The sequence below is a fragment of the Buteo buteo genome, chromosome 17, assembly GCF_964188355.1.
Source record: "Buteo buteo chromosome 17, bButBut1.hap1.1, whole genome shotgun sequence".
Classification (NCBI taxonomy): Eukaryota; Metazoa; Chordata; class Aves; order Accipitriformes; family Accipitridae; genus Buteo; species Buteo buteo.
In genome coordinates, this window is record NC_134187.1 from 7,416,731 (window position 1) to 7,705,088 (window position 288,358).

General features: G+C 43.4%; 3 protein-coding genes across 11 annotated transcripts; 1 reads left to right on the forward strand and 2 right to left on the reverse strand.

Annotated features, from left to right (window-relative positions):
* Positions 1-25,285: 25,285 nt before the first annotated feature.
* EVA1A (eva-1 homolog A, regulator of programmed cell death) lies at positions 25,286-237,643 on the reverse strand. Of its 7 annotated transcripts, none has more exons than XM_075049016.1 (8): positions 237,427-237,643; positions 177,776-177,990; positions 165,486-165,609; positions 149,659-149,811; positions 132,197-132,340; positions 38,849-39,013; positions 34,660-34,830; positions 25,286-26,745 (listed from the first exon to the last, which is right to left on the reverse strand). In XM_075049016.1, exons 1-8 carry the CDS (start codon positions 237,524-237,526, stop codon positions 26,375-26,377), a joined length of 1,443 nt encoding a protein of 480 aa, XP_074905117.1. In that variant the 5' UTR covers positions 237,527-237,643; the 3' UTR covers positions 25,286-26,374. The 7 variants fall into 7 exon arrangements, with proteins under 7 accessions (XP_074905117.1, XP_074905116.1, XP_074905119.1 ...); XM_075049015.1 differs by having other exon boundaries at positions 34,660-34,833; XM_075049018.1 differs by lacking the exon at positions 38,849-39,013.
* Positions 237,644-252,848: 15,205 nt separating this feature from the next.
* MRPL19 (mitochondrial ribosomal protein L19) lies at positions 252,849-256,719 on the forward strand. Its single transcript, XM_075049025.1, has 6 exons — positions 252,849-252,964; positions 253,225-253,336; positions 253,772-253,890; positions 254,441-254,575; positions 255,412-255,593; positions 256,374-256,719. The coding sequence occupies exons 1-6, from the start codon at positions 252,871-252,873 to the stop codon at positions 256,587-256,589; spliced, it is 858 nt and encodes a 285-aa protein (XP_074905126.1). The 5' UTR covers positions 252,849-252,870; the 3' UTR covers positions 256,590-256,719.
* A 928-nt stretch (positions 256,720-257,647) lies between these two features.
* On the reverse strand, positions 257,648-281,899 carry GCFC2 (GC-rich sequence DNA-binding factor 2). Of its 3 annotated transcripts, none has more exons than XR_012653301.1 (18): positions 281,458-281,899; positions 280,567-280,677; positions 279,091-279,249; positions 278,224-278,442; positions 277,145-277,224; positions 275,519-275,634; positions 272,930-273,116; positions 271,623-271,746; positions 269,873-269,951; positions 268,534-268,646; positions 267,594-267,793; positions 267,013-267,166; positions 266,612-266,733; positions 265,311-265,387; positions 263,944-264,010; positions 259,826-259,892; positions 259,248-259,372; positions 257,648-258,893 (listed from the first exon to the last, which is right to left on the reverse strand). XR_012653301.1 is itself a non-coding variant. In XM_075049023.1 (18 exons), the coding sequence occupies exons 1-18, from the start codon at positions 281,861-281,863 to the stop codon at positions 258,779-258,781; spliced, it is 2,598 nt and encodes an 865-aa protein (XP_074905124.1). In that variant the 5' UTR covers positions 281,864-281,899; the 3' UTR covers positions 257,648-258,778. The 3 variants fall into 3 exon arrangements, 2 of the variants coding, with proteins under 2 accessions (XP_074905124.1, XP_074905123.1); XM_075049023.1 differs by having other exon boundaries at positions 259,746-259,892; positions 267,013-267,163; XM_075049022.1 differs by having other exon boundaries at positions 259,746-259,892.
* Between the last annotated feature and the right edge of the window lie 6,459 nt (positions 281,900-288,358).

Sequence of the window (288,358 nt, forward strand, 5' to 3'; positions counted from 1 at the left end):
CCAAGGGACAGAGTGCAGATTAAACTGAATTTAGGCAACAATTATTCTTTTTTTCTCTGCAGAAGAGCCACACAGGGAGGGACTGTATTTTCTCACCTTTGGTCTGGCTTGCGCTCTCATTCCAAGGGAGGAGAGAGGACATATCAGTGCCTCAGCAGGCCTCAGGAAGCAAGTTGTTATTTTTTTTTAATTTAAATCACAGTTCATACAACCCTGAAGTGAATGAGCTGCTACCTGAGGGGTCCCAGCCTCCATGCAGACATATGTTTTCAGCTGCTTGGCCAAATGTCTTCTTGCTCCTAAAATATTTGCAAGTGTACTCAGAGTGAGAAAAGGGACTTTTAAAAAATGATTGCAAGATGTGAATCTTCAGTTCAACAGTATCCACAGAACTGTCTTCTTAGCAGCTCTCAAATGTTAAAGGAGACATGGGCAGCCTCCAAGGAAATCCTTGACTGGGGACATTCAATAGAAGATGCTCCCTCTTTCAGAACTGAACTGAATCCTCAGCAGAGGGTGGAGCAGCTGACAAGACATTTTTCTTTAGCAAATTGTCTCACAATTTCCTTTTATTTTTTTTCAGTCCCTTCTGGGCTGAAAATACAATGCTCTAAATTTCATAATGGAATAGAAATTACCCAAGTTGTTTCCCAATGAACGGCTTTGAAGCTAAAACTCTCTGATACATTTCACATCGGTAACACAAAAGCATTTCATATTGGGTTTGGGGTTTTTTTACTCCTCACTTCACTGGCACCCAACCAATGAAAAATCATACAGGAAAACACTGGCAGGAAAATGGAAGCAAAACCCCCAAATCAAACACATCAGTAGTAATTCAAAATAAAGGCAACATTTTAAAAAAAACTAACTGGATTTCAGGACATTCTTCCAAACACGATTGTACCATTTCTTAATACCAATAATCCTTCAGACAGCCTCAGGAGGATTTAATAGGAAATTGCCTTCCTGAAGAGCAGGCATTCATATGACATGTAAGACAGTTGCTTGCAATCAATATCCAACTTAGAACTCCTGGTACATTTAAGGGCATCTGAATTCATATAATCATAGAGTACTTTGGGTTGGAAGGGAACTTTAAAGGTCATCTAGTCCAACCCCTCTGCAATGAGCAGGCACAAGAGGTGTGGCTCCAATAATGTTTTACTAATGATTTACTATAAGTTTGCTCAGATTGCTTAGATACTTAGAAACTGGGAACCACGTGCACAGACACATACACCCACAGATGTCCCCAAACCCTGAAGGCAAGATAGAAAAGGACCTTTAAAATAGTGCTTTTTTTTTGCATTCCTCAGACTTTTCCATATATGACTTCATGCATGTTAGTTGTCAGCTAAGAACCGTTAGCTAGAAACTAGAACAACAGCCACAAAATGAAGCATGAAAAAGCCCTCAAGGATTTTGCACATCACTAAAAACACATGAAGCACAAGAGCCACCAGCTGTGTTCGGAAACCAAAGCTTGCTGCTGCTCTGGCCATCCCAGACAGGGGGTCCAGTGGCCTGCTATAAGATGCATCTTGAAAGACTCTGAGTGTTACTGCTCAATTTGGATAATGCTTGGTAGCTTTGTACGATGGTGTCAGGCCTGCAGAGCCCTGAAGATCTGCAGTTGCACAGGTAGAGTCAGAGGACCCCAGACCCTGTCCATCCACAGCCTGCTACCAAGTAGCTTTAAAACTGCAGAGGCTGTGGATTAGCACCTCGAGGGCTATAAGTGACCTCAAGGTGACTGGAAGTAACATGTCACCAAGGTTAACAAGACAGCAGATATCTTGATACTGGCCTCTGACATGTTGAGTTGCCTCTGTATGAAGAAGGGCTCCAGCCTAACCTCAGTCCCCAACTTGTCCATTGGCCTCACTGCTTATGGAATGGCTCATGTTTAGACTCAAGTGTGGCATATGCTGACTCTGCAGAGAAACTTGGACGCTGGAGGAAACTACCCGGACCTTGAACCCAACCCCCCCCATGACTTAGAAAGCCAGGATTGGTCTTGTCTAAGAGACCATCTGCAGCCTCCATGCTGTACTTTACTTAACCTCTCATTCTCTGCCCTGGACCCAGCCTTATGTGCGAGCATTGTCACCATCATGTTCTTCTCCAAAAAGAAAAGAGCAGCAACATCCAGCATGGGAAACCAGGCGTTCACCCAATAACCCCCAGCAATTCCCCAACTTGCAGTCAGAATAACAAGGTTGGCCAAAATACTTTCTTCCCCTTCACACACAGACCATTTTTAAAGGTCTAGGAAGGTCATGCTGCTAGCTGCATGCCTTAGAAAGCAAATGAAATAAAATGGGGGACTGAATTGTTTCACTAAAGGAGGAGAACTCAAGTGCAAAGGGCCCAGCTTGCCTTTTCCTTGGGACCACTAAAACCCTTCAATTTGCTTTTATCCTGAACACTTGTCCTCAAAGACAGCAGAGAGACCAGCCCTTTCCCAGGGGTTCCATCCACGCCAGAGCCTGGCAGCGTTCCTCCTCCAGACCAGCAGCCCTCCTACACGATGTCTTGAGAAACAGCTGCTGGTTCACAGGCCAACTCATGTCATGACCCTTCCCATATATATTTGTGCTCTTTGCTAAAAATACCATGGTCCCTTTCAACTCACGTGCCCTACTGGAGCGAGGAGCACCATGCACCACCCTCTGTGCTGTAGCAGAGGTTGCTAGCCGAGCCAAGAGGACAGCACAGTACGTGCTTTGATGGCCAGCAGCTCAGGGATGGATGAAGGAGAAAGGCAGTTCTCCCCCTTGGTTCTTCTTCCCTTCCTTCACGCTATTGCGTTTTTTTAATCCACTCCTCCTGGTCCTATTTGTAACCATGATGCCAAGGCCTGGGGGTTTTTTTCCAGTGTTTTGAAGGGCATTGCCAGTTCCTCTCTTTGAAGAGCACCAGAAGGATATGGGGTGACAACCACAGCTCCTGCAATAGGGGCAGCTCTGCAATTTCCTTGCAAATTTACAAACCTGTGATTACTTGAAATCTTTCAAACAAACAGACCTACTGCTGTGAAGAGGCAGGGCTGCTGTCTCTTCTCTCCTCATTCAGCCACTCTTCTGCTCAGGCCTGGGCATCTCTTCAGGCTCCATAAGACCTAGTGTAGGTGATGAGGTTTCCAGTACAGAATCTGGGAAGAGTGGGTGCTTTGAAGGAGGCTTCAAAGAGTCTACAAGTTAGATATGGAGCTGCATGACTTAGTCATAAGAAATACTGAGCCTCTCTGGAGGGTGCCTCACCATCAGCCTGCGCTAGTGGGAAGGAGCATCATCTACCTGGACCAGACTCAGTGTCATGCTGGGGGGGCTGTAAGTGTCATCCCCTCTCTGACCTCTCACCAGGGCCTCCCACCACAGCAGACACGGCTCTGCCGTCTGCTTCCTTCGCTGCGGCTGCATCTGGCATGGCCTCCCCCTTGAGAGCTGTTCCCAGAGACAGAAAAATAACTAACGGAGAGAGAAAGCATCCCCTGAACTGGAAAACCTGACTAGAACAGTCAAAGCTGCCTCCTCTGTTGGGCCTGGAGGTGGGGGTAACGTGCTGTGGGTATAACATGTTTGGTAAAGCACCAGTGCAAACACCAAGGACCTTGAATTTATAGGCTTTGGGAGGACAGCTGGGGTTTTCTCAGGCTTCCTCGGTGGGTGCTGGTGCTTGGAAAGCAGCTGGTTCCAGAAGCGCTGGTACCCAGACTGGCCGTGGTGCCCACACAGCTGTGAAAATGCGGGACATCAAAGATGGTGCAGGTAGGGGTTGGCTACTCGTCCACCTCTTGGAGAAGAAATGGCAGCTGAGTTAGCCTGGTCCCGGGTGGGTTAAAGAACAGATCAGCTCCTTACAGGAGCAGAGGGCATTAGGAAAACTTCTGGGAGAGAAAAGCAATAAACCTCATTGAAGCAGGCTGACTTGGAGGCCTTTTAAAGAGTGACTCAGCCAGCATCTAGCGATTCTGGGTAAGACTCCATGCTATAAAGAGCTCCTAAGTGGAGGTGCTGAGTGATTGCTTTATTGTTTCTTACAGACCTTGCTGTGAAATCCCTGTAAATATGTTTATGAGCTTGTTGGGGCGGCTTCCCCACTGCTGACTGTACTGTAAATAAACATGCGTGCCTTTGATTCACGGAAGTTCGTCTTCTGGACTCCATTATGGTCCCTGGCTCTGCTTCCAGTTCAGATGTGGGGCCCCTCCTGCCCTGGCTCACAAGGAATACGACGTTTCTGCTCTCCAGCGAGTAACTAGAAGAATCAGTGCACATGTTTGGGATTATACAGCCCCATATGGCAGCCTTGCTTGCCTCCCCCACCCTTCTACTTTCCCCCAGAAAAGCTCTGAGAACATCCCCAGCTCTGAAAAAGCAGCCTGTGAAAAGGCCACCAGGTCTGGAGACAGCTTGCATGCACCGTCCTCCTTCCTCCCATGCAGCAAGGAGATTTGGACATGACCCTCTGAGCTTGGGTGGGCAATGCAAGATTTGGGGTACGGAAGTTGCCTGCGGCCAAGGGAGATGTTTGCAAGCATGTGGTGCATCTACATTTGAGGGCAACCTCAAAAAACTTTATGTATTTTGGCTTCCACCCTGCAGTTTGCTTGGAGCAACCTATGCCAAAGCAGTGTGACCGAGGCCAGCTGACAAGTCTGCCGTCTCATGCCCTGTCTTGCACAGTTAAGTTGCCTCTGTAACATCACAGCCTTGTGCTCAAAGCAAGCTGAATTTGCTGCTGTTCTACCCTAAAACCCAGGATTTTGTGATGCCGGGGATGTTCAGGCACTGCCGGATGAGCAGCAAAAAGGTCTGTTCAAAGGGGGTTCAACACAGGGAGGGACAAAGCCATCCCAGTGCCAGCTGTCCAGCTCTCAGGGAAGGATTCTCCAAATCTCAACACAACACTGAAGACAGGTAATTTTTACACATACTTGTGAGTTCCCTGCCATTCTGATGTGTCCGTACAAAGGAATGGTCCCAGCACGCTGGACATACCCATGAACTTCAGTGAAACCTCCACTGAGGCATCCTCCTGTCTCTAGCCAAACCAGCCCCCAGCCAGGTCTTCTTCAATATCAGATGGTGTGGCACTAAACCTGGATTCCTAACCACAATATAAAAAAAAAACACCCTTAAGCTGAAGAAAATATCTCAGAAATGCAACAGCAGCAAAGGGAGATTTTATCAGTTTCTCTGTTTCCACCCACTCTCCTATTGTGGAGTTAAAATATGGGGTTGATCCAGGAAACAATATACATCAAAATAAAAGAATCAGGATATTTGCCCATCAGTATGAACCAAATGAGAGACGCACTAAATATCACAAAGAATCCTGAAAGCAAGGAAACACCTCGTGCACTCAGCAAGCAAAAAGCTCCTATTTTGTGTAACGTCTTGCAGCCCAACTGTGATCTGAAATGTTTGAAGCATAACTTAATAAATTGTCATAGGCACAAACAGGAGACCAGGGAGATATTTCTTAGCTGGCTTTTGAAATAATTAAACAGAATCAGTGCTGCAGGACAGCAGCTCCAAAGGACGAAACACTGAACAGAGTTTTCTCACAGGTTAAAAAAAGGACCTGCTTGTAAGCAAGGACCTTGAGGAGGTTCAGTATTGTAAGGGGCTGAAGCCAAGTAGAGATGAAAGGTTTAACCGATATGCACCTGCGTATCAGCATGCCTGTGTCTGAGCGTCTGTGGCATCGAGTTTGTGTACACAGAGAAGTGGGTCTTAACCAAACAGCAGACAGTGACCCTGTAATTAGGGCACTGGGCCAGGACTCTGGAGTCTAGCTCAGGTCAGGGCATATTTCAGCACGTTATTTTCTATAACACCTAGGCAGCAAATTTCCACACATGCCAGTGGGTAATCAGGTGTTGGTTTCCAAGTGGGAATGTGGGTCTCCAGCTTTCTGAGTCCTCCAAGTCATTTGGATGCTTTGTATTCATCCTGTGGGTCTCCCTTCCTTATCTATACGACAGGAATAACAGTCTCCCAGTTTTGCCTGCCTTGGCTACTTGGGTTGCTGCTGTCACTGGGTGGAGATTGTCTCCTACTACAGGTTCCTATTCAAACCACACAGTAGTAGGTAAACTGAGGACCCAGGAGTATTGTGCCAGACACCCCCATAGCTGCCAGACCCCTTCTTGGCCCAAGCAGGGAGAAAACTAATCAGGATACCACTCTGGTACCAGTAGCAGCTGGATCTCATTTGGACCACCTACACATTGCAAGGATAAGGAAACTGTCTCCAATTATTTTCCAAAAAAACAATCAAAAGAAACCTATCAACAGATCTCCCTAGTTTCAGTCTCTGCAAAAATGACTATATTCTGCCTCTTTTTTTTTTTTTCAATCTCCATTTTTCATTTGTGGTTTTCATCTAAACATCAAGCATAATCAAGTAAGATGAGTGATGAAGAGGAAAGGTCTGATGCTTGATGATTTAGTTTAATAGTTTGACCGTGGAGTCTCAGACTGGTATCTACAACACAAGAAGTTCCCTTTTATTCCCAGCTGTCTGTGAAGACCTCCAGGGAGGAACAGAGTAGGAGGGCAACTCCCAAGGAAAACGAAAATCTGATGGGGCATTTCTGAGATATGTTTGCAGGGACATCCAGGGAAACCAGCAGGATTTGTCCAGTCTGGCACTTTGCAGTGCCAATGCACATTTTCCTAAAGCAGGCACCCAGAATATTTTTCCTGATATGTTCACAACTTACATGTCTGGCTCAGCCTGCCTCCAAACACTCACATTTTTTGGAGGAACTCAGATCCTACTCTGAACTGTCTGGTGTAGTCCCATCTTCAATTTTAACTTCTAGCTATCTGGACTATGCAACTTTAGTGAAAGGGGAATTAAGAGGATTTCCCTCTCCCAGCATGTGGTTGTCAATTGATCCCAGAAACAATTCAAATTTACTGCTCCCATTTGATGGCTCATGGGAAAGGAATTGGCTCCATAGCAGTAAGTCAGAGATGGAAGAGACAGTTGCCTGAGCAATGTGACTGATGGCCACAGACAGAAATACTTTCCTCACTGTTTTGCAGGTCAATTGCTGCACCTTAGACCTTAGACAAACATATGGTGACTGACCTTAGGATGCTGATCTGGAGCCTCGCCTTTCATCCCTCTCCACTGTTCAAGTTTTCCTCTCTCTATTCTCATCCAAGCCACTGCAAATATTCCTCTTTTCTTTTTCTCCTCCCTTTGCTTTGGCTCAGCCAGGGCCTGAAATCTCAAGACAGAAATCATTCAGGGTAATTCTACACCCTGTTCTGTGCAGATAGTCAAGTGAATGATCTAGTGGTCCCTTCTGGCTTGAAAATCTCTTCAGGTTAAATCTGTAACGGTAATGCTAATGTAGACATTTTGCAGATGCTTATTTCAGGACACGCATTTTTGCAATTCGCTTTGTTCGGTATCTAGGAATAATCAGTTCCCAAACCAGCACCAGCAGCCATGTTTGTTAATTTATTGGCAATGACTTCATTCAGTTTAAAACAAACTTAGAAATTCTTGTCCATTTTATTTTAATATGTATTACTTATTCATGCAGGCCCTAGAAACAGGACCTTCGGACAAGCACCTTGCATTACTTAGCATATCTGAACATTAGCTTTTAAATAAGTTGGTTAAAGCATATTAGCTAGTGAGGAAATTTTTAGTCCTTCTCCCTTAGTCTACAGGACTTGAGTGTCAAAAGAAGACAGACCACTACTTCTAACCAATACGAAATGTACCTCAAAAAAACTATAAATCAGATAGCTCTTCCAACTATGCAAGACATATTGTCATGATGTTAAGTTCTTGCAAATGTTATTTGTTCCAGAAGATGGTCATCCAGAATCAGATCTAAAATAGTCTAATTTTGAGTGCCCATTCTCAGCTCAATGGGCTTACATGCCTTGAAGGATTTGCTCTGATTGGAAAAATGAAGCTTGAAGTAGGTTATGAATTTATGTCATTCACAGCTCCTTTAAGTGGAGGTGATTTGTCCCCCATCTGCCAAAAACATCTCCAAAGATCTGGTGCCAGGCCATCCTCATAACTGGACACAAAATCAACCCCCAAAAAGAGGGAACGTGGAAGGAGAGAGAGATAAATGTCCAGTTAATCCAAACACTGCTTTATCCTTCAATCCAGATGCTTAAAAGATTTAACAAGCGGAGAGCTGCCATGTAGCCTGCACATATGTGCTAGAGAATGGTTAATGTGCCCTAAAGTTTGATAATCAGAATAAAAATGGATTTGAGAAATTGATTTGGATTAACTTGATCTGCTTTTTAGTGAAAAGATTTGGAATCCTAAACAAGCAGTTTAGCCACGGTTAACTCATTTAAACACTTTCACAGCTAAATGTATTCCCAATGCACCAAGCTGTAGGAGCTTTACCCTTTGGAGATTAAGCTGAACTTCATCTGGGGGTTTTCCTGCCCTTCTCCTCCATGTCTGCTCACTCTGCAGAGGGCTCCTCATCACATCACCTCTTCCCTTCGTTTCACTGTAAGGGGTTGGAGAAATCAAGACGCGGGAATTTCGCCCCATCCATTCCCGTCCGGTTGCGATTTCCTCCCCTGCTTTGTCTGGTGGTAAAAAAGATGATCCGAGTCACACTCGATTTGCCAGGTCACTGAAGAAGCCCAACGATGGAGAGTCAGCCATGCGGCTGCTGCCTTAGACTGACACGCAAGTCCTTCAAGGGGAAGGGGGGCCTGGGTCCACTACCCAGTAATAAGAATTAGTCCTTGAATTATATATGAACACCCAGAGCAGTTCTGCTGCTTTCTCCTTGCCTCTGGACCTGTCAGGACTCATTGTCTATGCCTACACTGGTAAACTAAATGAAATGAGGACGTGGGCCCAAAAAGTGTCAATCAGCCGTCCACACTGTTCCATTATTTGCATTCCCCTTGGCTCTGGCCAGACCCAGGCCAACTTGCAGTGCACGGGCACGACTCGCAGGTTAGCACAGGGCCATCCTGGTTTGGGGATTAGAGGGATTAATATAAGCATAAATTGCACAAATTGGCCTCAGAGCCAAAGGCAGCTCCTCGCTCATTTTATTTGCTAGTATAGATGGAGCTGCTAACGGCAAGCTGAGGATACAACGGGCCAGTTCAGGAGTTTCTCAAGGCAGCAGAGATGCTGAGGAGGGGACAGTGGTGTGGCTGGGGGCAGACAGCACTGCTGGGAAGACGGAGCGAGGTGATTCACCTCCCTGATCACCACAAAGAAAGGATCTGCCTGCAAAAAGCTCCTTTTACGCCATAGGCTGCAGTGCATGCTTGTTGTTTTGGGATAAGGAGCAAGGCTACTTGTTCACAGGTAACTCGGGAAAAGCTAACACTGAGAGCCAAGAAGTCCTCCAAAGGTGAAATATTTTCTGTCCATTAGATAAAATGAGCTATGTTCAGTACCAGAGCTCATCAGAAATAGTCCGTTTTTCCCATAACTTTTTTATATTTTTTTTTTTAATAAAAGACTATGATTTTTTTAATCTCCACAGGAATGTTCTGCGGGTTTGTTTTGTCTTGTTTTGTTTCTTTCCCAAAGGAGGAGGAAGATCTGTTTTCAGGACTAAGAGCACCTGGAAATAAAATGCATGATTTATACTAGACCTTAAAAAATTTATGCTTTGGCTCTTCACATTTCTTGAGGCTTACTGGTGAAAACTGGCATTTTGTGTCCAGACGCAACCTATTACAAGGCAGATGTCTAACCTTAAACTGCTTCTCAGTGCAGACACAAAAGCTGTGCCTTCTCATCCAGACACTTTTGCTTTAATTCTTTTTTGGCTTTACTGCTTTTTTTACAGCTTTGCTTCATTTTTTTTAAATTTTAAAAAAAAAATTAAAATCAAAAACATAAAAGATGAACTAAAACAAATTTTTGTGAAGAGAGCATAGTCTGAGCCTCTCTGGGAGGATTAAGCTGCCTTTAGCACTAAATAGCAGTCTTGCTCCAAAAGCCCAGGCAAGAGGAGGTACAGAGAAAACCAAATGTAATTAGAAATGTAGCTTCATTTAGTCAAAATGAATCATGTCACTTATGTAGAAACTCCACGTTGCTACACCAGCCTGGTGATCCAGTGTAAAAGCTATGAAGCTTTTTCTCTCTTTCATTTGCTAAAATATTAATGTAAATGCAACATTTGCCAAAGGCATTGGATTCACTGTCGTCTGGGGTAGCATGTTACAAAATGTGATGTAAAGGGGGTCTAGGGCTACAGGGACAAGTAGGTTCCTACCCTGAACATTTAGCTCTGCTGCAGTCCTCAGGATCCACCAAGGCTCTCTCCAAATCACCTCCATCCGAAGTTCTACAAAGCCTGAAATTTCTCTCACCAGCCCTAAGCAAAACCACTGAGACATCACATCACCTTCCAGGACTTGGATCGGGGCAAACCAGACCTTGAAGTCTCTGAAGCCCATAGGTCCAAAAGAGACATTCCCCTACTCATTCTTGGTGCCACCATGAAGCACACATAGGAAACACATTGCTCCAGACCCCACAGGCCAGAGGGATAAAGTATCAGATTATAAGAATGGCAAAAGGCACGAGTGTCCCCTGATAGCTGGTACTATCCTTGTCCTTGTGTCAGCTACACTGTGCCACTGTTTATGAACAAAGATGTGTAAGAAGAGCAGAATATTACACCCCACTAGTTTAGGATATGGACCTTGGATGTAGGGGTGGAGGGGTGTCTGATTATCAAAGCTACGAGAGAATGAGCATGGATATATGGGCAGAAGACCTTACATGGAGAAGACCTAGAGACACTTGCCTTAGAGCACCCTACAATACCTAGGATCTCCCTTCTGTGTGAACAGACTCACAAGCAGGCCAAGTGAGAACTGGAAAAATGTTCCTATATCGAGGATGAATACTTTAACCACCAATGTCTTCTTGGACAGACTTGAGCCAAAGCTGCACATGAACTGTCACAGAGTCTGGCTACAAGATCAGCCCTGATGGCCAATAGTCTTATTGCTGCAGGCCTCAGGATGTAGTCATGGGCAGCCTCAAGGTTTAGGTAACTTCCCTCCTATATCCTTCTATGACAACCCAGCAAAGGATCTTGATGGTGCCCAGAGAAGCCCTCAGAGAACAACTAATCTGTTCTGCCTTAGATACCTATCTCAGGATGATCTGAATCACCTTCCAGAGGTTCTGACTTATGTATGTTGAAGGAGCCGGCAAAGACTAACTCACACTTAAATGTCTTATTCTTGGCCTAACTTAGGGCAGATGGGTTCCACCCATAGGTGTGCCATGTCTAATAGTTAGACATTTTCTTCACAACACTCTGCTGATCTTCAGTTACACTTGGATGATATATCCAAAGACCACACTGCCTATTGTTCTCCCAAAATACACACATACGACCGCCTTTGTCCCAACATCTCCAAGACGCCCGGAGCCCCACCTCTTGCCTGAAACCCAACAACAGCTTTAACCTTGCATTTCCTTATTTTATCAGTGGAACCTGAGTCAGTGTATTTTCTGAGCTTATCCACCACATTGGGCCTCCTATGAAAACCAGCCCAAGGCACTAGCTAATTTTGCCTACTATCTGCATATCTATTCACAAGATGGGGGGAGTCTGTTTTCAAAGCCTCGTTCTGCTTGCTGGGGAGTGGTATCTCAGTTGTCCACATCTCTTAGGCCACCTCATACGGTGGTCTCACGACAGCTAGTTGTGTCTAGTAGTGCCTCGTAATTGTTCTTATGTGGTTGGCACACATATAAAAATCATGGTGCAAGAGGGAAAGGACCACAGCAGCTAACTTCTTTTGAGGCCTTGCTAGGTGGTGCCACAGTCTGCCCCACACCAAACGTTAAGCAGGCAATCAGCCAGTCCTCAAGAGTAGATAAATATTGTTTTGAACATGGAGTCCTAGAGCAAGTAAGAGATGAGGAGGCAATGCCACAGATGGGTATTTTGTCAGAGACCTAGACTTCTACTCAGGGCTGTGAATTTGCCTAGGTTATATGTTAGCTGAGAGTTAGGCATTGCAATGCCTAAAATGCATTACGGGCACATCTTCTAGACCCTTCACAAGAGGGGAGTGGAAAAAACAATGAAAACTTTCCAACACACTGCTCCAAGCCAAAGCTTAATCCTGACATACTCTGACTGAATAGTTAGAGTAAGAGTAACTCTGTGGTAAATTATTTTCCCTTCACCAGCTCAATTTCAAGGTTATTATTCAGAGCACTTCACTTCTTTCAGCCTAAACAAAAGCACTGATCTCTTTACTAGTGCCCATGATTCCTTAGTTCTGTTTTTACGCTTCTGCCTTTAAAAGATTTTTTTTTTTTTGCCCCAAAGCTCAAGATGAACATTACAAATTGCTTGCTGCACGAAAGGAAATGCGTACCAAGTTGTGTACATGGCTTTGCCTTTGGAAAAGCGGAGCAGAGTTTATGAGAAAACTCTCAGGAAACCAGCCTACTTAATGATGGCTGTGCCATGTTTTTCTGGTTATGATTAACACCGGAGAGCTGACATTGCTTAGCTCAAATGGTGTTTTCAGTGCAGATCTGGGAAGGTTCCAAAGCTTCTTTTTGTTAATTTGTCAGAGTGGATTAATTTTTCAGCAGCCCATTACTGGAATGCAGCCTGCCCAGCTTCAAGCTTCATTGTGAGAAGCCAGTGATACTGAGCTGACAGCAGTTGTGGGCAGACAGAGCCCAGATGTGGTACAGAGCTGCAGGAACGCACCGATGACATCTGGAGATCAGCTTGCTGCTTATGAGTAAGACTTGGAGGATGTATTTCAGCCAGAGCCTCTCTACAACCAAACAATCAGTTTCCGAACAAATCTGTCCCAGAATCACAACTGCTGGTTCTTGGAAATGATCTCTCCTTGCCTTGCAGCTCTGATGAGACACCAGGAAAGACAATACACAGCACAATTGTTATTTCAAGCACTGGATACCAACCCTGAAATATTCCACTAAACAGTCTCCTGTTTAGCACTGGCGCTCTCACTTAACACTGGTAAGAAGTGCTAATCAGGATCCAATCCCAGGAACTACAGGTGACCAAGGAGAAGTTTGGTCTGAATCCAAACTTTGCATCATTGAGATAGTGAAGGACAGAGGTATCAAAATAAATGGTTGTTATGAGCAGGTCTAAGACTTTTACAGGCAGACACATGCTCTCTCACCCCATGTTCTGAATTAGCCAGCTCTGTCCCACAACGCAGAACTGTAGCACAAAAGCATCAAATCGCTGTCTCTGCATGACTTTTTAGCTCAAGGAGAAATGGTCTCAATACAGCATAGACGCCAGCCAAAAGGCATGTGTTTACCTGTCAAACACTCTGCAAACGTATCTCCGGCTACACAAGGGGTGCTATAGTTAAAGACCATCGTCCTCCAGTTTGTACACATTGGTGATGTCCCCATTTATTGGATACCTTCTCTCTTGTACAACCTAAATCAGCATAACTCTACTGAAGCCAATGTTATTTCATCTTATAATGGACCAGCGTAGAATCTTCTCTATAGTTCATCTGTTTTTAATTAATGTATCAATTGCAAGGACCTTCTTCATGTCTTATGTATACATTCACAAAACAGATGAAACATCAACCACTAAAAATAATCTGAAGTAAAAAAAGCAGCATGAAGTGAAAATCAGTCTCTTTGCCATCTGTTCTTCTAGTTGTTCTTTATTCAAAAGAAAGATCTACTGCATATACATCTGCTTTACCTGAATGAAAAATCGTTTGCATACATCAGCATGCATGTTGGGAGGGTTATGCCTGAAATTCATGAGCAAATGACAATGGCAATTGAATGAACAATGACAAAAGAGTCATTGGGAAGACTGCAATGTTAAATATGGGGGCAGACGGCTCACAGAGACCAGCAGTCAAGCCCTGATTTGGATATACCTTTTTTTTCTATAAATGCAGGGTCACATTCTCAAAAGCTGCAGCTTTCTGTGGCCAAAAACTGCTCCTTACAGTCCTCACGTCTGTGAGAGAAGAGAGTTGTCTGCTGCTGTCCCAAAGGATGCTGAGGCATACAGTCCTGCTCCACCAGAATTCCCCTTCCCAAAATAACTGTTGCTCTCGAGTTCTGGTGCTAAACTCTTTCTTGCTAAACTTTGCAGCTTTCCAGTGCTGAATACAAAATCCTTAAGCACAATTTATATAGAAATGCAAAAAAGCTCGCAAATTCTTTGAGGTGGATCCCCATAAAGTAAAATTAAGATATTATTGCTGTTGAATGCACAGTGCCCATTTTCCAAAGGAGTGCCTAATCATCAGGATATAGGTCTGAGTGTGTGTGTGTTTGCGTGTACATATGTATACACATACATGCATCTTAATGTGCTTCCAGTTTTGCAGCCAAGGTTTTCCTTTCTGCATGGGATAACAAAGTACTCTCTGGGCCAGAAACCAGGAGTGACCTTGAAAATGTTTCTTAGTTCTGTGAATGAAAGGCTCAAGCGGTTTTCGCAAGAGCTGGGTTGTGCTCTTCAGACCCCTACAACTTCAATATTAATAAATCACCTCATCTCTCAGAAAAGGAAAAGCAACCACCAGACTGTTGGCACTAGCAAAGGCTGGCCTGCATTTGAGATGCTGAACACTTCAGTGCTAGAAAGTTTCGTATGCAAAAAGACAGAAGGAGTAACTTCTATAGAGGTAATCAAGGTGAGGACTTTGGAGATGAAAGGCACTGAAAAACTTTCCTAATTCTCAGGGAGATCTTTCTAACATAGGTCACAAAATAATTTGTAGGCTGCAAAATCATGGAGACTCATTAGTTTCAAGGCATGGTGCATAGTTGCACTGTGTACTGCGTCATGTTTATAAAGGATCTTTGCCACAGGCCCAATGATTGTTCAAAACACACACTCCACCATTAAGCTATTTTGCCTCTGCAATTATAAGGCAATGAGGGACAATGTGCCCTTTGAAACAGAATGAATACATTGATAGAAGGTCAGCAAGGAAATTACTTTTTTTGTTACAGCCATGTTATGAATAAAACCAAAGATAAAATACAACACTAGAACCGCATGACATAGAATTGAGGCTGAAAGATGAAAAAATTCACAACCAAGACAACCTTGCCTTCAGAAATTTGCAGTTATAAACCATATTGCAAAGGCTTCTGTCTCAGAAGAGGTAGTTGGTTCTGAGACAAATGACTTTAAAGCAATATTTAGTATCCTGAATTGAGCTCATCAATGAAAGTCTCCTCCCCACACCTTGAGTTCATCAAAAGATCATACATGAAAAATGGAAGTTCTACCAGCTTTTTAAACTGTTTTGCCCTAAGTCGTTTTATTTTACACAAGAGTGCACCTTTGCTTCTGTCTTTACCATAGGGTCAGCAACAGATTCAGATCTCTGCTTAGAAATCAAAACCATCGTTCATCCACATCATCAATACATTCAGGAAATAGCTCACACCCATCATAAGGGGAATTTGGTTAGAGTCTCCTTGAAATCTCTGCAGATTTCTTCCTATCTGAGCAGTAGACAATGCTTTTCCACACAAGCAAAATTAGGAAAAACATCTCCTTGATGAAACATATAAAGACCATGTTTAGATGGCCTAATATCTTAAGCCTCATGGTTGCTCCAGTCCACTGACTTTAATCTAAGTATCTCACTCCCCTCTTGTATTTAGACACTTTTGTAGCTTGGACATCTAAAGGAGTGTTGTAATACCAGAGAGATCTGAATTTGGTCCTTTGCTGCTATCAGTGGTTAACTAGACTAAGAGCAGAGCTAAAACAACCCATATCTGCCTTCTCCAAGTCAAATGTCCCAACCATTGTATTATTTTGAATGAGCACAATATCTTCATTGTATTGGCTATGCAGTGAATATACTTAGTACAGCAGATCTCATAGGGCATTTAGATGCAGAGAATTTCTTCAGAGTTATTCACAGAGTCTAATCTTAAATATCTTATTTTGGCTATAGTTATATGTTCAAAAGAGATTTAAGCACCTCTAAAGGAATATTCAGAACACATAAATAGGAAATCCAAGTCCTACTGACCCACCTCCCCCCTACACACTAAAGCTGGCTGTCATTTGTTATCCCCCTGCACACCTGCATTGCTTTTGTGTATGTTTCTGTATTTGTCTTGTCTGCTGAACTAGGCAGTTATCCAAAGATGGTCAACCTCTTTGGATGGTGGTCAAGCACTAAACACAACACCATTGCATGATGCATGACCAAAGGTAAAGACATATTTTTTACCTTTTTTCCCCCTGCTTTTTACCCCCAGCTCTGAAAAGGGCATGCTCATTAAAAACATCACGCTTTTGTCCTCACAGACACGTTGTGAATGTACTCTTTGCAAAGCACCCCAACACTCCCATGACTCTGCAAAGAGGGAGCAGAAGTCATTGCAAGCCATGATAGAGTTTTATAGGTGGTTGGCACACAGCTCTGAGAAATGAAGCCTGAGGGAGCACTATCTGCAAAGAAATACCTCATTATTACCACTGCAGTCATGAAACCAGAGCATGTAACCGTGTTATTAATGATATCGTTCACTGAGATACTTGAAGGTGGCTGTCAACCTTCAGTCCCGCTTTTGTTTCTGAGTGCCTCATCCCAACAGCCTGGAGGGCTTTCGCAGATGTTGGAGGAGAGGGGACACGGCCTCACTAACAACCTACCTCTGCCACACCGTGAGTCTTCACGGGAGAAGAATGGCTGGAGAGTCCTTAACCTCTGACTGGTGGCAGAGAAAGCACCTCGCACACACCAGCTTCTCCCTCCTTCCTCTCTCTCAGCCCCAAGATGTGCTTCGAATACAAAATGTCATTTTTCCTCTCGGTGCTATGTAAATGCTGTCTGTAAACACTGGCAAGCGCTTGCCAGACTGATGGGACACAGGCCCCATCAGGGACCCCCAGTGAGCACATCAGCATGATGCCAAGAAAGTGAACCCAGGACTTTCAGCTCCTCAACCGCTGAAATAAAAGGAAAATCTCCAGTAACTACCCAGCTTCCCTTCATTGGGCCAGCTACTGCTCAGGGACAAAAGTCTCACCCCATGGGCAGGATCACCAGCTAGAAGAGGGTGTTGGATAGCTTTATGCCATCGCTGGGTTGCTCTACTACCAGTACGTGGGCCATAGCAGACCCCTGCATTTTGCTGAAGTCAGTGTATTGCCTGTGGGAGAGGGTCTCAGTGCCATTTATTATATGGTTGGCAAGAGCTGTTCAAACCATCTAATACCACTTCTGTATCACATATGTCAAGGCCTTCTCTGAATTTCCATCTGATCCAGAAGGAAGTGTGTCATTCAGTAATCCCCTACTCTGATTAAAAAATTCCCATCACATAGAAACCATCACATGCTAATTTCTTCCAATCCTAAATTATTGCTGTTATTTTAAAAGTCTGCTTTATGTCCAGCCTGACTTTAGCTTCGGCTTCATTGGCTCTTGGTTAGTAGAATTACCTGAAAAGTTCTCAGCAAAACATTTCTTTGTTTAAAAAAAAAAAAAGACAGATTTGTGGAAAAGGGTTAGTTTGGGTTTCTCAACTCATCCCTGTTAGGCAATTTTTAATTGAAACATTCCAGATTACCAGTGAAAACCTATGTTTTTTTCTGGCACTTTAATAACTTGATAGGAACTAGAAATGGTCCAAATCAAAATGACATATTCAGAAATTATTTAATCCTTCATTCTTTCACTGGAAGAGGTCTGTGTGGGTGTATGAGACATAAACATTGACTGCTGTCACTGCTGGTTTTGCTTTTGAATGGCAATTTACAATAAGGAAGTAAATATAATTAGTTCACATTCAAATGGCACTTTTCCATCCTGGAAAACTGAGCATAGTTTATAGCCAGTGTATAAATATGCCTGTGGTAAATCACATCCCACCAGTGAACTGAATTGGCCACACAGCACCAGCCACGCCAAGCTGTTTACAAGAAGAAATGAGGTATTTCTTTTGTGGAAGATAGAAAGGATTTATTCCGCACCAGAAGAAGTATTCACCACTGAAAGCGGGTCATGTTGTGTAAATAAAACTTTTAAGGCTTGGGCTTTCATCCAAAAGGACCATGAAGCCTACTGGAGACTGTCCTCCAGGCAAACCAGCCCCCAGAAGGACTACAGCTGGGATGGATTTTGGAAGGCCTTGATGTTGGGGAGAGGGACCTGGGAAGTGGGGTGCTTAGAGTCAAGGGACTCTCTGTTTCCCAAACCTCTTGTTCCTGATGCCTTCTCCTCTCTTCTCCTCACCTCTCCTCTCCTCTCCTCTCCTCAGGAACCCCAGATGACGACCACATCTATATCCCCCCAGCCTTCCCATGCTGCTGCCTGTCTCCCTGCTGCCTTTTTCCTCCCTCTGCAGGTCCCCCCATGCAGGGAAAGTCGTGATCCTGCCGCCAGGGAGGAGGCAGGGCTGGAGGTGGGATGGCGATCTCAGAGGGAGCAGGAGGTTTGGGAAGGCGATCTCAGAGGTTTGCTCTCCTGGCTGCCCCACATGTGTGGGGCACAGAGGGGCATAGGGTGCGTAGACAAACGTGTTTGGAGCAGAAGGGGGTCACCAAGGAGCAGTAGCCCATTCCCTGGTGGACCCCAGCCCTCAGCAAGCAGCCTGGGAAGAGGATCATCTCCACCAGCCTCATCCCTTCTCGTGCTAGTGGTGTTAGGAAGCCTGCTGAGATGCTGCTATAGCACAGGAAGAATCCGAGGAGTCTCAAAAGTACACCGAGATTGTGGGTGGCAGCTTTCAGGGTCTTGTCAGACAGCATTTGAGCTTCCCTCCCAGGAAAAGCATCCTCTGGAAGTGCGGTCTGGTGAGCTTCTTAGTCTTCAGGCTGTATCATCAGCAATCACTTTTTCTTGTTTTTCTGTCAGTTCTCTGAAACAAACTTGTCATTGCCAGATCATTTCTAGTTCCAGGAGAAAAATCCTGCATTGATTTTGGATGCGAAGTCACCATTTCTGACTCACATTGGTTTCTCGAGCCCTCTTGAACTTTTTTCTTAAATCGTCTTTTTTAAAGATGCCAGAAATACACAGATGCTTTACTGGTACTGTAATCACATTGGGAACTGGGACACCTAGGACAGCTATGAGCTGAAACAGCAACGCTCACAGATATGGCTGGGTCTGTTACTTTGGAGCAGCGCAGTGCTATTTCCAGAAAGGAAAGCAATTCATACAAAGAACAGTTTAGGAAAAGCATTGGATGTCTCTGAGCTCTGCTGTTCCTGGGTGGTCTAGAGGCTCCAAAAACACAGGAGCTGGAGGAAGGAGAACTACTTCTGTCCCTTCGAAACAATTCATCCATTTAAACAAAAGCCCCCTTACACCAAGAATGAGGCAAGGATCATTCCACAAAAAAGGGGCCTTTAAAGACCTTTGCAAGAAATGTAATGTACAAATTACTGCCTTTTTAAAAGCCAAAGGATGTTTTTCCAGCATGGCACCACATCCCCAGAAAATGCTGCAGGGAGCTTATGTTTCACTCACGGTACAGAGTAAGGTCAGACTCCAAACACAACCAGAAAATAAACAAGCCAAGTCAATACTCTGCCAGAAACTGTAAAGAAAGATACCTTTTCACTTAGATGTCCCATTTCAGGGTTTTTAAATGCCACTTTCCATCACATCATTATAGCTTATATTTCTTCATGAAGTCATAATGGAAAGGGAAAGGTGTTTTCTCATAGCTCAAAGAAAGAAATTAGACTTTGTTCCTATCTGCTGTTACTATTTGTCCTCAGAAAGTGTTTGCTCCAAAAACATAAGCTTATTATGCAGCAGAAATGATTGAAGTTCTCAGGAGGTGCCAAAGTGGCAATGTTTGTATTTGGCAAAGGATGCAAAGCCTTGGCAGAAATAGGTCCCCCTCAAGACTGCATTTGCCCTATTCAAGCTCAACCTCAACATGAGGATTTGCTTTCCTTTGCAGTCACCCAGCTTTGCTCAGAACAATATCCTTCAACAGAAAAAAAAAAAAAAATCCAAAACCAGGTTTTGGTTTTTCCCTTCCACCCCCCAAACCACATGTTGTTCAACAGAAAAACAGCAGATGAACCAATGAAAGCCAAGATCCATTCCAGTGCCATGAAAAAAAGGGTTTCCTCAGCAGTTAAGTGGAAAAGAGGTAGCAGAGGTCCACAACCAGCTAGGAGAAACAGAGAAGGAGGAGAGATCAGCCACAGGAATGTGGTCTGCCGCAATTTACAGTCCTAGTCATGGGCAATCTAGGGGTGAAGCGGGAGGAGGGCTTTAAAAGGTTACTCAGCAAAGGAGTAACGTAGGGGGAGTTGTGACATCTCAGAGAAAAATGCTTCCAAAGAATGATGGATTGGTCATTAGCACAATGTCATACTCCCCTCCATTCATTAGAAGTTCCTCTAGAAGGATAGCTGATAAGAAAATGGGACATACTCTTTGGAGAACTTATTTTTTAATTTAATTTCTTTAAAACAAAACAAAACAAAATCCCCAACTGAGTATTTCTGCAAAGCACTTTAGACTCCTTTATTGTAGAATGAAAAAATAAAACCTGCTTGGATTTGCTTAAGTCTTGGGAGGCGATGCTGCAGCTTTAGTTTTACCAATTCATTTTGTCATTGGGATGGAAGGGAAAAAGAGAAAGCAGGTGAAACAAAGCATAAAATCAGGTGGTCATTTTCTTCAATTAAAAAATACATCCATATTTTTAAATGTTTCTGGATGATTCTGACGGTGCGGAGTGGTTTGGAAAGCAACCATGTATTTGCAAGCACACAAGTGCTCTGTGAAGCCATCACTGATGCACGTAGATGGGTAACTTACCACCAGTCTACTCCCAGACCCCAAATCAGTGACTTCTCTGGCACTGAAAAATCAGACTGTCCCTCAGGTCCCTCAGGAACTGGTCCCAGAAGAGCAGGCCAGCAAATTGTGCCATTTTTTACAGGTTGTAATAATAGTGATGGAGATCACGGATGCCTGGCCATGCTCATGGTCTTGACCACAGTGCCCTAGTACTATGTCAACAGCCTTTTGCCAGAAGACAGTGGCTCCGTTCCCTTGGTTCTTATTGAAGATTCAGCACTAGGAAACCTTGTTTGGTGATTAGAGGCCTGGCAGCAGGAGTCCCTTGTCACCCATTCCCAACCTGCTAAATGCTCTGATCAGAGATTTGTTGTGGAGCACGTTGGTCCAGCACTTCCTCTCCTTCTGGGGACCTTCCTGAGCTGCCCACTGGTGATCAGAGAGAGGGAAAAGAGAATCAGTGTTGACATCATCAAACCTGCCTCTGGAGTTGTTCTGGCTGTATTTCGAGGCATTCAACCACGGAATGTATCTCATACCTCCTCTCAGCAAGCAGACACCTCCCAGGGGAAATCATGGGCCAGTTGCACTCTTCTAGCTTTGAGGACAAAGCCAAGTCCACCTATCCCTCTGGAGAGTCCCACATGGGAACAGGTAGGCTTTCATGATATGAGCAAGTGTCCGCCAGAATGCACTTCCCAGAGCATCCATCGCACACACACCTCTGACAGCCTTCAGGTGGTCATGGTTCAGCCAACACATAACTTCCAGTGACACTGCACCAGTGACCCGGCGCTCCCTGGTGCTATACTCCAAATGGTGACAATTACATCAGCATTGCTGGAATAGGTCCATTCAGGGGTGGGTAACTGAAAATCCCCGAATCAACTCATTTGCTTAAATACTACTAAATCAGCACATCCACTCAGAGTGAGGACCTTCGGACCAGGGGTGTAGCAAATGCACACATACTGCAACGTAATGGTGAGCTGTGGTGTAATGAACCAAAACCATTAGTGCATTTTTGGTGAATTATGCTTAACTGACAGTCCATGAGACAACCACAAAAATAGACTAACAGACAAAGGGAAAAGTGAGGAAATTATGTGAAGGGGCAAGCTGCACCCATTCTAATGAGTGGACAAGGCAAGGCAAGCAACACTGAGAATTTTTGGGGGGCTATCTAAGGACACTACAAACTCAGATCCAATTATTAAAACTTCACTATGATGGAGACCTCAGTAATGATTGTGAGCAGAAGGATTTCTAGGCCAGTCTAAGATGATTAATTGCTTGTGATGCCTCCAGAAACTCGAGAGAGTGCATGCAGCACCAGAGGAAATTCAGATTCCCCACAGCACTACGAGCATATGCTTTACATCCCAGCAGTACGACCAAGTGAGCTCGCTTTATTTGTGTAGCCCCTGGGGTGCCGGGAAAGATGGCAGGCAAGGGGTTAAGTAGTGGTACTGCGGTTTCTGGAAGGGAAAGGCACGCCTCATTAACCGGCTGGAATTCATCGAGGATATGAACACCAGGGTGGACATGGGAAAAGCAGCAAACACCGTATTACCGAGATTTTCAGGGTACATTGAACACAGGTCCGCAGAGGAAGTCAGTGCCGATGGACGGGATGATAGCAGGAGGTGAACACAGCCCTGAGAAGTCAAGGGCGACGGGGAGCGAATAGGAGATCACAGTGGGTACCTAACTGGAACAGCCTACCTCTCCGCAGTCTCTCCATACACAACGGTGACTTCTTCTGTAACTGGCCCCATCTATCCCACCAGACAGGAGGATGACGAATGTGCAGTTGACTCTTCGAAAGTCTGAGCCATCGTTTCCACGTGTTCAGCTTCTCCCAGGAGTATGACCCTTAACTTTCCAACCCATCACATTCATTTACAAAGCTAATTTGGTACGAGTTATTGCACTGAAATTAAAAGACTCTGTGGTTACTAATCCAAGTATCCTGTAATTTGTAGAAGCGTGAAAGTGTCAGGGTGTGTAGCACAGGCACTTCACTTCCCCAGGCTCACCTGCCATAAGCCTGCAGCCCAGCAGACAGTACATGGCAACTGCCACGCCATCTCCTTTAAATACAGCATCATGTGCTTCTCCCTATTACCAACTGGCCAAACAACTCAGAGTCCAGGATCGCTCTGTTAGCCTCTGTTATAAAATTATAAAGGCAAACAGAGGCATAAAGAATAGATTCACATGGAAAATGACCTCAGCATCTTTTTATCCAAAAGGTCACTTATTAGGAAATTCATTCATGAAACACAAAAAGTTGGTTTCATCTCCTTTATCTGTCTTGGGGAATTTGAACAGTGTTATTCTGGAAAGAATATTTCACTTTAATGTAAAAAATTAAATAAACGTGGAAGTAAGAGAGCAGAGCTATGCATAACCTCCTACAAGAGGGATTCACATTAGGCTGGTGGAAAAGCATTTATCCTCTGTTCCTGGGCTCTACAAGTGTTTAAATGTTTCATATGACATGGTGAGTACAACACAAAAGATTGAAACCAGACAAGTCCAAAGCTCTCTATGCATAAGATACTCTTCTGTGGGGTGAGAAATATGAATTTGACCCCCTCCCACAGTGAATCCAGCTTTTCTATACTCCAGGTGAGTGGTTTTGCTCCGTTAGTTGATAAAGGAAAACCACCAACTCCTGCCCCACGAACTTGTGGGTTTTTTCCCCCAGAGAAACTAGTCAGCACTTTGGGGAGAAATCCAGAAATAGTTACAGAATGACTTGAAGTCTTTTACACTTACGGTAGCTCAAAGGATTGTATTTTTAATTTTTCTTTAGTCAAAGCCTTTTTAGAAATGCATGGCCCTGAGACAAAAGGAGCTAGAAGGTACATAAAAGTATTGCATGTGCTGTGAAGACAGTGAGTCTACTTTTGTTACATCTTCTTACCTAGGGCAAGGATGAGCTGGGCTTGTCTGTTCAACTCTGAAAAGCAACGTGAGCAACCTGCTCCTTTGTATTGCAAGCTTCAGCTGGAAGATTTACAACAGTACTAGCAATGCTAAGGGAGCATTGTTCATCCATTTGTAACTTGGTTCAGTTGTGATTTACATTTGAAGCAGATATTTTAATCCCTCGGTTGCATATGAGATACACTCAGACTTACTGCACTTGCTCTTTGGTCAAAAAAATTCATTTGGGAAAATCATATACATAAATCCATTCATTTATAGCATTTTTAAAATCAGTTTTGCAAGCTATGTCCCAGGACACAACACTCTAAATCTGAAAATTTGCTGTCCCTTAATCACCAGGGTTGAGGGACTGTATCTTGTTATAGGGGAAAACACATGGCCAACAAAACTGATCCCGCTGACCTCATTCTGTCATTTCCCTCCTCAACACCCTCAGCAGAGCGCATTCGACATTCCAGCTAAAGCAGAGCACCTGGCGATGCATCCAGGGTTTGGGACCTGCCTCCTGCTTTATTTCAAAATATCAGCTGCAAAATTACATCCCAGGTCAATACTGAGTCTTTCCAGTTGAACCTTCATGGGACCAGGACCAGGAATCACCCTGCGGTACTAGTATTGCCTTCGCAGGCGAAGCCACCTCTCTGCAGCCAGCCTTATCTCTGACGTTGCCAGCACCACCAGTTGCAGTTACTCAACTTTGCTCTCACCCTGCAAAAGCCAAGTTGTCGGCACTTCAGGTGCAGCTTTCCTCACCCAGAGAAGGAGCCCCACCGTGACTACAAAGAGTGCCAAGAAGGCCCTTGGTGTCGGGGTCTGTCCCACCATGCAGCTGTTTGGCACAGCACACGAACCCTTGCAATCCCACTCTAACATCCCCAGTCATCTTGTGGGCAGGTCCACCCATCTTCATCTCTCTTTGAGGCTAGGGAAAAGCTCTGGGCATTCAGAGCTTTTGGTCACTATCTGCTTTGCTGGCATTTTGTGAACTCTTAAGTCATAAGCATGCCCAAGAGGAGCACATCCCAAAGCCCTGCAGGCTGCAGCAGCGCCATACAGACTTGAAAAACACCAAGTTTTATGACTGAAGTGATGTGAACCTGAGAGTGAGTAGGTGGTGATATCCCATTGAACCCTCCATGGGACAACTGAAGGAGCACTAAAATATACTTCAGCTTTTTTCCACGTATTTTTTCATTCATTTAACATTTGCTTCTGGCCCAGGTACGACTTGGGTCTGGGGGACAGACTCAAAGCATCATGAAATCACTGGGACTCTTTCCCTTGGTGCAAGGTAGGCTTTGGGATGGCCCCTTGAGAACCAACACATTGCTCAGCTGCTCCTGCCCATGTGCGACACAGAAGTAGACCAATGGGCTGCAGCCTAAGGACAAAGTGCCTCCAGCTTCCCGCAGGCAGAAGTTGCCAGCCTTGATTGCTTGCAGAGGTGTGCTAGTCTTCCAAAGCATCTCCCTCGAGCAACACCTATGCCAAAAGTGAGGATGCAAATTCAAATGTATTGAAGCAAGCCAGAGTTTATTTAGCATTTATTACCCATTCTGTTGTCATATGTGGCTTCTTCTGTCTCCATTTTCCTCTGGTAAACATATACCTTTTATTTTTTTTATTTTTTTAATAAAATATATAAAACATTGTGCATTGCTATCCATAGGAAAACTGTAGTTTAACAACAACAAAAAAAGAATAAGGCACATTCCTGTGCAGCATCTTCAAATATATATATATATATATTTAAAACAAAACAAAAAGAAAACCCTTTTCAACCTCTTTGAGGTTGTTAACTTCTCACCAGTCACTGACACATCTCTTATATTACCATAATTTCACTGTTGGAGGTGGGTTGGGTTGTGTTTGGCAGGGGCCAGCAGGGAGAACAGACTCAAAAAAATAATAGGATTTTATCCCTGAGGTGTCAGTAAAAAAAAAAAAAAAAAAATGTTCCCATTGAAAAGGAAGATGAAAAGACAGCCATAAATAACTGAATACACTATGGCAAACATCCAAGCACCGAGATGATTTCACGATGGAAGAATCCCCCTCCCCCCCATCCCCCAGTTCTTAACAAGTCATATTTGCCGTTGGGTTTTAATTAGGTTAATCTCGTGGCTTCTGAAGTCACAAGACAATCGGTCAGGATGCACCTCCCCCTCCCTTCCCAAATCATCTTTCCAGATTTGTCGTTTTGTTCACGATTCTCCCACAGTCCTCAGGAAAGGGAAACCAAAAAACCTTAAATGAACACCGAAACCTGGACGACTTCTTTCTCCAGCCAAGAGAGGAGCACTCGTACCGCAGCACGCCAAACTCCACGTCGCAACATGGGAGGACTGTTATTGTCACCTTCCTGCCTGCTACTAAGAAATGAAGTTGGCAACCGCCGCTGTTGAAACCAGAAAGTGTCCGTGAAGAGGGGCGATAGCAATATGTCAGGGAGAAGGAGACGGGGAAAGCTTTATTGCTGTCTATCCACACTGCTCCAGGTAGCACGCCTGGAAGGAAAAGGGGAGACACCCACATAATATTCCTTCCCTCCCTCTCCTCTATCATGTGTGGAGAAGCCCCGGGGCGCAGGGCAGGACGGTTGGACTCCCCATCGCTTAGTAGTAGCGGTTGAGGCTCCTGGTCCCTGGGATGTCCGGCTGGCCGTTCATCCAGATCTCCCGGATGATGCGCTCCCGCTCCTCCAGCCGCTGAGCTCGCTCCAGCTCCTCCGCCGAAGTGAAGACGTTCATGTTCAAAGTCCTCTCGAACCTGCGGTGCCTGCGGGCTGACAGGTCCGAAGTGGTGTCCGAATCGTCATCGCTGTCGCTGCTGTCGCTGTCGCTCTCCCGCTCCCGAGGAGGTTTTTTGGCGGAGGAGCGTTTGCAGTCAGTTCGGCAGGACACCCTTAGCACCAGGGCCAGCAGGGTCAAGACGAGTCCGATGCACACTCCGGAGACAAAATACAGAGCGGCCCGCTCGGGGTTTTCTGAAACGGGAAAGGAAATTATTGTCAAGAACAACCCTTAAAAGAACAAAACACACGCAGCTCCTCTGTGCGCATACCAACCACGGTCTCTGGAGGGGCACAGTTTCTAATGGTCGCTTTACTTCCACGCACTCCTTCGCCTTCTCCCCCCAGGGAAATCAGGAAGGGGAATTTAAGCGGTGCATTTGCTGCCAAGGCATTTGCTCGCATGCAGAATGTGGGTTCACTGCAGCCGTGTCTTGGAGTCGTCTGGAAGGAGGAGGAGCAGCCTGCAGAATTAAATGCTAATTCCCGTGGCTGCACGAGCGGGGTTGACACCAGGGTGCTGCACACCCAGCAGCAGCTAAGTGCATCTTGCTGTCGCATCCATTATCATCCCACCAGGAATAAAGATGGTTATAAAGCTTTATATGCTCTCTGTGCTGTGGCCCGGCTGAAATGGGAAGCCTCGCAGTATGGAAAATGCATACTATTTATTCATAGGTTTCATTTGCTTATCTAAGGCAAGTGTGCTGGCTTTCCGCCCAGACCACCAAACTGTATACTTGTGCTACGCAAGCAGAGCTGGAGTCAGTGCACTAACAGGATGAATCTTGCATAGCCACATTTCAGAGGTGATACAACAAGACTCCAAAGTATACACAATGCCTTTTAAACTAGGTCGTCTTGTTTATTTACTACCTTTTTTTTTAATTTTTTTTGGTTCATGGGACTACTTAGAAGCATAATTATGATAAATGTTGTTACTGCAATTCCCCCAGGTGGAATCATCTCTGTTTATAGGTACGCTGAATGGGTGAAGGTGAACCAAGCAGAAGTGCCAAGGCCAGCTCTACTCTGCTCTGTCTGTTAGGAGTCCTGAGTTCAAGGACAGAGTCGCTTCCTCAGGTGAGTCTTATTCCCTTGAATTCAGTGATGGAGCTGTAACAGTTCCCACCAGCTGAGAGCCTGACATTTGGCCCCAAAAGATCTCTGTAACTAAAAGGCTCTGATCTACCTTCACTTCCCCCCACCGTGCTTTTAGAAACTGCCCTCTCCAGCTGATTTCCTTAAAACAAAGTTTGCAGAAGATGAACGGGAAACCATTTGGAGATATTCAAAACCCAACAGGACAAGACCCTGCTCTAACTTCAAAGCTGAATCTAAATTTGAAGTTAGCCATGTTCTGAGTAGGGGGTTGGAGCAAGTGACCCCTGGAGACCCCTTCCAGCCTAAATTATTCCCTGATTCTGTGGTAAGAGCCCAAACACTGACGTGTGCACAGTTCAAGGCAATGCATAGTTCAATGCCTGGAGGTGCTCATGGAACAGTTATAGGGACAAAACACCTTTGTGCTCTTCACTTCTCTCCTGCTAAACAAATCTCAAAGATGACTGACAAGCCAAGGTAGAGGAAGATGTCATGGTAGCCTGAAATCCAGCTAATAAAACAGGAGGCTGTTGCTAGAGTGGTTGGTGTGGATGGCACAGGGAAAAAAACCAGGCTGACTACAAAAACAGAGAAGACAACTGCAGCAGATGCATTCAACAAGTCCAAAAAAGGAAAGAGGAGAGAAATGCAGCAGTAGCTGGAAAGTCAAGTGAGACCAAAGCCAGAGGTTTTAAGCTAAGAAATTTTGACAAAAGTGAGACAGCAAAAATCCAAAGGTAAAAGAGAAAATACCAGGGCAGACATGAAGGATGTGCCAATGGATCTTGTAGCAGTCTGGCTGAGTGAAGACCTGGCTCCAATGAAGTTAGTGGCAATTCTGAACTCAAGTGACAGAACTCAAATTAAAACTGCAGTCCTGCTCGTGTAGTAGCAAAGCTGCTGCCCATCTGGTACTGTGTGAACGGTAAAGAAGCGGCCTAAATTCCAGAGATTTGAAAACCCCGGGAAAAGTGGAATCCCACCCTGACATGGCTTATAACTCAGGACAGTAACTGCAAAGCTTTCTTTGCAAGTAGCCCTAAGGAGGACACACAGAGTGTGGGAAGAACAAACGAGCAGGACTAATCTGTTCGTCCTGGAAGACGCTTGGTCCAGTCTGCCTCCGTTCCGCCTGGCTGACGGGATGCCAGGCACACTTTCCTCAGCACCACGTTCCTGCACACACATGGGCTTGATTTGGTTGCATTAGTTCCACTGTTCGCTCTTTTAAAGCAACTCATTAAAAAAACATAGATTGGAGCCTGAGACGCAGACACATGTGGTTTCTCTTCCCCCATTTTTGTCTGCGTCCTGCTTCTTCTTTCTCCTCCACACTCCTTTTTCCATGCTACTGTCTCAGCTCATGAGCAAGCTGCACCTCAATTGCTACCTAAGCAACCATTTTTCATCCCCTGCTTGTGCTTGTATGTATAGCCCTTCATGCAGTGCAATGGCTGTAATTGAATCTTTGGGCTCCAGTGGCATTTATGAGCTCCTACAGCTACTCTGTCAACATCTGAGACACTGTCTGGACTTCCTCACTGAGCTGTAACCCTACGTTCAACTGCAGTCTTGGCATTTATCTTCTGTACAATCCACTCGCACAGCAACATCTCTTTTTTTCACAGCAGAAAGAACAACTTAAACTAAAAAACATGGGCTCTGCTTTTTCTCAGTTGAAGTAGCCAAATCAGCAATAGCCTAGATTTGGGGGTTTGACAGTTGATTTTGAGAGCCTCCCCCATCGCGTGTTCTACTTGCAAAGACTAAAAAGGGGCATTCTCTTCAGCAAATGGATGCTCAGCATCTTCCAAAAACTTGACAGTGGTTCAGATTCATCATGCCAACACTGAAGCTCCTCAAAACACTCATTATATTTGAAAAAAACTCTTTAAAAGTGTATGGACATCAGTAGCAGGAGTTAACATAATTTTGAGACACATTTGTGTGTGTGTGTACACCTGCTAAGACACGGATTTTGACCGGTGTAACTTTTTCTTCCACTGCTGTGGATGACAGCTCAGAGCTATGTTTTTCTCCTAAACTCCTAGCAGGACCCAGTTGCTGTCAATCTCTGTAGCTGGGGTTACCTTTCCCCTTCCTGGTATTTCTCTTTGTGGACTGAAAGCATTGATGAAAATGTCACTGATTCAAGCCTGAATTTAATCCATGCAGACAAAAGATATATGCTCTTTATTACCCTCTATACAAAAGCCACCATTTTCTAGGCGCTCAAACTGCCCAAAAATTAGAAACACATTTTATTGTGTTTTTCCAACCAAACCAGCAGCAATTACGGAGCCTGTTTCCTGAGGGCTAACAATCTGCTGGGAGCATCAGCCCAGACTGCCATTAATTCCCCAGGAAATGCCCCAGGCCAAGGTTGTTATTGCTATTATAATAAATTGTTTCAATAAATAAAAACCAATCTAGGCATTAACGCTGCTGGCTTCCTGCGATGGCTTCATGCATTGAGAAACCTCAGTGGGGAGGAAAATTTCAGAGGCCCCCAGTAAAAGCTTCAGCATTAAGCATGGCCAGACAAACAGTAGGAGCAATATCTTCTAGGGAATTTGCAGTTAGCCCCACAGGCTGCCGAAATCCCCTGGTAGAACAGAGGAAGCTCTCCAGGAGCCCCTTATTAATAAGGCTCAGGCCAAGCAGTCTAAAAGTTAGAATGATCTCCCCTGGGTTGTTTTTTGGAAGCCCCTTGTTAATAACTTGGCAGCAAAGCTTTGCTTGTGAAAGAAGAATAAAACACAGCCTGAATGCAACAACAAAACTGGAATAAGTCCCTTGTCCAAAGGGAGGCATTGGAAGTGCTCTGATACAATTTGAACGTGTAATATTTATATAACCATGAGGGACAGTTCTGGTCTTGCTGGTAGACTGTGACTGCAAAGACAGTTCCAGCTGTCACAGAGACTGGTGAAGTCTTTCCAAACACTCAGACAGGTTTTGGAACAGGTCCATGACAAATAACAGGTCTGAGCTTTGCAGGCAAAGATTGCATATAATTAAAAACCTAATTCTATAAAGAAAATTAGCTTTCAAATTAAGGGCATCCCTAAGTCTTTTGCAGGACCATGACTGACTTGCTTGATCAGCTGATAAATCCACTCCTCATTGACATTGTTCACTCTTTCTCCTTGCTTCTGAAGAAATGTTGGTTTTAAGGTTCTGGAAGCTGGGATAAGGCTAACACCTAACTGGCTTTGATACCCATAACCATGATGCTAGCTGCAAACAGATTTGACGGTGAAAACCAACAATCCTGCAAGGAGGTTTGCTTCCTGCTGTGCTGTGATTTTTCATTCCCTGGTTGTCAATAGGAACATTCCCAACTTTTATACGGGAACATGAGTCAAAAAGATCATGGAAGTGAGCACAGAGGCTTTCGCTGATATTGGCACTTCTCCCCTCTGTGCACTGCAAGACTGCGCCTGTGTGAGTGACCAAGCCTGCAGACTTCACCTGCAGCCGCCCACCCAAACCTGCCATTTTGTGCCGAAAATATGAACGCCATCGAGCTCAGAGGGGACCCCACCAATTTGTGGGTGCTCTCCTCAGGCTAAGAGACACCCCACTGCCAGGAGGCAGGAAAAGCAGTAGAGTGGATCGTCCTTTCAAGCACGCACTTTACCCATAAAATACCACGTGCCTGTAGCTTCTTTTTCCCAGAGTGGGTCTGAGGATATACACTACCCCCTGCCCCAAGAGAAAAAACATCTTTATGTGTTGCCCCTGCCTATTTACAATTTTCTCCTGCAAAGTCCTGTTTTGAGCTGACTGATCAGCACAGGGAAGCCCTGAATACAGCACTTTCAGTCTGCAGAGCTTACCTGAGGGACGTTTTTAGTGTTATGAAACAGAACAGTTCTTGCACTAATGTTTTCCTTTGGCACGGAGGCTGTGGTCAGGAGCAGTGGGAAGATGTGTAAACCATCACCAGCCCTCCCCGGCCACCCGATACCCTGCCTCTACTGAGCCACTATAATGGCTCCTCTATGGACATCAACAGCTGCTGTGGCTTAAGCCACCTTCAAGGCCCCAGACTCGGGCGAGCACAAAAATTTCCAAATGTTCTACTGCTCAAAATCTGCAATATGAAGGGGTGTGGCTTTGCAGTGCTCTAGTTTTATGCAGACGATATTTGTGCCCTGTGACACAGCTTGTCTTTGAACTCATAATCTAAAACCTCTCCATATTCACATATAACAAAATAATCATGCCAAATCCATCTTCTCTGCTAAAAGCAGAGGCCTAAATTACATGCAGCAGATAAAGATGGTTTAGGGCATCTGCTGTTTCAATCCATGGGGCAGCCATCAATTATTTTTGTAATAAATAACAAACTGGACATATATATCATTGAGACTAAAACTCATCTAACAGCCATGGTTAAGTGCACTGAAAAACATGAGCAACAAACTCCTGAACTCATCACTGGAAACCGGTGTCATAAGGTCTGTTTTACCTATTTGACATCCAGTGGATGTGAACACATCACAAGGAGACCACATCATGAGAGGGCAAGCAAACCCCACAGTAACAAGACAGTTAAAGCCGTCCTTATTTATTATTTGTGCTGCAGTAAAATCTAGAGGCTCCTGCCAAGACTGACACCTTGTGAAGGGGATGAATTGAGGCCTTGTGCCCTACAAAACCAATGCAGGGCCAAAGAGTTCCGTTGTGGTAAATGGAAGCAAAGTCCATGGGGCATCAGCAGCAGCCCTGAATCCTAGTCCCAACTGTCCCCAACCATAAATCCTACAACCTTCTGCTGCTCATTACTGTTCAGATGGGGAAAATAATGTTAACAGCATTTTATTTTACAGTAAGGTTGGGAATGCAGACATTTTCACGTTAAAAAATGGGCAGCTGTAGGTAAGAGGGGGGAGAAGTGTGACAGACAGGAGATTCATTTAAAGTTTCTTTTTCTAAGGTATTGTTAGAGAAGCCCACGCAAGAAAAAATATATCCTACTCAGTTATCTTTTGTGAAGAACACTACTAATTCCACTTAAGCTGACTGCTTCTTAAAGGTGTCACAAAAATACAGATCCTGATTCCACTATTGGGTGTGTAGAATGGCAGAACTTTGGGCTCACCTTTCATGGTCCTTTTAGAAGTACTCTCCACTAGATGTGCAGAAACACTCTTACTAATCTACTTAGTGATTCCAAAACGCAAAGCCCAAGTTAGTTGTTTCACACGTCAAAAGAAGCATGGCTAGCAGGTTGAGGGAGGTGATTGTCCTCCTCTACTCTGTTCACCTGAGACACCACCTGGAGTACTGCATCCAGCTTTGGGGTCCCCAGCAAAAGACAGACATGGATCTGTTGGAGCAGGTCCAGAGGAGGGCCATGAGAATGGTCAGAGGGCTGGAACACCTCTGCTATGAAGACAGGCTGAGAGAGTTGGGGTTGTTCAACCTGGAGAAGAGAAGGCTCTAGAGAAACCTTATTGCGGCCTTTCAGTACTTAAAGGACGCTTACAAGAAAGAGTGGGACAAACTTTTTAGCAGGGCCTGTTGCAATAGGACAAGGGTTAATGGTTTTAAACTGAAAGAGGGTAGATTTAGACTAGATATAAGGAAAGCATTTTTTACAATGAGAGTGGTGAAACACTGGCACAGGTTGCCCAGAGAGTTGGTAGATGCCCCATCCCTGCAAACATCCAAATCAGGTTGGATGGGGCTCTGAGCAACCTGATCTAGTCAAAGATGTCCCTGCCCATGGCAGGGGGGTTGGACTAGATGACCTTTAAATGTCCCTTCCAACCCAAGCTATTCTATGATTCTATGAAATCCAAATACTTGTCTGTAGCAACATGGTGGTATCTCAGCAAGAGCACATGCGTTAGTGTTTAATGAATTAGCAAGACTGAATGGCACACAGACATGAAAAACTAGCGCCCAAATATTGGAGTTTTAGTTATATAGACCTCAATGCTCCAGAATAGCATAATTGCATTACAGTGGTGCTAGCAGACTGGCTGCAGTACACAGAATTATTAACTGCATCTAGTAAAAGAGCAACACATTAATATTACTAGCAAGGTAATATTGTTTGGCAATAAGCATTGCAAGTTAATAAGCATACAAACCTTTCATTAAACAGAAGGTGAACACCCATACAAAAAAAGTGACCACAAACAGTATGTCCTGCCTTGGGAGGCTAGTTACACAGAAACCAAAGCCCTCCTTCTGGGGAAAACAGCAGATATTGGCCTAAAATATGCTGAATTAGTGCATCCCATGCTATTCAGCCAGTGCTCCTCCTGTTTTGGGGTTAGGTCCTCCAACTCTGTAGGAAACCCCTACTGATGACAAGGTACCTCATGCAGTTGTGGGATGGGAAATATTTGCACTATACCACCTGCCTCTGCTGTACTTTTTGCTATCAATGGTATTGACCCCAAACACTCAGTAGGGTACACAATCTTCATTTCAACTTTTAAAGTGAATCTTATTAGAAGACCGCTCCTTTGCTACTTGAAAGATGCATGTGGGTGAAAGATAAACTGTGATCCAGGGAAACCTTACTCTAAACTAGATTTAAATACACAATTAAGCAGACTCTCAAGTTACTACATCTTCACACTTCTACTGAAGATAAGCCAAATTCTCTTAAGCAGGGTAATGATCTGAGTGCTGCTTATTTTCCAAATTACAGGACAACAAGCTTGCCTCCCTAATGAGCCAGGCTTTGATCTCCAGGAAAATGGAGCATTAGAAATAATACCACATGTAAGATTACATTGTATTTAACTTCAGATGAGAGCAAATCCAGAGGAAAGCAGAGCACAATAAACCCTGTTATATACTGTCTGCTAGAGCTGCCCTCGTCAGGACTTTCAAGGGAGAATTTGCTGAGAGACGAATGAAAAACATAAACTGTTCAAAGAGGCAGATTAAGCCCTAGGTGACTGTGAAATGTAGGCTCAATTGAGGGTCCGCAAAGAGCTTGTGAGAGCCCAGAGAAATGGCAGCCGCAAAACCTACCTGTGATAAAGGCGTACGCTGCTAGGATGTTGCTGAGCAGTGCCATCTCTGTGCTAACGCCCACGGGCTCCATGCTGCTGTTGAGCGCCGGCGGTTGTGTCTCATCCACGGGAAGCAAGAAGGGGGTGTTGTCTAGAGGGTAGAATGTGGCCGATCTCCCTTTCTTCTTCTCTGCTTTGAAACAGAAGGGAATGAGGAACGAGGGAATGAGGAACGAGGCACGTGCCCCAGCCCGACCCTGCCCTATCCCCACCAGGTCGGCATCTGCGTTCAGAAATCTGGAGCCGCTCGACAGCAAGCCACCGAAATTTGCCCCTTTTTGGGAGGCAACTCAACCTTCTCAGGTAGCTTCAGCCGAGCACATACCCTGTCTGCATCCAGGCAGCATCTTCTCTCCCCGTCTCCTGCTCTTTCATGTCACCACTTAGACACACCCACCTACGCTACAGCAAATATATAATCAGGTTTCTTTTCTCTTATGTAAATCAAAGGAGCCTTTATCAACAGCGGGTTCAGCTAAGCTTGTAATAAGGACTGGAAAGCACAGACAGAGCCGGCAACCCTCTGCTGGTGTTGCGCCGTAGCGATCCATCCACACCTGGCAAACAGACGTGCTTTCTCTCCAGCCTTCGCGGGGAAGGGCAGACCTGAGTTTACAACTTCCTTCAGAAGCCCACTCGTATTGTGTTTCACCCAGACACCATTTCCCCTTTGGAGAGGCGAGTGAACATGGGTTAATGATTTGATTTTATTTGTTGAAGACCGGAGCTAAGGAGGCAGCTAATTCCAGGAGGCTCAAAGAGACCCTTTCAGAGCTTATCAGCTCGCTGCTGAGTGCTCCCTGCACCTTGATCTGCAGACAGGCACCCCCACTAGTCACAAAACACTAATTGTTTTAAACACCTGAAAAAGTCAGTGCACAAGATCCAGCTCCATCATCCATGTGATTGTGATTGTTTAACTGTAGCTATTACAATTTTTCAGGCTCCCTTCCCTGGGTGTCTCGTTCTGGCCAAAAGCAAGCATCACACCATAAAATCAGACCTGCACCTGGTTTCCACTTATCTGCAGGTATTAAATTCAGGAAACTGTCAGGTCCATCTCCGATAATGCCATCAGTGCCATGCAAGCACAGGCACTCTGACAGCGGCCGCGACACGAGAAGGTCTGTGCTCACTAGCTGCCTGATCCGTCTCCTTTCCCTGCAAACCCGGCAGCGTGAGACCTCACGTTCAGCTTCCCACTGTGCGTGCCAAGAAGCGGCTCAGCCAGAGAAGCAGTAACAGAAATTGAGGGGTGTCAAAGAGAACAGGTAATACTGGATGGAGAGGGACTGAGTGCGTGAACGTGCATGCAGCGATGCCAACTCCTAATCTGCCTCGGAGGAGAAGCGGCGGGGATGGATGTCCAGGTGTTGCTGTAAGGGATCAGCCCCAAGGAATGCGGGCGCAGTTGTATCTCTGCCACTGAATAGCTGCATGGCCTTGGGAAAGCCACATGTTACAAGCTACCAAGGTGTTAATGACTGGCCCTGAAGCAAAGTTTTTAAACTTGGGTGCTTGGGTGGCAGATCCAAAAGGGAAAAATATCCCAAGAACCTCTTGCTCTAGGAGAATAGAGATCACCAAAGATCAGCTGTGCAAATGGAGGCACTGGGGCACAGACGGTCAAGGGCACATTCAGCAGGAAACCATTAGCAAAGTTGTGGAAAATCCTTTAATTCGGATGTAGGCACCAACGTGCACTTTAATCTTTCCTTTATTCTCCCTGTTTGGTAAATCTATGTCTGTATAAGTGGTTGGATTTTTCTCTACCACTGTTCCTGCAAAGAAATCCATGGAAGCAGGGTAAATTTTTCATTTCTAAAAACTGAACCCTTCAGAGCATCTCAAGGAGCACTACGCATCTAAACTGAGGCAACTGAATCCTGCTACTCGTTGACGGATCCTAGAGAGTCATTTAGCTCTCCCCATAGCAGACACTTAAAGCTTGATGTACTTACTCATACACAGATATCTAAGACACCCAGGGTCAGGAGGACATCCACGCAGAGATGGCAGGTATGAGAAGGGACGTAGGGGAAACTCTCAGCCTTCTAGGGCAGCATCTAGAAGCCAGGTGAACACCCTGGGTCATCTCAAACGAGAGGTCTGACTCTGAACTAGGTAATCTAAAAATCCCTTTACAATCAATGAAAATGAAGGGCATCGCCAGGATATACTCTCATATGTATTTCATAACCGTCTATCTCATCATAAAGAGGATTGCTGAGTTGGGTGGCTCCAGGTTCCTGCTAGGTCTTTGAGAGTTTTCTGCAACTCTGCATTCAAGTCCAGTTAATGTGGCTGGACTGCTACACAGAGCTGGTAGAATGTGAACCTGAGACCTCGGTGCCATGCTCTCTCACACGTCCAGTTCTGCGTTAGTGACAACCCACCTGCCCCTCACTGTTGATACACTCACGGGATCTCACTAGGACTACGGTTTAAATTATACTTGCAGGGAGGGCTTCTACATCACGTGCTAGATCTCCCAGGAAAGGCTCAGATGGACACCGCTTCTGTTGGGTATGGGGCATCCCTTGTAAAACACGTTGTGCAATAATGGTGTATTTAGGAGAGAGAGAGTAAGGCATAACTCCTCTCGTGAGATGTAAGAACCACCTTTTATTTTTTTTTTTTTTTACTTCTGACTTGTGCAAAGAACAGATGCAATCAAACAAGTTTTTAAATGAATACTCGTCTGCATACACTATAGTCCAGCAAAGAGCACCACAAAACCACAGAACTGGTTTTGTCATCTGCAGGATTGTACAAGCACAGACAGGGAAGATAGCAAATGACTGGAGTTATGCAGGAGGGAAAAAACAAACAAACACAATTTCACAAGGCCATGTGTTGCTACGTTATGTGGTTCCCTGGTCCGCCATTCATTCCAGAATCATACTAAAAGACATCCCCTTTCCTCCGTGCTAGCTTTGAAGCCCTTGTCTATGCCTAATCAGCTCACCTACTACTGGTTTTCTCTTCACCACCCTTTCTTAGCTGTTCCCAGTCACTCGAACTGTTTCCCTGTGACTTTACACCAAAGCCAAGCAAAATTATTTCAGCTAGCAGTAAATTTGCCCAACACCACAGTATAAGCATAGGAGAGGTTATTCATATCAGGCTGACTTTAGCAAATAGTTTTAATAAAAGAAATAAAACAGGAAGAGAGATTACAGAAATGTCCAAATATTTCCTTTTGCTATTTTTGAAACATTCTTTTAGCTTTTCATTTCAAAATGACATCTTTGTTTGAAAAGTGGTGCATATTTTAAAAAATTAATGAATAAACAATGTGAAAACTAAACAAAAGGTGCCATTTGTAGAAGTGAAATGTTTAGATAAACGAAAATGAGCTCAGGAGGGGGTGGTTCTTTCTTAAAAGAATCAGCAGGATCACAAAATTTATTTTGGGCTAACTCAAAATTCTTTTCCTTGACAATTTTTCAGTAAGGCCTCCAAACTGGCAAATCTGTTATTGCTGACTCTTAATTATCTGTGGATTGTATCCAAGCTATGGATTAACTCTGCCAGGAGTGTAGACAGAGACAAGGTATTTCTGCCCATACACACCCTAGAGCTGAATCTCTGGGAGCACAGCCTGGGAATTTCAGAAGTAATGTCATATACCACCTTCTGCGTGTTGGGAAATACAACGCAAAACCACCGACTAGCCCAATATGTGCTCACATGTACTCTTCCTTTATTCATACACCTTCCCTTCCTCCTACTCACTTATCCCTATAGATAGCTAAGATTTTATTTCATTCGTATCTCTTGGCTTTGCACTTTATGAAAATAGCATCATATTTTAAAGCTCAGTTGAAAACTTCTCTGTCCCCTGCGAGCCAGATCTACTGTCTTTGCCCTGTTATTTTTTCTTTGCCACTGTATTAGACAGGCCTGCAAAGTATTTCTGTGATGAGTTTTGACATGCACGGCCATGACTGCTATTTCAAGAAGCCTGGAGTGAGTTTCACCGTTCAGTTTAGTCTGTCGCTGGTTGCACCTTGAAGTTTCTCTTTCTGACTGTGACGTGGATGGGGTTTTGGGAACAATATAGAAACCCAGAGACGAGGAGATAGAAGGGAACAGTTACCACAACACAGTTAGGTTTGGGCCAACATCGCAATAGTCATAGCTACCTGGGAGAGCTCGCCCTATGTTGGAAGGAGAGACATCAGAAAGGAACACGCCATCCCCTATAACATTGGGATCAAACACTCTTGGCCACAGTGGAAAATGTGGCTTCTGAAATCCTTGGTAATTGGTTGGTCTTGGCTGGGTTTCATGCAGAAGCTTCTTGGGAACTGAAAGAGAGGAGTACGAAGAGCACAGTTGTTAGAGCAAGTTATTTCAGCTGGTCAGAACGAGAATTATCACATTATGCTATGGGCTCGGCTTATACTTAATTATACCATGTGCAGACCAAACAGACACTCATTTACCACTAGGATGAATGCTCTCCAAATGCCAGCTCAGGGACATGCAATGAGAGAACGCTGGAAACTATAAAGTGATTAAGATATTGTTTATTTACAATTAAGCTTTGAGACTAGACTAAGGATCAGATTCGGACTTCTTATTTAGACGCCCATCTTAGAAACTAAAATGCCTAATAAGCCAGGCTTTGGCCTCAGCCCTAAGCTTCAGAGTACTCCAGCTAGACACCTCCATCCCTACCACGATCGCGGGCTGGGCAGGATGCCCCATAGCAGTAGGGACTATAGGGTATGCCCGAATCGCTGCCTCTTCCAGCCATCAAGTTGCTGGCTCAAGACTGCTCATCAGAATTTTCTGTCCACTCTGGATTCACAAAGCCAGCCTTTGGAGGATGCTGTTCACATCGAATCACAATGTTTAAATGATCCACCACAGCAGTAAGAAACCCCACCTGTAAGAAACCCTCCCCACCATGTCAGATCCAAAATACACTGTTCCCCATTCGGCTCTAGGCTTTAAGTAAGCTGGGAAAGGCTTATTCTCCATTCCCACCATCCTGAGAAGGAGGGTGAAGAATCAGTTGATCCCTACTGCTCTCTGTGTTTCATCAGCCACAGTGTTAGCAATATGCAGGTGACGTAGGTTAATACGTGACAGTTTGTCAGGAGATCTATGGTCTCTTTCTTCTGTGGACCAAAGCATGCCTTAGTAAGAAGAATATTTTCTTCTCCTTGTGAGGCCAGCTCTTCAGCTGTACACCCAGGTAAAGAAATCAAAGTCAGTGTAGCTACTTCAGTGTACACCCACTGAAGGTGAATCCACCAGGTAAATTCACTAATTTGCCCTGTAAGGACAAAGCAGCATGTCATTTGCAGAGCTGAACCAGTTCTCTGCCTCAGCCATGGACAACACCTGAGGCTATTTCAGAGCAAAGTGCTTTTCCATACAAAGAGAAAACACACATATACAGGCCGTTCTGCTCAGAAATTAGAGGAAGAGTGATGAAAGACAAAAATAAAGAAATTAAAATTTCCAGAGGAGAAAGATATATTTTCCCCGTCAGTGACTGTATACTAATATATACATAAAAGCACCATTTTGTCCCTGCAGACAACCAAGACTTTAGTGTGTTAAAGACACAGACTGGTGAGAACTAGGCACAAGTTCACTAGACCCATAGAAAACCCAAAAGAAGATTTCTGGGATGGTCAGCTTTCCTTTCTCCAAGTCTAACGGCAACACCCTCTCTCGTCCCAAGCAGGCTGCCACCTCCTAGTGCCTCAGTTTCCCCACTGCTCTGCTGCCGATCGTGCTATCTCTCATCTCCACTCTTCACAGGGGTGTGAAGAAGCGTAATTAAAAATGCAAAGCACTTTGAGATCCTTGGCACAAGCATGAAGGAGGACTTGGAAGGAGTGCAACCCTGGAACAGAAAGGAAATTCCTGCCTGCCCCCTGCAGCTAATCAGCTGCCAAGCTGGAGCATGAGATTTAATCACGCCCATTAAATTTGCCTGCATAACTACAAATATTACTGGTGGGGGAAGTGATCCAACCACCTTGTTTACATTGTGTTCAACTTACTGTCTTTGCTGAGGCAAAGAAAATTGTAACTATATTTACTGACTGACCTCCTACATTAGTCTGCCAAGATATCAGCACTGAAGTTCTTGAATTATTAGTAGAGTCATGCTAGGTCAGGAAACAGACATAAAACCCAACAGCTTCTGAATATCAAAGAGCTGGCACAGCAGTTTCTAGTGAAACCTGAATTGGCAACTATCCTCTGATGGGAAGGCAGCAAAAGAAACACATCCCCTGTTAGGAACTAGACAGAAGCAAGGGGGATACCCGTGCCAGAGAAATATCAGAAAGTCTGGGGAGGAGGTGTGTAGAACAGAGATTATCCTGCAAACCACACAGTCAGGGAGAATTGCAATTCTGGGTGCCTAATTTGAGGCACCCAAAGGGACCCGATATTCAGAGGGCATAGGGCTCAGCACCCTCCGAAAATAAAGACCCCTTTTGCTCTATTTCAGGCTGAGGACCTGAAAGGCATTTAAAAGACACAAGTCAGTTTTCCTTTATGCAATTTTCATCCAAACTGCATCCCAGTAACCTGTTGATACACATCCAATGAAGAAAACAAAGCAAAAGGAACACAGAGACAATTTCTTAGCAGATTTTGACTGATCTTTCATGTTTCAGACTGACTCTTCTGCATAAACATCTCCTTTCACCTCCCAGTATTCATAGCTATCTCTGGGGCACAACACAGGCTGGATGGACCTGCATCTTTCTCCAAAAACGTGACACCAACAGACATTTAAGCATTTGAGCCAAGTGGGGGAAAGAAACACCATCTTTTCCTACACATACCCAGGGAACTGAGCTATGGCTTTTCCACCTTGGCATCTGCGGCACCACCACTACGAATGCTACCTACGGGACTGGGAGAGGAGTCAGGATAAAGCAAAACATTGCTAAATCAGTCAGCAACTGGTCAACAGCATCCCAAGGAAAAGTAGGGATGGAGAAGTACGCAGAGGGAAGCATTCATACAGACTATTTATTGTCACAGCACCTTAACGGGGTAGGGTTGTGCTGTTATCCCTTTGGGATGGCTGAGGAAGTAAGATGACTACCAAGTAGGCATTTGGTGCCTAGAAACACAGCTGGCTATGAAGAGAGATTCCCAAAAGCAGGCATGTGCTTAACGTCCATGATTAACATGCACTTTGGTACTTCCAAAAATCCCAAGAGGTGCTTGTCTTCCCTTCAGCAACTAAAACGCTTTAAAATTCTGGAAGCAACTTAGTGCAACACGGGATGTCTACAGCACACGAACCTAGGACTTTTCCGTTTCAAGGGACCATTTTTCTCTGTGGACTCCATAAGCATCTTGAGGACATTTTGCCAGGAAAGGCCTATCTTGGCAACAAGTAAATAGAGTGACAGCAAGGAGCAAATCTGTTCTTTTTCTAGTTTATATGATGCTAAACCAATACACAGCTTAGATAGCTTGATTTAGAAAGACAGTAAAGTGGAAAGGCTTTCTCAAGTGCAAAACACCTCACAATTTCCAGTTAGCTTCTGTGCGGCAGCCAGCTCCACAAGAAAGATTAAACATCTGGTTCCTTGGAAATACCCTCCTTAAATTCTCCAGAGAGCAGTGCATATCACACAAAGCATGGCATGAACTGAAGCAAGGTGTCAAGAAAATTTATTTATGATTAAAACCACCAGAAAAGAGTACCTGGGATTTTAGTCTTATCTCAGCATTAAGCACAGAAATCCTGGCAGGGAAGGGCTGGCACTTGGCCTGCTCCATTCAATCAAGCAAAGAAGTTAATGCAACTCACTCAGCAGAACAAGTGATGTGTGTGGACAAGAGGGGAAGAAACGGGGCCTTCAATCAAAGCGTTAACACGCCTGATAGTCAGGAGCCCTGCACCTTAAAATGCACATGAGAAATGAGCTGGGATCATCCAGAAGAGTTGTTCTGGGGACCTCTGGGGACCTTTAGTTTGTCGGGGATAGCAGTCAGCATTGAAACGTGGTATTTATCCAAATGATAAAATTCTCTGGTAACTCGGGCTGGGCAGCTGAGCAGCGCAGGCAGAGGTGTAACTTTCCGGAGGGCAAGTCGTGTTCTGTCACCTACCCCAGGGTCCAACTCGGGCATCACCGCGTGGACTCCGCATCAGCCAGGCAGGACTCGATCTGGAGAGCAAAGTGTCACCATCGCTGTGACGCTCCGTGAAGGCACTTGCAGAAGGCGGTTCTAGGTTATAAACCTGCAAGGGAGCTTTTGGATCAGCAGGTTCATTCCTTGGCCATTACAGGCTTGCAAGTCTTTATGTAATCTCCCTGTAACTGTTTTAAAAGCAGTCCTAGCTACCAGCTCCCACTGCTCACCTGTCTGAATCAACATCATGCTAGCAATAATTTATACCAGTTCCCAACCCAAGACCTGCATTACCCATTTGCAATGAATTAATGGTATCAATCCCACAACAAAAGCTCACCGCCATTGCCTGGCAGCTTCTCCCCTGCAGCAACAGGGGCAAAGGAAAATCAAAGCTGGAGTGTGCTCTCACTGGCAGAACAGACCCATCAGATTCGGGTACAAGCAACTGGCAGGACAGTGTGAAAAGGCACATGCTGGTGCTGCTGACAGTATCCTTATTTGTACTTGGTGGAGACTCCTTCTGCTGGGATTTTCACACAAGCACTCTCTTGTGTGGCCAGAAAACTGAGGGCTGACGAAAAGAAAAAGTTACTGTGCCTACAAGCAGCAAAATTCTGAATTACAGTGCTAAGAGATGGTAAAGACCAGATGATACCTCATCTCTGTTCATCAAGATAATTTGCTGTGTTTTCTACTATTTTGATCTATCTAGTTTTAAGCACTCAGTCCTGGGGGTTCAGCCGATTGCCATAAGAGATTCTTTTGCAGCAGAATATTGCTCTTTCTGAGGAATTCTTTTCCAATATGCTGCTGAGTGTTTCAATTTAAGCACATATATTACTCCCCCTAATCAAAACATTTAACTGCTACAGCCCCCAAATTTTACAGATGGGGAATTGGCTTAGGGACAGAGTTTTGAAAGTGTTCAAATATCAAAATTTGTCCAATCTCAGAGGGAGCCTGTGAAAGGAAACAAACTCAGGCTCCCTATATTTCAGCCTTGCACTCAAACCATCCCCTCTCTTTGCTAATTTGATCATTTGGTGTTTCCTGATGCTTGCTCAGTCCAAAACATGCTTAAAGACTTCCACTCCCAGGAAGCAATTATCCCCTGACCTCCATCTTCACTGTATATACAGATCAGTCAACTGGATGGGAGATCAATGAAAGCTCAGTCTTAAAAACATACAGACAGGGAGTTTGTCATTCTCCAGTCCTCTGCTATATATTCGCTTGTGCATTTCCAGACCATAAGGTTTACTCTGAAAGCTCAGTATGATTAAAGCAGATCAGGACCTTCAGCAAATCCTCCTGTGAATGCTTGAAGCATAGTGCAATTTGAACAAAACATGACTCCCTCACCAATGAAAATTACAACCAAGCCTTTTATCTGGGCAGGTTGGGGCCAGAAATTGTTGATGCTCAACATATTTTTAAAATAATTAAAAAAAATCCTACTGTGAGTAAACACCCACTATAAACTACTGCAGATTTTTAGAGGTAGCAGCTCTGAAGGATTTCTGTTTGAGACAAAATGCACAGCATCCAACCAGAAATGGGATCATTCATGTTTCTGAACTATTACAAGAAAGCAACTCCTTAGCATATATGTAAGGTATATGGCGCTCTCAGATTGCAGAATTAAAAGTGTTTTATGTGCTGCAAAACCTAAACTCACGAAGCAGTCAGTCAACAATATCTATTAAAATAATGGATTTTGGCTGTGTCAGACCACAAAATATCACAATATAATCACAGAGCAAGACTGAAAAATCCCATATGTAAGAAGACTCTGCACCTGGTGACAACAGTAACACCACTGTATGCCTAGAAACATGGGGGTGGAAGATGATAATTTGATTAACAAAAGTAAATTGAGGCACAGCCTACCCCCTTGGCTGTTTCCCAAGGGTCTCAGACATGGCCGAGGAGCAAGTTGAAACCTTTTCCAGCTGCCTGTGCCCCATCTACCTCAGTGCTGGATGTGCCCCTTTCAAGTGAATAAAACCCCATTTGCATCACGTGGCAAGAGCTTTTACCTCTTCTTGTGATCACGTGTGTCATATCAGACATCCAAAGCCTACCTTCAATTCCTGCCCCACCACCAGGCATTCCCCCTTCATCTGACAGCGGAGTTTTTTGGTCAGATACTGATGTAATCACTGACAGGACACCATCAGATCCTACACCTCTCAAATGTCTCCATGAGCAGCTAGATGGCCTGGGCATCCCCATGTAAAAGGCTAAGTGCACTGGACATCAACTCCATGCCTTGGCTGCAAAGCCATATCGTACCTCTGGGCATCCTATGGTATATTTAGAGTAAAAGTATAGGACAGTTTACACAGAAAGTGTAAAGTGTCCTAGGAGACAGCAGGACAGTGAAGGGACTTTGCACAACAGAACATGTCTGAAAGCTGGGATTTGATCTGGCTGCCATGTAAAATCTTCACTCTCACAAAAAAATAAAACAAAAACCAACAGAGCAGAGGCTTAATGAACACAAGTGGTCCAGGCTTCAGCTTTCCATCTCCTTCAATCATTTTTGAAAGGGAATTTTTTCACCCAGCATTGATATAGTCTGCAATCCTGAAACCGAATGCAAAACCCAAGAGAAAAAGGGAGTTACTCAGCCTGCTGCAGGCGAGTTTTCCGTGCGCAGTAGTTCCAAACCACCGATAACAAGGAAGTGACTCATGCCAATTACAGTAAGTCCACTTCCAAGCACCACGCGGAAATCAAGTGAGACCGTCTGGGAAAATAGCCTTGTCATAACCAAAGCCACCTACACCTCCCCGGGCCCCCAGCCTGCGCCAGGGCCCTCCTCCCCTGCCCCTCCCTTCAGACGCTGCCCGAAGCAGAAATCCGTCTCTTCTGCTGGTGATTTTGGGGCTGGTGGGAAGCAGCACAGGCTGGAATGCCTGACACAACTCATACAAACTTTCAGAATACTCTGCCAAGACTACTCCTGAGGAAGCCCAAATGCTTCACCCTTTACTGCATCTTCTGACAGCAGCTAACTACAGAAAGATTGTGCAACAAGAATATAAATATAACACAGACAACCTTTTATCTTGTTTGCCTTCCACAGAAAAGGAGATGTTCATTCTTTTCTCATGCAGCTGCACTCAGAGAAGTGACTTCAGAAGTGGAAGCGATTCCAGTCCAGAAACAAAGCCCATCTAACACAAATTATCTGTCTCACCCTTCCTCCCAGTGAAATCTCTCGCAGGTATGTGGCCCTGTGATGGGAGAAGCTTTAGGAGATGAAGGAGATTAAGGAAATGGTGCACCTCCAACCGAGACCCCATGGGCCAGAGACGGACACAAGCACTGCTCCCTGCCAGCCTCTCCCCTTCTTGCACAGGGCTGCAGAACACCTTCCCCTGATTCCTCCTATTTCTGCCTGCCCAGAAGTGCAATAACCTTATTGTAAAATCCAGTTCACCTAATCTGGGAATTCAATCCATGCATGCCCTGTACGTGCCTAATAAAGAAGTCCTCCTTAAATAAGGTATGTTCCTAAGCTCCCTGTATCGTCAACAGTGAAAGGTGGGCGCCTTTGAAAGCCTTCAGGGGAGATTCTGTCTACTTAAATTTAGGAGCCTAATTAGGGATAGTTAATGAATCATAATGTTACCTTTGGATTTATTCTCCTGAGTGTATCTGAGTTAAAATCTTATGAACTGCTTCACATCTTTTACTCAGATATTTTTCTTCTATCTTGAACTTTTCAAATCAGGATTTGAAGCTACAAACACCTTAATTTCTATCCAATGATGCATGTGCTTGATCTATCCACAGGCAGTTTTCCCCCTGCTTTCATAGCCATGAAAGTCAGTTGTTCTTCTTTCATCATCTTAAATGTAATAACAGAATATGAAGCATCTATTGCCAGCAACTCATAAATCTCCTGCTTGATGTGGCTTTTGGTCTCCAAAGGGCACAGTGGAAAGCATCGCATGCACCAGTCTGTTCCCTACATGTTCTATTTGGAAAGAAAAATGGATCAAAAGAAAGCAAGCCTTGTAAGAGATACCTGCAGATACGAAGAGTTACTTTCATCTGGTAGATTTCTGCCTGCTCCCAAAGTCAGGAGAGTTCTGCATTTGCAGAAGATAATGCATCTTTAGGAGGATGAGACTCGAGCTGAGGCTTGTCCAAATTCCAGCATGCTCAGCTACACCCCCCCACCCCAACAGGGGTCCTTCTGCCCACCACAGCTGTAGGACCTCTCTGGCAGTCCAGCCGCACCTGATCTCCACCAGGCCCAGAGACTACGACAGGAACTTTATACACCCGAGCAGCAGCAGTGTATTTCAGGGAATCGAGATGGGGCTAGATCAAACCATTAATGTCACCTCCAGGTGCCACCGCTAGAATCACGGGTAACTACTATCAGCAAGGTCGCTGCAGGAACAGAAATCTGACTTGGCACTCACATATGGGGCGAGTTCGACTCTGCTGAATTAAGCAACTTTCCCTTCATTTACATGTTGAGCATGGTCAGAACCTGACCTTCCAATTACATAGCCTCAATTCCAGGAGTAGCAGCAGGCAGGGGAGAAAACACCTCTAATAATTACGAGGGTGCTAAGCGAGGACCGACAGCACCTGGGAGAAGCGGCCAGTCTCCCAGACTAGGAAGGGTACAGCAGGAGAGTCCCAGAGTCAGGTTTGGGTTTCCTTTTTCTGCAGCACACAAGGATGTCTGAATCAGGCACCTGGGCCCTTTATCAGTGAAGAAGAAGACACAATACAGAGGATGGCACAAAAAGGAGAGTAAGATTAACAAGGAAATCAGACTCGTTCTTCCAGTCTTCCCTGTTGCCCCTATTTGGACTGCATCTATCACATACTTGCATTGGTACTTTGCAAACCAGCCCACTCACGTATGGATTACATAAGCATTATAGAGAATACCAGTTTGTTGGTCTCTTCAGAGGAGACTTTTATTACAGACTTTTATTTTATGCAATGCTCTAAGTATATCCACTCCACTTTAGACCAAAACAGAGTAATGCTAAATTTCAGATTTTGACACAATTCCTATTTTTTCTCATCATGTTCAGTCATTTTAATCAAACATTTAACACTGCAAGACTTTACTATTTTAAATTACTTTTATAGTACAGAACTGTTGCCCTTGACTTATTTGGGCTATAGAGCTTGGCAGAAAGTCTTTTGTGCAGCTCATCTATTTTTCAGGAAAATATGTGACACAATATGTGGCTCCCAGGAGGATGCTGACGGAGCAGTAAGCATTGTGTGATCAAGTGTGGCTGATCCAGAGCCAGGGCATTGCTCATGCAGAGAATTGCTCGCCAGCAAGGGAGGAGAGTCTCTGTGCTCAGGATGCCAACACACACCCAAGTGGTTGCAGCCCTGCAAGTTACCAGGAATCAGCTGAGTCACAGCAACTGATTCTGTAAAACTCAGGGCAGAAGAGACTCCCTTAAATTTCAGTGAAAGGTGTATAAGCCCTGTCAGTGAAAGAGGACCTTAGAGGTCTTTGTTATTACATACCTGAAGGCAGTGGCTGGATGAGTACTACGTATCACTGTGAGACACTTAAATGATAGCCAGGGCAAGGATATCCAAGATAAAGTAAGGAGAAAGGGATGGAATAAAGGGCCAGAGGCTCTGAAACACTCTGGAGCTGACAGGAAGCCATGCCAACCTCCACCAGGGACAGGAGAGGGATGGCAGAGAAGCAGGAGCCCAGGCAGGAAAGGAAGGTACCAGGGGAAGAAAGCAAGAACATCCACAGCTACACTGCACTGCTCAAATATTTGAATAAAGAGTTAGAAGCCTGATGCTTCAGCATCTGAGCCAACCACTAGCCCAATATGATTCAACCATTATATTCCAAGAGTTAGGAATATAATTTCTCCTCGGCGACTACTGACCGAGATGGGCATTTAGGGGATTTGCTGTGCCCATCTCCAAAGCAATGTCACACATCCTGTAGTCCACAGACAACTGGTGACCTCTAAAGCATCAGAAAAGTGATCCAGAAAAAAACTAATTCAAAGAAAACCCAAAACCAGCATATTCCTGGATGTTCCCCCATGGTTTGTCTCAGTGTCTGCTGGCAGGCACAGCCAGGAGATGCTTCCCGTCTGCTCTCCTTGCCTAATAAAAATGTTTGTAATTACAGCAGTAAAACTATGCTCTGTAAAAAAATGTTTTCTTTTTATCTAAGTGCTACTTATCCAACAGTGCATGCTAGTTCTTTATCAGTTCATCAGCTTTTCCTCTCAGTAACCAAACAGCAGAGAACTAGGCAAGGGGATAGAATTTTTTTCCAAAAAGATAGCGGTGCCTTGATAACAGGAGCTGAGGAATGTCATCAGAAAGCAGCTGGTAACCTCTGCCATTAAATGAAGTGACTTTGGTCACATAGTTGAGTTAGTGTGGCAATTCTCAGGGTCCCATGAGATGCCCCTGCACAAGGAAAGGTTATCAATAGCATTGGAATAAAGACTAGAAGTGAACAAAACCATATAAGGTAGCTACGATGTTAAATGCCTTTCTGTTACATACAGACAAATGCAGATTAATATTTAGTGAACAAAAATACAATTTAATTCAAGATCCAGAACTTGATGTGGAGATCATTGGCTCCTGTTGTTCAGGACTTGGCTTATATGAGAAGCCAAGCTACACTAACAAACTTGAAAGCCAAGGGTATATGAACAAAGTGGCAAAACTGTTTTCAATATAAATCCTTCTATTCACATGGTCATAACCTGTGAGACATCCTCCTTTGGGGTTGAGACTTCCTGAGCACAGTGGAAAGTTTGAGGGAAAATCCTGTAGAAGTTTTTGAATTATGAGAATATTAAACCTCCCCTGTTTTTTTAAAGAAGTACATTTAACTGGCAGAACCTCTCTAACACACAGCATCAGCCTTAAGTTATCTGGCTTGTAGACTGTGAAAAGTTCTTTGCATGGTTTATATATTTTTTTTTTTTCTAGCAGAAAAACACGTAGCATGCATCATCTTGCTTCCATGCATATCCTGAGGGAGCAGTAAGGACTGCGAGCTCAAGTGTTACTACAGTTGCTACTGCGAGTAGCTGCCAGTTTTGTGGAACAGCAAATTATAGTCACTTTCCTGACGCCACATAAAAGCAGATACACACCATGGAAAACAATGCCAGGGTTTTGTTTTAGCCCAGCCAGGATGTTACTGAGCACCTACCCTACGCTCTTATGCAACTTGCCCTGCAGCTACTTCCACCAGCACAGTCTGGGAGCACGGGGAAAAAACTGTGGGAATACTCAGTGCTGGATGCTTGTGGCAGCTTTCCAGTACTTAATAACGATTTCTTTTTAAGAGAACATAAGGTTTTTAAAGCTAAATCTTTGTTTCTATTAGGTTTCATGAAATGTTCAGCAAGGACAATATTTCAGGCACGCTAGTCTGCACTTTTCCACTCTTCACATATGTAATTAAGATTCATTTATATGAATATCCCTATCTCAAATGATGCCTCGATTCACACCACCTAATTGAAGGCACTTTACTGGGACAGGAGGTGGCTAATTCATTCCTCCATTAATTTTACAGATAGGCTGACTAATCTCTTGGTTTAACCACTTCAGTTAAATACCTGCATTAGTGCAAGTAAGGCTTTGCAAGACTGAGCTGCAAGTATGCAAGTTATATATACACTGGTGTAGGATATTGCTGGGAAAAAGGCTTATCCCATTTATTCCAAAGTTAATGGAGCTAAGTGATCCTGAATCAAATCCTACCCACCAATTAGTGCAGAAATTATTCTAGGACTACTTGGGACTCCCTTGAGACCTCTCTAACAGACTAGCAGGTCTCTGACACATCCTAGCCACTCTTGATTCATCGGGTTGCCACCCAAGCCAAGCCCTGGCGTGGTCATTCTGGGAAGGTCTGCAACGCTCCCTTTCCAGTGGCCATTGCCAAGCATGGTCCGGTTTCTGCCTGTTGGGGTAGCAAGGCCTGCCAACTGCCATCTCTCCTTACCTCACCTTTCAAAATGACTGAATTCAATCTGTTAAAAAGTGTAAATAGAGACACATCTTAATCTGCCATGTGTTTAAAATTGTTTCTTATTACATATTCCCTAGGAAATGCAGGTTGTTAACTCTATTTTTAGGCTTCCTTTTTGGGACTCTTAAGAAAAAAAAAAATTAAGACCTTAACACATACCTTTGCTGCTAGTAACTTGAACCCAGTGCAGAGCCTTTACCTGGCATGCGCTCAATTTAAGTTGCCACTTCTTTCGAGTGGAATACAATGCTCTGTATTGCAGTATTTGTTCCCTCTATTGGATATCTTGAGCCCACCAACCCTGATATCTTATCATCAGATGAAAGGATTAATCCAACACAAAGAGGCTGTGAACCTCTTTTGAACAAGTAAACCTTTAACAAAAAAATTTCCAGCAGGCCGTATAGACAGGGATGGTTCACGAGACCCTGAAAACAGCAAGGAAACTCACAAATACAGTCCTTCAAAGTATTTCTGTCCCATGCTGGGATGAGCCCTGTTCATACCAATGGAGAAACTGCCCATCTCTGTATAGACATGTGCTGCAGAATTTGCTCGACTCACAAATAAGAGTGGCCAGTGCCCTAAAGGAAAATGAATCCTTATCAATGCAACTGCACAGGATAAAATCTACCTCACAACCTGCTTGTGTTATAGTGACAAGGTGTTATTAATTGCAGTTCCAATAACCATCCACATTACTTAAAATCTGAAGTAATCCACTTTAATTACCTTAACCCTAATAACTGCATGGGATCATAACAGTTAGAGGAGAAAAATAGTTGTTAACTTGTTGACTGCCAGATGCAGACTGCTGATAGGAGATATAGCAGATACTAAAGTATTAAAACTGACCTCAGCCTGGCAGGAGAGGGCTGTGATTCATGCCCATGACTCCTAGGCACAGTGGGAGTACAAACAAATAATTGAACAAAGATCAAAGTATTAGCTGTTCCAGTGGAATAAGGCTGATTAATCTCTCAATTACTCTCAGGCAAACCTCCTTCCTAACTTTCTCCCAGTTCAGCAGGAACTTCAGCAAGTCCAGTGTAGAAATCTGTTACATCGCCACCTTGTTTATACCTCTACCATCTTGTTAAAATTATTGTTATGGTGGAGGGTGAGAACTGGCCCACTATGCTGCTTAGTCAGAGCTTTCCATCTTTGAGTTGATTCAGACTTTTCTCTGTGAAAAATAAAGAACCTATCTGAAAAAATTGCTATTTTAAAAATAACTTGCATGAAAACTACTTTCTTCACCCTTGAGCAAATAATTCACTTCCAATTATGTCCCAGGTAATGGAAAGTCTAAGACAAATAGAGCTCAAAGTAAGGCACATTGTGAAAGACGCACACTCTAATTAAAAACGCAGTATGTAGAAGAAATGTCATCTTTATGCTTGTACAACAGTCGGTGCAAAGAACTGCCTGCCTAATTTCCCAAGAGCAATAAAAGTTTTGGAGGCACCGAAGTAGAGATTTGCAGCCAAGTTTCACAGAGCTGGAAATTGAAACCTATCATCAGTCTAGTCTCCATATAGCTGGCTGGTAAAAGGAGTGAAATGGCTATGACATTATTCAAACTCAGGCATCTAATGAAACATATGAGCACTGACTCTGATATATTACCCATAAACAGCTTCCCAGACTCTTTCAAGGGGAATCACAGCAGTTTCCAAAGCAGGGTCTTGCACCGGTCCTCACGCAGCTTGTACCACCCTGTAAATCTACTGTCACGGGACTGAAAGGACAGAGGTGAGACGAATGGTCAGACTGGACCTTCCTGGCGCTGGACTCTGAGCCCCAGATTGCCTGCTTCCCTGCGGGCCAAGCAGGCAATGAAGTGGTTGGTGCCACTTGCTGTGCATGAAGACGATGTTTACCCCCAGATTTTGTATTTCCACTGATCATCTTCAGAGGCAGAAAGGATTCGTCTTCCTCAGCGGGGGCCTGATGTCATCTGAGGATGTTTTGTTTTGTTTACCTTCTTCTGAAGGGTTGGAGACTAAATATATGGTATCCACAGCTATCTACAGGCAACAAGCACCTAGCCGTAGAGGAAGAGGAAGGCTGTGATCTGGAAACAAACCCAGGCATAGGAGGGATGACCCTAGCCTCGTCAGCAGACCCTGACCTTCACTCAAAGGGTGCCTGAAGTGATGAGGAAACCTGGGAAGGGAAATGCGTGTGGTCCTTCCAGTGTTCTGTTTAGACCCATGAAGATTTTGTGATAGATAAAGATCATCTGATCTTTGGAACCGTTACAAAGACACAAGGAGCATTAGCCTCCACTATTACATGTCCTGGAAGAAGTAAACTGTGGTTGGTGTGATGCAAGGAAATTAAACACACCATTCACCTGGTACAGTATGACAACCTTCATGCCATTAAACTCTCTTAGCATTCAGAACAGCATGGTTCCATCAGAAATGCCTGCTGGGAATAGCGTGTGGCCCATGCTAACTTCTAAGCCACGTCAGGACCATGCAACACCAAATACCATTTCTGCAACTTAGCAGGACGGTCCCTTGAGTTCCAGTGTCAGGAGCTCCTGGGCTTTGGCACTATTTTGTTCATCAGTACAGACGTACTCAGTTAAGTCCAGAGGTCAAACACCCAAGACTAAGCAGCCGCCCTAGCTTGGGAGGTCAGCACTGCTCCCCAGGGCTCAAAGCATCTGGGACGTGAGATCACAGGTCTGTAGCAGCACAACAGACGTGGGACCCAATGACTTGGAGACGTGTCAGGCCAAGAAAAGAGCTGGAGCTGCTGCCTGTCTGCAGCAAAGGAAGCTGGGATAGCCCTGTGGGACAGCACCCAGACACAGGGCTGTGACATATATTCAGCTCAGAGATGTTATCAGCTCTGTGTTATATGAACGGACAGCCCTTTAGAAACACTGAATGCTGAAATGCTCCACGGGGAAAGACGACGACTGACAAAATTTGCCTGGCCTCTCCTGAACTGTCCCTGCACACATGTCCCAGCCATGCCTGTAACAAAAAAACTGATTTATACAGAGGTACCTGCCTCCAACAGACCATCTGTGATGCACCATCTGCCCCATGGAGCACTACATGTCCCCTTGACTTGTCAGCTACACGGAGAGCAGCGCTTAGCCTCCACCGAGAATGGAAAGAGACTGAACTCAGCCAGCCCAAGCTGAACACTCTTATCAAACTGCTTTATTAGCACAGCGTAGAGCTGCTACTGCCCAGAAACAGGAAGGAAACATATTACCATATCTTTCCCTAGTGCTCCTCCTTTCCCTTTAAACACAAAGAACAAAAAGGTTGTGTTAGAGAGTCCAGCAGGCTCATGTGATCGTAAAAGGATATTATACTGGGCACCTCATCCATCAAAGAGACCAGCAGGGTTTAAGGGAGAGATGGTGGGATCACATAGTCTCCTGGGCCAAATTCAAGCCATAAATGTTTCTCCTTTTTATGTCTAAGGGAAGTCTTTGACTTTTAATCTTTCCATATTTCAATTAAATGATGCAAATAACAGAGAGCTAAAATAGATGATAGATGCACAGCTAACCTCCCCCATGTTCTTCAGTTCTAAGATTTCTCTCTTAAATACCATTACAACCACTCTGTAAAATTACAGTGGAACTTATTCTTAAGCCATGCTTGTATCAATCATTTGATTTAATGAGCTATCCAAAGACTGTTTTCTATTGGTGCTAGAACCAACTGCAGAGATAAAAGATAACTTCCTATGTGGAAACTCTCATCCCTTATCCATTCCCATCTAGGCAAGGCTGTAGAGCCACACTTGTACACAATTAATCATTATTAAACTTTTGCAAAAATGTAATGGTATTATCTGATATTAAAACTCCTTTTCCTTTTCAATTTGGCTGACTAAAAACAAAAGTCGATTTTCTGATGGAGCTCCCTCAGACCAATACCACCAGCTGTTTAGAGAAGAACATCTCTTACAGACATGTTTTGCATTTATTTATTTTCTTGTTCTTCTCTTGGTATTTATCAGGGGTTTTCAAGCAAGGAAGACCCTGATTGCACTATCAGGAAAACCAACAGAATAAACAGTCCTAGAGAAATAAGTCCACATCAGCGTTCAGCATGTGGAGCCAGAGACACAGCTCTGGCAAGCCGATCACCCACGAGCGGGTTGAACTGCATCTCCCCACTTCCACAACAGCCACAGATTTACAAGCACTCCAGCTCTCAAGACAGAAAACTTCCACACAGCCTAAACACAAGTATTTCCCTTCCCTGGGTGACAAGCTTAGCAGGGCTGTGCTCCCAGGTCCAGCTCCAACTCTGGAGAGCACAAACTCCTCCTAGACATAATTATTAATGGAAGTCTTGCCCTGAGACACCTTGACATAGACCTCAATAGGAGGTCGTACACTGGCTTCTGCTGGTGCTGGCACATGCACACAGATGGACACAAGCCACCATGAAAGATAAACTGTCAGGAGAGGGATTAAAAGCTGGCTGTGCAACTAGTCCCGAACCCAGCCGCCTTCTACCTCCTTTGTTCCATGCTCCAGCTTTAACATTAATTGCAGCAAAGAGCTGCAAAATGCTGCTGATAAATGTGGGGCTTAATCAAACAAAGCACTCATAATTATTTGATTAAGAATCATTTTCTCTTTACAAATAAAGAGAAAATTCAAAACAGTTGTGCCCTTCTGCATTCATAGTGTGGAAGGAGCTAGTGTGGAATTTGAACAGAGTTAGCTGAGGTTTCTGACTGCCAGGCCAGTGTGAGCCAGACCATGTCCTGGCCTCTTGGGAGGAATGTCTGGACAGAGGAATTGCTCTTTTCCCTGGGTGAACACAATCAATCAGCTGGCCATACAACGGGCATCAACAGATTGGGATTCAAGCACTGCACAGATGTCAGTCAAAAACTATGCAGACAAGGCAAAAGATGATGTCTGAGTGATGAATTATGTGAAATGAATGTGCGACCCTTGTTCCAGTAGTCAGTAGGAAAAGTCATAATTACAAACAACGCTAATGGGAAGACTTGTTGGCTGTCATAGTTTACATGCCAAAGACATAATGAATGATACCTCTACCCTGGGACGGCATGACTCTCATATCCAGAGGTGGTCCTTCCAAAATGAGCTCGTGACAGGCAGGTGATGTGTGCAGGAAGCTTACATGGCTGAGCCTGCATCATTTCTGCAGATAACCAGAGCACATCCACCCCAGGCTACAGAGCTGCCAGCTTCACCACCCTCATCAGTCCCCACTTGTAAGCCAAACGCTGAAGGCAATAAACTGTCTAGAGACCGGTCCTATGTGTCTGCCTGCAACTTAACTGAAGAGTATAGCAGAGGATATAACCCAGTGACCGTAAAAAACAAAGTAAATTTGATTTGCATATTAGATTCAAATATTCCAGTGCCATACAAGTATTACCATCAAACCTGATTGAATGAAAGCAATCTTTTGTCAAGAAGAAAACATTTCCTTTTAAAGTCTTCAAACAGCCCTGGTCCGTAGCTGACAATTACCATCTGTTTCTCCTCAAAAATGAACCCAACCGAAACGTTTCCCAAGCAGCACAGTACATTAAGTCCCTGGGCATGTTCAGCCCAGTCACCAGGCCTTAGGGGTGCACTGGGCTCACACCACAAGCGCTGCCAGCTCTCAGAGCAAACACGACACAAGGGGAGATGGGGTTAGAGCTGGCACCCAGCCTGTCTGGGTGCTCCAAACTGAGTGGGCTGGATATCTGGTCAAAGCCCCGGGAGCACTGCAGGGAGATTTTGTCATGAGTTTAGAAGAAGGTTTGCACATCAGATTTCTAGTGTGAGTGACTAATTGCTGCATCAGTACAGGCTTCACCTGGGTGACAGTGCTGTCACCCCAGCATGGAACTCCAGAGCATCCTGCAGAGCTCAGCTGCACGGTGCTCCCAGCACTGAGCTCCCTGGTCTGCTGGCACTGCTGCTGTAGGTCCATGAGCTACACTTCTTGCAAACTAAGGAGGCCCAGGGCATTGGTCCAAGCACTAGCAAATGATCATTTGAACTCTTTAAATCTTCACATAGTCCTCAACAGAAACTTGGCCCGTGCCAACTAGCGCTCTCCACAGTCGTGGCTGGCCACAGCCTGGATCATTGCCCTCAGGCAGTTGGGATATGTGTGACTGCCCTGTTTTGAAGGCATAACATCTGGCTAGATGGAAGTCCTGCTGTGCCACTCGCCCCCAAGACCAGAAAGGCTTTGGCATGTTTTATTTCCCAGCACAGGTGCAGCCCCTGTGCTCTGAACAGTGCCCTTTCATCACCATTCATTAACACCGAACTCAAGAAGTTTTGGTAAAGAGTAAGACCCCCAGCACACACGCTTATACATTCCCATTTGCACAAGAGAGAGCAAGCCAGAGTCTGAGCTGATTTAAATTGTCCTGAGAAATCTGGCTGGAAGTCCTGTGCTGTAGAGTGAAGCCAGCTGGAAAGTAAGGCTTTCCACTCCACTCTGCGTACACAGCCAAAAATCACATGTGGGTAGCATCGCCAAAAACCAAACACCTTCTCCTGTCCTGCCTCAAGTTCTGTGTGAAAACAAATGACTGCCTTCATGGCTGGAAAACTCATATTTCAAGGTAGAGTTTTGTGCTTCGGGAAAAAATATCCCAAAGCGAAAGAGCAGCATTAGCTTCTGGCACTGCCAAAGAGAAGCCCAAGGAGAGATCTACTGGCAAATAGTCAGAGGAGAAGCACAGCAAATCCTGGCCCTATGAACAACACACTACGTGGTTTTAGTCAAGTCATTAGATCAATCTGAGGCAACTGCAAACTGAAGTTGAGTGTCACAGAGTAATAGGGCTGAAAAAGACTTTGCAGGGTCATCTAGTCTACCCCTCTGGTCCCATAGGGGGATCCAATCCAGCTTGCTTTTAAAGACCCCAGATGACGTAGACCCCAAGATTATCATGCAGAATCTTCCAGAACTTCCTTCTTTTCACCACTATAATATTTTTTCAATATAGAACTCAAATTTCCTTTGTTACAATATATGTTCTTATCCTCTCCAGCAAGGCAGTTAAGAATAGGCAGAACTCCCCATCTCTGCCACAGCCTTTTATGTATCTGAAAACTAACAAGCTACTCTCTTCCCAGTCTTTTCTTTTTAGGCTAAACCACTTCAAATTACGATTCATATTACAGTTGTACCCAAAGGCAAAAACAAGGCTGAGGTCCTCCCTGGAACCACACAAATGTAGTTTAATAGTGTCCCTGCTTCATATGCTTATAATCAACACAGAAAGGAAAGGGAAAATGAAAGTAAAATGATCAAAGAGATTATTCTGATTTTAAAGGTAGGAACTTGGTACAGATCGACACATTCAGTCTTTTCAAGAACTCCCATAGCTGCAAAGGAGTTTACAGAAGGCTTAGTACCTAACAAAATTATTACATTTGAAATGTGGTTATTTCTGCTTCTACTGAGCTGCTAGATAAACTATTTTTAAATACAACCTGAAGATGTATGAATGTTTGTGACAGAGCTGGGAAACACAAACCAGATCCTCCAAGTCCCCCTCCAAAGCCCTAATCTCAAAACCATTCTTCCTTGTAGGGGAAGCAGTGATGATTAATGATATTTTTCAAAGTTCTCCGAAGATCATATTTTTTCTGGAGGAGCTTGAGACAAAATGATCATTACTTGCTTGAAACAATCACATGCACCCTCCCTTGCAGGGCAAACCATCACAATGAATACAAGTTTAAAGGATTCTGCACATCAAATTTACTGTACATGCAAATTTCCTTCAGACAGAACCATTATTAATTGCCTGAATGGTCAAATTTAGGATTTTATAAAAATGCCTTCTGAGTTTGTAAGTGCATTCCTTATCATCCATATGCTTCACTGAGCAATCACTCACCATTTTAATTCATTTCTTTTGACATTAGCACACACATAAATTCCCTGCTTGTTGCGATTTTATGCTTTAGCAACATTTTGCATGCCCTGCACTGCCATAGTTTCAAATTTAAAATAACTCACACAGTAGAGGCAAGCATAGTTCCAGCATATCCACAGAATATCAGACAGTTAATGCCAATCTGGAGGACTACAATATTAGAAAATTAGCAGACACTGAATATTTTGTAATAAACACAAAGTTAATGCTAACAAACTGAAAAAAAAAAAAAACAGGGAAAAGAATGCCTCTAAATAAATGTAAACACTACGTAGTTTGATTTTGTGTCAGGGTAGGAAATTGCATGTGAGGATGGAGTTAGACAAACAATTTGATGAAAAAATCTGGTCCTAAAAGAACCTCAGGGGAAGCAATAAATCTTGAATTGTTCAGATATAAAACATATCTTCCAACTGGAAAATCTGTTTGAGGGCAGTTAGCCGCAGAGCGTGCTTGGGTTGGTGACCTCAGACTGTTCATGCCCAAATAACTACGGCAGCAAACCATCACTCAGCACAGGAGCAGGATGGGAGTCAAGTCAAATTGTACTTAAAAGATGGAGGAGCTGTAGTATATTGGGAACAGCACCACTGGAAAAACACACAAAGGTCACAGTGGATAAAGAATACACAGTGCAATGCTCTGATTGTGGCACGTTACTTGAAGACATAAAAGGGAGGAGTATTTTAGGGACAGGACATGTTACCTCTGCTACATGGCATGGGTGAGACTGAAACTGGAACATCATGTATAATTCAGGCAGTCCATTTGTTTTAACTTGAAAAAAAGATGAAAGAAGAAGCAGAATGAGGCTGTGGTGTGATTTAAGACCTGAAAAAATGCTTTATGCTGGAAAATGGAAAGAGCATGATGTTTAGTGTATCAACATGGAGCCTGTGAAAGATGACTTGACTTGATGTATTAAGAGAAAGAAACTACCAGCTTCCAGTGAACACTTCAGTGTAGCAGAGGGACTCGTAACAAGAACCACTACCTGGACACATCCCAGATTAGAGACACAGTGCAAGTCTTGAACAGTCCGGATCACTAATCTTTACTATCACTGCCATGAATGACTTGTCCTTCTTATGGGTTCTCCAAATCAGGCCCGAACCCCAGGATGGGATGTGTTTATTGTACTGAGCTTAGTATAAAAGCAACCGGGTAAGATGTAATAACACATATTAGATCACGTTGCATGATCCCATGGTCCCTTCTGGCTTTTAAACGCTATGAATGAACCTATGACCTTTACAAAACACTGGCTGCACTGGAGAAGATATTTAAATGTATGCGCAATGAGTTTTCCATTATGCTAAAACATGCATCTTCAACTCTGTTTCTAAGAACACTTAACCTCATGTTTTTCCAAACATGGCCTATATTCCTATACTATCAGCTCCTGCATTACTATTACTATTTATTTGCACACTAAGGTAGTATTTCCTGTGATCTCAGCACCACCAGACTCTTCTTTTCTGCCAAAATTATTTGGTCCCCTCCCAGCTCTTCCCTATGTACTCGTGCAGCCAACACTCTTCCTTATTCTGTTTCCCTTAACTGGTGGTGTCCCTCTTGCTGTCCCACCCTGCTGTCTCTAAGGAACCCTGCAAATTAGACATCGCTTCTTACATACTCTGTCTTGATTTGGGCCAGTCCTCCAGGAGTCAGCTTTCTCCCAGCACACGGACACGTGCCCCTTCCCTAATTTTTAATTCTCTCTCTCTCTTTTCCCATTCCAGACCCTGCATTGCCAACACAGACAATTTAAAGCACTTTGTACCAGTTGTGCTGTATCCATGTCTATGTGTAGAGTATTAGCTGAGGATGACTGTATGGTAAGGGGACTTAGCTCAAAACTCTTTAACTGTGGTTCAAACAGAAATGCCTAATTTAAAACCTGGATAATTTAATAGCTGGAGTCCTGCATTCAGCTCTGGGGCCCCCAGCGTAAGAAAGACAAGGGCCTGCTCAAGCGGGTCCAGGGGAGGGCCATGAAGATGATCCGAGGACTGGAGCACCTGCCCTATGAGGACAGGCTGAGAGACTTGGGGTTGTTCAACCTGGAGAAGGGAAAGCTCTGGGGAGAACTTATAGCAGCATGCCAGTACCTGAAAGGGGCCAACAAGAAAGACGGGGAGGGACCCTTTAACAGGGAGTGTAGTGACAGGACAAGGGGTAATGGCTTTAAGCTGAAAGAGGTTAGATTTAGATTAGATGTAAGGAAGAAGTTCTTCACTGTGAGGGAGGTGAGGCACTGGAACAGGTTGCCCAGAGAGGCTGTGGATGTCCCATCCCTGGCAGAGTTCAAGGCCAGGTTGGATGGGGCTTTGAGCAACCTGCTCTAGTGGAAGGTGTCCCTGCCCATGGCAAGGGAGGTGCAACTAGATGATCTTTAATGTCCTGCCCAACCCAAACCATTCTATGAACCATTCTATGAAAACTAGATGGGGCCAAATCTAAAGGCTGAGATTTTCAGCATTCACACAGAAAGAAAGGTACATGTCTAATTCCCACAGATATCTTGTAAATGCTTGTAAGTATACTGCAGAGCAGTCTTGCACCAAGACACAGATTAACCAGGCAACCCCCAAGTGTGGCCCGTCTTCACTCTCAGTAACTCTTTGATGACTTCTCTCCGTGTACACTTTCACTGCATACTCTTTAAGACCAAGCCAAAACTGTCCCTATGTGAGGGATGATTCAAGGAGTAAAAACTTAGTTTCCTTTCCTTTACAATTTGACTGGCAGGAGGCACAAGAGCTATATACACCACCTCAGCATTTGTCCTGTTTTCCAACATTCTATATGCTACCTACTGTAAAGCCTTAAGCAACCCAATCTTCCCTCATAGCTGATCCAGCTTTGAGCAGGAGGTAGGACTAGAGCCCTTCAGAGCTCCCTCCTCACCTGAATTACCCTATGCTCTACAATATTATGATCCTATTTCATTACCTATCTGTGATGGAGTTCTGCCTGGAGCTCCCTGTAAGAATCACGGTCTATTTTACCTGGTTTGGCTCTGGTATGGTACTGCTCTTAACACTGTAGATCACAAAATTCGGGAAAAAAACAAAAGTAAATGAGAAAAAAGGCAGGCAGGTCTACCTGACCATAAATAGTATATTAAGGAGGCAATGGAGTCTTTAACACATAATCCTCTCTCTAAGACTGGCTAATAAGACCCTTTAACCTAAATAAAGGCATTTTGCATGTGTTTATTTCATGCTGATGCTCTTTCCTCATGTCCTGACTCCTGAAGCCTACATACCACCTTTCTGCACTTGCATTTGTCCCATGGAGACAACATGTAAGTTACTGCGTCTTACCCCACCGCCTTTGAAAATCAGCACGCAGCCCCGCAGACGCCGAGCCCCTCTTTGTTTACTGCCTTGTTATTTTCATTCACTCTCGCTTGCACTTGAAAAGCGAATTGTTAATGGCAATCACATGTGCATAGGGTGTCACACCCCAACACATGCCTGTCTGTGATTTATCACCCTCCATTTCCTGGCACACAAGGCAGCCCAGCATCTGGTCGTGACTAGTGCCCCATTTTGGTTTGAGGTTCCTTTTCTCCCAAGGTGCCTGAAAGCACCGAGAACCAAAAATGATACAGGGAGCAAACCAGCCCACACTGCACTGGAGCAGGGCTTGAGTCTTGCCATAAGAGCAAGTGGGGAGCAACTCTCAGCAACGTGCATCTACAAAACACAACATGTTTAATTCTTGTTTACAGTGTTATATGACCACACACACCCCTATGTCCTGCTGACACTCGAGATGTGGTTTGCAAACTACCCAGAAGTGGCTTGTTAAAGAAAACTCGTTTTTATCCCCTTCACCTTTAACAATTTGAGGAGCTTCTCAGTCTGCTTTCATAGCACGCAGATGGCTTGAAAAACAGTAACTTACGTGATGGAGTGTTAGATCACATTGCTCACTCTCACTGTCCAACTCAGGCAACCTAATTATCATGAAATCTAAATTCAAGATGATGATGAGCAATTCAGAGAACTGCCAAAGGCTTAGAGCTTGGCTTATAACACCATCAACAAAGAAATATAATCATTGATTCTATGCTGGAAACTTGTAACAGACAGACCCCATAACTGCCAATCAACCAGAAGTGTGAAAAAAATCAACCCTTAATAAACATCCCGGAGCTGGTAAATCTTGAGGGTAGACCAATTCCTGTTGGAGCTATTAAGGACATTGCAGAAGATTTGTCTATAGGCAATGATCAAAGTGGGTACTTGAGAGACCTGTCTGTGAACTTTTAGAAGTATCCTGTGGAAAAAAAACAAATATCCCAGTACACTTCTACTTTGTTCCATTATGTAATTACCATGGGAGTTTATGTGCCTCTTTAAAGGTGCTGGTATGACATAGCAGGTCCTGGTACATAGGGCCATTTCAGGACTGTTATGTACACAATGTCAGAAGAAAAGCGGTATCACCACTAGTCTGGAGACCTGAAATGGCTTCCCAAGGCAAGAACTGACAGACAACGCAGAAAGCTCAGGTACAATAAATGATAGCCTGGGAACAGCAGGCCAGTGGCTAAGGTTACCATTAATGCACCTGAACTCCAAACAGAAACCACCCTTCTGATGAAATGTTTCCCACTGAGGAATCCTTTATAGCTCAGGGTGGGTTATTCTTTATTTCACATTTTGGCTTTGCATGTTTTCCCAGACCATCTTCCTGACCTAACAGAGACACTTAAGAACAACAAGCCTTAAATCTACAAAAGGGAATTGCAAAGAGATGCGGCATACAAAATAAACTGAAAACCAGCCTTGAGCCTTGTTAACAGGAGTCCAAATCATAGAATCATAGAATGGTTTGGGTTGGGCAGGACGTTAAAGATCATCTAGTTCCAACCCCCCACCATGGGCAGGGACACCTTCCACTAGACCAGGTTGCTCAAAGCCCCATCCAACCTGGCCTTGAACACTGCCAGGGATGGGGCAGCCACAACATCCAATTTTCATCCACCAGTATCCCCAAGCCCTTCTCCACAGGGCTGCTCTCAATCTATTCACCCTCCATTCTGTATTGAAACTGGAGATGGCCCAGGTGCAGGACTTTGCACTTGGCCTTGTTAAACTTCATGAGGTTCACACAGGCCTTCTCCTCAAGGCTGTCAAGGTCCCTCGGGATGGCATCCCTTCTCTCAAGCTAACCAATTGCATCACTCATCTTGGTGTCATCTGCAACCTTGCTGACACGAATGAGGCACAAGATCAAACATGGCTGGTGTGGAAGTATGTGGTGACCAATGGATTTTAGCATCAAGAAACGCTTCTGCTAATCAGTTTTTATATCATTCAAGATACCAAATATTAGTTCCGCTAACAGAAGGAAGAGAAACTTTGATTGAGACTAAGCATACAGGAACGTCTCACTTCATCTTTATCTTGACTTTTTAATGTTGAAGTGTCAGTCCTGCTCACATGTTGATGATGTTACATGTACTGGTCCAACACCATGCTTCACCTAACATCAGGCCTAGTCTAAAATTTAAGAGATTAGTTTAAACTAGATGATGAAATTCCCTGTGTCACACAGGTGGAGACAATCACCTTCCCAAGGCAATTCAGCCCATCATAAAATAGGTGTCCTGGATTCTTGGACTGCCCTGTTCTTTGAAGTCATCCACCTCTCTCCATCAGCTCGAAAAGCAAGATTTCAGCAAACAGCTAGGCCAAATTAAGAGCCTATGGCTGCCAAGAAGGGGAGGTTTTAGTTTCCCTCCCTTCTTCCCTGTTTTTCTCTCCTTCTGACCCTGATTCGCCTTCTTTCCCTACTTTTAGCTATCCCCATACCCACACCCTTCAACTTGATCTCTCCCCTGTTGCCCAGTCAAAAGTAAGCTGATTTTACTTACAAATCCAAACAGTCACTTTTTTGATTTTTTATTTTTCTGCCATTTCAGTAAATTGAATGAACTGATTTATCAAACAATCGGCGGGAGCAAGCAGCCAGGTTTGCCCTGCTTTGGTGTTAAAGAGCTTATAATTCACCTCAAGTCATGTCATGAACCATATGTGTCAGCATCCTTGTACCCAGAGCTACTCATCTGCTCACAGAATAAAGCTAATGAGTCAAAAATCTAAACAACAAACTTTCCTTTCTCCTCCTCCACACCATAAATTAGGTATTAATAACACTCAGGAAAAAAACTATTTTGAAGACAAACCCACAGCTCATGAACTGCTAAGCCTCAAGCACAAAAGAACCTTTGTCCAAACAAATTCAGACACATGTGAATGGCAATAAAACTCACCTATGTGAAAGTATTAACATCTGGACTTAAAAAGAACTCTGGTGGATGCACAAAGGGAAGGAGACCTTTCAAATAATTGAAAATTTATATCTAAGTATTTTGTACCTTTTCTTACAATTGCAAAGGTGCTGCAGTCGCTATGTCTATGTTTATAAATAAGACAGGTCAAGGCTCATTCTCTGACCCTCGGGACAATACGCACAGCACAGCTTGTGTCCATATGGCTAAACTTTCTCCCTCGCACTCTCCCACACAGCATGGCTTCATTCATACTCCTCACTGGGAAGAGCCACTGGCCCATGCTAGCTCCCAAACCATGCCTGGACGAGGGCTAGTTACCAGGCAGCAAAGCCAGGGCAAAGAGCACAGGAACAATTACACAGTTTGGATGATGCAGGGCAGTGCTTGAGCCCACACCTTGGACCTGTGCCATTCGCTAGTATGGATGCAGCCGGTGAGAGTCATCAGAGACGCAGGCAAAAAGTAATGTGTCTGTATATTTAATATAAACAGAGTTTGATCAGAGGTAAGCTAAAATCACAATCTGTGATGCAAACACCGTAGAAAGAAAATTAATTTTGCCTTCCGCCCAGGTAATGCAGTTGCACTGTCCTAATAGCATATTCCTACTTAGCACCTATTTATATGCAGTATCATATATTCTTCTTGGCTGGATCTCACTTATTATTGTTGATAAGTAATCTGACTCCTACGTTTTAATCTACAAAAATGTCCTCACAAACTAGGATTTACCAATCCTGCAAATAAAATCTATTTTCCAGGCAAGGCTGGCTTCCTACTGTGCCGCTATTCAGAAAGGTGTGGGAACACCAACACTCATTCTACACAGTATTCTCCTGTCCTGGGAAAGGTGTTTTGGAGAGGGAAGTCTTCATGTGCCTCTAGTACGAAAGTCAAAATTAAATATTCTGAAAGATGCCCTGTTTGCCCTGCAGCATTAGAGTCAAATGCTATGTGGTCTGAGAAACAGAGCTGTGCTGCTTCTCAGAAAATGAAGAAAGAAAAATGAGCAGTAGCCTCCAGTGTGACCACTGTGTGTTCTAGCATTTCATTTATGGTTTGCCTTCACCAGAGGATTAATTTGCTGTTAATCTGAACCCTCCCTATTCAGAGACTCCACATCAGCAGTGTCTTGGAAACAACAGTGTCTCTCAGGACCATCTCATAATCAAACTACAGAAACATGGTGTGCTATTAGGGTAGGAACTAAACTAGCTGGAAAAGTGTTTAGAGTGTAGCTATCAATGATTCATTTTTCACAGTGAAAGGATACATCAAGTGGGGTTTTGCAGAGGTCAGTCCTAGATCCGGTTCTAATGAAAATATTTTCATTTTCCTGAACACAGAGTACCTGGATGATGACCAGGATGCTGGAATATAGATAATGTTTATTACATTTGCAGATGATACCAAGCTAGGAAGGACTGCAATAAAGGGAGAGAATTCAACATGATCTTGAGAGGCTGGAGATACAGACAAGTCCAAGATACCAAAGTCAGCCAGGAACAATCCACTCGGCAAATACAGGATGAAAATCAGCTTTCCACATAGCAGTCCTGCAGATCACAAGGGTGAACATCAATCAGTGATGTCAAGTGGCTGATGGACCTCAGACCAGAAGATCTAAACCCTTTCCTTTTGCTCAACAGTAGTAAGATCTCAGCTGGAGTACTGTGCCTGGTCTGGGGCTCTTGGTTACAAGTAAAACGTGGACATCCAGGAGAGAGTCCAGAGGAAAGAAAAAGAACAGTCACTAATTTAGGCAATACTGATACTGTCACCATAAACAGCATAAGACTAAGGAACCTGGGAGATGTGAAAACAGGCTTCAAAAGTAGAAGTGTTGCTAGACAGCAGAAAGAAATAATCTGTTTCCTATGCTTATTTGGACACATGAGAAGTAATGGGCTAAAGAAATTGCATCAGGAAAATTTTGATTAGTCACTAGGAAAACACTCCTAATGGAAAGGAAAGCATGAAAGTGCATTGCCAGAAGAGTCTTGCCTGACTGAATATCTGTCAGGAGTGGTCAGTGTCCATCCTGCTTGGTGACTAATGAGCTCTTGAAAGGAGCTTACAGTTGCATGACTCAAGAGTGAAGCAGTTACCTCTCCATGTGTAAAAGAAGTTCCTGACAAAGCCAACCTGCGTTAGCAACTTTAAATTGCCTGCTAGCCATAGACACTGTACTATTACAAATCATTCTTGGTTTCCCAGTTGCTTTCTCCAAACCTCCAAAGAAGGCTCTTTCCAGACTTAATCCAGACTAATCGAGTCCCAGTTGTTTGCTCAGTCATCAAATCCCCTTACCTGGATATGACAACTGAGCTTTGATCATCTCTGTCCTCCAAGGTGGCAGTGATAAGGTCTATATTAAGTCACCGAGGCATTATGTTGCCAGCTGACCAGGAGCTCTTACCAAAATACTTGTTAACTTTATAAGGATGGCAGAAAAGCATGTAAGTTAGGGAAGCAGATAGAAAACCCAAAGCTGTCCAGCAGGAGCTAAATAAAAGGTAAACCTTTAGATCCTCTATGCAGGTTGGCTACACAAGCCAGAGATCCAGTGAGCAAAGGACTGGGATTTTTAAGTCCTTACAGACATGACAAACTGTACTAGAAATTTAGTCCAAATGGATTTCCTTCACCCTCCTCCATCCAGCCAACCATTACCAGCAAAGGGATGTTTCAAATCTACAGCATGACAGAAAAAAAAGCAAGAAAGACCAGAAGCACTCTCCAAGTATTACTGGGGATTTTGGGGGTGCAAATGTGGAGAGGATTGTAGGAAATGCCTTCCCATGCCCCTAAACACAGCTCAGCAGGATCAGACCTCTCAGCCCCTGAACATGAGGAAGGCAAAGCATCCAAGAGTCACCTCTGCATTATTACAAGTCCGGTTCCCTCTCTTCCATAAATTATCTAGGACTGTGATCAGAAAACTTCTCATTAGCATCTCTTACTTGTGAGACAGTTAAGTGTTTGATTACTATTTTCAAGCAGTATAAAAGCCACCAGTCAGCGGGCTGACAGATTTCATCCGCAAAGGAAGAAGGTATTTCTATTTACTGTTCGCACTTCTGCCTTGGAAAAACGAACTGTAATTTCTTCATAACAGGATTAAATGACCCCACCACCCGTCTCCACACACTCACTCTGTGTCTTTGGAGCTGCTCAAACTGTATTTCCTTTCTTTTCTTGCTTTTTGTTTCAGAGAAGCACATCCGTGCATTTATTGAAGGATGTATCCTGCCTTGTCTCACACTTGCCCAAACCCATCCAATGCATTTTATAAAGCAGAGCATGATTTGAATGGGAGCTTCCACAATGCGATGTTTGTAAATCATCATCTAAGTGTTGCAGAGTGCCAAAGCCTGAAATAACCAAGCATTTGGTGAGTGACCAGCAGTGACCTGATTCTGGCAGTTGGCGGTGTTGTTCTAGCAGTGGATGTTGCTTGACACCTAACCCAAACAAATGCATCATCCTGGCAAAGCAAAGCAAAAAAGAAAAGATGCAGACAAGGTAGCCTTTCTCTGCAGTCACTACAACAGATAGAGGAGAGCGCCAGAGCTGTGACCACTGGCATGAAGGATTTTGCTGGTGTTACCACAACAGCCACAGCAAAGAAAAAGCCATAAGGTTGGTCCCAGATGTACAGGAGAAGGAAAACCTTGGAGCAGAAGCTTGGGCTCTGCCTGCTTTTTCCTTGCACTCATTTTATTTCTCACTCTGGGCATACCACTTAACGTAGGATTCATGACACAGCAATCAGGAACATGAATTTCACTTCAGGTAAGTGCTTAACACTAACAAAACGAGTCACAAAAAAAAATACTGATTTCCTGCCCAGGCACCTCACTAAATTTCTTCACACCTAGACTTACTTTGACATCTAAGGTTGGCATCTGCTGCACATGCCCGGGAACGCCACCGGCTCGGCTAAGCACCCCTGAAGGACCCATCTCCTCCAGCGGTCTCTTGCCACGCTGACAGCACCGGCTTCGACACAAAGCCCAGCAGTCGCAGCCACTCTCCATCAAAAAAGCGCACACGACGGCCACCTTCCGCAACCTTCTTGGTGGAGCTCAGGAAACAGGAGATGCACTTCCAAACCCCAGCGCAGCCTCGGGAGAGCTTAATGATTTCCACATCCTAAAGGGACCAGAGACCCCCGCTGAAGGAGTTGCCTTCTCCCCAAAAGCCCCAGGGCAGAGCCTTGCTGTGAACTCTCACCACCACACCGGCGGATTTGAGTTTGGCAACCCAGGTGAGGAAGGGCTGTGTCCCCTACAGCAGCCCTGGTGGTCCATACTGCTGCTCTTCTGTCCGGGGCAACCGTAACGAAAGCCTGGCCAGCCCAGCTGTCCAGGTAAAGAAGACCACAAACATTCCCTTGCTTCGGTCATCAGCCACCCAAGGCAAATACCTACTGGGTGCCTCGAGTGGGCCCTGGTCACAGAGGCAGAAAAATTGCTGGCAGCATGGCATTTGGCTCCTGTAGCCTTCAAGCCGGGACCGGGAGAACTGGTGTCTGGTCCCGATTCCTGCCTGATGCACACAAGCAGCTAAGTGCTCGTGCGGATCGTGCTGTACATCCCTCCTGGCCTCAGTTCTCCATACAGCATCTCCCGGTACCCTGCGGGGTACGGAAGGCTGACACCAAGCTTTGGAGTGACAGTGAGTGGGACCTGCAAGTCACTCTCATAGGCAGGTACAGCCTTTTCCATTGCAGGCACTACAGGAGGAAATGAGTAAAAACTCATCCACATTCCCTTGGACTTCAAAAAGAACCAAATCTCAATCCAACCTGTTTAGTGAAAGTTACACGCTGGAGACTCCTCATAGCAAGAGTCAAAAATCATCCTGAGAAAAGAGGAACTACAGCTCCTACTGCCCTGTCCCACTCTCAGGACTGTGTCATTCTTTCACTGGCCCCCACTACAGTGTTTTATGGTTTTCTTGCTTTCCTTTCTGCTCTCTTTCGTGGTCCCCCAGCGTTTCAATCAAAGTTGCATTTCCCTGCTTCTCGTTCTCCCCAGCCCTTTGCATTCCTGGAAGGAAAACAAGGACAGACGGAGCTGGCTGGCCATAAAAAGCTGTTCTCGCAACGAAAGCAGCGCTTTCCAATAAAACTTAAGCAGTCTGGCTGCACTGCCTGCGCCTTGCTTCCCTGCTTTAGGGCACATCTGCAGAGATACAGCAGCCTCAGATGGGTGACATAAATAATAAAGAATCATTCTTAATAATCAAGCAACTTCAGCCTTGCCAAAAAAGTAGCCGATACACCCATTCCAGCTACTGCGCACTTATAAATACGTAGATCTCTGGAGGCCCCCTCCCCCCAGAGCTGGTGACTGAACCAATCACAGGTTTGATTTTTCTCTTAGTTGACTTGTTTATTGCCAAATTCAAAAAAAAAAAAAAAAAAAAAAATCACTTTTCAAATGTGATTTATGAAGTGCCTCTAAGTAAGTGCATGCACGCACACATAAAAACACACAGGGCTGTGGTTCCAGCTGCATGGGAAAAGCAGCAACAGGAACTCTCACTGCATAATAAACACTACCTGAGCAAGCCCTTTTCTTTGTCTGCAAAGGCTTGGGGCCAGATCTTTGGGGGGGAAGCATAACTGCATCACTTCATTAGCTTCCTTTGGGTTGTGAAATGATGGGGTTTTTGTTTCATTTTGAAAAACTTCTCTTAAACACAGACACACACACACACACACGAAAGGCAACCATCAGCCCTTGGTCAGTTCAAACTAGGCCATCCCCGTGTGTCCAAATAGTTTAACAGCCCTAGCTTTAAGCCTTTACAAGCATCTCTTCCTGTCATCAAAGAGGAAGGCTGCTTAATTTTCATTTTAAAGGGCAGAAGAAAAGCATATTCATCTTCAACCCATCTTTGGTTAACGAGAGTGCTGTGTACTCTGTCCCAAAGCAGCAGTCATCGCCCAAGATGCTCTCACAGCTATTTGCAGAGCAGAGGCTCTTGCATCACTCTTGTAAACTCAATATGTAAGTCGCTGAGTAGCAAGACAGGGTTTTCAGCAAGAACAGAAGTCATTTGCTGTAACTTGCATGCTCTGAGTGGCTAAGCAAACCATTCTGAGCCCCAAGACATGCTCCACAGTAAAGCCTGGTCCAACAAAGATAGTGTGTGCAGGGTGATGGGGACCTGCAGCCCCTGCTCAGTTCTGCAAAGGAGCTCAAAATTGCACCTCTGGAAGTCCATGCTCTGAGCTTTACCCCGACTCCTGCTCTCCTCCACAGGCCTGTCGAAGTTCAGATATTTTTAGCTGTTTGCCATGAGTGAAGGAATGTCTTTTCCTAAGTTACCTCATTCATAAGGGCAGCTCCGCCAAGACAAACAGGTCCTAAGTGTGATTACACCAACTCCAGCCAAGGGAGAGAGCTCACACCACATTAATGTGCATGCTCGAATCATAAGTACCTGGAATTATTAGTATTTATGGTGCATGAAACTACGTTCCTGACTTCCTCACCTGGCCACACAGATAGGAGCGGGAGGGAATTTCAGATCCTTCCTGCCCTTACGTAGCTGAGCACCTCTGAAAGTGAGTGAGCAGTCCTGAAAGCACCAAGATGAACGTGGGGTGATCGTGGGGTGATCATGGTGTGCTCCTTGAACTGGGGTCTTTTCAGGAATACATGCCAAAAGAGAAGCCAGCAGCCAACAGCAACTCAATTTCTTGCCTGGGGAAATCTGTTCTACCCCAGGCTTGCTTTGTTAATCACACATTCACCTCCATATGCCTTTACTCTCATCAGAGCCATCCCATAACCAGACAGCAATTAACACCCTCCTGAGCAAAGAGACCAAGGACTCGATGAACAACCCCTATATAAAACTATTGTGCCTCAAACACCAACTAATTAACTCTCAAAAACACCACCTAGCTTGTAAAACCAGCATAGCATTTCCCTTTCACAAGTGAGAAAGCTAAACCATGGAAGTTAATTGACTTGCCCAAGGCCACCAAGGCAAGTCAGTGTCAGAGTAAACTAAAGACAACAAAGCTGCTTCCTTGCTCTGCCCCACAGCTGCCGATGGGATCCCAGGCTCTACTTCACAGCGCTTTCAACAAACCCATTCAAGGTGTTCAGACACATTTTTACCTGCGGATCCCACATAAGCACTGATGGTAACTACTTGGAGGTCTGGGCTTAGGCACTTCAGCCGTGCTGGGGAGGGAATGTAGATACTAACAACTCTATCTAACTAAAATTTTATCTATCTATCTATCTTAAAAAAATTAGCAGACCCCCAGAGACATAAGAAAAGCTAGTTCACTGCACAGACAGAACTTTTCTCATGTTATCCACCACTAGCAAATATATATTGAATGGAGGTGCCTGATCCATAGGGAATTAGTATACAAACAGGCTTAAGGTAGGAAAACACTGATATGCAGCCCCTCAAAGTCCTGCTTTATCCATTTTGGACACTGCCTCAGAACTACCAAGCAGCCCTCTGCCACAACCTCAGAGCTGCTCTGCACTGCACAGGTTGTTGCACTATGAGCACTTGCAGGCTTTTCATTAACATAAATTGTAATATACATGACGAGAGGCAAAGAGACAATTACATCCGTCCTCTCAAAGGGGCTTGCATTTGTCGTGGTGTATCTTGTGCATAGCATTTATCATCCTCTCAGCAGCAACAAACTTGGGACCAACAAAAACAACAACAACAACAAAAAGGCTTAATCCCTTTCCAGGGAGTTCTTGTCTGAAAAATCCTCCTTATGAAAGACAGATGTGAACCTGCCAGTCCAGTCAGATGCAGAAAGCCCTGGTAAATGCAAGAATGAATGTTCTCGCACACAGAATTGCCAAGAAATAACAGGGAGATTCAAACAATGAAAGAAGTAAATCATTTCAATATGACAGGCTGGATTTGAGAACGATTTCAGGCCATGGACATAGAAATCAAAGACCATCATCTCCAGCAATCCCAAAGGAAAACAAACCTTTACTTTCCCCAGAAAGTAAAGTTATAAGCCAAGGTGAAGCGAATTGAGACTGAGGAAGGGAATGATCCCTATTCAGTGAGGCACATTGCAATAATCAGAGCGCACACGTTACCGGAGACATAATTTAAAGCAGAGATCAAATTCTACAAAGCAAGACAAAAAAGAAAAGTAATAGTAAAGGAATGCTATGAGCAACAGGAAACCCCAGCACTGACAGGGCCTTGCTGAACACTACACAAACCATACAGCACAAGCCGCACCTGAGAGGACCTTTCATATTGCACAAATATTCAATCCCCCTGCCAGACTGTGTGCGTGATTTTTCTTTGCTTTTTATTAGCCAAGATCAAAATCCAGCATCTAATGAAAGCTCTAAGTCTCTCTAACCAGCAGGAATAAGAAAGATGCCAGCCTAATTTCCTGGATTAAGACGAAACAACAGGAAAGTCTGGGAGGTCTGAGTCTTACCTTAGACTCCCGGCAGCAAAGTGTGGCAGCACCACATCTGCTTCCCCCATCAAAGAAAATGCCAAAGCTCACTTTTAGGGTGATGTCAACAGCAGCTTCCCGAATTAAAAAAATCACCATTGTTCAGAAATCCAGAACGCCCGGCTAAAATCAGCAAGGTGACAAATGGCAGCTCAGCAAAGCTCAGCACATTGCTGGATGCCACCGATGTCACATAGATGCACTGACCCCCCCAGATCGCTCACTGATGGATGGGAAACTTCCCACTCTCAAAAATGTATGTGCAGGTGGTGACAAGCCTGAAAAATGAAGCAGGATGAAGAACTCCAAGCCCAAAGCCATGCTGTCTTCATCTGCCAAATGTCACATCCCTGCTCACCAGCTCTGCAAAGATAGGAGATGCTGGCTGTATTAATTCTCAGCTTTCATGTCTTATCTCTTTTTTTTTTTTTAACCAATTTGAAATCATATCTCAATTATCCCCTCATTACTTCAATTACTTTCTTGTAAGCTTCTTTCATTTCATGTTAAAATGTTCCCAAACTTTCATTCTAATCAAGATAATAGCAGTTAATTCAGAAAGCTTGATTCGTAGGTGAGTTAGGTCCATTTACCCCTCTCCAGCCTGCAAACCAACCATCTTTGACTCTTACAAACCCTTGGGAAACCAGGATGACATTTTAGGGAGGGATACTGCGATTAAGAAAATACAGAAAATATATAGCATTGTTTGCTATTCATTCACCACCTCAAAGCCATTTCAGGGTAATGTGGCAGTTCTACACTTGCCTCCTTTGTGTCAACTTTCACAGCTGAGGGCGTATAATTTCTTCTGTCTTCCAGTTACTTTTCTCCCCAGAAAGATGCCAAACCTTTTTTGCAAGCTACGGGGATGATCTCACAAGTTTCTAATCACAAATGTTTCTGCTGTGGGTGACTGCAAGTGATGATTCAAACTATGCGAGTCCTGTTCCAATACAAGAGCGTAAATATGCAGCCGCTGCTGCTTGGAACGTGGCCACTGCTTAGCAGAGCAGAAACACACCGCATGTTCCTGGGAAAAGCAAGAGGGAGTCATTTGTGTAGCATGTGAAAGGTTAGGTAAAGCTGGGGGATTTGTACAGACATAGGAGACATGGCAATTCCAGCATCATCAGCTTGGGCATCAGTGCAATACTGACTCATGCAATGACCCCCTGCAGCCCTTCCCTAATGCCCTCTGCCTCCTTTAACCCCTACGCATCCCACTGTTGAGGCAAAAAATCCAGGAGGTGACTTGCTGCAACACTAGAGGCTCTAAGTATAGTGTAAAGTTGCCTTTTTTCCAGCCAAGACCATACATAAAAACAATACCTGTCCTCCCTCTTCAATCCAGGGGAGTCCCATACACGCCTGCAGGTTGCCAACAGCTAAGGAGAAAAACACGGGCAGTTTCACGTTGTTCCTCCCCTTCCATAGTTCTTGTTCATCTGCTATCAGTCTCCCATATTTATCACTGTGAAATCAAGTTATATATTTGAAAATATATATCAACTGTCTGACATTTGAAAATCTATTTACAGCGCTTGTCTTCTCATTACCCTGTTTACTTTACAACCTTGATTTTATTGAAATGCCATTTTAGAATATTGATTTCACTCGAATTGCAGGGAAAAAAAGGGCTTTCTTGAAGAAAATGAAATATATATTTCATAGTCAACAGACAGGAAAATCTCTCTCAGTCACTCTTGCATAGAGAAATAATTGGCCCATTTAAGAGGGATATGTAATGTTGCATAACTCGGACGACCGAGGGCTGAGTACTGGTGTGCTGGGGAGACTGGGGGGTTCAAAACCTGCTCACAGTCCAGCATCATCAGACCATTTATTCAGTCTGTGTTTCTACTTTCCTTAGTTGTGATGATGAAAAGCTCTGCAGCTAAACTTGGCATTTAACTCTTTATGTTCTCTACTGTATCTATCACCATGCTACCAGCTCTGTGGGTCTCTCCACTAAGCTTTTGGTAAAAGGTGGGTGAGTGGGACTGGACCTTCTCCAGCATATGGAGAAGGTAAGCAACATTGGCTCATTTTGTATATAAACATTTTGTCAGTAACGCTTTGTCAATGAGACGTGTGAAAAATCACACACTTGACATGGCTATGCAAACTGTACCTCATGCTGGGGCCAGGAACTCTATTTGCTGCTTACTTTCTCCTTCCAAGCAATAGAGTTAAACTACATGAGCAAAAAACTTTTTGGCAGAGACTAGCTATGACTTTACTAGGAAATTTATTAATAGAGTTTGCCTGACGGAGTTGTAAATCCAGGTAAGTAAAGCAACCCTTTATTTGATGGGGAAGAAAAGAGGCATCATTACAAAGGATAGAGATTGTGTTCATTGCAGGGCTGTGAACAGTCACGGGAGATGGATTCACCTTTCCACCTGAGAGAAGCCCTAAAATCCTCTGTGTGACATGGTCCAAGTGCCTTCCCACCCCATCACTTGTCGTGAGTACTAAACCCTGCGTATCACTCATTGCCTTACCACAGGGGGAAGTGTCAATGAGTTCAAAGAAAAGAGCTTTGCAAGCCCTTATGGGGCTCCATATATGGAGACTCCAGCTGTGAATCTTCATACCAACTAAAAAGACTGGAGGCATGTTGAACCAAGATACACAACCAAAAATATTTCCAGTGAAACAAAGATCTAGTGAGGTGGGAACTCCCCTGCAAAGCTTCTCCCTGAAGGAGATAATTATCAGCCGCTGAGCTGCCTCTGATAAGGGCTGTTTCTGCAGCGTTAGCAGCCGCTCATTGCTCACTGGTTATTACTGTTGGCCAGTAAAACTGACAGATTGGGGTTTCTCATGGGGAGAATTACTAATTATTCAGTTATAGTAGACAGAACACAGAGTGGGAATGTACTGACCCACAGACCACTCGAAATACCTGCGGGTGGATGCGGAAAGACTGTCCCTCTACCGTGGATGACAAGATCCTTCTACCACACTGCTTTAATTAAGCAAAGCAACCAGATTGCTTTACAGACCGTTAACCCTGCAAACATGCCTCTCGTACATTCTGAGCGACCATCTTCAGTTCAGTTGCAAAACAGGAGTGCCACAAGACTATGCAGCACTTTAGGCATGGGTTCAAGCCCTAATCCACTGCCCATGCATGTTGGTAATCACCTAACCCGGAGAGGAGCATCCTCCTAGGCCTTCTGCAACGAGCCAGTGAGGACAAATCTTAGTCTGAAGCCACCTGTAACGTGACTAGACCTGCATGCTTCTTCCCAGGAGCCGAGGAGATAAGTCTCCTTTCGTCCAAAAATCACAGCTCAGCCAATCCCAGCACATGCTTCCCAGCACCATTCGGGAGAAGACGACCTCCTCGGGCAGGCGTCATCCTCAGCCATGTCGCAGAGCTGTTACCTGCCTCCTCCTCGCCAGAGTGCATGCCCAGACAGAGTCATGGCAGAATGTCTGCACAGAGACAGAAGGCACTCTTGGCCAAAGCTCAGGCCTCAACAGTAACGCACAAGATAAGCAGAGCAAGGGTGGCTGCGTCAGCTGCTTCTCCTCCATGTCTTGGCTCCAGGCAAGAGAGACATCTCACAGACGTGCAAGAATTTTCTCTTTGGAGTCTCTGCTGAAACGAGCATGAGAAGCCATTTAATGCGAGTTGTGAGGATGTACTTAACGCAGCTGCCATCTCCTGCACTGCCTAAACAACTCGCCATCTCCAGAACACTACTCTTCATAACCTTGCGCTGAAGCAGGACACTGCTCTGAGTCTTATTTCACAAAACCCCATCAGAGATGCTCACCCACATTGCCAGTCTATGGCAGTCCAGAGACCTCGACACATATCACCAACAGGGCTGACACCACCAAGGAGGTACAATTGGAAAGTGCATTCCCATGCAGACTTTTGCTTAGGAAAAAAAAATCCATCCGAACTGTTGCAGAAAGAAACAGCCTTGGAAACCTTAAGGCCAGAGTTTCAGACACAGGGGAGTCTTCTATATCTGAGAAAATAGGACAACTGGAAATATGGAAGCAACCCAAACTTGCCACAAAGTGGTCTCTGCAGCTTGCTGCAAAGCTGACAGGTATCTGCATTTCTTTATGCTACTCCTGTGATTAACAATAAAAATAAATAAATAGCTTTAGTTAGCTGTGTCCTGAAATAACAGCCACATCACGTGGCAAGTCCCCCAAGGTGTCAGGACTGAAATTGGGCCCTGGAGAGTCCAAAAGGGCACAATTTCACCATTTGGGCTGAAGAACAAGCAGTCCCTTTCGGTCCCACAAGCAGAGCTTATCCGTGGGGCACAGTGACAAAAGGGCTTTAGCAGAGCCAACATGTGCGCAGTCAGCCCAGCACGGCTAAACTCCCAGCTGCAGGGTCAATTCCCAGGGGATGAGATGGCATGTGCTAAGATAGTATAGCCCTGTTAGACCTTATGGAATTACATCTGGCCCCTACAGCAGGTGGACTGGAGCTAACGACTCCAGCCAAATCTCCAGCTCAATGTCTTATTAAAGTAAATCCCTACAAAACACTACTGACTCGTTATGGCAGATGCCATTTGCTGCTTACAAGAGAGGCAAATGAAGCCTCTGGGTAGGAAGGACCTCCAGATGTACAACTTGGTAATGAGTGATGTCCCACTGTTTCGAGAGCACATACGTTACTCAATGGGCCAAACACCAAGAGGAGAATTCTGAACTTTTTCAAGCAGTTCGTAATGTCACCATTGAACTTACCAACAGCTACTAGAAAGACATTTAAGACAATTTCCCTCTTAAATTTACTCTAAGAAACAACACCTATTAGCCAAAGCTGCCTCTGCAGTGACAGCTAGGGTATATACATGAATCTTGATCTATACGACAGGGGGATCAGGAAACAGGTAGCCTGTACTGTAGATACTTGCCTTAAAAATGCTGTCATTGCAATGTTCACATTTGCTCCTAATCCATCTGCAGGAAACCTCCAAATACAAAAAGTTATTAAATCCAGAAACAATAAATTATCTACAAGGAAAAGGGAGAAGAGGCAGCTCCTTTAATCTCCCAATAAAGAAGCAAAGGAAATTGCATCATACCCAGATGGGAGACTGATGTGGCTGGCCAGACAGACAGAGGGATCGGTGTGTTGGCATTAATGGCATTGCTTCCAGAGATCCAGACAGACAGACACTAGCTATAGAGAAGAGGGCCAAAATGAATGTCTAGATCCAACCCTCTCTTGGCTTTCCAAGAGTCTTGACGCAATTTTTGTATCTGGTTACTATTTCTCATATAAGGTGCATCAAACCCCTGGCCCTAATGCATGGAGGGGAGTGAACTTTGCCACTCAAACACCTTCCTGATGCAGTTCTCAAACAACGTGGGAAAGGAAACTTAGAATTCTCTTTTGCCAAGTGTAAAACCCACCAACTCTACAAAGTGAGGCTGAGCTGAAAAACTACACTTGTCTTAATTTTCAGGGCAATGTAAGAAGAAATGAGAAACAGCTTTTTGATTGAGTTTTCTGGGGTTTTTTAGCACTGCAACCTTTTGTTTTTTTCTGATCCATTATCTTGTCAGTAGCAACACAGTTTATTTTCTGGCCTCCTTCCACAAGCTCTCTCGGTCAGATAGTGGTATTGGTTTTAATGGAACAAATATGGTTGTTAACCAAAAAGAGGCAGATGTTTATCCCCAGAATGTTCCCTGCCCAATCCCAACCCCCCTTTCACCAAGATTACTTCTGAATTAAGTGCATTTAAAAACCTGTCTGAAGTAACTACTCCAGAGATCAACAAATAACTGTTACTTAGCGGAGAATGATATTCTCTGGCCTCAGAGGAGGCCAACTTCAGACTTGCTCTCACCCTCTTATTGCTGGGTAAGGGGTTTTTCTATGCATCAGCACCCCTGAAGACTTAATGTATGGAGCCCCAGTACACCGTAAGCCTTGACCCAGCTGGAGTGACTCTCCGAAAAAAGGAAAGGAAGAGCAGAAATCAACAGGAAGCCACTTTCACAGCCAACTAAATGAAGGCAGATGATCTGCCACTGCCTGAGACCAAGCTGACAGCCAGTTACTACAGAGCCACCGAGAAGCAGTAACTGTGGCTCATCTGAGCCCTGCAAAGCCCTGATACGCCATCTGCTTTTGCTCCATCGTACATCCTAACTGCAGTTTCGTGCTCACCGGGGAGCATCCTACAGCACAGACGGCCAAGGCGGTGCTGCTCACTCTGTTGATACAAGATCCAGTTTAAGGAGCAGTTCCTCACTTTGCCTAAATTGGCCATTCCTAAGGATCTGCTGGAAAGCTGGGTGCGAGGTCACAGCCAAATGTAGATCGAATCCTGGAGAAGCAGAACAGGCAATAAGAGCAGTGACGGGGGGCTCTAAATCTCTGCAGGGCCCTCAACACCTACCTATCAGCCTGAATGACTTGGCATGGCAGAGGTTAACTCAAAGGGCCACAGAAGGGGGAAAAACATCTTAAATTAGAGGCAGGAACATTTATCAGCTAAAAGAAAAACCTCCCTTTCCATTGGGATCTGCCTTGGTAAACACAGAAGACACAAATCAACCTGATCGCCCAGCCAACCCCTCACCCCGCATCCAGCCAGGGTGCAGAGCCGGTCCCCTTTGCTCTCTCCGGCAGGACACTCTGCAGCTTTCCTTCTCTGAAGTTTGCTTACATTACTGGCTGCCTTTGCTGACATTGGCAGCTTGCTCAAGCCTTTGTAAAACTATTTTTTCTTGGATATACTTAATCTATCTTATTTTTATCCCATCTGTGAGAAAAAACAGCCACAGCGCAAACCGATGTGCTTAGCAATGCTGCCAGCTCCGCGGATCCCATGACCTCCTAGCTAGGCTGCTGCAATGTTTTCTGTTTATCTGGTGCTGCTCTTGTGCGCTCACCCGTGTCCTATCCCTAAGGCAGCATGCATTTGCAAGTTCTCTTAAAGGCCTCTTTCAAGGTGAATTAACTGAGTCTCATGCATACTATATTGCTGAGTGTGGACTTTCAGACCTTTCTTTTTCCATATAAAGTTTTAAATAGGTTTAGACTGAAAATCGTCCTGAGGGATCTGACATGTTTTTCATACACGGGTCCTGCAAATGAAGTTGGATGCACTCCCTGAGAGAATCTGCTACAGCTCAGGGTGTCCCAAACAAGGACATATGGACCACTAATGTCACATATGCTGCTTCAGAGGGATCCAGGACCAAAGAGACAGCAACGGCTGTACCCATATATGTCAGCTGTCGCAATGGTGGAATTACCACTGCCAAGGATGGTACCACTTGAAAAACAAAGATGGAATGCCTGCTGTAATTGCCATAGAAGTCAATTCAAGGGAAGTGTATGGCTGCCACTATCCAGGAAGATGGACTGAATGGTCTCACCGGTCCTTTTTCACCTTTTATTTAGGTACCTATGAAAACAGCTGGGTTGGCCTGCTTTGGGAGGTGGTGGCCAGAAGGATGCGAGACAGTGGCCAGCGATGACTGCTCCACGCAGGGCCATGCTGGCTTGCCAAGTGCTGGAAAAGTCTCCAGGACACAGGGAAGGTAAGAGTGTTTCTCTCCTTCTGCCACTCCAGGTAGCACTGCGGTTGGTATTAAGCCTATGGTTTGGAGACACGAATATGTCATTATCACAAGGAGATCTGCAAAACCACTTCAAGCAACTGTTTGTAAATCCATGTGTGTTTGTAAGTCAAAACATTTGTAAATCCATCCCCACCAACTAGAAATACATGAGTCAGTGACTATGACAGGCATATATCCACAGTTTTTACAGGAAGGCAGAAAGACATAATCCTTTTTTTAGATCAATATTTTTAACCAAAATTTCCTGAAGTAAATGAGTAAAGCAAAGATTTTTGTAAAGGTACCTACTTAAGTACTTAACTGTGCCTTTCACTCTCCCCACTTCCGAATGAAGGAGCAGGACACAAGATGGTCCTTCTATTAGCAAGGACTGACAAGTCAAGCTATACTCTTACATCACTTCACCTTCTTATAAAAAAACATCCATGGCCCAGCTCGCAACATTAGAAAAATTCTTTTCATTTATATATAATTTAAAAAATGGCTAAACTTTGAATATTTACCTCTTACATTTATTTTCCCCATTTTCTTTGCTGGCTCACTGGCCAGCATGGAAATGTACAGGTATGGGTCTTCTTCATTTGTTTGCAGACTGCCTCAGACTTACAGATGAAGGAGTGCTGCTCCAGACGATGCTACTGGGGAGTGCCCTCCTTGGCATGCCAAGGAGGTGCGAGTCTTCTCAAGATACCACGAACCTTGTGCTTCCTCCATCTCTGGAGACACTGTAACTCCACAGTGCGCAGTAGCACAGCATAGTCCTTAATGCTGAATTAATTCAAAAGAACAGGAGTACATGGAGTTCTTAGGGAGAGGGATGTAATTACTGCATTTTCAGTTCTCCTGGAAAAATGTAAAAGTGGCATTTTTCTGGAGTTAATGTCTTTTCCTGCTGCTCATTCTGGCAGGAGGCATCCTCCTGTTTTTCCTGACTAGCATTCATCTGTTCCTTTCTGAAACAGAGGAGATAAAGGAGATGCCTCCTGTGAGATTGGGTGGGGAAGGAGTCGTGGTCCACAGGTGAAGCAGGGAAACACGGAAGATCTGGAATGCTCATTTTCCTAAGGATTTCACTTAATCAAATTATCACCAAACTGCAAGCCATTTCTAACCACTAATCACCCGCTGCCTGGAAACTATTTTGAACAAATGTAAATGTACAAAATCTCGTTGATGAAAGCCTTGAAATGTAGATCCTGGGAAGTTTGTGAACTCTAACAACTGTGGAGAAACAAAACCACAGTTTCTTTTCATAACTTTGATCCTATTCTAGGGGCAATACACAGGCACATGTAACAGATCTTTCCTTCCTCTCTATTTTCTTGCCAAGGATGCCATTTAAATTCTTTGGAAACAGCACTATAGCTACTCCATGCTGTCTATCCTCCAGAATATATCAGATGTTATTTAAATAAATGCACGCTAGAATTTTTCTACAATGCCTCCTGGTAAATAGCAGCCATAATGAGCCTACGTTCAGACTAAAAGGGCAAAAAAAGCTGAACTGAAGTCAAACAGAACAATTTGGTATCGTCCTACAGTACCAGACTCTGCATAGTGATATAACAGATTAAATACTTAGAAGAAGGAACGAGGGATCACAGATGTTCCCCCCCAAAAACTGCAACCTGCCTTAGCACTGACTTCTTCTCTTTGTCCGTTGAACCTTACAGGAAAGACTTGTCACTGTATGTTGCACCACGGCAGTGCAACAGCTGAATCAACTACCCAGCTATGGACAAGGGGGAAACGACCCCACAGATACCCTCAAGCAGTCCATGTTTCCTCCTGAGGACTTCTGAGCAGGTTGACTTCATACTTCTCTAAGTTGCACAGTTCAATGGAAACAACAAGGTAGAACTAATTCTCTTAAAAGCCATGGAGATTTTATGTTAAGTTTTCCTCTACTATGAGTTTTTAATCTGTAGCTCCTTATGGCCCAAAGTTATTTTGCAGATTGAAATATCAGGTTGTTTTCTGCAGACCGAAGTTCAAACCCTGATGGAGGTTGACATTTTCCCTGTAGTAATCTAGTCCCTACAGTCCCCATCACAAAAAAAGCAAGACCCCAAGCTCAGAAATTCAGTGAAAAAGAGGATGGAAGAGATGATGTGGCTCTTCAGCTGCCTACCTTGCAGCCAGCTCTTGAAACTATAATTGCCCAGAAATAAAATGCATGCAAATTCAGAAGATAAACAGGACAAAACCACAACACAGGCAAGCCGCATCCATTCGTCAATAAAGCAAGAGCAAATATTGATGAAACAGGAGATTTTTTTTCTGAGCCCCTGTTTGGAATCTGCTTTTTCTTCCAGGGTCAATAAAACCTCCGGTTTCAAACTTTTGCATATACACTTTGAGAATTAGCATGCTGTGAGGTCTCGCCACGGACAGCATGTCTTTTCTTAAGCAACATGTACAACAGAAAGTCATGGGGATTTTTTCCAACCTTCCCTCCTTAATAACACAAAGCAGGCACATAGAGCTTTTCATTTTTCCAGCATGTTGCAAGCAAGAATGAATGAAACCTCTGACAAGATGGCTTTGAGGTAGCACTCCCATTTTGCAATTGGATAAGATGACCTTCCTACTGTCATGAATGTTGGACTGGTGGAGGATACAGGCTTCTTAGATCTTCCTCAGATCCATAGCAGTCCTATGGGGCACATTAGGTCCCAAACAGCCACTGCAATAGGGCTAGAGTTTAGGGCGCCTGCTTCAAGCTGTGCTTTTGTGAAATAACTCTAGGCTGTCCAGGAGACATGGAAAGGCAAGTTAGAAGTTTTATGTCCACCCCTCAAGGTTGCTTCTCTCAAGCAGGTTGTTTTCTTCATATCTTTGCCTGTGTTCCTGTATTTCCTGGAAAATACCTTTATTCTTTCCTCCCTAGTTCAGGTTGTCTTTTGCTCTTTGCTGTATGCTTTCACTTTACCTCTGACCTGATTCAAACTATGTGACCTCTGCCATGAGAGGAAAGAATCAAAGGTCAAGAAAGCTCTTACGCTATTTCTATAGTAGTGAATTCTATGGTAGTGAATTTCTATAGTAGTGAACAGTTCAGGACACAAGCACAGGTGCTGAAACTTGACTGTGTATGCTATTACACAGCTATCTCACACGCTTTTAGTCCAACCCAACTGGTATCCACCCAGATAAGGCTCAGGAACCTGCATGCACCAAGTGCATGGGAAAAATGAACCACTGGAGCACTCGGTGTCCGCAGACACAGGTGCCTCAACCTTCTTAAAATTTCCCTCCAACATCCATTGTGGCCATCAGACAACAGCACTTTGTCCTAAGCATCTGTCTCAGAGGGATAGGTGACAACTCACAGTTTGGTATCCATCTCCCCACAAATGTTTGCAAAACATACTCACTTCAGAGCAGGGAACCTATTTTTCTGATTCTGGAATCCACTTGTACTACTTTGATGACACCATTTACATTTGCTTTAAGGGTATTTTATATACTCAGGAGGGGGAAAAAGCAGCTTAGTGTACCTGAGAATTGGTCCCACCAAATCTCCACCTTTCCTTTAACTGCTATTATTACACATAATAGGAACAGCAAGCATTTCAGAGCAGAAACCCTACCGGTCCAGGGCAAATGGGTGCAGAGGCTTTATCATTGTTGCAATGCCAGGGAAATGAACAAATTTGCCCCCTGGGTTGAAGCTAAAGGAACAAAATTCTTGAGCCCTGCCTAAAATCACATGGGTCCGCTTGGCTGGGCTGTTGTTGTTCCATGGTGATTCACAAGCACTTCTCTGCCTCGCTTTCTGCTCTGCTGTGTGATGCTTGGCAGTGAGCTGCACAGTTAAAGCTGTGCAGAGAGCAAACTAGGGCCCTGGATGGATACATTTTTTTTAATTTTTTTTTTTTTTTGCAAGCAAGCTCCTGCCTCAGAGGCAGCTCTAGAAAATTACAGAACAGGCAAGGTCTGGACAGAATCAGCAAGTATTTAGTGTTGTTGGAAAATAAAGTCAGATTGCATGGCGTGATAGCCATGTGATCCTCTTCCTAACATGCATAATTTCTCTTAGCAACAACAACAGGCAGTGCCTTGCATACCGCTTTGCAAATACTGATTTAAGGCCAACAATACTTCTCCAGATTGTAGCCTGTCCTTTGCACCTGCAAAAGCCGAGCTATGGAAAGTTGACTTCGGGCCATGTTTAATAAAAGCCTTACCTTGGTGTCACAATAACAATCCTGTAGACATCCCGCCCAGCAGCACCTATCTTAAGTGTTCAGGCATTCAACACAGTCAAAAGGAGAGCACTGAATTTCTGAGGAGTGACTCAGAACCTGTAAGCCTACACGTAGGGTCCAGGCAGACAGGGTGTCTGTGCAGGGCAATTAGGTGTTCCAGTGTGCCAAGTGAGAAACTGCCGAGAGCCAGCTGGAAACACCAAGCACAGGGCTATATCTGAATAGGCACCTACCTCCTGGCTTGGTCCTCTCAGAAGCTGGATGACATGGCAGAGAAGCCTTTCCTAAATACCAGCTGGAAGTTCTAAACAGCCGTGCATGAGATGTTCACCATCTGACACAGTATCCACCTGAAGGAGAGGTGATGCAGACCCATGCAGGAAGGCACAAGCAGAAGTTGGAGGTTGACTTGACCACTGTCACGGTGCCCGTGGTGTTCTCCTTCCTCTCCGGGAAGGGTTTCTGCTGCCACTGTTGCTCTCATGGCATGCAACCCATTTTAAAGCAGTTTGTCAGGAAGAGTTAGCATGCCTGGCAGGTTTCCCTAGCCCAGGGTTCTTCAAGTAAGCAAACAAACAGGAGGGAATTCCCAATTTTGCATTTGTTTGCCTTTCAAACAATAAGACTCAATACTGAGAGCTATTTAGACTCTGGCTGACCAAATCTCATACCCAGATCTTCCATACAGGCTAACGGTTGCAAGTTTGGGACAGAGAAGAGAGATGACAATTTTTTGGACACAAAACTCAGGAGGAGAGGGTAACCCTCCTTGCAGGCTTGGTGCTTTTCAAGCCTCCTTAGATGGCTGAAGAGCACCCCTTCTCACTTCTAAATTGCAGCAGAGAACGGAAAACACTTAAAGACGACTTCAAGAAAAAAAAGGAAGCAGGGACTGTCACCAGAAGTTGATCACTCCCTGCTTCCAACTCCTGCTTGTGGAAGAGAGATAAGGGAGCTTCCCTGTACTTTGGACAGATCTCTAGTCCTTCATTCCTGTGCACACCTGGTACCTGGCAGCACACACTGCTGTGTCATTCGTGGCATCATTGCTCTCAGCAGAGCTTTTTGGACTTGTTCTGTAATCAGCTCTAAATCTGCTAAATATATTAATCTGATTGTAACCATTGAATCAAGTGGAGGAAAAGAAATAAGGAATTTAAGCTTACAATCTGCCAACTATTCCAAAAAACAGAGCATTGTGGATAGTAAATAGAGAGAAAAAACAAAACAAGGGTCAGAGGAATTTGAGTCTTTCATGGTCACTGATGTAGTAAATCAGCACTGCAGTTTAACACAGCCAAATGTAGTGTAAAGTAATATGTCTGAGGGAAAGGACTGAGCTTGAAAGCACATATTTAAATGTGACATTCATGCACTACACTAGCCAGGAAAAGGAGGCTGATTTCATTAAAGAAAAATAAATCTCTGAAGACTATACAGTCCATGTATGCATTAATGAAGAAGAAGAAAAAAAAAGAAATACAAGCATAATTTAGGCTATGTCAGGGGGGAATCACAGTGACCAGTAAAATAAAAGGAGCACAAGATGTATATTATTAAGCTAGTGAAATTAAGTCCATCTGGGGAACTCCACAAGAGTATCTTGCAGGTAGTGTGTCAGGTGCCAATGAGAATGAGATACCAGCTTCAGCTGTTGTTATCTCTATCCTTAGTACAGTGACTGATGACCAAGAAGCAAACTCAGATTTAATTAGCAAGCTCTCCGTATATATTTAAGTTAAGGTAGCACCTGCATATTTAAATTATGGCAACTTCAGATGTTCTCAGCTTTCTGTTGTGCTGGTCCCTGTAGAAACAGCCCCCACTTGAAAGACAGTCAAAGAGGAGAGAGCAGGGAGTGGTGGTCTTTCCATTGCCAATGGTCAGTGCAGGAGGAGAACTTTGAAATGTGGTCACAGAGGAAATCAGAGGGCCAGATCTGTATTTTTTTCATAACCATGGAAAGCCTCTGAGAACACTCTCCAAACTGCAGGTAGAAAGATGTGTTTGCTCCAGTGAAAACCAGCTGCCGCTGGTGTGGACGGGGACAGGCTGCTCTGTGCTCCTCAGGGTAAGAGCAAACTAAGTCTGGTCAAGGACACTGGAGGAAAACTCCTTGTTTTTAGCAACGCTGTGGTTCTGCAATGGTGCAAATGGCCTGGGGTGCATTCAGAGACACTCATCCCAGGATACTGCTGGGAACTTGCATCAGGAAGATGAGGTCTGAGCAGCTCGAGCTGGAATTCCCACCAGTGGCTCTGCGGAAATCAGGTATCTCAGGGTGAACATCCCAACGCTGACCTTACTCAGAGGCCAAGTTTATTCTCAGCGGGGAAAGAAAACCTTTCACAGTTACCAGATTAAGCTGATCAAGAACTAACAAGAACTGGAGAAGCAACAGGAGTGGCCTCCTCCACTCTGCCTCCAGAGAAAAATCTGGCTTTTATTACAAAATTCCAGCCTCAAGCTTCCTCCCACAGGATAGACCAAGGAGGCCCAGACTTGTACGAATTAACCAAAAATAACACTTCCAGGGAGGGAGAGGATGACTGAGGGGATTGCTGATGGGATACAAAGGCCTCTCACCTCCTTCTCACCAGTTTAACTCCAGAAGTCGTCAGGAGTAAGGAGGAAAAGCCTTTGGCTTTGAGCTGTTTGGTGGCCTTCGCTGATTTACTGGGAAGCAAGCGACTCTGCCACAACCACCAACACGTCTGGCAGCCCCAAGCCAGTGGACAGAAGAACAAAAACTGTCCTTCCAGCCTCAGCATTAATCCATTTTAAACAGCTGTGAGTCGCACAGTGGCAAGGCTCGGACTGATAGCAAGCTTCAGTCTCCAGCAGCAAATGTGTTTAAAAATAGCCAAAGCAAACAGGATACTGTTTGGAGAGGGAAGGAGGCATGCACCTTTTCGGCTATGTTTGGCCAGCAGCAGGGATATCATCTGTTTGATCCTGACCATCTCCGCTACACATCCTCACTGCTCTGGCAATGTCCTCTAAACAGAGCAGGGATTGACAGCTCCCTGGAGCAAGGAGGCAAGGACTATCCCCAGGTAGTGGCATTGCATTAGAAGAAGGAAAACAAGAGATTTGTGCAGGCGAGCTGAAGACTCACTAGAGCATGTAAATGTTACCTTAATTTGTGCATCAGCACTCAAATACCACAAGAGCTGGAGCTAAACAAAAGCAAAGTGGATGAACATGGTGTGTCTGATTCAGCCTGGGGAGACAGCCAGGAAGCACCCGCAAGTGTTAACCAAAGCTACCCCAAACGCTGCTGCTTTTTCCCGGGTGAACACCATCGGAAACTGAAGCAGAGGGCAGGCAACACGCTGCTGGGCAGCAGCAGAGCATCCTTGGAGCAACCTCAGGCAGGACAGGGAGCACGACAGCAAGCTCCAGCACTGAAGCAGGGAAAAGCAGCTCAGAGGAAAGGACCACTAGAGCCGTAAGAAGCCACCAGCGATGAGAGATCTCTCCTGGAGATCTCGGTGGCCCCACCGTGGGCTTGTGGAGCAGCAAAGGGTCTGGCTTAGGTATTAGAAGTAGCACAGACCCGCTGTTACAAAATAAGACTTGTGCACCCTGCCCTTGTGCAAGATGGAGAAAGGGGGAAGGGAAGCACGTGCTCACTCCACCTTCTTGCAGAGTCTTCACAACCTGCGGCCTCTTACAATACTGGTTCCCCCGCTGCAGTGAAGTGGCCACGAAGAGAGACTTTAGTCAAGGTAGTACTTTGGTGAGGTAATTTAAGACAACAGGATTAAACTGAAACAGACAATTTATGTTGTGCAACAGGAAATATTTCCAGACAGTGAAGTCTGTTGGGCTCCAGAGCGCTTTCCCAAGGTAAGCAGCAGAACTGGAATCTCCATCCCTTGACTCATCTGTCAAGGCTTCATGAGTGCTGAAAGTGTGGTGTGGAGAACACGCACGCACAAGGAGAGAGATGGGACGGGGACCCTGGTCTTTGCTTTTACAGCAGTTCTGTGTACAACAAGGTTCCATTAACAGAACAAAACCCTAAGACTTTGGGCAAGCAAGAAAGCCAAAAAAGCCAGAAAGGTCTTGGTGGTACTCAAGACCTTTCAGTTTCAATCATGATCTCACCCTGAGTGGGTTTCTCTTGTTTTGCTTTCTCCTTTGCAAGTTGCAGAAAAAAGCAGACATGAAGGGACTGATTCTTATCTGCCCTCAACTGCTGTAAATCGGGAATAACTTCACTGAAATCAGTGGAGTGATGTCAGCATAAAATGAAGTGGGTTCAGATTTAGAGCTGAAATAATTAAGAATGAAATGATATTCATCTCCCACTATAGGACCCATAGGTAAAGTTTTAGCATAGTTTAGAAACAGACTCCCAAAACCTGAATTTGAGACAGAGGCTCATGTCTCAACACCTATATGTATGGATGAATTTCTAAAGGACTTCAGGTCCTACTCACCCTTCAAGTACCCAAAAGCAGCACCTGAAGCACGGTTAGCCCCCCCCAGTCACCTTGCATAGGCAATGATTCAATTCACCTCAGAGGTGAGCTGCATGTTGGACCCCTGCAAAAATGTCAGTCTGTCACTCCATTTCCTTTCATATCCAGAAACAGAGAGCACAGTTCCAGGTAAATACTGTTTCTTCAGCTCCTTAGAGGTGCTGGGAGTGACTGCTGCTACAGCTTTCCTCCTCCCGCTGTTACATGAGCTCATTAGCCTCTTGGCTACGTCTCTGCTAGTAAACTAAACCGTGCCAGAGCCCTTTCTTCAGCCCTGAAGCCAACTGGCACAGCCTAACGCCTACATATTATTAAACTCTGTTACGCTCTGAAACAAGGTGACCGCATCCAAACTGCCTTTCTGCCATCCGAACTCCCAGCAACACCCAGGAGTCGTCCCAGAACAACCCATGTGTATCACCGGTGTGGTAGCACAGACCATCGAGACCAGCTCACTACCACAGGTGTAAGCTAGCTGTGGGGAATGCTGAAAGTGAAGAATACCTTTTGAAAAATCAGTAAGGAGTAGCACAGTACTGAGCAAGAGTTCAGGAGATGGGAAGACCCAAAAAAGTGTTTCCTACTCAACACGATTTTTTTAAAAGCGCACCTTTCATATATGAGCTATGAAACAAACTTTCAGCTTTAACCTAGAAACCGACTCCAGGCAAAGCTTCAGCAATGTCTCCTGGGTCCCCCATTGCTCATGGCAGCAGGACAAGGGATGCCAAGGCTGGGCAGGGAGCTTGAACTTTCCCTGGCCATGGGAGGTGACGTGCCTCGGCTGGAGGCCAGTGCGAAGGAGTGATGTGCTCCGGGTGTGCCCAGAGCCCCCTTCCTACGTTCCCCATACCTTCCTCCGTTGTGTTCCTATCCTGGGGATGGGGGGGCCAGGGAGGACTCTACTGCAAAGCTGACATAAAACGAGGAGGAGCCGAGGGAGCAACATGAATCAAGCAATGACTTGGAGGTAAACACACTGTACACAAAGCCTTAGGATCATTTTTCCCAGGGCTAACTCGAAGGCTTTTTTCCCCCACTTCTAATTAGCTGGTAAATACTGTACATATAATTGACCTTTCTAAATGCTGCTGAATAGCTGGAGGTGTGAGGAGCTAATCCTGCCTGTGAAGACCCTGGGGATGTGCAGCACTGACTCTATCTGCTGGTGTATAATGCTCTGCAAGTGCTTTTTTTCCCTCACTTACTGACACACTGAAATTTACTGCCCTGTGTCAGTGAGTTCAAGAAAGCCTTTTAACTCTGAAAGCTCCGGGAACCGGCTCCAGCACATGCCTCAGGATTTCTCTGTCAGTTTGTTACGCCTTGTTTGTCCAAGAAACAGTCAAGACTGAACGAGTCAGGAATGACAGAAATAGTACATGAAGTCACAGTCGCTCCACTTTAAAGCACAAACATTTGTGTCATTTTCCTACCAAATAAATAAATATATGTGCGTTTAGCGAGCAAATAAGGAAATGTCAGAGGAAAGGCATTACAGGCAGGTTTTTACAGATGCCAGCTGATTTGTGCCCGCTCCTCCAAGCGAGTGTAATACAGACTCCTGCAAGTATCGGTCCTTTCTGGTCCGAAAAGCAATCACCGGGACCATACACCCCCACAAACCCCTTGAACACTACCGCAAGGAAGCCCTAGGAAAAACCTGTGAGCCCTAGACTGAAGCTTAAAGACAAACACGTACGTGAAAACGCTGAGCACCCCCTGCTCTTTCCCTCACCTCCCTTCCCTGCCTTCCTGGCTTCTGTACAGCCCCACGCTCGTTTCTCCCTCCCGTAAATAGCTCTTTTTTTTCCCCGTCAGTCACATCAAGCCACCGGCGTCCGCAAAACAGCATCAACGCCAGCCCTCGCAGATGCTGACCTCTCTCCTGTGGATCCGGGGCTCCCGAACGACCGGCAGGACCACACCGCAGCCCCTCGCCCACCCACCACCCAAACACGCGGCGCCGGCATCCCGCAGCCGCCTCGCTCCCCACCACCCGCGCGGACGGGACCACGACCGTCGGCGGCGAAGTTTGCGAGGGACGAGGACGTTTTTTTCGCTCTCGCTGCCTTAGGTTCGCGGCAGCCCGGGAAGAACAGCTGAGCCGCTTGGAGAGAAGAAAGTTGTTTTACCGTTCGGTTCTTTGGCGTTGCCGGCAGCGGGCTGGGAGCTGAGGCCGTGGGGAAGGCGAGAGCAGGAATGCGGCGTGACAGGCGAGAGCGTGAGGTATGCCCCTGCCCTCTCACATCCTTCCCAAAATCCGTCAGTTGGGAGGGCGGATGCCTTGTGCGTCTGCGGGAGGAGAGGAGAGGGGAGCGGAGCGCGGGAGCGAGTGTCGAGGAGGGCAGCAACAGGAAATGACACAGAAACTTCACCAGGCTCCAATCCAAACTTGGCCCCCGACATGAAAGAAAGGGGAGGCAATTGGGTGGGGGGGATGACAGGGGGGCAGAAAAGAAATTTTTCCCCCTCATTAACCAGCCTAAAAATCTGCTGACTGGAGAAAAAAAAAAACCAACACTGTGACAAGTTTTATTAAAGCAAGGAATGAATGGGCAGGCGCGGGGGGGCGGGGGGGGTTGGGATTCCCGTCAGAGTTTATTTATTCGAGCAGGAGTGGTGTGATGATGTTAGACACTGAGAGCAAAACGCCGTTTTCAGCAGCTTTCTGGCTTTTCTAAACTCCTCCAATACTCCAGCTTGTGCCTGAGGGCGGCAGGCAAAGCAACGTCCCCCCCTTGCACCCCGTGGGTGAGCTGCTGCCTGCGAAAGGCCGGCTAATTCTGCCCGGGGTTGCAGGCGGTCGCTCTGAAATGCAGCGCTGCCCGCAGCTCCCGGTGCTTGGGGACGGCGGAGGAGACGGGCCAGGGCTGCTGGGGTTGTGTGCCCGGCGCGGAGAGGAGCACACGGCTCCACACGCCGCAGGGACAAGGCAGGCGGCAGCCCAAGCGCAGGTGAGGCGCGGCAATGGCGTGACCCGCAGAAGCAGAGGATCACGCTGGGAGAGTGGTCAAACCTCTGCCTTGGTGGATGCGAGATACTGCCTTGATTGAACAAAGTTGGATGGATATCTCCCAGCAAGGCAAATCCTCTGAACGTCTCTCTACACGCTGGGTGCAAGGGGACAATGACTACTGAAGCGGGTGGCAGTTTTTAAAGCATCCTTTAGACCTAACACCGGGTACGCACGTGTCCTTGCAGGCAGCCCAGACCTAGCTTGACTTTAGGCTCTCTGCAAACCCCACCTGCCTTTGCAGTAGGCAGTGCCGTAAACCCTTTGGTAGAAGCCCATGGGACCTTCTAAGGGGTCCTCTCGTTCTCCCAATTTGGGACCCACACCACCACTGTAGGGTGGATGAGATGTCCACACAACAAGTCACTATAGACTGAGGAGCAGGTCGAATGGAAACTTTTCACTTGGAAGTAGGTGAATCGCCCCTTATCCTGCTTAAAGATGTCCCACCAGATACAGTAAGCTCTAGGGACAGTTGAAGCCCAGGTCTAAGCTCAGATTCAACTCTTTCCTGGAAAGAAAATATAAACGTAGTCATTCTGGCCACAAATTTGAAAGTGGTGGGAGATATTTTTTTTCCTCAAAATTGAGTTTTCTCAGGCTAAAGATGGCCTCACTGAGACCTCTCCACTCCCCAATCAGTTTAATAGCAATGTGATATTCCTATTAAAATAAGAATTTTAAAATATTCCTATTTAATAGAGATAGCTTAAGGCTAGGTGAGATCAGTCATTTGATCATTTCAATCACCTGCTCTGATCGCCTGCATAGCTGAAGCCACAGAGCGGTGTCCCAAACCAACACCAGAACCACCACCAATTATGGCACATCTTTCAAGGAGACATCCCACCCTGAATCAGAGACTTTCAGTGAAGGACAATCTACCCCAGATATAAGTTATTTCAGTGGCTATCACCCTGTCAAGAAGGGCTGCCTGTTTTAATCTGTATTTGTCTGGCCTCACTCTCCACCCTCAACCCTGGCCATCACTCATCAATCCACTCCAGGAAGCTACAGATCAGGCATGGACAGAGAAGGGCTGCAGCCCACCAAGGTACAGCTCAACCTCAGTTTACCCTCAGCACAGCAGGAATATTTCAAGCCCAGGCATAGTTGGGATTCCTCCAGTATTTGGGTTGAAAGCACCCAGGCCACGCAGCTCCAAGTGGAAACTGGAGCCTGCTGTTCCCTCACCACATAGGCTCAACCTTACAAAACCACAGACAAGTTATCTCGTAACCTTGTCCTGAATAAATAAAATTAGCTGAGCTTTTTTAATCTGTCACGGTAAGGCAGACTTTATGGACAGACCACAAATAGTGCCTGTCACTCTTTCGAGATCCATTTCCATTGCATTAAAGTCCTTTTTGAAATGTGCCTACCAGAACTGGATGTGGTATTACAGTAATGATCTCACCTGTGCTGTAAATTTTTAACACACTTAGACTGGTATCCAGTTGCTCCATCAGAAGCGTCATTCTCTTTGCTGTGCCTTTGTGAATGTGGTAGCGTGTTAACAAGCCAAATTAGGGATTTATTGTTATAGTATCGTTTTACTCCAAACTTCAACCTTAAATACAAAACACTTTAAGATTTGGCATTTATACAGTGTTTAACATATGCTTTGATCCAAACAAGGGCTTTGACCTGCCTAACCTCTGGTGTATTTTTTTCGCTCTTGTGAATGACCTGAGCACGATCTTAAGGTATCGGTTGTCACTCCCTTAACAAGAGGTTATTTTCAATTAATCAAAGAAATATAAACAGAGGCTTGTATTGAGTTCAAATAAGCCCAGAACAGTTATGGCCTTAAAACAGATGTTTAAGGCTGTGTCTCCTTTCAGATCAGAGCTGGTGTACTGTCAAGAAGAGGCCTTGCAGAACTGTTTGCCCAACCAGCTCAAAAAACTACTATCAGCTCCAAACCCTGACATACTCCAGTGTGGCCCATTGAAGTCAGCAAATGGGGCAGCCCATGATACAGATTAGTGTATCCAGGCCAAAATCAGATTTGCAAGGTCTTTATAGATTAGAGAGAACAGCAGAAGGGAATTAGATAGCACCATATTATTTCAAAGTAAGGATAGCCCTGTATCGAGCCCAGCATACTATACCTGTTTCCCCATGGTTCTGATCCTGACAAGGTAAAATAATAAAAACAGAAGATAAAAAGACTGTAAGAGACTGTTGGTGCACCTTGTAGTGAATTAAACAGTGTCAGGGCTGCTCTTTGGCCCTGGGGCCAGCAGGCACAGTCCAGCCACACACATGCTGGAGGCTAAACGCCCTTAACCTCCAAAAAAGAATGGCCCTATCCAGACCGCTTGTTGGGAGCAAGTTCTGGCCAATGCTGATGTTTGTTCAAGCCATGTCAGAGAGCTGCTGCTGGACTGGGATAAACAAGGACCATGATATAATTTAACACCAGCGATAAAAGTTTTCCAATGCCAGGGCCCTGGCGCTATTTAATTAACTTAACCAATTAACTAAAATATAGCTAGTCTCAGAATGACAAGTTATCCTAAAGCCCCACAAGATTTTGCTTCATCCCGAAGCCTTGGATAAATGCAAGCTTGCCCCTGTGAGTCTCGGACTTTTCTACACAGCTTTAACATCCTTATTTCTTGCACTTGAGACACTGTGATTTTTGTCCATAAGCTGTCCAAGGCAAGGAGCACATCTACCCCTAGAGTTTTGCCCTTGCAGTTCAAAGCAAAAGTACGGCTCCCTAAATCCATGGGGTAGGAGGTATCTCCACTCAGCTTAGCCATCTCAAAGGTATATCTGAACTAAATACTTGTGCTGTCTCTCTGTAGTTAATAGAGACTGACACTTGTGGAGGATAAGTTGTCTTATCCAAACATAGTTTAAAACAGGTGAGATGAACCTCCTCTGGAGCCTAGCTAATTCTTTCAATCTCTGCACCTAATTTTTCAGTGTCTAACATGGGGGACAAAAGCAAGACATGTGTCTGCCCGGCATAACAGAGCGCAGATTATTTCATATCTATAAAATAAATATGATGATAGTGTCATCATGCCTTTTGATGCCAGAAACAAGTAGTCTTGTATAGCCTCTGAATGAGGTAGACTCTGATTAGGCCATTAGGTTTCATGCAGTTACTGCTGGAGCTCGATAAACTGTGTGGCACTAAAGTGTATCTTCTCAGAAGGGCATCCACTCTGGATTACAAGGCATCAAGAGAGGGGAGAAGCCACCCTATCTTTCATTAGCTCATTATCATGAGAGTAATAAATGAGTTTTCAATGTGAATTAATCTGATGTAGCTTCCTGTACTTGGTTTCGTTGTACATTTATGTATATAATTAAATATCTCTTTGCTAGGTGCCGTTTTCTCTGTCTAAAAACACTTAGTATACTTAGTATAATCAGTCAGCTTTTTTGAAAGTTTGTTCTGATAAACCAAGCTCACTCACAAATAGCACCTGCAGCAATACCTGGAAAAGGTATGGGCAACACATTTGAGAGTAGTCACTTTGCAATTAGCTTCCCTGACAATGAACACCACATTTCCATTTTTACCTAAAAATAAGACTAGTGACAGGGAAAAGGTGTGTTTCAAAAGGACAGGTTTTGCCTGTTTATTTGTGAGGATGTGCAACATGTGATCCCTTTCTGATAGTCATTCACCTGTGAGATGCTTAGGTCTACAAGGTTTAGCTGTCCTATCCAGACAAGCAACTAATGAGATTCTAGAGAGAAGTAACACACTTTTACATTTGGGTGCTATATAAAGGGAATGAAAAACAGCTTTGTTTTACTTGTTTGGGGGGTTTTGTCTTGCTTTTTTTTTTGCCTTTTTTTTTTTTTTTTTTTAAATGAGAACTGTCCAGAGCTTAGTTTGAAATCCAGTCACATCTTGGTCCACGATGGAAGGCAGTGGGACCTGTAGATGAACAACCCACACTACCCTGGGTAGGACTAGAAGAGGGGAACCAATCTCTTTTATCCTATTGGTAAATCTGTAACTAAAACCACAATGCTAACCATGTGCCACAACATTGTTTTTATTAGCTATACTCTCACCTTGTTTTATCATTCAGGGGAAACTACGTCTATTTGAAAGACTATCTTAAACCACTTACAGCAGGAGGATTAAGGTCTGGTGAATTCAAACAGAAGGAAGAGTCTTACATACAATTTCTTTGTTCAATACCTTTCATTTCATGCTAGAATGTCTGAATCCTACAAGCAAAACTATAATGCCACAGAGATGAAGCCTCTTCTGGCTTTTGCAGTTTCATAGAGATCACTGCAGTTTTCATACATTAACATTAGATTACCTGCTATTTTATAAAAAATATTCCTATACCTCCTATACCTTTCCAGGCATGCCTGCTCCTTCCCAATTTTTGGTATTTATGAAGCCAGCTACACAGACTTCACAGGCAAATGACCTTTAAAACTTAATGAAGATCTGTAACATTTACATCCTATGTATTTTACAGCAGAGAAAAGCTGGTGTCAGCTTCTCCCCTCTCCCTCCCCCCCCCCCAAATAAGAATTGTTTCTCTCAAGTCCGTCCCTCTCCAGAAAAATCTGACCTACAAATGGCTTTCTCATAACTCAGCAGACTAGTTTAGTCCTCAGATGGATTTATCATTAACCACATAAGCACATGTTGTCCATTCTGTCCGACCTAATGAATGTGCTATAAATAAAATATCTCTAAAAGCAGGTTTCACCATACTTACCCAAGCTGTTGCTGCAAGTCCTTGTAACTCCCAAACCCACTTATGTTAGAAACATTAATCACTTGATTATAATTCAAAGCATCAGCTCTCTACAGCTGAAACTCCCTAGCACTTGACTTTGGCTAGACCTCTAACCTCAACTTATCACTTTCAGGCGTACTCCACATTTTCTTCTCCAATCTGTCACTAATGTAGAAAAGACGTGGGAAGTCACTTTTGAAAGGTATTTTTAACCTAGGAGTGTCTCATTAAAAGGAGAACTTACTATGGAAACTCTAGAATAAAACCTTTCCCACTTCACTTGGTGTAGCAATCTGAAAATATCAGAGGTGTATTTCACCACAACTCATGTCATTGAAAACCAAAGCAACATAAAGAAAAAGGAAATTCCTTTAGAAAATATACCGTGAGTGTAATTCCTACCTAGCCCACAAACATTTTATATGATCATAGGATTATCTGTAGAGCTTTGTATTGTCCAACTTGAATGAAGGAAGCTGAATCAAGCCATCTATTAATTCTGACTTGCCTGGTCATTCATTAAGAGTGTACATGGACAGTTTGGGTTGTTTTCTACTTATTTCAGCTGACAATATACAGATCATATTCCATCTTGAGCAAAGTTTTTAAAAGCCCAGAGAAACAAAAGATTAATTGTAGGAAATTATTTTTAAACATCATATGGTTTAGTCTGGAAATAGAAAGACAAAGATAAAGCTCCCAGAAGGACAGCCACAGCTAATGAGAGCCTGAGAGGAAATGATCACACATTCTTAGTTCTTCTGATGGATGTTCTTCCAGCCTTATTAATCAGAAGTTTGAGATGTCAATAAATCACCGAAGTATGATAACAGATGAAGGTGAGTTTGGACGTAAAATGATCCATGGTGAAGGATTACAATAAAGGAGGAAAAGGAGGGGGAGCCAAATACAGTTTTATAAACTGCATCCTCAGCTTGTGAGGACTTGTAGATAATAAATGTCATTCCTTTTCCACATTATCTAGGAGATTAAGAATGTTTCTCAATGTATAACTGCTGGGAAGCCTCTGTAGCACCTTCTCCAGTTACTCCAGGAGGTTTACATTACATCAATTGCTTTATTTTTCCATCAATTATGATTTCGTTTACAAAGAGGAACTTAAAAGTACCTTTCTTCTTTTAACCTCTTTTGGAGGAAGTAGGCTCCAGCCGCAGAAAAGGAAGATCCAGGCAAAACACCAAAGTTTTTGATCTTCCAAGGTTTGTCAAAGATTCTGCTTTGAGATTCCAGCAAGTTTTTTAGTATGACCTTATCCTGCCTGAATGATCCTATGTCACAGAGGTGTCAGCAAGGTCTCTATGCTTCCAATTAGTCTATATACAGAGCTGTTGGTTTCTATATTCAGCAAAACCACCCAGCTATCAATCTACATGTATCGCAGTTTGCGGTTTTCAAGGAAAGCATTTCCCAGAGCACTTCAGAAGTAAATAAATGCATTTGAGATGCTATTGCTGATGAATCAGTTCCATTCTCTGCCTTCTACTAGTGGTTTTTATGCTGCAGAATACAGCCCTGGTCATCTGAAGCAAACCAAAGCCATGCTTACATACTGCAAATTCAAAATGGAAGGTTATTACAACGAGGCATTTTGCCAATAAGGCAAAATTTGCCTTGAACAATGAAAGCCAGAGGCATACCAGACACCTAGGAGAGAAAGGACAGAAGTGCAATGGATGCTTTTGGGGATGCTTTCAACTGAAATACAAATTTAGGTGCTTCCCAGGTAGGTTTCAATCAGTTTTGCCACAACACAGAAAGATCTCCAAGCTGATGCCCTACCAAGCTGACAATGTTACCTTATGCTGCAGGACAGCACTTGGTAGGTAAATGCATCAGCTTTGTGCAGATGCAGTGAAACTATGCAAGGGACATTGCTTCTTGAACTGATAAGCCCTACCAACAGAGCACATTAGCTTGCATGCAGTGTGGTTATTGTCTTATTCTGCGTGGAGCCAGCCCAAACACCTCCATACTGTACTGTATTCTGGAGTAATATACATTGGGGATTATAGTTGTGTTTCACTATAGTCCTCAGAGCTTCCCTTGGTGGGACTATAGCTGAGATGTCTCTGTCACCATGTACCCAAACGCTTCCAATTCTAGGTTGCAGCAGCTAACAAGGGGATAGATCAGCTGGGCAGTCAAAGGGACAGCCTTTGAATTGATGAGATATTCTTGTAGAAAATAAGGACAATTTATCCCTGAAATGACTGCTTTGTACTCCATGGAACAGTGGGGACAGCATTTCTGTTATTTCTGTTCTTGCCAAGGTCTCTCTGTGTAGCTATATTTAAAGGGAAGTACTGAAAATACACATGAATGGACATTAAATTACAGAATTTTCCTCCAGGCTTTCTAAGCCATCATGAGCAAGAACAGGAGACAAGTACATGTTAACATAAATTCTAAGCTGAGATGTGTAATTTTACCTATATAGAAACTGAAAGAGTGGAGAAAAGGGAAAATTAAGAGAAAAAGACAATGAGAAAAAAAAGAGGGGAAGGTATAAAAAAAAAAAGCAAGCCCTCTAAACAAGCTCCAGCATCTGAGAAAAAGAAAGCAGAATACCTGCTGTCCAGTGTTGCAATCTGAGGTCTGTTGTGAACGGATGCACAAATCTGTGGCATGGAAATGAGTCAGAATTACTGTCCCAGCGAACACACTCCACTGGAGAAGTCTAACTCATCTCAGGGGGATACATAAGACTTACAGATCTGATTCTTGCCATATGATTCTTGCCAGATGTCTGGCTATAGACAACTGATCACTAGCAGACTATCTTGAGATAGTCTTCAGCTGAGACACACCACTTCCACCCCAAGAGCACTTAATTCTTAAAATGCAAAGATTTGAGTGCGTGCAATCAGCATAAGAATAACCTTAAGTTACACCTTCATGCTACAAAGCCTCTGCTCTTGAAATATGGAGGCAGCTCAAAGAAATAAAGGGGTATCCAGGCCCTCTTTCCATTGCTCTTGAATGAAGTATGGTATAGATTTCTAGCTCTGGATTCAGGCCTGGAAGCACATCTGGAAGTGTCTATCCTTGCATACATTAGACTTGTGCTACAGTAAAGAAATCTTGACTTCCACAAATATCATAGATGATGAAGAAAATTCCTGGCCTTATTATTGTTTATGAAGTTACATTGAGACCGACTGCTTAAAAGATGGTGATACTAAGGCCATGAAGTGTCAGCTGCAGAGCCTTGGACTGCCATAGCAATGTTCCTGTGAGGTCAACTGTTTGAAAATCTACCCCTGAGCTAAGACATCAAAATCTTCCCAAACCACATGGCTGGTCTGCATTTGGCACAAGCACAAAAAATTACACATATCAACCAGGAGTCACCTCACTGCAATACTCAATCAGTATCCCTTACCTGCAGAAGGGAAGGACTTGCAACACAAGAAAAGGAGGAGTCTTTAGCAACACACTGTGAGACAAAAGAACAAACACAGCTCTTCTCGGCAAGCTCACCTGGCACAGTAGGTGTGGGTAAAACACTACTGGCTTCCAGCACCAGTGTTGTGATGATCATGAAGAAACCACCTCCTTCATGGCATGGCATTTATTGAATTGAATAGCTAGAAAGACTTTTAAAATCGGAGGTGGAGCTATCCCTGGTCACAGGAACAGCCACGTCTCCAGCAGCAGCACTGCTGCTAGGAAGCATTACATAAATGAGTTCATGTCAGGTCACAGTCCAAAGATGGTCAGAGGCAGAAACACTCCAGTGGGCATTATTTTTCCACAGCACAGCCAAAAGCAGGCCATTTTTTAAAAACAGTAAACACCACTGTGGTTGCAGACACCATTTATTAATAGCAGGATGACTTTGCAATAAGATTGCACCACTGACACCAACACCATCTTTGCTGTGCTAAGCTGGTGAAAGTGGCATAAATTTTCAGTGAACAGTTATTTAAATTAAGGTGCACAACTCACTGGGAGACCTTCTGTGGAAACCTCCATGTCCTTGAGGCCAAATATCTGATCCCAAATCCAAATCCACTCAGTAGCTACTTATCCGTAAGCATGTCCCATGTGCTAGAGAAGAAAACGTGAGATCAAGGATCCTGTTCTTAAAAATTAAAAAGGTAATAATAATACACAGAGGAGTGATGAAAACCTTCATCCCACCTGCGTAGCACTGCTGATGCTTTCTCATTTCTAACAGAGATTACAGAGGAGACAGAAACAGAGTCCCATGGAAGTACAGACTTCGTGACTCGAGGGGCTCAGCGAGGAGAATGTTTGCTCTGTTGTGAACCCACAGGGCAGGAGCAGGGGTTCCCAAAGTAGGCTGCATCCCAAGCCCAGAACTGGACATGCTCATGGTCCTGGAAGTACACAGGAAAACTGTACCATGGCATCAAAAGGGGCTTCACGAACAGGGAAGTTTGTGGGAACACTTTGGGAACTGCTGCTCTTAAGGGTTTTAGTTAGATGCTTCTAGTCATGTCTTGCTAACGGTTAATTGTATTCAATATCTCAGACTTGCATTTCTGCCCTTAGGAAGGTGATGAGGTTTACCATATAAGCAAGCTGTCAGAAAAAAAACCAGAACAAATAAAACCTATCTATCTGACCTCCCTGAAGCTTATAAACTCTGCCCCAACTTGTTATCAGGTGGCAAACCCTTCTCAGTAACTACAGCATGCAGCGAAACTGGTCATTGCAAAAAAGCATGGTCATGCTCTGTGAGAAATAACATGTATGCCTCTATTTGTAACACAGCTCTTTTGGGGTTTTAGCCACTAACCGTTGGCCCATTTGTATCTCCAGAACTCAGCTTTGCCAACATGTTCTGGACTCTGAGCTAAGATTCCTGAGTCAAACATCCCTTCTTCCTCACTTGTGCCATGGTAACATTTCAACCTGAAATCCCCAGTGCCTCAGAGAAGGAACCTTTCTTTCCAACATGCAGTAGTACAGCTGACAATGAATGCCGATTCTAAGCTCCCATATACTGCTATTTTTGAGTAATGCCTTTCAGGTTGGGCTGGCTACATGAATACAACTATGGGACAGATATGGGCATGGAGATACCATGATATAAGTCACTCAGCCAGCTGAGAACATCACTGCAGGTCAAATTTCTCCTCCACCGTCTAGTCCAGCTTCCTGAAGAACTTTGAAATTAATTCTGTGCTCTGATCCTCACCTTTGTCATCTGGAGCCAGAACATCTCCAAGACATACTAAAGGTCCAGAAGAAGAAAATGCTAAACAACTATAATCCTCTGGCTCAATGGAAAGAGGAAAAAAGGTCTCATCAAAATGGTGGAATTAATTCCTTTAGGAACTGCACACTACTTCAAATCTCATCCCCTTTCACTAAAAGTACATGGTGCAGGTAGTTTAGCATCTCCTATGTGAAATAAAAGCGTGGCTACTGCTGTAAAGACAATAAAAAATGTTTCTATAAGTACATTAGCAACAAAAGGAGGGCTAAGGAGAATCTCAATCCTTTATTGGATGCGGGGGGAAACAGGGTGACAAAGGATGAGGAAAAGGCTGAGGTACTTAATGCCTACTTTGCCTCAATCTTTAAAGTAAGACCAGTTGTTCTCAGGATACCCAGCCCCCTGAGCTGGAAGACAGGGACAGGGGGCAGAATGAAGCCCCCATAATCCAAGGGGAAACGGTAGCAACCTGCTACACCACTGAGATACACACAAGTCTATGGGGCTGGATGGGATCCACCCAGGGGTACTGGGGGAGCTGGCAGAAGTGCTCACCAAGCTACTCTCCATCATTTCTCAGCAGTCCTGCCTAATCAGGGAGGTCCCATTTGACCGGAGGTTAGCAAATGTGATGCCCATCTACAAAAAGGGCTGGAAGGAGGATCCAGGGAACTACAGGCCTCTCAGCCTGACCTCAGTGCCAGGGAAGGTCATGGAGCAGATCATCTTGAGTGCCATCACACGGCACATACAGGACAACCAGGTGATCAGGCTTAGTCAGCATGGGTTTAGGAAAGGCAGGTCCTCTTGACTAACCTGATCTCCTTCTATGACAAGGTGACCTGCTGAGTGGATGAGGGAAAGGCTGTGGATGTCATCTACCTAGACTTTAGTAAAGCCTTTGACACCATTTCCCACAGCATTCTCCTGGAGAAACTGGCTGCTCATGGCTTGGTTGGGCGTACTCTTTGCTGGGGAAAAAACTGGCTACATGGCTGGGCCCAAAGAGTTGTGGTGAATGGAGTGAAATCCAGTTGGCAGCTGGCCACAAGTGCTGTTCCCCAGGACTTGGTATTGGGGCCAGTTCTGTTTAATATCTTCATCAATGATCTGGACAAGAGGACTGAGTGCACCCTCAGTAAGTTCACAGCGGACACCAAGTTGGGCGGGAGTGTTGATCTGCTGGAGGGTAGGAAGGCTCTACAGAGGGATCTGGACAGGCTGGATCGATGGGCTGAGGCCAATTCTATGAGGTTCAACAAGGCCAAGTGCTGGGTCCTGCACCTGGGTCACAACAACCCCATGGAACGCTACGGGCTTGGGGAAGAGTGGCTGGAAAGCTGCCCAGTGGAAAAGGACCTGGGGGTGCTGGTTGACAGCCAGTGGAATATGAGCCAGCAGTGTGCTCAGGTGGCCAAGAAGGCCAACGGCATCCTGGCTTGTATCAGAAATAGCGTGGCCAGCAGGAGCAGGGAGGTGATTGCCCCCCTGTACTCGGCACTGGTGAGGCCGCACCTCGACTACTGTGTTCGGTTTTGGGCCCCTCACTGCAGGAAAGACATGGAGGTGCTGGAGCGTGTCCAGAGAAGGGCAACGAAGCTGGTGAAGGGTCCAGAGCACAAGTCTTATGAGGAGTAGCTGAGGGAACTGGGGTTGTTCAGCCTGGAGAAAAGGAGGCTGAGGGGAGACCTGATCGCTCTCTACAACTGCCTGAAAGGAGCTTGTAGCCAGGTGGGGGTCGGTCTCTTCTCCCAAGTAACAAGTGACAGGACAAGAGGAAATGGCCCCAAGTTGTGCCAGGGGAGGTTTAGATTGGACATTAGGAAAACGTTCTTCACCAAAAAGGGTTGTCAAGCATTGGAAAAGGCTGCCCAGGGAAGCGGTTGAGTCACCATGCCTGGAGGCATTTAAAACACGTAGATGTGGCACGTGGTTTAGGGACATGGTTTAGTGGTGGACTTGACAGTGCTAGGTTAACGGTTGGACTCGATGATCTTAAAGGTCTTTTCTAACCTAAATGATTCTATGATTCTAAAATACATAAGAGGATACACATTTCACAAAAATCAAACTGCCTTAAAATCCTATTGAAATAATATGCTGCACTTCAAACACTCCTCCCCAGAGGGGAGGTTGTGAAAACAATAGTTGAAAGATGTATAATCATTTTGCTTAATGCACTACTGGAAGATGTTCAAATGCTTGTCTGATGAGTGCAGGAATAGAATAGAAAATAAAATAATTCAGTTCAGGCCAGGTCAGGTGATCTTCCCAAAGATTCCTCCTGCCTGTTTTCTGAAGAAGCACATACCCAAGAGATTCTGTATGCAAACTGCTACTCAGAAGGGAGTAAGATACAATAATAAAAACCAACAGACACATCTAGAATAATATTAAAAATTAAAAGCCCTTAGCAAAATCCAGTAGCGGCTTGTATGTATGCCGCAGCTCACTGCAGCACAACACTTTTCTGTAACATCTGGAAGTTCATTTTAGAAGGTGGTAAATAAGTTGATGCTCTCCATACACCACATACATTAAAAAGGGGTGAATAGGCCTATCATCATTGGCTTGTCTGCTGCACATCAATCCCAGGCAAAAACACAGAATAGCTGTGATACAAATAAATAATTACTGTCCATCACCAATGTGCAATGGAAAAGGAATCTTGTTAAATTAATCCAGTCTCACATTCTGATGAGCCTACAAATGAGGTTGATAAAAGTAATAGGGTTGATGTAATAGGCTTCTGAAAAGCACCAGACTTGAATTATTGAGTAATAATCTTGACTGGTATAAAATCAACATAGTACAGTGTAGATGAATTGGAGACCAGCTAACTGATACCTTTCCAAATTAAATAGTAAATGGCAAATGTTCACTCAGCAAGTGAACTTTTGGTCCCATATAGATCCTGGCTTACCAGTTGCCATTTAATATTTTTATTGCTGACATGGAAGAAAAAGTTAAATCATTACTTAGTAAGTTTGTGAAATGTTGGGAAGTGGTATGGAATAAAGAGGACAACAAAGCAAAGCAATCCAGAAAGCAATCCAGTAAACTGCACGCAAGCCAACAGTATGAATTTCAGTACAGACATATGCAAAGCCGTGAATGTGAAATTAAACACTGGAGATCTTGCTTCTCAGACAGGAGAAAGGAGGCCAGAAGCAAACTGGAAAAACCCTATCAAGTTATAGAATCTAATTGATTTAATATGGACTACCAGTCTGACATCTTCAGCAGGGTAATGCATGTATTAGAGATGTCACATCTAGTAGAAGAAGCAAAAAAATTATATATCATCCCAACCTGGCATTGGTGCAACTGCTGCTGATATTCAGAGCCTATTTCAGAGACTGCAGATACTAGGAAATGGGAAAGAGTTTGGGAAAACCCACAAGAATGAATGAAGAATTGGGAAACTTCATTCTGGAGAAAGACATGAGAAGATTTACCTCTCTAATTCTACAAAGAAAAGGCTGAGAGGTTTCTTAATCACAGACTATAAGTATTTAAAGGGAGAATAAGAATTAGCTAACGAGGTTTCTTCAGCCTTAAGAGTAAAAAATTTAGCAATGGCCAATAGCTAGAAGTTAAATCTAGACATTCAGAACAGAAACAAATCCAGTTTCTCTGACAATTTTGCAAGGGTTGTGGGATACTTACAGTCACTGGGAATCTTCAAACCAACAACCTTAAAGTTTCACTCCAGTTCAAACAGCAATTAATTGAGGGAGGTCTTATGGCCTCCAGGTCTCAGTAACCTATCAGTTAAGTGACAGGGCCTCAAATGCTTCTGTGGGAGGCTATTTTACAACCTAATAAATGTCATCTTTAGGAAAAGCTTCATGGGATTCTGCTTTTTTCTTTAACACACTACTAATGGACCGCTAATGAGTAACTAATTCCCTTGTTTTCTGTTCTCATCAAAGGACAATTAAAATAATGATCTTTCAGCAGTAATAGATAATAACACCTTTTCTAATACTTGTAAAGAATGATCAGAGAATGAATCAAGCAATTAATTCTTACTACTTAGTCATTCCTCCTACTCAAGTCCCAAACCAATGTTCAATTAGGCATAAGAGTAGGTGATGAATGTTTCCTCCTGGAGAAGGAGAAGAAGGAAATTTGGCATTTGTGACCCTTAGACTGCTGTATTTTATGGTATCTCTACCCAAACCAGAAGACTCCACAGAGAAAATCGAGATTCTTGCAGGGGCTGAAATAAATGTGCTCCTGTGGTTAACCTTGCTCTCTCTCTCCATCCTCACCTGCTTTTTGGCTGTATCTTGTCCCTTTTGTCACTCATGCTTTAATTTGCCTCCTAACCTTAGTCCTGCTATTCAGTGTCTAAGCTCTGTGCATGTTTCCTTAACACCACAAAGAAGCAACCCCATTGTGCAAATGAAACCCATTAAGACATTCTCTGTGCCAGCGAGTTTGCAACACAGAATATAAACCAGCCTTGACAAACTGGTGGCCTGCAAACTGAATCCAGCACTGACAATCCCACCGTATTTCTTCCTGAGCCTTGCAGGAGACACTCAGGGTGATGTAGCACTCCTGGGGCAGCACGGCAATACCTAATGGATGAATAACTTCTACTGAGCCTTACAACTAGTGACGGACAGTGCCAACAAACGCATTGCGAAATGATAGCAAAATCACTCTGCATTTCGCATTCTCCCTGCCCCTCTTTCCAGATGTGGGATGGGGTTACCTGTCCAGCTTCTTTTGCCCAGATGTGCGCAGCAAGGCAAGCTGCATTGCCCCATCCCTTTTCCCAGCCAGCATCATGCCCTTTTCTCCCCAGCAGGACTGCTGAACACCCACAAGCAAAGTCAAGAGGTGACAGATGACCCAGGGGACTGAATCTCCATTCTCAAATCAAAGATGATAGTCCCCAAAGGACAGTCTTGAAGTGCAGCTTTCACTGACTAAATCCCAGGCCTCTGGAAACACGCTGGGGAACAGTAAATTCAGTAAGGAAACAGACACCCTACAACTTCCTATTGCTTCACCAGCCCTCTGTCTGAAATGTTTAATAGTATCAAGATACTTGCTAGAATCACAATAGATGTTCAAATACCAGTACAATGAAACAGCATGTTTATGGGGTCAGCCAGGAGGCGCTGGTATGGAGACTCCAGTGTGGACAAAGTTGGACAAACATTAGATAAATAAGTGGGAGAGGCTGAATCATAGTGGAAACCAAGAGAAGTTCGGTTTGCTCTAAATAGTGGATCTCATGGACCTGGATTTCAAAGTGAAGCATCTACAGACAGGTGCATTCACTAGGACTCCAGGTAGGGGCCCCAGACTGAACTTCTTGGCACTGTTTTCTGTGATTCTGATTTATCCAGAATTTCCCAGATCAAAAGTTGTTAGTATTAGTACTTTGAAAAGCATGATCTTTCCCAAGATGAGCACCATCCCAGCACTGAGCTTACATCATAGCCAACCCTCCTTCCAAATCATTAATAAGGGTCTTAAGCAAAAACAGTTTAACATTGTTCCCTACTGCTCCCCTGAGGTATCTCCCACCAAGTGTTGGCATTTATTCATCACTATGTGTTTTTGGTCCCTCCAGCCTGTTTTCAGTCTGTTTTATAATCTTCATCTCCAGTCAATCTAAATTAATTTTTCAGCTCAGTCTTCATGAAACAATACATTAATTGCCTCAGTACATGAACAGACATCTTATTTACACAGATTAAATGACCACATTCTTTTCATCTACTTGGTCTGCAGTTGGATCAAACTAAGTGATTAAGTTATGTCTGGATTTGCTTCTTAAAAATCTATGCGTGTGTCACTCATGGTCCTTTTCAATGGTAAAGTTAACTTGTGTAGAGGGTCTGCATTACTTCCTACGTGCCACGAAAGGAATTGAATTAATAACTAAAGTGTGCTCTGAGTCACACAGAAAACTCAATAAACTCTTCTTTACCAGAGATGAGGTTTGTTTTAACTGCTTACAGATTTATTTTGTTTAGTATTTTCTCCATTATTCAGTTATGACAAAATTCACCCCTTTCTTTTTCCATCATTTACATTCTGTTTTGGCAACTATCCTGAGGGTTAGCTAACATACACATGGCTCCATGTGAATGCATGGCACAGCAAATTCTGCTTCTTTCCTTATTTAGACCGTTTTACTAGAGATGGAAGCCAAAGTTATTGGATAGTTACTAGCTCTTTTAATTGCTGCTTATTCGTAAAGATCAATACAACATATTTTCCTCTGTCCTCTGGTTCTTGTTTGATTCCTCTGTTTTTCAGAGACAACTATGTAAGCCAGCTCCTTGACTAATTGCAATAAAAACATAGCAGGCAGATCTGGTTTCCCAAGTTTCACTTCTAAGATTTTCCTGTTTCCCATATCCCTGAAACTCATCTCACAGAGGTTGTATTCTGCCCCATTCCCAATGTATTCAGTTAATGTTAGTGTCAAGAGATAGCACAGAGATTCGGTAAATCCAGCAGTACTGACTTCAAGTTCTCATTCTGTGGGGCTTCCTAATGCTGTTAGACAGTTTGAGGTCTAAAATGGGATGAAAGGAGACAAGGCGAGGTAAATATGTCACTTCCACTCACAGCCCTGTTTATGGATGTTTCCCAACTTGGTGAAAGTCAGCTAACCCACAGGAACAGCAGTAAGGTATATTGGCACGTGAAAAACTTAGTGCCTAGAGCAACTCTTTGCAGAGATCAGACCTCTTTTTTCCACTACATATAATGGGGGTCACCCCAGTAATACAGGATTCTGGATCAGTTTAATATCTGAATCATCAACTTTTTGTGATTAAAGGGGAGGATCAAGGTCATGAAGAAAGAGCTCTTGGTTTCTTTTTGTCATTCCCCTAAACATAAATGTGAATTTCCATCAGCAGAAATGAAATAGCTGTTTCAACAGAGTTCCTGAGCTTTAAAGACACACACACACCCCAAAAAAGCCAAACATCTGAGCAGGAAAATGACATAAATTGAAGAAAATTAAGCATCCTCCGCAAGGGGCCCTACCCTTTAAAGCAGACAGGCTTCTCCAAAGACTGAGGAAGAGAACAGCTTGTTCCAGCTGCCCTGTGACTCAAACTGGCATAAATGTAATAACTGGCCAGAGCAGTTCTGGGACAGCAAAGTAGGGAGAAAAATAAAGGCCAAACACTGCCTTGATTCAGAAGATGTGAAACTTTCAAGTAACTGAACACCAAGCTATTGAACATCTCTGGCTCCCTACTATGTCCCACCGGTCAACATATCTACTGTACACATATGCAAGTGAAGCTCAAGCACAGAGATGATGGTAGACAAGTAGCAGACTGATGGTCACAACCATATCTAAAATACTTATATCTGAAAACCTCACCACTTACTTGGGTTCTGAAAAGAGAACTGAACACATATGAAGATATGGTGAAGATATTTAAAATGACCAGTCCTTTAGGGAGCTTCACGCTTGGGCTGTGGATCCTAAGAGAGGATCTCAGACCCAATTATGGAGTCCAGCAGTGATTGATGAGACAAGAAAAGCAAGACAAAAAAGATCAATATGGACCAGGTAAGTCTCTTGATATCAGCATCTATGACTCTTTTGCTATCAGCATTATGACACTGAATTATTTGCCTCTGTTGTCTTGACTAAGACCTATTGAAATGAGAAACAGCACATCTCAAGCAATTTGTTAAAATCACTTCAAGTCTGAGTGATGTTAATCATCACCGACTAAGGGTGGAGTGCAGCAAGGTGAGTGGCATGATGAATGGCAGATGACAAACATCCACCTTTCTAATGAACTTCCAGCTGTGGACTTCCATGGACTCTCAATACACCTCATCACATCCTACTCTTTCTTTACTTACCTTCATTACTCTCTAGGAAGTATCCTCATATTTTGTTTTTTTAAATACAGAGCTGAAGCAGAGAGGGAATAAATCTAAGGTCACTCAGGTCTGCCCAGGTATCCAGCAGTGGTGCAGGCAGACACCTCCATCACTTGCCCTTTTGGAGCTGCAGACAAATCTTACCGCTGGTTGGTACTTGAGGATGTGCTCAGAACTCTGCTGCTCCCTCCCCTCATCACAGCCTCTACATCACCAGACACTGCAAAGCCTGTCACGAGGAGGCAGAACAGTTAAGGGCATAAGTACCAACGTCAGACCTTGTGAAGGTGCTTCAGGTTTGGTGTATGGGCTCTAGGAGCTGCCAAATTTAAAGACACTCAAGAAGATTTTCGCAGAAGTATTCACAGAGACAGCCTGTCTCCACATGTCTATCAATAATGCTCAAGTGTCAACACTTCCAGGCTAAGATCTTAAGATGCCCTCACCTGCTGTAGGGTTGCTAATGGCCATTATACCTGCTTCATAAATGGGGAAAGTCAGGCACACAACAATAAAAGAATTCTTTTGCAGTAACTCACAGATCAGAGCTGGAATAATTAAAAAAAAAATTTTGAAATCCTGGTTCAAGTATCCTGTATTACCTACAAAGTGATCAAACCACTCATCTCAGAGTGTTCTCTTCCATTCCCTCTCCGTCAGCCCCACCTCCCTCCAATTGCCAATCATTTCTTTCTTTGTTATTGTCATTTCCCTTCCTATAGTCTTTCCCGCTGTCCCTCTCCCAGCAATGATCCCTTCCTCCCAGTTCTGCAGCTTTGCCTCAGGTCTTTCCCTAAATTTCATTGCATCAGACCATCTCCCTAGGACCAGACCTGCTTCTCAGGAGGGGAACATGCAGCTGTTGGTGGCTGGAAAGTAGCCAGCAGAGTCCCCATTGCCCCAGGCTGTGCTGCAGGAGGATGCTGAGTGGCAGTGTCAGCAGAGAGAGCAGTAAGAGGCCTTGGCTGCCTGTTCAATGCCCTGGAAGCAGCCCCTAGTCACTGGAAAAGGGAGCTGAAGGAGAAAGGTTGCTCCCTCTGGCCTCACCCAAATGATATTTCATCCGGCATGGAGGAGATGTTGACAGAAGGGCCTGTGTGTCACCACAGATAAGAGATTCTTGGCTGGTAGGGATGTGCCTCCACCAGTCACCTCCACTCCAGCGAGAGGGTAGACAACTATGCAAGGCTCCTGCTCGCCCACAGCCAGAGGTTGAACTCACAGTATTTCAGTCTACTCACAAAAAGGGCTGTCAGGCAGAGCAGAGGGACGGCACAGGCAGGACAGTGAGCTCCCTTGTGTTATGTGGAAGGAACAACGCTGAGGAGCAGGGTTATTTATGGCACTGCTGCTCTGATTTGAGCATGCAGGGGTTTGAAAGTGTACAGTTTTCATGATAATTTATTTTTAAACTCAGGAGGAAGGGTCGGACTTACTACTTGTAAGCATATCGCTGACCTGCTCCTTGGGTCTATTAATCTATGACATCTTCCTCCAGTGCATCTCTCTCAGGATATACTTCATTAGCTAAACCTAACTACGCACAATTTGCTCTCAGGATGCACAATGGTCAAATAATGGGACTAGTATGGTATGCAACCACAGGGAAATGTGTTTGAGCGGAGCACAGGTACTCTCCAAGCCTGCCTTCCCAAGCAGTGTGTCTCCAATTGATGAAATGCAATGCTATCAAATATCATGACAGAAAGCATGAATAAATAAAACATGAGGGTGCCTCTTAAAAATAAATGTTTCTCCGTGATCTTTTTCCCAGGAGAATGAAGTTTCCAGTGTGCCAGCTCTCTCTGCGTGTGGTATCACATACTGCATGGTCTGTTCCCTATAAGCTCTCAACATATGCTACGAATCTGCCTCTGCAGTACAAGTATTCTAAATCAGATGCTTATGCCTTCTTCTGATCTTTTTCAGTCACACGTACATACATCGGATTTTGCCACAGGCTATTCAACATTTCTCCCTTTCCAGCATCTGAAATGCATGACCTACAATTTGGTTTTATGTATGTTTTACTGCAGTTTCCACATAATCACACAGGAAACTTTAATTCTCACCTTATGAGGCCAAGCACAAACACCTAACACTGGACACAGGCTGCAGTTCTAATCCTTGTCTTTCAGAAGTGTCATGACTGTACCTCTGATTGCCGACAGGCTGTATTTCTCACAACGGATGGAAAAATATCTGAATTAAATTCCATTGCAAGCAAAGCCTTACCCTTCATGATCAGTTGTTTACCTGCATCATTTTCCACCTCCTACCCTAAAGTAACACTTAAAGTCACTAGGCAATTGCTGCCCTCTGCCTCTGAGCTCTCCTCATTTCAGCTGTGCATTAAGCACAGCGGTGGTGCATGAGGTGGGCCTTTTCCACCACTGTAGCACAGACAGTTCTGCAAAGGCTTGCATCACCCTGTAATGACCCACGGCACGCTGCGAGCTTGTCTTGCACTGGGCCAGGGTTGGGGATGAATAAACAGATTTTCTGCATACAATATTTTAGGCAAAAAGACCAACCTCTAACACAGGTCAGAATACAGTGATGAAATAGCTGCAGAATTCCTGCAGGCATCAAGGGGAAGCAGCCCCGTCCACTGCTGACCCATCGTGTCTCAAGGCTGTGACTTGCCCCTCTCATTCCTCCCTCTCATCCCCTTCTACTCATTCACCAGGAATTCTCCATGCCTGGCCCCTTCCCCATGCCAACCAGCGAGCAGCAGACGCAGCTGGTTGGCATCACCCACCTTCCAGCTGCCTCTGTTTAAGGCCACAAAAAGGAAAAGAGGCTGTGGGTCACCCCAGCCCCTGGCTTACTGCAACCACCTACCAGCTGTACAAACCCTCCTGCCTCATGGACTGATGTAATTTGGCACCGCACTCACCAGAACAGTGCTCTCTGTACACACACATGTTTAATACCTCACCAAGTGATCCTGATTCAAGTAGGGCTCACCCACCACCATCTGACATCATGTTACATGTGCCTCATCCTCCCCGATGGCACATTTCTGTTTACGGTCAGGGAACGTGATTCTTCCAGGAGGGCATATCCCAGGCACAGGGAGATTTCTAGTGGGGATATGCCCTCACTGGTTGGATGCAAGAAGATGGGGAATTTTTTAGCTCTCTGGAAAGGGACTAGCTGGGAAATGGTGACAGGGAAATGGTCTTAAGAAATATCTGCCCTGTGCATAGAGCAGATGGCACAGAGGCATCAGAGAAGCCCTGTAAACAACCAGTTGAGCTTTAGCCACGAGCTGTTTCATCTGCTTCAAATATAGGCTCTATCACCTTCCAGCTGGGGCTGGAAAACATCAGGTCTGCTCTGCCTGCAGGGCTCTGTGAATTTGTATGTTCTGAACTATTGCCAGGAGTAACTTTGGTGCTGGAGGGATCAATGCTGGGCCCTGTGCAGCGCATCAGTAAGGCAGTGACTTATCCATGGAGGAGGGAAGCTGGGGAAATTCCCTCCCACTCTAAACTATTTCTTGGCTCTTTACATTAGTTATCAGCCCTTGGGAATGTATTTTCCTCTCTCCATACTTTTCTGTGGTCTGCATTATCATTTGCTAAATATTAGCGCGTGCTATTTATCATGAGGTCCGCAACCCTTGTCCACTCCAGGGAGTTTGCAACTAAGTTACAGCAATAAATTTTCTGATATTCTATGGGCTTTCTAGCACTAAGAGGCACACGGCTGAAATTATTATCTCGGAGCCTTCAACCCCTAATCTCACAGTGAAATGTTAGTCACCAAAGGCAGGCAGGATGCACACGAACACAGGTTGTTTATACTCACAGCAGATTCAGACTCAGGCTCCAACTCTGCTTACTAATAATGATGATTATTTTGGCTCCACTGGTTTTATAACATGTTTGAAAGGCTCAGGGGAACCACATAATCTGCAACTCCCTTTCAACAGCATGTTTGGTTCATAAGAGCTGCTAAGCAAGCAAAGGAAACAGGGTGTGTTTGTGGACTGGGAATCAGTTATAATACCATCGTAGTGATCAAAATTAACACCATGGTCTACAATTACTGCTGTTCCTCTATGTTTATTGCAGAACAGAATCATCTGAGATCTCACTCAAAACCTCTTGACTCCACTGATTTTGCAGCAGGTCCTAGGACCCTCTCAGACCAGACATCATCTCTTACTGACCTGCTCTGCCCAGTGTGTTCGAGGAGTTTGGACTTTCTCCCTGCAATAGCTGTTGTTTAAGAAGGGATTCAAACCTTGACTAGAAAGGTTACTCCAACGCCTCCACATTTCTGAGCCCCAAAGCCCCTTTCAGATTCATTCCTGGTTAATGACTAGAAATGCTCCAGCTTCTCCTGGCTACAGGATATGATCCCAAGCACCTTCAAAGCATATCAGAGTTCAGACTGAACTGGCAACATTTAATAAAGAGTATTAGGGTGTTTTTATATTAAAGACATAAATTAAATGCTACTTGAATGTACATGTCCAAAAGAAACACTGGTCTGAGGAGTCTATACTTTTCAAAGTTATCAAATTAGCCCAGCTTGGTTTCCTACTGCCAATCTAAATAATGATGGATGTTGTCCAACAACTACTTTTTCCTTCCAAACAGGCTGGGAAACCACAGGCAAAGTCATTAGTATCAGAGAGGAGACATCCTCCTGCCCTGAATGTACCAGATAATGGTACATGGTGCAGCTCCTGCTCTCTGAGAAAGGGGGCCTAGGAAAAGGAGGAAACTTGTTGAGCAGCTGAGTGGCCGTGTCCCGCGTGTGGAGGGAACAACCAGCATTAGCAGGTTTTGCTTTGCAACGTTATGGCAACAAAAACAAGAGGAAGAACTGGACAAAAATATTGAAGAACAGCCTAAGAGCAAAAGATGGGGTGGCTTCCCCTGCAGTGGCAGGGCACAGCCCTCTCCTCTATCCCTCTCTTGCTCTCCCACTATGACGGGAGCCAAGGCAGAAAACATTCCCAAGTTCAGGGTTTGCTGGCCATTCCCTGGCCAATGCAAGACTCAGTCTCCAGCACACAAGGACCAGACTGTCTCAACATTTCCCCTGTAAGAGATTGCTCTGCAGTGCCATAGCCCTTTCTGGCAGGAAATCATCTGTCCTGATCTGGAGCGGGGAAGTTTCTAAGCATGCCAAGCTGCTGAATGCAGTAGCCTGTTATCCCAGAAAGACTGAAGAATAAACAAAGAGAGTCTGGAAGAATAATGATCAATAAACTTCCTTGATCTGAAGGTCAAATCCAGGGCATATCTACATTAATAAACTAAAGGGTTCAAGCACTGGCTTGCAATTGTACACATGTTGTAACTAACAAAATTTCCAGATATTTTGGCCTGTGTCCACTCCAACAGCACCCTGGCATGGTCCAGGGGAAAGAGCAGCCAGGGGACTTTTTACTGCAGACAGTTTGGATACAGAGAGTTCCTCTCTTCAAAGGTGAGCCATGCCATGCCACTTGCCCTTAGGGCCAGAGAACATTTTTACTGCACGAGTGTAGCCCACAGGGACTCTCTCCTAAACACAATTAAATGCCCAAACTGGCACAGGGCAGTGGCTGCCATGGTGTGTAGGGGATGCCTGGCAGGTTGTAGCTGCCTCCCTGATGTATTCAAACTCATCCCCTGCCCCCTCTGCTGCTTGGGAGACACAAAGGGAGCCAAAGATGCTGGGGGCTGCAAGTTGGGGGGATTCTCCCTGGCACAGGGATTTCCTACTGGTGGGCATTGAACCAACACCAGTAGCTCCCAGGATGCCTCCATGGGGCAGGGACAGTGAAGTGGCCAAGCCGTGGCACGCTGCAACATGTCCGCTGGCAGATGGTGCCTCCAGGCTCAGAGCCAGCTGGAAGGGGCTCTAACTAGGCTGTGTTGGCTTCTGCCAAGATCAGGGCTGGGCAATCCCTGGAGAGCCTCCCAGGCTGTGGGGTCTAGCTGGAAGCTGCATGTGCTAAATGCTCTGCTTCACTGGAGAGAAGAGATCTTCCCTGTGTTACTGGGGGTGTTCACTCCACCGGAGGGGCCCTGGTCCTTTCTCTGGGTGACACAGGTTGTCAAAGCAAGCAGCTCCTTGTCCAGCCAGAACATGTCCTCCAAATCAGTCAGGACGTCCCATGTTTGAATCAGGCTGTCGGGGTAACACACCTCCAGGCACGTGAGGCCATGCTGTGCTCAGCTGCACCCTGGCAGCACAGGGTACAGGCAGGACAGCCCAGCAGTCAGAAGGCAGGAGGCTTGCGGAGGTGCTTACAGCTCTGCTGGCGTTACCCCAGCTGCTTTCATGTGGACAAACATCCCACAGAGCCGGTGTGCAAAACGTGGACCTGCCAGAGCACTCTGCATTACTACAGAGCATAAGAGTCACCAGGAGCTTTTGACTGCGGAGAGTTGTTGTTCTTGGGTTGGTACAAAGCATTTCTGGTTGCAAATGATCATGTTTTCCATGCTATAGACTCTAGCCCAACTCCTTGCTTCTGAGCTGGGTAAGTTTCCACTGAAATAAAAAGAATGGGAAAGTTTTTCTTTTATCGCTAACTGGGAAAAGGAAATGTCCTTTGGAAGGACATGGATTCCTTTGATGTCTCAAAATAGGGAAGAGGCTCTTTGCTCTTCTGTGCCATAAGAAGGATAACACTGCCATGCCCATTTTGGGATGCGTTGTTTTCAAAGATGGCTAAAACCAAGAAATAAATAGCAACACTAGCCTTCTCTCTCTTGCATTCTTGCTGAACTCCAGAGGGACAGCTGCCAGAGCAATGAAACTATATTAGGACCACTGCATCCCTTAGAAAAAGATAAACCATTCCCAGGGTTTCAACTTTGCTCAGTGGCAAGAAGTAGAGGAGTCAGCACTGGATTCAGACACCTATATTTCAGTGTCTGCAATGTAAATGTCCACATGGGTATTAGGTGTGTAAGTTCCCTTTATTATCAGCACTGATCTGGTCTTTACAGTCTGAGAATAATTCAGCTGGTCAAATACCCATGATCCAGTTAAACATGAGTGTCCAGTGGTTTTGAAAGGCCATAGGCTGAAATATCAAAGACAGAGTGTGCAAATATTAGGCAGGACCTATAAATAAAACAAATTGTCTACAATATCATTATGTGTGTATATACAGGCAACTCAGCTCTAGGTATCTAGTCAGTACAAAACCAAGTTTCCTTGGTTCACTGGCTACAGTAGGAGCTTTGATATCTCATTTACCTCTAGACAGCTACATTCAGTATCAGAATCAAAACCTGAATCCCATCCTGCAAAACTGGATACAAACCCACTGAAGAATAAGAACGCTTCAGAATAGACATTATTTCCCAAAAGCAGATACTATTGAACTACATATCTAATTTTTGTCTTTTCTGGTAATAAGATATGAAACTGTCAAAGACTAGTAAGTTTAAAAAGAAAAAGATTTGAAGCAACTTAGTAAACTTATGATCAACAAGGTGCTAGAACTTCATTTAAACATGAGGTTTGAAGACTCAGGGAAGTAATGACAAATAGTTGTTGAAAATATGTAATTTTGTAGAAAACACATTCAAGGTGAGAATTATCTGACTTAACTTTAGATGTCAACAATGCAGATATTCACACTTGGTCTAGTCACCATAGGTTCCTTTAAAAACAGAAGAGAGAAATAAGCACTTGTAAGGTACCTGAGATATCTACTTGAAAAGGAGATGAACTGCAACCTAGAAATGCCTATTTCTTTTCATATACTGACTACAAAGGGAGGCCAGCATATCTAGTCCATATGTAGCTGATTATACTGTAGACGGCTACATCTGGTCAGCATTAGAGCACGTTTAATAACATACCTATTTGCAACTGCATTCCTATTCAGATCAATATGTCTATGCACTCAGTACTCCATCCCTCTACTTACACTCAAGATTGCATCCACTGCTAGTCCAAACCTTTAGTCTTGAACTTCAAAAGCATCTGTAGGCTGGACCCGGCTACACTGAGATCTATGACTCGCTCAGTAAGGTCCCTCAGGAAAACACAACTTACCAAGCCAGGACAAGACACCTGAGACGCAGCTAGAGACACGGCATTCCCTCCAAGACGGCTGCAGAGAAGCACTTACAGAGAAACAGAGAGGAATCATTACAAGTCCCTTCACTTAGGAACATATTTTCACCCTAACCAAAATGTCAGTGCTAATGATTAAATACATTTCCTTGAATAAAACCTATCTGCTCAAGACTTCAGGAAACACATTTATGAAGAGCCATCATGCCAAAAAGTAAAGCAGTTCATATGATCCCGAATTCAAGAGCAAGCCAGCCTCACAGATGTAAAGAGCTGGTGAACCTTTTTGCAGTCTGTGGCAGGTAAATCATTTCTTACACCAGTCTAGCTTGAAAGTCAAAAAGCCTGGCTCAGCCATGAGTGTGTCGGCATCCCAGGGTATGGGGCGCAGTTTCTTGGCCAGCTGCAAAAGGAAGGTAAGTTAGTCATCCAGATCTATAAAGCAGCAACTTGCACTGTTATTAGAAGCCTACCTCCCCATCTGGAAATTAAATGCAAACATATGCATATGCCTAAGTGTTGCTTAAGAGAAAATCACTACCCTGACAACGCTGCACGGGAACAGGAAGGAAAGAAAAACAAAAAATACAAACCAATATCTGTGCCTTCCCCATTTAATTTTCTTTACTGTCAGAGGCACTCTCATATTTAATTAAGCACAACGTAGGGGATAAAGAATGATGAGGTGAGGAAGGAAAGAAAATCCATTTGTTTGTTGATACTGTAAAAGGCTAAGAAATATGACAGAAAATTTACATTACACACGTTCCAACTCCAATTTACTAGGTGGCTCAATCCTTTCAAAAGAGAGCCACAACACAGCACCAACATCCTATACTTCATTCTTCACTGGTATCCAAGGCATCTGCAGAAGGTTTTGATAATCTCTAATAGCACAGAGGAGAAAATTTGCCTTTCTTACTTGTGGGAATCAGGTACAGCTTTCACACAGCAGAAGTCAGACCCTTTGATCAATATACAGCATGTTAAAAAATGTGTGTTAGTATGTAATCCTGGGATAAATCCTGGATGGTTTGGTTTTTCACTGAAAAAACATAGGGGAGAAGATAATTTAATGTTAGTTATTTTTCATAATAATAAGAATTATAACAATACTTAAGAAGAAACAAAAAAAAAAAGAAATGTGAGACAGTCATTGAATTCACGACTGAGTGAATTATCGTGACAACAATGGATATGTCAGGCAGGAGCTTAACACCTGATCTTTCCAAAGCTTCATGTCAATAATATTCAACAGCAACTGTAGGCACTGAAAGCAGAGACTCATCACATCTGTGTGATCATGTCTGCACTAGATGCATAAACTGAAACCCCAAGGGAGGTGGTGAGGCTGCTGTTCTCCCATGCCAGATGTTGAGCAAACAGCCCTAGGACATGCAGTCTAACCACAAAAGGCAGGAGGAAGCCAAGTCACTGCCCAGTACCAAAAAGCTGGTGACAAATCAGGTTTAAGAAGAAGGTCTCTTGGCCTCAGGCCAGTGCCCATCCACTGGGCCATGCTAACTCCCATGCCTGTCCAAAAATAAAGAGGCAGCACTTGTTGATAAGGAGGAGGGGGAGAAATGTGGTAGGGTTTTGCCCTTTTATGAGCTGATCAATTTTCTTTCTAATTTTTCATGTACCCTTGTAAAAAAAGCATTTCTTGTCTATTCCAAGAGGTGTTTTTTTCTTCTGAAGGAAATATTACAAGAATTTCATCAAAGTTTGAAGCAAGTAAATATGATCTAGGGACTAGATAGTGCAAGTCCCATCTACAGACTGGTCCTTGATAGATACTCCCTGGGTCACTGCAAGCTATAAGCACCAGGCTGAGGCAACTTTTGACCAGCTAGGGAACCGGTCTGTTGGACTCCAGATGGAGCTGCGTACCAGGTATTTTCATCTCCCTGAGGCTTTGTCTCAGACTGAAATGGAGTGACACCCATTCAAAAAAGAGACCTCCAAGTCTCTGCCCTCCCTCCTTCACTCCTTCCCCTGAAGGCACGGACACCAAGGGTCCATCTGCTTGGATTAACCAGCCTGCAGAGTCTTTGCAGGCAGCTGTGAGATGCCTTTCAAAGATAAGAGGTGGCCCAGGGTGGCCTCATGGGTTAGGAATTTAGTTAAATATCTTCTAAAGGGATTTAGTAGGATTTGCTTCATTGTTTATATTATCCACTATCAGTCATCCTTAAGGCCCCAGGCCTTTGTATTAGTAAGGCTGGGAACACAACCAGCCAGCAAGGGATGCTGATACTGTACCCCATGATCCTGTTTTCCCCATGCAGAAATGCCTCCCTCCTCTGACATTCAGTATTTGCTACTTTCTTTGGCTCAGTTCACCTAAATGAGGAAAAATAAGTGAAATACTGAGCAGCAGGATACTTGGGATTGAAACTCCAGAGAGAGAGTCAGCTTTTCTTCCCGGGTAGTGGTGCTGGTACTGCCCAATGCTGAAACAACAGCCATTGCTAATATATGGCAAAGAAATTGTAAGTCTCTGTTGGCCCCCCGGGGAAAAATAATCATAAGCCTGCTCAGTGTTTGTTAAAAGATATAGGTAATTGTGGAAAAGAGCAACAAAAAGACAACTGAGTGACTGGACAGGTTGATTTATGAGGAAAGATTAAAGGAGCTGAACATGAATGACTTAGCTAAACAATGACTAAAACAGGGCATGAAAAGTAGCCACTGTCAACAGTATTTGAAGTGTCTGTCTGAAGGGGCATTAACCATTTGGGTGCGTCCACTTTGAATAAATGGAGGTCATGAAATGGAGGTAGGAAAAGTAGATGCCAGATTAATGTTTAGGAAAGTTTCTCGAAGAACGGGACTGCTGGGGTGTAACTCCCACGGCAATCTCCTCCCCACTGTAAGGTGGGGTGCCCCCCAAAAGGTCATCTGCGCTGAGCAGACATTACCTAAGGAACTTTTGGGAGGTCTCTACTCTTAAATGCCTCACTGGCATCCCCATCTCTATCCAAGCACCAGTGCAGAGATGACCAGACACCAAGACTGTAAAAGCCCATTCCAAAACCTGCATACAATCATAAATTAAAATATCCATGTCTTGGGCCTCAGAGATAAAGCAGGAATGCAAGAAAATGTCCAAAGTAGGGGAAAAGAGTGGTTCTCTGGAATTCTCTTATACCACTGAAGGATGAAATGGGGCTGGGCATGCTCCCAGGTAGTGGGAAGACATAGAAATGTCAGCCTTTATGCCCTACCATCACTTTGCCTCTCCCAGCTGAGAACTTGAACTGGAACAACAGAAAGGCTCTTTAGTGACACATGGCTAAAGAGACCCGGGTTGGCCATCATTCAGCCATTATAAATCACATCAGTCCTATAAGGCACAGCATCCTCCTCCCTGCCTAGTCCATGTAGGGCAGGGGATATTAACCGCTGCCTGCTATGGAGCTCTCTCCCTAGTTGGTTTGCCCATGGAGAGCCACAGCTCAGGTTCAAAACAGGAAAAAAACAGAAATTATCTTGCCACATCCTGCTGCTTTCTTTTCATCCCATGTAAGAAAGGATGAGGCAGGAAATACTGCATGGTGAAAAGTCCACCTGGAGAACAAAGCATGGATATACTCATCTAACAAAGTCACCACAGAATATACATCAGTAAGCTATTAGGTAGGGAGAAGGCATGCACAGGTAAGGCATTATGTTGATAGATCTTAGGTCCAGCTCCTATGACACAAACCCTTGTGTAAACATTGTCTTCATGTGTAAAATGAGACTAATACTTTCTCCCAAAGTCTGCCTGGCCTTGCCTATGTAACCACTAAATGACTCATAGCAGGGACTGCTTAATAAGTGAGCGCATTGCACAACAGGACAGTCCTTGCTGAGGCCTGTAGGCATGGCAATATTGTGTGAATCGTTAATGCACTTCCCAACAATTAAATACACATTTGATGCCCACGTACCTTTCATCAATGGGCTATAGAGACCCCTGAGGGGCTGTTACTGTTAATCTATTTCAGCAGCAGCTCCCAAACCCCAATTGTACCAAGAGACCCCATCACAGAGGTCGCATATATTTGCATCTTCGGTGGCTTTCACAAAATTGCTATTTATTTCCCCTCTCCGTCCCACTCTTCCAGTTCTCTTTTCATGGTCAGGAACAAGGATTTTCCAAATCCCAGAGAATTTCCTGTTTGCTTCACATTAGAGTGGAGAAAGAGAAGAGAGGGCAGCGAGAAAACAGCAGGGCAGTGGTACGTGCACAGCAGAGAAATGTGCACGTGCTCGCAGAAAGACACCAGCTGTGAATCCTTCTATAAATGGTGCAAGGAAATGGCATTGTCTTGATATATTTTCAAAAAGGGAAGGCAAATATATATGTGATCCATGCAAATATATCTTAACTGGTCATGGTGTCCAATGCTCCCCTTAAATTTAATCTAATGAGTGTTTCACTGAGCTGTCGGCAGTCTCCAGTAGCCTCCAGGCACTAATGAGTTACATCAAGGTGTCAATGCTTTTGGCATTAACCTCAATTAGGAGGAGTTAGGGTGATCACTGAATGAAGGGTCAGCCATTCATTGCTGAGACATTCCTCTGGTTATAGCCTGCAGTCTCCTGCATGAGAGGGGCTGGCAGACTGGCTGCCTACCGCCTTCCCAGTAAAGGCTCATATGTGGCAACATTACTGATAATTACTATATTTGAAACCTGGGCAGGTCTTGACAAGCATGGAGAATCAACAGTAACCCTATTTAATGAGGCTATTCAATGGCATTCCCGGGTAAAAAAAGTAGCCTGTGACAATAAACTGGTAAATAGCTACCACTTATTCATGGTCAGAATTTTTAAAAGAATACCGTTAAGGCAGTCAGTATGTCAAAGAATAGAAAGTCTGTACAGCAGGGTTATGCCTACAGAAAAAAAAATTACCTCATAGATAACCCATGTAACCAGTTCTGCTCCACTTATCTCTCTCCAGACTTCCCAAAAGATTTCCTTTAGATATATTACACTCAGATGTCATCTTGCACAATCAGTCTCAGGTAGATTTGCTTTTCTGGGGTGAAATCATGGATGGATCACAATTGCTTTCAAGCTGTGCCCTCCTTATTCAAGCAGGGAGGTCTCCGGGACAGCCAGGCAGACCACCCGGATCCACGCCCAGCCTGAAATCAGTTCTCTAGTTGGCAGATTGCTCTTCAGCCCCAAGGCCATATGCATATTTATGCCAGAGGAAATCATTCAATGAGCAAATCTGCTTAGAAACCTGAAAGGTTTGTCAGCTACCATAAAGTCTTGGTTATGTTACAGTGTAGCATTACAGTTATTACAATAGAAACTCTGGGTCTATTCTAAAACATCTCTTAAATTTCTAAATTTCTAAAATATATGGATAATACCAGAATGAAAACAAGTCCCACCTGCCTCCTTCCCATCCGTGCCATCACCCACTCCACCACGGCAGTCCAACCGCCCTTCCCTGCAGCCAGCCGTGACTGTGACTCCTGCATCCCTCAGCCAGAAGCAGCATCGACTCCGAGGAAAATGACCTGCAGCAGCCCCTTACACTCAACAGGAACCGCACAGTCTGGTGCAGTCCCCTGTGACTTTTAGACCACGGTCCTTATCAACTAAAACCAAACCCAAAAAAATAGAGATAAAATGAATAAAGGCCTCAGGTGCACACATCTTGTGAACAGTGCAGGTCAGGGGTTGCAGAGTACTTTAGCTAACTCTTTATGGGAGTCTTCTTTTTTTCCCATAGTAGAAGGTCTCTATGTTTCCTAGTAATGGCAGAGATGGAGGACCACAGCAGCAGGCTTGCAAAGCTTGCCTAATTGTAAGGCGGCACTTGTCTTACAGCTCATTCTGCTTAGGATCATCGTAAAAATTGTCCTTTGAACTCCCTCTCTGCTTCCTCCAGCCCCATCTTCTTTCCTCCTCATCCCCAAGGCAATGATTTTTATCTCCAGGTCTACATCTCTTCTCTGCAAGAATCAAAGGGCTTTCAAGCCTTTCCCTTGAGGTGACAGCATTACCTGCTCCTCCTCCACCTGAGATGCAGAGCTCTGCTTCCTCAGAATATTTATTTACCCTAACCTATGTCAGAGACGGGCTCATTCTGCCCTGGTAATGAAGAGTTGCTGTGTCTGGGCCAGCCAGGCCAGACATGTTCGGACTCTTCTGGATGTGTGATTCAGATCAAGCTACAGTGAGCTGTACAGTAAGCAAAGACAAACAGGAGCAGCATAACAACAGCTTCTGATTACCTAATTTACCAAGCTTCATCTTAAAACTAATCAGGCTGTCTGTGCCATGTCACTCACGTTTCACTTTCTTGTGCAATCACTAACGTTAAACCTATACAGTTCTTTGCCTCTATAGCCTATTCCTCCCTGATGTAGGATGGCAGAGCTACTATAGTCTCTGTTATTAGCTGGTACCTCCATGCCCATTAATAAAGCACGTGTCCCACTCGTTTTAGCACTGGTCAGCATCTTGCCTTGGCCCTCAGGTAAACCATGATCTCCAGCAGATCCATGCCATGAATCCAAATTATATGAGCCGTGTTTCCTTCTTTGCTTTTCTCTAAGACCCGGGAAACTGCATGCACAAAAATTATTAAGACAACACCACCAAAGATGACAAAGTCACAGCCTCAGAAGTTGGAAAACATCAGCCTTGAGCTTTGTGCTCACCCATCACGGTGCAGTCTTTAGTTACACTGCCACGTCATTTTTTAACAGTTTCTGTGAAGTATGAGTATTTCTGAAAGTGAGGTCTAAGTTTCTGAAAGGAGAAACAAGTTCCTTGCTTATCCTTCCCCTGGATGGAAATGTGCAAAAGGCTGGAAGGAGGTTTCAACAAGTCTATTCACTTGCAGGAACAGGCAACAGATGTTAAATCACCAGTTAAAACCTACTCTGCCCCCTCTCCCACACCACCAGCCACAGTCCATGACAGTCTACAACAAATCTGACCTTGGGAACAAAAGACCAAAAGAATAAAAACCTGAAAGCCAGTCAAAGAAGACAGCAAAGTTATCGATCCCATCCTAGCTGCTAGAAACATCAAGGGAATTTATAAAGGTGAAATGTACAAAGTGGACCTCAATCCTATACAAATCCAGTTAAGAGGAAAATCCTTCTCCAAACCCAATATGGAGACTGATATAACCTTGAGCTGAGGTGCAAGACACCAAGCCGTTATTTGAGAACTTTTTTGGCACTGGCATTCCTGTCTGGCTACAGGTAATTTCTCAAGGTTTAGAGGAAATCCCCCTTCAGAACTTAAATAAGCATCACATTTGTCTCTTCCCTGGATAAATCTATAATTGGAGATCCAGTCAAACAGTGGGAGTGGAAGCCAATAAATGTAAGGAGAAAACACTGATATTATCATTATGTGGCAATGATAATTTTGACCAAAAGGAGCATTTGCGTAAGAACACAGTGGTTGAAAGCCATCTAACCAGATGTAGATATCTGCATTGTAGAGGTCCTACATGTAGATAACAATATATCAGCTAAGCACCAGAAGCTCCCTTTATAGTCAGTACAGGAGAACTGTCACTTCAAAAATGCAGTTCATCTCTTTCAGGCACCTACTTTAGGATGAGATGATTTGTGCCTCAAAAGCAGCTGTTTCTCTTCATTACCTGTAAAAGGAATTTTTCTCAGAAGGGAATGTCTATACTATAAATCTCTATGGCTTATGTGTCTACACTTGGTCAGATGAATCCCACTTCATGAATTTTTCATTATCTGCAGTCATTATATGAGGACTGGATAGCTTTTTAAAAAATACACTATAGCTTGAAGAGAAGCATGGGCTTGATACAAAAGTAACTGGAGAAACTTCCATTATCTTAGGAAAATAATACAGAAGATTTGAACAGATGTCCTAAACCATCTCCGAACCCAGTGTCTTGACATTGAAAGTAGCCACATAATGGAATTACATCATTATTCTGTTCTTTATTTATTTGTTAGGTCAAACTACGTGGGCGTGAATTTAAAATCTACATGTCTGTGAGTTCTGCTTTACAATATGACACAAGAATCCCAGTTAAACAGACATTATCAAACAATATACATTCAGTGTAACATCTGAAGAGCTGGGTTGCCTAAAATGTTTACTTGTTTGTAAACATCAATTTTATCTCAACTTTTGAAGAAAGGGTGCATTATACATCCTGTGTCTATCTTTCTCTAGCAAGACCCTGTCTGCATTGCCCTGTTTCAAAAGGCTGTAAAAGGCTTTTGCTTTTTCTTGGAAGTCTGGAATTGCTCCTTTTCTATTTTTTGCAGACCTTGGACATTGCTTTTTATAGCAACAGAAAGTGGTTTTGCAGTGATAAAAATACATTTTCTACATTCATGAATTCATTAATTTTAAGAGCAAAAGGGACCATTACATTCATCCAGTCTGAGGCATTGATAGATTTACTGCACAGGAGCTAATGGAGTAGAGCACAGTCCCTTTGAGATGACAGGAGCGAATTTGTGCAGCTCTTTAGCCTCCCTCCTCATCACCATCATGAAAACGACCACCTCAGAGCTCCGTTGTCTAACACAGACCCTGCCTCTAGTCCAACTTGATAGAATATTTATTTAAACACAACATTCTGGCGAATGCCAGACTACTTTCCCAGGTACCCAGAGAAAGCAAACGTCAGCACACCCCCATCGCCCAGAGCATCTCTACCACCTCCCATTGACCCCGTTTGGTCTCCCAGCAGCACCAGACATTGCAAAACAGTAGCTGCTGTCCCTGCCCTCATGCTTTATCCTTTACCTGCCCGGTTCTCTCATCGGGATGTGAAGCCCTTGGCCTCTGGGACTCAGCTTATTGCCTCATAAAGCAGGATGGCAGGATTATTAATGTGGCAGAACTGCAGGATTTTCCAAGCAATTTATGAGTTACCATGGCAGTTCATTAGCTCTCAGCCCAATGACCCCTTTCTATCGAGCATGAATCAAGCAGGAGGCACACACACATCTAAATGCACAATGGATATTCACATCAAAAATACATCCAAGGCCACATTTCCTCCATTTTGTCCAACATATGTCTAACAAAGGCACTAAAAAGTCACCAGTTATCAGAACCGGTAGCCAACCCACTGAAACACGCCTAGACAAAAAGAAATTCACAATCCTCACCTTTTTTTTTTTTTTTTTCCTCATCAGGCCATTTCTGACCGATACCTGTATTTAAAGAATAGCAGATACTTAGCAGAGGGTTTACATTTACAGCCTCCATTGACTGCACAGGGAGACAGGTCTGGTGGTCAGGACAGTAGGCGCTCTGGATTGCTCCCTTGACTTTCAGTGCTAAGAATAAGGTTTCTCCTTACACACAGACTAGCCCCTCATCCCCACTCAGGGAAGCATTTGAGAAAATATTTAACTTTCATGGTATTTATGCATAGGTCTTAAGAAAAAGCACACACTCAAACACTTCCTTCGATCTAAGTGGCATTATGGGCATGAAAAAATTCAACAGGTTTTAATACATTGCTGAGTTAGGACTTCAGCAGAGGCCAAAAAAACAGGTCTAGCATACTAGAGAGGAGAGAGATCTAGAAATTAAAGGGAGTCTTTGAAGGTAATAAGTGGACAATTAAGAAAAAGGAAAAGGTGAGGAGCACTTTTATCAGTAAGTACAAAACCACTAGCAAGCTACCCGCAGATATTACAAATACAATGCTTTATACCAAGGAAAGACAGAAAAAAGACAGAGAGACAGAGAGACAGGGAGATGGGGAGGTGTGGGGCAGAAGAGAAAGAAAAGAGAAAGACTTCTATTAAGCCTTTATTGCACTATTTTTCTCAGTTGCATTAATACTCCTTTATTTGCTATTACTCGCTAAGACTTTTAGGGTATTTTAAAGAAAAGGCAGATCTAAAATGTTTATATCTCCCTCTAGTTACAGCTGCCACACTCAGAAAGCAACCTCACCATGTGTTATATGCTTTCCCAGAATTAACTTAACTTTTCCTTTTTAAAAAATAATTAATGTATTTATTAATTAAGTAATGGGACTCACATACTGGAAAATCCCACCTTCCACACCATCCCATTAATTAAATCTGGCTTTGGGCCAAAATTTAGTATTTCAGCTTCTGCCAAGGTTCAGGTTTGGAATGTTTTCACATTGGAGGATTTTTCATCTGTTTCCTTGGCTGGGCTAATGGGACCCTAATGCACACGAGAGATCGCTATCGTGCTGGGCTGCCGCTTACTTGCTTGTTTCAATCATCTTGTACATACACATTAACTTGTAGTATTTCCTTCTCAGCAAAGTGATGGCAATATGTGTTTAATACAAGAGTCAAAGGGATATAATATGATATGGAGAACTACTGACTTGAGACACTCCACTGGCTGGGGTAATGACAACGATTCAAAAAAATACAGCTGGGCAAAAAGTTAGATGACACCTTTACTTAAAACCAGATTCATCAACACAATTGTGTATGTCTTGCAGGAATTCTCATGTCTAATAAAACATGGAGGCTGAAGGAATGGACCTTCAAGAAATTTGGACATGGCTTAAAGAACGCAAAGCTGTTGCCTCATCCATTTACCTCTTGGAAATCCAGGATAGGGTTCAGCTCCTGCTGTCAAGCCAGAGAAGAACAGTCTGTAAGTTCTGACCTGAGAGGTGCTTGCAGATGTTATTCTGCCAGCACTGAGAGATAAGTCACCTCACTAGCTCTTCACTAGTCATTGGTCTACGCAGCCAACACCAGCATTAATGCTTGTCACAAAGTCTACCTCAGCAAAAGTGCCATGATTTCTGCTAACAGCACGTGAGCTTTCAGTTAATACTATCTTTTGTCACCTCATACGTTACTCCCTCAACAGATTTTTTTTTCATTAATTGCTATCAGAAGATATCTTTCTCTTTCCAACCCTCCTGATGCTTTAGCACCAAGGGCAGTGTTCAGCTGCCCTGTCCCCGTAATTACCGAAGTTTCTCACACGTAAAATGTCTTCATGAAGGCCCTCCCACCCACACTGCCACATCCATCAGTATGTTTGCTCTCACCATCTCTTCCAAAGCAGCACAGTGGGTCGGTAACACTGGCCAAGGACACATTGCAGTTTTTCTCACAGTGACATAGCCCAAACCGCTCAACCATGGCAGGACGTTTCTGCCGTAACCTGGCAGCCGGGGAGCGACAGAGAAGAGCAGACTGACTGCACTGCTTGATCTCAGAGAGTTCACCTGCTTGAAGCAGCAACAAGAAAGGCTGAAGTGATGCTCAGAGAAACCCATTTTGTACACCCATCGCATTTCCCAAGCTATGCCAGGGTCACCCTGCATCTTTCACTGCTCCCCAGTGAACAGCAGCAAAGCCGCATGCTGCGCGCCAGGGATCAAGGGTTTCCAACTGCAAGAGGTGGCAAACAGGGATATGTATCTAGATACAGGTCACAGGAAAGTGCAGTCACTTTTGTCAATCAAAGCCTGTCCCCCTTCACTCCCATAGGTTTTGTGAAAGTAGGACAACACCACACCAGGAGCAATAACACGTGCAGCTTTATGGAAACCTGGAAAGAAATATCCAACAGGAGGTTTTCTACACTGCAATTGTTCTCTAAATCATAAGAATATCAAATTGCTTGGTTTTATCATTTCTTTTAAAAGAATGCCAGGATTTACTTCTGTCCAGCACAAGTATATGGGATTGGAATTTGACTTCTTGTTTATTTGGTTTTCACATTTTGAAGGATTTTGCCATTTGAGGGGAGAAATATGTGTCTAATGATCACAAAATCCAGCTCAGAGACATGTCTGAGATCATGGTTTTGAAAAAGAGCCATGGCCACCTTCAAAGAATGAGGCAGATTTCACCCACTAAAAAGCAAAACATGCCATTTTGTGCTCTCAAGCGTGACTCATTTCCCAATGCAGTTAGGCTATGACTAGGAAAGTTAAGGTCAGATTAAGAGACCATTAATGCCTTTTGTAGTGGACTTTGAGACCAGGACCACAATGCCAGAATAAGGCTGTGGAGGCCTGTGAAGGAGATATCCTCTTGGAAATACATCATGGAGCTCTGTTTGGTTTGTCCTTGGATTTTTGGGTTATGGAGCTCCTGTTTTGCTGCATTGCCTTCATTTCTGTCAAATCCCCATGAGGATAAACTTCTCTCCAGTCTCTTTACGAGAAAACTGATATAAAAATATCACCTTCCTGGCTAGAAAATTCACAGGGCTTTGCATAGATAGCCTTGCTACTTCTTGCTACATCACTGCAAACAAAAAACAGGAAGCCAAGAGAAAAAAAAATAATTCAACCTTCCTGCCACTCCTGCCAAATGAAACAACAGCCAGACAGGAGCTCAGAGCCTGATGCTCCTGCATCAGTCTCTATGCTCTTCAAGGTGCTGTACATCCGCCATGCTATAGCAACTATACAAAACACTACAGTGACTCCATCTCAAACACTATCTATCAGATTCAGCATGCTGCAGTTACACACAGAGATTGGCCCACGGACCCACTGTTGTCTGAGGACACAGCCAGCACCTCCTCTACTACATGCTCCACCATCTGCTCAGCAGATTCAAAATAGCACCAGAATTTCCTCTTCCAGGTGGATGTAGAAAGGCACAGAGAGAGAGAGTCTGAGCTGGTCCTAGCAACAACTACATAAGCAAAACCCTGAAGCAAATATTTTCAAATATATCAGCTACAAATGACCAAAATGTCATCACTAGAATAAGACAGACTTGATGTTGCTTTCGTACCACGGAGCTCAGACAGGAGCAATTTTTTCTCTGTTGCAAAATAAGATGACTAGTCAAGTAGGAGTAGTGTCTGCTCAACACTATGACTTCAGCTCCCAACTGAGAGCTCCACCTGGTTTTTTTTTTTTTCAAGTAACAGTATTTTGTTAGGAAAATGTTGCAATGTTCACCTGAAGATTTTGGGAGTGATTTTCTACTAATGCTGTGGATGAGTATGGATTGGTGACTGTCTCATTCTACTCTACAAAATGGAATACAGAACAAAGTAATAGGGATCCTACTGATAACCACAACTTTGCTGCAGTCAAATGAAACAGCAGGAGGCTAACATTCAGGATGTTACACATCCACTGAGAGGATTGATTCCACTGCCAGATTTTCCTGCCTTCCAGAGGCAGTGTTGACTGGGTTAACAAAACATCACTTCCATGTTTTCTGCTTTTTCTATCAAGCCATTGAGTAGATAAAGAGACAGAATTAAATCACTCAAGTGATACACAGAGCTTTCCCTTGTTGACCAAGTACAAATCATCATAAAGAATCACTACAAACCAACTGGAAGTTCAACAACTTTTTATGTACTATTACAAGTCTTGTCGTTCTTCACACATCACTGTTCATCAAACACATACCCCAATGAGAGTTAAAGTAAGAGAATTTCATGGCTCACCACAGGTGTAGATGACATTGAGATGCTTTCGGATGCCTGGGTAACAAGGATCTCCAAATTCATAGGTGCTAGCATATATGCTGCAGCTTCTTTTCCCATGACAGCGCTTGATCATGAGTTGGAGAGCGGTAGCTGACTGACACTCTAAAAGGGAAAAAGGATACCTAGTTGTGAATATTTGTCCATTCACATCAGAAATTGCCTAAAAAAAATCACGAGATGCAGACTGTGAGAGCACATATATATGAGCTTTCCATGAATATTTAAAAATCTTTTTGTTTACATGGGAAGGTGTATCTGACTATTAAACACCTCTAATAAATTGTAAATTGATGAAAGGAAATTACCAAAAAGAACAGTGATGAATCAGAAACATCTATACATCCATAGAAAGAAGGTTCCAAATAAAAGATGGCTTGTTTTTAAAGGGAAAAGACTATCTGTAATAAAAATAATTCCTTCTCACCTGGCATTTATTCTACAAGGGTCTGAAAGGACTCTAAGACAGGTATCAGTATCTTCATTTTAAGAGATGGAGAAACAGAGTCATAGAAAATTAAAAAGACTAACAACAGCAGATCAGTGCAGAGCATAGAAAAAGACTCAGACCTTTGGAGTCTCACTCCAATGTATTTCTCCGGAAACACTACAAACTTCCCCATAAACTAAGAGACTGTCATAGGAACAGAAAATACATTAATACAACAGTTATAATATTAATATGGAATTCCTGTGGTTTTATTTAGCTGTCTGATAATGCAATTGATAACAGTAACATGCAATGTTATTAGCAAATTCCCACCTCACATGTGTAAGGGAGATGAACATTGTGATCTTTTTGAGGGAAGGGTAAAACTGATTTGATTTGGGTGTATTGATTTTTTCCAGGTTTTGCTTGTGTGGTGGGTTGACTGTGGCTGGACGCCAGGTGCCCACCAAAGCCACTCTATCACTCACCTCCTCAGCTGGACAGGGGAGAGAAAATATAATGAAAGGCTCGTGAGTTGAGATAAGGGCAGGGAGAGATCACTCACCAATTACCGTCACAGGTAAAATAGACTCAACTTGGGGAAAAAATTAATTTAATTTATTACCAATCAAATCAGAGTAGGATAATGAGAAATAAAACCAAATCTTAAAATACCTTTCCCCCACCCCTCCCTTCTTCCCAGGCTTAACTTTACTCCCAGTTTTCTCTACCTCCTCCCCTCCAGCAGCGCAGTGGGACGAGGAATGGAGGTCGGGGTCAGTTCATTACACAGTGTCTCTGCCGCTCCTTCCTCCTCAGGGGGAGGACTCCTCACTCGTCCCCTGCTCCACTGTGGTGTCCCTCCCATGGGAGACAGTCCTCCATGAACTTCTCCGGTGTGAGTCCTTCCCACAGGCTGCAGTTCTTCACAAATTGCTCTGGCATGGATCCCTTCCACGGGCTGCAGTCCTTCAGTCACAGACTGCTCCAACGTGGGTCCCCTGCGGGGTCACAAGTCCTGCCAGGAGCCTGCTCCCCCGTGGACCTCCCTGGGCTGCAGGGGGACAGCCTGCCTCACCATGGTCTTCCCCACGGGCTGCAGGGGAATCTCTGCTCCGGCGCCTGGAGCATCTCCTCCCCTTCCTTCTGCACTGACCTGGGGGTCTGCAGGGTTGTTTCTCTCACATATTCTCACTCCTCTCGCTGACTGCAGTTTGTTGTGCAGGTTTTTTCCCCTTCTTAAATACATTATCCCAGAGGCACTACCACCGTCACTGATGGGCTCAGCCTTGGCCAGCAGCGGGTCCGACTTGTAGCCGGCTGGCATTGGCTCTGCTGGACATGGGGGAAGCTTCTAGCAGCTTCTCACAGAAGCCACCCCTGCAGCCCCCTGCTACCAAAACCTTGCCATGCAAACCCAATACAGCTTGTTTCCTTTTGAGGGGAAGAGATAAGGAGATTGGGTTGGCTTTTTGAGCCTTGTTTATGTCCAAGAGAGTTGTCTCCAGCCACCATCTCTGGCCTCCTTCTGCAGACAGAGGTGATCAGTGTCCCTGTCTGCTCCTAGAAGATCTGTATTTCTAAGTCTAATGAGGTTACTATGAGGTCAAAAAGTTGTAATGTTACCATGTACCATCTAAGTAGAAGTGTTCTGTTAAGCATGTTTATTCCATGCAAGCAGAAATGTTTGTCATATCAGGAATTCAGTGTATGGAAAGCTCCAAAAGTAAATATTTTCCCAAGTATTATTTCCTATCAGATGATTTGCGCCTGTTTTCTCAGCTAAGGCGAAAATGATTTCCACAGACGATCTCTCAGACTTTTAGGTGCTAGACTAGTAGTTTGCTTTCACTGTCCAGCCAGGGCCAAGTGCAAGGGGAAGCTGGCAAGAAGACATTTCTTCAACATTAAGCTGTTGCTAAAAGCAACAGGAAAGCTACAGAGAAAGGAATAAAAACCCCTTTTGGTCACTAATCAGAAGGCAGGGAAAGGGAAAATGAACCCCAAAAGGTATTGAATGTTAGAACCAGCACAACAACAAAAGCCACGAGAGACAGGGGAAAGCCACAGAAAACTAAGCTTAGAGGGCAACATCTCTTTTTTCTCAAATCAAAGGCAGCATTTTACTTCACATGCTGTAAATGACAAAAGAACAGGGCCCCATGTGAGCATTTTCATACTGAACCACCCAAACTTCCTTAGGGGATTTTTGATCCAACGAGTGTCAGGGGTTCCAGTGGAAACATCTGGCATTCAGCAATCCTGCTTTATTGTCTTTTTGTCAAATGTCCAGTTAGAGAAACTCATCAAATCTAAGCACTGCACAGGATTTCATGGAGGGCAACTATTCTTTTAATTTGTTATTGTTCTGATGCAAAACAGACAGCATCCCACAGCTGTCTGCACAGAGGCTTCACCCCCCGGCACAGGAGCACACTACCTCCGTGGGAGGGTGGGGAATTACCCGTCACCGGTCCTGTGAGAGGCATGACAAATCTTTTGCATAGGTTGCCATCAGAGATGGTCAGCCTTTGGGATGCTCCTCTTGTAGGAATGAGCTGTAACAAACAAGACTCTGCTCTCCACCTTAACAAACTGGACTGAGACTGACTCTTCAGGTGCCAGATCTGTAGATTCAGTACATCGAAAACACTTCTAGGAGTTTTATCTGTCATGTACCCTCACAGTAACATCACCAGCTTTTCTAGGCACCACCAGTCACGTCTCGGTATTGATGACCTCCTTCCTCCCATGCAGCTGTGAGCAGGCTATAGTCTCCATCTGTACTGACCTCAGCAGCATCATCTGCACTAGGAAACCAAAGAGGGCTCAAATCTGGACACAGACACACCATTATCCCCCTTGTTTAAGTGCTACCCTGTTCCTTAGAATGATTTTGCCAACTAGCATTACCACAAACAGGTAATACAGTCTGAGATATAACAGGGCTCATCCCAGTTGTCAATTTGCAGAAGCCCCCCCAGATATTTTGGATGGAAAGCAGAGAAGCAGAAGTACGTGGTAGAGGATTTAGTGGCATGGACATGAGGTCAGCCAGCCACAGGGCCAGGCAGCAGGCTCTTTCTCACTGTATTCGGTACAGAGTAGCTGATGTATACATAGTAGGTGAGCACAATCCCAATGCTACCTTTATCAGGTAGTAGCTGCATTTTTTTTCCCCAAGAGAGGACAGCCTTGCCCATGCTACCCACTGAAAACAACATGCAATACTGCCCATGGGCATCTGCGGGACCCCGCTCTAGCCCCTTGACCAGCCCCACTACAAATGCAGATGTAGCTTGAGTTATAAGAGCCTCTTCTATGTAGCTCCATCTGCCAGAGCAGGTCCTAACACTGCAATCCCTAGGCTACACGTTCCTGGTAAATGAAAACCTACCCTGGCCCATTCCCTGTCCTGGAGGCCAACTGTGGTGGAACAATCCACATCCATGCTGCTAAACACTCTTACCCTCCAAAACAGAGTGGTGATACCCAGTACCTGTCCTATAACCAACCTCAAACCATCTTCTGGACTGCCTAGGAGAGTGTTAGCTGGGCCCAGGCGACAAACCATGCCATGGGCCATGCTACAGTTTCACAGTACAGAAGATCTATTTCCAGTATCTCTGCCCAGGCCCTGCTAGTTTACCAGCATGTAGCCCTAGATACTCAGGTTCTTTGGGCACAGACCAAGCTTCCATATTCACAAATAGCAGTAGTGAAATCCTCAACTCTCCAATTGCCAGGCTGCTCCAGCTCAACCTGCACGAGTCAAAATGAGCAGAAAAGCAGAAGAGACTCAATATGCTTCAATTACAGATGGGGATGAAATTCCCTAGCATAGAAATTAAGGCACTGATATTTTTAAAGCCTCTTTTACATGGACTTTTTGCAAACCTTAATATTGAAAATATATCCAGGAAAAAAGTCATCTATTGACACTACAGCACATAAACCATACAATAATTTAGTTGAAAGCAATATCTGGAGCCTATCCAGTCCAACCTCCTGCTCAAGGCACAGCCAGCTTTGATGTTACATCAGGTTGCTCAGGAATTTGCCCAGGCAAGTTTTGAAAAATCTCCTCAGATAAATATTCCCCAAACTCCTTGGGCACCTGTTCCAGGGTTAAACCACTTTCCAGGTGAAGAATTTTTTCCTTGTATCTAATCAGATTTCCATTGCTGCAACTTGTGTTCATTGCTTTTGGTGTTTGCTTGTTTTTTTCCAGTGTGTTTCCAAGAACAGTCTTCTGTAGAGCCACCTATTAGGTAGTAGAAAACAGCAATAAGATCCCACCCTGAGCTTTCTCTTCTGGAGACTGAACAAACCCGGGTTCCTCAGCATTTCCCTACATGCTGTGTGCTCCAGGCCCTCCAGTTCACTGGACTTGCTCCAGTTTTTCCAACATAACTCTTTATCTGGGGAGCCCCAAACTGGACACTCCAGTACTCCAGTTAAGTGGAATGCCAAATACAGTGAATAAACCCTCTCGTGGATGTGCTTACAATATTCTTACTAATAAAGCCCAGTATCCACTTAGCCACTATTGCCACAAGAGCACACCACTGACTCACGTTCAACTTCTTGTCCCCCGAGACCCATTGGTCCTTTTTCTGCAGAGCTGCTTTCTAGCCAGCTGGTCCCTAGCCTGTGCTGTTGCAGAGGGTTATTCAGGTGCAGAACTTTGCACTCGCCTTTGTTGAACTTTAGAAGGTTTCATGAGATTTCTCCAGCTCACTGAAGTTCCTCAAGGTCCCTACCTCCTGCTGTAACAACTGTCCTGTCTGTTTGGTACCACCTACAAACTCCATCCCATTATTCAGGTCATTACTAAAGATGTTAAGCAATATTGATTTCTGACTGCTTTTAAGTGGCTGCCAGTTTGACTTCAACATAGTGTTGTGAAGGCTTCTCGTAGCACTCCATTTCCTTGGCTCTTGTAGCAAACAAACAGCCACAATTTAGGCAAGTCTTTTCTGTTGCCACTGACCTCCAAACTCTAATGAGCACCAAAATCTGGTGAATGCAGGAGTGGCAGAAAGTCATCTGAGGTACCCATGTTACAAGACCCAGTGAAACTCTACTGACAACACCAGGCTCCCACATGGTAAATCTAAATACTCTTCTCATTTTCCCCATGGTAAGGTCTGAGACATTCTTTTGGAGTCAATCATATTGTTCCAGCCCTGAAAAAAAGAAATGGACTCTATGGACAAAATTTGACAAAGTATTCACTTCAAAGACTTCCCTTTGGTCACAACAGGGAATTTTCCCCATTTTTCCCTCCTCACAATTTCTAAGCACAAATGCCTTGTGCATTCCCATAAATGCCAGGGCAAACAGCCAGCAGTACTTTGAGGGAGGACTACACTGATACTGAAATTAGCTTGGTCTCCCCTCTTTTTGGGGAGATCTTTTTTGATTTGTCATCGTGTTCATCCTCCCCATAAGACACTGAACTGAAAAATGTAAAAGCAGTGATCAAAACCTCCAAATGGGACCATCTCCCTTATACACTTCAAGGGATTTGTGATAAGGAGGTCATTTAGCTGGATGCCAAAATGTCATATTCAAGCATCTTTATTCCCACACTAACTAGCACTGAAGATGTCAATAATATATCTGAGAGAAGCCCGAGTGACAGATGAGGCTACAGCACACTCATAAATCACAGTCACCACCATGTCATTCAGAGCTCTAGAAATGACAACATGGTATTTTCTTTCACCCCCGTGTCTCAGGAGTATAAAAACACTCAGCATCACTCCTGTTGGCTGTTATGAAGTGCATGTAGGTAATTTAACTTCCAAATGTAAACAAGTCCTTAGGGAGCTGGATTGAAGCAAGATCTCCAAGTATATTAGTACCTCTTCAGGAGGTGATTCCAGGCTAGAAGTCTTCACTTCCAGGTGCCCATTCCCAGAGCTCAGAGAGGCAAGAAAACAGAGGCTCCCTTATCCATAAATCATGCAGTTAGCCTCTCAAAAAGATGCAGGGAAGCCAAGCCCAGCAATGTGGTAGAGCAGAGTTGGGCTATGGTCCCCTTCAGCTGGCCAAATTCACATTTTCCAGGTCTTCAGAAGTGGGAGACTAGATGTGACACCCCTATTGCACCAGATGGCATGCTCATTTGGGCAACATCTCCTTTTTTTTGCTGCTTGTCTGCTTGCTAAATGCAAACTGCGGATGTTATATGAAATACTATCCTGACATCAGTGACAAACACGTGATCCCATGTGTCAGGGATATAGAAAGGACACTCACAAATGCCAACACCATATCGGTAAGTCTGAGGTAAGTACTACTAAGCAGAGCCAGGCCCCTGCAAAGAACCTTTTAAAGCCCGCAAAGCTCAAATGCCCCAGCAGAGCAATAAAAACTGCTTTAAGACCTCATAGATGATAAGAGAGCCCACTTACACAGGTTGGGCCAGAGTTACCCTCAGCTTTCATTAGTCTTGGATTGCTTCAGTACACTGCTGAAGAGCAAATACAAACCCTGGCTATGGTGAAACTTCCACATGTGAAAGTGATTAAAGATATCAGCTGTGCTTTTGGAATATAGTATTTTAAACTACAGTTTGGGTTTAGGGGAGCCTGGGATCAGTTCTCTTTATCCTCTTTACTCCTGGCCCCACTTTCTAGCATTTGCACATCCCTCCAGTGTTGCTTCTGGTACAAGGTGAATTCCCTTTCGCAGGATCACTCCACAAGTGCAGACTGCTGGCCACTTTCATTTCACAACTCTTAGCCTAAGCCCTCAGTAGGTAATTCATCGTACCAGTTGCATTTAGTATGATAATACTCCCTGATCTACTATCTTTACCAGCCCAACCTCTGACAGGGTAAAAACCCAAATCAGATGGCAACAAAGCCACACTGGAAGATTTTACCAGCTGCAGCTTGCAGCCAGCATTGGCTTTAAAACTGGAATCAGTCTCAGTGATGTAATGTCCATATCATCAAGCTCACCACAGTGAATGGGGTTTAGTCAGTTTAAGGCTGCTTCCCAGCATGACTATTTCTTTATTACCTCTTCCTGGTGAAAAAAGAAATTGGAGCCAATGCCTGTTAATCACATCCGTTACTTTGGTTACTCACTGTTACTTGTTTTTCTCCAATAAGGGTGACACATCCAAGTCTGAAATCCAAGCCATACATTGCTGCTTTTGATTGCAAAACCTATCTGGGTTTGAAAGAATGTTTCCAAACAGTTTAATTTTTGCATTACAGTAACTGTTAGATGCTCTGGTGGAGACTGGAGCCTCTTCCAAGGCAGCAGTCATCACAGATGGATCCATAAACAGATTTAGACACCTAGTTTTGAGATGGGTGACTAATCCCACAGTGAAGTTGGGCATATGTCAGATGCTCAAGAACATCCGTGCATCTGTTAACCCCATGATCAGACTCGCCTGCCACATCCATGTTGAGCCTGCAAAGGCAGGTTCCTGTACAGATGAGGCAGGCTGTCCAGACCAAGCAGGACCAGGTACACCTGAACTTGTGAATACGTTAGCATGCTGTAAGGCTGTCACGTAGTGGTTTTCCATAGGCTGTCTGTGGATCTGGAAAGGCAGCAGGGCATGGAGCACACCCCAATATCAACATATGTGCACTTAAAAAAAAAAAAAAAAAATAGAACCCAAGAAGAAAATTCCACCCACTCATCAGAGGATGCACTCTGAGTCCATGAATTTAGCAAAAAAAATTGGAGCACTCATTCTATTTTTTCAACCAACAAAGTATAAGACCTTGAAGTATCAAAAGGACCAAATGATTGGCTGTAATTAAAAGCTTCAGAAAGAGAATCACTGCCTAAAATACCGTTTCCAGCAGTGAATGTGAGGTAAGTGATGAGGAACAGGAACAGGACTGGTGGTACCTGATCAAGAGATTAATTCTATGGCACACTTTGGCTCAGTGTAAAGGCATCAGGAGCAGACCTACTTCTCAAATTAAAACAGTCAGCAGAACCCTAGCTTTCCTTGCTATCTATCTTTTGAGGAGCAGGTGAAAGGAACAACCTAAGGTAAATATTCCCTTGAGGGAAGTAATTTACTAACAATTGACAGCTGCAGGAGGAAACTTCTCCCAAGCAGAGGACAAGATTTTTCTCCAAAACATGCAGCACAATTTCTTGCTAGAGAATGAAACAGGAAACGTTACTTGCTGAGAGCTATGAAGCAGGGAGGACAGAATGAAAGATGAAAGACATGGGAATCAATTAACTAAGAGGAGAGAAATTTAGTTCCTGTAAAGAAAGCTGACAGATGCCTGAATCAGCGCTGTGGTTATCTACACATTTGCCAAAAGAGAAAGCAAACTTCGATGGAATGGCAAAAAGGACATAAGCAGGAAGAAAGTAACTCCAACCTTGCAGGTGAGGCAGCTGCCTAAATTCCTTCACATTTTACCTAGGAGTGACTCAGAACTGTCTCATTCTGCAAGAGAATCTCTGTCATAAACAGGAGGGAAGGAAGTTCTTGTGCTCTTGGACAGTTTCTCATTTATTTTAAAGATGCTCCATTAGCTGTGGTTGATAAAAAGTTCAGCTCCTTCATAAAGTGACAGCTGCTGGAGGTGTCTAAGCCTCTGCTTCAGCTGCTACATTAACCAAAATTAGCCATCCTAGCAGCCTGGGAAGGATGTCTTCATAGAGTATTGATGAGCCAGTCTGCATCACGTGCAGTATATCAAATCCCAGGCATTTTCAGCTTAGCCCACATGCATTAAGTTTCATAGTCTTTTTAAAAGCCAGTGCAGAAGACAGACAGTTAATAAAGATGGGCTTTGTCCACTTTCTCTCTACAGTAAGCACCCTGAGGAGGTAATTTCTTCATCAGCGTAGCGCTGTCACATGGTTTCAGATGGGAGCAACAGAAATAGACTGGGTTTCTCTTCCTTGCCATGGCACACAAGCCTCTATAGAGGACACAAGAAGTAAGCTGGGTTTAGAACCACAGGGACTGTGGAAGACAAAAGGGAGAAAACCAAACTACAGATACTCAGCCCTTAAGACCAACCAATGTGAAGACCAACCAATGAAAATAAAAGACCACCCTTAAACAAGAAAAGATGCAGAAGTAGATGTGTAAAGAGGACAGCTCAGGAGCAGAGACCCAAAACAATTAAAAGGCTGATGATTTGGAAGTCAGAACAGAACGAGCTTCAGAAAACCTGCACAGTCTATCTGTTCCAAGCACAAGAAAACCCTCTTCAAGTAGGGAAATTAAAGAAATTAATTCATTAGAAGAGACTGTTAAAGCACTTAGAAGCTGTAAGCATGGGCTCAGGAGATTTTTTGCTTGACAAGCCACTGGGCTGTGGAAAAGGGTTTGCAGTCAGGACTGGTGGGGAAGTATCACTGTGGCTTTGGCCCACACATTAGCTCTGGTTTCCCAGGTCCCTGCTCCCTGGCTGTGGTAAGAGCACTATCTGATGCTGTGAGAACAGAGTCAGAGAGATGTTCCAACATCTCACGGGTCAATGTTGAGGCCAAGAAGAGTCTACCTCCTCCACAACAGCATCAGTCCCAGCATGCTGTTTCTTCTTCTGTGAGGTTTTATGTTTGAGGGACTTTCTATTTGGCTTTTGCTTTGGCAGTGTCAGGTACTTTGGTATCATGTCGAGCTCGGTTTCTGATATAAATTATCATCATTATTACAAATAGCAGGGGGGAACTTCGTGTTGGTGCAGCTGGACATAGCATCTATGTCTTGCACAATGTCAATGAAAACAGCTGGTTAAAAAAGAAATCTACATCCAAACATTAGAAAGATGTGCAAAGAAGGCCAGCATTACATTAAAAACTACATTTTAATGAAAGAGAGTGAAAAATCACTCACGCACTTCATAAAACTTCAGAAACTTCAGCAGTAGGCCAGAAAAGAGAAAATTATCTTAAAAGAAACTCATCACATCTAGAGACTGCAACTGAAGGATCAATTGCAATCAAGGTTTAATTACAAATGCTATTGTTACATTCAGAAACACTCAGTTTATTAATGTGAACTCAAATCATCTTATCACCTCTGTATCTGGAACCAGAACTCTCATAAAACATATGAGGCTCCAGTTTTGCAGAGACTGATTCAGAGTGTGTGAAGTTGAGTAAATTAGTAACATTTTGCAGGTTTGGGGGCTAAAGTGAGAATCTGAGGACAACTTCAAACTTGGCTCCAAGAAGTGTCAGAGAACAGAGCAGTTTTGGTCTGGCAATGACAGTAAAATTTGTATTTAATTTGCAGCAGAGAAGAGTTGATTGTAGGCTGTAAGGCATTCGAGATAAAAAGCAAAGCAGCTAACAGCTTTAGCTTCACTCACTAGAAGATAGGGATGGTGCATTCAGTGTATCTACTGCTTTGTGAAGTCCCTGAGTGCATGTGTCCTTCCTATTCATTACAGCCCAGCAAAAGAATTTTCCTGAACATGGGTATAGTTCAGCAAGTGCCTACACCTAGGCTGAAGCAAGGTCTGAACCTTGGAAGCTGTGGGACTGGCCCACTTTTTTTAGGAGGCCACTCAGCTGACACAATCTGCAAGTCACTTCTTGCCCTTGGTTCCTAAAATAAAGCACGGCGTGCTTGCAACCTCACAGGTTTCACATTACCTTTGTTTCTCGGGCTCAGCATTCACCATTGTGGTAATTTTGTACTATTCTTGAGTGACATCCAAATTATTTTAAGAGGAACTTTATCAGTTCTGAACAAGTTACACTGGTTTTCATTCACAGTAACTCCACGGAAATAAGTTGAGATCCTATAGATTTAAATCTCTTAAATTCTGCCCTTTTAGTATTAGGATTATATTCTGGATTTGCTTTTAACAAATAGTGGGGCAATAGGCATCTTTTATAAGATCAGCTACTAAAAGAAGTTGATACTACAGATACAAATACCCCCTTTACGTCCCCAAATATCATACCAATATCATCACAGAGCCTATTAGTGCTATTTAAATTACTACTTTCAGAATTTTTATTTACAACCACTGCATGGGGTCATACTCCACTGTAAACAACTTTTTTAAAACCAAGTTGAACCTTGGCTTTGAGACAGATCTTGCCCAGAAGCAAACTTGAATGGATTTTTTCATTTTTTTAAAAAAATAGCAATTGTGTGCATATAAAAATGACTTCATATAAATCATTTTTTATGACTCTATGGAATCCAACAATAGTTTGAGTTTTCTAGAAACAGCTGTAAAGTGATTTTAATTACCTCCTGGTGTTTTGAGACAAAAAGTGAAACACGCAAAGTATCTAAAATTGAAAAACAACTTTCTGAAAGCAGGCTTTGTCCCACTAACGTAGTGTTCTAATTGGGAGTTTCATTTCAATTTAAATTTAATAAGGTATTATATGTGAATTAAACACCAACTGATATTTATTTAGCCTTCAAACTTGGATATTTGTGGGGTTTATTACATACAAAGAGATTGGCCTCTAAAAACATGTTCTTAATCATGAGCTATACACATAATAAAGTAGTTCCTGCACTGAACGTAAATGAAACGTACATGGAGTCACACCTACGGGCAGGGGTGCTCTGGAAGCCTGGTGTGCACATTATAGAGGAAAGACGTGCTCTGACTCCTTCCCAGGTCTGCTGCGCATCCCACCAACCCAGCCTGACAGCTACTTTAAAGGCTGTCATCTCCCATATGGTGAAATCAGGACATAGCACGAGAGCGTTTCAGCCACAAGCACTCAGATCTCCTAAAGGACGGCCGTGCTACGTGGCATTATCTGATCAGCACAGATTTCAGTGGATACCCCGTCTCCTCCTGCCACCCTGGTCCCCCACGGCTTCCCCCATCAGTGCCAGAGGTTACTACCCCTCACCGCTCCAGCTCCACACTTTGGAGGCCTTTTATTTTTACGTATTTCATTTAAGACCAAGATTAGAGCACAGCCATAAACTTGTACTGATGGAAACATAGGATGGAAAATGGTCACGGATAGTGAAGCAGAAGAGCCAGAAATGCACGGCTGGAGGGGCAGCAGTCTCTTAAAACCAGCTCTTGTGTTGGCAGGAACAGTAACATGTACCACGGAATTTTTTTACTGCATGTATTTCATGCTTATTCACATGCTAGATCTGATCACAGATAAAAAACCTAGAAGGGTCCATTATTTATATGGTATAATAAATATTTATATGAGGGACTGTGAAGGCTCTGGTTCGAGTCATACATACATCTGCATTAAGAGGAGGAAATCAAAACAAAGTGGGTTGGATCACCTTCTGCCACTGCATTAAAATGAAAAATGCCAGGGAATGAGCACCTAAAGCACAGGCTCCTTTGCTGAACTCATTTCTCTGCTCTTTCGTTATCAGATCCAATGAGTTAGAGAGTGCCACTGACCATCTGCGTTTCCTCAGGGCTTTGTAAACACATCCATTTTCCCCTTACAGAGGCACAGGAGAGAACTTGTATGTTAAGTGACAAGGACATTTTACTTCTCAGCAGACTACTCAGCTTAACCCACACACCACAGCCCAAAGCTAGGCTTTGGAGCCAGAGTTCCCACAGTCTTGCGCCGACTCCAAAACCAAGACCAGATTCCTTCTACCCAGGCTGAGGAGTTAAATTGCTGTAGGCTGGTTGTATAGGTGATGGAGAGAGGCAGGATCCTTGAGAAGGAGACTTGGATCCTGGTGTTAGAGGTCAGCTGAACATGTCGCCCTCACTCTCTATGGTTCAGGGCAGTAGCTACCATAAAAAAGTATATGTGAACATGTCAGGTGCCCTGAATATGATCAAGGATATCGCTCCACTAAATGATGAAAAGGGTAATTGTTTTACATCCAAGTTCTTCCTCCTTAGTCTCCTAATTAGATCATTACCTTGCACTCAGATACAAGTAGGGAAAGGCCATTTTTTTAAATTGGCTTCTCTTGGTATAAGCAAGTCACTCAGAGATGCAGGCAGAGACAGCTGTAAACAGCACGATAAAGGGGCAAAGGGCTCACTGGGTTGAAGGATATTAATGGCTTGTTGCTTGTGAATAACCCTTTCCCCAGAGACCTCCCTGTGCTCTGTGTATTCTCTCTCCACACACTGGCAGCAAAGTGGAGACTTTATTAAGAGAGTTACAAATAAGGTCAAATTCCTTTAGGAGCTTTTCAGAGTTCCCAAGGCATTCAAGGAGGGGTCTAGCTATTTGCAGGGGTTTCCCATTACGGTCAGAGACACAAGTTTCAGCATGTTTCCAGTTAAAAGAGGATCCTGGCAGGTTTCCTCTTTAACATGACAGGGATAGGATGGAGTTCTTCACAATAACTTTCCCTTCACAGATGCTAAGCACATTCGTATAGACATCAGGCAGAGAGAAAGCATGCATCTGGCATGGCATAGTGTGTGAAGTCTGACCTAGGGATTTTTACATCACCCAGGAGCAGCACAACGATGGCTGGATTATGTAGGTGTTAAAGGGCTGCAATGTCATGATACTTCAGATCCCTCCACCTGAGCACCTAATGTACCTCATGTCTCTGCGGAATCCAAGAAACTCGCCATTAGTGGACTTTATCTCCTCAACACTCCTGCAGAGTACAAGGTCTTGTTTTTCAAGGCAGAAACAACACAAATTAAATTATTTGTTCCCTTACCTTATGGCAGAGTCAGAAATCTATAGAATGTTCCATTAGGCCACCCTCCTCCTCATCTTAGACCTCAGTTCTTTAAAAGCCTCATCTGTATAAGCTGTAGATTTCTAAATTCAACCCAAATGTGCATTTTGTTCACAGAAAAAAATGGAATAAAATTTTCTGAACTGTTTTTCATTAGGAGAGGAAGAAAAGATACCCATCCCCAGCTTTGGGGCAAGTATGAGTTCTTCACTCATCAAGTAACTCATGCTGCCTGGATAAAAATAATCACTGCAAACTTGTCCTGGACCTACTTCCCAGGAAAAAGCCTTTTGCCAATGCTCAGACTTGACACAAATCATCAGTCCTGTGAAATTCAAACAGAATAAATCTTCCATGTGCAGAACATAGCTGGGTTCTGCCTTACGGGAACTGGATGCTGCTGAGAAGTCTGAGTCATACGGTCATATTTGTAAGATCAGCTCGTTGCGAATGTCTGGGATCAAAGGCTGTCACAGAGCAGCCCTCCCTGTATTGCAGGGCTGTGGAAACATGCAGGGAAATGTTCTCTAGCTAGAGAAAGCTTTGATTTATAAGCCGTGATGTTTTCACCTGCTCCTGAAGGAACAGAGTTGCCTGCTGGGCTAGGCAGGCCCGTGGCAGGAGTACAGTTCCTGGAGCAGGTTGGGGGACTCCGCGAGCTGCTCCCACGATTGCTAGTGGCAGCTGGGAGCACAACACCCTGGCTTCGGTGCTGTAAATGTAGGCAGGACTATTATTTCTTGCAGCATGCTGTGGGGAAGCATGGTGTGAATATGCTTTTCACTGATTTGGGTTGTAGATGGATCCTACACCGGTTTCTCCTGTGAGGCCAAGAGAGGAGTGATAACCACAGCCAACTCACCTTCCCTTTCCCGCATCACTAGAGGTCTGTCCTGTTCGTTCCGCTGGCACAAACAGATGAAGGGAAGGTCACAATAAGCAGAGCCTACCCGTAGCATTGGCAGCATCACGCTGAGGGGATCAGTGAGCTGTTGCTGAACACACTAGCAGACCTGGACAAACACTCTCAAATATAGCTGGGATGTGAGGGATGGAGCATGGTGAGTTGAAAGACCACCTGCTCGCTCACATTTTTTTTAGTTAAGCTCACACACACACACACCCTCCACTCAGGATTTCAGCCTGCAGGGGAACATCAGCATCAACAGCTATACATACCGTTTGTCTTTCAGCCTACACACACAATGCCCAAATGCCTGGGAAAACCTGGGGAAGGCATTTCTCCTTGGTGAGTGCCTCACCTCTCATCCCCAGCCCTGCAGGGCACGTAGCCCGCCACTGTCCCAGAGACACTTCCCTTTGCTCTTATGCAGGCAAGACATACCTTCCCCCTCAGCACCCCAGCAGCACCAGGCTGACTTAACAGATACTTGAGACCCCAGAAACTCCAAATATGCAGATATTTACTCCTGTCCAACAACTCAGTCATTTTTAACATCAGTTCACAGCTTAAAACCTTGCACTGGATTTCAGCGTAAAGCTACCTCAGCATTCCCACTACTAGCTTGGCATTACATTGTCTTTACTGAGTCTGCTCTCATAACTGGTTTCATCTAAGAGCTGACACGGGAGGAAAGCCCTGCCTCATCCCAACAGCAGACTGCGTGCTACACTCTAGGATCTGATACTTTATTTCCTTGGGCAAATATCCCAATTTGTAGAGATCACAAGGCCATTTTGAAAATAACAGGGCATACAAGCGCTATAGATGGTATGGCACATGCAGCCCTGTTGTCACACCTCACTGCTTGTCCTCTTTGCTACAGCTTTGCTCTCCTAGCTCCACTGTGTCCCGTCCCATTTTCTAGTGCCACATACCCTGCTCTCAGCCAGTACAAGTTTCAGAACTTTGCATCCAGGCAAAGAGTAAAACTTTACCTTCTCTGGATTCACATAGAGTTTTGCTTCACACTGACATTCAAGAGCAGGTCCCGGTGCTAGTACCTTGTCACCAGTACGTGTCTGTTTCTGCTCTCTCAGCAAGGACAAAGGAGCGGTGTGCTCAGGTGCATGCTAGAAACCCATCGAGTTTCGATGACTTGGCAAGTTATCACCCAGAAGCCGAACCACCACAGCAACCAGCGTAAACACTCTTAGCCCATCCCAAACACCACATGAAAGAGGTCTAGGCTAACCTGTTACACTATCTGTTTTGGCTTCTGCACCCTGGCAGCTGGGGGACAGCAGGAGCACATCCAGGGACATAGGATACCTCAGGAGACGGGAGGTAACTTGTTAAAGGACAGTGACTCTCCTGCCATGCATCTGAACCATGGGACTGGGCAGGAGACCCTGAACTACTCAGCTGTGGGGCAAGTGCTCAGATTTTCACAGCTACACCACTAAGGCACTCACCACATTGTACAAATAACCTGACTGGCCTGATTCCACCTTGTTTCCTACTGACACCATCATCTGCGTATCATATTTCCAAGCAGTCACTTCACATGCTTCCATTTGAATAGCATTTAACTCCTTAAGGGCACTGGATCAGCAGCTGTGAAGCCAAAGATCCCCAGACACAGCTGAACAGATACCAGCATAGGCAATAGCAGCAGCTCAAGCTTCCCTGTACAGCCCCTTCTGAAGCCTTCCCTCCTCTGGAGGCAATTCCTTTGGGAAACCAGTTAATTCCCTCTCACCTCTGCAGGGAAGGATGATGAGGAATGCTGACCACAGGATTTTGCACTGCAGGCAGTTGTTCTCTCTGCCACAGCCTAAAATATTCAAAGTCATTTCACACTGGCTCAAGAACAGACAGTTCTAGTGAATGTTTTTGAATTTATTGATCTTTAACACATGAATGTAAGAGACTATGTGATAGCCTGAGAGTAAAGAAGGTACTGTAAGTCAACCGTAACATGATGCAACTTAACAACTTGCTTTTTGAATTTTCACCCCTTGCTTTAACTTCAGTAAAAGTTTAAATGCAATGTCAAGGCTTGACTTGGCCACAGTCCATGGTCCATGACATCCACCAGTAATATGCTCCTCCATATTACAGATAGACATTCAGTGTATAAACCACCAGGAGGACAGAAAATTGAACAAGAAATTCAAGGAGTACCTTCAAGCATATAAGCTGATGAATCTGCTAAAGGTCTGTGGCTTGGTAACTTGGCTAGGGCATCTAGCTGAACCTCAGTTTGGCACTCATGATGAAGCTTACCACTGGTTAACAAGGTACCACACATCAGGAGCACCACTGTGGCAGGTTGCATGTCCCAGTCCTGCTTTTCCTAATCAGGATCTGTGCCAGCTCTACCATGACAACAGTAAATGAAATCACTCTGCCCAGACCAGTGTTCTCTGTCAAGCCATTTCGCTGCTTACCAATCATGGGCATCCCTAGGTTTTGGTATGGGCACTCCAGGCTGCCTCCTTGTGTCCTTCCAAAGATAGCAGAGTAAATGGCTATCACCATGCTCTTCTTACAGCTCAGCCTCAGCTTGTCATCTTCACAGGCTACTTTACTCTTGTATTCATCTGGAAGGAAACAAACACTTAATTACTCGGCTGATCCAGAGACGGGCACTCAGCATGAAGGGAGCCCCCTCACCTCCCCATGGTGTGAGCTTGTCAGAGGCAGCAGCAATTCTGGGCATATGCCCAGAGATGCGCATCAGCTGCCAGCACAATCCCAGCCTTACAACTGCATTTGCTAGAGTAGCACTGATCATTTGCATTATGCATGCTCTCTCTGGCCTTATCAGCTCATTTAATGAACATATTTTAACCTAGCACATGTCAGTTCCGGTAAATAGCCAATAATTTCATTTTGCAGACAAATAAGTGAGGCACGGCAATTGAGTGATTTCCACATGGTGATACTAGAAGCCTGTGGCAGGGGAAGGTAAAAGCCCATCTTTAGGCACCTTTCTCATCCACAGATCAGCCCTTTATTCTACATCACAGCAGCTCAAATGCAAACATAATTATGCTCAATAGCTTTTTTTCACAGCAGCTCTCCCTTTGCAAATTCGATAGGAGCTATACTAAATTTTTTAATGTTGGAAGCTGGTCTTGCCTGTTGCAAATACAGATATGCAAAGCTGCTCCCCAAATCCTTCTTGAAATGGTCAGTCCAAGAATGCAAAATACAACTCCTGCTTTTGTAAGGCTGGTGCATACAGAACAGTCACTAAGTTTACATCTATCAAGGAGACTGGGCAATTATTTAATAAGAAATCACAGGTCATTCCCTTCTCTTTACTGTTATTATTTGTATTATGGGAACCTCTAGAGGAACCAACCTAGAACAGGCCCTCCCCATGTATGTCTGCCAACAGACCACAAAGACAAACACTATTTGGAAGAGCTGGGTGTTTACAGCTAGACATGTACAAGTGTGAAAGAAAGAGACTAAGAAAACTGAAGTGGCATGGCTACAGCCACCCCAGCCAACCCAGGGCACAGCAGGAATACAACCTCAACCTCCCCAGCCTCTGTAGAGTGACCTTCCACTTGATTATGTTATTTACTGTTAGAAATGTAGCCACAACAGTATCCAAATTGCTTAATGGGAAGGGTCCCTGACCCACGGTAACCTCCCAAGCATGATCAGTCGTTTCTTCTGAAATGCTCCTCGTACCAGCTCAAAATTGTGCCATAGAGCACACTAACAAACAAAAGTGTAGATGATAAACATCAGCCAGTGCCTGGGGCTGCCCCTGGCCCTGTATTACTTACTAGCATAGACATGACCTTCATCTCTCCCTGTCACTGGTTCTCTATGCCTAATATCACACACACACACACACACACACACACACACACACAAGAACTTATGCGAAGTCCATACGCATCAAACTACTCAGTAACTGAGAACACTACTAATAATTAGTTCATAGTTTAATACTTAAGTCTTTACACCATGGCAGCTAGCACTTAATGTGACATTTTTGACTGTATTGTAACTATAGCTTCAAGAATCATTTTTCTTTATTCAAGATGGAGAGGAATTTTCCACCAAAGTTGAATTATGGAAGAATTTAGGTTGGAAGGCTCCTCAGGAGGTCATCTGGTTGAACCCATGCTCAGAGCAGGGCTAATTTCTACATTAGATTAGATTTTTTTCAGAAGAAACTCCATGGACAAAACACGTATTATACCAAAACAGGCACATGCTGATTTAAAAGAAATGTCTGAGAACAAACAACTCCTCATGCTCAACAAGGAAAATAGCCTATTACTTGGTGATTCAGAGCACCCTCACAGCCCAGGTGACAATCTTAACCCTAGACACTATTCCAGTACGTAATCTTCCTTCTCACTCTGCAGCCTTTTTACAAAAATCTCTGAAAGATCCTAGGTTTTATCCCACTGCAGGGAAACTTTCAAACCTCTAAAATATTTTTTGAATGGGAAAATACTTTCTCATCCATCCCTGTAGATGAAGACAGAATTAAGACCTAACTCATTCATGGGAGAATCTGTGTGAAGAACACGCAACCTTCTTCAGCAGTACCTATAGGGATAAACCCACAACCAGCTGAGTGTGTAGAATAGTGACAGGAATCAGGAATACCAGCTGTTTTCAACATCAGAGTATGTAGGGAGAGAGGAACCTCATAAAGCTGTGAAGAATCAATCATTTTTTTATCTCTGTAGGCATTTCATCCACAATCACCATGAAGGCATCTGAATAATACACTGAACGTAAAAAGTGTTATCATCTTCACCTATAATTGTCTCCCATAGGATTTTTGTTTCTTCTGTGAGGGAAATGGGATCAAAGCTTTAACCTGGCTATAGAGTGTAAAGCCTAACAGAGTATAATAGAACTTTATTGACTTAACAGACTTATTTTCCTTAGGAAAAAAAAAAAAACCAAACACATGGATTCAAGCTAAAAGTACAATGGCACAAAACTCTGTAATAGGACAAGCTATACATAGTTAATGTTAAACCAATATCATGGAAAGGGAGAGTACTTGTGACTAGCTGACATGGTTGAAATATGAAATAATTGATTAACTTTAGAAAAAGATCAATTCTGAAGTGTCTAACGAGCGAGTGCCAGGGTCCTCTGCAAAGGTCTAATTTCTTACAAGGCACTAACCCAATTTCCTCTTCTGATTTGGTTATTATTAGCTACATCTCCCAATTAACAAGTAAAACTGATTGCTTAACCACATGTCCTGTGGACCCATTTAAGGTCCTTAGAATATTTATTAAATTCTGTTGACCATTCAAAGTGAGAGCTTGTAATTTGGAAACTTGACTGGGATTTAAACACAGCAAGTGTTGCATTTAGCCTGGAAGACACTGGGATGCACAGGCACTCACATCTCTTCTGAAAGTCAGTCCAGCAGTCATGAGACAGTCAACAACAAAACTCCGCTCTCACATTTGAAGTTCTTACCCTTGTAGCCGCTCTGGGAGGTCGTGTTCAGGGCTTATGGGGGAAGCTGCCTGAGGGACGGCTTGAGATATTAGACCAGGGAGGTGAACCTGAGTGTACACTCCTTGGGAACCAGTGGAGCTTATGGGTGATGTGCTCCTGGCACACTGCAGTGCAGAGTATGAGGGCTGTGCCACCTGAAACAGATCCCACCTCACGGTCACTAAATTCTGCCCTAGGAAACACCTATTGGAGCTGCCAGTTCCCAAGGGTCTGGCTGAGTCCAAACTGGTTAGGGCTGCAGTCCCCTGGGCTGGCACAGATAGAAGACACTTCTTTCTTAAAAGGAAGAAAAAAAGAAGAAAAAAAAAAGGATGAAATACCAAAAGGTTCCCTTAAGCTTGATCACCCGAGAACAGATATTCTCAGTGTTTCTGGGCAACCTGATAGAAATCTGGATAAATAGATAGAAAGTGATGTTACAGGGGACACAAGTCCCTGGAAGTATTTTCTGTTTCATAGCACTGCCACCTTCATCTTAGCCAGGATGAACCAAAGCCAGCTGTCTTTCATCCAGACACTGATGGCTCCCAGGCATTGGATGATGGTAAGGACTGTGACTGATATTAAAAAAATAGAGCTAAGCATCATCCATATATTTACTGGTACTTCAACCCATAATAGACTTATATAAATACTGAAAAGAACTGAGGCAGCGTGAAATAAGAGAGCTGGGACCGGGAACGAATCTGCATTTTTCTCTCTCACTCTCCCAAGAAGAACTGGCCTCCTACAGATCAGTCACAATCTGGTCCTAAGCCTGCTATAACTGTTACAGTCTGGATATAATTCAGTCCAAATGCAAACATTTGTATTAGTGGGTTTCACGTTTCACCCTGAAAAATTAAACATACTTAAATGGCCTAGGAAAGGTGGCAGTGATATTCAGCAAATGGCTTACTCAACTCTAATCCCCCATGCAGTCATTTGTAGGGCAACAGAGATTTACCGTGATTAAGATATTTGCTAAGGATAATATCCCTTTTATTACTGCCTGTTTTCAGAGACACTGGCTTAAATATAACTCAGTAGAGAGAAACCAAGGAAGGAACAGCTGCAGGCTTTTCTAGACACGTTTTTAAAGGTCATTATATGACATGATTACAACATAGCCAGAACAATTAAGGGAAAACAATTATAAATGTTTCTAATGGAAAAATTGGCTCTCTCAAACAGTAAAGTGAACAAGAAGACCCTTTGTAATTGCAGGAAGTGTACAAGAATATTAAAGTATTTACCTGTAGTAAATACATTTACCCAGTGTCTTAATAACATTTTGTCCTATGGTCCATGACAATTTTCTGAATGATCTTGATTGGGAAGCTCAAAACTAAATGTCAGTTGGCTCAATCTCTGCAAGACCTTAGAGACAGAAGCTCCTAAAAAGATTTTGTGCCTAACAAAGTGATGGAATGCATTAATGCCAGAGCTCTACCTTGCCTAAACCTACATTTTTCAACAGAACTTGTGGAAAAATTTATGAAATTTTGCTAATTAAAATATGCATGCTTCACATAATCAGTGCATAATAGTTGAACCTATTTCCCAGATCAAAGAGCTGGAAATACATGTAAAGATAAATCTGTCTTCCTCACAAAATCCTAAAGGATTTAAATCTTAGAATCAGGGATGTGAGCAAAAAAAGATATTTTGTAGGAAACAGAGATGGGTTGGCCCACTTCCTTATCAGGTCAGGACTGTTTACAATAGAAGACTATCTTACCTAGTTTATAACTGTTAAATTAATGACACTGCACCCAAGATGCCACTTCAGAACTGAACTGCACTCCATGTTAGCCAGTAACTTCTCTTTAGCCTAATTTTTGCCTTGCTCACCTTCATCCCAGCTTTGTTAGCATTTCCACTGCATACCACCCAAAACAAAAAAACATTTCTTGCCTTGAAATTCGTAAGTTTTCCTTATATCCAGCCATTCCACCACACCTATTTTCCTTTAACTAATAAATGAATGTGTTTAACTATTGGGTGGTGGTTAGTGTTGGTCTGTGAAAAAGGGCATAGAGACAACTCCCTTTCTCACTCAGCCACTCTCTTCAGAAGAACTGTGTTAATGGCAGATACCTCTCCAATGCTCCTTGTCACTCTTCCTACCTACATCACCTACTGCATCTATCAGATATGGATTGGTTGCAATATTGAACAGCTGAGATTCACGCTGGGCCAGATGGCACAAGTGGAATATGCAAACTTTTTGTCACAAGTTAAAATTCAACAAACTTTTATGGACACTGGAAGTCATCACATGGTGAGATGTTTTTCATTTCAGCACATGTCTAGGCAGAATACTTACATTGCAAAAGTCACCACATAGCAATTTTTTGTGTCAGCCTAAAGAGAAAAGTCAAAATAGGGGTTAACCATGGATATATTAACTCTTTACTGTGGTTGTAGTCACTCCAGACCATAATTCACTGAGTCACAGAGGACAGGAGGCACCTCTGGAGACTGTCTAGGCCCCATGTTCATTACCAGCGTCAACTAGACCAGCAGGTTGCTGAAAGCCATGTCCATTTGAGTTTTTAACACCTCCAAGGATTGAGACTCCATGACTTGCTTGGGAACCTGTTCCAGTGATCCTGTTAATCATGCGAGAGATGAGTATAGTGAGTACCTGTTACTGTCTCTTCTGGGGGAACTAGGAAGATGAGTCTCCAAGACAGGAAACCTATTAAACACTAGGACAGACACATCTAAGCAGCATCCTTGAACAACAGTGCCTGTGCAACAGGACTGCCCATGAACAGCTCATCTTGGAGATACCCATCCAGTACCCTTCCTTGTAACCTGTGACCCTCATTTTTACATACTTTTATTTTCCCCCATAATCAGCTAATTCCCAGTACCTTCTGTAAGATATAGAGAATTTTTTTGAGTGCATGTAGATCTAAGTACATCTCAAAGCAGACAGAGCAAAGGTGCCTTGAACAGCTTTCACTGACTCCTACAGTCTTCTGTGAAGAAGGTAATTGGACTAAAAGGATATTTTCCAGTTGGTACTCCACTTCAAACCTTTTCCCCACACTCCTATTTCTATGTTCATGTATTTGCTTACTTTTCATTTCAAGCAAGCATTTCTTGTCTGAGTTTTGCATCCTCTTTTACACTTTGGAAGATATAAGCAGATTCTGGCCTCCAAGTCCCTGAATGCAGGTAAGTCAACATAGATCAGAAATTCCCCACAGTGGCAAATGCCTACTCTTTAGACCAGTGCCCTTGCTATGGCTCCTTGCCTTTTGTTTTCTTCCAATTTCCTTTCACTTATGACATGCATCTCATATCCTGAGTTCCAGAGCTTCCTCCTCACCCGCGTGAACCTGCTACCAAAGAGAACTTTCTGTTCATCTCAGGATTTGAATAAATCCATATCAATCAAGTCAGCATTCCCTTAGGCAGGATCGGGTGGAGGAAACCTTTCCAGGACAGCAAAGGTCTCCAGAGTCCTCAAGTACAGCTTATCCTCTGACTCTCCCACAAGCACTTAAGCTGTGGGCTTCCTGGTCATTCCCTCATTTCAACAGCCAGGATCTAAAAAGGATTGTCCCCTGGAGCGTTAAAAAGTGAGAATGTCACAAATTCACACATTTGCACAGGAATACCTTTCAACATTATTTCAGTTCCATTTTCCTTTGAGAAACTTTCTGTGAAGATGCTGTAATTTAACTTTTAAAAATTGAAGTTTGCTACCCTCGATGGCATGGAGCACACTGCTTACTTCTGCAGAAGCTAATCTGAAACTCTGAAAGATACAGCTCTGATGACAGTCCAGAGCTATATCAAAGAGGCAGTTTGCCAACTTCAGAAGTACCCTGAAAACTCAAAAGAGTGCCAACTTTTGGAAGACTGAAACAATTTCAACAAGTAAGAAGATTGTTCTTTGCAAACGACCTTGTCAGATTCCTTTAAAATTACGCTCCTGATGCACCCATACAATTTGCAATGTTTAAAAGGCACCTTTCCCCACTGTCACTTTCATTAGTCTGAAGTAGTTGTCTTTTTATATTCTGCTGTGAAAAGGCTGGCAGTGCTGCAAATTAACTGCTACATTTTATTTCCAAAGTAGAGTTCAGATGCACCTAGTTGCACTTTCCTGTTGGTCAAACAGGTATATGGTTATCTAAGGAGGAAAAAGGGAACAATATTGAAATATCTATGTTAGACTGCGAGATGAGAGTTAAACAAAACACTTGGGAGCCCTGGATAAATTTAATTCTCCTCTTACTTCTTCTATTAATGAATTTGGGCTGATCTTCTGAAGCAGCTGTGACTTACTGGTGTTCTGCTGCCAGAGCCTCTGCCTCACCATTTATTAGTCCTCCTTCCAAGGACCTGAGAACCTGCTGGCTAAATTTCAGTGAAATTTGTCAGAAATGTTGAGATGACAAATGTAGTTAAGTCCCTATACATTTTTTAAGAACTGGTAGCCAATTACAGAAGAAAGCCAAATCAGTGTCAAAGCTGGTTGTAATTGTTGCACTGTCCCACCGACCAACCAGCATGGATGTAATATCTGGCCGATTAGCATGGATATAAATATGGACTAGCTACACCATAGGAGGCAACATAGGAAGCATGGTGAAAACCTTTGTTACTGCAATAAAATGATGGGAGGGATGCACTAAGAAAAAAATTACTTGAATATGTAAGGAAAAATACTTCATTAGTACCACTGCTCATGGCACTGTTTTTCTTCTCTTCCAGTGATGGTGTAAAGCTGGAGTAATGCTACTTAAAGTTATTATTAAAATAGCTGAAAAGGAAAATTTAATCTTATATCATTAAAACCGTCTTCTTCAAATGTTAAAATGATGGCAATGATAATTCTGACACAGGAACATTAAAAGGATACCTGATTGATACTTTTACATATAATCCATGGGGCTGCCTAGAGCATAAAATATGGAAAAATGAGGCCTACTAGATTAAAAGCTAGTTCACTACTGTCCTAAATAATTAAACACACAGTATTCTCTCAATGGCTTTGCCTGAGAAGAAAAAACGTAGCTGGGAGAAATACAGTTACAAAATCTCCCAAATTCATCACAGATGCTTTGGAAGTCGCAGTTCCCAGAGACATGATTAGGTGACAACCTCCAGTGCCTTTTAAGTAGTCAGAAAAATAAGTGTGTAACCGAGAAGATCTTGATGCACCATTACTATGATGAAAAGCTGAAAATACCAGGAGATACCTGTTCTTAAAATGTATAATTAATTTGAAACCCAAATGTTGGAGTGATATTGAAAAAATACGGAAGAAATCCATAGTATTGGAAAGAGTTCATTACCATACCTCTACCCCAGAGAAGATTTACTCTTCGCTGGTTTTTTTCCAAGAGACATTTATTTGAGGAGAGCAATTGATCTATATTTTCTGTCTTGAATACGTCCATATACAGGACCTCCTGCAGAAGTACTGTATAAATTTACTTCCCTGTTCTGTGAGGCCTACACGCATGGTTTAAACTGTGGATTCAATATAACAGATCTAAACTTTCACAAAAGTAAACCTTTGCAGCATCTCAATTTGGTTTATAAGCATATTGTTTCTGGGACATGCTTTTCCTCTCACGGTTCTTCACCAGTAAGCCAGAAAACCTTGAAATCTATCCTTCAGAGCTTGCAAACCTCTACCACAGTAGGACTGTGCTGAGATTTAGATTTATGGGTTTCATCTTTAAAAACTTGGTTTCCTTGTGTTTGTTCTGGTTAATTGCCCCAGGGGTACCTCCTTGCTCTTCTGGGGAGAAGGCTCCCAGATCACTGTCTCTGGCAGCAGCCAAGGCCATTCACGACACCTGAAGCACCATCCACAACGCAGCAGCAGCACAGAAAGGTACCACCGGTGCCCACAACGCCTGAGGATGGGCTGGATCTCCTGAAGTAGGTGAGGGCAAAGGCTCCCAGTTCCTTCTGGCAATGCTATTGACTCACCTGTCCCAGCACAGAAAGACTGCGGTGTATCCTCTCCTTGTCCTTCGCTAAAAATTCATGGCTTAAAATGTTTTTTTTTTTTTACCCTTTTTTTTTCCTAGGACCCCACAGAAAACTTAAATGCCAATGGACAAAGGGGATCTATAAAAGTCACAGCTCTATGATTTATACAACTCAGGCAGATTTGAGAATTTGTCTTTTTTAATACTTCACATCTGGATACTGGAGACCTGATCCAGGAAAGGGAGTCTTTCCACCTACATCAATAGGAAGCACCCTGGTCTTCCCTGGCTCCTTATTATGCCAGTCAGGGCTGACTGACGAGGTTTGAAAGAAAACCGGGATTTTGGGGGGTTTTTATTACTTTTTTTTTAAACTCTCCCGGGTCAGCAGCAGTTTCTTTCTCCATGGGGGCAGGGGCTGACAATAATCTCTGCATTTGCTGACAATGAAATCACGCGTTCCTCTTAATCCTGCTCCTGACAGTCAAGTGATTAGTGTGCTACAGAGATAGGGCTATTTGACAGCACCTGAAAATCTCTGTGCATCAACGGCTTAAAACAATATTAATTGTTAGCATTAAAGTTTCTCTGACCCCGATTGTAGGCTGATGGATCTGTCCTCTGTTATTTATAACGTTCCTTTATTTACACCTTTTCATCACCACAGCATTTGCTGCCTGTGGTTTTATTGCCCTTATAAATTTCCACTCCCTGAATCACCTTAACAGTTTTGAAATAATACAGATAAGCAAGAGCAAGCTGATGAATGCAGGAGGTAAAAGGTTTATTCCGTTGCCTCGGTGGCTGGGCCAGAAAGATGTGCCCATTAAACAGCCCTCACTCCATTGCGCTGCTTTGGAAAGCCTGGCCCACCAAAAAGCAATGTGGTGAACAATACAGTGAACTTCTCCTGCCACCAATAAACCTGTCTTACAAAGGAGATTAATGTTTTTCTGAAAGGGTTGATAACTACTGAATTACCAATCTATCCCAGCACTAAAATCAATCATCAGTGTTAAAGGGACCAGGAATACATTTAGGTCCCTCTTTGCTCTCATCTGAAATTTCTACAAAAACTCTGTTCTCTTCATAGCCCTCCGCTCTTGCTCACAGCATTTTGCAAATTCTGCCTAGGGAGTGAAAGCCTTGAGGATGTGTGATGAGGCCAGGCTTTTCATGCTACATTCACTGAATTTAACAGAAAAGGTGTAATCCTCAGCCCAGCAAATTCAATGGCAAAGCCCATACTAGATTCCACATTGAAGGAATTGATTGTAAGGAAATTAAAAGGGGAACAAGATGCATTCACTGCAAGCCTAAGCAGTCCTTCCAAAATGTCCTTTCCATAATTTTCAGCCAATCCAACTGAAATCTGGTGAGCAGATCTGTCCAACTCCCCAAGAGACATAAGACAGCTTCACATTCACCAGCAAATGGGAACCACCAACACAGAGGATGACTCCGCTGTTCTTTGATAGCTGGGAAAGCTCTGCCACAAGTAATGGTATTCTGCTGGTTTTACAGGTTTTGAAGTACCACTGGCAAAAAAAATCACACATCCTTACCAAAAGGCAGACACTCCTGGGACACAGCATAGCAGCTCCACCACTAATCTGACAGAAAGTGCAAATTTTAAGATGCCATTTTTATCAGAAGATGATCTAATTGGAATTAATTCCTAATTGATTTTAAATTCAGTTGCTCTCTAATTAAAATTACCTAGGGCTATTAAGAAAAATAAAGTTACCTGAGTAAGATTTTGGCAGGGACATCAGGACAGGCATTCCCATGTTTGAAAAAAAGTCTTTGACATTTCACAAGAATTAACTGGGCCTCTTAGATTAGAATTAAATCTATGGTGGAGAGAATGACTGCCTGCTCTCTTCAAAACATGTATCCAGGTTGATTCTCAGGACAAAAGTTTTCCCATAAATCAAAGCTACAGGTTCTGAACTAGAACAAAGTGATGTCCCCCACCCTCTTTCCCCTTCTACTCCCATACAAACTTTTGGCACTTCACCCTTTGCCAACAAATGCAAGTTTCCTTCCCACATGCATTTCTCGGAGTCTTGATCTGCCTTTCACAAATAAGTTTTTGTATTGTTACAGAGGGATTTGAGCTGCAATTGGAGCCCAGGTCACAATCCAGGCTTTCTGAAACTTCAAAGGTTTTAGGCTTATGTTTGTGAATAGAAGGGAAAGCAGCAAAGTTTAGATTTACACTTTGTTACATTGCTGCAATGATTAATACAGGGAGACTTCACACCTGCCAGCCTCCAATTATCACATCCAACTGTTCCACCCCGCATTTTAAAATTACATAAAAATAATAATAAATAAAAAAAAAAACCCACCACTGTATGGAGATTATCTCTCCCAGAATCCTTGAAGTCCTAAGCTAAATTAGCAACTGCCTGGTAGGAAAGAGGGAAAATATCACTATAGCATTACAGGAGGCTGCAGCTCAGGGCATTGAGAGCTGAGAAGGGGACAGTGCATCCAGGACAGCATGGCAATGGCAGAGGAGGAGACAAGAGAAAGGCACTACATGGGGGACTCATGGATGAAGCCACATAATTAAGGTAGGAGCCCTCTCCTTTCTCGACAGCACTGCCAGTGAATGCCCACTCAGGCAACACATCTCATCCTAAGTAATCCCTTCGCAGAGACAGGCAAGCACTTATGTCCCCATTTTGTTCAGGAGCATTGGCACTTTTGAAATAACAAAGCCAAAAAAATAACCAAACAACCAAAAAGTCTCCATGGGCGAACAGGCGCTGGTATTGCTGGGGGGCAGAGTAGTGAAGTTATTTCTTCAGCATGATTTGGGCAGCCCCACAGATCCTGTTCCCAGCCAGGATTAGACTTTGCAGCCCCTCCAGAAAGTCTGGCACACAGAGCAAATATTTCCTAGCTTACAATAACACACGATCTTACACGGTTCTCCGTCTCTGAAGTAAGGGGGATGAACAAACACTGAATTGTTTGAATAACATTGGTGAATCCATATTTCAGTTAGAGGGAATTCATGTTAGACCAATTAAATAGTATGTCAATTCCCTCTAATTATATGTTCCTGCAGCCTACTCAGTAATTAGACTTAATAGGTCTAAATCAAATCAGCATGTTACCAGAGAAATAATTGGATTTGTGTGCAATTTTTTAACGTTCCTGAAAGGTACCCCAGAGATTGAAGTTCTCTGTGTGTTCAGGGCTTGATCCTAGGATTCAGTGTGCTTTGGGTGTCGATCTCAGGCTACACCGGCCCTGATAAATTAAATGTGCCAGTTCTCTGGTGCTGAGGCCAACTGGCAAGGGACAGCCCACAGCCATTCTCATCAACTTTTTTAGCCTCTAAAACGGGGTGGCCATATCCAGACTTCCCACTGGAAACCATCCCCAGCCAGTACTAAATGCCAGTCTACATCTACAGTAGCAGAGAACAACTTCAGGTTTCACTGCTACAGCAACATGTCCCAACCTTGACATGCAACAACCTTGTGGGGACTCTCTACTCAGACTGCAAATAGCAGGATGATTTACTGAGGCACCTCCAAGTTTAGGAGCACAAGTCATAGCTGTGCTCTGCTGAGACCTGTACTGTGCTTTTGAACATCTGCCCAAAGGTTGGTGCATATTAGAAACTAAGACCCACATGCTATGGGCAAATAAAATAAAAGTTAAGCCTCTATACGCTTTGATGAACCTTGGCCCTCAAATCACATAGCAGCAATAATAAGTCTCACCTGCCCCAAACTGAGACAGAATAGAGCATGTTATTGATTATTTCTGATCTCCTTAAACACCCTATACCTTAAAATTAGATGTACACACATACATAATGTATTTATTTACAGGCACAGAGAATATTAGGGCTGCCAAACACCTGACATTTAAAAGCAGTCCCATGAACATATCTGAGTCCTGTACATGCAAGATGAGTGTCCACTAGACCCCAGATCAATCCATTGGATCAGAGGGGACCACGAACAGCACAAGACAAAAAACACACAAGCCATTGAATTTCTCACTGCTTCTAGTTAAGCACGCACTCCTCTGAATTATTTCTTTGAATTTCTAGAGGAGGTGAACCACAACACCTCTGCACGAGTCTTCCCTGCTTCCAGCGAAAGCAGTCTCAGAGCAATTGGTGCAGTAGAGATCCTCCCCATTACCCTGCTCCCCGGAGCCCCACCATTTGGAAAATCTGGGCTTTTCAGTTTCAACATGATTTACTGTCCTCCATCTCCTTGAAATTCTGCCCATGAGAAACCAAAATAGTACCTTGCCTTGTGAGTGAACCCCATACAGCCAGCGAGCATCGAAACCACTAGATTTCAAATGCAACGTAATGTCAGAGAGGCATAACTACAGTGACAGTGGCTGGAGGGGATGACTGCACCATCTAGTTATTCTTCAGCAAAGGTACAAGTAAATGCCACTAACTTCAGTTTTGCTCAAGTCTTTCTTTTTTAGATAACTACCTCTAGTCAGGGGCCTTTTGAGGCTCCAGCATGACTCTGAGAGCGCGAAGGCTTGGGCATCCTTATTTTATGTTAAAGATGTCCTGTCCAAACTCTGCAGGCCACTTCCCAAACTGCCTCTCATACCCATATACAGGAAAACTCATATTCATTCTACCTAGGTAGGCACTTAACCAAGGCACCTACTTCAGTAGCATGGTCACATCGGGCTCCCTCAATAAGCAAAGGAAAGAAATAGATGTCTCTGGAGGACAATTCAGACCTTAAATAGCTTCTTATTAAAGTAATTCTGTCATGTCTACTGTTAAGAAGGACAAATTCAGGAACAGAACCCAAAATTTGCATTTGTCTTTTGATAAAGTTATGGATTGAACCATGTGCCAGGGCGTGAGCTCTCAACAAGGACTCTCTGGTGCTCTTAAGTTACAATTATGTGTGCTCAGACTTTCTGGAGCAGTTCAACACTTCATAGGACCACAGCTTTTGGAATTAGCTCTTAAACATATATTCATTTACAGCTCATAAACAATACTCAAATACTCAATAACCCAAAAAGCCCACCAAAATTTATCACGGTCCTGCATTTTGCATTCTATGGATCCATCTTTCTTCAGTCCCCCCATTAAACTTCTCCCTACAGAAAGGGAGGGAGCGATTCCATTTGTGAGACTCAAAATTAACATTTTGAATCATCAAGGAAAGGTTGACCATGTCCTGGTATCTCTGTGCAAAGCTAATCCTCACGTATTTCAAATCTTCCTATTAATCCAGTGGGTTCTCACTAAAAGTTTGCCCAGTGACTAAGAAACAATAATTTGTGTCAGGTTACCCTGTTTCACCCTGCAAAATTGGAGCTGCCTGAAAAATGTCTTGGGGAAATGTTTTCAAGCAGCTTCCCCTGCTCTCTTTCAGGATAATCACCTACCCAGCACACATGCAAACTTCTTCTTTTCTAGCATATCTGTAATTAGCAAAGAATGCCAAGCCATAAATATTTATGCACAGATGGGATCCTCAAGTACCTTCAGAAGTTCAGCACAGGCCTCAATAGTTAGATTTTTCAAGCAAGCTTTGATGCAAAACCTGCAGGTTCAGGAGGATCTGTCAGAACACCCTGCTAATCACCCCTCTCTCAGAGATGCATTTCTCACCCAACAAGGGAAGTTACAACCACTCGTGAAAACCCCACAACAGATGCAGGTGCTTCATTACCTCCTTTTCACTTGAATTCCTCACAGATCTTGCCAGATCCCTGCACTTCATTAGCACAGGTCTCTGCATGCTGGGGCAAAAAGTCATCTTCTGTGCTGCTGACAGAGTCTGAATGTTTCTGCTTTTGTTGCAAACCTTTTCTGAAATCAGATGTTTTTCTTCCCTGTGCAAACTTTTTTTTTAATTCTTCCCCCAAAATTTTGCTGATGTGATGCTGTAACCATGTTGGTTATGTCATCTAAAGAGCTTGGGATTAGGATGGTCTGATATGCCATGTCCAGACTATTTATTCAAATAAGAGTCAGGTCCTGTTCTCAGGCTGAAATCAGTTGGCACAGTTTGGCCACCATCAAACCCTATCCATCTCCAAACTAGCATCTGTTTCCAAAGCACTGATGGAGAACAGAGCCCAGGCTGTGCTGACTACCCCAGTGGGGCCAGGAATTGGCCAAGAGGGTGTTGGTTGTCCTGGGCCAAAGCCGCACCAGGCTCACTCCTCTGCAGCATGCATGATTGCACTCCCCAGTATCCAGGCACCAGCCCCATTTAATTTAAACACAGCTAATGAGATCACACAAAACACAGGTTAACATTTCCCAGCCTGATCTGGAAGCCATTAAAAACTGGCTTATGGCACGGCGTGGGCAGGTGAGCTTCCCATTGCACCACCATCTTCAGTGCCTGCCTTAGGCACCCAGGTCTGAAGTCTTTGCCCACCCAAAGAGCTCCCGCTCCCTCTGGAGGGGCAGGCAGAGCGGGGACAAGTCCCACTAGCCCCCCGGGACAGGAGGGCAGCTGCAGATGGGAGCAGAAGCAGCCCACCCACCGCCGACAGCGTGAGCTCAGCATTGGCAAAGGCTTTCGCTGGCACCTGCAAAAACAATCTGCAACTTGGGCTGCCAGCAAGGAGGAAGGAGACTGAGCAGTAGCATCCCAGCAAGGCAGCAAGTGAGGGGGAGAGGGGAAATGCTCCGCACCCAGGGGGTTATGTTATGCCGAAAATAAAGGTAGAAGGGGACAAAGAGTCCTAGGAGGCCTCTCTGATGAGCATTACGGATGAAAATGCTTTGGTCTCGCCAGAGCAAACAGATTCGATAGCGAGATACTTACTTGGCCTGCACTTGTACCATACAATGAGGTACTTGCCGGTTCCAGGGCATGGATCTGCACCAAACAGCCGGTTATTGACGAGAAACTGGCAGCTCCGCCTGTCCTGGCACTCGTCCAGCATCTTCTGCAGCCAGGAATGCACACAAGAAACAGAGAGACAAAAGCACTTCAGTATCTCCACCAAGGGGATCGTCAAACAGAGACAAGCTGGAGAACAGCAAAGGCCATCGTTGCCTCCTCAACTGGCGCTGGCACGAGGCAGGCAATGGGGCTCAATGCAGTGGGTACCGCGGGAGCCGTGGACTAGGAGAGGACTAAACCTTGCACTGTTTTAAGGGGCATGTCTTTCTCTTTCATGCATGCAAAAAGAGGGATTTGCACTGGGATGGTCACGGAGAATTTGAAATGTTTGCATGCAATTTAATCGTACTATAAGGCAGTACTGTCCCAGGAAAAGCAGCTTTGAGGACATGGATCAGCCTTAACAGTTAAAATCAGAGACCCAAACTCTGCCACCACCATTCTGCTTTAGATTTCTCTTGAGATGCACAATTTCAATCACAGTTTTCAAGAGAGCTTGTCTCGGTTATATAAAAGCTTTGGCAATTACTGGTATTCCAATAATTAGTAGTTGTGGTGGGAACACTGTTACACAGCCAACTTAGTCTGTTTTTAATAGGGCTCACTCCTCTTCCCCCATGACTATTGCATTCCTTTTAGCTAAACTAAGCAAGGGCCTGCGAGTCGGGGGGTCCTCCCAACTGCCAGCATTTTGGGTCCTATGCCCTTTTCTGCACTGCTTTTCCTCTAGCGCTTGCTCCCCACTTCCCCATTCATAACACTCATAAAAACTCCATCTCAGAATCCACAGGGGCAAGACATTCTGTCTCCTGCTAGAAAATAGCTTCATTAAGGAAGATTAATGATTTCTTTTAACCCTATGATCCTCTAAAGGAGTAGTGGGGGGAGAATATTATTAAGTGGGGCAGTAATTAAGTTTTAAATTCAGCTGGATGGCTTAGGTGGTATTTATGTACTCCTGTAGAGCCCTTAAAGCACTAAAATTACCATAATGTTTGCCTGACACACATGAACCTGTCAGAGCATTTTGAGACCACAGAGCGAGGTAATCCACCAGCCTCGCTAAGTCCCTGCGATACAGAGCTGTGAATTCCAGTCCCAAAACAATTAATTTTCACTTGCAAGGAGGCGCTGGAAAATCCTTTCTCAGAAATTCCCCTAGACTCCCCTGGTCTCTTTTGTCTTCTCCCTGTTCCCTTTTCTTACACCCACCACGACATCTGGGCTTTCCCACAACCTTATCCCCGTGCCATTAACATAAAGGCTGTTCCTTTTCTACCACGCACCATCCAAACCAATTTTCTCTCTGCCTCAGTGACTACTCTCTATTTTTGAGTTCTCCCTGAACGTAACATATATAATCTTTAGCATTAAAACTCTGAATGTTACCCTCTGAACACCAGGAACAACAGCTGTTCCAGTTTCAAGTGCAATCTGAAACGGCTTCATTTGCGGTTGCTCATAACTTCCTAAAGCTTTCACCTTTTGGGCTGACACATGCAAGAATTCGTGCCTGCCTCAAGTCTGACCTTTATTTTAAAGTTCAAACCAAGACAATTCAGGCCTTTTCTAGTGAGCAGAGAACATATGCTGTTGTTTTCCACTTACAAAGGTAATAAAATGCAGTCATCTCGTTTCAAAATACAGAGCTTAGGATGGAAAGGCTGAAAGGTGAACACTGAAGGAGGTGCCTGGGAGCATTAGCCCCAATTTGACCGTCACGTTAAAATGCATAGAAACAGCATATTCTTTCCTTTAGGCTCATAAGGGTTGACTGCTCACTCAGCATGTGAAATTTAATTTAATGCAAAATCCAATGAGTTGCAAAGGAATTTAAGTGAGGCCTCTACACAGATACCTCTTTTGATCTCAAAAGGCAAAGAACAACTGGCACAACTCTTGAGTGCTTCACATACGGAGAGAAATCCTCTCCAAATCACTGTGGACCTGAAAGGATTTGCTGGTACTGGACAGCCATGGCTGTGTTTACGCCCAAGCAGTGCTAAGAATATGGAGCAGGGAAAGAAGCAGCACCCCAAATGTTTTCTTTCCCACAAGGGAAGCTTTCTCCCCTCAGAGGCAGCAGACTTGGGTTGCTGGTCAACAAACGTGTTCATAGCAGATGGGTGGGATTTTCAAAAGCCTTCAGCACTGCATAATAGGTGCTATTAAAACCAGTGGGAAAACCACCCTGGGTTTCAGCAGAGACTGGGTTAAGCCAGCATCAAGCCTCTTCAAAAACCTCAGCTTCCTTCCCTAAGAAGCACTTGTTCACCTGTCCTTAGGCTCAGCACCAGGAGCAAAGGCAATTACTTGCCAACCTCAGAGAACCACAAACATGGGCAACCGTAACATATTGCCACTTTGTCTTGCTCTGCTCTAACTCTTGGCAGCTCTTGCTTACTCCGTGTATTCCACATAAGTAAAACCTCCTGAGTTTACTTCCTGCAGTATGCAAAGTAACACAGAGCCCTAGAGAGAAGTTTGTACCTAAATTAAGGAGCAAAAGTCATCTACGCCATTGTGAGACTGTAGAAAAAGGGAAGAGTTCTTGAGGCTGAATATGCTTTTTACTAATTGGTTTTAGTGTTTAGCTACAGTTACAAATTAATTTGATAATAGCCATGACTCTGAGAAGTTATTTCATGGGGGGAGAGAAATCAATATTTACTTTTCATTCACTTAATTCTAATGTGCCTCCCCCTGAAGGGCAATGATTTTCCTGAAAATATAAAAAAAATTAAGATTTCTGATTTCCTGCAGACTGTTTGAGCAAAGCCTTAGGCGTAATGAAATACATCCATAAAGAGTAAAATAAAAAAAATATGTTCAATGCTCAGTGAAATACATGAGGAAAAATGCAAAGAAAATTAGCAATGGTTGACTGTGTCATGTTCTTGATTAAAAATAATGAACAAAGATGCTAAACCAGCCCTAACGTTAACTTAAAAACTTGCACATACAATTTTTACCTATCCTTGCCACAGAAATCTTCTTCCCCACTGCTTACATCAGTATGTGCTATATACCGGCATCTTCTTAAACACTGTGCAACACAACGACTCTACAGAACACGTATGACAAGATGACCCACTACAGGTACACTTCCCCTGCACATCCAGTGCACCTGGCATTTACAGGGGCCCTTACAAACCAAGACTTTGGCTTTCTGGTCTTACTCTCAAAAATCATACTTCTAGGCAGTATCGGAGCTCTGGCAGATGTCAAGTGTCATTTCTGAACTCTTTGCAGATGATCCGCTAGATTGACACCAGGAAGGCTGTGAGTTTACTTGGTAGTGAGGGAACGTCCTGAGCTCACGTGGCTTTTGCTTAATGGCTGGAAAAAATTAGGCAATTCATTCTACACTTGCCTTGTTTTTCTGGCTGTCAATGTCAGCTGTAAAGGTGGGAAAACACAAACACAAAACCAAACAAAAAGAGGCCCACAAACAACCTGAACTTGCACAGAAATAGTAGTAGACACACAGAACCATCCCTAACCGGGATATATAATCAGCTGTTTATGTCATTGCCATCTGGTAGACCACTGACTAATGGAAAATAAAGTCGCACTGGATTAGATTATATTATAAAAATCACTCCAACTGAAGAAGGTGGAGGAGGAATTCCTGTCTGGCATGAAAGGGGAGGGAAGACACATTAATTGCGTTGTGCCATTTTATAATTGCGTTCCAGTGGTAAATCAAGCCTGAGGGCTGACAGCCAGTGCTCAGGAGGGAAGTTGTGGCTGTTTAAACCCATTCCATTCTCTGGTTCATGATTGAGCTAAGAAGCTGCAAGATTTAGAGGAGATAAGAGAGCAAGAAATGTGAATTCAAGTAAAACAAAATCTAACCCCTGTGATTTATGCGCTGGATTAATCTCACTGCGGTGACCCGAGTCTTAAAGCAAGGGCAGCCTCAAGCTCAAAACCATGTCTTTCTAGTAGGCATTGCAGATGAAACACATTTCTCGTGCTCATTTTGTTGTGCTCATTAGCTAAGTAATTGCTCGTGCTCATTAGATAACAAACTTTTAAATCTGGAACTGGATGCAAGCTCTGCAAGAAGGCTGTCCTCAGCCATTCCCAAGGGTGCATTCATTTTTATTCTGTCTCTTCAAATCACTCTTCAAGATGCGCTTCCCCTGCACGCTTAAAATAAACCACAACTGAGCTTAACACCCAAGGCAATTAAACTTATCTATCTCAGTTCTTAGTCCCTTGTAGTAGTTCATCAATTCAACACACTTAGGGTGAAACTTTGGACCCATAGAAGCCAATGGTGAAACTCAAAGGGAACTAGGATTTTGCCACAGGGCTGCTCTCTGTACGGCCTCCATCATCAAAGGAACATAAGGATGACTGCAGGGCATGTCAGTCAGGCATGAAATTACACAGAGGAACCCCACTAAATAATTTCCCAAATTGTATGTTGCTGAGGAGAATAACTCAGAGAGAAAACGGCATGAATGGATCAGAGTTGTATGCGGTTGAATGAAGATGGGCAGAGATTTGTACTAAGAATTTTACACAAGAAGATACCAGTAATTTAAAAAAATATGATCAAGCATTTGTAGGTCAAATTGAGTCCAGGTACAGTCATTGTGGTGGAGTTACACCAACACTTATATTGGTGCACCTCCATGAGTTTTGCAATGGGAAGAATTAAATACAACAAACAAGGCAGCATGAATTCTCCCTACAAATGCACAGCACAATGCATTTATAATGGCTTCATGTCACATTTCGTTTGAATTTTGATACTTTCTTATATACCCTTGAATGTTGGTATTAGTTTAAAACGCACTGTAAACTTAGTACTTTCAAGTTGCAAACTTATTTACAGGTCCTTTTTCCAATTATGTGAGGATTGCGTGTTTATCTCTATTCATTCACGCAAATTACCAAAGACCATGGAGCAAGTTTTTCCAAGAATCAGCAACAGGGAAGGACAGATGACATGAGAAAGTGAAATTCATGTTCATGAGATACAGGTTACCTTCCTATGGCTTCATCAAGCAACTTTCCCAGCCTGGTCCACTAGAAAGTAATGCAGCTTTGCGCAAATTGCCGCATTCAATCTGTGCATTGCATGAACAAGAGATCAAAGGCCCTGAATCCTAACCACTGATCTATGGCAGGTTTTAGTACTCTACTAGCTATCTCTTATCACTCTCCTATGGACCTTGCAATGCTCACAGCAGAGTCAGCAGGAGGGAACTATGCCCACATGTTTGGTGACTCACATTAACACACCAGACTTTGAAATAAAGAGCTGAAAACCGGGCACACAGTCCCTTTCACCAGCTCTGCTATGGGAGTAATAACCACCAGTAGGGCAGGCAGCAGTGGGCTGGAATGTTAAAACACAACAGCAAGATTCACCAGAGCTCCTCTGGCAGAGCCTTGTGTCCTGAATTTGGCTGGGATAGAGTTAATTTTCTTTCTAGTAGCTGGTATAGTGTTATGTTTTGGATTTAGTATGAGAAGAATGTTGATAACACACTGATGTTTTCAGTTGTTGCTAAGTAGTATTTATACTAAGTCAAGGATTTTTCAGCTACTGATGCCCAGCCAGCAAGAAGGCTGGAGGGGTACAAGAGGTTGGGAGCGGACACAGCCAGGGCAGCTGACCCAAACTGGCCAAAGGGGTATTCCAGACCATGGGACGTCATGCCCAGTATATAAACTGGGGGGAGCTGGCTGGGGAAGGCAGATGGCTGCTCAGGAACTAACTGGGCATCAGTCGGTGAATGGTGAGCAATTGTGTTGTGCATCACTTGTTTTGTATGTTCCAGTTCTTTTTTTATTATTATTATTGTCATATTATTGTTATCATTATTATCATTATTAATTTCTTCCTTCCTGTCCTATTAAATTGTCTTCATCTCAACCCATGAGTTTTACTTTTTTTCCAGTTCTCTCCCCCATCCCACTAGGTGGGGGGCAAGTGAGCGAGTGGCTGCATGGTGCTTAGTTGCTGGCTGGGGTTAAACCACGACACCTTGAAAGAGCCCAGAGACAGGGATTCACAAAAGCAGGAACATGCTCAGCAAATAGAAAGACCCGATAAAAGCTGCATTACAAATATCACCTAATTAACCATTACCTACATTTCCTAACAGTAGGAAACTTAATCTGTATGCAGGGTCAACTTCAAAGGGAGAGGAGGTCTAGGCTGAAGAAATACAAAAGGATGCATAACCAAAAGCCATGGGATTAAAGAAAGGGAAAGGTTAAAACACAAAGTGGAAAAAAAATCATTGAGAGCAAACCATTGCACTGTCAAGCAGGGTCTTAGTGGCAATGATGGAAGCCCCATGACTTGGAAAGTTTAAATTTAGAGTAAACAAAGCATTAGGAGGCTTACACCCCAGGGAGCAGTCTTGCCTCATCAGGGAGACAGCCTGCACCGGCCACCTCTGCCTCTAGTGTCTCCTCTTCTGCGGTACATAATCACACTGCTCTGATGAGCTATTTCAGTCAAGCCAAATATTTCAAAGATAGAGCAATTTAGAGATTATCTATGACCTCTGCATCAAGCAGTTCTTCTACTTGCAAATAATTAGCTGGGGGAACTGCTTGCCAGAGAGTTATATTTCAGCCTGGGCAAGATTCATGAATGAAGCTGCACTGGTTCTGTGATTTTTAAGAGCAACTCTGGCACTGCAGTAACCTCTTCTGGACCCTGAGCTCACTTGCTCACCATGCTCTGCAAAGTAATTGATGTAGTCTGACAAAGAGTTGCCAGAACTGCTCTTTAATTCACTGACATTCTGAGACTGAAACTTTCCTTGTTCAAACTGTCTGTAAACCATGGAGATCTTCTAATAAGCAGTATGACAAACAGTGGGTTCTCCTCCCAGTGGTACTGATGACCCATATTCTTCCTTCCTATCATTTTCCTCCCTCTTTACCCTCGACCATCGTAATCTTATAGATGTTCAGAATCATGAGAAAGGGCCCTTTCTCATTCCTGTTGAGGCCACTTAATGCTGTTACATCAGTGGGACCATGCAATATCCTGTGACTAGGCATGGCAGTAGCCACTCTCCCTGGCCTACCAAGAAAGCTAGAGCAGTTGGATCATTTTCTTCTACTTTGTATTTTACTCTACCACAGTGTTAATCCAGAATACTTGGGGAAAATAAAACCCTCTTCGGAAACAGTAACACACAGAACCCACCTTCCAGACCCATCATTTTGTGACCAACAGCTGGCCCATGCTTTGAGAGTCATGCAGCTACTGGAAAGTTTATCTCATCTTTCACCAAAGAGGTCAGCTCCCCTTTGCTTTCTGTCACAGAAACCTTCCTGGTAGGTGCAAATAAGAAGCGGGGGGAAGAAAGGCTCAGGCGATCTTGTTGTTAGCATGCAAGGAATCTGCTCCCTTCTGTACCGATGCTGGAGCGACAGCGGGAGAGGTGGCAGCAAAGGTGTCCTATATCTCACTTAAAGGACAAAAGGAAATACCACATCAGCAGCACTAGTGATTCTCATCACCAGCACTAGTGATTCTCGTCACCAACGCCTGGTTGTCCCGGAGAGTGTTGAAAGAGACCCAGGCCACAGGCCATGCCTACTCTCCCTCCCCAAACTAGTTAATCTTTCTGAGGAGAGGCATGACTGGGCTACAGAGCACCTTCTAAGCACAGCTCTTTTTGGGGAAAACAAGTCATACGGTAAAACATTGCCCTCTGAAGTGGTTTCATGCTGATTTCAGTACGTGCATATATGAAGACAGAAGTTAGCCTACAATGTCTTTTATAAATATCTGGGAGCAGAAACACAATGGATAAGTGCCTCTCCAGGGCTTTCTATTTTCATTCTAAACAAGCTTTGCTCCAGGGCTTTCTGTTTTCCCTCCAAATAAGCTGTGGTTTTACTTTTCTGTCAATTTACCAAAATGAGAATATTGCAGGTAATCTGCTGTAAAGTATAACCTAGTTTTCTGGTAATAAGTAATAATTTTAGGCCAACCATTAAACATTCTTCCATAGAGACCTTGAGTGGTTTATTGCTAAAAACTAGTGACATCAGGAATACTGATCCAGGAGTGAGCAGCTGCGGAAAGCTTTATAAACAAGCTACTCCAAACCTCTTCCTCTTCAGCTCAGCAGCTTCCTTCAAATATAAATGTGCCTCCATGTATTTTTGCAGGCACAAGTTGGGCATTGTGAGCTTGGTTAGGATTGACTAGGTTTCTTACCAAACTTAAAGGGATTCACTTATCAGGAGGCACTTATCATTAGGCAATGCAGAACACTTAACACTCCGATTTCTCCTTTGTCCTCTGTGCCAGCATTTGTTTGTTCATCTGAATAAACATACACTGCTGCTGTATCTGTTTATCAGCTTCCTTATTTCCCCAGAGGCAAGTTCTCACAAGATGTCCCCATGGCAGGGAAATGCAAATGTATGCAGAAGTGTGACAGGTGAGAGAACCACAGCTAAAGCAGATGAGGATGGTCCCCAGCAGATCTCCTTGGAATAAAAGGTGTCTCCAGATGTTCCCGTGTCACCCCCTGCTGTGCAGAAATGTAATTTAGCTTCTTCTCCATACACTTACACTAAAAATATCAGACACTGGGCAGATTAAAAAAGGGCTTGACCAACCCTATCTGGGTGACATGGGACAGAGCAAGAGAAAAACGCCACTGTGAAAGCACAATGCACAGACCTAACAAAAATCTTCAAGCTCTCAAAATTGTTGGGTTGCATGCTCAGACCAACTGCACCTGCACAATTGCTCCAAAGGGGTAAAGGTAAGTGGTAGTTACAGGTCATCACAAAGACACCAACACACACAGGACCATGCTAACACAGCTCTGCTCTTCAGGACCCAAACTAACCTCCTTGCATGACCTTGCTTTGACACAGACTTTCTAGTGGGCATACAACTCAGCTCTCTGCATAAATTATGCAGTGTGGGTAAACACCCTCTTACCTACTGAAAATGACATGATTTCAATTGCTTTAATGACCCTTAGTATCCAAGGATTTACTTTTCTGGGTGAAAGATGAATAGGTTTTGGTCCTGGCAGCTGCTCTTCCTGACCTACAAGCAAGAAAAAGGATGGTTCAGGCACCATAAAGCTTCTCCTCACAGACCTCCTCTGCCAAGGCAGGACAGTTTGCACTGCATGGCTCCCTTTTACCAGAGCCATCAAGGCTCCACGGGTTCCTCTTCTCCGTCCCCCATCCACACCTCCTGGCTGGGACAAGGACATTGCTCTCATTACTTCGCAGTCAGGAATACCCTCTGCAGGACAGCACAAGGAAAGTACAGAAGAGATAATACCAGACCAGACTGTTAATTAACAGCACTAGTCCCCCAAATTAGCTTCTATTATTAAAGGATGAGTGGGAATTTTCTACATTTTCGTCTTCAAAATATCTCAAAGAGTCTTCATGAATACAGCACAAATCTCTCTTTCCTTCCTGCCATATATCTCATGTGACTTGTGCTAACTCTGAGCTCCCCTGTTAAATTGAGTGAAGTGGGGCGAGCGGGGGGAGCTATTTAAAAAGCAAATGTCTGGCTTTCAGCACAACTTTATTTTGTTGTTCTGATCTCTCCATATTCATGTGACTTGTGATCTAAAAGTTAACAAGAGACCAACCACATCAAAACTGAAATCCCAGTCCGAATGTCCAAGTTCTTTGTGCGTTTGGTAATCTCCCACTGAATCTGACATTACAGTGTTAGAACAACAGAAATGTGTAGTTTGGGGTACTGCCTTAATGTCTCGGACACACTCTCCCAAGTGGTCTGCATTTCATTTCAAGCAAAAACAAGTGAGTAAAGCAAGGGATCCTGGCAGCCAACTACATAAGGCTGGATTAGGGTGGTTGTCTCAGTGTAATAACCCTTTCTTTTCCCTTTTTAACATAGAAACAATGTCTGAACTGGACAGTTTCAAGGGAGAGAGCTTCTAAATGGGAATTAACTCTTATTCACAGGTAGTGTTTGCAAGGAACAGTATTAATAAGTGCCCCTTACACTCCCTCCAGGCCACTCTCCAGAGAAGCAGCAAGTTTATACACTCATGGGTTTGATTAGACACAGTGATTTTATATACTTAATTTTGAACGGTTTGGTTTGGCTGACTTTTTAAATTACTGACAATCAGAATATACACACAATTGGTTCCTCCTATAGCAGCCATATAGCTGAGTTTCAAAACCACAAAAATACACACAATTTCCTTGTCTACAGCTTTCCAATTTTCCTATATACATGCATTTCCTACCAGCAAGCTGCAGGCAGCTTGCCATTCAGCTTATGGAGTTTCTGGCTTACGCTTCAGAGAGGCCTCACCCCCTCCAGGACTGAGAAAGAAGACAAGATTCATCTCTGGCATTCGGACTCAACCTACCCTGGCTAAGCACAGCACATTGAGGTATCAAAGGCACATTCGGGGGCACCAAAGAGGCACTGCAGATCTCCTCCAAAAAGACTCAGGAACTTGCCCAAGGTCCCTCAAGAAATTTATGGCAGAACAGAGAATGTCAGCTACTTCCCTAGGACATCTGCATCCCCCAAAATGGGTGGAGTGTTCTGTTCTCAGTCATGTAACAAACGTACTGTACAAGAGATCTGCTGCAAGACTACCTACACAGAACATAATTCTCGCTCTGATAAATAGGGGAGCTGTAATTACAAGCAGTGTAAGTGTTGGAGGCAAAGCTCATGGGTAACAGCTCTGAGGACATAAGGAGCTAAGTCAGGCAGGTAAGGATTTCTTTTAAATCCCTCCTGCACATAAAACCATGGCATGGAAAGCCAAAGGCTACATATTCCCTATTCTCAAGTTCTTCCAGATGCCTTAAGTGGGCCACTCACCCACAAGGGATGAGGCTACGCACATAGCTATCCATCCCACTGGGAAATGAAATGTTTCAAGTAAATTTTGCAGTAAATCAATAAAAGGAAGAAGGGAAGGCTAGCCTCTGCCAAAGTCTTCAGTCCATGTTCTCCCACCCTAAACAACACAACTGCCTCTTGTCTGTTGTATTATGAACTTTCATTATCATATCTGGGAAAACCTTCCACTGATAAGGACCATGTCCTTCCATACTACAACTCAGTCATTTGTTGTGCAGTGGAAGTGTTATGAGGGCAACTGCAAATCTCTCAGCTTAAGGGTTACACTACAGGTAAACATCAACCCTGTGCAATTTCTTGAGAATTTACCACTCACATTTGGAAGCCAAAGCACTCATATCATAAAAAAAAAATGCTATAAATTCCTCTTAAAAACCCTGGATGCAAGAGTGAGAAGTGATGTGGGAAACTCTGGCCTTTAGCCAAATTATAAAAGAAATTATTCACTAGCCCTGTAGGTTCATTAATCCAGTTCTGCTATAAATTTTTATTACAAGTTATTATTGATTCATAGCCATAAACACAGTGGATGCTTGAGATCTTTGGCCAAAAGTTTTCACAGTCGCAAATCCTACACTTGGAAAGACTTGGGCTTACTTCAATATCCAGGAGCAGACCCCATTCATCTCAACATCAGCCAGCTCATGTTTGTAATTTTAGTTGTTCCTACTGACAGTTGAGTAACACTGGCACCTTCCAAATAATCCTTTGATTTGCTGACATCACATGTGCTCTCGGGAGGATACATATAGTCAACATCCCCTACACAAATGGACAGAGCTGATTGATTAACTACTGATGCTTGGGACATTACAAGCTTAAGTGATGTATGATCACTTTCAGTGGCCTAAAAGCCAAATGAGTCAGAAGAAGTAAAGCGAAGGATTCTCTCTGGGTTTCAAGTTACCAAAGTAAAAGCCTCTTGAAACAGGATCAGTTCTGAAGTAAAAAGAATGCCACAGCAACTTCTGAATGTGTTGAAAAAGCTAACCATTGGGAAGGAAAACTATAAAAAAAAAAAGATCTTTGAATGCAGTCAAACATAATGTGGTCTTGGAGTGTAATTCTGTTTCAACCACATTCCTGAACTGTTACTGACTAGAGTTGCAGCAAAATTAAGAACTTCATCAGCAAAATCTAACTCAGTCCTGTCTAAACTACAAAGATGAATTACCCACTGAGCTGTGTGAGATGTCAGTGCTCCCATGCTGGGTAGCACTGCTTAATACAGGTCTACGCAGAACCAGCACAGAAAGCTGCTGCCTGGCCAAGGAAAGATGAAGTCCAAAATTAACAGATCCAGTTTAACATGCAATACCTGAAGGGAAGTGCCAACTGAACAGGCAACATCTTCTTTAATTAAAGTTGCATACGAGTGGGGATAGCGAGAAGGACACATCTGATGACTTGGTACAATTCGGCCATAAAAAGAAGACTGGATGCTGATGGTGGTTCTGTGAGGACACCTCAGGGAGACATATTCTCCATCGCAGGCATGATCAGTGTAATTCTTTAGTACTTGTGATATGTAACCTGCAAAAACCATGACAAAAACCATCATTAGTAAAAGGTAGTTAATATTTAGGTGATTTACAGCAGTGCAGTCTAACAAATACACAACTAACAAGCAATGAGGGAACGCAGATGTTATTAGTCATCTCACACATGTGCAAAGGAGAGAGACAGTGACGTGGCGGGGGGGGCTTGGTGATTTGTCCTCCAGCCATGTTATGTATCCTCAGTGGAAGCAATATTCAGATGCTCCAAACTCCTAGTCCAATCATGCCCCTTATTTACATTGGCGTATCTGTCAAGTTTACAGGAGATGCAGCTGAGCCAGACTCATCATTTGGACCACCTCTAGATACCACATGCAATTTTTGGCCCGCTAAAACAAGACAGACTTCAATAAACTGGAGTGAGTTCAACAGAGGGCCACTGAGATGGTTGAGAGCTGGAGCACTTGCCCTGTAAGAAATGGCTTGTTCAGCCTGGAGAAGAGACAGCTTTGCGGGAAACTAATAGCAGCCTGCCAGTATCTACAGGGAGGTTATCAAGGAGATGGAGCCAGGTTCTTCACAATGGTGCATGGTAGGAGAATGAGAAATAACAGGCGCAAGATGGAACAACAGAGTTTCAGACCAGGTATATGGAGCAACTTTTTCACTGTGAGGGCAGTCAAGCAGTGGAGCAGGTTGCCCAGAGAAATTGTGCAGTCTACATCCTTGGAGGTTTTCAAGACCTTGCTGGATAAAGCCCTGAGCAACCTGGCCTGACCTTCTAGTTGACCCTGTTTTGAGCAGGAGCTTAGACTAGAGAACTGAAGTCCCTTCCAACCTCACTTTTCCTGTGAACTTACGATCATGGGCAAGAAAGGCCCAGACACAGAGCCACTAATGGGAAAGTTGGGGTTACAGTTAGTTGTATGAGGTCCTATTCCATCATGACACAGCAGTCACATCTTTGATCTCCCTTCACAATACACCGTTTTAATTCTTCTGGTTGCCCTTCTGTTCTAGGCCTTTGACACAAAAGCTTTGCTTTCTCTCCAATTCTGCAAAGTTTCAATCTTTTTAGAAGGAACATGGTATGCAGAACCAAATCTCTCCTTGTTTGTTAGAGGATGGCATTATCCACAATAATAAAGTTGTTAACAAGAATAAAGCCTGGGATCAAAGCCTCATAAAAGTTACACCAAGTTAAAAAGGCTGATGACAGTCAGGTTGCCATGGCAACTGCCAAACAAATCCTGACTTTGCCACACTCACACATGAGGAGACGCCACTGTGGTGCTGATATAGAGATGTCTGTGCAAGGAACTCTATAGCATGACCCATGTCAGCATCAGCCATGGTCCCATTCCACCCTACAAACTTCCTCTCTGTAATGAGTTTGGAAGTCGCCTTCCCACTACTGGTCACCCACACAAGTCTATCAGCAGCAAACCCACAGTGCCCTGTCCCCATCTTCCTCTACCTCTTAAGAAAAGGTAGAGGAAGACGGGGACAGGGCATTGTGGGATTGCTGCTGGTAGAGTCGTTTCTTAAGAGGTAGAGTAGACAAAACTGTTAAGAGAAACAAGTAATCCCTGGACAAATTCCTAAAAGGGCACCTGAGGTATATCTTGGACTTGTTTTTAAAAAATGGCTGTGATTATTCTCTTGCTGGCCCATAATCATGGAACAATTTAGGCTGGTACCTCTGCAGATCATCTAGTCCAACCTTCTGCTCAAAGCAGGGCCAGCTTAGACCAGGTTTCCCAGGGCCTTGCCCAGTTCTGAATATCTCCAAGGATGGGGCCTCCACAACCTCCCTGGGCAACCTGTGCCAATGCTTAACAACTTTCTCAGTGAAAAATTTTTTTATTACATGCAATTGGAATTTCTCATGTTATGACTTTTTTTTGCTCCCTCTGGTTCTTTTATTGTACATTTCAGATAAAAGACTGGTTCCATTTCCTCTATACCTTTAGTTAGTGTAAAACAGTAATTATACCCCACTCTCCTTATTCTTTACTTCTGCTAGATGAACAGACCAGGTCACTCAGTCTCTTATTATTTATCCTATGTTCCAGTACCCTTGCCTTCTTGGCAGCCAAAGGGACTTTCTCCATATCCTCAACACTTCTGCTGTACTGAGGGGCCAGCTTGGTATGCAGTTAGCCTTCATTACTGCAAGGTGCACTGCTTCCTCATGTTCATCATCCTGTCCTCCAAGACATGACAATACACACAGGGAAGCACAACTCATGTGATTTGAGAGAATTCATGTGGCTTGCTCAGAATAATTCAACATCAGCTCTAGCTATCCTTGTAGACACATCTGTAGGGTATATTTACTCCACTAAGTTAAACACTCCTAGGGCCACTTCTCTGTCCCTAAGGCCATACCCAGCAACTTCTTCTTACTCTCCAAAATAGTATAGCCTACATCCAGAGCTTTCACTGGGACTAGTTCTTCTTCCATATCAACACTGAAACCTAGCTCAGGAGCTGTGTGAAAGAATACTGGTCTGAACAATTTTTGAAGTGCCTAAAACAAATATAATCATTGTTCTTAGGGATAACCAACCCACGGTAATTTAGCTTCAGCATTCAAGCTGCCACTATGAGGGCTGTATTCTCTGATTTCTCTAAATTTTAGCCTGTAGCTCTTATTTAGCAGTTCTTTTGCTACAGTGCCTCAAGGTATGTGCCAAATAGATATTTACTCAAATCAACATATTAATTTCCAAGTCCCCAGGGCAGCATTTGCTTATAAGAGAAAGGCTGAGACACAGCCCCAATAATTAGAGTAAGTGACAGGGCTGCATCAGATCAGGGAACAGCAGTGTTTAATTTAGTGCCTTTATCTCACTTGTTCAAGGAAGCGCTCTGGGGATAAAATGAACTACTGGAGTGCATCTCCTTTCCCAGTAAGTAGAATACATGCTTTGTGTGATGCTGTACACCTAGTCCTGGAGTCAGATCAGCTCTTCTCCCTCAAAAGTAAGGCAACCATACAAGATGGGCATCAGGAAAAGCAACCTACAAACAAAACCAGAATATAACACAAAACATTAAACCCCACTTTCCACACTGTTACTCCAGTGCATTAGGACTTTTCCCTGAGGCTGACCTATTAGGGAGCCAGAGAAATACAACCAAAGCGCAGTCAAGACTCTACTGGCTTCTCTGAATATTCAATTATTCTGTCAGAACAGCCATCTTAGAGCATGCCTTTCATATTAGTAATTCAGGATCAGGGAAGGTTTCAACCCCTGCAATTAGTGCAGATCACTTGTTGAAACAACTCCTCCCTCTCGTCTTCCATCAGCAATCTTAAAATAGCTTGAGTTCGTTCAAGCTCAAGATATTGAAGGGATTGAATGCTTTGATGGTGACTGGCTAATAATAAATAAAGCACAATGTCTAAAACATCCGACACTGACCACTGTCAGAGAGAAGATATTGGATTAGGCAGGGGCATGATCAGGGATAACATGATGTTCTTCAAAGAGCAAAAGTGGCTGCAGAGAATTAGTGCACTTTTTTTTTTTTAACTCTTTAAGTGTGCCAAATTTGCACTACGTTCATTGGTAGTCCTTTTGAAAGTGTTGGCATTTTGTTACCCATTGATTCATGGTCTAGTAACCCAAAATCTGAATTGTTTTCGGCATCCTTGCTGAATTTTCAGTAGCAAGTCTCCAATGACCTTTTTTAGCACTACATGTGGTACCAGGGAGGGAACTACTGGGATGCTCTTTATCGAATGAAATGCACAAACATGTAGCCAATGGCAGGTGTTTGAGGACTTCGATGGCACTTGTATACCAAGGTAAGAACCACTTCATAAGTATACAAGGAATAGCTTACAGAACTCTCTGACTCTTTCCTGGCAAGCATGAAACAATCTCTTTTGGATGGGTGCAAGAAACTATTTTAGTTTAGTACAATGATACAGCAGATCACCAATCAGCTATTCATAGACCACAGAATATGTCAGTCAAGAAACTGGGATGATAAACATTATCAAATTATTTTATCACTGCCCATTGAGTATATTTCTCTGCATTATTATCTGGGATATAAGCTACAGCCTTACAAGTGTCCACTCCAAACAAAGATAAGGCAGGCTGTTATTAAAGACAGCCAAAGACATTTGCCACTCCTTTTTTCACCCTCAAATTCTGGGATGTGAAATCACCATTGTCAGATCCAGGAACTGAAGGCAAGCAATTATTTGAGGAAAACATCCTAGCTGTACTGCCCCAGTCAAATCTATTTTATTTTGTCATGGTTCATCTTGGAGTGGAAGTGACATAAATTCTCATGATTTTATCAGGAAATTTTTTGGTGGTTCACTTATTAGCCTGTCTAGGGAAGACAATATTAGATTAGGTGGTAATTTGACCTTTTCTTTAAAAATATATATTTCGTTTGAAAGAATGGTAAAAGCATAAAAGAAATCTAAAGCATTAAGCCCTCCAAGACTTTTCTAAATGCTACATATTTTGAAAATCTGGGATTAAAAAAACAATCTTAGAATCCTTTGGGTTGAGTACTTCTCTTTTTTTGAGGATTGTGTTGAGGACATGGAATCTTTGCTGGTGGGCATTCATACTCCCAAATTAAATCAATGTATAGAAGTCAAGTGCTAAACATCAACTCAATTCAAAAGACCAAAGTCACTACCAAAGCAGGGATTTACACTCTGAAGACAGAATAAACAACCAAAAGTAGTGCATCACAAAAACGATAGATCATTTTTTCCCTCTAACAAGAAGGAAGTATTCCTTTCAAACACCACTTGCAATTTATTTTTCCAAAGCCCAGAGTTTGACGCCTATCAGTCATCAGCAATTACTCTCCACTACTTACCAAACACAGCGCTTAATGCTGACTGTAACTCTATCCCACTGTCGTGGTTTAACCCCAGCCAGCAACTAAGCCCCACACAGCCGCTCACTCACTCCCCCCTGGTGGGACGAGGGAGAGAATCAGAAGACTAAAAATGAGAAAACTTGTAGGTTGAGATAAAGACAGTTTAACAGGTAAAGCAAAAGCTGCACACACAAGCAAAACAAAACAAGGAATTCATTCCCCACTTCCCATGGGCAGGCAGGTGTTCAGCCATCTCCAGGAAAGCAGGGGTCCATCGTGCGTAATGGTTACTTGGGAAGACAAACACCATCATTCCAAACATCCCCCCTTCCTTCTTCTTCCCCCAGCTTTATGTGCTGAGCACGATGTCATTATGGTCTGGGATATGCCTTTGGTCAGTTGGGGTCAGCTGTCCCAGCTGTGTCCCCTCCCAGCTCCTTGTGCCCCCCCAGCCTCCTCACTGGTGGGGCAGTAAGGACCAGAAAAGGCCTCGGCTCTGCATGAGCACTGCTCAGCAGGAACGGAAACACCCCTATGTTATCAACACTGTTTTCAGCACAAATCCAAAACAAAGCCCCATACTAGCTACTGTGAAGAAAATTAACTCTATCCCAGCCCAAACCAGTACACCCACCTAGCAACGACAGTTCCCAAGAACCATTTTCACCATTGCCTCTCCAGGGAACTGTTGCTCAGTTCTCATCCAACAGCCAGTTCTAACCCTTAACACACATGTCGACTAGAGAAAAATAACAGTTTCATACAGAATATTATCATTTTACAGGTACTGTAAATCTAAACATCATCATTTACTTAGTCTCATAAAGCTACAACCCTGCCTTTTTGAAACCAAAGCAACTGATGGAGTGGTTCACAAAAGCACAGATGATGCAAGAGCTTCCATCCCATCCAGATGTAGGATAATAGTAGAGTATACAAACACTCATTCATATATCCTATTTAACCATTGTTGTCTAAAAGCAATAAGCCCTCTTCTCCTACTTCCGCTAAATGCAGTTCTAATTTTGCTTGACAAGGCACATAGCAACACACCAGCTCGCCAGTCATCAGAAGCCAAATTTCATCTTTCACCAGGAAACATCTCTGTGGGTGTGTGCTGGAGGAACAGAGACAATCACAATAAAACTAACTCTTTGTACAGTTTGGATATGATCTGAAACTTCTAATAAATTACAAGGAAACTCAAAAGTATTTTATACTACATATAATTCAAGCCAGAGCTTCATTAATATCTGCATTGAGCTCTATCTAAGCTATAGTAATGTCTTCTTAAAATATCCCATTTTGAGTTTTTGTTGTTACAAATATAGAAGTGTATACATATTATAGAGAAAAATCAACATAATGAAAGAACATTATACTTAGAAATAAGCCATTTCCCATTATCTGAAACACATGAAGTCAGTGCAATTAACCGTGTTAGTGAACAAAACATTGCCTTGTTCCTGGTTGACACAGATTCTTTTATTTTTAATCCTCTTATTTTCCAAACCTGTATTGTTTTTTCAGTATCTACTGTTATTCTTTTCTAGTTTCCTCAGCTTCCTTGCAGATGTTTTTGAAACTCTGAATGTGAAACAGAACATTCTTCCAGGAGAGACCTTAATCAGATACTTTCTGAAGCTCAGACTACCCCTATAGCACACTATTTTTCAGATAGGCTATGGACTTCAGAATTTCAGCTTATTCTTTATACGCAGAACACCAATACTCATAACATCTCACAGAAACAGTGCTAAGCCTGTGGAATAGAATAACATGCTATGAGGATAGGCAAACAGGGCTGAAATGTGACCCCAGGCAAGGCTTGAAGCCAGAGCAAGTAACTCAATGAATGCATTTCATACCAGGCATTACTGATAATCCTGTGGTTGCAGTAGTAAAAGCAGCTCTCTCAAATCACAGAGCAGCCTAGTACAGACAAGTAGCGTTTGTTATGCTTTGTTACTAACGCTGGAGATTAAAACTTGCTATTACAAACCTTCTACAGAGAGATTTACTTTCACTTCAGCTACTCCCCAACCTTTTCACCCTTCAGATACCATACAGCACTGGAAAAACTTGAACATCTTGTAAGCATACTTAGGAAAATATTTTTATTTTAAGTCAACAATTCCTTGCCCACTATCTGATCTTCTGTACCACAGTTGCGGCTCCAAACAGTATCCAGTGTTAACTTAGAAAAACGTCTTTGAAACAAGAGTGAATTTAGAACTGCAGCTGAGTGCCAGCATTTCAAGGCTAAACAAGGTAACGTTTTCTAAATTCTGAACAGTATTTCATAGGTCTCCTGGGTTTGTGTAAGGATGAGAAGGTAGTGGAAATTGAACTGCTGAAGGCTAGGGGTGACAGGAATAAAAACATGGTGGTTTTCAACTCTGCAGGCTTGAATCTAACTCAGATACTACTGAGGATTATAGCTAATTATTCCCTTAAATTTCCTAACTGTAAACTCTAGAATTTAATAAAACACTACAGCCCTAGCACAGAGTGTTGGAATAACTCTGGAGAATTTAATAAGCAACTCCAACTGCAAGGACTTTGGGTCTAGGACTTTAAAGAATTGCTCTAAAAATTCAATACAAAAAATCTTGTTCGCTATTTGAACATCATTTTCATCGTTTTCTTTGAACGTCCCATAAGTCTATGGTTTCTTGAGAACTTACTTTTTTCGAAGAGAAGTTTTTAAAGCACTTATGGCTATGGAGCTTATTTTTTTCCTGACCTTTTGCATTTTGAAAAGGCAAATGAACAGAGTTTAAAAATTACTTTTTTTTTTTTTTTTAAGTTTATCTTTCTAGAATCAGGGAACTTTAGCCTGGAAGGGCCTCCTGGAGTTCATCTAGTCCAAACTGCTGCTCAGAGTAGGGCCAGTATCAAAGTGAGATCAAGCTGCTGAGCACCTTGTTCAGCCCTTGCTCAGGACTGCCAAGGACAGGGATTCCCCAGCCTCTGAAGCACCCACGCCAGTGCTTCACCACCCTTCTGATTAAAATTTTTTTCAAATAAGTGCTCAGAATTTCCCCTGTCACAACTCATGTCTGTTGCCTCTTGTCTTTTTATTTTGCATCTCTGAGAGGAGCCTAGCTTTGGTTTATTTATAACTATTTTTAGGAAGCAGAAGGAAGCATCTGGATATCCCCTCAGCCTTCTCTTCTCTAGCCTCCCCTCCTATGCCATGTGCTCCAGCCCCAAACTACCATACTGGCCCTCCACTGGACTCCCTCCAGTTTGTCAGGGTTTCTGTTAGAATCTTACACCAGTATCATGACCTGTAATTCAAGGCGTTGACCATCCAGTTCCTCTGGATTTAAAGAATTTTTTTAAAACTCATTTCACTAGCTGTATGGTTGCAGACAGCCACGATGTTGAAGGAAACTTGACAGTACAGAGAATTTGGCTGGAAGAAGCTGCACCAAGACTTCACCAACCTGCAGCCCTCTCTCCAGCTGTTTATTCCTGCTCCCCTATTTCAGATCAAAGCCTCTTCCATTGATCTGTGTGCATGTGTGTGTATGGGGGTCTCACTGACAGCAAGCAGAGTGGGACCACAGGTCAGAGGGTCCGTGTGTGTCCTGCCAGCAACCGGAGCAAATGAGGGTGTGCATATTGTGTGGGTTATGTATGTCCATCTGTGATCACCGGTGACTATCAAGCTGGGCTAGCTGGCACGTAGAATAAGAGCTTTGTGATCCAGGTATGAAAGCATCCACAAGTGTAGGTCAGATACTGGAGAGACCAGACAGCCTCTGAGTTGGCTACAGGAGAGACCAGGAGGTCCAGGCCACCCATGGGAAGACCAGAGGTCAGGGAGGCAACTGAGAGACCCATCTGCATGCACACGTCTGTGTGTGAGGCCACTGGAGATGAGAGGACCCATAAGCCAGCTATTGCATGGACTGCCTAAGGCCAGTTACTGAGGGATCCACACTGCATGTATGCATGCACATTTTCTACTCACAGGCCTTCATCCTGATCAACAAGAGAAGGGAACAGGATGAGGCCACTGGTGCTGTTTGTGTTTGTGTGAATGCTGAGTGTTTCTCTCTGTGTTGATCTGAGCAGCCTTAGACAGCTCAGCATCACTGCTGCCTGCACCTGGGAACACACGGGCTGCTGCTGACTTGCCTCTATCAGGCTACCAGATTTGGCAACTCCAAACACTTCCCACTAAAAATTCCATGTGTGTGTGTACATACGTGTATATATATCTAATGTATTTATATGCAGACATGCACACACACACAGAGACACATGTTAAAAAAAAAACAACCAACTTTGCAGAATATTTTACCTAGTTTAAGTTGCAGGAGAAGCCTGAACCCCACTATAACTGTGGTGTTCATTTTTTGCAGTGCTAAATTTCTTAGAACACTTTGTTAAAATAGTGTTATAGCATTATAAATATTAAAACATTATATAATTAATGTTAGTGTTACAGCATTATAAATATTAATGTCTTACTCTAATCGTAAAAAGTATAACTTAGCATGCATTAGTATGTATTATGTGTCAATTATATGAAGTATATTGCACAAAGCACAATCATATTTATAAAATATATCTTATAGCATAACCTAAAGACAATTACCAGGTCACCTTGGGAAGCCTTACAGGGTTTGTTCAGTACTTAGGAATGAGAGCTGTAATTTTGAGAGAGATTTAGTGTATACTTCTTACAGCCCACAAAGGTCAATTCCACGCACTATAGACAAGCTAGGCGCTATTTCATTCTAGAGATACAGCTGCAGTTAGTGTTAAGGTCATCACTTTATAGCTGAAGGAACTACATAAGTGACACTTCCTGAGCAGCTTCAATTGGCTCTTTCTCCTTGGGTCTCAACCAAGTCCTTGCCAAAACACAGTCATCACACAAATAAATCACAGCACTACTCACTGTGGCCTTGCTATTACATTCTAAGCAGTGATCAAGAGCTCACACCACTGGGGGTCACGTAGCTCTTATACATTAAGTTATAACAGGTTATTTTATTGAGAGGACAGTTTTTCTCTAGATGGCTTATATACCAGAGATTTTTCACAGCAAAACTACAGTGATATAATTAGGCTGCCATAATGATACCCATATAATTTTCCGTAGTAAACGTAGTCACATGGGGACACACTTGCATAACTACCTGCACCTTTGCTGGTAAACTTCCCCATGTAGACAAGTTTTAGTGGTGGTCATTTTGACTTTCAGTTCCACAATAAAGTCCTTTTGATCCCACCCCTTCCTGTGACAATTCTTACAGAAAACAAATTTGACCATGGAAATCAACATCATTACAAATCTAGCATCCAAATGGAAAGACCCTAGCTAAGAAAAAACAATCCCAAAGCTTGATGTCTTCCTGCAGCCATAGGCAGCACTGCCTGCCACAAATTTTAAGAGCTCAAACAGGATCTGTCCCCACATTCAGCCTGCTCCCAGGGCATGCTGATGCTCAACCTTTCCTACAAGCATCACTGGGTCTTATGCCAAGAGACGACAGCCTTTCTGCACCTTCTGGTCCAGTCACTAAAATGGCTGAAATCAAATTTGTGCCATTTCTTAAGGGCCAGGGACCAACTTATTCATGTGTTGCTAAAGCGATTTTAATCTTATGTAACAGGGAAAGGAGTCAGGAGCTGGATTCATGCACCTCCCTCAGGACATGCTCTGAGCTTACTGAACGTCTCACTACATATTCAAGAGGCCAAGAACATTTTACGGTGATGAACATCTTAGTCCACCTCCACCTAACCCATGATATAGAATAGCATAGCATAGCATTTGCACTTCCATGGCTTGTGTGGTCAACCTGCAAACAATCACTGTCACACTTTCTCCACTCCCAGGGGAGAAGCACCCTATAAGCCTCTGCAAAGCACCTCTTTATCTCCATCAAATCCCTTCTTGGGGCCTCCTTAGCCATATCACTCACAGAGAAGTCAATGCTGGTGAGCACAGTGCCCAACAGCAGTCTTCTGGTGCACCCTCATGCCCAAATAATGCACCTTTTGGGTTTTCCTCCAGTATTTTGAAAGCACGGGTTTACCACATACCAAAGAAAATTCAGTCCCAAATCTTCTCTGGAAATAGGAAATATTTGGCACCTGTCATGAAAGCACCTGCTGTGTATCAGGTCTTTGGTAAGGTCTGTGACAGCTCCTTCGTGTCCCTATGCAGCATGACAGTGAGAGACAGAGCACCAACCTGGGAATGTTGGGGACTGTCCAATTTGACCAAAACATACTTTTCACTATTGCAAACACATGGGGAAGGGTTTGTTTCTGTATTAGAAACATGCAGCAAGGGAAATATACATCAGCCTTGCTATAACTATGCACCTCTGCAGAGCTCCAGCAGAAGAAGCACCTAAAAGCGGCCTGGCCTTTGCCCACAGCTTTACTGGGAGTGACAGGGAAGTATCCTGTTACCACCCAAATTAAAAGAAAGCTTTTGCACAGCATATCACACTGGGACAAAGAAAACAGTTATTTGACCACACAAGTGACAGACAAGATTTTATGTGCACTGACCAACTCTTTAAGCAAATCAAGAACTAAGCCATGACAATCTGACAAGGGCTAAAAAACACCAGAGCTAAATAAACAGGCTTCTGCCTATTCGGGAGAACTTATTCTGACAAGATTATGAGTACAGAGAGATGGCAGCTTTGTTTAGACTAGGGCAAACGGCAGGAGTGAAGGCAAAGTGCATAACCCTGCAGGGGCTGCTGCTAAAGCCATCACAAGCAGATGTGAGTGCTTCACACAGTGCCAGAGGCCAGCTCTGGGGCTCTCAGAGTGACCTACACATCCCTGAAAAAAGTAGATTTCAGCTGGCAGGTCAAAATGTTGAACAACTCCTGTGATGCTGCGGAGCAGATCTGAAATCCTGTTACCTTGCATGAAATAATACAGCGTGACTTACATGTGCAAATATCATCTTGGCAGGGAAAAGTTCTCCTACAGGAAAATATTTCCAGTCAGGTTGTAGTCTCTCTCACTGATTTTAACAAGCACTTCAATGCTTCAGTGGTCATTTTTATTAGAAACTTTTTTGTATTGCAAACTGTGAAATTGAAGGCCTCCCTCATTTGACATTGTGTAATAAGGGTAGGGGATGATAGGCAATTTTCATGCCCAAGTAGGTCAAATCATTCTGGATTGCTTTGCCACCTAGCAATTTTTTCCACTGAAGAAGCAGGAAACTTTGGGGGACAGTGAAAAATTGCTATCTGTGGTGGGAATGGCAGCTACTGCTTAACAGACATACAGCGTGAGCTCTGCGGAGACACTGCAGAGAATCCACACTTGTGGTTCCCCTCAGGACTAGAGACCTTGTGCTTAATTCTCCCAGAATTCACCTCCCAAGAAAATTCAAAAATTAGGCAAAAGCTTGTTTCCAACACTGGGATTTTAACATCTCCCTTTTCCTTCTGCTTTAAATGCCATATTTTATTTATTTATTCTTATTCAGGGTAGATTTGACAAATTTAATGAAAGCAACAGCTCCACAATGAACCTGCATCCTTTTCCCCAGGACCTGCAATAAGAACTATGATGCTGCCCTCTGCATAACCTTTGCCTGTGAAATGCATATTTCTCTTTGCTTTGGCCAGGCCTTGGCAGCTTTATGAATCCCAAGAGAGGAAAGAAAATGAGGAGAGACTGAGACAAGATAGAAAAGGCTAAACAGTGAAAGGAAGAAGCAGAGTAGGGGGAAAAGAAGGAAATGAAAAAGGGAAAACAAAAGGAGACACAGGGTAGAGTAGACATATAAAAAAAATTCTCTTTCTCATTTGTCAGTTAGAAGTGTGGTCCCAGGAACTTATCCTGCCAGCAAGAATCAGCTGGAAGCATTGTGGAGGCTCGGTCACTCGAAACTGGAGAAACAGAAAGCAGCCTTATAATACTAAAAAGGAAAAAAAAGAAAGATTTTGAGCAAGAATATTCATTTGTAAGTGACCTCTCTTTATGTTCCTAAGTGGTCAAGCTCAAAATCATATCTGCTTGCAGAAAGGACTATGTTACCCAGAGATAAAAATTATCCAGGAGAAAAGGGAGTTCAGACTGGCTGTAAAAAGAGAAAAAATAAGAAGATAAAAAAGTAAGTTTGCATGAGTCTCCCCTAATTTCTGATATGCCCTATCTCTGATGACTTGGTTACAAACCTCAAATATTGCCTTAACAGAACATGCAGTGTGTTGCATATGCAACAACCAGGCAAAACTGCCAGATAAGCATCTTCTGTTTAAGCCATTGACTTCAGCCAAGAGGGATTTTATTATTCACCAGTAACTGGACAACTTAAAGCAATGACAAATGTTGTCAGGGTAGCAGGAATGATGATTTCACAGGTAAATTGGGGGTTTTTATTGTTTGATATAAACAATACTAACAAGAGACAGGCATCCTGAGCATCACCGGTTCGAGCTGTCAGGCTGCCCAAGCAGCCTGAAGCTAGCTAACCTCAACTTCCCACATGCTCCTCCTGGAAAAGACATTGCAGGAATGGGCAGGAAAAGAGTGCTTGGGAGTAAAGGCAGGATGGTCTCTGCACCTTGGGCTGAAGATCAAGCATTAATGCAGGAGCTTCCTTTCTGCCTGTTAAACAAGCTATACCTTCCTGGTGCTCAAGTGAAAGCCTTGCCTCTCTCAAAATATCTCACCAATTTAACTGTAGTTTTGTTTTTCCTGAAGAATCACATCACTCTATCACAGAACTTGTAGTATTCTGTTGGGGCTTTAAAAATTACTGGCTAAGTTAGCTTATCCTAGTTTAGGCTTCATTATCTAGACCTATTAGACCACTGTCCTCAGATTTTTTCTTTTTTGCATTGGTGGGAAGGTAGCTTTGTTTCCTAGCTACGCAAAGCCATAGCGTGGAGGAGAACTTTGGCTTAGAAGACTGCCCCTTCCAGCCCACCACTCATGGTGTTTAGCTGCCATTTGAGCTCTCTGCATAGAGTCAGTAGAAAGAAGAAAGCACTGTCAGGTGTGAAACATTTTATTCTAAAGTAGATGTCTAACTGAGAAAAGGAGTAGAGGTCAGACAAGCCATGTCTGAAACTGGTTTACACCTCTCTGCTGACTGTAAAGGGAGCCCCACTAACTAGCTCAAACATAATTTCATTATAGGCATCAAAAGAAAGATGAGCTGAACTGCTCATTGTGTATCATAGCATTGAGCAATGGCTTCATGACCTTTTTCTGACAAGGGTTTCGCAAGGTGAAGCTCACTTTGGGTAAGGAAGGTCAGTACTGTGGCAGCTCACTGCCCTGATCCCTCCGGGATCCCACACATGAATGAAGGTTTATGGTACAGCAACACAGTGGTTGCTGGTGCTAGGACACAGTCTTTGGAGAGACTCTGGTGTTCTTCAGCCTCTGCTGTTCCTGCTGCCACCATAACTTTTGTCTTTAGTACCTTAAAACACGTTAAAGCGATTCCTACATAAAACAAAAAAAAACCTGCATTTATATAAATAAATAAAACAAGCCCAGGCTCAATCCATAGCCCTGAGGGAGAAGGATGAAACACCACAAGCATGACTGATAAGTTAAAATTACTACATTCTTCTCCTTGCCCCCAAAACAAGGTGAAGTTTTCTGTTTGGACAGCCTGCACTCTCCCCTGAGCCATGCCCTGACAATGACTGGGAAACTGCTAGTTAGCGAAGGTCCACATAGTGACCTTAAGCGTGCAAAAACTTGAACAGGACAATTGTGTGGCAGCTGTTAGCACATGCCCCTGATGCTTTTTAGTTTACTAGTATAAAGATTTAACCTTACTAGTTTAGCTTCTCAGGACCAAAAGGCCATTCACAGGCAGCTTCTACCTCCTCCCTGATGCCATCAAGAACGCCCAGCTCTGGCTGCCAGCCGCAGGGCCAGAGAAGAGTTCCCAGCACACTTCATCTGGGATCAGTTTCATCTGCACCTCAGTTTCCCAAATACCAGCTGAAGATGACCCCATTTCTGCACCTATGAGCAGGCTAGGAAAAAATAAGGACCTGTGAATGGGAAGTAACAGGGGCCACAGAAACACTAGGGATAAAGAGATATAAATGCATACTGATTTTTAATCAGGAGCACTCAGTAGCACTTCAGGACATGACAAAGGGAATGAAAGGATACACGAAGAGAGGGAACTGCTTAATCTGGAATATAAGTTAATAATAATAATAATGAAGACATCTGACTAACAGAGAAAAGACAGAACAGCCCTGTTCTACCACATCACCCCAATGATCTCTTTAAAGGCATTAAGAGAAAACACAAAAGGTATTTTTCCACAGACTCCCTTTTCTCCCTCACCTTTCACTGAGGCCATTCCCCATATTTGCAGCTTCTTTCAAGGACAGAAATAATATTTGGCTTCCTTGGCAACGAAGAACAAAGAGACAATAGAAATCCAACAGTGGAATTTATTAAGCCGCATACTACACTAACCCCTTGTATAGGGACAGCAATCAGGCAGAGCAGAATGGCCCCAGCGTAACAGCAGTTAGAAAAGCTTTTTGGCTAAAAGCTATTTGCGCTGCTTTGACACAGAGCAGTTGTTTTGACTAATAGGCTAGAGAAGGGGATTTCTTTTGCAGAGTAACACTTTGAAGGGCTCTTTGCCTCACAGCTGTAACAGCAACGACATCCACAACATACGTTTTCCTCCTACCTATTGTATTACATACCAAAACACATCATAGGCCAAAACAGTTTCAGGGTCAGCTGCTGCTATACTTGGTGAGAACTGTGCTCGTGTATGGGCAGCATTACAGCTAAAGGCTGTGATTAAAAACTACAAGACCTGGGAGCATTTCCCAGTCTTTGGATCTGAGTGCACATCCCAGCTGTATCCCAACCCCATACTGGAAGCAGACACATCATCCCTCCCCAGAAAAGGCAATTTTATTTTTTTTTTATTTTTTTTTTATCTTCAGACAGCTTAGATTGATTAATATCCCCTCCTACATTATTCTGGTTTGGGACAGGACAGGTAACTGCACCTACTTATTCGAAGCTGTGTATGTCATCTGTGTATTTTGCAAATGATACAGAAGTGGAAGAAGCAGTTGATAGATCAGGTGGTTGTTCCATCATTCAGAGGAACCTTGACAATCTGCAGAAATGAGCAAACAGGAATCTCATGAATTTTAACTAAGGGAAAACGCCAAGCCCTGCTCATGGGGAGGAGTATCCCCATGCACCATGCTGGGGACCAACAGGCTGGAAAGCAGCTTTGTACAAAAGGATTAGGGCGTCCTGGTGGATGCCAAGTTGACCACGAGCCAGTAATGTGTCCTCACAGCAAAGGCAGCCATTGGTAGGAGTATCACCAGCAGGTCAAGAGAGGTAAGCCCACCCCTCAGCACTGGTGAGACCCATCTGGAGTGTGGTATCCAATTCTGGATTCCCCAGTATGAGAGAGACATGAGCATACCGGTGCAAGTCCAGCGAAGGGCCACAAAGAAGATCAGGGGACTGGAATATCTGTCATATGGGGAGAGGCTGGGACTGCTTAGACTGGAGATGGGAAAGTTCAGGGGGATCTTGTCAATGTGTATAAATAAATGACGTGGGGGCGAGTAAAGAAGACAGAGCCAGGATCTTCTCAGTGGTACCCAGTGGATGAACAAGAGGCAATGGGCACAAACTGAAATACAGGAAATTCCATTTAAACATATATGTATAACTGTGAGGGTGGTCAAACACTGTAATGGGTTGCCCAGAGAGGTTGTGGAGTATCCCATCTGCCAGATATTCAAAATCCAATTAGACATGGCCCCGAACAACCTGCTGTAGGTGACCCTGCTCTAAGCAGATAGGTTGGACTAGACAATCTCAAGAGTACCTTCCAACCTCAGCCATTCTGTGATACCACATCACTTCTCAGCACGCATTGACAAGCCCCAGTCTCCTTTAAAACACCCTGGAAGAAAAACTTTATTCAAAGTTGGAGTTCTGTTTGTCATGACCCCAGGTAGCATTTCAGCATCATTTCAGCTTTGTTCACATAGAGATGCTTATTAATTAGACTCAGACTATCCTGCAACAAAGTTCAGGAAAGTAAGAAATGGCTTTCCCAGGTACATCTCCTGGACAAGCAGCACCACTGACCTTTATAAATGACATTATCATTCAAGCAAACTGCTGCTCCAGACAATGGAAATGGTACTTGGCACTCTGCTGAGTAAGCACTGTAACAAGATCACCTTTCAGGATTTGTTTAGTCTTGTCTATGAATTAGACTTACTCTGATGCAACCATGGAGAGTGCTACAGGAACACAGTTTTAGATAATGAAATTCGAATAATTTGTTATTAATTTTATGTAATGACTTAGCGCCCAGATTTTACACAACCAATAGCATTCCTTTGTTGCCTGCTTGATTACTCCTTCTGACGTTTGTTCTCCAAATCTCCACAAATGCCTTCCCAAATCATCACAAGCAATCTCTCAGCAAAGAGGAGAAAATCACCTGGCAGGTGAAGAGATGATGAGACATAGACTCCGGAAACCAGGTGCTGCTCCCACCAGAAACACCACCCTCCACAGAGAGAGATGCTTTCCCTGTCCAAGAGAAAAGGCCATGCCAGGGGTGCTACAGAAAACTTACCAGCAGATGCCTGCCACTTTGACCTCTGTTTTTCCACAGGACTTGCAAGCACGTGCTGTGCTGGCAGCAAACTCAGCGCTTTGAGGTCTATCCTCATGCATTGTCTGGCAAAAGGGCTCCATAGGTGAGTGACACGTTCAACCTCCCCTTAGTGAAGGGAAGCAGTCATTTCTGTAACGTTTTATGCTAAAGCGTACATCCAACCCAGGTCTGAAGTGTCACACACTGAAAGTACTGCAGAGTGTACTGCAGGGTGAACAGCAGAAAGATCGCCTGACACTGAGAAGTGTGGTGATAAGTCACAGATAAAAGTCAAGGTAAATAAATGCAAAGTAACACATGATAGAGGTTTTGGAGTAGTAACAGCTCTGTGAAAATATATAAATCAATATTCAGTAATAACCAGGAAAAAACAATAAAATAAATACTAGGAATTGTTAGGAAGGAATAGAAAGCAACCCAGAAACCGCCATGGCATCACTGTATAACCATTCAAGGACTCGTATTCAGAAGACTATCTGCATTCCTGGGTCCTCCCCTCCCACCTCCATCCCCGCTCAGAAAGCATGCAGTGGACTTAGAGATGGTTAAGAGAAAGGTGTTAAGTTGCAAGTAGCCTTCTTCTACCTGAGGACAGATAACTGAGAGGTGCAACAGACCACACAGAAACTGGAAGGGAAGTAAGGGGACTGAAAGTTTTGTTTATTTCATTGGAAAAAAAAAAAAAAAAAAAAGGTTGGTGTAGGCGGTAATGAGGTAAATGAGGTAAACAAAAGGAGGTATTTCCTTACCTTCTGCAAAGCTGAGCTGTTGCACTTACTGCCACTGCCCTTCTGCAGGTCTCAAACATTTACATGGAGTAAAAACACCACAACTTCAATGAATGGAAGAAAAATCCGCCAACAACCAGTGAACTCACACAGAACTCTTATTTAAGAGCTGTGAGGGTGATCAGACACGAGAACAGGTTGCCCAGAGTGGTTACGGGTGGCCCCTTGGTTCAACCTGGTATAGCTGCTCTTGCATGATGTTTAAAGTACTATATCTCTGCAGTGCCTGTACAGGGAGCCAAGGATGAGTATCTCAGATACAGAAATCTGCATGGTAGACTCAGAAGAAGTTAGGACAGAGTAATCCCAGCTCTACTTTGCACTGGGTTTTGCTCTCAAGCTACCCAATCTATCAGAAGGTAAAAGAGCGATGATGATGATAATAATAATAATGATAATAATTCAACTGTTATTAGTATTATCTGGAAATAAGCTGTAGCATATTAGGTAACATATCAGTACAGCAGAAAAGTCAGTAGGCTACTCTTATTAGCAGATAAAGAAATAGTGGAAGGGAGCATGTCTGTCAAAGTCACATGAAGATTGGCTTTTGCAGAGAGCATAGCCTTCAGCACTGGGTGGCATGTTTATTAACTGAGTCTATCAATCCGCTTACAGTATCTGTCCCTGTTTCCATAGCCTGGAGCTGTGGTACTGAGGTGGATTGTATTAAGCAGAGTTAAAGACAAAGGAGGGAGAAAAGTGAAACAGGAGAATGCTGGAGAGCATGGAGATGAAAGACACACAGGAAGGCATTGGATTAATGGACAAGCATTTATGTTGTGATCAGCTAATGCACAGAGATTAGCATGCAAGGTATTTTCTGGAAAAAAAAAAAAAAAAAAGTCCTGTCAGCCACAAAGTGATGTACAAAAGATGAAACAGCCAAATGTCTAGGAAGCTGTAACTCCATCTTCCCTTCACTGTCTCTCACCCTCGGGGTGGGAGGGGGGTAAGCCACAAGGAAGGTCAGGGGATAAAAACAACAGTGGGGGAATTGGCAGAATGCCTCAGGTTCTGCAGAGCAGAACTGTACCGCCCAGAGGATAAACCAAGGGCACAAGTCTTGGGTTTCCACAACCTGCACCTTACCAAGGAGAGAAACTTCTTGGATACAATTTCAGTGTAGACTTCCTCTGCATCGAGAAACAACAGAACTGTTATATCTTGGCTAAGCAGTGGGAAACAGCACCAAAACCCTCCTACATATTGTTTTAAAAGTCATATGGGTCAAGCAGAATTATTCTGCAAAGAAAAACAGAGCATTTAGGTGGGATGGAAACCTTCGTTAGGACTGGAAAGAGTAGGACAGCAAGGAATAATTAAAAAACAAACTAACTATTCCAAAGCAGCTTTCAGAGCTTAGTGCCTCTAAGATCTCATGAGACTGAGATAATTCCTTCCAGCACTTCTTATTCCCCACAGGAAAAGGCAAAAATACAAGGCTTCTGGGTTCCTTAACTCAGCAGATCCACCCGGGACCAACAGCTAAAAGAGACTGATCTGCTACTTAGACTCCCACATACAGCTTATTGATCCAGGGATTTCCAAAATCAACAGTAATTTGAAGAGCCTTTCAACAACCTGTCCAACCCCAGGCAGAAGGGCTGGTTGGAAGAATTTTTACATCTGTTTCTTTCTATCAAGCCACTAGATCTAACAACAGTGCAATGAAATTATACTTTGTGCTTGACCCAGCCTGGGTATCAAGATGTTTATCAGGTGGGACAGAGGGGGACAGGATCATTAACATTTGGGTACAAGTAGCTCTCAGCAGTCTCAGCATAGCTCATGCACAGACAGGACACACGGCTGTCATCAGGTTCTCATAGTCATCCCAATCCCTTACCTAGTTCTCAACCAAAATCACAAGGGAAGATCGAAGGGCACATTCTTCCCAAAGAGTGCTGGAGGTAGGTGATCCATGGCAACCCTTGCAAAGGTAGAAGGAAGGCTTGTGCTCACTGGAACTTTTTGAAGTGCTTAACTAATACACTCATCACTGAAAAGAGTAACATTGACTCTTTTTCCACCAGAACCAATGTGAACAAAGAGAAAGAGAGATGGATCAGGCATTAAGAAAATCCCCACTCTTAACAAAGAGTGGGCTTGACTGTATTGATATTTCAGATCCCTGAGCTCCTGATGTGAGTTGGGGGAAATCTCACTGAAACAGCTGGCTTCAGAGGGACAAAAGCAACAGCATGATATAGTAGCGGTCTTCATCCCAAAAACCACCATATGGCAAAACCAGCAAAAAAAAATTCCTTTTTCAAAATCTGCTGTGTTCAAGGAAGAACAGTTAACCTATATGATTAAAATGGCACCAAAAGAGATCTGTCTCCCTGAGGAGTGTCTCTTCTAACAAAACAAAACTTTGACCAACCAGTCTGCTCAAAACAGTGTAGCTGTCTTTTTGCTCTCTTTACCCTAAATTCAACACAGAAGCTGGGAGAGTTTTATAACTCAAACCCAGTTTGATGTTTCCAGGTGACCCTGAGCTTTAAAAAACACAAAAATCCCCCTATACCAGCACCATGTCACACTCCTTAAAATCCCCTCTGAAAAAGTTTCAGTCAGCTGGCAAAACATCCATACATCTGAAAACTGGTGTTCTCCAGAGTAAATACAGGAAATGGGAATTTACCCAGTTCTAATGTGGGTGATAAACAGTTTACCCAGTTCTCCCTTCCCTACCTTGAATACTAAACAAATTTACCACCATACAACATCCTCATTCGAACCCAAACTCCCACACCACTGAGCAGCTTGAGAGCATAACTGCTCTATCCTGTTCACACCTGACTGGCCGCCCACCCCTACAGAAGCAGATCTAAGCTGAGACAGACTATTTGTGTAAGGATGTATCAGGTAGGCATCCACCTGATATTAGGGCATTTAAATTAACATCAAAATCTGAGCTACCGATACTTGCATCTCTTTAAAGTCAATAGTGAGAAACAAGCACCTCCCAAGGACAATTTGTGGGCTGCCCCGGATCCTTTTAAGATGACATTGTGTAATCTCTGTTCTTGGTGATACTCAAAACTCAGCTGAACAAGACCCTGAGGAGCAACTTCAAAACTATTATGGTCATAACTTTGTTCCAGCTCCAGGAAAGCACTTGGAGATACTTTAAGCATGCACTGAAATCCTCCTCACTTCAGCAGCCAAGGGACTGATGACTGCTCTCTACCCAGTAACCATGAAAATTCCAGTAAAACAGAGACATTGAGAAACTGGAAGGAGTTCACCAAGAGGGCCACCAAGTTGATTAGGGGGCTGGACCACATAACATATAAGGCTAATGAAAGTATGGGGTTTTAGCCTGGCAAAGATTAAGGGGAGGACCTAACTGCAGTCTTACACTTCCTATTGGGGTTGGTTATTGAAAAGAAAGCCATATCCTCCTCAGAAGTGCACAGAGAGAGGACAAGAAGCAAAGGTCACAAATTGCAACAAGGGAAAACCCAACCAAATTTAACAAAACAATCTTTCACCAACAGAGAGGTGAAGTCCTGGAACAGGTTGCCCAGAGAGCCTGTGGAAGCTCCATGCTTGGGATATTTTCAGGGTCAATTGGGCAAGGCCACAAGCAACCTAACACAACTTTCGAGGTCCACCTTGGTTTAAGGAGGGGTTTGAACTAGACGACTTCCAATGGCCCCTTCCACCCTAAGTCCATTTATGATTCTGTGACTGAGTTCCAGTCCCTTGGTGTCCTTTGAAAGTGTTTAATTTTCTAGTACAGGCATAGCCACATAGTACAACTGCTATCCACAGGAGAGGTATGATTTCCTGAGTCAGGGACCTGTTTCTTTACCTTCTCTTCCCTCGACCAATTTTAGTCAAAGTTTCTCTTGCCAAAAGAGAGAATGTTTTATTAAATGTGTTTTGAATAATTTGGAGAATTAAAGCTTGTAATACTAGACTAATTTCTCCATCCTACACAATGTAACTTTCTGTCTCCTGCTCATCTTCAGGCAGCTCATAAAACTTTCATAATTATCATAGTCTGCTCTGTTGAACTGCTGAGAATTAGTTTTAATCTATAATCTTTAAAATTGTATTTCATATTGCACCTTGCACTTCTTTGAGGAAGGAGGCATATAGCATGTTACAATGGAACTGGTTTAGTGGCAACAATAGGCGCTTTTGTACCAGGGAATGGCATGTTGCCTGGGAATGGGCCAGAACAACAAATTGATACGACAGGCTTTGCCTGCTGTGGAAGTATTAAATCTCAGGTGATAGTGGAACTATCACCTTTCTCTGAAAAGCACCATGATCTGAGGCACGCTGTCCCTTAACCGTAAAATGTAAATGACCCATGGACACAAGGAGAGACTGGTGTAAGTCCCATTCAGCCCAGAGGCTCAGAAAGGGCATTTACTAGACAGCTCTGAAAATGAAACATAACTATATGAAGCTCTGCCAGTCCCTGAGACAAGTGGGTCTCTGGAGCAGTGAAGCACAGAGGATTATGTTCAGAAACATGGGCCCTCTCAAGAAGCCTTTGTTTGCACATCAGTACATAGAAGTCAATTCCCTCATTAAAGCTAATGCCAGGACTCACTCACTTTAGGGTAGTCAACCTCTACCAATGCACACTTTGCAGAAGAGCAAGGGCTGGTCGATTTAGCTAGAGTAGCAAAAGCCAGTAATGTAGAAAGTCCTCAAGGATACCAAAGCCAGTGTTATTTGGGTCCCTCTCTTTTCACTCAGCTGAGCTATTTGGATTAGTTCAGGCTCTGGACACATCCTGATGCCCACACTTTGTCGCCCGGCATGAGGCAGCTTGGCAGCAAGGGGCGGCAGTGGTAATCCCAGCCTAGAAATTACTGCGTTTTCCTCTGCGAGCAAGTCAGGGGAATGAGTCCTTCAGCCACAGCCCAGAGGACCCACTAGCACCAAACTATGCAATCTAGGACTTAATGCTCACTTTAGGTTAAGAAGAGGCACTTTTTAGGCATTTGTATAACATGTCTAAAAACAGCACTGCAGTCCTGACCAGGCTATAGCAAATGCATTCAGGGTCACCCACCTAATATCACCAGCCAATTTACTGAGCTATGCAGGAGTTCCATCACCGCAGGATACCTCTGCCATCCATGGAGACGGAGGGGCACTTCAGCAGGGCAATTCAGCCAGCCTGGGATACAAACCGGACTTGAGGTGCCTGGGTCCCTCCACGCATCACAGGGTGCGCCCAGGCCACGTACATTCCTAAATAGACATCACTTTTACACATAGGAGTACAGCAGGTTGCTTCTCTTAGTGCTGTTTAAACCTTTGACAGATGTTGTTTCTTTTCTTTAGAGGGATTCACATCTTGTTAGTGTCTGAATAAGAGCTTTACAGATCTGAGCTGTGACTGTTTTAAATCCCACCCAATTATTCCTAAGCAGCTGCCACTGATCTAAGACCTAGCTTGGGACAAGCCACCATGTCCCTGCTCCTCGGAGCTGTATGTGCTGAACTGGGGTGAGGGGTAGCTCATGGATGAGGAGAAGCAATTACCAAACAACTCTGTCACAAGGCATGGGGAATCCCAAAGCATGGACAAAGCTTCAGAAAGATGATACCAGACCCTTGACACTTCATCAGAAGTGCACAGTGAAAGGGAGATTGATCCAGTTTTGGATTTTAAAAAAAGTTATTAAAAAAAAAAAAAGAATACCAGCAACACTGTGAAAACACACATTCGAGGTTCATTTATCTCCTAACTCTTTGTCTTTAATCCTTTTTCAGGAGAGAAGTCATCCAAGCTAATTATTCCAAAGGTTTATGAAGGAAGCAAGTAAAAGAGACTACTCCTTAAATCCAGAGAGAAAACAGGGAAGCTTCACTTAGCATTAGACCATGAATTTCCCCAAACCATCCTCTCTTCGTTTTATTGCTGAGACTAGCAAGTTCCCTGGAGTTCTTGGTTACAATGGGAACAAAGTAATTAGCACGTGCACTGCCTCTAATTAGCATATCTATTCAAAGAAAGATGCTCACCTACTAAATGATAAATAATTGTCCTTTTCGCCCTGGGCTAGGTGGCAGAGAAAGGAGAAGGCCACAGCAGAGGAAGAGTGGGCAGTACCTATACCACTCACTGCAGTCTTTCACCCAGACCCTTCCCAGAGTGAAAACTGGAACAGCAAACAGAGAGGAGAACTAAGAGGTAAAGGAGGGATGTGAGAAGGCAGAGGAAACCGACTCATTTGTTTGAGGGGAAAAAAAAAAAAAGCCATAAGTTTCATCAGCGATGAGCAGATTGACTATCCACTGTAGGCAAAGGACAAGAACATCTAATTTTCTCTCTAATATCTCTCTCCCCTCGCCATGAAGACGAAGGATAATTCATGGCTAAAATTTCCACTTTTTTTAACTCCCATATATGCCTGAGACATGCAGCTCCATGAATTACAGTTCAGAGAGGCTAAGTCAGTGCCCTGACTATGGGGTCATCTACAGTCAAGAGCATGAGGAGCTGATCTGGGCTGTCAGGCTCTGGTTCCCTGCACAGACAACACAGAGAAGTAGAGCCCATCACTCAAATCATCAGAAGCAAGTGCCAAACGTATCAGTTGTGGCAACTTCTCTCCATTGGTTAAAAGAGGCAGCAATGACAAGTGATCCCAGCGCACCCCCTCATATCCACCACTATCAGTCAACAAAGCAGAAAAGGCAGTGGGAGCTGTTTCAGGGAAAAGCTTCTCCCAGAAAATGGCCAACTTGCATGAGAGGCAAGAAATTAGGCTTCTATCAATAACGGAGGAGAGGAGACTTGTGCCTGCAGCACTAGAGCTCTTCTTCCAGTTTGTTTCGCACATTAATAACCCCACCCACATGTTAAGGGGTTTGTGGTTTCAGAGATTCGCTATCGTTGTATTATATCACGCTGCAGATACGACATTTACAGGCTTTAGGAAAATTCACCCTAACAGCAGCACTGGTCTTTTTGGAAGCTCTCACCAATAAGGGAGCCTCACAAAGACTCTTAGGAAGGGGGATTTGCAGGGGATTAGGATTAAGCCAGTTTCAGTTACTGAAAAGTGAACTTCTGCCCAAGGAATTAGGGCTGGGATAGCTAATTATTTGGCTTTCTTTTGCTCATACCTTTCACTACCACACTTCAGAGCATGCTTCAGAGACAGAAGTAAGAAGCCAGACATTCTGCAGCCAAAAGGGCCACACACTGCCTGAATGAGTGTAACATGGGTGGAAAACAAAAACCCCCTCTGGGAGTGTCTCCATGCAGCCATCTAGGCAGGAATCCAAGGGGCCAGGAATGGTCCTGGGTCACTCCCAGGGCAAGAACATTTTGAGGCTGAGGGAGAAATGGAGATTGACCTCCACCACTTGTGTGCAAAGATCTGGACAGGGTGCCTTGAACACAGTCAAAGAAAACTATTAGGCAGGTTTTGGAGAATACATGAGTTAGGGGAGTCACCCAGAGAAATCCAGTCTCTCACTATCCATCCACTCTTTGCTGGAAGTCTGTGCCAGGAATTGCCTTCTTAGCAAAGGCCTTGTGACCAGGGAAAAAAATAAATTCCTAGTTCAATTCCCAAGTCCAACAAAGAAGTCTCTTGGTTTCAATAAACTTCCCCTGCTTTTCTATGCAGCTACCCACTGTTTGTCTTTGATTTGCTCACTTCCAAGACTTTCTTTCAAAACCCCAAAGATGGTCTCTTCTGCTGTAGGTACAGTGAAAAGGGCCTATTTAGTTGAAATTAACCTCAGAGTAATTCATTGCACTCTTGTAAAACAGCTTATCATCACAAAGTGAAAGCTTAACCCAGAAAGCCTTCTAACCTCATAAACCACAAGCTTCTAACAAGGGAAGAATCAAGAGACGTTTATAATTCAGGTCTTTGCAAGAACAGCCACTGGAGTACATCAGGCCCCTTGAGTCACCCTGGGAGAACAAAACCACAGCAGAGCAGTTTGAGGATCTACAACTTAGAACTATTCACTTCCAGAGCCATATAAATACTAACTGCTGGACTAAAGGGACATTCAAAGATTGATCAAGTGTTAAGTTCAAGACCTGGTGTCGTTCCTGACATCGGACACTATCTCAGTCAGGACCTAGTGCTGTTAGGTCATTTCGCTCTCAATCCAGCCAATATTTTATGTATTTGACCTTCAACTCAGGCAAGATACATGGAAATGTTAACCCACTTTTAAGAACTGAGCATGCATTGACTCATGTGTCTTGGTAGACTAGGGCCTTTGTCTATGCAGATTTGGGACATTAAATTACTTTCTCTGCCATGATAAGCAAGGTGAACTCTGCTGCTTCTACTACCCAAAGAGGGGTCTGTGCAGATGTATCTGCTGCCTGTATCAATGTAAGAATGGTCATGCATGACACCAGCATTTTAATGCCAAAAGAGTGAAACTAACCACCACCACCACACAAAGGTGTAACCTGCTAACCACCTCCTTAGTACTAATACTACACATAATTTTATAACAAAAAAGTTCAGGAGCTCAGCTCCAGAACCTGCTCTTCAGTAAAAAATGCCACTGCTTTATTACAAGATTGGCAAAGTTTTCCATAGCCAAACATAACTGCACTACAGCATCTTCTTCCATGCAAATTTCACACTAACATCATCTGACTGATGGCACTCACAGGCCCACACATGCCAGGATACCTCTAGTGTTCCATCTTCCCTCTCTGCTTTCCACAGTGAGGTGTTCAAGGCTACCTGGGGAGACTGTGGAACTGGACCAAGAAGGAGAAAGAAGGGAAAAAGACAGTAGGATTTTATCAGACAAATCCACAAACCATCCTAGGCACAGACCAACAGGGAACGCGCACCTGCTCCCGTGATTAGACTTACGGCATGAGGTTGTTTCAGTCTTCTGCTAATTAGAAGTGTATTCAAAACTGGGGTATGAAATAGTATAAACACCAGACAGCTAATATGCTGATTATTCATTTCCGTGTATGAAGACGAGGAAACCCAGCACAGCTGTCTTGCTTATCATACCACACAGGTAAAATCTCCCTGACTGAATCTCAGCAGTCCCTCCCCATACTGGCCTCCTTCAGTATTTACTCCCACCTCCAGGCTCTGTGTTTTGTCTAGCAGAGAGCAGGTGAGATTGGCTGTGTGGTCTCATAAAGCAGAGTAATCTTTAGCCCAAACTTGCCTGCTTGATCCTTCTGCCTAACAAAAAGAAACAACTCAGCTTTCAGCCTTGTTTACATGGGTACATAGAAGCATCTCCGTTCAGACAGCAGCAGCCCAAGTCCCCCTCGCAAGCAGGGTGAAAGATGTGCTGCCCTAACTGCCACAAAACACAGGCTCTGGTGCAATCTAACTGGGGAGCCATTCACATGCAGCCCTTCAGCTGTTCTCTTGTTTCACCATAGTCTTCCACATAGGCTCAAGAGCAGCCACAGCGTAGGGCACATGAAAATGTGGGGGTATTTTATATGGGAGGCCTGCCTACCTATGGGCTGAAAGACCTATAACAAATTTGAAAAGAACAAAGCTATTTCTGTGGGTAAGGATCCAAAGAAAAATGCAGTACCTCCATACTTCCAAGCTCATCTTCATTCTGATGGGGATGTTTCCTGACTCCCAAAGCAAGACATTAGAGCAGCTACAGGACAGATCAGTGAGCTGATATGGAAGTCCCTGGGCTGTCCTATATGGGAGAGGTTCTTGACCATGAATTCTCCATCTTGGGCAACTGCCGTAACTACTGCACTCTTACAGTGAAGATCAGCTAACATCTCATTCACCAAAGGAATATAGCAGAGGACAGAAGACCTTCAACTGGGGGGATTCAAAGAGAAATGGACTCTATAGACTGGGCCTTCAGGCACTTGAATGTGGCTCTCCCAGCTATCAGGTGAGTATCCAAAAAGAAAGCGTATTCTAGAAAAAGGAGCAAGGGGAAAGAGTTAGCATCTCTGATTATGAAAAATGCCTAAGGATCTTCAAACGCAAAAACCTCAAAACATTTCATGACATACAGATTCGTTTTCTGTCCATCCCTATCCAAGAGGTCTGAATACCCCAAATCCCCCACGTTTCCTTTGAAATAGCAGCCTTAACTTACATGAGCCACTGTTTTCCATATATCAGATTAAGTCAGGATAATTAACTGAATAACAGTGAATAAATACTTGCTTAGATTAATATTGTTCTTTTCCTCACACAGAGAGGCCAGGATAGCCTAATGTGAATGACCCCATATACCACTAGCAAGTTGTTTCACATTTACTGAAGACTCAACCACGGGTGACTAAGTGGCTTGTTCAAAATGGGGATGGCATTGATTTGTAAGTGGAGGAAGGATCAGAGACCTCCATTAGTATTCCCCCTGCCTGGCTGCACTGATTCCCAACCAAAAGGGAAGGAGGATTTTCTCTGTTTTTTCACACCCCTGTCACAACAACAGTTTTAACTAGACTTCAAGTAATGTTTGGATGCAAAACAGATGTCACTTCCTCCTTGCATACCCCTGAAGGAATTTAGTGCTGTTTCATGTGTGCTGTCTCCCAGGATCCTGGGGATATCCAATTTCCCATTCAAACACAGGCAATAGAAAAAGCTGAAAGGCAGATTTTTGTGGATTTCTCTTCTGTCCCATGCCTGAACCTGTAACATGAATGAGGCTTTTGGTAGCTTTGTCCTTCCTTTTTAATAACTACTTCATTTACCACTTACAAAAGCCAGTCTTCTTTCCTTGTTGCAACTTCCTAATAAGATTCCCCCCACATCACTGAAGCCCAATTGTGCCCAGAGGCTGGGTTATTCAGGAAACAAGGAAGTTTGGATTACACAGCTATTCCTGCTGGCATTCAAAGCCACTGCACCCCTCCCCACGCAGCTCAGCTCTTCAGCAGGGAGAGATTCTCCAGCCAGTGCCACTTCTAGAGCGGTGGGACAAGCTGAACAGCTACGTGCTTTCCCTCCCTGCCCAGTTTACATCTTTTAGGTCTGTGGTAGGAAAGAGAAATCTCTTAGGTGAGAAGCTAAAGTTCTGCCAGGCCAAAACAACCCTTCTCTGTTGGCTTATCCCCGCTGTCACATTGAATCTCACAGCTGCCAACCACTCCATTGAGGTGCCGAGTCCCCTTGTATCGCAGTCAGACCTGAGGTGCTTCTGTAGGGAAAAGGGGTCTGCTGCGTACGTGGTTTCTGATACACCATCATCTGAGGACTTCACTGTAATTCTGGAGTTTCATCTCACCACATGCTGCATTGCATTAGGAAGTGACGTGGTAAGCGCACCCTTCATGCGAGTTGGTCAACAGCAGCAACAAGGGGTTCAAGCTGCTCTGAGCAACTTTTAAGAGACTAATAAATCCCTGTCCCTCCTAGATCTTCGAGGTGCTAAGCATGTCATCCTGGCACAAGTTCTTCTTTGCAAGCAGTTTGCACATGAAGCTAGAAAACCATAGCATTGCTCATCTGGATCCATCCCCCCCTCCAATCACTTTGCGAATAAACCAGGATCTCTGAGTACACCCAAGAAGCAAAGGTCCCTTAACCTGCCCATTCACTGATCCCACCATACAGCCATCAATGGGCTCTTCAACCCCAGAGCCTGAGGAACTTGGAGCAGGCCCATTTCTTTGAAAAATGGTATCTTTCCCCTTCTGTTCTGGGTTCCCTCTCAAGCCAGAGAGTCACTTTAGCTGATTTGAGTAGCAGCTGAAAACCTGCACCTTTTTTTTTAAGTGTTGTTCACACACACACCCTTTTTTTTTTTTTTTTTCTTTTTTTAAGGAAAGATGCCTCCTTTTTCCCCATCCAGATGCATTAGATAAACAAAATGGACGGATTTATTACCCCTGTAAGTACAGGATCTAATTCAGTCCTACCGTCTGACTCAGAGCAGATGATAGAGGCAAAGGAAGAGAGGAAGAAGAGAGACACAGAAACATGAAACGACTTACCGAGTCACACTGCAATTCTGTGAAAGTACCGGGGAACAGAAGCCCAGCCTTGTGCCCTACTGATACTGCTCTACTCATCTAACTATTAGACCAAGCAATCACACTTTTTACATGGCTGAGAAAAGTCTGAGGGCTCTAAGCAGCAATAACACTGTGAGAATAATCTTATTTGAGTATCCTAATTACAAACTTTGTCTTGGGCTTCTTACTGTAATGGTATATAGCTGTGGTGGGTCACAGTGTTTCTGACAGTGTCACACATGGAGGTTAGTAATAACAAGCTCACTTCAAGCCACTTCTATCAGCTCTGATGTGTTCTTACCCTAAAAAATTAAGCGAGGTGAGGAGAGCAGCGTTTGGCTACTCAGCGTTTGGCTGCTTTGAATCTTACCGCTCAGTGCAACCCTGACAGCTTTATTATAAGCACAGCAAATGTTTTGGAATGACAAGCAGGACTTGCAGTCATTTACTTGGTCCGGGACTGTTTGATTTCCATTTATCACACTCACACAAAGCAAGGTGTGTAGACAATACAGGGAAAGGAGACAACTTCAGAGCAAATTGCTCTCTGCAACAGAGCATGGGGTTCCCTCAGAAAGGAGCTGTTCCACTTGTCAGGCCAATTAGCAGCAGCTCTGCCGCTTTGGTGGGAAGTAGGGGGAGAGGGTCTGGTGGGGAGACGAATGAAACCCCTGCATGATTAATTGAACCACCCCTGAAATATCTTGGGGAAATCTGCATGCAGAAACATCTATTTCCTGCAGACATAGTCTGCACACGTAAGGAGGCTGCCAAGAAACACTAAGTGCATAGAAAGCCCAGTTTTTCACCCCACATTGACAAGCAGAGAGGGACCTGTATGCTCGTCTAGAATTTGCCATGGGAAATCAGAGAGAAAGGCAATGCACTTCAACTGTTTTTTTTCCAGACCCCAAGCCTTTGATAGTTCTCCCCAGTAATAAACAATGTGGACCAGGGAGTCACAAGAAGCCAAGCACTAGCACACTAAACTAGAAGAGGCAAAGCAAACCATCCTCTTGTCAACCATTAAAACAGCAGAAGTAACAGCTGGTACTTGCAAGCATTTACACCATGGGACTAGGTATAGCAGCTATTAGGACCTCTGACCCTCTAGAGACACCTGCTCCACGCTTTTGTGTGGGACCAAGTTGTTTCCTAAGCAGTCTGGCTAAGTGACACTCTCAGGGGCATTTCATCCCCAGGCTGCCCTTACATCATGACAGAAGGGCCAGAGGAACTGTTCCTCTTTCCAGAAAGGACAAGCCCATCAGAGCTGAAGGCTACATAAAGCTAACCCAAGCCCTCAGCTCCTGAAGAGAACATCTTAGTGGTCATTAATAGGATATTAACGTCTGCGTGCACACTGTTACGCAAGGGCAGCCTTGCTGCTGTGCTTGAGGCCAAATGTGAGGCTCTCCACAGAACTTCACCCTCTGCAATGGCAGTACCAGAGGAGCTGGTGACGTTCAAGGCAGCTCCAAGAGTATCCTAAATTTTAGATCATGCTCAAGACCACATTTATCTTGCAACTTTTTCACTTCTGTCCTTCTATCCCATTTGTTTTTGTTGTAATGGTATATGACTGATACTGCCTGAAGACCTTCCTAAAAGGGACCTATCGCTGCCTCCTGCAAGACCTGGCGAGATCCACAGTCACCATGATTTCAGCACATCCGCCATAGAATCATATACTCCAGGTGCCATACATGCCATGCAGTTGCCCAGCTTGGGTATATATGGGCCATACGAGCAACTCCATCATCTTCAGCTGACCCAGATGATTTCCTACCCTCTTTGGGCTTCACGCATCTTGTCATATGACAAGAAGAGATGCCCTGATGACCCATTTTTCTTGTACACCCTTAAAAATAATAACCAGTGGCAGGTCCCCTTCTCTTGTCCTGAGACAACTGGCATGGCATGGCCTTGGCTCTATGGTTAATCCCTTGTATCCTCCAAACCAGTACTGCTAGACCCCATGTGTCCATCCCTAACTCCAGAAATTGCACACAAATTGTTCAGAAAAGTGCCGGGGGACCAGTCTGACAGTACGACAGACTATCAAAACACACTGGCACTATGGTCACAATCCATGATTTCTTCTATAAATCACAAGGAAAAAGAAGCCAGAGAGAGGATATAGCCCATACCAAAACTATGGCACAGCAGGAACCTCTCAGACACACTCTTCAGTTGCTACTGTACCTCATGCAGAGCCTAAAAGTGATGGGAGCATATCATTCCCAAAAATCTATGGCAAATAATAAAATCCAGGGAGAGTTATAGCTTACAAAGACAGAACTCAGCACTTCAAATCATGACTGCACACTAAAGCATTCCCACATGTCAGAAAATAACATTAAAATCCAGTGATATTGGCACTCACAATAGCAGGTCTCTCTTTCTTTGTCTGAAAGGACATCTTGATTTCTGTATTACTCATCTTCAGAAAAAGGGCTCTGAGCATTTCCAACAGCATGAAGCTGCGTGTTAATTTGATTTCATCACCTAAATGGACTATTAGTGGGGTAGGTGTTTGGTCTAAACTCATAAAAACAAATTCAGGGCTCCAGCTGGGTATGTATATGAACATTTCTGCCTACACAAGTGACAGGTATTTTTCAGGCTGAAGTGCCATCTTTTATAATCTTCACTATTGATTTTAGTGTTGGTTAAAAAACTCATAAAACACTTAAAAAAACATTGTGACCAAAGGCCCCTACCTGTCTTAGATTATTAAAAATAAAAGCAATTAAAAAATACAACTGCGTACTTCATTATCAATTTTTCCTCTTCTTATCATTTTCCTCCCAAATTAAAAAAAAAGGCTTTTTGAGCAAAAGGTTTTGGTTTGTTTTGTCTTTGAAAATTCTCATCTTATCTGGAATTTTCAGATTCAAAAACTGGGAAAATAATCTTATAGAAAAAAAGAACTTGTAGAACCTGTTTTCATTTTTATTTAAAATAAAAACTGTGACCGTTACTTGGCATTATGTTTTAAAGTGAGGTGTTTTTGCACCACCACAATAATAATTGACACTTTTGACTAGCCATTTGCTAAATAGCTTTGAACTATTTGGTAGCCTGTTAGAGCTGAGGTGAAGTCACGGTCCCTCTTAAGAAGCAAAAATTTTCATTAATCCATTTGCAAAGAAATCCAGCGCTGAATAGGCTGGATTTCTTTCCATCAAACCTCAGCCCAGGATCCACTATATGGCATACGTCCACAGCCAGCTCTCCCTCAGGAAGGGGAGCACTTTCCAGGAAAAACCCTGCTTTCCCAAAGACAGCAGGAGAGCACGTCCAGGCCAACCAGTGAGGGAGAAGCAGCAGCCAAGGCAGGGGGAACAGCAGGGCGCGAGGGCTCTGGATCAGGGTTTTCACCTCTTTCAGGACTTTCTTTTGAAAGCTGTCAGAGCCAAAAGAGAGTGGTCTATTCAAGTTCCAAATGCATAGGGTCTCTTTGGTATAAATTTTCTTAATCAGTAATGACCAAATCCTAGCCTCACATCCCTGTGTGCAACCCAATTACTGAGATTTCAAAGCCAAGCAGCACCATTAAGCGTGTTTAGCCAGACCTCCACCATAACACAGGTCTTAGGTGTTCACATGACAAACCTTTCACTAAAGCTCAATAACTTCAAAAAGAAGTATTCATTGAGTAAACCCCTACATTTTGGATTGAAAAGCTCCAAACAAGCAAAAATCTGTGGCATATCTTCATAAGCTACACTAATAGTTAATTACCCTCCTTGTTAAATGCTCAAGTCTTGTTTCCAGCAAGCATTACTCACAACTGGATACAGGCCCAGGCTCTCTCCAGCTGAGGTAAATGAGTGTATTTTTCTCATCTCAGTTCCTTTCACTACACTCCTGGAATACAAAATGAGATTCAGTAATGGTAATTGAGCTGTTGACAAGTCTTCCCAGCCAGGGACATAGAATTAGTGTTGCTAACCTTCATAATTTAAATTACAAACCCAACAGTAATTAGTGTTTTTCTTGGAGCTCCATCTCCTGGAGACAGGTGATTATGGGAGAATCCCTACTTTTCTTACTTTAAAAGTACATTGTAGACACTCTGGAAAAATCTAGAAGTGCCTTGACTACCCCTAGCAGATGTATGGGTACAACCAAAGACAGACTGAATTAACTCTAACTTTACTTATTTCTCATTGAAATTACTGATTATTGTTATAGCAGATGTCATGATTTGCAACTGTTGAATGTTTGGAAGGAGAGAGACTGCAGAGTTATCTCTGAGACATGTAGAGGCTGAGAATATTAAAAGAAACCAGAAAGTCCTTCTTCTGGGGCTGAGAGAAAAAAAGATGACCACAGGAGTTTTGAGTTTGGGGCAGTCACCCCCAGCAGAAATGATACAGGCACCAAGGGAGCTCACATCAGCTTTGCTGCTAACTTTGGGAGATTATCAGTTCTCATCACTGGAAAAGTCCTAAATTTGCTTTGGCAATGGAAATCTCTGGCCAAGAAGACCTACAAAGATACTGATATGCAATATCAGCTGAGACACAGAAAAATAAGCGTGTTCCTGACCTGAACACATCAAGGTAGATGTACTTCCTGCAGTTGTCAAATATAAAAAAAAGTGTTGGCCCAGAAGATGCAAGTCCTACACAGCAACTGAGAAATTATGACTACTATAAACTATTGCTGCTACTACTACTTAGTGATGATCCATTAATTGAAGATGACTTGTGTTATTCTATTATTTGAATTTATTATTTGAACTAGTAAGTTTAACTGAAGACAAGAGAGATCTAATTGAAGTTTCCCTGCAGGCTGGTCCCTGTGTATTCTGAAAACCAAGACAAACATCTTTTACAACAACACAGAGTGACCTCCTTGATTTAATAAAAGGCAGCACCACACTAATCTGCAAGAGCATACAGGATGTTCAGCTTTCACATTCCCCACGTTTTTCTTCTTCTGAATCTGCACTGTCAATGTTTGTCTCCAAGTTAAATTTGCCTTAAGGGTAATATAACAGTCCCCAGGTTCTCACACTGCACAGGGTTAAGTCAGGCTAATTCAATCCGTCTCCCACTGAGCTCAGACAAACAAGGCCACATAACCCTCCTAAGGCAGGGGGGAACGCTCTACTCTGAGAATGACTCCACAGTATTAGTAGCAGTTGAGACCCTCTTCTATCAAGAAAATGACATTTTCTAGTACCTGCAGTAAATATGGAAGGCATTTTCTCCAGGAATTCAGCCTCCCATGCTCAGTTGGAGAAAGATCTTAGTTCATAAATAGCAAATTTCTGCTTTATTTTTGACTATTCAATGAAAATTTCTATTCATTCAAGGGCTGGTAAACAGATTATTGGGTGCTGTTTTACTGGAATTAGTGCTCTGCAGAAGACCATTTGATAGATTAGCTCTTCCTTAGATGTGGTCCCCAGGAGACAATTTAGGACATCTTCTCCGAGTAAAATGCTGCTGTTCGGTACTGTAAATGCTTAACCCTTTTTGTTTGTTTTTGCCTTCCGTGTGCAGTAGCCAGGACAATAATCCCACAGCTGGGTTGCAGTGCATAATCTCACTATGTATTTATGCAATTCCCCATCTACCTATGTGCTGTACAAAGGCCCAGTTTACCTGCTCAAACCTCATCATTCCCTGAAACCCAGAAGCATTTCCCCAGTGACTCTTCACACAGCTGACAATCTCTTTGATAAACCTTGGTATTCAGAGAGCATAGTCTAAAATACGTATCCTATAAAAGCTTTAATTGTCCCTAATTTATTAACTCTGATTTCCCTTTTTTTCAAAATACAGTGCAGGTGAAAAATAACTAACTCCCTCCTATGGTGCTACTTCAGCAATGGCATCAAAAAAGTCTGCAATAAATCTCTAACTTACAAGTACATTTTAAAAGCTCCACTTAATCCTGTTAGAAGTTTAAAAAGAAGTTAATATTTAACTTTACATGTTTTAAAAGTTTATTCTACTTTGGCTTTTTGTTCCAAAAGTGATTTTTGTGTGTGAAAGTTTAACAAAAAATCCTTTCAAAGAGGGGAATCCAATTTGATTTAGCTGAGCTACTGCTCTGTTCTTCTTAAAATTATAGTCCTTTAAAAAAAAAAAATATCCAGATACACACCAAAATAGGACATTTCCAGATAATCATTAAATTTTTTTTTTTTTGAGTCTCGGTCTCCTTTACAATGGCAATGGACACTATAAATACCCCAAAATAGACAGAAAGATAAATAAGGAATCCAGGATTACTTTTAAAAGTAGAGTAAAATGAACATATCCTCATCGTAGAACTGTCAGATGCTATCAACATCTGGGTACATCTGCATGGGTTTGTAAATGGGAAATGATAGTGCAGAATGACAGTCTCTAGCTGCAACTGATCAAGATGGCATTTTAAACTGTGACAGCTAAAAGCATGGTAAAATTGATGGTAAAGGCAACCTTTAAAAAAGCATGTGCAGAAGCATTAAGCACCTGTTTGCTTTATTGACAGGGCAGGCTTTGTTTAAGAAGAATAGCAAGCATATTTAATCTTCATGTCAAAAGACACAGTGGCATTAAAGGGTAGAGAGTTACCTCAGGGACAAAACTACAGTCTTTAATCATCCCGATCTTCATTGTTTTGGACACTGGAGCTTGATTCAATAACTTCACCCTCACCTTCTTACTCCCCACTACCAGTGCGGTGACTTCGAAAGGTCTGAGACTCTAGCCCTTCTTTTAAAGGTGGCAATTACACAAAACTGGCAACATCAACAGATTCTGGTTCCAGGTCAAGTAACACCAGAGAATAAGAAGGAGATATTAATTATAGAGAGTGGATAATTGCTTCCTTACCAGCTAATCCTCCCATTTATCCACCCAAAAGGTCAGATCCAGAAACCCAACACCCTTTCAAAGTACAGTGAATAATCTGTCCTTGTGGCCCTACGCCAGAACTCTTGGCTATGCACTAATCTGGACTACTTAGGGGCAAAGAGCCTGCGCCAGCCATTTAAAGAAAATGTAAACATTCATCTTTCTTGCTGGCCACTTGAAATAGGCACCTTAAACCTATCAGAAACAGGCACAAATGCAATTCATCACAGCCAATTTCTGTTGTTTAGGCAAGACAAGCAATACTTTGGTGTCTCATTATGCAAAGACAAGGCAAAACACGAGAGCTGCGAGTCTGTCTTCACATAAACCAGTGTGCAGCATGACTATGTCTAAGTAAAGATCTGCTGGGTTAGGCACTAAGGTGCTCTTCTCTTTCCCCATGGGGAAAGAAGGTAGCTTTTATCAGACCTGACAATACTGAGCACACAGCCAGCACTGCCAACGCACACCATCTCTGAGCAGACAGGCTCCCGCTCTTCCAGTCGAAGCCATTTGAGGTCAGACAGCCTCAGTCTGTGAATAGTCTGGCAGCAGATCAGTCGCCTCTGACTAATCAGACCAAACAAAACAGTAAAGTTAACATTATTTTCCTATAATGAATCCTATTGATCAACCACCTTGGACGTATGATGTGTGCAGAAAGTCACAGTGAGGTCTTTTGGGTAAAATAGTCCTAGTCTCTCATTACTCTTTGAAGAACCCCCAGCACTCATCAAGCAAGCAGACGCTTGCCCCACTATCTCTAGCTCTCACCTCCAAACCATCTGCTCTGTTTTATTTTGGTCAGACTATTCTTACACCCCCATACCCTTTTCACATGGCAGGCAGAGCGACAGCAAGACAAGTGGTGGGGAAAAAGCCATGGTACCAGGCAACAGCTGGAAATCTGCTCTCTGCTAAAGCCCCTTCCACAACTCCTGTACACGTTTTCCCCCATCCCGACTGCAGAACAAGACCACGCTTCTGAATGAATATAAAATTAAACCCATCAAACTCTGTTTTAACAACTTTGAACCAGCAGAGGAAGTTCTTGCATTACAGTGCTGCAGCATTTTTTATTGCAAAAGCCCTAAAGCTAGATTTCCTTTTTGGTAAGATTAGACTCCCACAGTGAAGTTTTGTTCCATTAGTTATTCCAAAGGAAAACCATCCAGTGACTTTAAGTGACATGGGCTCAGACCCAGATTCAATACAAGATTTAGCTCGAGTCCTGCTTAAAATCCTTACTTCTCACCAAAAACCAACCAAGAAGCCAGGAGTCTGAGCAGCAGAAAAGATCCTACTTAGTTAAGATCTTACTTAAGTCATGGTGTTTCGAAGACCATTTGGAGGGACTGACTTCTGGAGCTGCATCTCCCTCCCTGTTGCCAGCTAAGGGAACTATAACAACACTGAAGGCGAAAGGAGCTAAATTCTAGTCTCCCAAGTAAGGAAGGATCATTGCAAAGCAAGCTTTTCACACAAGCAACCACCTCAGACCAGGGCAGAGCAAGGCATTTTGCTTTATTTCCTGTAATATCTAGACAAATCAAGCCTCAATAGCTTCTTTTACAAAACTAGAGAAACAAAATAATGGTTCTCATGCAAAAGAACTGAATAAATGCATCAGGCAGATGATGGGATTCTCTCCATGACATTTAAAAATGAGGTAATAACTTTTATTTAACATGTCATCAACCAGTCTCATTTGTTTTCTTTCTTAAGGGCACTTTTTGCTCCCCACACAGAGCCAAATCTTACTTTGTTACAGGACAACAGAAACTTTTTGCTTTTGATATTTAGTATTAGCAATTTGTTTGGCACACATAGAGAGTATTTTAAGGTCATATTTCCCAGTCATTTCTCTGCTTACTGATCAGAAAATGACTCTGGAGAGCTGGGAAAAGCCAGTGCCTCAGCAGCAGCCAGCAAAGATACAGCCTGTACTTCCCTCTTCAGTTACGTCTACGCTGCCTTAGAAAAAAGGAGCATGAGAGAGACCTTCACAGCCTCAGATTTGGGCAGAATTTGATCTTCCCTTCAACACATGAAAGACCATATAATCAAACTCTGTAAAAATCAAATCAAAGTCAGTTTTGAGCTACAATCCTGTGGCAAAGGCTCCATTATCTGAAGAGTGCCAACTTTGTGTTTGAACTACACATCTGGTTTTTTACCCCCTGGTTTGGGGCTTTTTAAAATTCTTTTTCCCCCACCCTGCTTGCGAGTCAGTCTCTGCCTGGAACATTCCTCAGTGAAATGCCTTTGTTGCCTTTCCTGTTAGGAAAACGCCTGCCGTACAGCGGGCACCGTCACAGCCTAGTAAGTTGGCACTTTGTTACGCTTTTCCACTCCAACAGCTCTCTGCAGCCATCAGCTGTAAAGCAACATACAGAGGCTGCCAATTAATTTACTGGGCCATTAATCAATATATTCTATACCGGTAACTTTCAAACAGATAAAAGCCATGCAGCACCAGAGCAGAGATGCCAGATTGCCCATGCTTGGCTGAGCTGTACTTGGTTCAGCTTCTCCTCTGTGTAAGGGCAGAAAGGGAGAGGAGAGGTTGGAAAGAGGCTGGGAGGGCTCCGACAGACATATGATCGGACATTAAAATCAGATGGTTGAAGCTGTTTTCATGCCTCCTGTCCTTTGATGGAAACATCCAATTTACACGGAAGTTGGCTCCTGAACTGCCAGTTCTTATTTTGGCAAGTTGAAGAAGTGCCCAGCCTTTGGCTAGGGCAAGTCACGCAGGCTCCTCATTTCAAACAGCTTTACAATAGGAGCACAAACCAGATGCAGGACAGGGCATGGAAGTCATGTCTGACTCCAAATACCCATGTTTTGTCATGTATCTACATGTGACAGAGGCATTTGTGTTTGTATCATATGACAGTTGGACAAGTACCCATCACGACACATGGGAGGCACAGAGTCCCTCTGAAAGACTGCAACAGGGAGCAGGTCACCATAATGGTTCAGGTGGCCAGAAGCTATTCCCTGTCCACATGTTGGGGGGACTCAGGAAAGGACACCTGGGAGCAGAGAAGGTAAATTTTTCTGGCAGAGACCTCCACCGTTCAAGACACCCCTAAACGACTGTCCTCCTGACTGTGGGTCCCCAGACACACAATATATTTACATCTTATTTCCAGCTGAACCATCGGGGCTGGCAAAACCTTACGCCGGGTCCTTGGGGTACCTGCGGCACAGAGCTGGCCATGAAGTGCAGAAACGCTCTTCTGCCCAGGGTCTGCACCGTGCTCGGTCTGCGAGGGTGCAGGGATATGTGCAGCAGTGCACTGCTTCAGACATAATTTCGAGCACATGCTGCCAACAACCACCACCCTCCAACACATCCCATCCCTTCAGCAGGGGAACCAAGGCGCTGAACACCATCATCCCTGGATCACCAATGTAACACTTACGGACGCTAACTCCAGTTAACGTTTACGTGGGGTTTTAACCTGCGTACTTGCTCTCAGGCTTTTACTACCAGCCCAATCTGAATTTCCACTGTTCATTGACACAAACGTTACCAGAGAGAGGAGAATTGAATGTCTCCAAGCCCATTTACCCTCCACCTCACAAGGTACAGGGGTGGGTCCTGTATAAACAGGTTTTTTTGTTTGAGGGCTCCTGACAAAGCAGAGCCTGACCTTTCCCCTTCAGGGGAACAGCAGGCTTCAATTAAATGTTGCTGAGGGTTGGGGCTATTTTCCCCTCTCGCGGGTCAGGGTGATGCTTGAACTCTCCTTGCCTCAGCTCTCCCACCCACCCCATCAATCTCTCCTCTGCCCTGCCCGACAGCTGGGGCCACTGTGATTTATAACGGCCTCCCCCACAGCTGCATCTCTTTGGGGACTTTCCCTGCCACTGCTAAGTGCCTCCGCTCCCTGGACTGCCTGGCAGTTGGGTCCCCTTAACAGCAGCAGAACCTAGACCCTTTGCAGGAGGAGGAGGAGGTCACTTGCCAGATTAACGTTTTCCACATTGAATTCTACTTACAGCAGCTCTTAGGAAGATATTAGTTTGGAACTGAGTCATATGTATAGTGTTGGTTTTGATCCGTGGTAATGTAAATAGGATTCCAGATGGGGGCTAAGAAACTAGAGCCCACATTACTCTATGGGGATGGTAAAGGATCCAAGGAGAATGGTCCAGCTATGTTTAACCTGAGCTACTCTCAGGTTTTATACAGATCATTATCACTGCAGCACCGCTGCTGTCAGACCTATGTTATTGTACACTTGCTGAATATCCAGCCCACTGAGCTTTCATAATACCAAACACACTAAACCACTACAAAAAAGTTCCTCCTTTCCCTTCTGCCAGGAGATACAGAGTGCTGACGGGCTGCATCCCAGTTACAAGTACATTTTTCAATAAGGCTTCTTATCGTAAATACACTCTTCATTATTTCACGGCCAGATGAAGTCTGGCTACTATTCTGGACACTGCTTTAAAGACTAAGAGTTTTTATCTGGCTGTTCCAAGCTTGGGCACTCATCAGTAGAGCTGCCGCAATGGCCCAGAGCCCAGGACAAGATTTGCCTGCGCTGGATGCTCACTAAAAGAAAATAGCACCAGGGTGCTGCCAGGTAAGGTGGCGAGAGTGTGCAATTGGATTTCCTCAGCTCTTGTTTTAAGCAATACAGCCAAGCTTGGCAAACCCTGCTTATTGTTTGTTTCCTGGAAAAATGTTGGTGTGGGTAGGTGACAGAGGTAAGGAATGAGTGCTTGTGTTGAACATGGAGCAAAGCAGAAAGGAGTAGGACTATATCCAACTTCTTCCCACTTACCTTTGGGGTATCTCTTGGGCCACAACCCTGCAGAGAGATTCAGGATGGGAAGTGCCTCAGTGTGTGCTGATGCCTCAGTGTGTGCTGGTGGATGGAAATGAAAGGAACCAGCAGGTCCTCTGTGAAAGCAGTATCTGGTGACAGTATCTCAGGTTGAGCCAAGCCAAAACAGAGGTGTTCCTATCTCACAGGTTACTCTTGCAAACTGCAATATTTTTTTGCCTCTATTTTTTAGCCCCCAAACATCTATTTCTTGCCTACTTCAGTGGGGATGAAAGGACTGATCCTAGAAAATGAAGAGTTGAGCCCAAACAAAGTGTTATGCTGAAGAAGCCTACAATCTCATCCCAAAAACAAATATCAGGATTTCTGACTCTTAAGTCTTACATATTTGTGGATAAGGGGACACCATGAACACAACCTTCCCTACAGAACAAAGATATTTAAATTATGAGCCCCTTCCAAAAGAATGAGATGTCAGGATTATTTCTTCTTGCTAAGCCACTGGTCATACAAGCACAGCAATATACTGCCAGTGCCTCATTAACTTTTGCTGGAGGCCTGTCTCTTAGTGCCCAAAACTGGCCAAAAAGGCCAAAAAAAAAAAGACAGCAGGCCTCGATGAATCCCACAGGCCTGCACACAACTGAGACATCACAAAAACAGGGTTTTAGCTCAGAGAAATCACATGCCGCCTTTTGCTTCAGCTTTTGTTCTTCAAAGATACCATTGACTCTCCTTCCTTCCAAATTAGTGGAACCACTATGTCAGGCCATCTGGTGCATCAAAATTTATCTTCAGATTTCATTATCCAACCCACTGACCCCAGTGTTTCCTCCCATTGACTAATGAGATTAGCCCATCACCTCCTAATTGCAGCATTTATACCTAGTCTCCTTTACAACACCCAAGAAAACAAATCCCCATGTTTCAGAGTGAATGAATGTCATTCTGCTTTTAGAACAAGCACAGCATTTCTAAGAATAGGAGATGACACATACATCAAAACAATTAATGAATATCCTTAGGCTGGAAAGTGAAAAATAGAAAATACAAACAAACACACTAATCTCAAACCACTGAGGCCAATCTCCTCACTCCTTGGGCTTGTTTAGCTCTATCAGAGCAGTACAAGGAGTGTTATGTAGCATTCCTCATGGTAAGGGAGCAACTACAAGGCTAGCAATCCAGTACATAGACATTACTTGTAAGGACACTAAGAGAGGGTGGTATTCCAGTTCCATACCTCACCACCCTAATAGGAATTTTCCTGCAAAAAGTGTCCTAAAAAGACAGAAAGGAGTTATAGAATCACCTTATATCCATTGCATATCAGCAAAGTGCCAAGAACTAAAAAAGGCACAGGAGATGGGCTAGAAGTCAGGTTGTCAGCTTTACTGCTCTCTACTTTAGTGATTTTGAACAGGATCCATCTAGTCTAAGCTAGCTGTCTGGACCTTCTTTGGGTCATTGGAGAGGAACAAGCAACCATGGGATGCCAGTGATCTCTAGATGTAGATGTAATGCCAGGCAGATGATGCATCCCCTAGAATTCCAAAGGAACAGCTTAGGTTAGATGAAGGTGTCTCTGTAACAGTTAAGGAAAATGGAATCCTACTGCTGAAGGTACAATCTATGCCTCAGTTCCTCCACCTGCAAGATAGTGCTATCGGTATTTATCCTCTACAGCAAAATGCTTCTACAGCCATGAATGATCGATGCTATGTAACTGTGAATTACTCTTGATAGATTTATTGAGTGTACTTAAACATGTTAGTTGGAGCCCTGGTGGAAATTCAGAACTAGAGGAAAAAGAGGGTGGAAACATTACAACTTTCAAGTAAAACTAGAAAATTTAGAGTTAAGTCACAAACAAAAAGCACCTGGCCTGTCTTGCCTTGGAGGCACACCAAGCCTCCAAGGTGTTTAACCTGCAGCCTTACCTTACTACTACAGGTTTTAAAGTTTCCAGAGCAGTCCTAAAAGCCTCATTAGAAACACCAATAATGATTTATCACTGAAGCACTAGCATGAACAAGCCATCAGATTGAGAATAAAACAGCCTTCATCAGAGCATTCAAAATACACCAAGGCATCAGAAGGGCTGGATCCTCCCCTCACATGGTCAGGCAAGATTAAGATGGAGAGCAGCCTGGGAGAGTAAATTTCCACCTCTGTCCACCAATTCCCTGCATGCTCAATCTCTGGTTAAATACACCATTAGATGGACATTTCCCTACCCCTCTGCCCCACGTTTAGTGATAACCGTGTCTTCCACATGTCTAATGTCTAAGAAAACTTCTCACCCTCATTGCACATCCCACAGGGGCTGGAGCACAGCTGAGCTGTTATCACATGAGCCAGACACATTTATATCACAGCTTCTCTACAATGCAAATCAGGCTCATTATCACCAGTGGAAAAAGGCCTAAATGAAAAGTTATCGCCCCTTGATAGCCACTGCTTCAAGAGCAGAAAAAGGTGTTGACCTCACTCTTGCCCCACCACCACCAGGTCAAGTGTTCAGGGAATAGCCTCATCTCCCTCCGCATACATCAGTACTGCCATTAAGCCAATGACATACAGCTGGGATCGAAGCGGCTCTGATCTCCTGCAGAAAACTATGCTAGGAAATGGGCCAGAAAGACCCTGAAACAAGGGATCAAGCATCTAGCGAGCCTCCCTCCCCATCCAGCATTTTGTAGCTTGGGCTGCTCTGGCCAGCAGACACAGAGATGCAGCTCTGTACTAACCCCCCAACACTGACAAGGCTGAGAGGGACTTTAAAAGGCAATTCTGCATCCAACAGGCATGGATACTACGGTAATATCTCACTCATGGTACTGACAGCGTCCTGCAGCCCTCACTAACCCCACAGCAGAAAAGTAGTTTTCAAACTGCAGAAGACTTTTGCACAAAGGGACAGGTCTGAGTTTAAAGACAATTCTGAAATCTCTTATGATCATAGAATCACAGAATGGTTTTGGTTGGAAGGGACCTTTAAAGATCACCTAGTCCAATCCCCCCAACATCTTTCACTAGATCAGGTTGCTCAAAGCCCCATCCAACCTGGTCTTGAACACTTTCAGGAATGGAGCATCCACAGCTTCTCTGGGCAACATGTTCCAGTGTCTCACTACCCTCATCATAAAAAATTTCTTCCTTATGTCTAAGTCTAATTCTACCCTCTTTCAGTTCAAAACCATTGCCCTTGTCCTATCACTACAGGCCTTGGTAAAAAGTCTCTCTCTGTCTTTCTTATAAGTCCCCTTTAAGTATTGAAAGGCTGCAATAAGGTCTCACCTGGAGATCAAGGTAGGTCAGGCTGATTTGGTCCTTTGTAAGACAACATGTAAAGTTTGGACCAAGACAATTCTGATACTGCACCAGGGAGCAGCAGGGGCACAGCTGGACCACAGCCCTAGTGGTGAAAAAAGCAGTAGAAGCATTTCATTCTTTACCACCTTTGCAAGAAAGTCATGGGGACAGTGGAGAAGGTATATCAGAGCCTGCCTTTGTCAGGCCAAGCTGGCAAAGAAAATGCTCCCACCAACCACAGCTGCACCTTTACCTTACTCCAGATGTGCTGCATGGTATAGGCAGGCTAGTCTTATAGGCTAGCAACTTGCTGAAGCAGTGTCTTGCCAAAAGCATTTGCTGGCAAACTTCACAGATGTGGGTAAACCCTCTGTATGCTACTTTTGAGCCTAATTCCATGATTTGAGCTGCAGAAGTGCAAATAAAGGCATCCTTTCCAGAGTAACTTCATCTAACTAGTCACAGGCAGGATCAAGTGAAAATATTCATTTGAAAGCAGCAGATAGACAGGACTATCTATCTAACCATCTGCTCAGTTATCTACTTTGGGAGACCTTTCTGTATCAGAAAGTCTTCAGAGAGGCAGCACTATTAATGGGGCAGTACACATACCCTTCAACTTCCCAGCTCCAAAACTATTTAAAAGTCACTACAATCCAGGTAACTATGGGATCTGGGCTCCAAAAAAAACCAGCAAGGAATCAAGCTACAGTAGAAGATACACGGAGACACTCAGGAAACATGTAATCAAAAGGGTCAGGCAGAGAAACAGAGGGTGAGTCCCACGGCCTTTTGCAGTGAGCTTTAGGGCTGTGTAGGCAGGACACACAGGAGGTCTGTGACAGTCTCTGTAATCACAGGGTCCCCTCACAAGTGAGCCAGGCTTGGTGCTACAGCCTCAGACTCCAGCACACCCAAGGTCTGTGGTTCCAATTGGCTTGACGATATTTCATTTCACTGAATGCAATTTCTTTCCCATGTGCCTCATTCTCCCCTGTGCACATAAAGGATGGAAGCCTTTGAAAAAGCACTGAGAGGAATTCAGGGTGGGCATTAGTTGCTATTTTTGACAGCACTAAAACAACATATGAAAAGGGTTTCTTTGTTGCTATGATTTTTCTTTTTCCCCTGAGTTGCAGCTTAGAGGGGGAAAACAGAAGACAATGTCCCATCCGATGCCTGCCTGATAGAACAACAGAGGCTGGCTCTGTCACAGCACTGCAGAAGTTGTGCTTTTGGGGGAGTACTGTTTTAATTCAGGAGAAAAAAATGAAATGAGCAATCCCAGATGGAAAGGGTCTGAATGCTTGCTCAGGCTGGGCCATGAAGAAAAGAGATTGGTATTGTCAAAGGGTGTTTCATTGTTCTGCTCTTTTTGAGAAACCTTAAAATATATCCAGAAATGTAACAAGAACAGAAAACAGATCTGTTTCTTCAGCTGCCTGTTTGCAACCTGGCTGGCAACAGATAGACTATAGCTTAGCAGTGTTAATTACCCTGGCTAACCCTTGCTCTTGCTAATGACATTTATTTAAAAAAAACACTTCATATCCATCAGAAGTGGGCATAAAAAGAAGCCAAGTCTCCCTCATGTGAATAGCCCCACTGCTTTATATTGAATTACTCACCAAGTCAGGACTCCTCACCACTTAAGCATTAGCCTCCAGGCTAATCAATAGCAACAAATTACTACAATAACCAGACAAGCTCATTCTTTCATTGGTGCCACTTTCAAACACTGTCCACAGTCTGCCCTCCCTGCCAGACTGCTTCAACCATGAACTTCCAGCCAGGAGTCAAGCTCCAGGCAATACTTCCAAGATCAATCAGAGAAGTAGTAAGAGAGATGAATGGGCACAAGGATTTCCTTAAGGAAATGGCTCTTAATCCAGGAAACGGTGGGATTCACCCCTCCTAGCATCCTTAGTGTGGCTCCATCTCATGGAAGCAGCTGGAATCAGCCAGGGCTGTACCTCTAATCTCCCAGAGCTGAGGGACCTCAGAAAGAGGAAAAAATGCAGATAATACAAATTAGATCGATAGATAGATAAGGTGGATCCCAAAAGCAGAATGTGAGGATGCAAATGGAAGAAAGCAAACAATAGACAACAGCAGCACGTACAACACCAGCACTGAGCTAGACCAACACAGGCATGCACAGGAGCATCTCCAGAAGCAGCACCCCCACAGCTCAACATTGGTCCTGAGCCACAACTTCTCCCTGAGAGCCTGCTGCAGGCACAGTCATGCCGCTCTCTTGCTGGCACTGGTGCACAGACCCAGCTCAAAGCTCTCGGTCCCAACTGCTTGATAAAGCAGCTTGGACAGTCCACATGCAACCCATCAAGAGCCAACAACTGTCACCAAGAAGGACAGACAGAACCACCGCAGGTCACTGGTGAAAAGGTTTGTCTGTCTTTTCTGCAAAAAAGAGCTTCCTGTGTCCAGACATTGGAGAGGTTGGTGTGAATAGGTCCAGATTTTCTGATCTGTAGAAGAGAGTAATGCTGAGAGGCAGAAAAGGATAGTCTTCTGTCTCACAGGTCAAACCAGTGAAGAGGGGCCCTTAATCTCCAATAACCTGCAATAGGCATCTTAATCAGTCTTGTAATCCAATGACTTAAATCAAAGGAAACATTTAAAAAACAATTTATCATTCATATTGGCCAGTGTGATATCACAATCAACTTCCTTTTCACCCTCCAACAGGCTTTTCTTGAGCAGAAATAATCACCACCAACTCCAACACACAGATGGATAAGCGATGGGAAAACGCAGAGGAGGCTGGAGTGAACAAAAGGCACTTCAGGCCTGCTGGGGTCAGAATGCGTATCTGTACGGTAGGTTGGACTCTTCACTAATCCAGCTCTGTTTCTAATGAGATTGGTTCCCATTACAGCAAAAGGAGGTCCATGGCTTAATTTGCTAAGGGGACCATTGTCATGCAGCTTAGGGAAGCAAAATAATCTTATCAGTTTGAACTTGAACCCTGCCCTGCAATTATATGGACAATGTTTAAGAAAAGAGAGATAAAGAAAAAGTGATTTTCATTTATCCAGCAAGAAAAATGGATTGTCTAACACCAAGCATTCAGCTTTCTGCAGCTGCTGATAGAGCTTTACACTCCAGCCACCAGCTATACCATTGCCAAAATGCACTAACTACTATCTGTGCATGCTAACTCTAAACCAAATCCAAGCCAAATGGCACCAATCGCATTTACAGTGCAACTTACTGGTATAGCAGAGCCTCTACTCTTGCAGTATAGCCAAATTGAAAGCCTGGGGCTGTCAGCTGAAGACAAACAAACCCACAGAGCAGGAAGAATCAGAAGATTTTTTCACCCCTTCTTGCTGAACCTCTGTCTCTGCTTCCCTATTCAATCCATCAGCTCCCCTTGGCTGCTATAGAAGAGACACCATCCTCTTCTGGGAGTTCTGCATCCCACACAACACAAATAAAACAAAGAACATTTTGGCAAGTAACAGCCAGGCTTCATCTATTCTTTTTTCTATACAATTCATTCCTTCAAAGTTGTTTAGCTGAACAAAAACCAGTGCTATCCTTTATTGTAAGACTAACAATAAACTAACATGTGAGCACAGCGTGGGTCACAGATGCGTGCACTTCACCATCAGCTTTGGAGCCACTTCCCTGCTCAACTCACTTTTTATAAAGTTTTAACCGCTTTGAGCTGGAATTCAGCTTGAGCACATAAACCAGGAAGCAAACAGTGTTAACAAACAGAAGCGGTCCCTGTACAAAAGATACACGAAGAGATGGATGTGCTTTGGAAACAGTCAGATTGCCAACCTCAGCTTCCAAGGGGTTACCCACATAAAAAAAATCTAGAGAGAAACTAAACTGTACAAATCCCCAGGGCTCTAGTTTTTAGTGATATCACTTGCACCAGAGGATCTTTATTTGTGCCTTTGAATAGGCACTTTTATATTTTTTTTCTCCTACGAAGGGACAGAAACAAACAAAAATTTGGGAGGGGGAATGTCTTCAACACTCATTTTTAAAGGTCTCTTGGAATACGTTCCAAGGACCAACCCCCAATTTGTAACCTGATTTTAAGTACTCTTATCTCATCCCAAATAAAGTAACCCTCAAAGCATGACTGCTCTAAGACAAAAACCTATGCAAAACCAGACCCTTCCTACAACTGCACTTTATGGGTCATATCAGCCAACTGAAAGCTTGCCATCATATCCACCTCTAGCTCATATTACATACAAAATACAGGTGTAATGTTGCCCTTTCCTTAGTGTAATGGGTCTGACTGTGATGGAGTTAATTCTCTTCATAGCTGCTTGTATAGTGCTGTGCTTTGGATCTGTGACAAAAACAGTATTGATAACCTATTAATGTTTTAGCAATTGCTGAACAGTGTTTGCACAGCATCAACGCTTTCTCTGTTTCTCAGGTTGCCCCCCCAGTGAATAGATTGGGGGGTGCACAAGAGGTTGAGAGGGCACACAACCAGGCAGATGACCCCAACTAACCAAAGAGGTATTCCATGCCATATAACATCACATTCAGCAATAAAACGGAGTGGAGTGGGGTTTAGGTAAGTCAGCCATCTTTTGCTTGGGAACTAGTTGGGCATTGGTCTACCTGTGAAAGGTGGTGAGTGATTGCATCACTTGTTTTCTTTCTTTTTTCTTCCACTTCTCCTTCACTTATGAAACTATTTTTATCTTAATCCACGAGTTTTCTTGCTTTTACTCTTCCTTTCCTCTTCCCCTGTTCTACTGGGAGTGGGAAGGGGAGGCGAGCAAGCAGCTATGTGGTGCTTAGCTGCCTACAGGGGTTAACCCACAGCACTTAGCTACGTGCACTTGACTTTGCAACTGTAACGCCCATTTTAAGCCATGCAGTCCTTTTGCATATATGCGTTACAGTATTGGAGAAGGAATTGTGTATCAAGTACCTCATATTTCTTCCTGCCTATCACAGCTTGAGAGAATGGGTAAGGGGCTGCTCCTGAAGAAAAAGGTAGATACTGAACAATCTCTGAAATATCAGGCAATTACAGCTCCTGATGCTAATCTCTCTGCCTTGGATCCTCATCTGTGCAATGCAGGTAACACTCCAGACTCTCCTTCCAGAAGGGTAAGTACATCCCTGTTTGTAGAACACTCACAACAAGCAGAATAGGGTTTAAATAACACATGGTAAATAAGGCCCTAGGGCCATAAGGAACCAGAAGGATAAAGAAAACAAATATGAGGCAGCTGTCCTGTGCACTGGACAATACAGGAGTCCCAAGGAGGTGAAGAAAAAGTAGTATGCTCTCAGTAAAGAGTAACTCATAATGTAAAAACCCAAATGGCTAGTTTTGAGTAGGTAAAACTACCTTAATTTTAACATTGAACTTCCACGTTTGATTTGCAACCTTAATGCTGTTCTTTGAATGTTCCACACAGAAGGCAAAATTTTTCAAAACCAAAGCGCAGATTTTTGCCCCATAGCATCTTATGGACACCGCCAGGGCCACAGCAGCACTGCACGTACAGGCCCCACACAGACCACAGAGGTAGGAGATTTCCCAAAGACTGAGGCCCAAAATTGAACATAATCCAGCTACAGCAGCTCAAGTTACCACCTATCAGTCTAATTGCATTAAGTGTCTGCACTCTTGGCCCAACACAGCTTTAAGTAAAAATGCATGAGCCAAAAGCCTTTGCAAAATACAGCAAACATGGGAAATGAATGCCAGGAATAGCACCTGCCATAGATCAACCTTAATATCAATGCAGAGGAGCAAACGATAAAGGATCACAGCTGAGTCCACAGGTCCTAGGCACAGGATGCAGGTCACCCCAGCCCACAGTGTGATATAAAAATCACAGAGGAAAAATTAGCAGAAAATCCCCCCACTACTGTGTTTGTTTTTATATTTACTTGTTGGAGTAAAAGCCCATTTTAAACCCTTGAGGCTAATACAACACATGTCAATAATATCATAGCAGCAAAACCACAGGCATCTGATAGTAGGTGAAAATAAAATAACACAATCAGATAGGGGATCTCAGAGTAGGTGGTCTGAACGGTTCAACTCTATTGAAGATTTAGTGTAACTTACCTGAAGACAGCCCTCTCTCACCCTGGTGATTCTGGTGCTTTTATGAGCTGCTGGAGGAGTGAAAAGTGTCTCTGCTGGCAACTAGTGTTGATACCAAGTCAAAAGAAGGTGCACAAAAGTACATAGTGAAGTTCTTTGATCATAAGTGGCTGACAAAACTTCTCATAATCTGGGTCTCTAGGCCATTCTCTTAATGTAACATTAAAAAAAGGAAATACATTTTTTTTTTTTACATCTTTCTTCCTCTGTTAAGGTTATGGGATACCTTGCTAGCACGGGGATGTAACCTCCCGTGCCCACCATAACTAAAGTGCTTGGACAACATCTACTGCAAATTCTTCAGCAGTATGCTACATCCATCTGTTAATTCAAATACACTTCTGAAACCTGACCACTCGGAGAGTTTGCCCAAACTGCAGGTCCCACGCTCCAACTTTGTGCAAGGATCCAGAGGGACCCAAGAGTGATTATTGCATAGCAAGCCTTAACATCCAAAGGAGCCCCATCAACACTGACACCACAGCATCTACCAACATGGTTCAAGAGCACTCGGTATATTTGAAGAGACTCAGCCAAGTTTTATTTTATTGTGCAACTCAGAACTGCCAAACCATCATTGTCTCTCTGACATGAAAAAGACACGCACGGGGTTCCAGGCAGCCAAACATTAAGCATCTCTGAAAGAGCAGACATACATACTTTAATTACTACAAATGAGCTCATATCCTCAGTCAGTGAGCTGAGCTGGGCATACTTGGATCAGCCCAAACCCAGGCTGAGAGACAGAACTCACCATCTTCCTTCAGGCAAAAGGAGTAGCTAGGTAAATAAATAAATAAATGGTAACCCAAGCAGTTCTCTTCAACATGTTCACAATTATTTGTTCACAATTATTACTTCTATATCAGATTTAATCAGCAAGAAGATGAGTTGGGATTAACTTCTGTGCTTCTGTACATCCTGCAAAGCTCTTGGCAAGTCAGCAAAGTTGACTCACAGCTGAGCTGAATTTGGCCTTTTCCTGTCTCTTGGAAAGAGCACAAAAATTCCAGACAACAGCAGTACCGGATCAGTGAGGCACAGCACTTGCAAGGACACAAGGAACATTGTAGTATTGCACCAAACCAACCTGACCAAAAATCCTCTGAACTACTTTTAGCAGCACATTGGGTCTGTTCCTGCAGGCAGCCACATACCTTTCAAGGGACAGAAACAGACTGAGTCTGTGAAGGTCTTGGGTATCTGGATAAAAAGGAATCACAAGAGCACAAAAAAAACCCCAGGGGTAGTTGCTTCAAATGGTCCCCCACAGGGACTGGGATTGCTATCTTGGAAAAGAAAGCAAAAAGTTCAATCTAGACACGCACAAACACGCCAAGCACAAGCAGCCAATCTCAAATAAGACATGTAAACAGTCCTGGTGTTGGCCACCTAAATCACTGCACACCCACCTAAACACAACATAGTCCAATTTTCAGTTCTGAACACCAAGCACGCACTTTGGGAGATCAGGCCATGTTTAAATTAGCATCAACAAAAGGATCAGCAAAAGTGCCAAGTGTAAATACATAGGGGTTTTTTCCCCCCCTGCAGAGATTAAGCTTATTCTAAAAAAACCCAACTTAAATGATTATTTTAGCTTCTAAGTATCTTGGTTGAGAAAGGATACATTAAAATGCCTGCTTTTTTTTTTTTTTCCCCAAATTGACCAAACTATTTGTGTTATATAAAATCTGCTTTCACAGAGTCTTAAATCAGGGGACAATTTTTACCTGAGGACATAAACAGTTGCTTTCTTTAATTCTGCAGCATTTGTTTCCCTAACAACACACAGACATAGGAAGAATGCTGCAAGGACATTTTCCTCAAATAGACTGTGCATCTAGTGGGTACTGATAACCTGGGATACTTTGAAGTGATTAAAATTACCACCATGGATTTTTTTTTTTTTAATAATACTAATTAAATAAATTGTTCCTGGTACTGACAAAAGTCTGCATCAGCGCATCAGTTTCTGGGCCACTGCAATTAGTAGGTACTATATAAACATTGCCAATCATCACACAGACATTGGGATCCCTGGGGTCTCTTGGCTCTTGCTGACAGCTCTGATGGCTAAAACAGTGGATTTCCACATGACGTGAGCCAGATGCATATATATGGCTCTTGAGCTTGAAGTTATTGCCTACATGAGGTTTCACAGGGACCCCTCAAGAGACATCCTGGCACCCACAGCAACCCCATCCATCCCTCCCCGACAGTGCCTCCTTTCCCTAGCACCACAAATACAGACCTGCAGCTGCTATTCTGCAGCAGTAACAGCAGCACTTCTGGTCACAGCCCAGGACCACAAATACACGGAATTGGAAACACGTGTTTCTCTTTCCTGAAGCTCAGTTTGGTCCCCTCAGCTGTCAGTAAAAGTAAACTCTGAACATATTAAGAGTCAGCAAGCGCCGAGTCCTCCCTCACAGCATTATCATCACAACTGTTGGGAAATCCACAGTGTTCTCTGGAGCAGGCCTCAGGACAGGAGCACACTGACACTTGTATTTTTACTTAACGTGGTCTGTCGATGCCGAGAAAGCTGCATCCCTGCTGACAAACCAGAACTGGTCTCCAAGGCACCAAAATAGCCCCAGCTTCTGTGCTTCTTCTCCTCCTTTCCCAAAAGCTGCAGAACTGGCACTTGACACCCCCCACACACACACACATTGATTTCCTTCTCCAACACCTCTCAGCTCTCTGAGGTCTTTAGAGTGCTTCCCACTGACAGACAGACAGACATACGTGACACAAAACCAGATGCACCTTCCCCTTGTGAGAACCGCTCAGCCATGGCCGCCAGAGCCAGCCACCCCCTCCAGCTCCCCAGACCCATCCCCTGCAGCTCACTGTGCAGCCACAGCTCCAGAACATTACCAGAAGAGGCCAACAGTGTTTTTTAACTGGCTTTGATGAGGTTTTGGATTTTGTCACCATTGCAAAGGAGAGTTTCTCTACCCCAGCACAGACGTCCCCCAGTAAGCCAAACTGCAGGCTACACAGCTGTGATGGATGGGTTGGCGCATATGACCTCCAGCTGAGGAGGAAAACATCACCTGGGGCAAGGACTTCTTCAAGCAGCAGCCTGAGGTCCATCCAACCTCATCACTCAGAGCCCTTCACCAAGAGAAGGTATGGAGGTGGCCTGGGTTTGGCCCAGTCTTTAAATGAAGTCTAAAGCATGTCTGTTTGCCCCTGGGGTCAAAAGCACAAACCTCATTACTGAGTCACACCACACACTGGGAAAGAAATTGTATCTGCCTTTCTCCTGAAACCCCCCTTTCACAGCCTGCAGCTTTCAACACATGGAAATCCTGGACCCCCCTTGACACCATTGACCCATTCAGGGCTCCAAAACCAATATCAAAGTCTGACTAAAGCCATTCAGAAGCTGTTAGCATGTAGATTTTGGCGATAATTTGGTGAATGGACTTGTCAAACAAATTGCTTTTATTATGGACTGATTAAATGCAATCAGGGAGAAGTGCTTTTCCCCTCCCAGCTCCAGCTCTCATCAGCTCAAACAAACATACTGAGCCAATTAGCAGGGAGGTGGCAAAAGCAGCTTTCACTTGAAACCTGCCATTCTTGGGGAAAAGAAAAAAAAAACACAACAATCTTCGTGCTTTCAAAGCCAGGAAGAGCCTCCAGGGAGAGGTCCGGAAAGCTACCCAGGGCTCACCTGCAGGGTGTGGATGGGAGTTAGCAGTATTCATCTGGCTCGATGCCGGATCAGCTCCCTTAAGCAAAGTGCTGCTCACATCCAGTTTGTGCCAAATATAATGCAAAGAACATAAATATTAAAGCAGGCCCGGGGGGAGCAGCGCTACTGGGGCTGTTATTCCTACAGCTTTATGTCATGCAGCTGGGTTCTCCTGTGTCAGAAAAGCCATGAGCTCCCATCAAAGCTATTTCCATGCCTAGAAAACTAAGGTTTTGGCTTAGATCCCCGCAGTGGATTCTCTGGTGTCTGCAAATGGTTGAGCTCACAGCACAGCTTTTTCTGTACTGCAGCAGTAGTGAAGGGATCTGCCTCTGCTAACATGAAACTCACCACAATTGCATAGATCTGATGCCACTACTTTTCTGTCCAACATGCCTGAAATTAGCTAATGAATGGGAAACTTATTGAGGAGAATTGGAGCACAGCATCATAATCACATAAGCCCAATTCCCTGCAGGTATGCAGCTGGAAGTTAAATGGTCACCTTGGCTGGCACTGGGTAGAGCAGAATTCAACATGTGTTTGCACAAATTAGCTTCAGACACAGGAATCCTACGGCTGCAGCCAGAGACAGCACACGGGATGTGAGCAATAGCTGTTAACTAAGCTTTCAACTAAGTTTTCAACACCTGCATTTTAAGTTAGCACCGAAGACTAATTTTGGCCCTGTTTTCATTAACCTAGTCCCTCTGTGCACTGCATATGGATCGCTGCCTCCCAGAGCCTACACAGAGGAGCTATGGCATAGCTTCTTCTGGCAGGGCAAGGACATTGCTTTGTCTTGGACTCCCACCCCAAATAGAAAAGGGCTAAAACAAAGGTGACGTCTTATCAACTAGCGGGGATTTCGGAGAGTTCATTTCTGGGACTGAGATTAGGATTAAGGGTTTACAGTTAAAGCACTGAAATTCAAAAGACCAGCCTCTTACCCCACACCTCATCACAGTCTTCAAGTGTCACCTTGAACATAAGGGGTATGTGACACACCACAACAGTGGGTCCTAAACCTTCAAACAGTCCCAAGCACAAGAACTGATCACAGAATGAGATTAGATCAAGAGCCCCTACTACAAGCAGCCACACAGAAAAAGTCCAGGCCTTCTTAACAAGTGGCTGCAAAGTGCCTGATAACTCCACTCTTTCCCAAAGGACCTGCTTCCTACCCCCACAACCTCCTGCAAACATCAATGTTTTAAGAACTATTAAAGAAAACAACTTCAAAACTCTTCACATAGTTCAAATACTTCACTTAAAAGGAATTTTAATTCTTACATCTCAGATTGCACCAGTCCCCAGCAGGACATGCAGTCATCATGTTCACGTTGTGACATTTCAGCTGTTCAAAGAGGAGAGATGGAGCCACAACGTGAGACCATGTCCTCAGAGGCCTGGGAGCCAAGATGATGGAGATCCCCAGCAGCTCTCCCTGTGCTTTCCCGTGAGTGCCACCCTGGGCCTCTCCTTACTCTCTTAGGGTGCTTTCCCATGACCTATGTAAAGAAGAAATCTTCTGCAGTCAAGAGACACACACCTTGAAGACCCAGCCAGTGGGAGAGTATTGGGAGCAGAGGCACATGGGTGGGTGCGCAATTCTTGGTAACTCTTTTGGCCAGTTGCATAGCTGCAGTGTGTAAGACAGATAAGCGCTGCTTGTGATCTGCTTAGAGCTCAAGACTGGCCATCCCTAAACTGTTTCCTTCCAGGGCTGGATCTATGCGCTCTGTCTGGCCCATCACGAAAAGGCCACGACCTACTAACAGCAGCACCTCCCTGGTAGTGCTGAGTGGAACCAAGCTGAGAAGCCAGAGAAACTTTGTTGCCAAACAAGGTCTACGGGATTGAGTTTAAAAAAACATTTTTCTCCAAAGAGCATCAGCTGCTCTCTCTGGATATCACTGTCACTTGTAATCTGGAAAAGCCCTTACATCCCAATGGGCTGCGTGTGGACAGAAGTTGAACTGCTGCAGAAACCTCTCATGGGATCAGAGCAAGCCTTGTACTCCTCAGCAGCAATAGCCAATGCAAATCCATTCATCTCCTTGGGATGCAGACAATTTATGTTTTGGATGCACCACCTCTAGGTGGGATAGCATATGGTAAAGCTATAAGACTTCCCCAAAGACGTTCACCTGCTCAATTCCAGCCATGCCAGAGAAGAACCCAGAAAATGCCAAAGTATAGAAAAAGTATGTAAGTGGCCAGAAACCTTTACGGTCAAATTATGTTAAAAGGCTACACCCCTTCCATTCCTCATGCCAGCTGACAATTCATATATATGGGTAACAGTAACAAACAAGGTGCTCCATCAGGTAGGAAGAGTTATCTGGGCCACTGCTCCTTCAGAGAGGCACATGGTACAAACCCTCCAAGCATTGGAGGGAGACGAATGGGGTCTTTGCAAAATGTATTGGGGAAGCATGAAGTGTGATTTGGGAAATGCTGTACCTTTTCCTACCCCCTTTCATCTTTTGGCTACCCAGCTCCTGAACTTAGAAAACCATATTCAAGCTGCTACACACTGGGTACAGCCCTTTCCTGCAGCAAATCATGTTTCCTGTCCCGCAAGGTACAGTCAGTCCAACAAGACTGCGGACGTTTGCCAAGCCCGCTATCAGGAAACATAGCTTAGATCTGGCAGAACATTTCAACAGTTGTGGAAACACACGGGAGGTTGTGCTGTTGGGATTGCAGACCCTGCTTCAGATTACAGCCTTGCCATGGATGTACACAGGGTTTTAAGCCACCCCTCTTCTCCCAAAGTGTGACAGTACAGTTGGATGTTGCAGAAAACTTGACTTTGTTATCAGCAATCTTCTTATCCATTTTTTAAAACGACAGCATCTGACTCCCTGCCAGCATCACCAAAGCCTATCGAATTTGCTTCCATTGTTCTATTGATGTTGTGTCGACACAATGTAAAGTACCCTTGTTCTGGGACACTTTTGCACATTTTAATGCTTAGCAATTTGGCCTGGCTGGGACAAACTTTATTTGTATTTCAGAAGGACCAGTACTTTCCCTGTTGCAGCTTTAGCTCCTGTCATGCCCACTCCATGCACCCCTTCCGCATTAACATGCTTGCAAGGAGGAGCACAGAGAAAGCTCAATGCCAGGAAAGATAAAAACACACTAGAAACAGGGAAATGCCTCGGTCCTTTCCATTCAGAGGCAGACCTGCCTTGAATGGCAGCCCCCAGGACTGATCTGCCTCCAATGGAGACTGAATCACAAGCAAGTCAGCCCCCTTCAATTCACATTAAGACTTCAAGCTACTGTACATATTGTCCCCCTCTCCACCACAAGCTCCTCCTTTTTAACACAAATCTCTCACAGCACGCACATGCACTCCCGGAAAGCAAGTAGCAGCATTGTGATGTGTTGAAACCAGAGTCCAGTGAGATTCAGCTCTTGCTAACGGCACTTTTTCATCAGCAAACTGTAATTGGCAGCTCTTATCCATTACAAGAGTTTTGTAATACACACCTAAATAATATGCCAGACTAGATCTTCACATGAAGACCCAAAATTAGAACCGATATCCCAAAAGCAGTGACCCTCATTAGCCATTCCCAAGCAAACTAATCAACCTTGCCCAACTGTAAATTAAGATCTGCTATATTTTCTCTGATCCATATGCACATCCACAAAGAACAGAAGCAGAAAGGTAATTTTAAAGTGACTGATGCAGCTGTCCATAGTTATAAAACTTACACTGGACTCCATACCTTCAAAGTGCTGTGTATGTACCTGCTGTGCACAACTCAAAACAAGTGCTATGAACATTTTTAGATTCAGAAATTATTTAGATTTAGAAATGAGACACTTTTTCTCCTGGCTTAAGCAAACATAGGCTCAGAGTATAATTCATTCTGTGCATGTAACATCTCCTTTATCTCAGCTCAGGGGGCTTTTGCAACAATCAGGAGCTGTATGTTAAGAGGGGGGGAATCTAGTCCATTACAAAATACTTGGATCTTGCTATGTTAGCTTTAACTTATGTCCTAGACCTTCCCAGTCTCCTAACCTAGCTCTTTTCACTCCTCAGAGAAACAGCACAAAACCTGCTACAAACTTAGACAAGTTAACACTATTCCCTTCCTTGGTCCCAAAGTTACTCAGGCTAACTCTGCTGAAATAGTTTTGCTTGAGAAAGGCTTTTAACAAACTCAAAAGCTTCTTACGGAAGATCCTTTTTTATTTTTATCCGGCTTCTTTTAAAAAGATTAAAATTACTCCCCACATAACTATCCCAGATCTGCTCACATCCACTTTCCCTGAGCCGCTCCTGAGCACTGTAACAAGAGCTCCCATCCATAAGCAGCCACCCAGCCTATGAAAGGATCGGTGCTTCTCCCCTACCTGAGAAGTCTGCAGAAGTCTTAGCAAAGTTGCTGAAAGCTGTCAAGCACATGAGTCCTATGAGGAAGGCAGAGGTGGGAGACACATCTGGGCAGCACATCCTTAGGTATCCTCACGGCTTGTTTTCTTCCAGAGAAAAGGAAAGCGCTTGCTGCCTGAATCCAGTACTCCTCATTGCCCGGAGAACAGTGTTAGTCCCATTGCTTGGAAGGATCACAGCCAGCAGCAAGCGGGGAAGGAAAAGCACTCAGCACACACACACACACACACACACACACTCACACACATCCCTGGGAGTGAATGAATCCCGGCTGAGTGAGGCTGACGAATGAGACAGACCTACCTGAGCCTTGGCGGAGGTCCCAGGGTCCTAAAAGCCATCGCTTCCCCCAAATTTGCTGCAGACTATTAGTGTGCAGCTGTCCAGCAGCGGCACTGCAAGCTGTTAGCGGGGAGGGTCGGCGGGGGGCCGGGGGGGGGGGGGGGGGGCGCCCTGGGGGCCTGGTTTGGAGAAGCCCGGTTGCTGTTGGGTTAGATACCCAGGCATCTTGTCTCTCCCGTGCAGACAGACAGAAGGATGGACAGTATTTTCAAAGGAGGGAGCCCAAAAAAAAGCACCTGAATTCACATGGATTTTTGGAGTGACGGGTATTTGTAGCTGCTGCTGAAACCAGTGTGAGCAGTGCTGTCCTGCCAGACTGGTGACAGGGCAATTCTTCAGCTGTGTCCACTGTTGAAAGAGATCTTACAACAGAGGAGACTTTGCACAGGCCCAGGGATCAAACCTTTCTGGATCTCATTGCAGGACTGGGACTGGTATCAGCCCACATATCCAAAATCCTCCTTCCTGTTGACAGCAGCCAGCCATGCCAGGCTCCCTCTATTCCACCTGACCCCTCTCCCCTCCATCAAAATCAACAGAGGATTTTCATGCAGATCCTAATCTGTGGTGTTCAGACCCAGAAGACCTGTCTCCTTCCACAGCAATTACTTTAACCTTCAACTAGCATGGCCTTAGCTGCTAACGTGAGCACTACTTATCCTGCAGAGTTAAAAGAAGGCTCCAGCACACCTGGAAGCACATCCAGTACTTGATCCTGCCTGATCTTCATCCACATCCCAGCAGCATCAAGCCAGCCATGCTAACTTGGAAGAGCTGAGCTGAGCTCTGAGGACACAGAGGTGGACTGGACTGGCAAACTCTGTTCTCCCTGGGTGCGGGAAGGAGATCCCGGGCTTCGGTCATCAGCATTAGCTGCAGCTTAGGCATAGGTTTGCATATAAATAATGAACATAACCAATATATCTAGGCTAGAGCAGAGGCTGTGTCAGTGCAGAGAGTGGGGGATAGTTTTCATAGGCAAAGCCAACACCAGCCATTTAGCAGCCTGTATGTATACACAAACCTATACACAGCAGCACTGTGTGGGGCTGCCAGGGAAGGGGAGATAGAGCCAGGCACATGCACAGCTGCTGAACAAAGCTGCAGCTTCTATCCAGCAAAAATAACCTGAGTGGGAACATCCAAGGAAAACCACAACTGGTTTTTACTCCTCTTTCCTGTTCATCACACAGAATTAAGCAAAACTTTCTAAAACATTCACCTTAGAGCTGAAAACAAGAGTAACAGACTTCAGCCCAAAGGGCTCTGGGTTTTTTTCAGAGCTGAGTACACTTGTAAAGAGTTTCTTATGCTGAAATTTCTAACGATGTTTCAGCTGTTCTCAGACAAAAATCAGACTAGCTGTCAGATTATATGTGAAAGAAATTTTCAAGAGCGCTGCCATGAATACCACAGTCATTGTTTCCACCAGAAGTCTGTCCTGGGATTATCTGTGTCCTAGAAGCAGACCTCAAGGGGAGCTAGAAGTCCTGTGGCCCCGTTTGCTTTCTGTCCATATTGCCACTTGCTCAAGTTTCAATCAGCGACGCTGAGGATGAGGGTAGCGTGGGAAATCTTGAGTTTGAGCTTGAATCCTGCCCATGACCCATCCACCCAGACCACGTGAACAAAAGGCAGGTCTGGCCTGAATTGCACCCAAGCAACCCTCCTTCCCAAAAACAGTCTTCACACACTGAGGATCTACAGTGAAGGTGCAGATGGGTCACCTCTCAAAAACAGTGGCAGCTCTGGGTTGACCTGACAGCACAGACATACCCTGAGACCCAGCAGGCTCTGTCCAATCCAGTCCCAGTCCCTCCTCTCTGCAGACAATCCTGCCACCTTACTTTTTTGCAGAGGGCTGCTTAAGCAAGATCAAAGACCAGGAACTTCTCTGGGCTGCCTTACTCTGTATTTCACCTGAGACTTTAATCCCACATGCCAGACCTCTCTGACCCATACTTTCCAGGGTTGACCTAAGTTTTTTTAAAGGGAAAAGATCAGGACACTGGCTCCTAGCATCTATGTATAATTCTTGTCTCACCTAGTTCTGCTGCCCTTGCCACGAGGAAGATTCACCACTATTGCCTTATAGGCATGAGATAACCATACCAGATTATCAGTCAAAGCTCCTTATCAGGAGGACAAAGAAACAATAGGGCCCCTAGAAATTTATCAGCACTCTGGAAAAGGGAAGCACTATTTGCTGAAAAGAGCCCACCCTGTTAGCAGGTGTTGATTTTAGTGATTAAAGGGTAATTAGGTTTGGCTGACTCAGTATATGGAGAAGAAAAAAACTCTGGTGACAAAGGGTTTAAGGCTAAACATGGGAAGTGTGCTTGAGCAGCCCTTTAGATTATTGTTAATAAAGTCAAACCAGAGAGGAGGAAGTTTACAGCAGCGTCACGTGAGGGCTTTGTTTTTAAGCAAGTTTGTAAAGATGTGTTCAAAAGGAAAGCAGAAAGCAGCTCTTGCTATTAAAAAAAAAAAAAAAAAAAAAGCTATATTGGCCTTTGAGAAACAGACAATTCAGTTAAAGCCCATCTCCATAATGCCCTTATTCCTTGGGGCTTGTGTGTTTCAAACGGAAAGAGGCCACCTGTCCCAACAGCAGCACAAACAAAAGATGGTTTCTCTGTCATGGACAGTCTCATGGGGTAAACATGAATCAAGGGGACACCAATATGGACCTTTATTCTTGGGAGTAACAGCCCTTGAAATACAGCCATGCCTTCAAATATGTCTCCTGGGGATAGGTAATAATACATATGATGATACACAATCTCTTGGATGCCTTGTCCCCAAAGCCACCCAGAAGCAGGAATAGGCCAGTACTGATGCAGTTCAGCATTACATCTTAGCTTGGAGGAATGATTATTTGGTCTCTTTCTCTCCAGAGTAACTATGAAGAATGACTGCTTTTTTTAGATAACAGCATTTGGGTATACATAAAAACACTTCTTCACCCTAGAAGACACAGAGCCTTGTGTCTGAGCTGGGTTTTAACACCTTCCTGATCATGGCAAAAAGCGCATGGGGTCTTTGTGCCCAGCTTAAGAAGTGAAGAAGTCCACAGCACCTAGTTATATCCACAGCGCCCAGGCCTGAGATCAGCACCTCTCAGCTTCCCCTGCAGTAATTGGTGCTGTAGCCACTCAGCACTGAGACACAGGTACACAAACCAGTTCCACCTCCTGGGGTGCTTCTCCAGCCAGAGCTAAACCATGAGCTAGGCACCTGAATCCTTGCATGGCTTTAGTCCAGGATGGTTAACAACTGTACCTCAGTCCTCCTTTTTGACTATGATACTTAAGTACATTGTTCTTTCTCCTCCCATACTCCTCTCTTGCAGACCTCTCCTTCTCCTGCTACACAGAAAACTGTAATATCTGAAATATGCATGCAAATTCCCGAAGTGCTTTAAAAGCAGTTAAGTACAACTGCAACTGGGGAAACTGAGGCACTGAGAAGTGAAGCAATTTGACATCCAATTTTGTCACTCTAAGATCACCCAGTTTATAAATGGTAATCAGGAATAGACCCAGTTAGGATGGTTCCCAGTTTAATGCTGTATGTGTTGATCTTACTTCCTTTCAGGGCTGATTTTTAGTAATGCTTTCCTGTTTTTCACTGACCCTGCACCACTAACCTCCACCTTGCTGACTAAACCATCAACAGCTCAAGGAAGGGCTGGTCAGTAGAAGAGCCAGACCAGGATTAGCTTTCAGCTAGGGAACAATATGTAGGGTTGACGCCATGTTTGTTTCCACAGTCACAAGCAGACTTATTTGTACAAATGTGCTAGCACTAGTCTTGTTTTCTGAACCCTAGTAACATTACTTACTTCTTACTGTGTTTTCCCTAAGGTCTCAAAGCACTCTCCAAAAGACCACCATTGCATTCTGCCATTTCACACATGGACGAAGCACAGTGATATGTTTGAGGTCACTACTTCTTCAAGGTCAGCCAGGGGAAACTGTCAGAGATAAGAGATTAAATACTTTTCATCTTTAAGTCCAGTTAGAGCCCTTTCCAGTTGGACATATTGCCTCCTTGTAAATGAATGTATATTAACGACAAAGAATATGTGCATTTATACCTATAGAAATAGATATAAACTGGGTGGACAGAGCATCAAATATAAAATAGCAAAGCTCTTTGTTGGTTTTTGGTTTTTTTTTATCTTTCCCCTAAGAGTGTCTTATGAAAACAGATGGGGTTACTCATGGAAGTAAGTGCTGTTTGCTTTCATCAATTTGAAGGCACAGGACTTCACACAATGCAGTTTTGCAATACAACACCAAGTATCTCACAAGTAAAATCCTCCCATCTCCATATTCAACGTTAAACAACAGCTGTGCAGACTATTCAAACTGGTAAGCCTTTGAAGTTTTCACATTTTGTGTCACTCAATCACCCCAGTTTACAAAATGCATATAAAACCTGGGGAACTTTGCTCCATACTGGGAGAGGTTTGGAGTGGGGGTGTTGCTTTAACATAATTCTGTGTAGAGCAAAGGTCCCAAGTGATGCACTTATCTCACTAAAACATTGGGAAATGTTGTGCAGAGTGATGAAAAATCCTCCAATGCATGAAAATGTCAAAAATAAAGTATTTGGAGACTATAAAGTAATCCACAACAAAGCTGAAAACCTTCTCCTCTTGTCTGCACCAAGTAATTGATGTTGAAACCTCTCTCAGCTGACATTCTCCTTAGTATAGTGATGCCATGTTCTATGTTAAAGGATACTGTACAGTCTGGTACTTTATCTGGGACCAGTATATCTGACTGGGTTTAGTTGGTGCCTTGTGTACAAGATGTTCTTGGGTTAATCACTAGAACTACAGGGATTTGAACTCATCTTCATACTTCATCTTTGTACTCCACTGCAAGTCACATAAGGATTTTGAGAGGCAAGGATTTCAAGGATCAGAGTTCCTCAGCTGTGAATTGGATCCTTCCTTTTCCCTGTGTTTCATCTGTCCTGCCTGTTTGGATGTTGTCCCCTAAGATTTTTTGCTATGTGGGCATACATCAACCAGCTGAGACCCTGACGTTCACTGAGACCTTCAGGACTTCCACTGTCTTCTTATAGCTGTAATGTGAAACTATTCTCCCACTCAACCTGACTCATTAGTCCTCTCCTAACAGTTTTCCTGGGAAGATTTCTCCATCAATTTGATGATGGTATGTACTGGCTTTTTTTGCCACTGTTACCTTTCCTTTAGTATACTCTATAGCTCTCTGGGAGTCCTTGTTAGATAAAAGGCTGAATATTATACCTGAAGATGTCTGTCTCTGACCTAGATGGTCTTTGCTTTGAAAAGCAGAGACATCCCAGCTGGTTCAATGTGAGTAGCAATGTTTTTTTCTATTATCTCACCTATAGTAACCAAGGGAGAATTGTCTCTATCCTGCTGCTACGAAGGTGTGCGTCACTTCAGGTTGCAGATTCCTTTTAATCTTGATCTCTGCTATATTTTTCCCTTTTGTTTCCTGTTTTACTATCAACCCTCACAGATAACTTACATTGTTGTTCATTTCCACAGGAATCAGAATTCTTCCTCAGATTTACTTGTCTGGAAGTTCTCTGCTTGCCCTGTGGAAGAAACATGCCATGATGCAACTTGATACAAACTGGGAATCATCTCAACAGTCATACTTAAAATGATACCACAGGCACCTATCCCAAACCTCACAAGTACTGTGGACTCCACCTTGAGGGCATGCAAGTGCAGTAGCATGAACGACAACAAAAGAGTCCTTCTGCGCTCCCCCAGATCCTCCTGTCCTCTACACACAATCACATCCATTCTTATTGCAACTACTGTTATAACTTACATTGGACACTTAGATTGGGAAAGCCATTTCCATTGCCAGAGACCACCTTTCCCACAAAAGTGTTTCCAAGTGTAGTCATGAAGCCTTTGCATAACATCCACGTCTACAGTAATAAGCTGAACCAAGCAAGGGTCTGGACACAAGCACTGCAACTCCTCTGGTTACAATTCCCTGTTTGACTAGTCCTTGGCACACTTTTGACCCAGGCCACCTGGCACCCAGACAATTCCTGAGCATGGCTTGGGAGTCAGCAGGGACTTTGGCCATTCCCAACAGGCAGGAAGGAATCCTGCTTTGGAATTTGATCGCATGAACATGGCCAGATGATGTGTGCTAGGAGACCCACCAGTGTTTCAGAAGTTCTTGATAGCCATAGTGAAGGCACAGTGGCATGGGCTAAGAACTGAATAAATAACCCTGGACCCAGGGCAGACTGGTACTGTCTGCCAGTGCCACAGTGTCTTCTCCACCTTGCTACCTAGGCAAGCCTGATTAGAGCTGCCCAGGTATGACAGCGCATCCTGCAGTCCCACCTCCAGACTCCAGCACAGCTACAGCCCAGGCTGCTACCTGCCGTGCCCCAACCTATTTACAGAGTGGTTAGCAGAATAGACCGTTCCTACAGGGGTGTTCAGCATAGACTGCGCTCAAGTTTGAGCTGGTGAAGTCAACGAAAAACATTTTACTGTCTTCCCTTGTTCAGGGTCAGGACTGTCTTCTCCTGTGAGAGTGAACCAACAACACATCTCCCTAAGTCCCTCCCATCCTCATGTCTTTGATCATGGATGGATTTGAACAATTCTAGATTGCAGGGATGCAATTTCACTAAAGCGTAACACTTTGTAATGTTCTCCTTATTAAAGGACAGGTCTAATGGAAGGCAGAGCTGAAGAACATGTGAGCAACCTACAGTGAGCAAAACTCTTTCCAGCATAACTCGGACAGATGAGCTTTCGCCTCAGGCTTACCATTGCCTAGGGGCACCAGGTATTTCCCTCATTTTTGTACAGACAGCATATTACACAAAAAACCCCCTGGCTCACAGATCACAAACTGGTAAGAAATCAAAAGGAATCAGAGGAAATGCCTTCTTGCTGAATGGCTAAAATTAATCCCAAGTGTAATTTCACTGGCATCAGTGCAAATTCAACAATGGACTAGGTCTGCCATTTGCAAGAAGAACAGGTTTATGTTTTCCTTTCACCTGTGCTTAAAAATACATTTTCTTTTCCTTTTTTTAATCTCTTCTATTTGAAAGGACTGTTTCAAGAATAACTGTATGCTTCCACATGCATTTAAGCACTCCATACAATAATATCACCAGTTATTTGTTTTACAATTGTCTCAAGAGATTATGTAGTGACAAAGTCCAGGTGTGCTGGGCATTGCAGACAGTCCTGGACTATGTCATCTAAAACAGTCTAAGGAACTTACAATGGCATTGAAGTTCAAGTCATTCAAACTTTTGCACTCTGTAGCCACAACAGTAGCATTAGGGAACTCCAGTTAACTTGCTTCTAGGGCAAGAGACACTTCCCACTGCAGAAAGCTCATACTGAAATTTTACGGCATTCATTGTCTCTGGGCACCTGGCCCGAAGACACGTTGCTGATACCTAATGCAGTAACGTTACTTACTGGACCAGCTACAAAGAACACAGAGGAAGGAAGGAGACTATATAGTGGCTTACAAGAGATTTGCCAATGTCTGAGTTCACCAGGCTAGGCACTGTCTGGACTGACAGCAGTGTTATGTGCAGAGCTGCGTGTATGCTAATTGTTAGCTTAGCTGTTGCAAGCAATGGGGAACTGCATAAGACTAGCATAAAAGGTGGCATTTCTATACACAAGTAACGTGCCTCAGAAACACCTCAGATGAGGTAAAAACGGACTAGAGCCCAGCCAGCTTCCAACCCCTTTTCGATTTTTGCCCTTTGTGATTGACAAGCCAGCATCACCCTCCCAGCCTTCCCCCGCCCGCCACTCTGGTGCTTCTTCTCTGCCCTGTTCTGCAGTTATCCCCTGGGTGCTATTTCATGCACAGCCCTTCCCTAGTCATTCTCAACCTGAGATGCTCTTGCCCATGGAGAATCTTTTCTATTTATTACTATACTGTTGATAATTTCTTGCTTCACTTGCTAACCCCATCTTGGACATACATAACTAGCCAAACCACCTTCTCCTTTCCTGCCGTGACAGGTAAAATCATTTCTTTTCAGCTCACTGAATCGACCCCGACACAGCACACCAGCTAGCCTCCACATAACCCTCCCTTTGCAAAATGTACCTTCTGACATTAAAGGAAAAGCAGCTGTGTTCATTAAAAGGAGTCCCCGTCCTAAGTGCTGATTTGAGGCAGTTTGGTTTTCACCAAAAGAAGATAGCCACAAATGGTGTTATGAATACTTAGGAGAGTTGAGGACTTCTTCAGCTCATTTAGGAAGCAGTGTCCATAGCTGCTGCTGCTTCCGTGGAGGAGGAGGCAGAGACACAAAGCTTGTAAAGCCCAGTTCTCAGGTGAAAGCCCTAGCTGTGAATCCAGGGGAAGCTAAGTGAGACATAAAATGAAGCGGCAGTTTCTCTCTCCCACCTATCTTCATGCAATACTACTGCACGCAGTTGAACCAGTGTAGTGGAAAATAATGTTATGATTTCTAAAGGGATTTTGCAAAACAAAGGACATTGAATCACATTTTTTTCTCAGTTTAGTACTGTTCGCACAGTAATGAAGAGCAGAAGTTGGCTTGCTTTGTTTAAAATGAGAAGCTGTGACTTTGAGCAATTTGATCATAAATTTTTGTCTTGCTTTTTCTCCTGCATGAGCAGGTTGTGATAGTAGGTATAATTTACTATGACAAACCACTAGCATTAATGCATTAATCAAGAAAAACAAATGGTCCCCCTTTGAAATCTCCTGCCCACCTAGAGAGAGTAATGGGGTTATAAATGGAGAAAGAACAAATATTGACTCTATGAAATGTAAAGGTACCTGGGAGGTCACCCATCAGTCTTTAGATTACACTTGCCTTTCAAGATGAATGGGATTTCTTTCATAATCCATTTTGATTATTCTTTTTAAGCATCTCAGGAAACAGGATGGGGACATTCAACTCAGTGCTCTCTTTAGGTTTTCAAGATGTTCCAGACTGTTTCTGAAGGACAGTATCTCTGATTTCTGGGATGAGGTAGATGCTCTCAACCCAAGAGTTGTCTTTCAGTTTGACATAAGTACTGAAGGAGCTGCCTGGACTGGTCAATGAGTTATTTGTTTGATGGTGTTTCTGGTGCAGCTTTCTGCAAGATGGCTCCAGGGACTCACTCTTCATCACTTACACTGTGGAAACTTGGGGCCACAGACACCTCTTGGCATCTGGACCCATACAGGACTCAAGAGGACCCAAGAATTTACTGCCTAAGGGAAAGGCCTCTGGCATCAATCACTGAACTTAATCTTACTTTGTCACACACTTTTCATTCCCCTCCAAACTCATAATGTCTCGCTCATTTAACCTCTGAAGCAATGCTATACCTGTCTTCTACACCAACTGTTGGAGTCTACTTTAGATTTATTTCAACATTAGCTTCCACATTAGATTCAACTCCTCTTAAAAATGTCTTACTGAATCTGAAAATTAGGAGAATCGAGTGTTTCATGAATGCTGAGATAGGTCAGTGTTGCTGTCCCTTCTGCAACCTTTAAGGATGCCAGGCATCCCATAGGGAACTCAGTACTGAGTGGGGGCACAACCAAGAGCCAAAACCTCAAGAGAAGCTGCAAAGCCAGTCACATCTTAAATTCTCGATGATCTGAAAACACCACAGATTCCAAGAGGAATTTAAAAACACTTCTGACTCTGAACACAAGGCCAGTGTCTATCGAGGCACTGGCATAGCTGCCAAGAGACCAGCTCATATTTCATATATCACCTGCACCCTGATAGAAATCATTGGCACCTGGTTTTTTTCCTTCTCCCATAAAGGTTATACAATAACAATTTATCCTTCAGGGCTGGAATGCCAAAAAGGGAAAAGGAAACGGAAGAAAATAGGTGTGCATGAACACACTGGTGATGTGCCATGGAAGCTATGCCCATTGCCAGACGCCCTCCAGGAGCCTCAGGCTCAGGGGAGCAGATGCGATCACTTCTCCAGCAACTGCACGCAAAGGGGAGAACGTGCAGTTGGTCTGGCAGGGTTAACCACGCGTGGCTCCAACAGGATGTATGCTCCAAAACGACCAAGGCCTGGGGGTGTTTTGACAGAATGAGCTGAAGATTTTCCAGTCCATCACTTTTCCAAGTTCAGTGCTAGGATGCTGTGTCTGAAGAACAGTTCTCCCTCTCCCCTTCACTTGCTCTACAGTAAGGTAAAAAAATGCAATTGTGGATGCTTGATGGCTACCTTAACGAACAGCTGTTCAATCCAGAAGGGTCTGGCACCTTAGGTTATTTTAAGCAACATTTTGGGATATCTTCAATTATTAAGTTTCAGCAAGGTCAACTCACCTTAAGCTAACCAACAACTCAAGTCTCATTAAAGGGAAGCTTCCAGAAAGATTAGAGCTGCCACACATTGTTTAAATAGTCTAATAAAATCCACTATACTCAAACCTTTCTAGAGTAGTTTACAGTGCTGTTTTGTTACTTGGGATAAACAGGACACAGAGGAATCCACGCATTGCCTTGTGCCCACACTGACATGGTTTTGCAAGAAAGCCTGGAGGACTCAGATACTCCTGGACTGTGTGACATACATGGCCCTGCAGTCCAAAGGGAGCTATGTTTTCTCCACCAGCCACTGGTAAGGCTACAGCAACTGTGAATAACTTGACAGTTACTCTGTAGAGGGCAGGATTTAGCTAGGACAAAAGCAGACTCTGGGCTGCTTTTCTCAGGAAGATGTCACCATGCAGCGGAGCTACGCCACACCACGGAGTCTGTCCTCGTCCTTCCAGTTAGCTTCCTTGGGTCTCCATTTCTCTACTGGAAAAGCAGCCCAGGAGAGCCTCAGAAGAGCCAGATATCAGCCCAGCATCACCTAGCAATAAGGGCATAGTGAATGCTTGAGGGGATTCACTCTTTAACCTTTCTTCCTCACACTCTGACATTTGGGTGATGCCTCTGTGAGCAGGGATCACTTCCAGGCTCTGTACCTGACGTTATGACTGTAGAAATCAATTAAACACAGATGAAAGGACAGGAGAAGCATTTGTGCCACACTGTTGCATAAATGTCAGGGGAAGGAGCTTCACTCCTGAGGTAACAGATGCCAAAGTAAGGTTTTAAAAATGAATTATCAGAAGCAATGTTTCCACTTTCAAATCCAACTGAAACCAAACGGTGCCAAGTCCTGAGGTCTGTATTGAGCCAATGCTCATTCCCGTTTCTGAAGGAGATGACCACAGGTGTTTTCTGCACACCCAGAGAGCATGAGGTGGGGAAGGCCCTTCAGGAGCCAGCCCCATTTCTTTTGGAATCTGGGGAGATCTGACTGCCTCTTCAATAGAATAGAATAGAATAGAATAGAAATTTCAGTTGGAAGGGACCTACAATAATCATTGAGTCCAACTGCCTGACCACTTCAGGGCTGACCAAAAGTTAAAGCATGTTATTAAGGGCATTGTCCAAATGCCTCTTAAACACTGACAGGCTTGGGGCATCGACCACCTCTCTAGGAAGCCTGTTCCAGTGCTTGACCACCCTCTCAGTAAAGAAAGGCTTCCTAATGTCCAGTCTGAATCTCCCCTGGTGCAGCTTTGACGGTTTAGGTCTTCTCAACCCCAAATGCACAACAGACCACACCTCCAGAGCAGCTCAGCCCCTTGTGGACATCTCTTTCTGTCTAGAGACATAATAACAATAACAACAGGTGTTACCACCTTTTGCTGTGTTTCTTCTAAGTTCCCTTGGGCAACATGCAAATTCACTACCTTCTTCACACCCTCTGACACTCCACAGACAGCTGTGTTGGGGCTGCTGCAACATGGCCTCAGGTGTTTAGAAGAAATCTCTGTGATTTCAGACTGCAACACATCCTGTTTCAGAAGCTAATACGGACAGCCCTCATCCTGGTGCTGCAGAAATTGATGCACGTATCTATGCTGGGACCGAAGCACCACGTCCCTGGCCCCATGGGGACATGAATGGGTTAAATCCAGACAGCATGTGTTAGGTGCAGGGAGGCAGGTCGGCAGGTCTGCTTGAGCCAGGAAGCAGCCTGCCCATGTTCACACCACTCAGAGTAAGAGCCCTGCCCCAATGCTTGTAGCCAGTTTTGGGGGTTTCTTAATTTACACTCAGAGTCATATAAATCCAGAAGTGTCCTAGACCTCAAGTAGCTGTCTCTGAACTTGTTCTGAGCCAACACTGGTACAGCCTGTCAGGCATCTCCACATCAGAAACGTATAACCCTTCCCTATCTGGCCAAAAGCAGCATGCGGTCTGAGAGGGTCAGTTCTTCGGGTTTTCATGCTTACAATAAAGTTGAGCTAAAGCACAGAAAACAGAAATGAGAATGGCTCAGAGTCACAAAGAATGGGTGGAGCAAAACATAAGGAAGGTCTCCTTCATCACAGGGTAATCCCTAAACATCAGTGTTTTTTCCTCTAATGAACAGAACAATCATTCAGTAAAATCTTTAGCAAGGAAGTGTGTTTCTACTGAAGTCCAAGAGGGATCAGTTATACTGGTGACCTGAGAGCGAGAATACGTTGTCTTTATTGATACATCTGCAAGGACACAAACATCATGGAAGGAAGACAGTTCACTGAAACACCCATGCCAAAAGAGCTTTGGTTTTGAAATAGGCTGGAGGTGGAAGCATGTCCAGCTGGATAACTGAGTGAACTCAACCTCTCAATGCAATGTTGTGGCCAAAAGGCCTACCTCGGTACTGCATATAAACACAGCTGAAGACTGTGAGCTATTGTATCTCCGTATTTGAGATGACTGTGAGCACTACTGAACTGCCATGTCCAGTTTTGAAACAAACAGTTCAAGAAGGATATTGAAATACTGGAAGAGACTTCGAAGACAGTAACATGAAGGACGATATTTAATCAAAGACCTTGGCCACATCCTATTTCCATAGAAGAGAGGGGGTCAGGCTAAGCACTATTTTCTACCTGTCTGGATTTTCTTCCCAAGGAAACTCAGATGATCAGACAGGGGATTGCAGTGCATTTTGGTGGGAACAAAAAAGAGCTGCAGGGCACAGCATCCCTAGATTGAGTCATAGCTGCCTAGGCATTGTGAAAACACACCTACAGGGTGCTCCATGGGACATCCTTGCTCCTCCAGGGTAGATTCAGCTAAAACTTATCAAAAAGGACTTAAAGAGTGACTTGGCCATGACTACCTGAGAGGAAGACACACACTTATTAACAGGGGGCCATAATTCAAGCTGGGCAAGCAGTCACAAATAAATTTTGTATAGTAGCAGTAAGGAACCACAGGTAAGCTTCCCAGGGACCTGATAGGAGGGACTAGAAATATGCTCTACTCAAACAGAATTAATTCAGAGAAGTCCCAAAGTCTGTTTAATCTTTGCCAGATTGCCTGAGAACATTGCTGCGTTTAATTTATGAATCTCACCCTACCCCTAGAAGCCTTTTACAGAAGTGAACTTATGTTATTGCAAAGTGATCCATATTTTCACAGATATTTTTATATAGGTAAGAAAAGTAGGAAGGCAGCTGTTCCTCTCCTATATCTGAACCTGCTCAGCAAAGAAACTGAAGGCAAGTCCCTTGTACCAGTATTTCAAACTTGAGAAAGCTGCCCTGAAAAGACAGCCAAGAACAGGACCCACACACACAAGTAAGATGCTTACACAGCACAAGTTATTGGAATTATGCTCTGCTCCTCATCCCCCTGAGATATATTATTCTGCCTCTTTAACAGTGCTTAGGCAGTCCTAAGAACTTGAAAAAAATCTTGCAAAGAGATCTTAGCTTCAAGGGGTGTACTCGTGCTGGTGGAGATTTTTTTTGTATTTTAAGGATCAGAGTGCCCTCTTCTGTCCCATCCGTGTCCTGATTATTAACTCACATCTGTGTTAGATCAGCAGATTATTGAGAAATACTGTGACTTGTCTTCTGCACACCCCATCATCTTCTGAACAACAGTTAAGAAACCAAACAGCTGATCACAAACTATAAAATAACTCTCATTATTGTGGAGGTTCAGGCTACAAAGTCAGCTGCCACCAATAAAAGGGGCTGGGAGAACATCACAGGCAACATGATTCATCTAATTAGTTGATGGGGTCAGGCATATTTTGAAATGAACCTCTGCAAAGTTTAAACAGTGGGGTATTATTTATAGGTCCATGCTCTGCATTAAAACTTTGCCTCTCTCCTGCCTGAGTAGCTACTAATTGTATCCAGACTGTAGTTGACACCTGACGAAATCTGACTGAAACAAACATATTAAAAGTAGCTCAGTAATACCAAAGTATATAATAACTTCTGAACTAATCATGGTGAAAACTCTGGGACTGCAGTTTATCTGAATTACGGATAGACCTAACAACAGCCCAGAAAAGATTATTAGCTGAGCCTTTCTATCATGAAAACACAGAGGAAACACATAGTTTCTGGAAACCATAGTCACGCAAACCACTTTCACACAACAAAGCCAGCACTAATAAACTGCGGAGGGTCCCCTCGATGTCCCAAGGAGCTTTTACGAGCGTTCCCACCCAGTACTCCCGCCGCCGCCGCCGGGCCCAGTGACACCCCGGGAGCCCCAGTTTGGCAACCCACTGCCACGGCCCCTGCCCCTCTCCCCTTCCAGGTCAGCTCTAGGGCCGGGGCTGCTCTCTGCTCCTCCTTTTGGGTCCTTCTCCCCCACCCGGCATCTCCCTGAGGGTCTGGGGGTGACAGGAGCCATTTTGTCTCCTCACACCCTCGGAGGGACGCTTGGCTCCAGCTCCAACCCCCCACCCTGTGAGGAGGCGGCAGACTGCCAGGGGCCCGTCCACTGCGGCAGGGACCAGCCACAGACCCTCCATCAGGGCAGGCCAGGGTCCTTCCCTCACGCCTGAACCGGGCAGCCCCCCGAGGAGCCGAATCGGACCTCGTCCCTCCTCCCTGCAGGCACGGGAAGGCAGGGCCGCCGGCCACCGCTCCGCTTCGCCCTTGGCGCTGGTTTGTCCCGCTGCGCTGACCGTAGCGGCGCTGCGCGCGCGCGCCGGCAGGCCGGAAGCGGCCGCAGTCGCCATGGCAGCCGCCTGCGGGAGGCTGTTGCCGCCGAGTGCCGCCGCGGGGCTGGCGGGCCTCGCCGCCGCCGCCGCCCGGCCAGCCTTGCCCGGCAGTAAGGATCGCCCGTACCCCTTATCTCCTGCCTGCCCGGTGCCCTCCTCCTGCCCGCGGCCGGGGAGCGGCTGCCCGCGGCCTGCTCCTGTCCCTCAGGGCGCCGCGGGGTGTTTGCCCAGAGAGCGGGGGCGGGTGGGGGTACCCCCGGTGAGGGGGGGGGGCCAGGCCGGCCTGGCGGGGGTGGGAACTCGAACGCCGGCTGTTGGGGGCAGTTCGACTTGAAAACACGGGGTTTAAGAAAATATTTTCTTTTTATAGGGTACTTTTCTTCCTCAAGCTGTCGAATTAGCAGCGATGGAAAGCCAGCAAAATTTCAGCCGCCTCCAAAGCCCATCATTATTGACAGGCAGAAGCAGAGAGAGGAGAGGAGGTAGGGTGTCCTGGCACTTCTCACAGGGGCCTGTGTTCAGGTCTGCTGTCAGGCTGGTAATTGTGTGAGCGTCGCCTTAAAGCTCCGAGGCATTATTACATAAAAAGTATTTGCAAAGTTCTACCAAAAGTAATTCGTGTTGAAATATGCTTAAAACCCTTCAAATACTGCGTTCTAGAGTTCCTGAAAGCAGTGAAATAGGAAAAAAAATGTATAGCAGTAAAGATTTTTGCAAATTTGTGGTTGACATGTGAGATTTTCATCTGTTAAAGGCATGCATCTCTTAGCATGCCACAAGGTGACAAGGACATGGGTCCTGTGCCTGCCTTTGACTTACACCTTGAGATCAACTCTAAGTGCCTCCATTACTGTTTGTGAAATGGAGCTGCAAAATGCTTTTATTTTACACTTTTAAAAGTTTGGATTTTCTTACAGGTTCTTGAGCCCTGAATTTATACCTCCCAGAGGGCGAACAGATCCTCATAAATTTTATATAGAAAGAAAGGATATGATACAGAGACGGAAAGTCTTCAACATCCCAGAGTTCTATGTTGGTCAGTAACAGCGCTATAACTTTCACAATTTCATCAATATTTTTTGTAGAGTGGGATGGTAAAAGGTGTGGTTTCATGTTGTAGAATATCATAGAACATCACAGCATCAGGTATGTTAGATCAACTAGTATGTGCTTTTATACATACTACTTCATATTTTAATTTCATATTTATATCCAGTTTCCATTAAAAGTATAATACTAATGTGTTTCTTACATGTTTTTTAAATCCGGGCACTTTAGCATATGGTTTACCAGTAAAGCTCAAGAAAGGAAAATACACGAGATTATTTGTATTCAGTTTGCATAATGAAGAGTAAAAGATAAAGGTGAAGGTGAAAAAGCTTCATGGTTAACCTGCAGAATCGCTTTAACATATATTAATTCAGGGCACATTAGAAGTTTATTCTATTTCTGGCAGTTTTGATGGAAAATAAAACATTTTCAAAATGTACCTAAACGCATGTGCTTTGTCTGTCTCTGTTCCCACGTTTTGGTACATATTTACTTGAACAGTCTATTTATTTTATTTATTTTATTTTTTTTGGCAGGCAGTATACTTGCCGTTACTACTGCAGATCCATATGCCAATGAGAAAGCCAACCGGTTTGTAGGCATCTGCATTCAAAGAGGAGGAAAAGGACTTGGCGCTACCTTTGTCCTTCGGAACGTTATAGAAGGCCAAGGTGGGTTTTCAACTGTGGTAATTATGCTAGAAATGTTAAGCAAAAAAATGTCGAAGTTGTATGTGAAGGGATTTCTGGTATAGAATATTAGTCTGCAGAGGGGATGGCAATAGATTAAAGTGAAATTGTGCGTCTACCTGCTAGGGGATACTGCAGGTTTAAAACTGTATACACAGAGATGCTGATGTGCCATGTAGTTGAAAACATGGAACTGCTTAGTAATTTTTTTTCTATATACTTAGTGATTTTTAGATCTGTATTCTGAGGAGACTGAATGTGATCCACTATGATTGTGCTTATATTTGAGCCTGGGCAGTCTACTGCTAGCCATGTAAATACTAGCCCATTTTGAACACTGTATATTTGCATGAAATGTTTAACAAGCAACAGATCAGCAGAGTTTTATAATAGGCTCATATTCTGGTTTATGGCAAAATGGGGGGAGATGCAAATACTGTTGTTCTGAGAGCAAATATGAAAGAGGTGGGTGTCTCTTTATATACACTACACGTACAGTGAGACAGATAGTAACAGCCATTGTAATCAAAAGGGAGTGAAGTGTAAAACCCAGGCCCTTCTTCCTTAAATGCAAGCCATTCCATGTCTCTCAAGCTGTTATCAAAGATTTAACTTACAAAGGAAATCTGAATTTGCCTGTACAGACACAATGCACGTGTACAATCACATGTGCACACAGCACTATATATTGTAGTTCCCTGTATGAGTAAAAAGCAGTTCTTGAATAATACAGGAATGTATAATACTGAGGAAATACTAATTCGGTGTTAGTATTTCTAACTAATTTGGTTCATTAAACCAGACTTTCTCTCTCTAAGGTGTTGAAATACTTTATGAACTGTACAGTCCTCGAGTCCAGGCCATCGAGGTTCTGAAGCTAGAAAAGAGGCTGGATGACAACCTGATGTACCTGCGAGATGCCCTCCCTGAATATAGTACTTTTGACGTGAATATGAAACCTGTGTCTCATTTAGACCATGAAGAAATTCCTGTAAACAAGGTAGGAGCCTCATGTTTCAGAGGGAAACTGGAGGATCATTTAGGTAGCTTTCATATCTGACTGATATCCTGGAAGGTGGTTAAACACCTCTTTGCTACATCAATTACCAGGGTGATGAAAGGCTACAAAATAAAGCAAGTCTTTATGCCATTTCAATAGTGAAAGAATGTTGAGACTGTAAATACCTACCATCCTTAGTGGTTAATTTTGAAGATATGCAAGGAGTGGTGGCCTCCACATGCCGCTATATAACACTGCGCAGAGAGAAAAGCTTTTCTTACAGGAGTGTTATTGTTAACATGGTTACTGATTTGGGAGTGGTAAGCATCAGGAAAGAAGGTAATATTCTCTGCATGTCAGAGAAGATCCAGAAACTAGCAGATGTGTCAGTGTAATCTAGTAACTAGGTAACTTAGTGATCATTTCTCCTTTTCCCTATCGTGCTGCTTTTCTTTTTCCTTAATAAGGAACAGGAGTGGAACTACAAAAGATGAGTTAACTTCACTTTATATGTCAATTTAAGGACTATGTAATAAATCAAGACAGTATTAATTAGAAAGTTTTACAAGATACTACGGCAATAGTCATGTGGTCACAAAAAATTCCTTTTCTCCTAACAGCGTAAAGTAGTAGTTTCAGTAGTTTCTTAACATACTGACAAATTGGTCTGTGTTCTCATACTTTCCTTGTGTTAGAAAAGCAGCTGTCTCACCTTTTGCTAAGCTCACAATCAAAATTCTGGTTACTTAATACTTTTTTTTTTTTAATCTTTCACCCTAGCTGCAGGTACGAATGAAACCTAAACCATGGTCAAAACGGTGGGAAAGGCCAAAATACAATATAAAAGGAATAAAGTTTGAGCTACCTGAAAAAAAAATGAAAGAAGCACAGAAGTGGAGCCAGCCATGGCTAGAGTTTGATATGCTGCGAGAATATGATACTTCAAAAATAGAGGAAAAAATTTGGAAAGAAGTGAGTGAAGAGCTTAAAAAATAATAATGGTTTTTGGAATTACTGAAAAAATTAACATTTACTTTGAATTTACTGTATAGACTATCAGTTGTCAAGTTTTGTATATACATAAGCAAAATAAACAATAAAGTTAACCTTTCCAGAACTGTAAAAACTTTTGTGGTTGAACACTAACTTTCCGTTCCTGAAAACAGCCACTCCTTTTTGAGGACTATAATGCTGTGTTCACTCCTTCTCCAGAAAGGAGAAGCCTCCTTTTTTAACTTGGTTAACAAGGGGGGTTTGTAGCACCTAGTCAAGTTAGTTGTCACTTCCAAACACTTCTGTTACTTCTCTCTTTACAGACTAGGTAGTGGCCAGTTGTAGAACTGCTTGACTCTCAACTTCAGAAACAGGCTACAGCACGGAAGTAGGCATGTCTGAGCCAACTATACATTCTCAGAGTAAGCACTGTTTAGTTTTCACATTAAAAAAAACCAAACCTGTTTCTGATAGAGCAGTAATACTAATCTGCCAACAGAGCAGCAAACACAGTTTTGAAGAACTGAGCCAGTCTGTTTAAGCCAAATCATGTGAATTAGTGTAAGGTTCCTGATGAAGGGCTCCCAAAGTGTCAGAGTAGGTTCTCAATACTGGGACAGCTGGCTTCATGAAACTCTATTTCCATAGTAGAAGCACACAGGGGTTCTGAGCTCAAGCATTAACTGCCTTCCCGTGCTTATAAGTCATTACAAACAATCCTTCTTCCAGAAAGAAAGATCTACAGTGCTAAACTGTGATAGAACATCTATTATATTTTTATAATAGCACAAGGCTGGTTGCTTCAGGGGAGAGCTTTAGCTAGGATGAGACAAAGGAGAACAAGAGAAAAGCAATGAGATCATGAGCTTGTGATGATTGATCAGCTATCACATTTTTGTTGGCATTCTCAGGCAAAAAGCAACAGAAATTCACCATTATTAGAAAGCAGGATTTGCAACATAACGCCTGAAGGTAACAAAGGCTAATGGTGTCTGAGGTTTTTTTCATACTTCTAATAACATTTGTGTCACATGTTAAAGAATTGAACTGTACCAGTCTCATTAACACAGCAAAATATTTTTATTTTCAAAATAAAATTATTTTAAAAGTCCCCTTTTGTCTGTAACACTGATCAAAACTATTTACAATTATTTTACAAAAATATCTTTTTAACTTAAAAAAATATAAAAGAAATCATAGGGATTAAGTCTGCAAGAGTTAAATTTTAGTCCCAGAAGATTTTGGAGAAATACAGTCACATAAACATACAGAGTCTGTGATGCACTACAGCTTCTACAATAAAGTATCCTTGTTATTCTATAGCTATTTATTGCAAATACACAAAGTTATAAAACGTTAGAAATCTAATAAGGGTATGATGAAGTAAGGTTCAGTAGATCTTACTGGGAAGCAAATTCCTAGAGTTTCAGTTACTGGAAAGTAACTGAAGTTGTTCTTGTGCTTATCATCATCAAGATGTCTGTTATTAAAAGCCTGACAAAGCAGGATGTGTGACAACTCCAGCTCTGCACACAAGTTCAGTCTGTATCAACTACAAGACTATGCACATCAGACCCTATCTTCATGTTCGCTCTTCCCCAGATGTTCTCCTGTGCAACTTCCCTCACTGAACCCACATTTACCATCAGTCAGCGTTCATCAGTCAAACTCCAGATCTGCACACTGACTTCCCTTGTTCCTGTACCAGGGTCAAAACCCCTGTGACATTATGAATTCTTTTTCACTAGGGATGGCTTAACAATAACCCTACCAAAAAGCACTGTGGACCACAAGTTAGAAGAGCTCAATGACTGCTAAGTCAGAGCGATATTTAGCAACTAATACTGAAAATAACTTGTAAAGTCATCTACTGACTAGCAGTGGTAAGTTTTACAGGCACTTTCTCTCTTTCCAGGAACCCTTCTAAAAAAGGATAAAGCATTGTCATACATTTTAGAATGCCTGAACCATCGCTTTGACAACTGTAACTTCTAAAGACTCCTTAACCTAGGAGTAGGTGGCAGAAGATGACATTCAGAAAAAACAAAAACCTCAAAACTAGTTAACAGCAAGACAGTGATTACCACTACACCTTTGAGTAGGCGGCATCCACTAATTAAATTTCATACTAGTACTGCTTTAGTGTGAACAGCAGGCTTGTTTTAGTAATACAAGTGTTGCTTCAAAAATTTCTATTTCCCGATCATCGATTTAAGGTGTTCAAGTTTGTACTCTTCAATGAAGTCTTCAACAATATGCAGAGCTTTGACTTTCACCAGCAGGAGAAGAACTTCTTTTGTTTCATCACTATTAAAAAAAACCAACAAAACAACTTAGATAGCAGCACTTTTATGTACCTGACTTAAGTGCACTTTATGTTTATTAATTTTAAGAAGAGTCAGGTATCTCTTCTTGGGCGATTGTCAGCAGGTGACCTTGGCTACACCCATCACTAACAGTACCCAACATCTAGCACCTCAAACTGTCACATTGAACTAGAACTGCAGAAATGCTCCTTTACATTATGGACTCCATCTTTTATGTATGTGATGGGAACATCCTTGAAAGTGTCAAATATATAAGACTTAAGGAATTTAAGAAACGTTTAACACAAAGCGTTCGAGGAAGTGCTTGAATCCCAAGGAAAGCCTTATCTATTACCTGTGGTTATTCTTGTGTAGCATACGGGCACATTTCAGCAAGTGCTGGCAGAAGTTCAGTAACTCAGGGAGAGTTGATCCACTTCTCAGATCTTGGAACCATCTTTCTGGGAGGCATGCAACCACCTGGTCACACAAAAAATATTTGTAAAAAGTTTAAAAAGAAAAGTCTTTCAATATAACCAAGTCACATCGCTTCTGACAGCAACTTTCTGGCAGGTTCAGTCAGTAGTAGTAGTGTGTTTTTTCTTTGAAACCAAGATTGATTATCCCTAGAAGTAGTTATTCTTAAGAACCTATGGACCAATATTTGCTCTAAAATGCTTTTATGCACCAAGGTCATAAAAAAAATTTAAATTTAAAACCAAATTATAAATGTTTTAATTTTAATTTTTTTAAATATTCCATCTTCAGTTTTGACCCCTCTACATTGAAAAAAAAAAAAAAAAAGAAAAAAGCTTTTAGCTTTTTCAATGCCAATGTACATGTTATCTTTTACCTTAGTACACTTCTCTGTATTTTCCGGTCCTAGTGGTGTATTTAAGAGGTTCAGAAGAAGGTAACGATTCAGCAACTTACTCAGTCCCAAATCACGGACCGTATCTTCTTGTACAATCCCATCCCAAAGAAGAACATTGGAGAGCAGCTGCATTAATGAAGAAACAGAGAATATGTATACCTGGTGGCTGGAAGTGTGCTAAAAAACAATATTACAAGTTTTATGTAAGATAAAGATTAAAAGATAATATTATGTCTATCCAATTTAAGTACTCAAAACCCAGGATTCACACTGTCCAAACTTACTGTCATTTAACCACTAATAAGCTGCATATAGTAAATAACCTTATTAAGTAGGATAATCAATTTTACAACTGCATATGAACTGTACCCTAATACGTATATATATGACCTCCTGCATTGGGTTTGCGTGGCAAGGTTTTGGTAGCAGGGGGCTGCAGGAGTGGCTTCTGTGAGAAGCTGCTAGAAGCTTCCCCCATGTCCAGCAGAGCCAATGCCAGCCGGCTACAAGTCGGACCCGCTGCTGGCCAAGGCTGAGCCCATCAGTGACGGTGGTAGTGCTTCTGGGATAATGTATTTAAGAAGGGGAAAAAACCTGCACAACAAACTGCAGTCAGCGAGAGGAGTGAGAATATGTGAGAGAAACAACCCTGCAGACCCCCAGGCCAGTGCAGAAGGAAGGGGAGGAGATGCTCCAGGCGCCGGAGCAGAGATTCCCCTGCAGCCCGCGGGGAAGACCATGGTGAGGCAGGCTGTCCCCCTGCAGCCCAGGGAGGTCCACGGGGGAGCAGATCTCCACCTGCAGCCCGGGAAGGACCCCACGCCGGAGCAGGGGATGCCTGAAGGAGGCTGTGACCCCATGGGAAGCCCACGCTGGAGCAGGCTCCTGGCAGGACCTGTGGCTGTGTGGAGAGAGGAGCCCACGCTGGAGCAGGGAAAGAGCGTGAGCTGTCCTGAGAAGGAAGGAGCGGCAGAGACAACGTGTGATGAACTGACCCCAACCCCCATTTTCCATCTCCCTGCGCTGCTGGGCAGAGGAGGTGGAGAATTTGGGAGTTGAGCCCAGGAAGAAAGGAGGTGTGGGGAAAGGTGGTTTTAAGATTTGGTTTTATTTCTCACTATCCTCCTCTGATTTGATTGACAACAAATTAAATTATTTTTTTTCCCCAAGTCGAGTCTGTCTTGCCTGTGATGGTAACTGGTGAGTGATCTCTCCCTACCCTTATCTTGACCCATGAGCCTTTTGTTATATTTTCTCTCCCTTGTCCAGCTGAGGAGATGAGTGATAGAGCAGCTTTGGTGGGCACCTGGCGTCCAACCAGGGTCAACCCACCACACCTCCAAAGCTGGGAAGAACATTTTACCCTTCTAATAGGCTAACAATTTGCTAAGGCCCAAGTAGAGAAGATGACTATGCTTTACACAGAAGAGCTTAGCAGTCAAATCTGAAAGCATGAAACAAGGAAAGAGTATTAAGACATTCCCCCTACAAGAAATAGGGACCAAAACCAAGTGACATCTGATTCTAAGCAAACCATCAGAGAATCCAAGACAGAAGTAAAAAAAAAGTTCCTACATCTGCTCAGGATAAGACTACACACAGTCCCTCATAACATGATGAGGTTGGTAGCCACAGTTCATAGCAGCACAAAGAGATTTTTTGTAGTTGATATCAGTATTATAAGGTACTGAGAGTTTTCTTCTGCTGCCCCTATCACTATAAATCCTTACAATTGTTGTAATTTTTGAGTCTGATGTAAGAACGTGACTATTTTTTCCCTTAACCTATTCCGAGTTAATTTTCAGGTAGCTGTTAACCTCAAGGTATTTCACCCTCACAGACACAGCCTGCTACCTTTGCAGTCACCAGTCAAAAAGCACTCACAAAGCCCACCACCTTTGCACATTTCTCGAGTATCTGACGGGACACTTCCGTCTAACTGCATGAGTGACTAAAACATAGATCAAAGGAAAAGGAGTGCTTCCACTGGCCAGCATATAATCAGGAAAGTACACAGTGTAGTAAACAAATAACATGTAGCTCAAAACATGATTATCTACACTAGGCAAGTTAGGCAATACCAGGATACAAACACTGAACTTCCATCACCTGTACTTTCTGCATTAGAAGAGTTCCTGGCTCACTTCTCACCCAAGCCAATTAGTATTCCTCCATACAATTTCTGGACATGGTTTAGAGGCCATTCCTAATAAGCACTGTGAAGATGGCAAGCCGTATCAAGAGACAGAGCTTAACAGCATGAGGGGGGGGGGCTGCACAATGGCAGTGGGTCTCAGTGCCACAGAGCAATCTCAAGCACAGATGCATTACACTAGCCTAAGTATTAAGTAGGTCCCAAAAGTTTAACACAGATGAGATGCAGTACTATTTACCCTGGGGTGACTGAATTCACACCTCCACTCCAGAAAAGAATGATGTGACAACTATTCAACAGATATACAGAGCAAGAACACATTAAACTACTCTCCATTATCACCCCTTCAAAGACGACCACTGTGACAGTGAAGAAGAAATCAAAAACTAAAAGGAGAAAATTTCAGTCTGCAGAGGAAAGCACCCAGGTCTGACTTCCAGGAAAACACAACACACAGTCCTAGAAGCTGGGATCAGAATCCCAAGTCTGCCTTGGTTTTTGCTAGGTGTCCTAACCCCTGAGGATTAAACTCCCTCTTGCTTTCTCTTCATCTGTCCATGAAAGATTCCTGCACAGCAGCTCACCCCAGGAGCAGAAGTGGCAAGTCTTTTGCTAAACAGACCTCAACACATCCAACTTCCCAAGCTTTTCAACAGAAAGGAAGCTCTGCATCATGACAACAGGAAGCCTACACAGGGCTAGGCATCATGAATAGCTGGGGAACTGCAGTACTGTCTGGGATTATAATGGGGTTTTATGCATTCAAGTCTCATCTTCAGTAAGAATCCAAATCTATTCCTAGAGGAAACACATCTTAAGTAGGAATTGAATCACAGGCATTCAGAAATCCCCATGTCAGCACCCCCAAATAAAACTATACTGATGTGCTTATATGAACGCACAGTAATTATATTCTACAATAATGGTTAGCATAACTAATGCCATTTTATAAGGCAAACAGCCATTCTCTGTGACTGAGCTGGTCACATATTAGGCCTCTTTCTCCTCATTACCAGACTATGAAGGTCCTGTGCACCAAGTAGACGAACCAAACAGATTTCTTCTTCCCCTCTCTGTCAGCCTCAAAATTCCTGAGAGCCAGGCTGACCACTCCCCTCCTTACCAGCCCTGAAGGCCCCAGGCACCTGGCCAACTTTGTGGTGGTGATGACCCCATCACAGAACAGGGAAAAAGAACAGCACACAGAGCACTGTCTATGAAATCATGCAGTTACAAGTCCTAAGGGGAACTTGCACCAGAACTGCTGCTGGATAGTGAGACCCATAAGCCCCCCCGGGTGGCCAGGGACACCTCTACTGTCCTCTGCTTCCTCCACAGATGGAGTGACTCATATTCTTTTATATGTTATGACTGTTGTATTATTGATACTGCAAGCCAAATGTTAAGATTTGACCCAATCTGCAGAGGGTCCAGGTGATTAGGAACCATAAGCTAAGCTGTGCTATAAATTGTGCTATGCTACTTATAAAATTGTGTACACTGATTCTGATTATAAAAATCCTCTGCTACTCAGATCATAAAATACTGTGCTATGCTGATCATAAAATTCTGTTAAAAAAAAACACAGTAAAGCTTTAATTGTACCTACAACTTAGTGCCATCATCATGCTGCCCAGGATCCCCAAAAGAACCTGTTTGTCCCCATAGCAGTGGGTGACAGTGACTAACTAGTAAGATGTAAGGCCAACACGCCTGGCTGACCCACTCAAGGAAAAAAAAAACGAACCAGCAAGAACAGATGGTCAGACCAAAGTATCTTGCAGAACATGTACCAGTTGGGTAAACAGAAAAAAAGCGTTCATTTATGGTTCATTCTTAAATCATCACACGCAGGTTGCACAGAGAACACATCCTTCACCGAGAAAAATGGTTATCCATACTAATAAAAATGTATTAATCTCCCAGGACTAAGACTTGCCTGAAGATGTATTTCCTGACTGACTGCAAAGTATTTTTTTACTAAAAGGAATTTCAAATAAAAAATAGGTATATTTTCTCTACCTTAACAGCTGACCAAAACCGTCTTTCTTGAAATTTAGAACATAGTGATGATTTGTCTTCCACAGCGCTGGTCATAGAAAGAAGAAAAAAGGTAAAATAAGGATTTATTTTTTGTTTGCTCTTAAAAGAAGATAAACTGACAACTGATCTCTTAGATACTGATGAATGTTAATTCTGACATTCTTTCAGCAGTGACAGCCACAATCAGAATAAAGGTCTAGGGAAAGAGCTGTTGATTTGAACCCATTATAATACAACTACTATGAAATAAGTTTCAATAAAATTAGCAGTTGGAAACACCCATGTCTACATATCATGGATTCATAACAAACCAGCATGGCTTAGAACCAAACATCCTACACCAGCTTTAGCAAAACTTCTCTCTTAGCTGTATCTTAACGCCACATCTTCCAGACTCCTACTCAATCCCACCTTTGAACTAGTGCCCAGGAATAAGCATCAACAATATAAACCCTATTTTAAGAATGGCAGGAGGAATCAGGGGACACACAGACGTGACACCAGACCACCTAAACTAACACAGGCCCTCAGATATAAGTTGCTATGCCAAAACCAGACTGTGGACCTCATATACTGGAAAACTTTTGGTTACAGAAGCAAAAAAGCATTGAGTTACCCTTACTAGAAAGACTTCATAAACAGAAACTTTTCCTTCATAACCTTTCCTATAATAAAACAGTAGAATCATAGAATGGTTTGGGTCAGAAGGGACCTCAAAGATCATCTAGTTCCAACGCCCTCTGCCATGGGCAGGGACACCTCCCACTAGACCAGGTTGCTCAAAGCCCCATCCAACCTGGCCTTGGACACTTCCAGTGATGGGGCAGCCACAACCTCTCTGGGCAACCTGTTCCAGTGCCTCACCTCCCTCACAGTGAAGAACTTCCTCACACCTAATCTAAATCTATCCTCTTTTAATTTAAAGCCATTACCCTTACCCCTTGTCCTGTCACTACATGCCTTTGTAAAAAATCCCTCTCCAGCTTTCTTGTAGACCCCCTTTAGGTACCGAAAGGCTGCTATAAAGTCTTTCTGAAGCCTTCTCCTCTCCAGCATAAACAACCTCAACTCTCTCAGCTTCTCTTCATAGCAGAGGTGCTCCAGCCCTCTGATCATCTTCATGGTCCTCCTCTGGACTCGCTCCAACAGGTCCATGCCCTTCTTGTGTTGGGGGCCCCAGAGCTGAATGCAGTACTCCAGGTGGGGTCTCACGAGAGTGGAAGGCATGCTTATTCCATTAGCTGTTAATGGATGTCTACAATATTTCATCTACATCTGTGGGGAAGAGGGGTATGGGAATTTAAAAAAAAAGAAAAAAGTTTAAAAAAAAGTCTGACTCAGCTTACCTTTTAGGATACAGAGGAATAAAGACATCTTCCTCTACAGATTTCTTCATTCTTAGGACAACCACGTTCAAAAAATCCTGTTTAAAAAGAATTATTAATGTGTCCTCTGAAGAAAGACTTCATCTTCCATTTATAACAACTTCAATGGTTAATTTGCTTATCTAGAACCACAAAATGCTAATTAGAGCTAAGTACAGTTGCCACTTGTATATAATACACACTGAGACTATGACTACATTAAAAACAGTAGACAAATCACAGCTGTAATTATCTAGAGAGTTAATCTAAAGGATTATTTTTTTAAGATTAAATTATTTCCCTGAGACCTTTCTTTGCATATTAGTTTGCAAGGCAGCAAGAAAAATGTATAGATTAACAATATAAGTTATGCACACAGGATCTCATAAAAAGCTATGAAATTCTATGTTAAAAAAAAAAATCACCATAGCTAGGGTAGTATGCGTTTTTAGGCAAGATGCTTTTAGGTGCCATAGATTGCCACCTAGCTTTTTTTTTTTTTTTAAGCCTTTTTATTTATTTAAAGTTCTGGTTTACTTTACTTTTTGTACAAACAGTATCTCAGCTAAGGTCAGTTGTACTACTTGACTTCAAGGCATGGTTTCAAATCAGCAACCTTTGGAAGGCTCAGTTGGAAGGCATAAACTTTTTCTTAAAAATATTTCTTTTCATACTCAGGGCCTAAACATTCATCACATTTCACCAGCTTTATACTAGATAAACCTCCAGATTTACATCAGAATAAGACCACAATCAGGCTGAAGAAGGGCATGCTGGAGTGACTATGTGTATAAAAGTAATTATTAAAAGATTGCTAAGATTACAAAGTAGTCTTTCTCCTAGCCAATTAATTAACCTTTGGGGATTTTCACGTTTTAAAATTCTAGATCTACTTTATAAATAAAAGCTTAAGGAGTTGACTACTGGAGCATTATCAGCATTTAAAGCTCAAATTTTGAAAGATAACTAAATGCAAATCTAAAATTCTAACCATTGTTATTGCAGCAAAGCAAGATTAGACCTACAGTCAGATTCTTGATAGGTACAGGGAGAATTTTTATAGGAACAGGAGCTAATTTCTGCCTCAAGAGTGTCCCATCTCCCATCATCTTTAATAACAAGAGCATCAAAGAGCTCTAACTGTTAAATCTTCTTAATATGAAGTGACAAAATAAACAAGTAATCAGAACCGAACAACTTCAGGACAATGTTCTAAGTGCACGCACAGAAAGCACACACAGTGGATGAAGTTCCCCCTTCCCCAATACCACAGGAGCTTTTACCTTTTTTGCTTGAATGCATTCACGTTTGGAAAGGAGTTGTTTTTCAAAGATGTTATTGCAAAGCTGTACAAGGTTCTTTGTCTGTGAAGTAGATAAAGGATCCCACACACTCTTCACAAATGCTGGAAAAAAAAAAATAGGGATTTATTGCATTCACAGTATGCAAGTAGCTATCCGCTCTAGTTTCAAGGCCTTACAATGTAACAGAAGTAAACATACAAAAAGCTAAGCCTCTCACAATAATCTTAAAAAGAGGCTACCTTAGCTTCACTCGATGGAACCATGTGATCACTACATCTTGGAGCACCATTATATAACTAACATTATTTGATAGCTATCACTTTTATTTAAGGTTTCATTGCCTAGCTGCAGTGAACATTTTCAAGGTAATCTTACTATACCTGTAATTTTTGGAAGAATAGTTTTTTCAATCACTCTAGGCAAAACTTCTTGATCAGTATCATCATCCCTTTTTGATTCAGATACATTTTTGGCATCACTGAATTCTTCTATAGCTCTGAACCAGGGCATCTCTTCCAACTCTGTAAAATTCTGCTGAAAGATCACTCGTGTTAGTTGTTCAGCTGGTCAGGATTAAAAGAAGAGCTCCATCCAATGATACCACAGATTCTCACTTAATTTCAGATCCATCTTCCCCACTGAACAGGCCAAACGAGCAAATCACAAACACTAGATTTAAAGCTATAATTTAAAAGGTGGGATTGTTAAAGTGTCTTCAAAGAACTCAGGAGAAGAATTGTTTTTACTGGGGGTGTTGGAAAAGGGCCTGGAGGTAGGGGGAAAGGAGAAAGTTAACAAGATTCCAACCACATGCTTCAAGTTCTGAGACCAATACAGTATCTTTCTATTAATTTCTAATGCACTGTGCTATACATAGAAAAAACATCTCATTTTTCATATTAATACATAATACAGCTCACATAAAATTTTTGAAGAAAACAAAGTCAGCTGATGCACCTACCTCAAGAGGATTCCAATTTATTAACTGAACTCTGATCAATGGATTTAATAGCTTAGGCAGGCAGAAACTGATATAGGCATCACAGTAAGAGTCAGGAAACTTCTCTTTCCATTCCTGGAATTTCAACAGGATTTTTCTGATGTCACAAAACTCTGCATGTACATCTTCAAAGACTTTCCTACTATCCTCTAAAAGGTTATCTATGGATAATATTCATTGGGAATAAAAAGAAACAATCACAGAACTTATTGAGGCATAAGCTGAAGAGTTTATGTATCTATAGGACATAAGAAATATCTATATGATAATGGCATTTGTAATTATCTTTGACACACCTGACACTGAAATGGGTTTTAAAACCGGCTCCGTGGAAAACCCAGTTTCAGAAAAAAATACTGTCAGAAGACCAAAAAAGGCAAGTTTCCTCATGGTCTATTCCACAGTTTTATACAACCACTATGTTTCAAACTTTATACCACAGTGATAAAATTTCAGACATGAAAACCCTGCTGCTGTTATCTGGAGAAAAGGTATTAATCATTCCCCTGCTCCTCTTCATCCATTCATTCAAGATAATTAAAACACCAGCCTTTAATTCACTCTATCTTTAGAAAACAACGATTATATAAAACACATTGTAGCATTGGATTGAGTACTGTCAGATTAGCTTTGGCATAATCTAAAAGAGCTTACTTCTACTTGAAACAGTCATGCGTAATGCCACCACCACATAATTCATACCAAAAGAAATCTACAACCATACACCTATTCTTCCCAAGTCATTAGTCAGAATTGTCTGAATGCATCTTGTCTACAGTGTGTAACTAAGAATATGCAAGTCAAATGAAGTATTTCTTCACCTTTCCTAAAAAAAAAAATAATTTAAAAATATCAGAAAGAGTTTTGTTTTTTAGGACATCACAGTAAGACTGTCACCAACCTTTGCTCTTCTGGAACTCGGTCACCTCTGATGGAGTCAGCTCATCGTCACTTGACATGCCTTCATGGTGATCAACATCTCCTGAACACTCTCTCATTTGCCGTCTGCAAGTCCTGTATTTTGTAATGAACTCAGATGAGTTATCCTCTCCCATGTATGCAGAAGGAAGCTTAATGAAAAATAATCTGACTTCAAAAAACATACTTAAAGCAAGTTGCGAGAGCAACAGCCTAAGGAAAGATGATGAGGGAGCAATAGTAATTATGTAACTAAAAGTACACAAAGTGTGAAAGGAGAGGGAGATTTGGGAAATGACATAAAAGAGGTCAGAGCGCCATCTCTATCTCCCCTATGAACCATGTAATAACCTTCACTTCACCTCATTCCCACTGATGAGGCTAACAACTCATCCCACCTGGAACACTGAACATCTAGCACAGTACTGGACACTGCCTCTGACAGTTTTAGTGTATAGTAAACTACTGAGCTCTCGGCCTTTGTCATCTCAGTTCTGGAGTACTTGTGCAACAACCTGCATAAAAATTGTGATAGCACCCAAGTGCCAGTTGGGCTTAAAAACCTATTGCCATGACACCAAGAATCATAATAGACTGCAAAATCAATAGCTTGCATCTATGCCACAGGAAAATGATATATGATATGAAAGTGATATTGCATAAATACATTTGTATGGTTATTTACATCAATTAGCATTAAAGGTTAACTGCTTCAAGTGGAAGTTCTTATTATGCAGTTTTTCATTTAAATTCCAAGGTTCTTGCTGCTTCAAAGTACAGTTATGAGTTAAGGCACTAATGTAACTGTAAAACTTTCAAAGCTCCCAATAACTTAAAAAGAAATTGGTACCAATCTCTGAACACTATAATATCAAAATATCCAAAATGTAGTATCTGTCTGACCTACATTGATAGCAGAGTAGGGGTAGATGTTGCTTTGCTTCACTCACCACCACCGCCCCAGCAGCAACAATACCGCCTATTTTTGCCATCTATACAATAATACAAAAATATATTTATGTTCAAGGTCATAGGATTATTTATTAAAACAGGAAGGAAAAAGCTCCCCTCATACAGTTTTGCTTCACTTAAGACTTGTTAATTTAAAATAAAAAGACCTATTAGCATTCAGATTCAAATCAACATGAAGAGAATGACATTAACAAATCATGGTTTCCAGGTACTTCAAGTTTTGGAAAGCAAATACATATTTCTTGTGTAATCTCACTTAGTAATCCTACAGGCTTACATTCGTCACTGCATAAGTGACAGGAAGTCAGTACACAGTACATTAGCTAAGTGCACCTGTATGTAATAGTTACCTTCGATGTTCACACATTTCCAGAAGCTGTGCCTTCTCATCATCTTCCAATCCACCATTAGCTGGTTTGTCATTCCCACCTATCAGAAGAGAGAAACAGTCAAAAATAAAATGGTATGATTTTAAAGTTCCTATTTTTTCAAACAGGAAACACATTCTCCTTCTTCTGTTCTTCATTTGGAAAACAGCCAAAGAAAAATCAAACCTCCTAATCAAAACTCTAACAGTCGCCAGAGTAACGCACAGTAAATATTACTTGTTAACCGCATATAGTCAGATGTGGTTGTTCCCTTATAGCAGTTGATGAAAAGGTGAGTTTGATGACATTCCAGCAACTGTTCCTAATCCTGGAAAAGGAACTTAGTGCCTGCCACGGCAGGTTCTTAGCAGTGTGAAAGGCAAGCACAGGGACCTAACTTTGTCCTGTGTATCAAAAATGAAACCATGTAATAAATTAGAATAACTTTTTAGGTTTGGTTCCAACATTGAAGTGGAAGTTAAATCCCTAATTTATACTAGTCAAAATCATTGCATTTTGATTTCAAGACTAGTCAGCTCCCCACTGCCTCCTGTTATCTGAGCGGTCACCGACTGTGTGCCCACAATTACCCCTACTCTGATTCTTGAGTCCAACACGGAGGTAGAAACTAGAAGCATTTTCTAGTTGGGCCATTCATCTGTAGTACTATTAGCTGGCTGATATGCACACAACATGCCTAAAAAAGTGTACTACTACTTAAGTATTATTATGTAAGAAAAAACAGCCTTTCCACTATATTAAATACAACTAGGAACACAAAAAACAATTAAAAATGCTGTTAAACATGCAAGTACAGTCTCCTTTGTAATGAGCTAGAAGTAAAATCATTTCAATGGCAACTATTATTATGGCATTACCCTTTTCTTAACACCTGCTGTCAATCTGCTACACCATTTTAAAAAAATCATAGAGGCTGATAGCCTTCTCTAATCAGCAGTTTATCCTGTGTAGTGAGAAGACTGAACCCATATGATTAGTAGTTACCAGAAACTGATGCATCTGGCCCCCATCTGGTCCCAGCAGCTCCAAGCATATTGCTCTTAGCTTTGCCTAAACAGTTTTAAAGGGTTTGGTTTTGGAGGTTGGGTTTCTTTTAAAGAGCAGCAGCTAAAGATTCACACAGCATACAAACAATACATTGGTGTGGAAAAAAAAATATAAAATGAGAAAGTCATAATACTTTTTCCTACATGGACAAAAATAAAATTGTTTTTGATAAAACCCTTACACAAAGATGTTTCTTTCTTCATGTCCTTCCCTTCACGTGTGACCTCCTAGTTTGAAATCTCCATTCTGAGCACACACACAGCCTTAAAGACTCTCATGTAAGCACGATGTTGCCAAGTAAACACACTGCTTTTTCATATATTCACAGAATCCTACATCGCAAGCTTTCTCCCACTTAAGACCTACTAGAACACCAACTACACATTTATTTTTAAATATTGATGGGAAATTGCTGACTTGAATAACTCAAAATTAACAAAGTATTTGATCATGTTATGTTCATTATTAAACCAGAGAAAAATAACATCATGGACCTTACTGAGGTGAGGATTCCAACTGAGTTATAGTAGAACATGGCTACTGACAAAAGGGGAAAGAAGGTCAAAGGTGAAAATAAAATACTTCACCCAAAAAATGTAATTGTATATTTCTGCTCGAAAAGTGAATGTTTCAGTAAGAAAATAACTTTTAACTTCATACTAACTTGTCAGATGCTGAATATAAGCAGATTCATTTTTCAGCTCATCTTGCCTTCGTTTCAATACCATCATAGCTCGTTTCTGAAGAAGTACATGTACAGCCAATTCTAGCTCATTAATGTATTTCAGCTGAAATATAATAAACAGTAACCAGATTTTCAATCAAATAAAATGCAAAAAGAACAAACAAAAAACAGTTTACAGTACTTGGTTAGAACCAAAGTATTACAGACTGAAAAGTTTGCTTGGAGTCATTGGAATTTTTCAGACTGTTTTGTAAGACTGAAAAACACAAACTAAATGCCAGTTGCTCATCACGGGACTACCCAAGACTTCATACAAAAGTGTTCAATCGGACACTATTGGTGTACTTAATTAGCTTTCAGTTTGCTCTTGAGCCACTAGCCATTGAAGAAAATCTATTAATTAATTCTCCTTAAAGTTACATAAAGAGGGGTAATGGGTACATTACCCCTGGGGAGATTGCAATTGGACACAAGAGGAAAGTTTTTCACAGTGAGAACAATCAGTCATTGGAATAATCTCCCCAAGGAAGTGGTGGATTCCCCAACATTGGACGCTTTTAAGATTCAGCTGGACAGGGCGCTGGGCCATCTTGTCTAGACCATGCTTTTACCAAGAATGGTTGGACCACATGATCCTTGAGGTCCCTTCCAACCTGGTATTCTACAATTGATTCTATGAACTGCCATACAATCAAGTGACATAAATTAGATTTCATAGCACTATTTATAGAGGATAACAGCAGTTTACTTTCACTGAGGCCAAACTTTAGGCACCTCCTCCCCTTTTTTAAATACACAATGTTTGCAGTTCAGGAAACATGCAGCCAATAACAGACAAATTCTCACACAGCTCTGCTAACTCAATCTCAGCTCAAACCTAATGTGAAATCCTTACTACCTCTGTTATATGACCTTCAGTAAAGACATTTAGAGAGATCTCAAAAGTGAATTTAAGTGCTATCTCTCATTCAACTTCAACAAACTCTAGTTACTAGACCTCCAGAAAACTCCCTCCAATAACATTTTGCTTTCATCCAACGGAACCTAGTGAGACCATAGCTTAAGTTGGTACACCTATACCAGCTCGATCATCACTTTAGGTCACAGTGAGGGTTGATTTGTTTTCCCCATATTTTGTTTCTTGTTACATTAAAATTTCTGATAGAACTGATTTTTAACTGAGTGGTTTCCCTCATCATTTCCAAACAAAAAACCCTAATCTTTTGTTGACAGAATGCACCTTTATCATCTAAAAAAAAAAAAAAGGAAGAGGAAGATATACCTACCTTTTCATTCAAACAGTTTATTAAGTTTTCTACATATGTTTTCATGGCTCTGTAGAATTTGTAATTCAGAGCTGCATCCGAAGACTTCTCTAACTCCTGGACAGTCATTTTTGAACTTTCAATGTCCTCTACATATTTTTCATACTCCCTCTGGTGGGCACGGTGTACATCCTGTAATGACGTTATCCTAAAAAAGAGAAACCCAGTCAACTAAAACTATTGCTGTTGTGATTTAACCCCAGCTAGTCACTAAGCACCATGCAACCACTCACTCACTCTTCCCCCCCAATCCCACCCAGTGGGATGGGGGAGAGAATCGGAAGGAAAAAGGTAAAACTCATGGGTTGAGATAAGAACAGTTTAACAGAACAGAAAAGAAAAAACTAATAATGATAATAATAACAATAATAAAATTACAATAACAATAATAAAAGGATTGAAACATACAAAACAAGTGATGCACAATGCAATTGCTCACCACTCACTGACCAATGCCCAGTTAGTTCCCGAGCAGTGATTTGCCTCTCCCGGCCAACTCCCCCCAGTTTATATACTGGGCATGACATCCCATGGTATGGAATACCCCTTTGGCCAGTTTGGGTGAGCTGCCCTGGCTCTGTCGTCCCCCCCCCCCGTCCCCCCCCCAACTTCTTGTGCCTCTCCAGCCTTCTTGCTGGCTGGGCATGAGAAGCTGAAAAATCCTTGACTTAGTATAAACACTACTTAGCAACACTAAAACCATCAGTGTGTTATCAACATTCTTCTCATACTAAATCCAAAACAAAACACTATACCAGCTACTAGAAAGAAAATTAACTCTATCCCAGCCGAAACCAGGACAATTGCCAAAATAGCAGTTGATACATTCCAAAACATTTTTCCCACTATAATCACATATAAAATCTTTGTCTGTGCTAATAATAGCACTTGCATTTCAGCTAGTAAGTGTTGAAACATTTACCCATGCCAACATTTGCAGAAGTAAGGGGCGTGGACAAGCATCATGCTTTGGAGACTCAAATGTCACTTATGGTGCTAGTTTTGAAAGCACCACTAAATTTACCTAGATCTCTCAATACACCATGCTTCCCAAAAACATAAAAAGCCAAATTTTGTGATATCACATTAAATGGATTCTACCCAACATGATCTGGATAAAACTTCAGCTCATGCCAGTATGTCCATGCCAGTTTAATTTAAGTTGCATGGATAGGAGCAACTATAAGCATTCAACATGTGTTCACTACTAAATACAAACCAACTAAGGACTCTTGCTGGTAGTAGGTGATAAAATCCAGGAACCTACGTCTACAGCTGTCACTATTAGGTAGGCAGCACAGGAACATTTACATATATTACAACTCTGCTTCCTCTTTTTTTTCCCCTTTCCTTCCTTACATATCCCAAGTGATTGCTCAGCTTGAGCAAGCCTGTAACAGAACCGAGGAACAGACTTATTTCACTTCCCTGAAGAAGGAAACGCTTCCCAATTAAAATAATTGAACTAAGCTATTGTTCTCTACTCTGCTAGAAGTTAAAAAAAAAAAAAAAAAGGCTATTTCAGCATTTAGCATGTTAACCACATCTATAAAGTTTACATCAACCAGGGTCCCCCTCCCCTTCTTGCTATTTTCCAGGTAGGTTTCCCACTTTTGATAGCTTTATTCTCATTTTTCTTCTTTGATTCTGTAGGTAAATTCCTACTTCATTTAACTCATTCCTTTCAGGTGACTATGGCAAAGAAAGCATACAATTCCACAAAAATATTTAATCCAATTTAGTTGCAATTCTCTAAACAAGCAGGTCAATGATGGCCTGTACAAAGCAAAGCATATACAGAGAGAGCTCGGTACAAGCCCATAGCACATATTTATGTTTCAGCTGTATAATGTTACTTGTCTAAACTTATCTGAACAGCTGCTTCCCAGTGGTCTGAGAGATGACAGGGGATGGCTTACCTTAGGATGCCTGATCCCAGCTGTCCTTCTCACACACCCTCTTGGAGGTTGCCACCTCCATCCCAGGACACTTCAGCTGCCCATATGACAGCTGCTGAACTGCTAAAGAAAAGTCATGGCCTGGCATACAACAAAAAAAAAAAAAAAAACCAAGGCAGGTTCTAGTTTGCCTAAACAGGCTGTAGAGAATTTACTCCTGTTTTAGGAAATACTGAGCTATTTTTGCAGCTGGTATAAGAACCATGGTAAGAGGGCTACGATTGCCAGCTCCATCTGCCTCAGTTGAAGTTTTGCTTGCTGGGCAAATGGAACACTGAACCAATGCTCCTGCCAAAAACTACCAAGCATAAAAAGCTGCTGCCATTTAAATGAACTTACTCTCTAAAGTTCTAGTTGATAAAACACTCTTGAAAAGTCCAAATGCTCCCCTACAACAAAGCATTGCTAAGTAAAGAAAAAAATTTGTAGTACTCTACTAGACATCGTAACAGGCACATTACACATGAAATAACAAGCCAAAAATCCTCCAACACTCAGGAAAAAAGAATAAGACTTCAAAGCTGTCATCTCTCATTCTGTGACAAAAAACTCAGACAACTCAAACATTTAAGTTCATAAGAGCAGGCTTTACCTTTCAGTTAGTCGCTTCTTCACAATTTCCAAGTTCACAGGTGGTAGAGAAACAGAGGGATCAAACTTTGGTTTAGCTGGTTGAGATTTATGCAGGGAAGCATCATCATAAGTTTCCTGCAAGAATTTTAAGTGTTAATTTTTAATACACCAATTACACAAGTTTGCCCTCTGCAGCTCTACAGATGAGCAAGATGTATCATTCGAATATACAAGGCATATGATATAAAGATATGTTTTTTAATTATCAAATTAAGTACAGAAAATGTTGTACAGAAAAAGACAAAAAGCAAGGAAAACTGAAAGTATAAAAAACTGCGTACATATGTTGTATAAAAACATATAGTGCATACACATATAAACAGCACAAAGTAATCCGTAACTTAGGATATACTTAAATTGCTGTCTTGGTCTGAAAATATTAATAGCTTTCAGTAATGCATAATGCTTCTATACTAACAGCTGAGACTTCGCTAGTATCAAGATTCTAAATATAAAATGTAGAAATAAACTACAGCCAAGTGGTGATGATAATATGTGGTTTTACTCATATCTTGCTTTTTAAAAACCATTTGAATATATTTATGATAAATTGTTTACCATCTATTAGTCATTTAATATTCTATTTTCTCATAGTAAACTTTCTGATTTCACCTCCCCAATAAATATGAATGCTACCTTCTGACAAAGCCAGTGGCCAAGACAGGTTTTTCACTCTGACAACTCAGCTTAACTGTAATTGTAACTAAAAAAGGATTCCACTGAGTTTTAGCTTATAAATTAAAAGATACTTTGTATTCTAAAGCAGTAGAAGTTTGTCTATTAAAATCTAGCCAAAACACAATCAGTTGAAGCAATTGAGCCCACGACTAATAAGGTCTGCTACTAAAAATTGTTGCAGTTCCCTAAACAGCAGAAATTAATATTTTCCAGAAACGAGTATGAGGACCTAAGAACACCAATCATACTGGATTTGAAATTCAGCAGCAGAAAGATGTAACTTTCTCCCAGTCCTCTACCTACTCCTATTTAATGGGCAAAAATTTCTACAATTGTCTATTCTGACATAAAGGACTGGTTATTCAGATTTTCCTAGTCTGATACAGAGTAGGTGATTCAAGCCAGAAACAAAACTTCTAGCTCATCAGAAAATACACCATTTATTTTTGCCAATTATTTACCAGGAAAAAAAAAAGACAGCATTCTGCTGAACTGTGAAAAGAGCTCTCAGATTGCCACCCAACAGAAGTTTAGCATGATAAAAGAATAATTTTTACTTTGCAACTTTTTAACATTTGTATTATTTGCATGCTCTTGCTTTCAAGATCCCTTGCATGGCAGCAAAGAAATCAGAGTTCAGAATTTTATTCTCTGCTTTTCAGTCTTCCATCACATACAGGTATCTGCCTTTGAGGCAGATAACCATACCCTGTTTCTGAACAGCTAGAAGATGTTACAGATTTTCATTATCATCTTCCCATACTTCTAATCATCTCTTCCCTGAAGAATCAGGGTATAACTTCCTAAAATGCTCTCTAATAAGAAAAGAGATATTACAGTACTCCAGACAAGCTCTCTTGCCTATGAGCAAAAAGCAACTTCCAGTGGTTAGGAAAGCATATGTCACCTGAGAGAATTTAACGGCTTTCTTTATTTGCTGTTCTTCCCACTTAATTTGTGCTTCCTCTTCACTTGATTCATCAGACACTGGAAGTTAAAACAATCATTATTAGATGCAATTACATCCCTTATTTTTCCCCTCTCATGTTCTTTCTCCCTCTAAAGCAACAATGGTTCTCCCGAACATTACTGGGAAACGATACACACAAAAAATAGCAGATGAAAAACCTGCAGATGGAGGATTTCCAAACTGAAAGACAAGGAAGGCTTGGAAATGGCTAGTGGGATTTGAAGAATTCATACCAATATTAATTTCCCCAACCTACTGTTTCTCAGACAATTACTACTGCAGTACGAGGAGCACAAACATCTCCCTTTTATGTCTCAAAGCAAAGCTGTGTATAATACATGTAAACAAGAGCGTAAGTAAAGACTATAACACAGTGAGTGACATTATACACAGCAAATCCTTGAGTGTTCCAAAACATACACTCTACTATAGATACAAAAATATCTCATTCGAATTAATCAGAATTGCAGAATCAGCTCATAGTTATGCATTCCTTATAACCCTTACTCAAATAAAGTAAACCAGTGCTTCATAAAACAAACTATAAGCAGCTATATGAGGATAAAAGCAAAGGAAAAGCCAGATGTGCTTTGTATGCAATAGGTTTGTTTACTTCTGAAGGGCTGTGTTGTTGGATTTTTTTCTCCTTTTTCAAGAACAGTCATAACGTCAATGCAGGGAGAGCACTCAGAAGACCGGACCAGAAGCAAGAGGCAGGATTTACAGCAACTTTATTCACATTAAATATTGTGCCTCCAACAAGGCAATTTTTTGTAGTCAATAACGCCAAAAATAATTTTTTAAATGTTTCTCAAAGCATCCTGCACCACATTTGTGACACCTAAACCTGGTTAATGTCCCATATAAACCTCAAGCACCAGCTGTAGAGCCTTTTGCCAAGACCCCTGAGAAGCAAAGCCTTGCGCTGCACTCACTCTTTCCTGGAGAAGTCCCACATTGTTCCAGACATCAGTAAAATAAAGCCACAACCACTGGGAGAAATGGCACAAACTCACCCATGTGCTCAGTCATCCTCTCCCTAAGAGTTCTCATTTTAGGAACAAAATTGAGATTCTTCATATCAGACTCATCTTCACTCTCTAAATCACTGCTTTCTCTTCTCTGAGAGACCTGATGACTGTTTGAAACATCCAGGGGAAGATAATCGGCCCGTGTCCTGGCTAAGTGACGTTTCCTCCGAGCAGCCTCAATACAAGCTGCACTGGGGATATTACCTGCATTGAAGGGAAAGAAAATTTAAACAAAGGACTAAAAGCAACACTCTGTATCGCTCCTAATGTCAATAATCACCACTGTTCAGGATCACTGTACAATTCTGAATATAGGACACAAGACTTTTTCTACTATGCTTACTATGTTGAATATAAAGGGATGGAAAAGCATCCTTTAGAAGCAGCCCTCAGTCTAAAAACAAAGCTCAGACTTTTTTCTTTTAAAGAAATAGCTGTTAGCCCATCCCTTTTTTCCATCTCTCCACAAGATCAGTGTTACTAAACTTAGTGAGTTTAAAAAAGAATCCAAAGTTTACAAATCAGCACAGGTGAGGTTATATTTTAATCTCATGAAGGGAATTACACATCATTAAACAGGAATTTTTTGCTGCCTTTCTTCCGAAACCAATGGTCATAATTTCTGATCCATTTCCAAAATGAACACAGAAATACAACAAACATCTGCAACCAAAAATATTGGGGAACCATCACTATTCTTTCAGAAGAAGGGTAACCCTGACTCACCACAAACGAGATGCCTACATGTTATGTGATTTAAGCTGAGTGGGATTCATCTCACCTATCTTGTCATGTACTTGAAAGACTGTGGTAAATAACTTCCTTTAAAAAAAAACAATCCAGGAAACTAACCTGGTGATAAATCCTTCCTCCTTTGTGGAGAGCTGGATTCATTTTCAGAGTCTGAGCTGTTGTAGTCCTCACTTAGTGAAGAATAACTTTCATCCTCCTCCTCCTCTTCTTCACGAGTGCCTTTGGTGTTGCCAGTTCTAGGCACCAACTGACAGATTTCTGCATTAGGGGAAGAAAAAAAGTAAGATTTGTGATTTTAGTTTCAGCAGCTGGAATATGATGTGCCATAACTGGTAACCTTGCTGCAGCAAAGACTGGTCACTTCTTTATCTCCGCCTGTCCTCATCAAAACACATCAAATTTTCTGACACTCCAAGACAGCAAACTACAAGCCAGTTCTTGTCTGGAATCAAAGCATCTGTGATAGTTCTTAAACTAGTATGTCGTTCTGAGACACAGAGCACATTTACATGCACAAAAGCAATGACACAAGCTCCCGGATGACAACAGATTAATATCCTGGTAGTTCACAGAATGTTTGGATTCATCTCCCTTGACTTTATAAACTGTATTTACAAAGCCCCTTTTTTTTTTTTAAGCATTAACAATGAGGGAGTCCTTATTTAAACTACAAAGGTTTATGTATGTCTTGTCTCCGATTATCTTCGAATTCTTTAAAAACATTGATTTCTCTTCACCTGCCACATCTTCAGTAAATCATCAGATTACTGAACAAAAGAATGTGCCACGTGTTATAAGAGTATAAGGTATACTTTTATAAGAAGTTACTAAGAAAATTTACCATCTCATCTCAATCACAATCTCAAAGGGAAATATTTCTCAATCTGATTTATTTTTATCTAACAGTAGCAATTAGGGTATACCTGTGAATTGACAGAGGTGTCAAAAGGGGAATAGAGGGGAAGAGAACTTTTAGACACACTGTAAAACACACAAACCCCAAATAACCCAATAGGAAACCTACTATAGTTCGATAAGACTAGGAATACTACAAGAACAATTAAGGCTATTGACTGTATTCAATTAAAATATTCAAATGCTGTAATAGCACACAATTTAATAACACAAAGTTTGAGGTTTACATTACATTTTATCAAACAAAATCCTACTAAGCTCACGTTTTCTCTCAATGCAAACACTCAGATCAAACTGCAATCTAATAGCAATAAGCAGTGGATAGTTACGACACAGTTTGAAAGGTACGATGCTAAGGTATGAATTTATCGTAAGTTTATTAATTCTGATGTACTACTGTGGTTCCGCATATGCAAGTCTTCTCAAGAATAGCCTCCAAGTTCTGGTACTGTTCTGCCAAGGTCATACAGAAAATAATTTCAGTACAAATACATTAAAATCGTAAACCTGGAACATAACATTATAAGTATAATCCCTGGTTCAATTGACAAGTAAAAAACATCTAACAGCAGTATTTGTACATCACTCTTCATTTACTGATTTTGTAATATATTTTCATGTAAGTATTCCATAAAACATTTAACTGAAAGAAGTACTTACTTTTGCTTTCTTCAGTTTCTGTCTGTGCAGGCAGCAGGCTTTCCTTCTTTTGAATTCTAAAGGTCACTTCATTGAAGGATGGTTTTTTGATTTTAAAAAATTCTTCATCACCTATCCAGATAAAACAAAATGATTCCGAGTAACATAAACAAAGACAGCAGTATATATGCATATATATATAACCTATAAAGTGCACGTAACCCCTGTGTGTGCGCAGCATATTTTTTGAAGTTCTAGCTGCATTAAGTCTAACTAGTTCTATGGCTTTATCACTCAAGATCCATCACCTCTTAATATAAAACCGTGCAGCTCAGCCTCCTCAATACAGCAACACTGTACTGTTGAAACGTACGGTTTCTCTGCAGTCTGTGTCCATCACAAAGTGACTCCTGTAAGCTGCCCTGACCCATCTTGTGTCATCAGCCACAAAAGCGGCAGCCCAGGAAGAGTTAATTAAACATCTAAGTTTCAGTTATTTAAGCCTAGTCAGCCGTGGAAACACAGACAGTTTTCTCTGGTTTTCTCTGCTCTAAGAAGCTTTCAGAAGCTTCCCAGCCAAAAGCGCACGGACATGTGTCATCTCCAAAGTGCTTTTTATACGCCTTTCTGCTACAAACCCTCCCAACGGCCCTATCCATGACACGGTATTCCTATTTTTGGTTACAAAGAGCCATAAAGGTGACCTGTGGCTCCCCGGGTCACCAGCCCAGGGCTCAGGCAGGCAGGACCCCCCCCACCGTGCGCCGGGTGCGGAGGAGCAGCCTGTTCCCCCAAGCTCCCAGCCTGGCTGTTCCCCCCGGAGCCCCCGGCGCTGGCAGGGCACCGGCTGCCACCCCGGGGCGGGTGAGGGAGGCCCCCGCCGGAGCCGGGGGACGCCGCCGCACCCCTTACCTTCCCTCTCCTCCTCACTACCGAAGCTCAGCAGCACTTTTCCCCCCCGCGCCGGCCCCGTTCCGGCGAGGCGCGGCCCTCGGCCGGTGGCTGTCCTTCCGCTCTCTTCCCGGTCCCCGGGACTGTCCGCCGCCTCCTCTGAGGGCCGCGGCCCCTCTGCGGCGGCGGCGGCAGCCGCCCCGGCCCCCTCAGGGGACGCGGCGGCGCTGCCGGGATCCCCCCCTTCGCCCACCTCAGGCTCCGCTTCCCGCTCAGAGCCAGGGCCGGGGGCTGCCGGAGGCGAGGAGGGGGCGGCGGCGGCAATGACCGGCACCGGCACCGGCACCGGCTCCAGCTCCTCGTCGCTGCTGCCGCTGGAGGCGGCGCGCCGCCGGCCGCGGAAGTTGCGCGGGGGACGCCGGAACATTCCGCTCGGCGAAGGGGCCGCGCAGCGCCCGCGCAAACCGCCTCACCAGCGCGCATGCGCGACGACGCCGAAACTCCGCCTCCGCCTCTCGCAAACCCCGCCCCGCGGCGCACACCCGCCTCGTCCCGCCCGGAGGTGGGGCGGGGCAGGGGGAGCAGCTGTCCAATGAGGGCGGGGGGGCGTGTCCGGCGTGTAACCGCCGGGCAGCCGGAGGGTGGGCGGGAGCGGGCGCTGTGAGGGGCTGAGGGGAGCGGGGACGTGTCCCGGGGGTGAGCAGCAGAAGGCGTTTTGCTGGTAATTAATTGATCGCTGACGCGTGAAAATTAAATTTCTTTGAAGGGCCGTGAGCCTGTTTGTGGCAGGGGCTGCCGCCGGTGGGCCCTTCCCCTGCTTGGTGCTAGGGCGTCAAAAACTTACCCGGTTTTGTTATTACATGTAAAATTTATGATAGTTTATAAATAATTTAAGAAAAATTGCAAATAATGTCCAATGATAATAACTATATATTTAAGAATGACTATTCATCCGGAAACATTTTTATAATTATACGTTATGTAAATTAATATATGAATAATAATTACTAATGCATAATTATTCATAAATAAAATAGCTATTAAAATAGCTATTTCAGCATTATTAATAATACAAACTAACAATAAATATACTTTATAATAATACATTGTTATGAATATGAAGTTTTTTCCATAACTTGTCAAAAACTAATTGCACGTTTTTATTCCTTTCTCTAGGTTCAGCTCACTGAAGGAGTCAGGCAGGTGCCAGCACTGGTGCGAGGGGAGGGGAACATATGGCTGGGAACAGAAGGAAGGTGGGATGGTGGCAAGCGATCACTTAAATTGCTTTGCATGTTGAAATGTTGTGCTGTAGCTTGTACCAGGCTTTCATTTCTGCAGTGCTGGCTTGAGCTATGTGTGGTGGGCTATGTGGAAACAAAGCACATCTAGCTTCAAATGAAACCATGACAGCTACACAGAGCAAGTCCTTCAAGTAAGGCCTTTGTGCCTCTCGAGAAATAACCAAAAATAGCGGATGTTTGAAATGTTCTTGCTTAAATTGCTCCACCTTTCTGTCCTTCATTTTTAAGATGAAGATACTAATATTAACTTGCCTCAGGAATCTTGTGAAGAGAAAGCTGCATTTGTGAAGCACCCATGACCGTAAGAACAACATAAAAACCCAAGAGAAAAATAACTAAAATATATTTCTACTCAGTAGTGGCTCTGAATGGTGTGTATTAAATAAAGCCCAAGGCTATACAATGAATAATGAGGAGTATAAAAACTTGAAAGTAACAATTAAATAAGCACCATTCATCTTGCAAGCATTATTCATCTTCCGCACTGAAAAAGGTTGGGGGTCTGGTGAGAAAATAAAGTAGTTCTGCAAGCACTGGAACTAAACTTCTCTGTGGATTTGTGCCTTAAATTTGTGCCTAAATCAGACTTACTGCAAAGTCTGATTCAAAGCTGCTTTATCGCTGTGGAATTTATATGTGCTTTCTCTGTGTAGTTTCTCTGATGGAGGGATGAAGTCAAGGAGGATAGCCTGGGGATGCAGGGGTATACTAAGTTTCTCCATTGTAACCTGGACAATGCAGAGTTTGATTGATGTGGAATAATGCCAATGAAGTTACTTGTTTCTTGTTTACCACTCCAGGACTGATGAAGACTTCATGATGCTAAACAAAGATCTTGTGAGTTTTACCAGGAACCTATTGTTATTCTGACATCCTTACAACAGTGACAAAGCTCCTTTCCTTTGCTGTGACACTGTGTTAGAGTTTCCTCTCTTTCATCTGATTTTAAATCCTCTCAGCCTAGTGAGTGCTACTTAGGCAGGACTGAGTTGGGTCCTTCTAAGACAAAATGGTCCAGGATTTCAGTGTGGCAGAAACATGGGACACAACTGTTGTACACTTGGTATATCTAGCAGGTTGAAACTACCATGTTTGCAGCTGTCACTCCAGTTAATATGAACGCTAAGTGCCAAGATACTCATCTAGGCAGTGACATCCAATCAAGATGATCCCAGTGCAGAAGAGGAAAAGCAAATTTGACTGCAGCAATGCAGTATAGTATCTCTTTGGAAGTACTGCTAGTGCCAAGTGCCAATGGATTTTTTTTTTTATTGAGCAGTAAAAGCCCCTTTCCTGACATTGCTGACATAGGACAAAAAGATAATTTTGACTTAAACTATTTAGAGTTGAAGGTTAAAGATAACAGACAGACAGGTGAGGATTATTGGACAGAAATATTAGACTCATTAGACAACTGATGCAGTTTTAGTGACTCTGCAGTAGATCAGCAAATTGTTGTAGGTTTCCCTTACCAAAGCAAGAAGCAGCATGAAAGCAAGACAAACCTTGCATGAAAATTCAGGCGAAGCTTTAATGACTGATAGTATGGTCTCTTTTTGCAGTTCATTGATTTCGGCTCTGGCTTGAACTCTGTTAAACTTTAATGTGACTTGCTCTGAAAGACTAACCACTCCTCAAAAATAACTTTCAAGTGCAGAAAAACCCTAGATCTAAAAGGTCAACTCAGTTTTGGTGAAGGACTGCAAAACTAGACCCAACCCCCTGAATGCAACAACTTTAAGCCACTGATTGGAGGTACAGCACAATGTTGTTACTTGCAGCAGCTGGGGGAAGAGTTTGTCTTAGCTTATGTTGCCTCTCATGGAAAAATCCGGCAGAATGTCAGGCAGAGGGGGGCAGTAGCGCCTCAAACTGTCAGCATTGCATATGTGGAACGAGAGTCACAGTCAGGGGAAACTTCCGTGTTTCATCAACAGAGCCTTTGTGTAAACGTCCATAAACCGGCTTAAAACCAGAGTGATCTGTTTGCCCTGCCAACGAATCCCTGATTTTATTAATTATGTTATTAATCATACGTTTACTTTACTCTCTTGTACTGTTTTTCCTGTCTTTATCATAGTACTTAATTCCTGTATAGTATGCCTGCGTCTTTCCAGAAATCTCTCAATCTGGAAAACTTTCCTTTTCACGGCAACTCACAAAATGTTCTGAAAGATCTGAGAAGATTCATTTCAAAGTTGATTGTTACATCATTCAACCCTTAAAAGCAACATGCAATCCCAAAGAACCTCACAAAATTTGGGTAAGAGGTACACTATGAGGTACACTACTTAGGAGTGGCACTGGTTCCTGGATTCCAGTCTCACCAGTTGCTGGCACCTAAACGTATGATCCCCCAAGGCCCCTCTATTTCCTGCACTTGTTCCTCCCCAAATCACCTAAATCTCTGTCTTTCCCCACCTTTGGTTCCTCCCCTAAACATTCCATAGTAAATCCTGTGCAATCCTAAAATGCTCTTCACCTGCATCCTATAAAGCGCAGCACACCCCCAAGGCAGTAACTCCCATAGTCCCGGTGGGCTGCTCCCAAGACTCACCTTGATGAGTTTGATGCCTGGCCCCTGGGCCTGATGGCTCTGCTGGGACAGCCCTGGGAAAGGCCCCAGTCTTTGATGGGCTGGTGGCCCCTGTGATGAGTAGCAGGGCTGGGTATTATTTGCTTTTCCCCACCATTGTCTCCCTGTTGGCATGCACATGAGCTGTTATCACATAACCTAACAACACGTACCCAATGACATGTTTCTAGCACCTAAAACTGAAAGCTTTGGGAAAAAATGCATTTATAGCAAATGCAGTAGGGATACCAGCCTATTGGGATTCGACTGGCTTCTTGGCTTGCATTAAAACATGAGTGTGGAGAAACAAATGCATCTGAAATGAACTTGCAGCTCTGGTTTACCAAGGTATTATTTACTAATTACAGCATATGGATTGCAAATTGCAACAAATAACCTTGCTTAATGCCACTACTCTGTTACTGTCAGCACTTGAAACTTATGAAATTCATGTGTATTTGAATGTTTCTGCCTGCCTGCACTGCAGTTAGGTTTTGCAAGTAAAACTCTTGTGTCTGCTCAGCAGTTGGCAAAATATTATTTGCCATAATTCAGTCTGCATGAGTCAGCACTGCCTTCCTTCACAACACATTCTGGCCTGTCCGGAAATCTATTTTCTCTATGGTTACATAGATGTTCTATAAATCTCAGAATAATTTCAGTATGGTTAGCCAAATGAGCCTTTGCCAGTCTTCAAACAAATGCAGTCCAGCTCGCCATCCCCTACAAAATAATGTCTGTGCTTGGCAGGGACAAAGTTGGGAGACAAATATTTTATTTTATACAGCTATTATGTAGCAGAAAATCCTGCAAATGAATACAGTAGCATGTACCATTTGTTGTTTTAAGAACTGTGTGGGTTTCTGGTTAAGAATCTAAACCAGCATCTCCAGAAGTACTATTTTTGATGCAGTGTGTGCTTTGTGCCTTCTATACCTTTTTGATAAATTATCACTGAGAATCAGCATCAGAAATGCACCACCCCTGTTGTGTTAGGTGTGGAAAGTAAATATTAACTTGTCCCTTTGTTTATCCCATTGTGTTTTGTGCCTCCAGGTTTAAATACCTAGGCTAAAGACAGTATCTCGTCTTCGCTCAAAAGGAAGAAAATGGTTGAATACTGATGTAAAAATGAAACCTGGCAGCATCATTGCTTCTGTATTAGCTGAAGGAAAAAGAGGAGGCACAAAAGGAAATTTAGCATGAATAAGAGTTGAATCTAATAAAGGGGTCAGAGCTGTCACTCATCACATAGGTGTGGCTGTTTCTAAGTAGTTCTTTATAGCTGGGACAACAAACCGGACTCTCCAGATGAGGAAATGCCTCTCATTAGCAAGAAAAATTAAACAGGACACCACATGAGGAACCTGTGCAGATCACTATGCTGCAATTACTGCTTTTTGACCATTCAGAAATAGTTGTTGCTTTACTTCACATTCCTTGATCCCTGAACTGTACACAAAGCATGACTTATTCTTGGCAGTAATTGAGTTCTGGTGTTCGTTTATGTCCTGGCTTAACTTTATATGATTTAAACATACCCTCGCAGAAACATGTCTCTCAACAAGCTTAGACACTGCCTGGTCAGAGGGCTTGGATAGGGAGAATAAAGCATTCACTTCTGATGTATTTTCCTGCAGCACAGCAGAGAAAATAGGCAATATTATGGAGTAAACTGAGAGCAGGGAAGAAGTCATATTACCTACTGCCGCTCAGTTCAGGCTAAGCAACTTTATTCATGATCTCTTGCTATCAGTGGAGATCTTCTCTTATTGCTCCAAAGATAGCAAAATTGCCTGTAGCAGGAAATTGAGGACAGAGTACAGGTAATGATTAAAAAGTAAAGCCTTAATGTGAAAATTTAGTTGCTTTTAATATTTATAGTTTCTCCATCTTCATCATATCTTGTTAGCTTTTGCTGTTGTATGTTGGTTTTGGTTAAGAAATGACAAGGATGTGCAGGATAGTAAATGATAACATAGTAATACTAGAGGATGAGACATTGCTTATAGTAAATCCTTTTCTGCTTCTCCCACGCATTTCACCTTAATTGGTCTGTTCTGGGTAGCTGCTGTGCTGCAACCCTGCCCCTATATCTGGAACAAGTCTCTATGCTATCATACCATCGGTTTCTTCTCCTTTCAGCTGTCTTTTCTATTATTCATCAGTTATTATTGAGTAATTTCCCTTACCTTAATGGCTTTCTGAGACAAACAAATTAATTCCTGCAGTTTTAAGTTGCCTTGCCACTGTCTACTCCTTGCTAGAAGGGTACTAACTGCCACTAAGAGGGGCCTTCTGTTTCACCTGGTACTTGACATCAGCCCCCAAAACTGCATGCTGAAGCTTGCAAAAAGCACTCTCCCCAAACCCCAAGATGCCCAAAGGCAGCATCTGCAACAGTGCCTTTAGAAACTCCACCTTCATAACAGTAGAATGTTTTTCTTTTGAACCTACTTCAAGCAGTAGTCAAACTCTGAATAGAAACAAATTCATTCTAGCAAACAGACGACAAAATTCTTCATTTAAAAGAAATGGTAATGCAGTTACTAATTAAAACAAAAAATTTAGATACAGTAGATATAACATTAGTTTGTGCCTCAGACATAACTAAAAAAACATGTTTGTAAGGGTCTGCTCAGGTTGGGTAAGAGTTAGTTCAGCTTCACTTTAAGGATGCATTTTTTTATAGCTCTCGCTAAACTTTGGATGTCTACATGCTCCAGTTCCAAGGAAGAGTGAGTGAGTGAGTGACTGAGGGGCTGCTGTATTCAAATGTGTCTTCACAGCAGCCTGTGAGTCCTGCTTCTCTTCCTGCTAATTAATTAATCTTACAGATATTTATTGTTCTAATACCTCTGATTAACTGTGGTTGTTTGTGGTAATGCAGATGAGACAGCATTCAGTTTGTCTAGAATAAGAATACATAAAGCTTTGATATGTTAATTTTTTACACAAGGTTTTCTCTCTAGGGAGTCAGCTGAATTTTGCATTGTCTCCAACTTCTCCATTCCCAGGCAACAAACCTCGGAGTATTGCCGGT

Coding starts and splice junctions, on each gene's coding strand:
- MRPL19 (XM_075049025.1), top strand. CDS start 252,871: ATGGCAGCCGCCTGCGGGAGGCTGTTGCCGCCGAGTGCCGCCGCGGGG. Junction 253,337..253,771: donor AAGCAGAGAGAGGAGAGGAG/GTAGGGTGTCCT, acceptor ATTTTCTTACAG/GTTCTTGAGCCCTGAATTTA. Junction 253,891..254,440: donor CATCCCAGAGTTCTATGTTG/GTCAGTAACAGC, acceptor TTTTTTTGGCAG/GCAGTATACTTGCCGTTACT.
- EVA1A (XM_075049015.1), bottom strand. CDS start 237,526: ATGTGCTGCCCAGATGTGTCTCCCACCTCTGCCTTCCTCATAGGACTC. Junction 177,991..237,426: donor GACTTCTGCAGACTTCTCAG/GTAGGGGAGAAG, acceptor TGGTTTTTGCAG/GTTACATATCACAAGTACTA. Junction 26,746..34,659: donor AGCGTACGCCTTTATCACAG/GTAGGTTTTGCG, acceptor TTCCCGTTTCAG/AAAACCCCGAGCGGGCCGCT.
- GCFC2 (XM_075049022.1), bottom strand. CDS start 281,863: ATGTTCCGGCGTCCCCCGCGCAACTTCCGCGGCCGGCGGCGCGCCGCC. Junction 271,747..272,929: donor TAAACTGTTTGAATGAAAAG/GTAGGTATATCT, acceptor ATTATATTTCAG/CTGAAATACATTAATGAGCT. Junction 268,647..269,872: donor GAAATGTGTGAACATCGAAG/GTAACTATTACA, acceptor TACAAAATACAG/GACTTGCAGACGGCAAATGA.